The 288,358-nt window shown below is 39.8% G+C and overlaps 4 protein-coding genes across 8 annotated transcripts; 2 read left to right on the forward strand and 2 right to left on the reverse strand.

Annotated features, from left to right (window-relative positions):
* Positions 1–24,073: 24,073 nt before the first annotated feature.
* Positions 24,074–122,575, forward strand: TIAM2 (TIAM Rac1 associated GEF 2). Of its 3 annotated transcripts, XM_086743243.1 has the most exons (27): positions 24,074–24,148; positions 31,416–31,527; positions 32,591–33,793; positions 39,635–40,070; positions 45,176–45,348; positions 46,386–46,610; positions 57,020–57,205; positions 58,446–58,592; positions 62,165–62,227; positions 66,918–67,085; positions 69,700–69,801; positions 70,280–70,361; positions 71,325–71,417; positions 72,479–72,739; positions 88,473–88,576; positions 107,695–107,874; positions 109,510–109,578; positions 109,950–110,075; positions 111,279–111,387; positions 111,995–112,174; positions 113,491–113,609; positions 115,403–115,511; positions 117,494–117,552; positions 118,396–118,501; positions 119,146–119,233; positions 119,789–119,943; positions 120,828–122,575. In XM_086743243.1, exons 3-27 carry the CDS (start codon positions 32,597–32,599, stop codon positions 121,469–121,471), a joined length of 5,181 nt encoding a protein of 1,726 aa, XP_086599369.1. In that variant the 5' UTR covers positions 24,074–24,148; positions 31,416–31,527; positions 32,591–32,596; the 3' UTR covers positions 121,472–122,575. The 3 variants fall into 3 exon arrangements, with proteins under 3 accessions (XP_086599369.1, XP_086599372.1, XP_086599371.1); XM_086743246.1 differs by lacking the exons at positions 24,074–24,148; positions 31,416–31,527; positions 32,591–33,793; ... (10 more) ...; positions 72,479–72,739; positions 88,473–88,576 and adding an exon at positions 91,127–91,209; XM_086743245.1 differs by lacking the exons at positions 24,074–24,148; positions 31,416–31,527; positions 32,591–33,793; ... (10 more) ...; positions 72,479–72,739; positions 88,473–88,576 and adding an exon at positions 100,814–100,986.
* Positions 122,576–122,630: 55 nt separating this feature from the next.
* On the reverse strand, positions 122,631–149,359 carry TFB1M (transcription factor B1, mitochondrial). 3 transcript variants are annotated; one of them, XM_086743249.1, is made up of 8 exons: positions 149,330–149,359; positions 148,069–148,226; positions 146,459–146,610; positions 142,627–142,735; positions 140,715–140,866; positions 136,160–136,279; positions 125,759–125,886; positions 122,631–122,969 (listed from the first exon to the last, which is right to left on the reverse strand). In XM_086743249.1, exons 2-8 carry the CDS (start codon positions 148,199–148,201, stop codon positions 122,720–122,722), a joined length of 1,044 nt encoding a protein of 347 aa, XP_086599375.1. In that variant the 5' UTR covers positions 148,202–148,226; positions 149,330–149,359; the 3' UTR covers positions 122,631–122,719. The 3 variants fall into 3 exon arrangements, with proteins under 3 accessions (XP_086599375.1, XP_086599373.1, XP_010123151.2); XM_086743247.1 differs by lacking the exon at positions 149,330–149,359 and adding an exon at positions 148,736–149,158; XM_010124849.2 differs by lacking the exon at positions 149,330–149,359 and having other exon boundaries at positions 148,069–148,722.
* On the forward strand, positions 130,816–132,462 carry CLDN20 (claudin 20). The gene has a single exon (XM_010124848.2). The coding sequence runs from the start codon at positions 131,803–131,805 to the stop codon at positions 132,460–132,462; it is 660 nt and encodes a 219-aa protein (XP_010123150.2). The 5' UTR covers positions 130,816–131,802.
* A 25,016-nt stretch (positions 149,360–174,375) lies between the features above and the next one.
* Positions 174,376–214,358, reverse strand: NOX3 (NADPH oxidase 3). The gene is made up of 13 exons (XM_010117962.2): positions 214,314–214,358; positions 213,552–213,647; positions 213,236–213,346; positions 211,317–211,401; positions 202,679–202,824; positions 199,471–199,652; positions 196,598–196,727; positions 192,960–193,052; positions 191,328–191,581; positions 187,539–187,701; positions 180,017–180,163; positions 176,754–176,878; positions 174,376–174,502 (listed from the first exon to the last, which is right to left on the reverse strand). The coding sequence occupies exons 1-13, from the start codon at positions 214,356–214,358 to the stop codon at positions 174,376–174,378; spliced, it is 1,704 nt and encodes a 567-aa protein (XP_010116264.2).
* Between the last annotated feature and the right edge of the window lie 74,000 nt (positions 214,359–288,358).

The following is a 288,358-nucleotide window of genomic DNA, read 5'->3' on the forward strand; positions in this document are numbered from 1 at the left end:
CGATGCGAGTTATAGAACACTGGCACAGGTTGCCCAGAAAGGTGGTGGAGCCCCCATCCCTGGAAACGTTCAAGGCCAGGCTGGATGAGGCTCTGAGCAACCTGACCTAGTCAGGGATGTCCCTGCTCCTTGCAGGGGGGTTGGACTAGATGACCTTTGAAGGTCCCTTCCAACCTTAACCATTCTATGATTCTATGATTCTATATATAAATATCCCCAGGACAGAGGTTTGATTAGGGGGCCTGCAGGGCCCTGTTGCCTCGGACCCTTGCCAGCCGCTGGGCCAGTGGCCAGCAGCACTGCTGGGTCCCTGGGTGAAGCAGCCGTGCCCTCCACCGCCGCGGTCACAGGGCTTCGCTCTCGGGATGAACCCTGAGAAAGGGCAAACCACCTGGGGCTAGTCAGGTCAAACCCTTAAAACTTGGGGGGCAGGCTGGGCTGTAAAATCTAGTTAATAAACACTCCGTTTTACTGGCGGAACAACGCGCGAGGCCTTTAAAAACCTTCTTTATTCTCCATCCCAATTGTACTAGAAGTCAGCGTCACCTTATTGCTTTTTATTTTCTTCTCTTTCATCCTTGGATTATTCCTGCAAACAAAGAGGAAATAATTCTGTCAATCATTTATCGAAGGTAGCTAATAAAACAATGGAAGGATGTAGGCTGAGGCATAAATGGGATATTGTGACAGATGTAAATGATTATTAACCAACTGATGTTTCCGCAAAGGCTTCTAATCATAAACACAGCATGGAGTGAATCTGGGTGTATTAATAGCAAAGGTTTTATGGAAAATCTGAGTGTGGACTTTTCCTTTAACATCCTATTTCCTGCTTTAATTGATAGAGTGTGAAGCTTTCATACAAGTAATGTAGAAAAAGATTATTTTGCATCTCTGACATTAAGTACATGGTACAGGCCAGGAACAACATGTTGCGGAAGAATTTTTTGAAAAGGACTCCTGCAGTGATGCTTTTTTGGAGATGTGACTTAGTGACAAATGCTAAACTTGGTGATATAATACAGCCAAGTGGCTGTGGTAGAGGAGTATCTATTTTTGTCTGTGCAACCTATGTTTTAATGTGACTTTGCAAGAAAGAGGAAGATATTATCAGAGAGAGATCATTTATGCTGCAAAACTTGTGGGTTGTGTTTCCAATTTTTTCCTGGCTTTCTGTCAAATGTCCTCTTACTTAGTTTTAGCTTCGTATTGTCCTGCATTATGTTTTGGGAAATAAAATAATAGGTTTGTACTGTAATCACTGGGCTAGAATTGAAATACTTTAAATGTGCACCTTTCTTTCGAAGGCTCTGCTACAGATTTGGGCCATCACTCTTTTTTTTCCCCCCTCAGAAATTCAGAAAAAAGGTTAAACAGAAATTACCCAAATAGAGCAAGGAAAGCTCTATTTAACATCTTATACGACAGCTCTGCAAATACTGAGTCCTAATACCGTTTGCAAGCATAAACAGTTTGTTTGCGTTATAGCAGCTGGTATTTTTGATGTGTAGAGTGGTTGCTTGCATTGGGGATAAAATGGGACAGAAAATGTTAAGGAAAGGAAATAGTATTATACTGCTATAATACATTACAAAACCAATATGAATGCCAATGCATCTGGTGTTTTAATAATAATTTATATCCTGCCAGTATCAGCCAATATATTTTGGATATTTTGTGACAGGAGGGGCCTCATCTTAAAATTTGGAAATAAGGGAAAAAAAAAGCTTAAATTTAATCAAAATATGTGGACAGGAACCAGTTTCTTCACCAGTCTTGCCTAGCAGAAATGTGGTCTGAAGTAAAGCTGAAGGGGACCAGCAGTATCAGACTTGCCACAGCGTGTGCTTTCCGCTGGAATGCCGATGGATCTGCAGCAAAGCGTGGCAGTTACTGCGCATGGTCTCTCCTAGCTTCAGAGCCTGTTTTCTGGTGACTAATTAAACCCCCCCCCCACTTTATTATTCGCAGTCTTAAGTGTTCTTTCTCTTTCTCCCCCTCCCCACCCTAACTGTTGCTCTGCTAAAGAAATCTGCTTAAATTAAGCAGTTGGTGCCAAGTGAAATCATTCAATTATCGGTGCTTTTTGGTCTTTCCTTTGAATAAACAGAGCCTTCCTGACGGCAGGGCAGTTCCTCAGGAATTCCTTTATGGTGAATTAGGCAGGGCAGTGATGAATAACTGGGGGCAAAGGACACTCTGAGCAGCGAACCAAATTGATTACCCAAGTCCTCAGCTAACTTCTTTAGGGCAATTTTGGATGGGCCCGGTGTCCTCTGAGGCATAGGTGGAGGCTAATCTCACCCCAGGGGCCTGCTCTTGTTAATGTTGTCTGCCATGTTGTCTGCCGTGCCTGTGTGCAGTTTCAGAGCACTAGAGCTGTCTAATGAATCAAGGGTTTGCAATAAAAGACCAGGGGCTGGTGTCTTTGCATGGTCATGCTCTTGGACCCTTGGTGCATGTGGGGTGGCAGTGACAGGACGTTACCGTGGCTCACCGGGTAGCCCCGTGTCACCGACCATCTGCTTCTTCACCTTCTGCTCCCTGGTGAGCGTGCCTCTGCCAGGCAGCCAGCCCTGCCACTCGTTCGCAGTGGTGGCCTTCCTTCTTGGCACGTCTGAGACGGCTCCAGCGAGCACCGGCTTTTTTTGCCACGTGGACGTTTCCCCATCCAGGCACTTGAGGGGTCTGGGAGCTGCAGGGTCCAGCCAGCCCCGTGCCCCAACTCACTCCCGCGCCCCAGCGCAGAGTGTGCACCTTCCAGTGTAACACAGCAAAACTATTTCACCATACTGCCATACTTTGGGGACAGGTTAAAGCATCTGTCAAAAAGCCTAGAAAGACCACTTACGAATATTTTCTGTCTACAGCAAACCCGTGATCCTGTATCTTGTTACAAAGCATCATGGCATGGGCTGTTCTGAAGTGCACTTGGTTTGGTTGCAGCCTAATGTGCTCCATACCTTCTTGAGACTTGTCATTCCCAGCAGTCCTTTCTTTTACTTTTTCTTGAAACCTAATTCTGGCAACTGAGGCTGTCGCTTGTCACAGCGGAGCACCAAGCCAGCCTGTAGGAGTGAGGAGCATGATCCCCTCATTGTATCCTGTACAAAACTATCGTGCTGTCTGATCGCTCTCTTGAAAGGCTAAGGGGAATCAAAGGTTGTTCATTACATGCATTTTTTTTTTCACACTGTCCTTTCGTCTCTTCTGAATGGTCTTCCCAAGATTCATTTAAAATATGACCCATTGTTACCCCATCTGGTTAGGTTTGAAGAGGCCCTGGATTCAGTATTGAGCACTGCTCCCTCGTGAACACGTTGGGGATGTAATTGAAGATAGAGTGAGGAAATAGCATGTGGGACTCGGGATGAGAGCAGGAGGGAGTGATGATTTCGGCTGTTCGTGTTTGCACTGCCAGCTCATTATGCTGATAAGAAGCTACTTCAGCACTGTCTGGTATTTTCAGAGTTAGGTTTATGGTGAAATATGCTGCTTCTTATGGAAACTATACAGACTTACGGTGAAATAAGCTTTGAAATGGATTTAGGAGCATCTCCACTGTTGCTTTCCAAAGAGTGTGGACTTGGACGGGTAAGTCAGGGTTCCTGTGCTGCTGCAGCAGAGCAGCACTGGCAGTGGCGGCGGCGGTCAGGCTGGGGAGGTTTCCAGGCAGTGCTGTAGCAGCCCCTAGGCACTTGGTCCTTCCCTTTTCTCTGGAAGAAGAGCAAGGGGTGCCAATCTTCAAGGGTAACTTGAGCTCACAGACGTTAATCAAATCTGCAGCTCAGGTGCCCAGAGCACAGAAATTCAGTGCCTGCTGGGGTATCATTTTGATCTCTGATTTTTTTTTTTTTTTTAAATTTTTATTTTTTATTTTAAACTGGGTGTTCCAGGGTGAAATAGATGGAAGATACACAGGATAGCAGTTAAAGTTTCTCTGTTCCTAAGCTCACTGGTGGCAGACTGGCACGCACAGTTTCGATTTACTCTTCATTTCCTGCTTCTTGCCAGAAATTGCTACTCTCAGTGGCAAGTCTCAAGATACTAGCAAATTCCTGAAGGAGTAATTTTTTTTCTTGGAGGAAAAAGGAAGGAGAAGCATTGCGGGAAGTTATATTTCATTATATTGGATATGCAGAACAGGAGTGAGTTCTGACACCCGGCCTCTCCCTGCTTCTGGGATTCAGTTCTCATGCTCTGTCAAAATATTTTCTGGGGCAATATGTTTCCCTCCAGTAAATATTTAATGGGCTGCATCTTCATCAGAATTAAACGAGGAACTACTCTGCTATATAGGTGGCACATATGTATATTGGTATCTGTGCTTCTTGTTCATTCAAATGGTAGATGATGTGTGGAGAGATGGGAAAAGGGGAAAGGCTGAGTGGGAAACAAAGCTCGTAGACTGTCCAGATCCATTTTTTTTTTTATTGTCATGACTTTGTGAAGAAAGTCAGTCTGATGTAGATTCACAGGTTGCCTGGTACAGAGGTCACACATGTACAAATCTGTCACATGCTAAATTTTGTGTTCAGTTTCTTTTGCTTCTTAGTGCCGTTTGTTGGAGAAGCTCATAGAAGGAGCATGGGAAGCTTAGCTGGGCTCTCGCCAAGGAATTGCAGCTGGTCGCTTAATTACAGAAAGAAAAAAAATTATATACACCCCTGTGGGGATCTGTCAGGCACAGATTTATTGGGCAGGATGGAGAGGGACTTAGAGCTATCGCCTCCTCTCAGTCACCCCCTCCCTATACAGTGCACGTGCACGGAGTTTCATGATACTTTTGCAGCCATGTGAAAGTCATAATCTCTAACACCCTTATCTCCCTTTTCCTTGGTTCCTACCCAGTTTGCAGCTCCTCCAAGTTCCAGTTAATCGTGCATAAAGCAGGAAATAACGTATGAAATAATTGTGTCCATATCAAAAGGAATTCTGCAGTTTAGGACTGTTAAGTGATAATTTGATCACCTTTGGTGTCTCTTTTGCCTCTTCAGACATCAGTAAGGAATCACACATCAAGATTGACACTGATGAAAACAAGAGAAGAACCCATGTGTGCTGGCTACTGTAGCACCAACTTTCTCAAAAGTGAAATTTGTTGATTTCTACTGCTTTCTGCAAAGTTAGGGTCCCCAGGTTCTTGGGACATTGACCAGGGAGGATGAGGAGAAGGGACCAGCTCATACTGGGAGTCTCTGTGCTTTTCTCTTGAAGGACTTGCATGCAACTTCCCTCATGATTTTTCATTATGGGGAAGAAAAAAGTGTGAAGGAGGGAGGATCTTACAAGGAAAGTGAGCAAAAACCTGCTTGTCATTCACTTGTGCAGTTCCGGACTTTAGCTAATGTCCCTTGAACTTCTCGCTGCCTTTGCCCTCCCTGCACAGCCCAACCCTCTCACAGGGACTGCAGGCAGGGGTGCGCAGTCAGGGCACAAGTTTTGTGCTGTTTCTGTAATACTCTTGTGACTCTGGGGACACAGATTGTCCCAAGCTAATCTGAAGAAAATTCATAGCTGGGAGTGAAATCCTGGCTGTGCGGTAAGCAGCCTCATGCTAATTTTAGTCTAACTGGGATTTCACCTTTAGGAACGTGAAAGAAAATTCATCCAAAAAGCAGTGCTTTTTAAGGGGAGTAAGCATCAGTTAAGCCTTAAGCACTAGTTCAGGATACAGGACCTCCGTCGGATAAAGATGTGTTAGAAGTTAAACTTGTGCTTAAGATGCTTTTCTGAGGTTTTTCACAAATGGAAACTCTGAGTGCTCCAGTTATGTGCTCTGGCTGCAGTATTCTGGAGTGTGCGCGCCACCCTAACATATGTTTTTCAAAGCTGGGGGAACTATTGCATATTATGTCATTCTTCATTTCATGACACTGTTGATGCAAACCAGGGCAGGAAGCTGACTGGGATCACGATATATCATTCATATTCTTTTTCATTTATTTTCCTCTTTTTTTTTTTTTTTTTTTTTCTCTTCTCCTTGCTCTCTGGAAGGAAGGAAGAAAGGACAGACTTTGAAATCTAAGTGGATGAATGCCTCCCTTTTGAGAGAAACTGTGCACATTTCCTCTAGTCTTCCATATAGTATAACTCTTAAAGACCAAAAAAAAATTTTAACAGTTAAAAGTGGTGTTAAAAATTGTTTTGTAGTAACCTCTTTCTTTTTGACTTTGCTGCTTGACTGTGATTACAGCAGAAGCTGAGCAAGAGATCTCAAGAGTTGCAGCTTCCTGGGATTGTCTGTCAAAGGAATGAAGAGCAAAAGAATAGCTTTCTGTCATGAAGTATGTGCCAGAATATCTTAAAGTGTCCTTAAAAGACTTTTCTTTGGACATAATCGAGTGGATTTAAGGACCCAAGAGGCCAGACCAACAAACAGATGTCAGTCCTTAAGCTATTTTTTTTTTTTTTTTTAAATGAAAGTCAGCAGTTGATCTTGCTAACATTTCCTGTGTAAAATACTGGCATGCCTTTTGTTGCTGGTTTGCTATTTGGGTTGTTTACATTAGGAAGCAAGAGTGACCTAAAGAATTAAGCATTTCTTTGGGGAAGCGTTGTTCCTTTACGGTGAAAATATAAAGTCCCCCCCTTCAGCAAGCAGCTGGAATCCAGCAGCGGGAGGCAGTAGGTTTGATCTTCTGCTTCTCCTTTACATCCCAGTCCTCTTTTCAACTATCAGTTTACTGAGGCAGCACTGTCTTGATTTATCTCAGTGCCAGGACAAAAGCGTTTCCCTCGATGACCTTGAATCTCTTCAGCCTCCTCCATCTGCTGGTTTTATGTTTCGTGCTAGATGTGCTCTTCTTCCCGGCAAATGCAGAGCCTGGCTGCTGACTGGCCTTGCTTACAGTCTCTATTTGCAATCCTTGCAACTCAAATGCTTTGCTCCAGAAGCTATACATGGATGAAGGGCAGCTATTATCATTATCTTCAACAATTTTGGTTAATTTTTACTTGGAATAACAATATTTTTATTTATGTAGACTCCATTGGGATCACTGTCTTGTAAATGCTGGTGTATGTACTTCACTGTAAGTGAAATTGGTAGCTAGGGTATCAAGATGGATTCCTTTAGTGTTCTTTTCTCTGCTGCTGAGGTGTCTCATCTGTAGTTGAGTAGTTAGCTGCGTCCTGAAAATGTTTCTTTTCATCTAGAAAGTGACTCATGCCCAGTTAAATTGCAAGTAGCAGCGCTGTGAATTCATCGCTTCCCTGGCTGTCTGAATGACTGTACCCTGCCCGTGGGGAGTTATGTGTGACCTTTCATCCTCTTCCAAACTGGGTTTATTCTGTTCTAGAAAAATGACAACAATTGATGTTAGTATTCTTTTCAGGTGGATATAAGATGCCTCAAGGTTAAGTGCTATTGTGTCTAACTGCTGTCTGAAGAGAGCAGCCTTGGAAAAGGAGGGTTTGGGGTTTTCCTCCTCATGCAGTGCCTGTGCGAAGAGGCCCCTGTCCGAGTGCAGCTCTACACGAGCATGAAGCAGTAAATGGCACTTCGTCTGATTCTTATTATGCAATCGCATTACCTTCATGTGTGGCCTGGGGAGGGAAGTGGGAAGGGAGGGCAGAGCGAACCAACCCGCGTTACCTCCCTGGTGGTAAACCAGAGTTTCAAATGGGAACTGCTTTGCGGTAGGAGAAGACTGGACTGGCGTCTGGCGTCTCTGACTGTAGGCTTTTGCCGCGTTCAGATCCTGAACGTATGTGGAAACTGGGCTTCATCAGCAGGGAAGGGTTTGTAGCCATTTGTGCTGCCATGCTAAGGGTCACAATGGTGGTAGTGAGTGTTTGCTCAGCTGTTAGACCCACAGCGATGACCAGCATTTTCTTCTGGCTCTTGCTTTTTAATTCTGATTCAGAAATAACAGTTTTATCACATTTTCTTCTCTTTTTGTTACTTGTTGCTGAAATTGTCCTTATAAAGGTTGGTAGAAGAAGAAAAATGCAACTTTTAGGATAGAATCAATTGGTAAAATCAGAGAGGACTTAATGGTTTGAATGGCTGTTTTGGTTATTGAGCAGATAATCCCAAGTCACTACATTTATTTTTCACTGGGCGCTAATTGTCTTCCTAGAGCCGAGTAGGTTCTCCTTGGTTGTTTACCGTTAAAAATTTGATTTTGCAGCTGAGAAGCTGTGATCATACTTATCTTTTTGCGTATCAGTAAGTCATATTGTACTGAATCATTTTTACTTAAACATTTGTATGATCATACCTAATTTTAGCAAATTCTTAATTTGGCGCTTTTATGTGTACATTTACTCATGGCATTTTCATGGCTTGTTAATCTGTTGTTAGTTGTGCTAAGTTCTATTTTTTAGAAATTTGAGTTATGTTTAGAATGGATAAACAATATCTTTATTTTAGTTTGTTGACCAGGACATTTTAGATGTGATGGCTACAAGAGAAGAATGGAGAAAGTTTATCAAAATATGCAATTAATTTAACTGAACTTAAAAAAAATGGTTCAAAAGACCCATGGAAGTGCGATTCTGCACTCCTTCCTTGCTCTTTCTATGCCAGCTGGGCAGGCTGCTGCTGGTGGGGAGAGAAGCTAGAAACCAGCAGACCTCTTATGTTTCTGTACCCCTGTCCATGGGCACTGGAGATGTCCTGGCCTCCAGCTGCTTATGACAAGAGCAAATGATGATAAATAGGGAGAGAACTAAGTGATACCTGGAAACCATGTGATGTTGGCCAAAGGGGAATTTATTGCAGAAGAAAAGGAGCAAGTAAGACAGTGATGAGTATTTGAGGACAGAGTTGAGAAAAAAAGATTAAAATTTGCCTGATGGAAGATGTTTTTTTTAAAGGAAGTTAAAAGGAGGTAAGATGCATGGTCTGAATACCAATGTTTTGTTTTCTTTTTTTTTTTTTTTTTTCTTTAACCTAATTCTTCCAAAATCAATTGTCTTAAGTGCTGTAGGCTCCCACTCCCCCATACTCTACAGATGTTTGGTGAAAACTTTATGAACACTGAGCAGTCTGTGAACTTAGTCCAGGTCTTGAGAACAGTTTTATGGACTGATTAATGACCTGTGTTACTGGAGGTGTGGGTTTCCTCTTCTGTCTGCTGGTGATGTAACTACAACTTCCACAGATGTGGCTTTTGCAAAGAAAAAAAAAAAAAAAAAACAAAAAAACCCTAAAACCGATGGCCATGCTCTCTTAAGGCACCACTTAAATGATGAGAAAGCAAAATGGAGAAATTCCTTCCCAAAAGCTAAAGAAGGAAGAAATATTTATGTTATATATAACCTACAGAGTAATGACTTGTGGCTCTTAAGAACTACTTATCTTGAATGCTTAAAGCAGGGAAAAGCAGAGGAAGTGTCACCTATTGAACCATCAGAGGAAGGAGAGCTGTGCTAGTCATTTTAGCTCTTGGTAAGGCAAATAGGATTAGCTATGGTAGATTAAAGCGATCAAATCTGAATTTTACTTAAATATAAGTAGGAGACCAGACCATATGTCTTTGGGGAACCCCATCTGGTTTCAGGCATTTTTAGTGGGAAAATGAGACAATTTTGATAACTTTGTCATCTGTTGTGGGGTTTTTTGGGGTGAGAGGGGAGTTGCTACAGTTTCTGTTTGTTCAGTTCATGAAGTTCCTGCTGGATTAATATTCTGTAAGTGCTACTTTTCGGGTTTGTTTTTCTGTTTGTCAGCTTTACACTGTGTTTTCTAAAGGGACAGAGACAGCTTGAAAACTGAATGCTCTAGCAAAAAAAAAAAAAAAGAAAAAAAGAGACCTTAAAGTCCATCACTTCACATAGCCTTCACTGTCTTAAGAAAAATCTGGCATGACCATTTTTTTAGAAGGAAATAGGTTCCGCCCCCCTGCCAGTGTTCCCTAACTGACTTATGTAAGTCACACAAATCTTCCACGTGCTCTTAAAACACAAATTTCTCAGTTCCCCTGGGTTCCAGAGTGCTCACAGGTTCTACCTTCAGCTAGTGGTACAAAGGAAGCAGAGAAGCAGTTGAAACTGTATGAAACAGATGAATTACACATGGTGAAACAACCTGGTTGTCCTTTTCTTCAGCATTTCTTTCCTTAGTTCAGAATAATTGCACTGATTTCATTAGAGTTATTCCTGATGTAAAGATGCTGGTCCAGCATTGTTATGGTGGTCATCTTCTGTTGTATAAGTGGTCTTGTAGTTGTTACCAACCAAATTGCTTTAAAATACCACAAAAGTATTTTTTTCCCTTTCCTTTTTAAAGAAAAAAAATATCAATTTTAAATAAAAATCTTACATATGACCTCATGGTTTGCAGTCAGGCAAATGTGAATTCGTGAGTTCGTTCACTTAGTTTTTCTGCTAAGGTGTTCATCTTCTTACTACCTTAGCCCCCAGTTCTGCTTTCCATCTGGAGCCTGCAGCCTGTGGGATAAAGCTATTGTTTCATGTGTCACCTCCTTTGGATCCTACATAACCTCGCAGAGTACAAACAAACCATAGGAAACAGCAAAATAGTACTGAGCAAGACTTGTATTGTAAGAGAAAGTGAAAGGAACTGGTGCTTCTCGTCCCTAGAGAGGAGAGAGGAAAAAGCAGTACAATGGCTGAGCAGAACGAGCCAAGCACAGGAAGAAGGTTGCTGTTTATGGGCTTCCTTAGGAGCACCCTCATAAAGCTCGGTGTAGTGTGAGAAATGCAGTAATACAGAAAGAAAGGAAGGAGAAATCGATAGTTCTAAATACAAATTTGTGTATGGCAGAAGAGCCGCACAAGTCTTTTCTCCAGGGAAATTGTGTTTCCTAGTTAGTAAATGCTAGTTTTGGAGTCACCAGGAATTCAGTTTCCCAGATTAACAACACAATATTATTTTCTTAGTCCATGTTGTACACTTGCCAGAAATGCCATCCTCCGAGTCTGTGCTCTGAACTCGAGTATCTATCTAACCCAGCTTCCAGTATTTTCAAAAGACCACTCTTCTTGCTGATCATACCAGAGTCAAACTTGATTATAACTGTTTCTTATTTTCTCAGTAAATAAGAATAAATGGCAGAGGCAAGGCCAGATCTACTGTTTCCACTCCGTTCTTGAACAAAAGGTGATTTAAACAGGGATCATCTCTCAAGAACCTTCTGCCTTGTGCATTCATTTATGCTGATACAAAGCAGGAGGAAAGTGCTACATACTGTGATGGGTCAAATTTAATTCTGCACTTGCAGAATAAGAACCAGTCTTCTGTACAGACTGCTTTGAAGAGAACTGGGTGTTCTGCAGAGGAACGAAGTTTGAGTTGTAATCTTGTCTTTAGGAAATGCACATGCATCCATTTGTGTTTTTTCGTAACTTCTTCTATTTAAGAGACAAGGAGAGAAAGACATTTTGCCTGTTACTGCCAAATGATGTGCTACATGCAAATAGCGCAACTACTTGATTTCACCATCCATAAGGACCAGGTGTCCACCACAGAAACCTGTAGAAAGGAAGCCTGAAAAGGGCACCGAGTATTGGTAAGCCAGTGAGCCACATTTGCTAGCTTTTGTTCCTAATGATGCTAGGCTTCTCCATGCCAAGACAGAGGGACTTTGGCATTGTGGGGAGCTTGGCAACACAGCTCTTGGCCAGAAAGCTCCAGTCAGACTCCTGCTGAGGGGCTGGCCAGCATCTCCATTTTCCCATCAGCCTGTGGCTAGCAAATGGTGATAGGCATTTGGCTCCAGGGCTTCTCAGCTCCTGTGTTCAGAAAGTGTGAAGATATGTTCCTGTTCCTGCTCTTGACTGAACATCCCAGAAACTCTGGCAGCTGTAGGTGTGGAGCTTTGACAAATTTCTGGTCCTCTTCCTTCGCTTGCATTTCTTTCTGTCAGTAGTTCTGAATCCTATTTCTGCTGCAGTAATAGTTTTCTACAGCAGTAGTAGCAAAAAAAAAAAAACAACCCAACCCAACAGCAAAGCACACCAAAGAAGCAGTCCTCCTGCTCTTCTGTTCCTAAACACTGGTGAGGCCACATCTGGAGTACTGTGTCCAGTTCTGGGCTGCTCAGTACAGAAGAGAGATAGCGGCACTGAAGAGAGTCTGATGAAGGACCACAAGGATGATGAAGGGACTGGAGCACCTCTCCTGTGCGGAAACGCTGAGAGAGCTGGGACTGTTCAGCCTGGAGAACAGAAGGCTTGGAGAGGGTCTCATCAATGTGTGTAAATACCTGAAGCGAGGGTGCAAAGAGGATGGAGCCAGGCTCTGCTCAGTGGTGGCCAGTGACAGGACAAGAGGCAGTGGACAAAAACTAGAACATAGGAGGTTCCCTCTGAACATCAGAAAACACTTTCTTACTGTGAGGGTGACTGAGCGCTGGCACAGCTTGCCCAAAAAAGTTTGTGGAGTCTCCATCCTTTGAGATATTCAGAACCCACTTGGGACGTGGTCCTGGGCAATGACTTGAGGTGGCTCTGCTCTGCATGAGCAGGGTGGTTGGAGCAGATGACCTCTAGAGGTCCCTTCCAAGCTCAGCCATTCTGTGATTCTATGAAACCTGACGTAACCCGTGGTGAGTTGACCATTTTCATTTACTACAAGTGGAATTGCTCAAAGTTTAAATTGTTTATTTCTCTGTATCTTGACAAAGTAGCAAGGAACAAACTCAGAAATGTTTGCTGTCTCTGCAACTGTCACTGCTGAGCTTTCGCTTTGGTTCAGATTGAGGTGTTAGCTTGCTTGCTATAGCAGCTACAAACTGTGTAACTGGGGCAAATCTGGTTTATTAAAAGCAATGTGCTGTTGCCACACTATTGGTGTAGTTTCGTTCAGTTCTTCAGATGTTGGTGGGCCTAACAGCTGTCCCCACTAGAGAGGACTTGCTGTCTGTCAGGGATGTTGAATACTGAGTTTATCTTAACCTTGCAAATACAGACCACCACACTGAAAATGGGATGCTCTGCGTTGGTTTTGGTCTGTATCGGTTCATTTATCAATTTCCTCGTTATTAACCGTAGTAGTTTGTTGTTGAAAAATGGTAAGTCACCAGAACATGTTGCAGGTTTTTACATGGACATTTTTCCAAAATCTCACATTTCAAGAAAAGCATTTTATTAAACACATCATTTTTAAAAAGTTTCAAGCACCTCCAATTACTAAAAGTAGCAATTTGTACAAATTCAAATATTAGATTGGAATCACTTTGAAAACGTAGAGCTGAAATGCAAACTGTACTGTGGATTTTATTTATTCCAGACGCAAGTAAGGGAAGCTCTGAGATCCAGACATTCCTCGTATTTGAATACTGTTCAAAATCTAGGTCCAGACATGAATCTTGCATTGGAAGGTTGACCAATTAATATATCACTGGGGGATATTTAACAAGGTTTGATTGGACCTGGAAGGTAATGACTGCCTAATATTTCTGATGAATAGAGGGGAGTTAAGGATTTCCTGGGGATGGCTCTGAGGTCCTCTTGCATTTCACAAATACAGCCTAAAAGAAGAGGTTGCAGACGGTCTCATGCATTGCAAAACTAATGCCAGCATTGATAAACTCAGTATATAACTAGTGTGTTAGGTATATTTTTAAGGACTGTACTGAAATGAGAAGCAGATCTGTGTGACTTCATCCTCTGAGTACTTTCACTGCCTTTGGCCTGATCCAAAGCCCGGAGAAGTCAGTGGGAGCCTTCCTATTATCTGTGGTTGGCTTGGATCTGCTCTGCCTTTAGTAATGCCATTGTGTCAGCAATAATATTTCAGGAAGCTGAAAGGCAGCTTGATAAGAGAGAGGGAGAGAGCAGGCAGGACTCAGAAATCACTGGTTCAGGGTAGACCGTTCACATGGGCTGTTTAGAAAGACTAGAGCATTTCGGAAAAACAGATCTGCTTCTGTAAATTGCTTTGGGATACTGAAGTCAAAGAGCATCCAAACATTGCTTTGTGGGTTGCCTTTACTGCAAATAGAGTTAATGTTTCATTATATATGGAAAAAAAAGGGTATAGAATTCCCCTCTGGGCCCCATGGAAAAAGTGAACCAACAGGAACGTTAATTGTAACCCTCTTCTCAGATGCCAGGAAAAGAGTCCTTGGGGCTGCCATACCCTAACAAGATATCCTGTTGAGGTCAAGAACAATTTTATTTTTTTTTTCTTCCTTGATCTGAGCTTTCTACCTCAGGCAAGGAGAAAGGAACTCAAATTAGTTGAGAGAAAACAGCAGACAGAAAATGCCGATGCTCCGCTTGTTGATTCACATTGAACTCTGGGATATGTGCAGGGAAAGGATTGTGTCTTTCCCGCCATCTTCATGGTTGCAGGGAGGAGCCCCTTGTCTCTGTCCCTGGGAGATGGATGGAAGCAGGGTGACCGTGCCTGGCCGGCTCTGCTCCAGGGGGAATGCAGCACACTGGAGGGGGGTGCAAGTGAGACTGGGCTGGGCCCGGGGTGTGCAGAATTTCACAACGACCCAGACATTGTGAACTTCTGCACATTGGGGTGTTAAGAATTGCATCTGTAAGTGGCTCAGCTTTGAAGGCAGTAAGTATGGGCAACCCAAGATCCCCGATTCCCTTTTATCCCTGAGCTGGGAACTAAGGCCCGGCTGTGCTGCCCTCCCCGCGGATCAGACTGGAAGTGGGAAAGGATGCCCTGTACACAGCAAGGGGAAGAGGAAATCCCTGGCCACATGGCTTTGTGCAGATGGTCTCAGGCTTTTCGCATAATCCGATGCTTTTGTTTCTTGGGAGGGACCCCACCTCTCCCTTGCCTGAGTGTAAGCACGTGTAGGAGGCTCAGTGGGGGTAAACTTGCTGATTTAATTATTCCTTACATGTTGTTTGCTTGTGTATGGGGCAATTGAGCCTGTGATAATCTTGCATGCTCTCAAAGAGGAAAATTCTACGTATGATCTAAGCTGCATGCTGAAATGTGGTTATTGGAAATGAATTTTGTGGCTGAATAGGCTTGTATCATGTTGTCTCTTTGCTGTTTTTGGGCTTTTAGTTATTTATCCACAGTGTCATGCCGGCAGAATATTTTATATCTTTCCATTTAGCATGGTGACTTAATATTCTGTTTCTGGAAATGTTTATATGCAGATGACAAAAATATATATTTTCTTTGTAAACTGGTGGCTTAATTTTTGTTCATGTTAATTGAAAGGCTTGTCTCTGTAGCATCTTTTTAAAGAACGGGAAAAGAATTTCTCGAACTCCTATTATACACATTAAGGTAATTCATTTTTGCTGTTTCTTATCCACATTGTGGTTGCTTAGGAACAGAAGTAATAATATTAATTTTAAAGTCTTCTCTTTCCATTTGTCCTTCCATCAAACTGGCATTTCCCTATATCTGTTGTGTTCCATATGGTAATCTACTAAATATTTACATGTCTTCCTTTATATCCTTTGAATGTGTTTGTAAATCTCTTTCTTCTCACACATGGTCTGTGTTTTGGTAATAGAGGTCTGTTGCAGGCATTTGTAATTACTACACTAACATTCCTCACGAAGTTTACCTGAGGAACTTGGTTCAGGTGTTAGAATTTTGAAGGGATTCCAAATTTTAGAGGTCTCCTGACACTGTGGAGAAAATAAGACAGGCCTGTTGCTTGTGAGACTGTTGCATTTTTTCCCCTGTTCAGAAAGGTCAGGATTCTGTGAGATAATTCCTGCTGCAGAGTGTGTTTGATTACCATTAAGATAAGTGACCGAGAAATACTCCATTGTAAGTAAAGCTGCTGTTTTTCTGCTTCCTTACTAGTGGCGTTCGCCTTCATTTCTCTAGGTATTAGGTGTGGGAATATCTTTGAGTGGTCTGACTCAAGTATGAGTGTCGTTTGTCTGGAACCTCTCATGCTGCTACATCAGTTTGTTTATACCTGTCATCTATCCTATGATAGATGAGAAGAAAAATCAGTACATAGCTATTTTGCCTCCCCCTCCCTGTGACTTCCCATATGTTGAGATGCTTGCTGTTGCTCGCTTAGCGTTCAGACTTGCAACAGCACATTTCAAATGTCTCTTTAATTAATCATTTACTTGTTTACTTCCTTTGGTGGGTGCAGTGCTTATCAGCAACATACATCCTCTTTGTTTAAAGTGAGATTTAAAAAAAATAAAAATATTGCGATGCTATACCATGGTGTGTATGGCGGGGATAATATAAGCCCCTTGCCTACTTAACTCATGTGATTAAAATGGGACACATTGTGATGTTCTCCTCAATTAGCATGATCGGCTCCCGGGGAGCAAGGGAACCCTGGCTGTGGTGGTTTGCATTTTCCCCTCTAATGAGCAGAAAGAGTCTTTTGAGAATTGCTAAATAATTCAGACCATTAGGAACCTGTCAACTTGAACAATGCCCCCTCTGACCAGAAAAAATGGTCATGAGCAGTTGGACACCCTGGCAGATGTTGAACTTGTTCTCATTGTTCATTCAGCTTCAGGCAAATAGCTTTGCAGCCGCTCGCAGGATTTGTGCGTCACTCTGTTCAGGAGGTGCGTGCGGTGTAATCAACACATGTTAGCCAGACCTCTTCTAGCTTTTATACCCTGGTATTTCTTTTAGTTAATTTAATGATATTGCAATAAGCTGCTGATATTGCCATTTGCCACTTTTAGTAGGTTGGCCAGCCAGCTTTAATGAGAAACCACAATCAAAGCTTTTTTTAAAAAAAAAAAAAAAAGATAATCTACATCCTCCCCCCCCAAATTTGACTTCTTTAATATTCCTTCTGTTGTGTTAATTCCTTATTTTGCATTTTGAAGTGCTTCTCTACAAGCAGAAGAATTTAGAGGTATTGTTAAACAGAATTTACTGTATACTCGTATAACCCAAGGATCTGAAACTTCAGGGAAAAACATTAATATCTTGAAACTTCCTATAAAATCATGTGCATATGCAGGACCACATCAGTTAAAATTCATTGTGCAATGCAACAAGATCTATTTTACATGCCTTTTTGCATGCTATTGAAGCAAACACTGATTTGACACAATTTTCTTAGAAACTTTGCCATACTTATCCTTCTGTAACCTTTATTTATGTCTGAGATTTTTCTAACTCCATTGATGAACCAATGATCAGTATTATAATGAAAAATTAAACACATTTGGTTAGAAAACAACCCCTTAAAGCTTCCCACCCCCTGGGAACTGTTTGCACTTCTGTCTGGAATGGGTGATAGCAAATAGTCAATCTTGCACAGGCAATTAGCTGGTCTGTTGGATCAGTTAATGGAACAAGCCGTGGTAGTAATGCAATGTGAAATAACATCTGTGCTTTATAAATATTTATGTTGTAAGATCTCCTAGTATATACTTGTGACAAATGACTCCACCTTCAAATATTTTTACATGTTTAATAGACGTGCTTTTTTTAAATGGCGTGTGTGAAGGCTTCCGTTCTCGTTTTTAAACCTAATGCATTCCAAAAACCTTTCCACTCCTATTTTTGTGAGATTTGTCCAAGTTTTATTTTTTTTTGTTCCTGCAAGGTAACAGTCCGAAATTGAGAGCATTTTTACACCAGTCTGTTGTACTGAAAGAACTTTTAATTATAGCTTGGAAGATACAGTTACCTAGTTAACTACAATTACCTAGTTAACTAAAACTTGTTACTGTGCATTGTGTATTGAAAAAGCAGGTGCTTGTCAAAAAAGCAACTCTAGTGATACAGAAGGTAGCAAATACTGCTCAGGAGTTCCCATCTTGATCTTGTGTATCAATCAGTATTTCTCTCTCACTTTGTTTATCAAAAATGAAGCTTTTACCGTTAGTTCTGAAGCAAACAGACTATTAAAAAGCATCAGCCTCCATGGCCACGCAGGGTGAGCCTCTCTGTAGCAGTAACTACCGCCGCTTGCGAGGGCCTTGTTGGTCTCAGAGGTTAACGCTTGCGAGGGCCTCATTGGCCTCAGATGTTGCGACGGCAATCCTGGCAAAACAACCCCCCATTTTTATTGCTGAGCACGACGTTGTGTGATGTGGGGGATATCCCTTGGGTCAGCTGTCCTGGCTGTGTCATCTCCCAGCCTCTTGCCCACCTCGGCCTCCTCGCTGGTGGGGTGCTGTGAGAAATGGAGAAAGCCTTGCTGCTGTGCCAGCACTGTTCAGTGATAGCGAAAACACTGGTGTGCCGTCAACACTGTTTTGGTCACAAATCAAAACCACAGCACTATAGGGGCTGCTAGGAAGAAAATTAACTCCATCCTAGCCAGACCCAGTGCAGGAGTACTGATCGATCATTGCAGGCAGGGCTTCTCACATCCAGTGTGCTTAGTCATCTAAACTGAGATAGGTTTGCTGCGTAATCTCTTTTTCTCTCGTAATTGATTTCCTGTTTTTCAGTAACACTTCTGCTGCACACCCTGCCATCACATGATCGTGCTTTATCTTTCTTCTTTTATTTATACTGAAATGAAGAACTTATAGCGGCCTTCCAGTACCTAAAGGGGGCTTATAGGAAAGATGTGCAGAAGCTCTTTAGCAGGGCCTGTTGTGATAGGATGAGGGGTAATCGTTTTAAACTATAAGGAGGCAGATTTAGATTAGACATAAGTAAAAAATGTTTTTCAATGAGGGTGATGGAACACTGGCACAGGTTGCCCAGAGAGGTGGTGGATGCCCCATCCCTGGAAATGTTCAAGGTAAGGTTGGACAGGGCTCTGAGCAACCTGATCTGGTTGGAGATGTCCCTGCTCCTTTCAGGAGAGCTGAACTAGATGACATGTAAAGGTCCTTTCCAACCCAAATTATTCTATGATTCTATGATAATAAGTAACCAGAAGCATTTTGATTTGGCAACTAGTATGTATAACTCACTTGAAAATAGATTATAACCACAAATAATAAGCCCATGTCTACAACAGTGCTAAGGTACCATGCAACATAAAAATAAAGGAAAAATTTCATCTGGCTTTAAACACCAACTGTGGTTTATTGCATGCCTTAACTGTCAGTGGATTCTTCCTGCTTTGGATGCTGGGAAAACCCATTTGAGAGGAGTGGGAGATGCCAGTGGGGAGTGCCTGGAGAGCAGCTCCTCTCCTCTGCTGAGCTGGGCAAGGGCACGCTGGCTCCACAGAGAGGTGGGGATGGGAAGCACCCCTTCGATGTCTTGCATTACAGCATTTCACAGGGAGAACACGAGCCTCTGACAGGATGGTGGTAGCCACTTAGGACATTGTAAGTCTCTGCAGTAGCTGAGGGTATAAAATTGTGCTCATCTACATAATTTTTCATTGCTTAACATCTATTCTGACTGACAGCCAGAGCCGTTAGACTTGTGTGGATGCTGTCATTCAGTAAGTGAAATGGCCTGCTGGGGTCTGTGAGCTCTGGTGAGAAGGAACATGCTGACACATAGGCTGCCGTTAATTCTGATTCAGAGGAGTTTGGGAAAAGAGTAAAGTAACAAATTACCTCAATTATTTTTGTCCTTTTCCATCTGACAAACATTTGGAGATGAGATCAGGAAGCTGAGTACGTAAGTGCTGGTTTGCAGCAAGGTGAGAACTTCTCAAAAATGGAATTCATGTCTTCTAGAGGAATTTAATGTGGCGTAAGGTTTCCCTTCACCGCTGGCTGAAGGGGAGACTGCTGCATTTCTTGTGCAGTTCCCCTTCAAGGCCGAAGATACCAAGGATGGACCTTAAGTACAGTTTAATGAGAATACTTCTCTAGCAGATGTTGCACGATTCGTATGTTTTAGTCATGAAATCAGCAAGACTTTGAAACTCATGTCTGGTTATTATCTTGTTGACAATAACATGTAATTATTTTTTAGCAGCTTAGTTACACTTAGCGTAGCACAACTTCCCAGCTTTCTCAAGAGCTCCATTAGAGGTTTCTGATTTGAGAAACTCTATTTCCTACTTCAGACTTCTCTAATTCCTACATATATTCTCTTTTGAAGAACATGGTAACATGTTTTGGATTCCATGGGAAGTCTCTATACACATCTGCCAGTCTTTGGTTAAGCCATGGTTGGCAATATACCGGAATCTATCTGCGTGCGCCCATCCAGGGTCCATCTTTTGAGTGTTGGCTGAGGGACCTTATGAATCAGGGATTTTTGCACAGCTTGGCTGTGTAACTGTCAGATGAGCTGGGCAGGAGAGGGCAAGAGGGAAAGTGGGGAACTGGCCTTTCAGAAACAGACTGGGCAGTGTCTAGGAGAAGATATTTTATAAGCGTGGCATAATTTTGTAAAAGTGGACTGGCTTTAGGGAAGGAAATGTGTCATCTTCTTAGCATGAATGCTGGGGATATGTGCATTTGCTGGATTTTCCTTTTAGTGGATTTCTGCTGCTTAGAAAACAAACCAGTGGTGACAGTGGGATGTCCTAGCACTTTCAAAGTAAAATCTGAACTTTTTTTTGTACTGTAAAAGTAGTGTAAGACATAGATTAAAATAGCTGTCTTTAATTCTGGTAATTAATTTGTCTTCATCTATAAAATAAGGTCTTGGCTTTGAAATAGTCTGTAGAACACATGTTCAAGATACAACCTTCATAACATATTTTTAATCTAGAGTGTTTATATAGCCAATCTGCTATCCAAGGCACAAGTTTTATGTTTAATTCCATTGTGGAATTCTCTGCACAAACTGCAGTTTGTTTTTACTGCAAAACAGAGATGTTGAGAGCCATTAAGCTAGCAGAAACAGTCATTAACACAAGCTATGGAGCTTCCTCTTACTTTATTGAAATACCCTTTAATTCCCTATGTGACCTAGCAGTTCTCTAGAAAATAGGGATAATGTCACCCTTCTCCTTCCCAGCAACATTGTGATGATACATTTGTGGAAGTTTGTGAGGCACATTGATCTCTTACTACTGTGTGAAGTATTTATCTATTGTGTTCAGCATGGAGCTTGCCTGCTCCTTGTTGATTTCCAGAGAATATTTTAGTATCCAGTTGTCCCAAGTTGATAATGGCAAGGCAGTGAGTGAGATGAGGGGACAAGGTAGATGTGAAGACTCAGTTTTGGGGGTGTAATAATGAAGGACCCTCATGCTGTAACCCATGAGCTAGACTGTACCAAAGCCCTGTCAACCTGTCCTGCCTGCTCCCCAAGGAGCTCCTCAAGGAGCAAGGCAGGAGGAGGCCCCGTGCTCAGGGGAAGGCAATTGCAGCAGACCTGAGATGGAGGATTTTAAAACTCCATGGTAAGTCAAGTAGAAGTTAGAAAAGTATGGCTTCAACATGTAATGTCAGTATGCTAAAAGTAATCAATTAAGTATGTTAGAAGGGGAAGCAGAAGAACCTAAGGAGTATCAACTGGGGTCTTGAGACCAAACTTAAGGAGCATTGGTTGCCTTGTGACAAAAAGTGGGAATGCGTTGATGAAACTGGCTGATAAAAAGTGACCCCTAGGATTGGAATGATAAAATGCGGTGAACCTGAAGGAGAATGTATAGGGTTGAGTGCTTTGCACTAATAACAAGAGTGCCTGCTGACGGTTGGGAGTCACCCTCTGAAAATGAAAGAGGAAAGGAATGGACAGCTTTATTACCTGTTACTGGAAGATTGTGAGGCACTAATGTGAATCAGCTGGGTCCTAGGTTATGTCAGTACAGGTATTTTTTTGTTGAGTTAGGGGAGAATTACTATTATTGAACAAGGTGCTGGAGAGGCAACTTTGGGAACGGTGTTTATACTTCCTAACATTCACCTTTAAGAAAGATAAATTCTTCAAAATAGGTGATGATGAAAGGCTTCAGGGCTGCTTAGAAGCTAACCTTATCTAAGGAATCATTCAAACATGGTTTATTTAATCAACTAAGAGGTGGATTTGTGGGGGAAATACAGTACTCTATGTGAGAAGAGGGGTAGGACCAGAGGCCAACTATTGCTCATGAGAGAGACCTGGTGCTTTGACTCGTGAGGTGTTGTTGCACCAACGATTGTCCCAGGCCTTGGATCTGGCCTGTTAGTGAAACAGTTGGACCACAGCAACGCTAAGTGAAGGGAATATAGCTATACCAGAAACAGGAAAAAGAAAATAGTCTGCTTTTCACAGAAAGCAAAGTGGTTACCAGAACAAGCCGATGTGAAGCCTCCAGACGTATATTCAGGTGTAGAATTAGGAGTACGGGCAGTACTGCTCTATTGGGTTTTACAAAAACTAACCTGTGGAACTCGCTTAGGAAAAACTTAATTGAGGTCAGTAGAATTCAAAGAAGGATTTGACTTCTGCCGTGACGAGGAGAGCATATTCAGTGCAAATATTGTCAACCTATGAAGTCTGAGAAGAGATCCAAGTCCTTGTTTTCTGTGGAGGAGTTAACTATAACTGGTCTTTGGAAATGAAACAGAATTTTGTTCCAAATTACTCCAAAGCTGCTGGGTTCTGGAGTTTCCTCTGTAATGAGACAGGATAGTGGATGCAGTGAAGCAGAGGTCCACTTCTAGGTGGCAATTCCTCTGTTACTATGCAAATCATTATTTTGTTTTTGTGGACATAAATATTGATTTGGGGCTTTTGTGGATTACTAATGATTTCTATTATAGTGTTCATGTGTTTCTTTTCAATTGAATACGTCATCTGCAGTGTAACTTGGCTGTATTTTCATGCTTGGCACTTCAATATGACCCTGCAATTTTATTAGAATATTTGAAAAAATGCCTTGTTTTTTTGGCAGAGTTTGTTCACCACCTGTTGCTGCAATCAGTGAAGTGCTGAGCTTTTCTGATAATAAAGCAATTGTTTATGTGCCTAATTACAAATTTAACAACCTAGTTTTGTATATTGAGACTTGGAGATATCATTTGCATCTAAAGAGACCCCTTTTTTTCTGAGGTCAGTTATTAAGAAACAACTAATTCTCTCCATAGGAGGATATAAGAAGTCTGACAAAAGAAAGCAGCAAGGAAGAGAGCGTCAGAGTTTGCGGTTTTGTACGTGATGCTGTTGTGCAGAGTCCTTAAACGCAACTGAACGCCGCTCTTAAGAGTGGGTTTTCATGACTACAATATTCCCGCTGTGGTTTAGGGAGTTACATTTTTTGCCAGGGCGTCTTGCACAAGTATGTTAGGAATACCCACTCCCTCCTCACAAGTTTAAAAGAAAAAAAAAAAAAAAAACTGGGGGAAAAAACCCCCAAAAGAGACCCTGGAGCTACCTTCAGGCAAGCAAACCTCTCTCCGTTCAGCAGCCTTCCGAGCAGCTTTCCTGTGGAAGCAGCCTGGCAGCTGAGGAATGTGGGGTCAGACAAGAGCCCAGTCACGGCGTATTCCCCGGCGGCTGCCCGGCATCGTGGCAGGCCGGCCCGCGTAACCGTTTCAGGCGGCTCACGGAAAACCACCCTCTGGTTAAGTCTGCATCATGCTGTTCCACCAATGGAAAAAATTGAACGGGAGGAGGGTGTGTAGCCTGCAGACAAAAATACATCCAGCCTCGCGCAGGGTCTGTTTTTAGTTTCTAACGGCTGAGCGTTTTGAAGTGTTAGGCACAGTTTCCTGGCGTGCCCAGGCCAGGGAGAGTCCTTGTGCCGGCGTGTCCGCGTCCCCGCGGCACAGCTGGGGCGGCTGTGGGGCCGGGAGGCTGAAGCCAGCTCCTTGGGGAAGGTAAGCGGGAGTGGAGAGAGGGAGTTTGAGCTGGGAAGGGAGCTGCTGGGGGACCGTGGTCCTCCGCTCGCTGGCTGCCGGCCAGACCTGGAGAACTGAAGGAAAAGTAGGAAAAGACCTGGAAAGCCTTGGAAAGCAGAGGGGAGAGTGGGCTGCTGCAGTGCCAGGACTTGCAGCCCCTGCCCTGCCTCTGCTATAGCTAGCTGCGCCCAAGATGAATAGTTTTCCTCCAGAAAACAGTTCTTGGTGGTCATCTGTCAAACTCAATTGCCTGAATTACTAAATAAACCACCACTGGGATCGTTTTACAGCTCTGTTGTGATGGGGATGGATTTTTTTTTAAGGCGAAGTATGAGAAAATGTGTTTGAGACTAGTACAGTTTCTGCAACATTAAAGTGACTCTACTAATATAGTATGATTAATAATCCCTCTGAATATTTTATTTTTTTTTTTTAATTTTGTCTGTTCTCACTAATACTTAAAGTAACTTGCAATAAATGGACAGTGTACCCAAGCAAGGGTTACGCGTTTGAGGAGTGTTAGAGGGAAAAAGTTTCAGTCAACACTACTGCTACTACCAAACTGGGATGGTATGGAAAACCAGAGCTTTGGCATCTGGCAAAGGTAGGTCCTGCACAGGTTTTGATCTTTCTGCGTAGATTTTTAATACTGTGTAGGTTTTTACTATGTAACCGTACACAGATTGTGAAAATGCTATGTTCCGTGGCAACGAAAAAATAAAAAAAAAGGGAAGTGCCTAAGAAATGGAGAAGTGCCGCTCCCACTTCTTTTTTATTTTTTAAGAAGGGGGGTGATTAATTGCTTGTGCAATGAAACCAAAGTTTGCTACTTTGTTTATGCTTGTTGCTGATGTGGTCATGGAGTTAATTTTGTGCACTGGTGACTTCATTCTGGAAATCATGCATTTCTTTCCTGTTAGAATGAATGATTTGATAACATTATACACTGTATAGCAAATTACTAGTTGGAGGCAAGGGATGGGTTCATTTGTTTGTGTTTTTTTTTTTTTTTTTTTTTTTTTTTTTAGTCTGATCACCTTCAATGGGAAAGGGGTATCCACATACCATGGAAGAGAGAATTCTCTAGGGCACTCTGTAGCTGTGAAGCTACAAAGCAGATGTTTTAGTGGGAAAACCTAATTCTCAGTGTACTTTTAAATTCTTTTAATATGTGAGTAACATGCTGGTACTACAGGGGTACAGGAAAGGAAGCCCTAAGCTGTGTTACTGCTGTAGGATGCTTGGCATGCAAAAATCAAGATCTGTTTTTAATTTCCCAAGGGACTATGTCTCACGTGTACTTCTGGTGTCTAACTCCCAGATCCTCTGTCCTCTTCAGGAAGTCCCAGGGCCAAAGGTGGGAAAGCATTTACTTTGGAATCGACACCCTCACGTGTTTATGAATGTGTAAACTGAGAAGTAGAAAAGACTTCTGCCAAATGCAGCGTGGTTTCCCCCTCCCGTGTATAGAGCAGACTGTGTAATAGGTGGCAGGCAGGGCGTCCCGCAGCCATCCTAGCCCCTGTCCCGCAGCCTGAAGCACACTGTCCTGCCAGTTGTTACTGGAAGTTTTTCTCTGATGCCAAGAGTTACAAGTTGGTCCAATAGACTTGGAAGGTGTTAGCTCTAATCTCACCGCCTGTAGTTATCCTGAGGCAGGGACCTCTTCATGAGTTTGTCTACGCTCAGGCAGGAATTCTGCAGACCTGGGCTCCGTCACTGAAGTGTTCTCCACAGCTGAGGGCAGGCAGTGAGGTTGGAGCTGAGGCTGCCCTGCTTGGAGCATCTAGTCTGCTTTCAGGTGCACCATCCTCCCTGTGCTCAGAGGCCTCAGGCCTTGAAATCTCTTGGAAGCGCCAGATCAATCTGCACCGGGACTTGCCAGTATGCTTACAACCAGTGTAGGTGGAGAAGAAAGGACCTTTCAGATCACTGAGTTCATTTCCCCTTCAAGGGCAGGAAATAGACCCTTTGACATATCAACTCTTTAACTACTTCAGCTACTGCATTAAGCCAAGATGTTAGCTGATATTCCTGTTTGTTTTTTTTTTTTTTTTTAACAAGCTTAATGGCTTTTATTTAAATGGATGTGCACTTTAGCCATTGTGTATAAATTCAATAACATTTACAAATGGTGAATTTTTTTTTTTCCTGCCAAAGAAAAACAAGTCCCTAGAGATTTAGATTGTATCAGCACTAGTGTAATATGATAAGGATCTTCAGGCTTGACTCAACCTTCTTAACTGTGCTGACTTGAAAGCTATAAAGCATAATTTAATTAAGCTGCCAATGTCTTGGACCCAGAAGAATGGGATGAGTAAAAGAAGGAATCACGTCCCAAGTCCAGAGTGTGTAATTCTGATGCGATATATCTGTGATGCCGTGTAGACCTGTTGAGATTAATGTTATTTTGAGAGAAGGAACCAGGAAAGGAGATTGTCCTCTTCTTGCTTAAACGCTGAAATTAGAAGTCTATATGCCATGTAAGTATGATTCACAGCATGAAAAGAAGTGTCTGGGGTCTTAATGACTGCTTACGTTTAATGAGAAAAACTATTGGTTTTCATTTGGTCAGTGAGCTACCAAACAGTTCCTAGTACAGGAGGCTATCACTCTAAAGAGATTAATGAGTGAATGAGGACTTCTGGCTTCAAACTGGATTTTTAGGGTAAAATAGTCCCTTTTTTTTTTTAAGATAGACATACTTGCGGTGTTTTGGTTATTCATTTTTTGAATACAGTGGTATATAATGCAAAGTATCCTGCCAAGAATACCACGGTATAATTATTATGGTATATTTTTGTAATAGGAATGTGATTGAGATTGCAGGAATAAGAAATCTGCTTCTGATTTGTGGAACTATGTGACCAAAGTGCGTAGTTCTAAAAAATACAGTAAATTGTTTCCAGTCAGAAACTCCACATTTAATCCAGTTACAGTGTTGTGCTAACCCGCCTCCCTCATTAATTTCACATATCCATCCATACACGGCCATGCAGGAGTGGGAGGGCAGGTTCACATTCTAGTTTTCTCTGTTACTTTCATATTAAAACCCAAAGTAGAGTAAAAGTTAATTAAAACTTCAAACCTGTGATTCTGTATCCGTGTAAGAATTCAAAATGCATATTGATTCTTTGCAAAACTAGGAGCATGTTAGTATCTGAAAGATAGTTATATACAATTTCTAAGACTTTATAAGCCATTTAAAATGGACAGTGTTTTAACCATTAGGTAAAAGAGAATGTGAAAGTAGTTTGAAAGAAACAACAGGAATTGCTTAGTCAATTAAAAAAAAAAACAACCAACCAACCAACCAAAGAAACAAAAAAAAACCCAAAGAAAGCTTTTCCTGATGTCAAAAACCACTAGCATAGTTGCTGTACATCAAAGCCTGCAATATTCCTAACTAGATCTGCCTTTAAAAGAAAATAAGTTGGTCATTTCATATAAGTGAGGGGGCTTTCTATTTCCTTTTTTATTGCTCTGAAATACTTTCAGATTCTCCATTATCCCAGCTCCACTAATCCCGATGACAATCTCCTACGGTGCACTCACGAACCATGCGCTCACGAGCGGTGCACTCACGCTGCCTTTTCTCTTCTCCGTGCCTTCCCACTCCACCGGAGCCATTGCAGTCCCGCTCTGCAGCTGGGAGTCCTTACCTGCCCTTGCGGAACTGTGGTGTTCAAACACAGCAGAAAGCATACACGACTTTCTCCTCTTGCTTCATTACTAGAGAGCAGGTGATGGGATGTACTCTGCCCTTTGCATATAAAGGCTCTTTGTATGAGTATTTCTGTCACCGCAAAGTGGGCCGAAGCTCTGCATTTCTTTGGCTGACGTTTATACCCATGTAGATGGATGTCAGGGGCTGTACCCGGTGGCAGGTACTCGAGAATTGGTCCTGTGCCCTCTTGAAAGGTACCACATTGCTGCAGGTAACAATCCTCCTGTTGATGAAGTCTGAAGAGGTTATGACACATAGTTGCCGCTTAAGTAGTGATAAAATACTTGGTTAGCTTACTTCTTTCTTGAGTAATTTTTTTGTTCTTTCCTCAAGGAAAGGCCTTCTGAAGAAATTTAAGCTGTGTCCTGGTGTGTCGTTGTAAAGAACTGAAAAGGTGCAAGCTCTTACTTTTTAGGGGTGAGGCAGATAGCTCTAGCTCTTATCTATTTTGTAGCTCTTACTGCAGCTCTTCTTTTTAAGAGCCTTTTTCTTCTTAAAGACAGGAGGTTTTAATTTTAAGGTCTTCTGCTGTGCATAAAGAGTTCCTGGTAACTCTGAAAACTCTCATGACTTCCCACATTTCTTAATGAGTCCTCACTCAAGGTTGCTAATTTGATGGGATAATGTTACCTGCATCTGGACCAATCCATATTGTTCTCTCTTCATCCTTGTTTTTGCCATTTTTGCACTGATGCCATGTTTAGTGAAGTGAAAGTCAACCTCCCTGCATCTCATCAGTAAATTTTTGGGGAAGCTCTGGCAGGGTTTAAATGGTTTTGTAGATCACATATTACACATCTACCAGCGAAGGTTCGTTGTCACCAGCCATCCAGAGGAATAAAGGCATTAAAATACATCAGAAAGATAGCTTTGGTGCATCTGTTCAGGTCTGATGAGGATAACTTCTTGATCCAGGCTAAAGCTTAACATTGCTAGGGCTGATGTTAGTTGAGCTCTTACAACATCCTGGGTGGCGAGATTGTCAGTCCCAGTCAGGAAATCTACTGAACCTTCCTAGGAAGGTGCTACTACAATCTCATGCCATTTTCTAACTGATGTATGGCCATGCTCTGATGCTGACTGTAGTTTTTGGGAGTCTCAGCCTGCTTAGTATGAAAGTACTGTAACCATATGGGTGGCAGCAGTGAATTCATGTTTGGCGTGTGTTCCTGCTGTAGCAGATGAGACCCGCGGAGGAGCCTGTCTCCCTTGACTCAGATCTCCCACTAATTAATAATCTCTAATTATTAATTCCTTGTTGTATCTCATAAGCAAACCTAGTAGTGGGATGTTATTGCTATGGTTCAGTTTTGCTTGCGATATGGTTTGCAAGTCAAGCTTTGTGAACCTTTATTTTGAGACATTAAGACTGGGGAGGAAAGCACCCATGCAATTACAAAAAAAAACCCTACTTATAAGTGCACTCACTTTAATCTTAAAAAGGCATTTTCCTCTCTAGCGTTTATGAAGCAGTCTAACTGTGGTGGCATTAATGAGGGAATATAGGTGGCAGGCACTTCTCCAGAACAGCTCCTGAGCTGATGTGTTTGTTTTTCAGAGCCAAAAAAGTCTAGAGGAACTTTATGTGGAGAAGCCCCAAGGTGGGGAAATACATTTTTAGCTCTGGGGTTATGATTTGCGTTAATTATTGGGTGTGGTGGGGATGATGGGGTTCCCGGATTAGTATGTTTGCATAGCTGTGTTTTCTGAATGTGTCAAGGGGGAACCAGGGTGAAGATTAACAACTTCTTTTTTAGGGAATGTGGGTATAATTGAAAGCAAATAAACTCTTAATAGTCATCTTCAGGCGCAGGGAGCTGCTTTCTAAATATACTGATTATAATTGCAGAAAATATTCATAGAAACTGGTTTTGCTCACAAGAAGTATTCATCCCTCTGCTTAGGAAGAAAAAAAAGCATGTTGTCTTCTGTGGTGGTAGGTTGCTGTGAGAAATATAGGGGAAGCTGAATTCCATCCCCTGCGCTGTAATTTCCAGTGCTTCCGTAGTTCAAATCATGTAAAATGTGTGAGTGTTTGGGGTGAGCGCAGTCTGCCACCACCTCGCTGCCCAGGTGTCACGCTGCCTTAGGGCACAAGCTGACTCACTCCACTCCCCTCTGTCCTCCCTCAGCTTGTAATAAGCAGAAAGAAAGTCGCTTCACACAAGTGTGAGGGAAGAGAAAGGCATCACAGCTGATTTGCAGGGCGACAGTCTTTGTGCAGCCTCGCAGATGCCCCGAATGGTTATCGCAGCGTGCGCGAATGTTTAGCCTACCATCGCTTTCTGGACGGTTGGGATGCTGAGAAAAATCCCTTGGGGCTATTTCTATGGGATTTATTGACCGCTCTGTTGTACAGCTGACCAATTCCTGTGCAGCCTGAGACACTGTTTTGTAGACATTGTACCCCGAGATAAATTTATCCGTTCACCCATTATGTGACCTGTGTATCGGATCAGGTCCATACAATGGACCCTGGTAGCAGCAGCTCGAGCCCTGACGAATTGACTGTCTATCTTCCGAGGTTCGTGACAGGAGCTTACTCGCTACCCACTCTGTTAAAAGGATTACCTAACCATTGCACAATCGCTATGGAGACCAGATGGTCTTTTTGCATGTTTCTTTAGACAAATTGGGTTCAGTGTTCCCTTATGAATAGATATAAGCCCTCAAAGCCCCCTTGTTGAATGTAGTTTCTGCTCCCAGATGAAGAATTCTGAATGTAAACTCATTGCTTGTTTGTCATCTGCACCTCCTGGATAAAGGAAGGCAGTTTTGCTGGGGGGTTCGCAATTTGTTCAGCAGCGTGGAGCTTAGGAATTTTGTGTGTTGTCTTCTGTTTACCTTGAATCGAAAGTCCAGACTGCATATGACATTTTAAAAACTGTTTACACAAATGGATGCATTTAGCGGTGCAAGGCAAGGGTGTCCTAAGTAGCACCCTTCCAAATTGTTAGAATAAGCAAGTTAAACAGTTGATTTTTGGTTTTTTTTTTTTTTTTTGAGGGTAAGATTAAATTTCTGCAGGTTGTCTGTTTCATCAAACGTCTTTGTGGCAGGAGCCACGAATTTGTGTTTATAGATTAGTAGCATCTCTAGCATGATCCAGATACCTCTTCTAAAACATTTATTTGCTAACCTTTTTCTAGACTTGCTGTTGAGACCATTTTTAGTTCTAGTTTGCAACATTTACCTTTGGTTTTGGTAAGGTTAGCAAAATACCTAGGCTACCAGTAAATTCCTTTCAATATCTTCAAGGTTCTTATATGGTAAAATGAGTCAAAAAGAGCAAAACTCAATGTGTTCAAAGCAAGTAGTTATTCAATTGAAAATTATGAATGATAGCCACTGAATTTACACAGAAAGTAGTATTTTTGGGAGGTACTGTATTAAGAATGGTTTCTAGTTAAAACATTTGTTCTAGAACTGAGCCTAAGATGTTGTACAGCTTCTACTCAATCCCTCAACTGCTGATGTATTTTGTGGGATTTCGCTTCTGTCCTTTTGTTTTGAGTTTTGCAGCCTTTGTGTGCCAAGCGAACAGCTAAAATGTTCAGATGGTCAGGAGGAACTTGGGTCTTGTTACCTTTGAGTGTCTGCAGTGCTTGGTGCTGCCTTTTTCTTGTTTTACTGGCAGATTATCTTAAAATCACAAGAAACCTACAGAGGGAGGTTGCTGGGTGGTTAGTGGAGCGAATTGTGTGATGGCCTTTCCCTGCAAGGGTCGTAGTTGGAATCCAGGCATGGTGAAGGATAAACAGATGCTGCAGGACGTTGCTCTCATTGGTTTGGTCCAAATTGTAATGGATCGCCGCACAATCCTGCCATCTGTAATTGGTCTTCCGACAAGCAAACTAGAAGGGACTCAAAGTTTGCCCTAACTTGTCAGTGAATGGGGAGAAGGACAGAATTAGAAAATAAAACACTTAGCAAACAGTGACAGTCATAATTCAATGTCAGTTGTTGAAATATGTTTATAAAATGTACATCTAAAGACCAGGAATTCTCTTAACCAGACCTCTCTTCTCCATTTGTAACTTCTGTCTGATTTTTTTTGGTATCCATTTTGCTTATGGCTGGAGTAAAATGTAAATTCTATTTGACTGAGAGCCCTTTTTTGGGATTTTTTTTTGGTGTTTTCTAGGAAGGCTGCGTGCAACTCTATCCTGGTTTTGGCAAGTGTAGCCGCTGGCTGTGAAGACAATGCAGAGCATGCTAACTGCTAACCCTGCCCGTGTTTGAGAGTGATCCTACAGGTATGCTCTTTGTTTTATACTGTGCTTTTCATCTAGAAACACTAAGGGCTGGAAGAAGAGGTGCTGAAATATGTACGAACTCCAGAAGATAAGATTTTATTTTCACAATGGCTTATTTTGACAAAATTTTAATGAGGCTGCTGTGTGTTTTCCTAAGAGTGATAGTCCGAGATTCAAGATGCGAAGAAGCACAGTGCCTATGGAAAAAGCGCTTTGATGTTGTTTTGATAAATTACAAACAGTGGAGATTCACTGCAAGTAACAAAAAGAACAGACAGATTTTTTTACTTTGGAGTATGCTTTATGTAGATCCAAAATCTTCAGCTGTCTCACTGGGGCAATTTGACTGCTCCCGTGTGTGCTATTCCCTGTGAATTCGGTAAAAAGCTGAAGAGCATGTTACTAAGTGAACTATCAAACTGTGCCATGCTGAATGAACCTAATGTAGTTTCATGCTATGATGGAAGATGAGGCTACTTACCAGCCAAGTTATTTTTTTGTTTGATTTTTTTGGTGTGGGTTTTTTTGTTCTTTCTCCTGACTTGACTCCATTTAAACACAAAGTTGGGATTTGCCGAACAGTTTATTGAGGCAACACTTGGTTGCACAGAAATTAGCCAAGCTGAAACTGCAGTGGGCTTGTCTTCTGGTAGAAGGGATGTCTCTGAAAGTAGAGTTTGCTTTACATCTAACTTACTATTATCTTGCTGTCTCCTTTTCATTATGCCATTGTTCTTGGGACCAGAGATTTTGTAAGTTATAAGAAAAGGATGTTGCTGAGGGTGTGGGTGGAGAAAGGTGTTGACATGATTTCAATGGAGCTAGATTCCAGCTTTATAACAGAGGGGTAATGAACCATACAGAGAACAGGCTTTCCTAGCCTGACCCTAAAATAAGTTCAGTTATGAATTTAATGTTATAAATGGCTATTTAATGGCTTTTTGGAAACAATTGTTTCATATCATTTTTTAAAAAGGCGCTTTCCTGTGTAGAGGGTAAAAATGGTCTGTTATTTTTCACTCTGTCTTCTAGCCATTGTTTCTAATGAAACTTCTTAATTTAGTGGAAAATGGGGAATTCAGAAAGCCAATACAGTCTTCAGGGATCAAAAAATCATGCTGCTGCTACAGCTGGTGCCAAGCAGAAGCCTTGCTCTCTGAAGATTCGCAGCATTCATGCTAAAGATGAAAAGTCTTGCTCTGTGCATGGATGGGGACATACCAGTAGTGGCTCAAACTACAAATCGAGGTCCCTCGCCAGAAGCTGCCTTTCGCACTTCAAGACTAGTCAGCCTTATTCATCTAGACTGGGTGACACTGTGGTGAAGGTCTCTAAAAACAGTGCCCATGCCAAACACAGGACAAATGCCTCAGGGGACTACTGCCAAGGAAATAATGCGGTGTTTTTGCCCGAGAACGGTTTCCACTATATTGGCCTTCAAGATGGAAGTAATCATGCTGCCTCTCGTGAATGCAATGGACACATTTTAAACTGCTATGGAAAGAATGAGAGTCTTGCATCAACCTCCCCGTCAGAGGACAGGAGGAGTCCAAAAGTTCTCATTAAAACACTGGGGAAGCTGGATGGTTGCTTGAGGGTCGAGTTCCACAACAGCAGCAACAGCAAGGTACTAACTGAGGAGTCCAGTGGACCGGTCCAGTTGCTGAGGTATTCGCCTGCCTTGGAATCTAAGCCAAATAACCTGCTTGATGTCAGGAGGAATTCCAGCGCAGACTGTTCTTCAAGCCATCGTTTGTCACCTACTGATTCAAGGCTTCGATCTAGCAAAGGAAGCTCCCTCAGCTCCGAGTCTTCATGGTATGACTCTCTCTGGGGAAATGCTGGGGATATCAATGAGTTGGATGGCCCGTATTTGACCAGGAGCACTCCAGATACAAGCATTCATGCCAGTTTCCCAGCTAGTGACAACAAGAAGTCTTTCAACCAAAGTTCATCTCTTTCCTCGCTCCGAGATATCTGTAAGGATACAAATTTGGAAAGCACCCCTCCACCTAGGATCAGGCTGTCTGATGAGTATCTTGACGCTCATGGTAGCCTGAGCAACCGAGTCTCGTTTGCCTCAGACATTGATGTTCCCTCCAGGGTAGAGCAGGGAAGTCCTGCACGTTACTCCTCCTACACGCTGCCATGCAGAAAGTTCAAACCCCTCAGTGAGGATGCGTCCAAGAAGGATACGTTAAAAAACCGAATGCGACGCATCAGTGACTGGACGGGAAGTCTCTCAAGGAAGAAAAGGAAGCTGCAGGTATGTACAAACCCCAGCCTAAGTGCCCAAAAGTTTTCTTGTAGATACCTCTTACAAATTGTATCAGGTTTCTCTTTCTCGCAGGATAATTACTTGCTAATCTCATTTGGTAATATGTGTAATTCTGTGAAGTATTGCGTCCTAGAGCTGTCTGAAATCTCAAAAGCAAAAAAAAAGAAACACATTGTGTGTGCAAATTTTCCCTTTCTATTTTGCCACCATCTTAGCTAACTCCAATCTCTGCAGCTTAATCTCTCAGTGAATCAAGTTTTGAAATCATTGCATTATTTACAAAGTGACTTGGAGTTTTTAAGCCTTCTCTCTATTTCACCTATGCAAATATAACCTAGATATCATATATATGCTATGAATCAGCATACATTATCTAAAGAGTGTGGAAAGAGCGGGATATAAATATCTTTTCAGGTGTTCCCTGTTTGTATTATTGGCTTCATCACTCTGTCACTCACTGTCACTCCATCTCGAGCAAGGCAAGCAACTGTAGAGTACTGACCAGAGCTGCTGGTTCTGCCTCCACCTGCTCTGAAGGCATTCCGTGGAGCGCCCTCCTCCTTCCTGCCTGTCAGCTTAGTTCACCAGATGGAAAAGCTTTTGAGTTGCCATCTGGCTCGCCGGGAGATGGTAGTGTGAAGGAGGAGATGGGAGGGAGGGCAAGAGGGAGGGCAAGGATGTTTCTTTAGAGGAATTTAAGGCAAATCCTGTTAATAGGAGTGTAGGATTCCTGTGGTCAGGAATGAAATGCTCGTCTCTAGCTGCAGGCCCCAGAATTGGCTCTTGAAATGCCAGATTGTGCCTGGACTTCTGCGCATGAGTTTGCAAGCTGAGATGGAGGGCAGAGACTGTTTCTGGTTTTGATTTGGATTTTTTTTTTTTTTTTTTTTCCAATCTTGCCTAGGCTTTCTCATACAGGTACAGTCACTGTGCTTCCCTAAATGTGAGGGATCTGCTCCCTTTCAGCAACATAGGCGTGCTGGCCACTTCAGAAGTGAGTGGAGAGTGAAGGGAGCCCTATAACACACACTTTCTGGGGCATGTAGAGCAAATGCTGTCTCCTGTGTTGGAAATTTGGACAGGTATCGTGCTTAACAGGCAGTCTGTCATTGCAGTGTAAAACTCCTAGACTCAGAAATGAGGTCAGCATAAGGTTTGCCAGCATAAATCCTAGGTAAAGGCTACGGAACTGGGAAAATGAAAATGAAAGCTGTTTACTTGGATCACTTCTTTTGTAAGTTGGTGCTCATGTATTTTATCAGATGCTGTCTTTTCACCTTCTTACTCAGCTGTGAAAGAGAAGGCAGAAAAACTGGAATAGTGGAGAGTCTGTGTCTTGTGCCAGGATTCTTCACCAATTTCAACATCCATAGCTGTTCTGGATTTTACAGCCAGGCTTTACATACGATCTCTGCATCCCAGACCTTTGCCATGTATTACTTAGTTATGACATTTTCAGAATGGTATTTGTGGTGCACAATTCATAGCTGTTTTGAATTCTCTGTGCGGTGAACTGACATCAGACACAGCAAGGAAATTTGGCTGGTGAGATTGCATCGAGCTTTAATCTGATTCTGGTAGAAGGAACTCGACTCTAGCTCCAGAAATCTTGATTTCTTAGAAAAAGGCATAGGAAATAGTTAGTCATTGATTTTTATCAGGCAACTATTCAGCGACAGAAAGGATAAGAGAGGTAGTGAATGCTTTATGGTTTTGCCTTCCTCGTGAGGCTTGGTTAGCTCCTTTCTGCCTTCGATGCTTTGAGTCACCTGCTGTCTCTTCCGGAGGTTGCCGTGTTGTAATTTGGTGGCAATTACACTCTCACCGGGTCCTTTGGCTTAAAAAGGCAGAAGTACTGTGTGCGGTTATGACCTGTCAGATGGTTAGTCCCTGTTTGTAGGACTGTTCATCAGCAGTGATTGTAGCCTTCGTGCTTTGCTCTGAACAACGTGTCCCTTCCTCAGTACGTTACTCATAACCGATTGTGAGTCACTTGGGCCGAACGTAGGTGAAAGCTGGAATATTTCCCCGTAAGCAGGCCTGAGCACGGGTGCTGGCTGGGTGGCTAGATCCCTCCAGCTGCCCCACTGGATACGAGTCAGCCAAGCCTCCTGCTTCATGGAGGCACAGGACCAGGGGGCACAGTCTCGGCATATTGAGGCCAGTACCTTGCCACTAGAAAGGCAGTGGGGCTCAGTCCCCTTTGTGAACAAATTGCAGCTTAAAATCTGGAGGGCTTTTCCCCAGCTTGAAGGCTGTTTCCACACCCTCTTACTCTGATGCTTGCTAATTTGCAGAGTAAATGTAGTCCTGGCCATTTTGTTCTGATGCCAGTATTATCCGCTACACTGGTTATCCTGCCCTGTTATTTCATCTGTTGTGATTTATTTAAAGGGAGAAATGGTATCTTTTCTCAGCCTGTCTTTGTGGGGCTGTGCAGACTCTCTTTGGTCCCCTGTCTTAAGATAGGAAGTCTGTTTCCTTTTCATTCTGGCACCTTTCCACTGCACCTGTTTTAAATAATCCATAAACAGATTTGGATATGGGATATTCCAGGGGAGCCCTCGGCTATGGCCTGTCCAGTGACTTGGATGTTTCCTTATGTCTGACTTGATCTGATACATCCTGGAATTGAGTTTGCCTTTCTAATAATGGTCTCACGTCAAGACTTGCAGTCATTCTGTGCCATCGTTGCACGAGGCTGTCCAAATGCGTTCCCTCACTGCATCACTGGTGCTCTACTGCATGGCATGTCCTCATTTAGTCGAATCCTTGCCGAAACAGCATTGGTGAGATGCTGTATCACAATGCACTGTGTGGGAGCAGCAAGGTGTATGTGATGCATGTGACACCTGCGGACAGAATTCAGACAGACTTGTTGCACAGTCAGCCACTGCTGAAGGTGGTGGTGTAAACTCGGCGTGCAACTGTATAACATGGAGAAAATGAGCAAACGCTGTGTAAAATGGAGATCCAGCCACTAGAAACAGCTGCTGCAGATAGCTTCTTCACTGAAGTAAATAGCCTCTTGATAAGAATCAGTGCTGAAATTTCCTGACTTTATAAGCCAGAGCCCTGCCATGGGGCGTGAAGAGAATTTAGAAGAAAAGTACATTGAGACAACCTCTTTATTTGACTTGAAAACTGGTATTAGATTCTACTTTTGACTTGGTTCCTAATGAATTTAGCAGGCTGCATTGTTTCCTGCGCTGCTCTGTACAGCTAATTATTACATGCGTCACTTTGTCTAATTGGTGTCTTAGTTAGCCACTTTGTCTTTCGCGTTATCTATAACTGTTCCAGGGTGTATCTCAGGCGCTGAGAGATCTGCTTGAATGCAGCTGAGCAGAAACACGGGTAGTGTTCCATGATCGCTAGATGCAACGGAGAGAAAATGAGCAGAAAGTCGCCTAGCAGGGAAATCACCACCAGCAGCAATTTGGGTCAGAACTTTTCAGTGGTGACCAGCTACTGCTACAGTGACAAACTTCCCTGAGGACCAGCAGAAACTGCGTGACTGCCAATTCTGTTCTTTTAAAAAAAAATAAAATACAAGTGAGATTGTCATGGTGAAGTGTATGTATTCATTTTGGATCCTGTGTCCATTTACTCTACTCCGACATTTCCTCATTTCTACCCTTCCTCTGGTTGTGGAGGAAAGAGAGGATGTGGTCAGTGGCTATAGATGAACAGGTTTATCCCACCCTCTTTATTAATGCTTGTTCTTCCAGTGGTGGCCCTTCACAGCAGGCACCTTCTTATGTATCTTGTTGTTTTTCTGATTAGTGTTTTGTGACTGAAAGAAATACATATTCTTAATAAACTGTATGTTAATGTTTTCTAGAAGACACTGGCGGTTCCTGGAGAACAGTTAAAATACAGGATTTTGTTGCACCCATACAGTGACAGTAATTAAGAAGAGGGAGGAGAAAGCTTCTGGTTTCCCACTGAGTTGCAGATGGCCGGCACAGTTGTACGATCCACGTTGTACGGTCTTTTTGTGGTCATAAACACATTATACATGTGGTTTTTATTTTTATTTTCCCCCTCCTTTCCCTCCCTTTACCATAGAAAAAGCAAAACTGTTGATGTTTAGGGAGTTACTCTGGGATAACGCTGATTAACACTAAGTAAGATTTGAGGAAGGTTGCTCCATTACCAGGAGAACTGGATCTTTGTGGGCAAAGTGATCTGGAAAGATAGACTTGAACTTGAATGTACCGTAAGTGAATGTGGGTTTCAGTTGACGCTGGCTTTTTTGAGGCCGTGACCGGCGGTGTCTTGCTGCTTGAGAAGTGGCTTGTCTGGCGACGCTTGGGAGGGCATGCGATCCCACTGTTGCTCTTGGCTGCACTGGAGATCGTGATGCTATCAAAACACGGCACAGCTTTTCCACTGCCGTTTTGAAGAGCATCAAGTAGGAAGCAAAGGAACAAAAAAGTAGTTGCTTTCAAAGCTGCTGGTGAGAGCAGCTCACAGGAGACCAAGGTTTATTTACTTTATTCATGTACAGAAGTCTGTGAGCAAATAAATGCTTCTAGAGAGGCAGTCTAAACTTGAAAGTATAATAGCTTTACTATTACTGAGGGTAATTGCTTCACTTCTTGGATTATTTTTAGTCATCTCTCCTTTTCTCTTCCCTCGTGCTTTTCAAGCAACACTCTCAAATTTTCTGTGCTGCAAAAGGCAGCAGGCTTTTTTGTTGTATGCTCTTAAATCTCGATTACTTTTAAATACCATCAGTAACACTTAAGTTGGGAAGACAATAAGTGGCTTCTTACAATGTATGACGTGGTTTTCAACAGTGAAGGGAGCTCTGTCTTGTGTACTATGAAAAATCCCAGACCATCACTGGAGCTGGGAGGGTTGGGAGCAGTCAGCAAGTTACGGGGAACAGCTTAAGAAAGAAAAGGCCCGGTCTGTCAACCAGGTCCCATGTCGACAAGCAGTAGCAAGAAACAGGCCCAAGTTAGCATCCGTATCACAGGACAAAGTTGAAGTCATGTATGAAATACCACCAGGGCTGAGTATTTCAAAAAAGATTGGCCATCCTGTTCAATACAAGGGGTGAAGTTGTGCAATGCAATTAGGAGAAAGGCCTGTCGATGCTCCCAAGGGTGTTTCCAGCAAGTCAGGAAATACACACCTCTGCAGTCTGGAGGCTGGATTCGTGCCAGTCAGCAAGTGCGTCTTTTCTTTTCTTAAATTACATCTTCTGTTAGATTAGATTCTTGTCAATTGGTCAATACTAACGAGCTTAAAATATTCTCAACTTCTGACCTTTTTTTGTGTTGGTTAAGCACAGTTTGTATGACAAATAGAAAGCGGAGGTAGAATCAGCTTAGCTGTTCTGAAGTTAAATGTGGCTGCCCCTCAGAAATGGAGTGTCACCAAAGTATTGAAACCCCTGTAATAATAAAGAAACTTGTGGTGCTCTTCCCGCTTGTACTCAAACAGGCATGTAAGCGGTGGTCCATGGGATTCAGCCAGAGGATGTGGTGGTCTCCTGGAGTCCGTCGGGTTTCAGCCAGTAGAAGCCCCAGTGGTTACTAGTGAATTTGGAGATTACTCGCAGGTTTCTGTGTTAACAAAGCTCACAGACTTCGTGGTTAATGTTTAATGGGGTTCTGCTGAGAAAACCCTGAGTGGTGGCACTGACAGTGTCAGTGGCTGCCGAGGCAAAGGCTGTGATGTAATGGTGAAAAGAGGTGGCCCTTGATGAAGGAACTGGCTGTGGCTAAACATGAAACAAATTTAAATGCCAAATGAGGTGTGTCTTTTCGTCGTAACTCTGGTGACTGATCGCTAGTAATTTCCTTTTTTGCGCAGGAGCCAAAGTGTAAAGATGGGAGCGAATACTTTGACAGCAGAATGGACAACTTCACCACGGACACACTGGCACCATCGCAGCTCTCCACTTCGCTGTGGTCACCTGGCTCCAGTCATGTCCTGTCCCAGAGAAGCGAGTCTGCCAATGCGATCAGCAGTGATGCCTTGAGGCAGAACATTTACGAAAACTTCATGCGGGAGCTGGAAATGAGCAGAACGAACCTGGAGAACACCGAGACCTCGTCAGAAACGGAGGACTCCAGTGGCGAGTCCCTCAGCTCCTTGGAGCAGCTGGATTTGTTGTATGAAAAAGAGCAAGGAGTGGTGCGTAAGGCAGGGTGGCTGTTCTTCAAACCCCTGGTGACCCTGCAGAAGGAGAAGAAGCTAGAGCTGGTCACACGGCGAAAGTGGAAGCAGTACTGGGTCACGCTCAAAGGTAAGCCACCACATTGCTCCTTTGGCTTGGCAGCAGCAACGGTATCCATTGTGTCTCAGCAACTTTTCATGTGTGCTGGTTTCTGTTAGCAGTTCACGGGCATCAGCAGTTCATGCCTAACTTTACACGGTCTACCTACATGGTTAAAGTGGAGCATGTGCCCAAGCAGCCACTAAACTGAGTGTGTTTGCTTTTACATCTCTAGTGTTGCACTTTGTACCATAGTGGGAATTGTTTTGTCTGACTTCCTAGTTTCTGTACTGATGCAGAATTGGGGGTTTAGAAAGATGCTTTTGGATGTTTTGAGGTCAAAGACCAAATTGAACCAAAACTGAGAAAAATACAGAACTTAGACCTCTGTCCTGAGGGGGTCAAAATGTAAGGATCAGGAGAAGTTCCTGGTGCCCCATTCCCTGTCACAGGCACACAGTTCCTTGGGCTCTCCTATGAGATTTAATTAAAGTTGGGCTAAGTTAATTGTAAAAATGTTCAGTTTGTTTCCAGTGCTTCAGGTGACAACATAGCGAAGAGGTGAACTCCCCGTGCTAGAGCATTTACACAGAAAAGTGTGCGATTCAGGGCAGAAGAGGCTGAAGCAGCAGCAGCAGCGGGGGGAAGCCCTGTGATGCCTGAGACTTGGCTGCCGTGGACGACTCCTAGTCTCCCTCCTTTCCCTGGATGGTCTTTCAACTTGCCCGCTCCCCTCAATGGCAACCCCTTCTGGTTTCGGCGTGCCCACCTTCCCCTCTCCCCCGGCTGCTCCTGCTGCGAAATGGCCCCATGGGAAGGCAGTCCTCTTAAAAGGGGCTGCTGCTAGTGGGGTGCGGTGGGATTGCTGTGCTCAGCGCTGAGCTGATGGCTTAGGGTAATAGAGCTGGCAGGTGTGCCGCAAGAAGTGTACAAGTGTCTGGGAGTATGAGAAGGAAAATAACATCTATTGTGGGGAAGAAGAGGAATTTAATGAGTGAGTTCATAGGCTTTTTTTTTTTTTTTTTTTTTTTTGAGTTCTATCCAAAGGGTTTGCCTTTCAGTAAATATAATACTAAGTTAATGAGTAAGGAAATGATCAGACTTCATAATTTCCTAGCATATCTGGGACTGGAGGAGAGTAAATAACCACTTTCCCACAGGTTGCCCTTTTCAAAATTCTGCATGGGTGTAGACCTGAAGAAAAGTAACGGTGAACAGTGAGTGCTGGGAATGTTGTCCTTGATAGTGCTGATTTAAAAGAAGCAAACTCGCAAGAATGTAGCAATTCTGCCTAATAATTTGGAGACCTGTTATCCAAGGGATCAAAATGTAGGCAGTCTTAACAGTTTAAATGACTTATCTTGATCACTAGATAGCATGAATCACGCTTACAAGCAGTCTATACAAAAGGAAAAACAATATCTGACTGCCACCCTCTTATTGTATGTGTTTGTGTTATGCAGTATGAATATGAGTTTGGTCTGCCTCTTCTAAAATTCAAGTAGTTTCTAAACAATCCTGTCAAAACTCTAAACTGAAGTACATAATATATTAGTTGTTTGTGCGTTACTGGGATAGTGAAGCTCTGGGAAGGAATTTAGGTGCTTTGTGTTTGGTTCTCTGCTTTAAAATTGGCTTATTGGTGACCTTGAACGAGTCATGTCCCTTCTTGTTACCTCAGTTGCCGCAGCTATAAAAAAATGAATAATAAAATTATTTCTAAAAAGCTTTATTAAGTTCTGATGTTATAAGAAGTATTAGATACAAAGCTTCTCACTTTGGATGGGTGATATGGCTGCGTTCATGGTACACTATCTCTTCCGCTTTGTTAGCTGTTTTAAATATACATTCCTCATTTCCTTGATCTCGTACCTTTATTGTGCTGTCGAGGCTTTTACTGCCAAAATAAACTCGCCTGTCTGGATATCAAGGCGTAGTTCTGTTTTCATAATATGCTGTATCAAGATCAAGGCGCTTGCTTTGGTTCTCCTTACACAGGATTTTGACTAAATCTGTATTTAATTTGTTCTTGAAGTTTAAATAGCCAAGATATTTTAAAATATGACTTAAAATAGCCACATAGGCAAATGGAGAACAGCATGTTTCTTTGCACTCTGTTGAGATTTGTTTAATTATAAGTATGCAGAAGGCTTATAACCATCTGGTTACCTGCCAGACTTCAAAGTATACATGTCCTGAGGCCTCTGCTCTGCTTTCAGGGCCACCAAGACCTGAGCTTGAAGAGTAACCCTTTAACAAGAGGAACTCTTTTCCATCTGTCCTGTCTAATTAATTGCCCTCCCCCTTCAGTTCAAGTTTTGATTAAAATACTTGGACAGTAATCAGTCCCAGTGTGTCTGTCAGAGTTCAGGAAACTAGCTGCTTCCAGGGATTGCTCAACATGACCCGAAGATATACTTGGAGTGCCATCCACTTAAACACACATGCATGCCCTTTGGCTTTTTTTTTTAGCGTACATATAAACTGTTAGGATAAAAAACAACTTATCTTTAGTTACCTTTTTGATAACACATAGTGGAAATGTGGGAGTTTAAAATAGAACTTAATTTGCACTTTCCTAAAATACAGAAGTGGAAGTGGTTGTACAGACCTGCTGCTGAAAACAAGAGGGGATTTGGTTTTGTTTGTTTAGTTTGCGCTGTTACATTGAAATGATGGCAGAAGTGCCATGCCAAATACGCAGAATTTAACAAACCATATCCTTCTTTTCCAACTGCAGAGATCTCCAAGTGTTTCTGTGTCATAAAGAGGATCAAGTAAAGGCTGCTAAGGGGAAAGGATAGGATGAAGTCTACCGGATCTGCTCTTACTTTAAATATTCTGCCAGAGACTCTGGACAGTAGTACGAAAAGATGCACTTAAGTAATATAGAGGCATTTCTATTTGTTGGATTCCTTCCTTTGTAAACTTTTTAGTCATCACATGATTTGGTCAGTAAACTCTGACATATATTTCCCTTTTTCTTGTAACTCCTGTACATTGACTGGCACTGAAGAATGTGATGAAATCCACCTGATGGATCTACCTTTTCATACTCTTTAGATTTGGGCTGTATGAGGACTGGTGTACTCCACCACTTTTCACAGCAAATGTGCTCCATAAACTCTAATAAGCCCATCCTTCCCCTTTACCAGACAGAAGAAGCAAAATCTTTGATTTTGGTTCTGATTTCAGATTTGATCTTTAAGGAAGCTCCCCTTGAATTTACATGACTTTGGATGATGTGTCTAGGATTTTTTTAATACAACGTTAAGTGTTAATGTTAGAGAAGTACTAAAATAAGGTTGAACTCTGTTTTTACCTGACTATTTTAAAAGCATCCACAAAGGAAACATTGCTATTTTTCAAGTTTTGCAACATCCCCTTGATATGTTCTTCCTAGGCCTATTTGTGTGTGCATACGTACACACAATGTGTTGCACAGAGAAACACCAACAGCCTGAAAATCAACAAGTCAACCCAAAATCTCACTTCTGGTGCTGCCCTGTCTTGTGGTGCCTCTTTGATTTGAAGGTAATACAACAAAAAAAAAATAGACTAGAGAGATAACAATGCTGTAGCCCAGGCAAACTTAATCCTTATATTGGCCGAGTTTCAAGTCCTCTACTGAATATGTATAGGGTTACAGCAGTAATATATTAATGGATTACTAGACCCTAAAAAACCACTTTGATCATTTAGTCTGACTCGCAATGTAATGAGGTCATAGGTCTTCCCTGAATTAATTCCTGAATGAATTTGAGTATATTCTTTGGAGAAGGCTCGCTTTGCTGCGGAATCCACAACCAGCCTCAGATTTTTCTAGCTGACTAGGTTATTCTCAGTTTACTAAATGTATTTATAGTATCTGGTCGTAGTTCTTCCAGGTTAAACATCCAGCCATAGTGTAGTATTAATTTATCTTCCAAATGAAAAAGAAAAAAACACCAAAAACCCCCAAAAACCAAAACTATACCACACTCACTATTATTAAACTGCCATTTCCCAGGGGTGAAAGTGAGGTTTATTTACTTATTTTCTCTCAATGCACAACCAGCCGAAGAAATTATTGAGAAGGATAGGGTAGATTTAACTAGATTCTTTTAGTAATGCAGTTCAATCTGTGACCTCTTGGACAGGCAAATCGTTGAGTCTCAGAGGACAGTGGATTGTAACATGGGGCAAGAATGGTGGGGATGGAAAGGACAGGCCTTTCTTAAGCCAGCTTCAATGCCAAAGGCAGCAGGGCAATGTAGTTGTACTGCTGGGACTGGGATCAGGTCTCTTTTGCTGTCCTCCAGAAGTAATTCCTCTTGTTATCCTCAGGATTGTCATTAAGGATGAAGTTTGTTTTCTGGATACAAGTCTTGTTCCTTACATGTTGCACTATCTATGAGACTGACCATGCTCAAATTCAACTCCTTTAAACCATTTTAAATTATTCAGATTTTGTTCATTGTCTAAGTCTACAGTTTGCAGGTAGATTCAAGAAAATCCAGTTTAAATTTGAGAAGTTTATTCACTAAGTGTGTTGTTTCAAGACAAAAGGTTTTGCAAGTCTTTTCAACAAATACAAAGATTTCTTAGGTGGCTGTTATGAGAGAGTTGGTTCAATTTACTAAAGAAACAGAAAAGCCAATTTAACTAAGCAGGAATTAATCTATTCTACATGCTTTTACATTTTAATAGACTGAATTTATTCATAGAATCACAGAATGGTTTGAGTTGGAAAGGACCTTGTAAAAGTCTTCTAATCCAACCCCCCTGCAAGAAGCAGGGACATGTTTCACTAGATCAGGTTGCTCAAACCCTATACAATCTGGCCTTGAACATTTCCGTGTTGAAGTACTCTGTGGTTTTTTTTGTTTTTTTTTTTTTTTTCTTCAGTCCATGAATGTTTGTTATGTCCCTGTTAGATGTCTGTTCCAACTTCTCATTGCCAAATTCATCATTAACTTTACCTATTTTCCAGTTTAGAGGATCTTCCTTTTTTCTCTATTTTGAAGAGAGGCAGAAATTATGTTCCCTGTCATTGAAGGGTATCTTAAACACAAAAGCATTAATATCAGAGAACTCAAATGTGAGATCCGGAACTTACTTTCTCTGTATGTTTTTTGTCCCTCTGAACTATAAAGGTTGTACTCTGCTGTTTTATGAAACCTATGGAAGGAACTCGATGGAGCAGAGCAGTTTGCCTCGATATGCCCTCTTTGCAGAAGACAGTATAGTACAGTCTGTTCCAGAACATCCCAAGAAAGAAAATGTGTTCTGTCTCAGCAATTCTTTTGGAGATGTCTACTTATTTCAGGTAACAGTATATATATATATATATATATATGTAATTTTGTGGTTTTTTTCCATTTTAGAATGTGTTTGTGAGTATACACATGAATCTATATGATTGTATATACACATACATACACACGCATCATGCTTGTGCTTTTGACTTCAAAGTAATAGTATAGTTACACTATTATACTATACTATCACAATATTGATTTAAGTGTATGGTATGACTTCAGATATATGATATTACATCTGTTGGCCCATTTAAATCTGCAAGACACTTCTGGTGCCTAGTGGTTACAAGCTTCTAGAAACTCAGCTCTATTACCATTTTTTTTTTCACATCTATTACCATTTCACCCTTACAGAATGATGGGCTCAGCCCCAAATCTGGTTGCCTCAAACAGAGTTTTCTTGAGCGAGATGTTCAAAAAAGAAGGCTAAAAATAATCTAAAGATTTTGGCTGCTTAACTGAACCACTGGAAGTGTTAATAAAGAACAGCTTTATGTGGAACTGCCTGCATAAAAACATGTTGATTCATAGGCACACTTGTAAATATCTCCAGAGACACTTTGTGCAGATGTATTCTCTTTACCTTGCTGTCCCCTCTCCACTAACTTGATGTATTTTAAGCAAGCAAATTCCTCTCCTCAGACCTTACATGTAAAATCATCTCTGTTGCTGTGTTACCTGCAGAAGAGGAGGTTTGTCTTTGAAACCTGTTGGTTTTTACCTTAACTAATTGGAGGGATGAAGGATGCAAGTCACAACTTTGCTACAGCTTGTGCGGCTCTGTTGTGCTTGCGGAGCCGTCAGACTTTGCAGATCTAAGAAGGAGAAGCTGGAGGACAGAGGCAAGTCCTTACAGGTTGCAGGAAAAAGTCACAGTTCCTTTACTTGCAGCTTTAAAGATAAACCTTATTTCACTGGTTTTAAGATAAAGTGCCTAAGATCTCAGTGAACCCATCAAGCACTTCATGTCCTAGAGCTACCGATTTTTAAATTTTTTTTTTCCTTTTGTCTGCTTATAATGTTGCACCCTTGATTTGTTGCACAGGCAACAAGCCAGACGGATCTGGAAAACTGGGTTACAGCCATACATTCAGCCTGTGCTTCCCTCTTTGCGAAGAAGCTTGGGAAAGAGGACACTGTTAGGCTGCTGAAAAATCAAACCAAGAGTCTCTTCCAGAAGATTGACATGGATAGCAAGATGAAAAAGATGGCAGAGCTGCAGCTGTCAATTGTTAGCGATCCAAAAAACAGGAAGGCCATAGAGAATCAGGTACTGGAAACAATATTTTTACAGGAGCATATTTATCATTACTTCTTGCTTTGGGTTCTAACTGTCAGTGCTTTCTAGGTCTGAGAATAACTGTCTTGGGGATAGGTGGCACGGTAGTCATAATTATTGTGAGGTTTCTGCAGCAGTCCAGACCAGCGCAGGAGGTAGGCTCCTCAAAGCTGAGGATTTGACCAATCTGTTTTACGACCACAAAGCTATTTGTTTTCCCTTTTGGAAAAATGTAATTAATTTTTACTGGCTGATGATACATGTAGCTATTAATAGTGTTTAACTGTTACATAGCATATAACAGAATATACAGTACGTTCTGAGAATAATTTAATATATTAGTGAATTGCAGTAGAGATTTAAGAATAGGTACTTAGCAATACTGTTCTGCACCTTAAGACAGGACGTGAAGAGTACTTGATCCAAATAAAACTGGAGGAAGGACTGAGGCAGACAAAACCATGTGCTTCAGTTGAAATCTAGCCGGGACTAGAAGGCTAGGATCCACTAAGCTTCTTAAAAAGCCCCATGGGAGTCTAAATGAGAACAAGAAGTAAAGACCAGAGTTTTCCATCCCAGGTGGAAAAGCACTGCCCTGGGTACCCCTGGTAGCCACTGGAGCATTACACCAGCACCAATTCAAAGAAAAGGGTGACACTTGGTCACTAACAGTGCTTCTTGTAACACTCTCTGGTTGCATGCTGGGAATTTTTTATCTCAGTATAAGCCCAGGCGCATCACCACTGAACCTGGGAGAGCTGACGTACCACAGGCAAGATCTTTGTCCATGACTGGAGCAGAAAAAAAGATTTGCATCCAAACTTGTGTCTAGGCTAATTTGTCTTGTTGCAGCAAGAAATGAGAAGAGTCATCAGTTGCTTCCCCCTGCAATCTTGAGTATGACTTCTGAAGGCCTGATGTGTTAGGTGGTGGTAGGAATGCCTGAATCTTGGCTAAAGCAGCAGCTTAGTGCTGGGGAAGATTCACCTCCCCCATATTTAGTGTACCTTGGGATTTTAGCCAAGCCATGCGTAAGACAATAGGTCAGGGCAGATTGATGAGCAGCTAGAACTGTTCCTCAGTAAAAATGGTCACCTTGTTGTCTGTATAGTGGTGTATAGACATCGAGCCTTACTCTGCTTTCACTTCTAGCATGTCAGCCAGGAATCACTCCAGTGATATCTTGTGGAAGTACATCTTGAGGTGTTGACATCTTGCCTATGTCCCCAGTTTTGCAGGCAGCAACTGGCAAAAGATGCTTTAATTAGATGCTTAGTGTTCAGGCAAAGCCTTCACTAACTAGGCCTCTCATGTACTAAACTTGTTTAGTAGTTTAGCCTAATAGGTCTGCGGACTGAGGTTGCTGTATCTTTCGTTTTATTAGGCCATTAACAGAAGACATCTGATAATTTGAATTAGTTGAATGGTATTTGAGACCCATCCCTACCTGCCTTTCCAGTCAGAGTAGCTATTGCTCTGTCCTTACCTTAGGCTGCACATTATGGCCTCTTTGATCAAATACAGCATAATTATGTTTCTTTGGTTAGTGGAACACTTTTACTTTCATGAATCGATACTTATACTATTTAAAATTCTTACTATATGGATTTGAACTTGGTGAAGGACAGACTGACTGGTACTGACTTCGCTATCAAACTCCTGTAGCACACCAGTCTGAAGCTGTATGAGCAGAGTTCAATAAGTGTGCAGGTTTGTGTAGGGATTTGTGGTGCAGATGTTCGTAAGCCCTTTGAGTGCTCAGTTGTTCATAATTTATTTCCAGGTCACTTTATTTCATGGCCTAGAGCCTAGTGAAGTGAATGGAGGAGGAAAAACATTAAGCATCCTTCTAATGCAGTAGGTTTTGAGACCTAGAAGAATATATAGATTTCTAGAGATGTCTAGTGCTTGTAACATGGGATGCACCGAGGAAAAATCCTGACATATATTAACTTAATTTACCCCTCCTCCCATTAGATACTGATCCAAGTAATTTATCTAGAGTCAACTGAAGAGTATTAATGATGCTTTCTTAATATCTACTAATTAGATGTTCTGTCCTTGAACAACTGCTGTTGCTTTCCAGCTCAGTCCCTGGAAGAAGTTGACTGCATTCTGCTAGAAGTGAAATCCATCACTAGGGCTGCAGAATATTTATTCTTGTTAATCTTCTGTCTGTGAATGTCTCAAAACATTGAATGAGGGCAAACCAGTGAGACAGTGAGTGAGATGGATCGTGTGCAAACATTCACTAGTTAGCAAACAATTAATTTATAATGGGCCTGTTCTCCAGTCTTGATCCTTTTCATCTTTATAAAACCTCTCCTTAAAACTGCTGAGGGTTTGTTGGCAAAGTCACTTCAGAGAAAAGTCAATAGATAACTGAGTTTCCTAATCTTTGATTTAATGTCTCAGAGATGGGCTTTTGCAAAGGAAAGAAAAATCTTGATGTAATTAGTAACCAAGAATTCTTAATATACTTCGTAAGCTAACCATTTTGAAAAACATTATTCCTGAGGGACAAGTTTGCATGCATGTAGCTCAGTTGTTTAGTAACTGTGGTTCTTTAGTTGTTTTTTGCGCACTTTGAGTAACAAGGAATATAAATTCTGGGTTTGTTTTTGTGAAAATTTGGTGGTGTTTTCAATCATGGCAGTTATGATTCCTGCATGCTGAACTATATTATATTGCCAATACTATAGTTTATAAGCATGCCCTACATCCTGTGGTGGAAAAATTCACTAGTGATGTATTTTGGGAAGTCAGTGGAAATAGTGTGATTGACTTCAGAGGGACCATGGTGGTTTTTTATGCAGAAGGATGAGGCACAGTCTTAATTTCTTCCCACTGGGGAATTATCTTGGAACCTGTGATTTCTAAATCCTTTCCCCTTTTCCTTCCTCTTCCTGAGAAGAGCAACCACTCAACCTCAGCTTTCTATTTTCATTCACATCTGTATTGATTTATAACCAATACGTGTTTGCTGAAGACGTAGTAATTCACAGGGCTTTACAAGCAAGCAAAACCTTTTCTTCTTTCACAGTTACCATCACCTGAAAGGCAGTTGGCAGTAAGGAAACCTGGACTTCTAAAATTGCTATAGGAAATCTAATGTACATACATGTTTCTTTTTGGTGCCCAGCGAATGGACTGGAGAAGCTCATCTGATACTATCTTTTTGATTTGGTGGATTTGCAGGCTAGCAATTGATAAAGTTAGTGCTGAACAGAAGAAGTGCAAATAAAAAAAATAACAAGGAAAATGCGAGTTTTCTAGAGAAATGAGTGTTTTGGAGACTTGATGCTATTGAACTGGTTGTGAAATGTCTTCAGCCTTGCAGCCTAGATCAGGGATTCTCTCTGTCTGGGTTTACTGGTCCAGTAATATTAATAGACTTAGTAACTGTTCAAGAGAAAATGGCAGCCCTTCACATAGCTATTGGTGTCATTGGGCAATTTAGAAGGGATCAGTGAAGCATCTGCAAGAGGAGTGTGTGTACAGCAACCGGTCCCAGTAGGCCACTGGCAGCATGCTGGAGATCCCAGCTCTGCACATCCTACCTGCAGCCATGTGTGTTTACATTACTATATGCAATAAATATGTTGTGGGTGGTGGTATTCCCCCGGGGTGTAACTTCTCACCTAGACCAAAGAGAATTAGGACGAAAGTTTGAAAATCCCCTGGCACCAAGATGAATTTCAAAGCCCCTGGAGTGACAGTCTTTAAAAAATGTTTATTTTCCTAGCTGATTTTTTTTTTTTTTAAGAGAAATCACAGTGTTTGCTGTGAATGTGGAACCCTGTCTAACTGCTACTGAAGTTAGTGAAAGGGATTATGAGCATTTATTCAGAGCTCTTTTAACAAAATATTGCACATCAAGTCGAAAGTGAGGCTGTCTGTGTCTGTAGAACTGGTTTTAATGGGATGGAAAATCTACCTCACGGTGACGGCACCACAACTCTGTGTGTACTTTATATGCTTGGTACATAAATCTATTTTGTTGTCTCGTTTTAGAACAGTAATATGAATAATAGTTTCTTGAAAGCATTCTGAGCTTTTCTCTTCAAATTTTAATATATTGGTATAATCATGTTTTCCAAGGTATTCAGAGGTTTCTGATGTGATTCATATTTTCTGTGCATATGATACTTAACCTACTTATCAGATGGGTTATGAACATAGGTATTTACTTGCAGGCAGTGAAAGGATGAGGCATTAATGAGAAGAACAGGCACATGCTTGGAGATTATTTTTATGGAAGTTTTCATGTGTGTCCTCCAACTAAAAGTAGTTTATCTGTTGCCACAAAAATAAAAATAAGAGGATCAGTAAGGTGGTGTCTTGTTTACTCAGGGTAGCCATTAAATCTGTTAGTACCTTTCTTCCCTTCCCTGCAGTGGTCTTTGGCTTTTTACACACAGCGTGGCTTCATTACTTTTTTTTTGTTTAAAACGTACCTGACACTTTCTCTTCTCTCTCACATTTATAGGAACGTGACTGCAGTAGTTTAGGGGATTTTATTCTTCAGGCTCCCCAAAGCCCAACTTTCTTGTTTTCGTTTTCTATAAACTGTCTGACGAAATATTGTCTGACATTCTGCTGAAAACTCCAGTAACAACTCTCAAAGAGAATCTTTTCAGGGAACTTTGCTAGCACTTGCCAGTTTTGCCACATACAAATTCAATGTGCATCACAATATAGAGTTACTTTGCTTTCTTCCATATCCTCCTAAACTAGAAAACAATACCCAGACTTGTTATAACAGGTCTTCAGTTTGGGTGGTCTTTGAGCTGGCTAGACCAGAGCTCCACTTTCTGAGAGATTCAGTACTATTTCTTTTTTGTGTTACTCTTCAGTGTAGAATGGTGTCGGTCTACCTCATTAGCAAAATCCTTCTCATTTGGTAGTAGCTGGTCACTAAGTAATGAAGTAGGCAAGCAGCCAGGAAAGTTAAGGAAGGTCATCTCCATTCTTTTCACTGCTGTAATTTTTGTCTGAATTTCTGTCTTTGTTTCACAAAGATTTGGTATAAAATAATGAATAGTCTCTTACGGAATGTGGAGTTGCATAGCATTGTCTCATACAATGAAGCTGGTGAGGGAGCCTGTGCAGGAAGGGCTGGTCTTCTGGTTTTTGGGGAGGGGTAGCTTAATAAGATTCAGTGGCTTTCTTAATGACATCCCTAGTTATAGACATACATGTGGTACTGCCAATTTCCATCAGATTATTGACAAGAATGTAAATTAAGTACATATGGATGCACTTTTGTGCTGTCAGTGGTATTGGGAATAAGGTTTCCTCTATCTGTTTTGGTTAAAAATGATGACAATTCTGTTCTTCCAAAATAAGCAGAAAGACAACATTTATCTAAAAGAAAAAAAAAAGGTATTGTATTGTTATATCAGGAAGTTTTCGTAATCGTTTTTTAAGTCACTAGGCAGAATGAAGAATAAAGGGTATTGCTAATTGCACATCATTGTTGTTGTACTCTGTGTTCCCTTTTTATTTCTTTGAGCTAAAAGTTATGACAGTATCTCTGTAGTGTCCTTTAAAGTAATGGAATTTCTGGGAGAGTGATATTTTTGCTTCTTCGAGTTCTCTTTAGGAAGTAATGACAATAAAAATCTTTCCCTTGTCCCCAGAAACCGAGTGACTCATTTATCCAGATGGGTACAATATGAATTGTGTCTGAGAACCAGGGACTGGAATGCAAAGAGTTTGGTGTTGTTTGTAATGTGGTTGAAAAGCTGTTCGTATAAAAAAGCAGCAGCAGTTTCTTTTAAATCCATGAGAGTTCCCTACATCAGATTGCTGGGACACTTTCCATCTGGGAAGAAGATGTTGTGTAGGGGAAAATTTCTGATTTTTCTACTGCTGTAGACAGTGAATGGTGGCAGCGAGGAGCTCATCTTTCTATATGGTATAAGAACTTACTAAATCCAATCAGTTTTAGAGGCTTAAGCCCAAAGAGAAGGCACTCCTCCCTGTGCATGTTTTCTTTTGTGCTAGCTTAAATAAGTGGTAAGTGGAAAAGTGATATTTTGTTATCAGATGAGCTGTTCAGGAAGTTTCTTCCATCCTTCCTCTAGGTTCTTGAAGTACTGCTACTTCAAGTTGATATGGTGTCATTTCAGGCACTGCTTTCCACCTTTCACCTGCTGGTTTGGGGTTTATTACTGAGCTCCTCTTACTTTGTACAGAACAGGTAATGAGACAGTCCTTCCCCAGCCCCCCCAAAATACAGTTTGTACTGTCTTATAAGAAGGACGAGGAGCCAGGGACCATCTCCTTTCGCTGGGACTGTTGGGGTCATTGCTTTTGCAGCCTGCAAACTCTAGGCATGTTCTGATGGAGGTGGAGATGCCATGAGAAATGTCACTTACAGAGAGGACTGTGTACCATGTAGGAGCTATGGATCCCCATGTGACCTGCTGGAAACCACTGGTCTGTATTGTCTGGTCTGAATGTTTTTACCCCTTGTCTTTCCCAAGCTCCCACGTTAGAGTTTACCTATAGAAAACCTAGGAGGGCTATTCAATTAACAGAGACCTGCTTTTGAGCATTGTCCTTTATCTCATATGTTTGTGTACATAATTAATTAACAATTGTTTCTTAGTGTCTGAATAGATTTTTCACTAACCTGGAGGAGAGTTGGCTATTTATGTTCTGAAAATTATCATTACTGCTAAAGTACTGCCAAAAGTACCATGCTGATGTTCCTTTGTATGTTAACTCTTAAAAACTCATTCCTGAGCTAAGTCTCTGATGCAAAAGCTCATCCTCTCGCTTAGTGTTTCCCACGTAATTACTGTCTTGTCCCTGCACCAGGCTTCCTTGCATGAGTTCTCCTGGTGGCCCAGGATAAGTGATTCCTGGCCCTGATTCTTAAGGCTTCCCACATTTTATTCCTTTCTATCTGTCTGCCACAGCCTCTTATTTATCTCTACCTTACAGGGATCCGATTAGGCTGACTACATTCATTTGAGTGGTCCCTCCTTGTCTTTCTCCCAGGTGCTCTTACACGACCACTAGACCCAGAAATCCATGCCTAACATTTGCCTGTGCTGAGAACGACATCCTCCCTTTCCTCTAGGAGAAGCCTTTAATGCTTTTCCTAGAAATTCACATGGATGTTTTTAAACAGGGTGCTGTAGCCAGCGGTGCAGGCAAGAGCAACAGCTGAGCAGGTCGTGCGGGGAGTGTTTCACGTGTGCTTGCTTGTTTTGGCGTGCCTCACGTCGGGCCATATCTCTTATCTCTTTATGGACTCGTTTCATGCTGCTGTTGGCCTTTGTCACCCATTCCTGCTCTTACAGCTGTCTGGTGCATGCACAAAGGGAAAACCCTTTGCTTCTGAGCGGATTTCAAAAGGGCAATTTTGTCTGTGCGTGATGAAGTTAAGTCCTTGAGCCATCTTTCGGGCAGTCCTCTGAAGTGGGGCAGAGATTTGCCCCACACAATAGCAGAATAAGGATTGCAGCAGCTAGTCTGCAGGCTGTAAATTAACTTCATGGACCAGGTCATACTGTGCTTTGAAGTTGTTGCTTTTTTATTTGTGTGCTTCCCCCATTTAGTCTTCAAGAATATAAATCTTTAGGAAGAATTATCATAGTTTAAAAGGCTTAGACAAATAGCAGCTGGTATTGCTTCATGGTTTCCAGTTGGTTCCAGACATCCCTGGTTTTGATAAGACTACAAGACAATCCCAGAAATTCCCTGCCTACAGCTTTTGCTAATGCCATTAAATGTAACATTGTGATTACCGATGCTTTTGGAGCTGATTAGCTAGCATCCTGTGTGACTGATAAACACCATAATTCAATTATTTCTTCAGAATGTCCTCATGTTGTACCCCACTCCCCCTTCTTAGCTTATCTTTATTTTAAAATACAACTTAGTACAAATGTTTAATGGAGATTTTGAAGAAGACCTCAGAAACACAAGGATGCCTGTGTTCGGCTCGTGCTCAGTGGGGACAGGATGCTCCACTCCAGCAGTGCCCAGAACAAGCCTTGATCTGTTCCCGAGCTATTCAAAGTTGGCTTGGCTCTGTACCCATGGAGGTGTCATCCCAAATGGAAAGACTTCACCTGAACTTGTAGCTTTTGGCTTTGTGAAAAGCTGACAACCGTGTTTTCATTCTAGTTGGGTGTTGACACAGAGAAAGAGCTCGTCACAAAACCTCCTATTGGAGTCGTCCCGTGCGTAAAGTACTGGCAAGCAGAAAAATTCTCTGTGAGGAGTGTCGGAGAGCATAAAGAAAGCAAAATAAAGGGTAATGATCAAATAAACACAAGAAAAAATAGTTATTCTTTCTAGGGTGCAACGGATGCGGGTTTTGAATGTCTATGGTAAGAGATTAGATGAGGCATCTTCGTTATGTGTATATGTCTGTCCTTTTCCCGGACTTTTGGGAAGTGCTCTCTTAAAGAGCTTTTGCAAATTCTATCTTTTGATTTTAATAGTCATTCTGTGAAAGATTTTTTTTTTTTTTTAGCATACTGTAAATTATAAGTCTGCATTCACAGGTGTACAAAATAGCATATCTTCCCTTTCTTCACCCTACTTGTCAAATAAGATCTTACTTGCAAAAGTATAGCCGTAACTGATGCCACAGTTCGTGAGCACACGTGCAAGGAAGCCAGACTAGGTAAGGTGTCTATCAGTTGTAGTACAAGCCTTAACACCTTTTTGTTAACAGGGCTTTTTTTGCGCCTTCATTGCTCCCTCCTTCATTGTTGAAAATAAGAGGCAAGATACTTGTTTAGTTCTTGTGATACTTGGCAGCATTATAAGGAAACTGAACTGCTTTTGCTTCTAGATGAGCCTGCAGGTCATAGTTCACCTGAGATTTTTATTATATTTATCAGATTGGTTTCTAAGTCACAAAGGTGTTTGTCCCAACCTTGGCTAACCTCAGTGTAAGGTGATAATGTCCTGTATGCGCAGGGACAGGCAGGGCGTGCCGGTGAAAGGTATGAAATCAATGCAGGGTAGAGGAAGTGTGATGAACTTTCTCTGCAGCTCTAAACCACCTGCTGAACAACCAACGTGCAGTGATTGGAGCTGACACTGGAAGATCAGCGTTGTCAGGGGATTTAACAATCTTCAGTACCTGAACTTAGTGTATATTAACCTAGTGGACATGCCTGTTCTGCTTTTCCATGTGTGAATTTGCCTACTCTGTTGAACACAGCTGCCTTTTTATTTGTACTATTTATTGGTATTAATGTGTGTTAATAGACATCAGGAAAAATTTTGACAATGAGGGTGGTGGAACACTGGAACAGGTTGCCCAGAGAGGTGGTGGATGCCCCATCCCTGGAAACATTCAAGGCCAGGTTGGACAGGGCTCTGAGCAACCTGATCTGGTTGGAGATGTCCCTGCTCCTTGCAAGGGGGATCGGACTAGGTGACCTTTGAAGGTCCCTTCCAACCCAAAGTATTCTATGATTCTATGTGTACACTGTGGGGCAGATTTTAGCTGCAACTACCAATCTGTAAGCTGGGAGACTGAAAAGCAAAATTTGACTTCTGTGCAGTGTGTAAGAATGTCTTTGTGTAGGTGAGTGTGTATCTACACAGATACTTAAAATCTGTCATCTGAGTCTTGATTCAGAACTTTGTCTAGTAAACATTTAAATCTCTTCACTTGCCTAATTTTACATTGCAACTGGATTAAGCTGTTTGGTACATCTGAATGTGCCTGTGTTAGATACGTTTAAAAATTGTATGATGGATATGTATACATTCTTGCTTTTGGTCCAGTGATTTGTATTGGGCATATATAGCTCATTTTTTGCAGTTTGCCTTAGTGTAAATGTGTCCTAACCTATTATTCAGACAAAGAACTGTGCATGCTTGTGTTGCCAATATTGTCTCCTGTTTATGAATAAAGAGGCCACAGGCCGATAGTAAAGAATGAGCAGGACCAGTCAGTGTAGCTACTTCACTTTGTGTAGTGCATTAGTGTAGCGATGCAGCTTTGCTTTCAGCCAGCCAGGTATACAATCTGAGCTCATAAAAATGAAGGAAACAAAACTAATCTCCAAAAAAAGGAGAGAGAGAGAGAAGGGGGGAATAAAAAAAAAGCACCTTTGTGAACCACAGGGTTGTGTTTTATGTAACTGCTTTTGTGGCTATCAAACTACTCGAAGTTCATAGTGTGTTCATCTTGTCAGTATGCATTTAAGACCACCAGCTTTGTTTTATTTCAAGCCATCTTTTGAGTTGATGTAACGCAATATGACTGAATGTGTTTTGGCAGGGAATAACTAATCTAATCCATATACCACCAGATGAAAGTAATTTACTATGGGTTTGTGGAAGAGCTTGAATTTTCAGTGCAGCCCACAAAGATGTTTTTCCCCTTTTAATTGTCCCTTTTTATATCTAAACAGATCCAACAATGGGAACAGAACCTGGAAAAATTTAACATGGACCTTTTCCGAATGCGGTGTTACCTAGCCAGTTTGCAAGGTGGGGAGCTCCCAAACCCAAAGAGCCTTTTGGCTGCTGCCAGTCGTCCTTCAAAATTGGCACTGGGGCGGCTCGGCATTTTCTCCGTCTCATCCTTTCATGCACTGGTAAGTCCAAGTGCACTTTTCGTGGGTGCATTATGCAGAGCCATCATTAATATTGTACTGAGATGTGGAATTGTGCTGGGATAATACATGGCTACACCCACATGCATTGGCTCAGACAGCCCTGTTCCCTTCTCACCATTGCTGCCTGTTCCTTGACTGCAAAAAAAAAAAAAAAAATTTCTTCCACAGACATGGACTTTGAAACCATGAGGATGTGGCCATGACTTACTTTTTTGGCCCCTGAAGACTCCAGAATTGGGTACTTCTAACCTATCTCTAAAAAAAGAAACAAACAAAAATATTCTTCAGCTGTAGATGAGTCATTGTGTTGAATTTTTTTCACTGCGATTTCACCTCCACTGAGTTCAGAGTTTGAAGTGTATGAGAGCTAAGTGATTTAGAGTGAAAAGAGCCTAACACTGAGATTTCCAAAAGTGATTCAGGTCTCTCTGGGCTGAGTTGATCTTTTCTGAAGGTCCCAGATGGCTCTATTTTTCAGAAATATTTTGAAACCCTCCTGAAGAGGAAGTATTTTTAGAATAGGCTAAAACTAGAGAGAATCCCAAATTATAAGACACATTTTAAGAACTGTGGCCTGTGTTTGCAAAGAAAAATGAGGGAGATCCTGAGCTGCTGTAAGCTGTTATCACCCTGTTGGCTTTCAGCGAAGTGCTGGCAGTAGCAGGTTTGCCTCTGCTCTTTAACTTTGGCAGGGCTCTGAGGCTTATCTTGGCAGAGAGGTGTGGACCACGTTTGCTGCATGAGAAGTCAGTCTGAATAGTAGTCCTCAAAGTCCCATCAGGGAATGTGTTTCTCTCTGCCACTGTTTTATCTGTTGTTGCTTGTTAATAACTTAATGCCATAGCATGTTTATCTCCTATGTTTTGGCAATTTTGAGAGTCTCCCTCTAGCAATTTCATATCTGAATGATAGGTTATCACTCTTCTTCGGAGTCTTCTCATTAACTTCTTTTGTTGTACGGAGCAATATTTTCTCAGTTCCTCCCTACCTATGACCTTCTAATTTTGCCCCATGACAAAAAAAAAAACCCACTGTCAAACCATTGGGATACCAAAACAAGCATCACCGCTGAAAGTTTAAAACACTGTCCTTGCACCTTGCCATATTACATTGAGGTGAACAGATATAACTCTCATTTGATGACTCAAGCTGAAATAACTTGTCAGTATTTTGCTCCTGTGAAAGTGATATAGGAAGGCCTGTTTCTGTGTTCAAACAGATCTGCTCCAGGGATGAAGCTGCTCTCAGGAAACGTACCCTGTCTCTGTCACAAAGAGTCCGAAATAAGAAGGGTTTATTTTCTTCGCTGAAAGGGCTGGACACATTGGCAAGAAAAGGAAAAGAAAAGCGACCTTCCATAACTCAGGTAGGTCTTATTTGATGGGGATGACGTAGAAGGGCTTGTTTTTGTTGGGGCTCATTCTGTGAGGTGCTGTTGGTGCATGGGGTAGGAGACATCTGTCTGTCAAATTTGCATTCACAGTTTCAGTAGACGTGGCAGGCATGCAATGGGAGCCTAACTTGTTAAGAGTAAATAGCTAATTTTTAGTTTCTTTGTGGTAAATAAGATTGATGAATGAGAGGTCAGTTTATTATCAGCAGTATGAGACCATCAGGTTTGAATTTGTAACAAAACTTGCCTTCTGGCACACTGCAAACCATTTGGAAGTACGGTTTCTTTGGAGACAGCCTTTGCGCACAGTCCTTAACGCAGCGTTCTGCTGGCTTATGACTGGGACTCTGAAGTAGTGTTGCAGTTTAATGTAGAGTGACACAGGTGAGTCTTCAAGGGAAAAAGAGGAGAGACTGCTGCAAAGACAGCCCTCTTTGGCATGGCCTCTCAAAGCAACGTGCACTGCTTGGAAGTACGTTTTAGCCAAACAGGAGAAGACTGCTGTCACGGAGGCCAGCTGCAGGTGCCGACAGCTAACAAAGCCCTGCCAGTCTACACCAGTTGAAGGCTTGGCTCAGGCATGATGTGCTGGGATGGACTGGCCCCAGGGAGAGGGGCTGCGCTGATGCGTGTCCCCGCTGAAGGGCTGCTTTACTGCTCGTGAAGCGACAGCATCTCACAGGGTCATTTTATCTTTGTGAAGCTAATGGCCTATGCATGCCTTTAGTGTAAACCTCACACTTCAGGAGTCTCTATTTTCTCAATAAAAAACCTATTAAATGTGAAACAAAAGTTTGCTGCCTTCTCCCTGACAAGAAAGTAAATAACAGCAGAGACTTCCTTGACAGTGAGGCAGAAGGCATAGAGGTGCACCCACGCTTACATCATCACTATTTTCACTAGCCTTTTCCTTGCCTGCTATTTCTCCTGCAAAGCAGTATTTTGTGCATTGTTCTCTAGGTGACTTTGCTCCTGCTGTTTCCTGGTCCCTTGTGTTTTGATTTTATTAGTCAAAAATCTATGATCAGCACTTGAAAATCAGCTGTTGTTGCATATCTGGTAATCTACTTGTGGAATATTTAAACAAGCCTATCTCTACACATACTGCAATGGTCCCAGAGCTGATGCAACTGATTTAGTGTTGCAAAATAACACATCAGGATTTTCTGGTCTAGTGGTTTGTATTTTTAATAGGTAAATATTTACCTCTGTGTTACACTTGGGATTAAGCTTCTTTGGGTGACTGTTACTCATTTTAGCATACCGATTGAGTTGTGTTTACGTAGTGAAATTGAATGAGAATAAAACTCAAGTCTGTTTTATGAAAGAGGGAACTGAAGGAGAGATTTTCTCCAGGTCATCCTTTTTACATAATATTTCCTGTGTTCCTCAGCAGATGAAGCAGGTCTGCGAGTCCTACACCTCTATTTCTTTATTAATAAAGAGCCCTGAGTGAAGGGATGTTATTGCCCCTCAGCTCTGTTCCCAGCGGAGCTGATTCCTTGCACAGTCTTAACTGGGTAATAAGTCCTCCCATATGCCTTATAGCCCGTGAAGGGGATTCTGCAGAGCTTAGGGATGGGGAGTCTTATGTCCGTGGAAAGGAGGCTCCTGCTGCCCTGCCAGCGCTTTTTGGAGCACGGAGGAGGGAGCTCTGGCCGCTGGTGGAGGTGCTCCTGATGCTCCTCACCCTCCGTATTCCAGCAGCCAGCTGACCCAAAAAAGTGTTCATTTTCATCCACAAGTTGAGGTTCTTGATTTTTTTTTTTAATGAAACATCCTACAACAAAATTAAGGAAATATAAATGCTGAGAATTGCATATGAATAACACCAGGCTGTGACTCATACCCATAAAAGTGTGGAATTTTTAAAGGCATGGCTTAAAAACTGACCTGTGAACCCAGAAGGTGATTGAAAAGGGAGCCGCGTCCTTGCTCAGACTTGTGTATATACACATAATTGTGTATCAAAATCAGAATAGGCCTGAGGCTGCCTTTCTGGTTGTCTCTTTCAGCCCACTGGAAAACTGGGTTAAGCAGAGAAGTGGAGCTCACTTCTCTGCTCGTGCTGTGATGCCTGTGTCAAACAATAGGTTAAAAATGTCTTGCTTTCTTAGATTTAATTAAAGTTCATGACTGGAGCTGGTATGTCTTAATCTTCCATACTCTTCAAAATTAGATGGTATATTCTTGAACATCGTTATGTCAGGGAAGTTTTAAGTTTTATCTTAGGTTTAATTTTATGGTATTAATAAAAAAAAAAGATTCTGAGTTTCTATGCTGGGAGGCTTTCGCAAACATTAATGAAGTGGCTCAGTCTTTTACAAATCAGTTAATAAAACTGCACTGTAGCAGATGGGGGATGTCTAGGCTCACATTATCCTCAGTTTCTTAAGGGCTTATCTGCTTTCTTGTGTCTAAATGATAAACTGTTTTGAGAAAACATAAACAATAAAATACTTTGATTATGTCTGTGGGTGAGACAAGGAAGAGGAAGTTCAGAAGTGGTGCCCTTTATTTGCAGTGGCAGAAAGTAGATTTTGTATGAAATTTGCAGAGTTTGTTGTTGTCGTCTTGGGTTATCCAAAAGGCTTTTGCTAGTACAAAAAAAAAAAAAAAAACAAAAACCCACTAAACAAAAAAAAAAGCTCAGATGTAAGTTTGATATTGTCCTGATTTGTTGACTGCAGGAGGAGTTAAAAAATGCTATTTATATTTGCAATTTGGGAGGGTAATGTTATTACCTGCATATTTCAACATGGTGTATAAAAGTATATAGATCTATCCATGTGTTTATACAACCCTCATCACCAAAATATCTGATTATATCCATAACCATTTATTAGATTTTTTACAATTCCATTAATAAGCCTAACACCTTTATGAAATTCTAGTAGTTAAGCTTTCAAAACAGATGGGGAACATAAGTCTCAGTTTCTGGATACATCACTTCCAAAGCAGACACAGTAGTTCAGCTATTTTCATTGCTTAATAGTGCAGGTTTTGGGTCAAGTATGCCTTTAAAGCTAAGCTAAAAGTTTTCATTGATAGTGTCAAGCTAACTGCTTGGTTAGAAGAGATGAAAAACTGTAGGGTAAGCTACTGTTTTGAAATAGTTCCTTTAAACCGTTATGAGATTTGTAGCTGTACCTAACAGTATCCCAAAGGGTGAAACTATGACTTCCAGCATAGTGCATAATTTACAGGTAAATGACTTTAATCTTGTTGCTAAACAGTAGATAGGAAAAAATAAGGACATGAATGCTTTTATACGTATTTGAATGTGAATATTCATGTACTCTGAAAGAGAAAACTTGCTTAAATTTTCTTTATAGAGGGAAATCTATGTTTCTTTAATGCTTCTTCTAGTCAACATAAAGCAATAAAAAGTACAAAAAGACCCCTGGGGTTTAGCAGGTTGAGAGAGAGAGAGATATATATTTGTTTAGTTTTCTTTTTTTTTTTTAAGAAATTACCTAACACAGATAAGAAATAAAGGGTTTTATTTGTTTAACCTATTTATTTATCTGTGATATTTCGCATAGATTTTTGATTCAGCTGGAGGACATGGATTTGCTGGTGTCCAGAATTCATCCAACTCTGCTGAGGTAAGATATGCCTATCCTCATTCTGCACCATCCTGTTTTTAAATTCCTGAATGTATTTCACTAATTGTATGATGAGGCTGGTTCGGAAACCCCACAGAGGTTCATCAAGTGCAGTTAGTGTTAGTTGGCAGGACTGTAATTCTGCTAGTGAAACCACTTTAATGTAAGTTTCTGAACATGCAGGGTAGCTTTAAAAAAAAAAAAAATTCTAAAAATCCGTAGAAGCTTCTTCACAGCACTAATCCTTATAGTGTGTATGCTATCTGAGAGAGATTTGGAACCAAGCTTGTTTGAACACGTCCTTCACAGATGGTGAAACCCAAGGTGTATTTTTCCCCACACAGAACCTGTGTATTTGAGTATAAAGGCACATGAAGTCTAATGAAAGTCTGTGGAGCATACCAGCAGAGAAATGAGAGTTAATTTATAGCTGGAGGTTGCCCAAGTAAAGGAAGAGGAAGTGGCATCCCCTCAACAGCATTACCCAGGAAAAAGCTGTGGCTGATGTTCCCTGGTGCCCAGGAGGAGGAGAGCTGCTGCTTGTCCCTGCCTGGCATCAGTCATGGTCACTCTCAGCTCCCGCTGCCTCCCTGGGGATAATGTTGCCGTCCCATGGTCTGGATGCAAAGCAGGACGCTCCAAAATTCATAACTGCATATGTGTAGGACCACTGAGTGTTGTCTGTGTACTGCGGAGCTTACAAAGACAGAATCCTTCTTCCTTGGTAGGCTTGTACAGGCTCCAAATAAAAAAAAAATCAAATTCACTCTTAGGCACAGGGTTTTCTGGACTTCTCTATGGTGTCACTGGATTTCTCCAATGGCAACACGTGCCAAACTCAAAGGGGTATTTGTCTTCCCATCTACCCCTGTTCCTTTTCCTCTTTTGTTCCCTGAGCCGGATATTCCTCTAATGCAGTTTAAAGCTTGAAAGGAGACTTAAAAAAATCATGCTACAGCACTGTTGCCTTTCAGCTGAGTTTGGGATATCAGACATTAGACAAAAAGTTAAAATCTGCATTTAAAATGAAATATTACTCTTGAAAATGATTAACAGTAATGAAGAGCTGTAATGAATCTTGTGAGGAAGGTTTGGACAAAGTTAATAATTTCTCATAAGTTTTTTTTTGTATCATTATGTGCTGCATGGTTTATTTTCTCATCAAGTGCATTCATTTAATGGCTAGGTAAGAAAGAAGTATGTAATTATGCAGAAGTTATACCACTGAGAAGCATCTCCCACTGATAGCAGCTAATCCTATAATGCTGTTTTGCCTACTGAAAGTATCTTCACATTTTGTCTGTTCTTTGAAGAAGTATATTGAAACACCTGAATTCCCTTAGTTACTTGACCACTTGCTTGTTATTTCCTGTGGTGGGAAAGTATTTAAATCAAATCACTCCTCTCTTTTCAAAATAAAGTATAATTATGTGAGATTTCTGGGTGAAATGATCTCCTGTAGAGAACACTTAAAAATTACTCCAGAATGAACCATTGGGTGTGGTGTGAGATGGCATCCATTTCCCACCTCAGGCGAACACAATTCATTCCTGTCCAATTGTCTTAAAACATGGAAAGGTTTGATCCCTCCTAAATCTGTGAAAGAGGCAAAATCTCTTGAGTGCACCCCCTGAAGGTGTCTCCCACAGGGCTGTGAAGCTGTGACAGGGCTGTCAATGGCTCTGCCTTGTGCAGCGGGCTCTGTGGTGGGTCTCCACGTAATAAATGCGTTTGCTCTTCCTGAACCCTTTTGAGGAGACAGAAAGGTTTTGAAGGTGCCAGGGAGCAGGCAGAATGAAGTCCTCTCCCTTTGGTGCCATGTCGGGGAAGGGACAAGGTCTGGCTTCTTGACCCAGCGCTTGCAACAGGATTTATATGTTCTCTGCAACTGCTGGATAAAAGCAGCCTGCTCCAAATTCGAGCAGAGGGGACTGGGGTGGGGGACAATGTCGCTGCAGATTTTGGGCCAAGCTTTTACAAAGTTTAGCCAGGTAGTGTTTCGAGACTGAAAAAACTCATCCCAGTTCAGATGCTGAAGCAGAGCTCTGGAGCCTAACCTTATTTCTAGAAAAAACATTATTATTATTATTATTATCTCAACCGTATTTCTAAACCCTTTTTTTTAAAATGGAAATTAAATACAGCGTGGGCATTTTTAAGATCCTGACATTTTGATGAATCATACGACAACTCAGAAATGATTCATCATAACTCTGAAAACCGTTACTTTAGCATCAGCCTAGTTCCATTGGCTGGTTTCAAAAGAAAAACAAAAACAGCATCAAGACTTTTATAAAATGCTACCTGAGGAGTGCAGCGAATCACGAATAGTGAAGTCTGCCAGGGAGGCTGTATTTTCCCTGAAAAGGAGGATAAAAACAGAGGCAAATAGTGGGGGGAAATTATGAAGTAACCTACTGGTCCTGCAGCAGCCCTGTGGCACAACGTGTGAGAGTCTGCAAACCCTGGCGCCTATTTCTGGAAAATTGGATGGGTTTTTATAACTTTATGTGGCAATGAATGAATGAACTATTGTAGAATTAGTCACTGCAGGCATAACAGGAAAAAAAAATATCTCTTTTCGTGTCAGATTTTCTGAGATGGAAAATGTGGATAAAGCAAGAGTACCTTGACTGCAGTTAAGGAACATAGTCGTGTTTAATAACAGAGGCGAGTTTATCTCAAGGTGTGTGCTTGAGCACCAGCGTACCTGACAAGGAAAGGAAAGCATCTCACACTGGCTGCAGAACTTTCTGTCCTGTCTTAAAAGCTTCTGGAAGAAGGTGGCCTTAAACCTATTTCTCACCACCTTCATCCTCTGTTTTGGGTTGGTTTGGTTTTTTTTTTTGTCTCTGGCAATAGAGAGATTTCTGTTGGATAGATTTGAAGAACTACTGTTGCAGAGCAATAAACCGTTGAGGTAGTTAGAAACCTCTGAGCTGCTGGGAGCATCTCCCTAGCTGAGGCAGTATAGCTTCAATTTTCCCTGGAGGAAGTCGCTGGAGAATTCAGACTGATTCCTGCTGAGCTCTTGCAGCCTGCCTACCTTGCCCTTTCTCCTTTCTGTTATTTATGCTGTGGAAGGAGGTCAGCGTTTATTCCCAGGCACTTGATTTAGTGCTTTCTGAGACGACCGTGCTTCTATGGGAATTATCTTCTTCAACCACATCAGTGTTATGAAGAGTCTGGAACCACAGCCACTGAGGTGAAACTTCACCTGGCGTAGATTTCATCGCTCCATTAATTGCAGTAGCATAACAGGATTCCTGTTATGTATAATAGTTGCTGGATTTTAGTAGGATTTCCGTGGACCTCTGGTAATTGAAATTTCATTTTCAACTAGTTAAAAGGGACAGTTGATTATTGTGCCAAAACCATTGTTACTCTGGCATCAAATTATTGCTGTGCCGTACTCTGGGTTGACTGCAACCTGCATTTCTGCATTGTTTGGTAATTACCTGAATAGGATAGCTTACTACATCATTTTCACAGCCACGGTTGTTACTTGGATAAAACAAAATAATATTGGTCTCTCTGTTGCTACTGGCGGATCGTTGTCAATAACTTTGCTGCCTGCAGCAGGTCTCTGTGCAGTGATTTTACTGCAGCTTTTCATTGCAGTGCACCCTTGGGCTGGTGTCCCTGCAGAGCCGGGAGGAAGAATTGCATAATCAAGGGGCTTTATGTAGGCAACAAAAACAAACAAACAAAAATAAACACAAAGTAAAAGCATTAAGGAAGTAGGCACTCCTGAGAACAGCTCAGGATATCGTAAGATATGTTTTGGGTGGTAGTTCTGCCACTTTATGGGGTTATTGTCCCTTCCCATTGACTATCAGGGGAATTGAGGGACCCTGTCTGCGTAAACGTAAATGCCTTGGTGTGGCTATTTGAGTGATGTGCTGAAGAGACAGACCCAAATATATAAGTGAAACTCCAAATTCTGAACAGCTCAGTGTTTTTCTTCTTCTTGTGTGACTTCCTTTGGAATGTGTAGCCTGAAGTGCAGTACAGGAGAAAGTGTGAAAATGAATGATTAGAAGACGACAGGGAATTTATTATTCAGAGGGGATGTTGTTATTTAATCAGGCAGAGTGGCTTTGGAACGAGGGTGAATGTGAAGCAAAATGGTCAACAGGCAAATATGCCGTGCTACCTGTGAAACAATATGTCCTTAAACTGTAAGTAGAATAGGAATGCTTTATTCCTGCTTTAGTCCTTTATTATGTTATGGCAAGCCTTGCTCCACAGTGCTCTCTGCTGGAAGTTTACTATGTTATGATTTTCTGTCAAAATTACGGTAATTCCCTTTTTTTTTTTTTTTTTTTTTTTTTTGCACTTGTTAATTAGGTAAAATTGTAGTAGTCAGTTCTTCTTAAGAATTTATTCATGCTATCAGATATATATCAGATAGCTACATATTTTCCCTCAGAGTTAAATCAACAATTAGTATGAGGTAAAGGTATAAAAGCCCATAATGGGAATGCAGAGGAAGTGTCCTCCCTTCTCAAGAAAAATCAAGTCTTTGATAGAGAATGAGAGCATGTAACAGAACTTTGTCCCTGTCTTGTCATGGGGTGATACACAGTATGTGTCCAAATACATATCCACTGCCAACTGCCGATGTAGTTGTACTTCACGGGATTTTTGCCACATCCACATAAGTTGTACATTTCTCTCTTTTTCCCAGCAGCAAGTCGATGATTTTCTGAATGCCTACTGCTCAGTGCCAGAGAGCATCCAGAAGGAGAGTGCTTGGGAAACACAGACGTATGTTCACTTCTGTGATGGCCAAGGAGTGGCACTGACGCTCAAACCAGAGCACAAGGTGGAAGATGTTTTGTCTTTGGCATGCAAGGTACTAATTTTTCATGTACAATTGCACCTTGTTTAATAGCTGTGGATTTGAGAAGTAACGTGATCGATCAGAAAATCCCTAAATAATGAGAGCGTAATACAAGCATCTCCCTGCCACTGTATTAAGTCACATTGCTTTGTTTCCTTCAGTTGTGTTATTTATGTATTGTAACCAAGGTAGCAGGGTTGTGGAAAGGTTTTCAAGAAGCGTTGCTTGAGACAGTGCACAGTGAATACTTAAAGAGCGGTGATGGTTTCCCAGGTAGTCAGCCTCTGAGAAATCTCAGCCCATTCAACTCTACATTGTCATTGCAGCAAACCCAGTTGTTCTGTGCCAATTAGTTACAGAGGAGTAACGGGGAATGGTTGAGTTAATGCCAGGAGATTTAAACATGTAAGACTACTGTGAAAAAGGCTATCGTATGTTTGCTACTTAAAGGACCCTTTTAAGCTTTTAATTAAATACCAGCTCTACTTGTGAATTTCAACGAGTGCATTCCCTTCTGAAAGTCAGTGCCAGCAATTTGAGAGGGATTGCTGTAGATCTTGGGACAGAAAACTGAGTCATGGATTTAAGGTAACGTACTGATTTTAACTCCAGACAAAAGACCAATGCCTCTAGAACATCACAACATACCTTACACCTTTGTCTGCACGTGTCAGTGCTTGAATTTAGCTCTAACTTCATGATTCAAGCAAGGTTTTTTTAAAAATTAACGTTTTACTCCCAAACTCTGTTTTTTAACAACTGGTAAATATAGTTTATTTACTTCACAAGCAAGGGGGAAAAACAGGAAAAAAAAAAAGAAGTCCTGCTCTGTACAAAATCCAGCTGTAGCTTTTGGCATAGGTTAGCGTGAACTTTCAGGTGAGCTTTCAGCTGGCTCAAAGTTAATGAATTTTGAGGCTTCTGTTGGAGGAAAAGACCCAGACTCTTACCACCTGGTAATGTAAACAGCAACAACAAAAATTATTAAATTTTACAAATTTTTAAAAATCTATGGTTAACTATAGTTTTTAAATCAACATAAGCACACTGCTTTAATGAAGTCACAACATATCTCCGTGGCATCACTGAGAATAAGTTGTCATCTTGTTTCTTTTGCTGGTGGAAATGAATCCTGGAGGCACCATTTATTGCCTGGCTTTACTTAAAAATTAACTTTGCTAGGCTAAAGGGATGAGACGTTATGTGACCACCAGATGGCACGGTAGAGCTGAAACATTTGGAAGTCGTTGCAGTGACATGCAAGACGCCAGAAAGAGGAAATAAAATTTATAAATGTAAAATGAAGTTGAAAAGGAAGTTCCTTACCTCTTTTACTCCATCATTCCAAAATATTTTTAATTGTAAAGCTGACTTTTAATTTTTCAATGTCTGTATCTCATGAAAATTTAGTTCTAAAGTATTTGATTTTCTTTTTTTCTTAAACATTTTTCTGTTTTATTTTTTCTTTCTATTCTGTGTGTAAAGCTTTTCATAAGCATTCTCTAATGCTGAATACTTTCTGCTCATCTGTCCTGGTTCTTTTCCTTCTTACATTTTCATTCTGCTCTGGTGAGTGTAAGGAATCTTTCTTCTTAACAGAACATGTTTGAATGTTATGTGTGTAAGGATAAAGTTCAAAGGGGTTGTTGTTTTTTGTTACTTTATTCATGCTTTATGTGCTTTATGCTTTTCTCATTTGTTTTCCATCTGAGGCTTTTGGATAGCACATATAGAAAAAAAAAGTGCATTTGAATAAAATTGTTGAGGATACAGAACATATGCAACTCCTAAACTGTTACATATAATAAAATGTTAAGGTAAATACTAGTTACTCAGTGGATTTAGATTTTGTAATCAAAGAAGTTAAGTAACCCTAAGGGATGCAGTCATTCCTCCTGTTTTAGAAATGTTATTTCCTCGTATTTTAGTGATGTTGCTCTATTAATATGCTAAAATGAAATGGTTTTGTGCAGTGGTCTCACCAGCATCCTGATTTTCAGAGAGACTCCCGTCAGGGGCTCAACATTTTCAGGCTAATATCCTTTGGGAATGTTCCTATTTCCCTTTGGCTTCCTGTTGAGACAGGATTTTTGCTTTGACCTCACGTGGTGAAAAGAAATAGGTGAAACTCTCTGATCGTAGATGAAACCCAGCAATAAAAATAAAATCCAATAAAGGCAAACCCGTAGGGAACCTGCTTCCTATCCCCTCTCCTAACATGCATATGCATTTTCTACATCAGAAGAAAAAGTTGCTGAGCAGAACTGAGTCATTAAAAGTAGCCACAGAAAAAGATGGTTGTGAGTGTAAGTTCAAAAGAAAAGAAAACAGTTGTGATATCTTTGGAAACATATAGCAGTTTTCAGTTAATCTGATAGCCAAGACGTAGTATTTATTAAAGGATTTGGGAGGATTGTAAAGGAAAATGGAAATTGCACTTGAACCTTATCTTCTAAGCAATGCAGCTAGTTTTGTTTGTACCACAAGAATAGTTAGAAAATTACTTATTGAGGATTGCTTTTACATGATTCCTAAAGAGCTTTTTGTGCATGTGTGTCACTTCTTTGTCTTCTGGGATTCTGGAAAAAAATAACGAATTCCAAACCCCATTCTCTTTGTTCCTTAGATGAAACAGCTGGAGCCAAGACACTATGGCCTACAACTCAGAAGACTGGTTGATGAAAATACTGAGTATTGTGCTCCTGAACCGTATGAATACATAGTAGACCAGGAAAGTGTGACTCCTTTTAGATAAAGCTCTGCGATGTCTGTAGCTACAGTTGAATTATCACCTATGAATACGTGTGATTTAGCTTTAAAACCTTGTTTTAGATCTGTTCCTGGATTGCATTCTGCCATCCTTGTTCACACAGTCCATGCCTATGCTGACATTTGAGTGGCTAGGTACTACAAACATTCTCTTCAAGAACTGTTTGAAGACTTAACTGGGGCTTCTGGTACAAAAGCAAAGTGTCAGTCTCTACTCTAGGCTGGATTTTCTATGTTTAGCTTACTCTGCACTTAGTCGCACTGATACCAGTGATGCTTGCACAGTAGCACGGCTCTCTGTGTAAAGACAGCAAATTTTGGCTTTTTATTGATGCAAAGAAAGTTGTGCTTATTTCCCATGCTGGAAAAACCCTTTAGCTTTTGATGCTTGTGGTTTCATAACTTGATGACTTCTGTTATTGTTTTTTTTTTTCCTACAGGTGTATGATGAAATAGAAATTTGTCCATTAAATGTTTATCATGTTCATCTTACAAAGACTGAAAACATAAGTGATTTTGGTAAGTTTAACCAAAACAGCTCTCAGGAATTTTTATTTTTATTCTTCTCATTGCTTACTTTCTCTCTTGTGGAGTTTTCTTCTCTCTACCTGAGAGAGCAGGTAGAGCAATCCTTGATAGCTCAAAATCTGAGTCTGCAAAGATCTCAAGGCATTATAACAAAGACCCCAACTGGTTGTTTTACATTGGCAAGTGCATTTCTTGCATCTTCATTTGGGAAAGGCCCACTTGCTAATTCTGCTGCACTGGCCAAATAATTCAAGCGTGGAATTGTCAGAAAACAAATGTCCTTTGCGAGGATTAATGGCATCAGTCTCAGTCCGGTCTGCCCTTTTCTTTTTTGGTACTGGGATCTTCTGTTGGCACAGTATCCGCAGAGTGTCCTTTGGTACAAATTCTGACAGGCATTTTATCTGTGGAAGGCGGCTGTGCCTAGGAACAATGATACAACAATGATACAACAACCTTGCAAAGATACCTTTGTAAGGCAGCTCTGTGCTGTTCTTTAGCTGCAAGTCTGTCGGTATAAATTATTCCTTTCTGGACTGTCTCCCTCACCGATCTATATGGATTTGCTGCTTTATAGTTTGGGTTTCCAGTTTTTGGATCTGTTTAAGACACCGCTATGTCTGATGGACACACTGCAGAACTCGTTCCATAATGATGAGCTGTGCTATTGAAATGTCATATGGGACTGAAGTAGAAAATATGTTTTTGAAATGTTTGGGTTTTGTTTTTTTTTTTTAACAGCACAGCATGACATTTCCTGGAATTTGAAAAGTCCTATTAACTTTAACAGGCCTAACAGTGACTGAGAAACAGTGTGATAATTTCTCTATGCTCCATGGGTGTGTTCTTACGAGAAGTATGCTCCCTCTGGTTGTGTAGAGTTCACTAAATACACAAAATAAAAGGGAAACATTTCCAAGAAAGTTTATTTGATTTACATCTCTTTTATTTCAGGTTTTGCTGTCACAGCACAAGTGGATGAAAATCAGCATCTCACCCGTATATTTGTGAGTGATGTTCTCCCTGATGGACTGGCATACAAGGAAGGTATTGTATTGTATTTATATTTAATACTGTACTTCATTATCTTTTTGAAGTCCCAAAACATGAAGGAGCTTTAGTACTGCTGTCTGAAATGGTTCTTGGCTTTTACTGTTCATAGTTTTCTTTCCTGAAGACCATGGAAAATATGTGATATTAGGAAAGATAATGTACACAGAGTAACTGAATTATCCTTTCAATACAGTGGGGAGAGTTCTTGCTCACCCTTGGAGACAGTCTGCATCCAGCCAAATTGCTTTTGCACAGAGAAACAGGCTGGAGAAAGAGTTCATCTCACACTGGGGAACCTCATGGGCTTGGTCAGTCTCCAAGACCCATCACTTCCACTTTTGCTAGCAATGAAAAGTAGCCTCCCTCCCCAAAACAGTTTTCTGCACATGTTTCTGTGAGCGCCTTCTCTGCCGCACTTCTCAGAAACCATGCTTCTCTTCATCGGCACAGCAGGATCGTGTCAGTTCTGCTCTCTGAAAAACAGAGAGACAAACACAGAAAAACAGAGGCAGAGAGTTTCATTTGCTACCTGAGGGTAATGACCGCTTGGTTGTTGCTGACCTTGGAAGGTGGCGGTTGCCACTGTTTAGATGTATACAAAAGCGGATAAAGACTCCATCCACTGTTGTTCCAGTTTTGCATGAATGATTTGATCTGCGTGGCTAGTACCTTGGTCTTCCCAGAGAGTGAAATACGTGTTATGGTGCTGGACACTGGTGGTATCCAGGTCATGAGAGGTGCCTCTATTCTAATCTTCTTGAAAGTCGTGGTGCCCTCCCACTCACCACGTGCTGTAGCATCTTTAGAAAGAAACAACTTGATTGCTGTACTATGTGTAACACTTATCAAAGTAAGCATGAGGTTGATCTGTATAATTATAGCACAAATAAAACTTGTGGTACAATCGTTTGAATTTAATTAATTCAATTCAATTAAAACCACAAAACTAAAAGGTGAATCAGCATAAGGTTTAGTTTGTGATCCTTTACGTTTTGTCATTTTGTATTTCATCCTTTCCTTTTTTTTTCCCCTTCTTTCCTTTCACATGCTCCCAGGGCTTCGAGTAGGCAATGAAATCCTGAGCATAAATGGAGAGGCTGTGTCTGAGCTTGACCTCAGGCAGATGGAGTTATTGTTTTCAGAGAGAAGTGTAATGCTCACTCTGAGAATGAACCATTATGGGAGCCAGCAACCCTTATGCGCATCTTGGTCAGATGGCGACATTTCCAGGGAACCGAAGAGTTTGTTGCCCCCTCCAAACCAGTCACAGCTCCTAGAAGAGTTTCTAGATAACTTCAGAAAGAACACAGCAAATGGTAAGAGATTGACAATAATTTAATTACTTTCACCTCACTTCAAATATCACTGTTTTTTAAAACTAAGTTATGTTTAAAATTCTGTACTTAACCTCGGTGGGAAATCAAAGAACAAATTGTTTTAAGTTCCATTTATGCTCAATATCTGTCTGTTATTTTATTATTTTTTAGGAAGTAGAAATAGAACAGAATATGATCATTTCTGCAGGGAAATTATCTTATTTTAATCTGTTTGGCTGCACCATCCAGTATTGTCAAGCGCTCTCTTAACTGTTCTGTGTCGTCTAAGGTGCCTCCTGTACATCCATTTCCCAGGCATCAGTGGTTGAAATGTTGTGATGGCTTTCAGAGACTGAAGTATTATTCTGTGTTTACCATACTTTACACATGGTGAAGTACCACGTGCATCAAGGGTACCTTAAATGCAGTAATCATCGTCACCTCAGAAAGGAGCCATTTAGCTCTGTTCCCACCCAATGATATTGTCGTGTTCCTGTTGGATACAGCTGTTCGCTGTGTAGAAGAAAGCTTATGAAAACTGCCTTCATAGGGGTTGTTTTGCTACTACCTGCTCATATTTCTTACTCAGTGTCATACCACTGTACTAAACGGTAGGACGTAACCTAACAGTGGTGTGTTGGGGTGAGATCCTGATGGGTTTCCATATGAGGAGCAACAAGCAGGTGCCAAAAGCCTACGTGGTAAGGACCTCTCCTGCATGGCACCATGGCCCCCCAGCCCTGAGGAGGTGCCAGTGGTCACTGCTGGGTTGCCTTTTCAGCTGGAAATACGAGGTGGCACGTAAAGGGGCATCGCCATACCTTGGTCACCCTTCCCTTCCTTTTAGCTGATCTTACTCTACATCAGAAATACATCTTGCGATACCAGAATACTTGCAAATGCCTGTCTGAAATAGAAAGTATGTGGGGATTGGCTCCCTTCCTTCCCACGCCTTGACTATTTTTCGAACGAGACGGAGGCAAATGTAACTCCAGTTTCTTGCATGTAAAAGATGCAGTTTCCTCACTGCACCTCTGGGGGATGCTCATAAAATTCTGCAGGAGAGCAAGCCAGGGCGCACTGCTGTGCGAGGAGAGCCGCAAGAGGTACAAGAAGGGATCGCTGTTTTTTGTATATAATTACGGTGGCAAGTGTTTTCTGATTTGAATTTTTTTCATAATTAAAAATGGGGGAAGAGAAAGAATCACACAGGAGAAGCGGTTAGAATTAATTTAATTATAAAGCAATTTTATTAGGTCATCTTTGGAAATTAAAATAAATCTGAATACAAGATTTGTGATACAGTAAGTAGCATCTCTCTCAGGGGCCTTAGTTCAATTTAAAATGCCATTAAATTGACTAGTGGCACATAAAAGCTACTGTCATAAAACAAAAATTATGATAGAGCTAATTAGTTACATAATTATACCAGGGCTATCATTCAGCTTCTTGGCTTGGTATCATAGGCCAGCATTACCTGGAGTATTCAGTGTAATAAACGTATTTGTCCATTCACTGGATTCCTCATTCCTCTGGGATAAATTTGCAACCTGTGCAAATATTCCATTATAATAGGAAATTACTGGAGTATGTATTATACCCTAAGCACTAGTGAAGAAAGGGACATAGTAAGCTAAAGGCAGCTAAGGGAGATTTATTTTGTTCTGAAAGGGAACAAATAGTTCTAAATTGAGCTTCGTGAGAAGGACTTTCATGTTTATTGAATTTAGTGCTTAGTGTCTGATCACCTGATTGGGTTCAAATGGAAACAGAGGAAAATTGCATTACTTTGAATTAATAGATACTCTGAAAGGGTTTAACTGTTCTATGTCCCGTTACTCACTCGGGAATTGAATAAGATTTTACATAAGAAGAGGGGATATTTAATGGATCTGAGCAGGGATTTGGAGGCCAGGGGCTCTTAAATTCGTGTCTAGCGTTTAATACTGTTGTGTCTCCTCTGGTGGAACTGAGTGAGTCACTCTGAAGATCACAGTTTTCAAAGAGAATTTCTGACATTTGCTTGTCCATGTTGAGCCTGTTCTTCCAAGGCAGTGTCTTTGAAAGTCAGTTAGTGCCAGCAGAGGGGGACCTCTTTGAAAAATCAAGCACAATTTGGCTCAAGGTACATACCTGGAGTTAAAAACCTTGATGTTTCTGCTGTCAGCTCCCTGTTTTAAAAAATTAACTAACTCTGTTTATCTTTCTAGAACACTATGAGGATTAATGAGCTAAAAATAACGAAGTGCTTGGAAAATGGAAATTTTCAGCACTGAGTCACGCGGTAATACGCTGCCTGGTGCTTGTTGACAACCGCCAGGTGGAAACAAAACAGAATTTACTTTAAATCACTGGCTGCTTATAACTTGGGTGGTAATAGTTTGTCCATATTTGTTTACAGTTTTGTAACAACTTAGCATAACTGATGAATGCTTTTTCCTATGTATTCTGCTACTTTGAGGGCACGCAATTATACCTCATGGCAAACTTTGGCAGTCTTTACTGTGTGGAAGGGAAGTGATTCTCCAAAGCCACTAACTCCTAAAAATCATTCTCAAGGAATTTTCTCTGAGAGTGATTAATTTTCTCCAAGATGTTGCTATAGCCTTGTAGCTGTATTTTGGACCTGCTGTGGTCATATTTGATATCCCACGTGGCAACGCTATGTGCTTGCTGCTTAGCCGCTTGGCTAGTAATAAGCTTATCCTGGAAAAGAAATGAGATGAAATACTTTTAAAAAATGCACTCATAAATGTGGAAAACCAAATAACAGAGCAACTAAATTTGCTCCAAGCTCCAGTGCTAAGGAAATGAAACAAATATTGTGTAGAATTAAAAAATGAGGGAATTGGACTGGAATTCTTACAACTGTGGAGGGAAAAATGTTTTATTTTAAGATGGCATGGATATTTGAGGAATAAACAGAGAAGCACGAGAATTGAAAACTGTATATTTAGGGCAACCCCATGTGGATTAATGGTATGTATCTATAGAGTGTTGAGGCAGGAGGTAGAAGCATTAGTAGGTGTGAAAACCCATTGCAGTATGCGAGTTGCTGTCAGAGTTCGGCAATTTTTTTTCCCCACCAAGTGGGGTTTTGCCAAAAAAGCTGTCATTTCTGGTTAGCTGACACTGCTGAAATCAACCCTAATTTGTAAATAGATCTCTGCGATTAAAATAAAAGAAAAAGAAAAAAGTGGGGGATGGCAGTTTGGGTATGCTTTAACAAGTTTCCATGAAGAAACACTTTCATCTGGGAGGCTAAATGGGAAAGAAACCATTAAAATGTTGGTTTTTTTTTTTTTTAAATGAGCATACTGGTCCTTCGCTCCCCATTGTACTCGTCATCTTTGGGGTAAGTCATTTGCCTTCTGTATGGGTTTCTGTCTGGCCCATCTTTCTAGAAGAGTGGTCCCAGGAGCCATGAAGAAGGCTTGGGTGCTGCTGACAAGGGAGAAGCTTGCTCCTCCTACTCCTCCTCCCCTGCACCGCCTCCCAGCCCCACAGCACTCATCCGGCCCCTGTGCTGGCAGCGGCACTTGCTGAAGCCCTTGATGAAGCTAATTAAGGAGAAAACTTTCTTTTCCCCTCCTCCCTGCAAACTCAGTGAGTTGAACCGGCAAGTGCAGACATCTGGCAAGGGCTGGAGCCAGGTAAGCAGGAAGAGGAGGAGTGGGAAGCAGGGAGGTGCCAGGGGAGAGCTGGTTGCATGGAGAGTTACTGTCAGAGGCATCAAGCTCTCTTTCAGCTGTCCTTCCCGCAGAGCCCCTCTAGCCAATTTGGAGCATGGGTTTTGCCCTCTGCTTTCCTACCTCTCACGCTGATGCCCAGGCAGCAGCGTAGTCTGGGACGTGCCGGTTTGAGTCACTCCTGATGGAGCTGTTTCGCATTGTGCTAAGCATGGCTGGAGTCAGAGAGAGAGAGTCAGACTTCGTGCTGTTTGACAGGTAGCTGAGATGCATGGTGGAGAGGAGCAATGACGTGTCAGCTCCTGATCTGCTAAACACGAGATATTTTTGCAAAATGTAACTGCTTTTGAACCCTCGTGTGGGAAACGGCTCTTGTGTTTCACAAGACCTGAGCCGCTTCTGATTTTAACTTTAGTAACCACACACAAAAGCAAAGCACACCGGTCAACCACAAGTTTAATTCTGATATGACTAAACTCCTTTTTAAAATGTGACTGCAATAATAATCAGTTTGAATTCAATTACAAGGTACTTTCCGTTCCAAATGCGCTTCACTAGATGCTTTAGATACCTCTGTAAAGCCTAATTGCAAGTCACAGCTTCTCCAGAAAACTTTACTCCCTTCAGCTTGGTCAGATAGCACCGAGTTGAGGGATGAAAAGGGAGACAGAGGTTGGCTCTGCAGCCAGGTGGCTGTATGCGTGTCGCTGCGCACACCTTTCCAGGTAGCACTCCCTGCATCCTCTTCTAGCTCCAGCCCAGCCTGAGTATCAGAAAGACTTATGTGTCCCTCTTAAGAAAAGAGGTAAAGCCAGGAGGAGAAGCTAAGGTGAGCTGTAGCCTCTCTGCAGCTGGGGCTGTGCCTGGAGCACTGGCTCAGATCACTCTGCTTGTTGCTGTTTGCCCCTAGTTTTTAAAGTGTTTCGTAAGTGTCTTTTAATGTAACATTCAAAGCATTTCATAAACAAAAGTAAGATTGGAACTTAACTGAAAAACGTTTCTAAAATAACTTCTACTTTTAGTTCTTCCCAAATCAGGTCTTGTTTGTTGGCGTAGCTGCTATTTCGACATTTAAATTCTCTTCATCATAGGGCCCAGCCTTCATTGTGCTGCATGTGTGAGGAATCAAAGAAATTTATTTTTATACTTTCACAAGAAACTCTTTTAAGCTCAGAAAAGGTGAATATTGCTTCTTAGCTTCCCAAGTCCTGCAGGCACCCACAGTCCTGTGCTGGGCCCTAATTTGTGTTAGTTGTACAAGTCGGCACATATCACTCCCTCTTGCCTGGTAGATCTAATACCGGATATCTGGTGGCTTTGCATGGTGTAAGGCAACACACCAGAAAAGCAATGCCTCTTTTTAATGTAGACACACAGTTGTCTATGCAGCACGGCTTATCAACCTGAAGATTGATGTGTTGCCATGTTTTTCATAATTGATGATGAATTGCCATGTTTTCTCTTTTTCACTCATTACCCAATTCACTTCAGCAGGAAGCCACGTAGATATGATAGGACGTGCTGTGGCTGTTTGTCAAAGCAAGCTCAGAGGTGAGGTGTGCGTTTACCATAGTCTTGGACAACCGTGGTAGGTTGGCTCCCGCTCCAGCCGTTTGTGTGCTGTTAATGCAAGTGTCTTTGTCCTGCACTCTTGTGAATTGCTGGGAAAAGAGTGGGCTGGCCTGTGGCAGTAGCTGGTTGGTAGAGGTTAATTCAAAGAAAGCGTTTGCCTCTTCAGAAGCTGGACCCATAGGAGCACCCGTTGCCTACTGCGTGTTTGCAATACGGAGTGTTTCCCAAGAGCGGTGGTTTAATGAGCTCTTGCAGGCACTTGACTAACTGTCCTGTTGGCTTCCTGCTAGATGCGTATGCTGCAAATTATAACATTGTTTATGCCATAAAATGGGACAGCCTTCAATGCTCTTTGTTGTGCTTTTCTACTGAAAGGGTGTTCTGTTCTGCTTTGCTAAATGCTGCTATGATTTAATCCCTGTGAAGTCAGTGGGCCAAGTTGTTTTTTCCTGGTGTAAACGCCTTTAAACTCTGTGGAGCTGCACCTTCTGGCTCAGTGACAATACGTAGGCATAAATCATGACATTGCCCATCCTACTGAATCACGTAGAGTGACAACATGGACAGCAAGGAGATTTATTAATGATGATAAAGTTAGAAACATCCACATACAGACCAGTGCCTTAGACATAATTTAAAACACATCAAACAGCAGATGCTCTATGTTTCACAGAGGTAAAGTAGGTTGAGTAATTCTAAAAACGTTACTGTGTCAGCTAGCCACAAATTCTTGCTAAACTATTAAGTAACTTCTTTTTTTCCCCTTTTCCTTTCTGTTTTTATTCCTTTTGTGCCTCTAAATGTAAGATGGAGGAGAAAATCTACCACTAAGGTGGTACCACTTGGTGATATGCACCAGAGATGACTCTGCTGCTGGGCAGGGCCAGCTCCATTTGCTTTCCAACTCTCCCTGGGGCAGATGACCTATGAGAATGCCCTAAGCCATCCTATGTAAGCAATCCCACAGTAGCAGCAGAAACCAGGAGAGGAGCCACTGACAGCAACCCTGCGTGTACAGCAGCTCCATCCCAGACAGCTTAGGGGCAGCAGTGGGCTGCAGCCTTTGCTGACACTCGTAGAGGATGGTGGCCACCCAACATGGGCTCTGCTGTGTCTTCATCCTCCGTAATGCAGCCAAACAGCTCCAGTTGTTGAACTGGAGTAGAAGGGTGATGCATTAGCTACAGCTAACACTGGCCTCCGGTGAGACTGTATCTAAGAAGGCATTTGTAATGCACTTAAGAAATAAGTGCATTTAAATAACAATTTGAGAAACCAGTGTGAAGTGTTAAGCTTAAAACTGAAAAGCCCAAATAGTTGTATGGCTGGCAGATACTTGAGCAGAGAAAATTTAGAAAGTTAAATAATGGTATAAAAACATAGGATTGATGTGCAGGGGCTAATCAGGCATTGCTACAGAAGTACAGGCAGCTGTTTCCTATTTTGTTGATAGAATCATAGAATAGTTTGGGTTGGAAGGAACCTTTAAAGGCCATCTAGTCCAACCCCCTTGCAAGGAGCAGGGACATCTCCAACCAGATCAGGTTGCTCAGAGCCCCGTCCAATCTGGCCTTGAGTGTTTCCAGGGATGGGGCATCCACCACTTTCTGGGCAACCTGTTCCAGTGTTCCATCACCCTCATTATAAAAAAATTCTTCCTTATGTCCAGTCTGAATCTACCTCCCTCTGTTTTAAAGCCTGCGTTGTATCACAACAGGCCCTGCTGAGGAGTTTCTCCCCATCTTTCCTGTAGGCTCCCTTTAGGTACTGCAAGGCCGCTGTAAGGTCTTCCCGGAGCCTTCTGTTCTCCAGGCTGAACAGCCCCAGCTCTCTCAGCCTGTCCTCACAGGAGAGGTGCTCCAGCCCTCCAGTCATCTTTGTGGCCCTCCTCTGAACTCACTCCAACAGGTCCGCATCCTTCTCATGTTATTATTTGTGTCTCCTATTGATTACTGAATTAGCAAATGATTCAAATTGCTTTAGTTCCCAATGAACGATTAAAGGCATTCTGACAAAGGACCAGCTTCAAAATGGATGTGTCTGCAGATATGTAGAAAAAAAAAAGAAAAGAGCATAAAGCAGCCTACAGAAAGTCACACTTGCAGAAGTAGGTGGCTGACTGGAGCTAAGCCACTGTTCAGCATGTGGCCCAACATGTCTTAAGCAAGCTGAAAGAAACGAGAATATTTGCATTAACATACTGGCTTTTTCTAAACATGAAAATGTGGAGTGTTTAAGGAAGAAGTGTCACTTTCCTCACTGAAGGATGTGAACAAAGGAGAGAGACTTGTTCCTCTTTCAGACCCTGGCCAGAAGTATGAGTTTGCCTTTGTCTAGGCAAAAAGAAGCAGCCTGGTTGCATTATCCTTCAGGAAGCATGTAGAGCACCTTCTGATGTTTCATAGTTTGCTTCCTGAATCAAAAATATATGTATGAGAGGGGCCATGAAGGGAACTTTCTTGTCTGGCCTGTAATTGCATGTCTTGTTTGGTAACAATTAGTCTTGTCAGTGACAGGCATCTATTAATTCTGTGTTTAAGAGCCCTATCTAGGAAGACTGATGTTATGACAGCTGTATGCTAATTTTCTTTCCAGATTTAACATCTTGAATGAATGCCTGAATGAAGTTTCTAGCTACACCAGAGAGTCAGTTGTTACAGCCTTGAAGCTAAGCAGAGAACGTACCTCCCATCCAGTCTCAAAATAGGTCACAAAATGCCTAGGAGAACAAGTAGTGATAAAAGCCAAAATATCTTGCAGAGATTAAAAAAATTCTGAATTATTAAAATCCAGTGCACTTTATTTATGTTTCTCTAATATATTTAGTTTTAACTTTCTAGAAACTGAAGTTACTTGTATTAGTAGACTCAAGTTGTGTTAATTTAGGAATGAGAATTGGAGCTACTTGATATCTGAAATTAGACCAAAGGCTTTCAGAAGAACTTGAAAATTTCCTAGGCAAAGAGTGGAATGAGTTTGTGAACTGCTAATAAATTTAGTATTTCACTCTTTTTAACTGTTGGTTAAAGCGGCATGAAAGCTGTAAACCACTGTACAGTTAATAACCACAGTTACTGCCCATAAATTGTTTTGAATTTACTCCAGCATTGGAGTGTGATTGCTTAAGTAATAATACTTGCCTGTGAGTACCAGCTGTGGGAAAACAACTGAAACGGCACTGTGCAATAGTTAAAAACTTACACAAATTCCAGTTAAAATTCCTGAATTGAGCTAACATGAACACTCCCATAATTCTGGAAAACTTAACTGGAGATTAATAAGAATCTGCACGTAGGGTCCATGGTACCTCAGTTGTTTGCCCAGGTTCAGAGAACCCCAGTGAAGATGAAAGGTGAATCAAATCGCTTTGGCTTTCACCTTGAAGTGGTGGAGGATATGATGTGTTTCAATGGGTGTTTCTTACCTGTGGCTGCAACCTACCTGCCTTCTCTTAGATCTGTTTCGTTAGCACAGAATCTATGTGGAGACAGCTTTTGGTCTAGAAATCAAATGTGGCTGTAAAAACTCCTCATGAATAAGCTAATTCTGTAGTAGTCATTTTTCATAAGATGAGGCTTGTACTGGTGGCACGTAAGAGTGCAAAATAATTATTTATTTGTTTATTTATTTGCTGCTATGACATGCAGAGGAAATAGCTCAACAGCTCGAGGTAAAGTAGGACCTTTCAGTGCACTTTTCCTAGGTGGAAGTTAGCTCTGCACATGTCACTTGAGCTGGACCATTCTTGTGTTACAGGCTCTAAATTTTTTTCAGCTGACTTATCACCAAATTTTTAATCATTCTTCTCTAGCAAAAGAGAGTTTAGAGGAAAAAACTTGCTTTTGTATTAAATCCTTCTTAAAGACCTGCATGCCTCCAAGGTCTTCGTAATGTTTCCAGACCTGGGCCTTCATGATGGAAGCCCTGGAGTAACTCCAGTGTCCTCTTGTATCACAGCTCTATTAAACCTTCCTATCTAGATTTATCCACACATCTCATCTTCTGGACACTCCTCACTTTTTTTTAGCAATTTCTCCAGTGCAAATGGCTTTTGTGGGATCGTTAATGAATCTTCTGTGGGAGTTTGTCTTCTCCTCCCAGAGCTCTTTGCTTTTCTCTTTCCTAGCCACAGTTAATGTGCTCTTTGCAACCTCGACAGAAATTGAAAGGGCTGCAGAGATTGCATGGGCTATGCCCTGGATGCCAGCCACTGAGTGCCCCTTCTGTGCTGATCCCAGGGGATCAACATGAGCCAAAGAACTGAAAGGTCTGATCCTTGCATGAGCAAGACATATGAGTTATTCATAACTGAACTAGTGAACCCAGAACCCTTCATATCTCTCTGGTCAAACTTGGATGCCTTCTTAGCAAAGATTGTGGGAATGTCTCTTGAAAGCCATTCTATAAATTCCTTCAGATCAACTGTTACTTTTTGAAAGATATTTCTTAAACTCTTTCAGACAGGAAAAGGATACAGAAGGAAATACTTACATATCTATTTTTTAACTTCATTACAAAAGAGTAAATATACTGTTGAAAACCTGGAATATATTTAGTTGTATCAGACCAAAAGAAATATGCACGTGCATGCTACCTGCCAGGCTGAACCATTTAACGGTTATGAGTACTGGTCTCCAAGGGAGCATTTTTAGAGTTCACCACACTAATACTTCTCTTCTCCAGGCAATGCTGGAATGCTTCACCTACCACTCCCTGTTTTTTTCAGTAAATCTGAAGGCATTAAGACCACCAAAGCTTTGTACCTTTCTGAAAGCTGGCTCAGACTTTAGTGTTGTTTGCACCAAGGATTTTGGAAATATTTATCTTCTCTTGGAAGCTTACTTTTCTCTTGATAGTAACGTTGACTGAAAGAATATCGGAACTGTAAGCTTATCATAATTAACAGACCAGTCTGGAGAATTCACACAACAATGAAAAATGCAGCTTTCATGCACCTTGCTTAACATTATTATCCAAATGTAATATCTCATTTCCAGCCAAACCATGAAGCTGTGTTATGGAAACTCTCTAGGGGAGAGGGAGAATATCCTACATGTTAAAAACTGGCTGTATTGTGGTTTATTGGCAATTTCTAGAGCATTTGGGAATTAGTGAAAATATTGAATACATTCTTTCCTTGTGGATAGACCAGACCTCCTATAATTCCTTATAATTATGGATCCTAATTTTTTTCAAGCTAAAATTCATATGAATATTCTCAGAAATAAGATGATGCCCTCTTTATTGCTGTTTTGCAACATCTGTCTGAAATCACCAGACAATACCAGTGTTTAAAAATGCTGTGAATTACTCTGATCAGAGATCTGTATATTTGTGTAGTACAGACTAGACCAAGCCCGTCATAACTGCTTGAAGCTCTTGTGTGCGTTGCCGTATCTGAAGCATCTAACTACTGCAGATTAAAAACTGCAGCAGAGAGCACGGGAAATGAGAGCACCATTTCCCTCTCAAGTTCCAGAGAACTACAAATGAGAGAAAGATCAGTTTGCAGCAGAGTAGCTGATAGAGTTAATAATGAAAATCTGACCTGGAATCAGCAAGCGACTGGGGTATAGGACAGCCATCGAGTCTTCTTCACCAGTGTGCACTTAGAATCATAGAATAGTTTGGGTTGGAAGGGACCTTTAAAGGCCAACCCCCCTGCAAGGAGCAGGGACATATTCCATGAGATCAGGTTGCTCACTTGTGATACAAGTGTTCTCTTAGTTGTGAACACTCTATGCCAGGTTCTTTGCACATCAGCACTGGGGATACCAGGAAAAACTCACAGCTACTGGCTGTTAGTCAAACATCTTACCTTAGCTGAGGCAGACCCAGGTTCAGTTTCCTTGCCTGAGTCTGACAGAGCAGGAGACTTCACCTCTTTCTGCTGCATCATGGATGAATCCTGGTGTCAAGCTACTTCTTTCTGCTCTGCGGTGTCTCTTTCTCAGCGTTTTGGCAAAAAATATAATACCATAATGTAAAAGGACATGGTTTCATTCTGATACAAAGCAAACAGTTTTTGCAATCTCAGAAATGTTGCAGAATGGAAACCCAGTTTTCCATATTGGTGTAGTCACTCTATATTTACCAAGGTCAGAACTGCCTGTGCCTGTCAGAGTGCTTCTTTACTTGCTGAGGATAGTTATCAAGTGATGCACAGACCTGCTGCTCTTGCTAGAGCTGAAAATGATGCCCTGCAGTGGTCTTAGTTTGTCTTGGAGTGAGAGACTGGGTACCTTTAATTTTGCTGCGTGTCGTCTTATGTAGAGCTGGAAGGAATTTTTTCTTCAGTTTACCGTTGTCAGTAGAATGGCAGGTGGAAATACATCCTCTTGCCGTAGTTTGATAAAGGAGGTGGTTACACTACCTACGTAGTGCTTGACATATGATAACACTTGACATGCTTGTGACGATTATTTGGCATTTTTTGAAATTGTCGAGAAAAATCTAAACCAGAACACGTTCTGAAGTCTTTTGAAAAAAAAAGAATTATAAAAGAAACAAGATCCTCAGTTCCTACTTTCTCCTCACGGTAATTTTGCCTTTGCAGTGAGCAGCTAAAGTGGTAAGAGCAGCGCTGACTAGAAAGTAATGAAGACTTCTTCATGAATTAAACAGAAAAAAAAGAGATGAGTGACATTTGCACTTGTTGATGGCTTCTTTATGGTAACTGAATTGCCGGATAGTCGATGTTGATGTTTTCAGTTGATTTCCTTTGGTTTCTTGGCTGGATTGTCTCACACATCTGCTAGAGGATGTGTTTCCATTGTACCTCACTGCTCACAGACATGTGAATAACTTCCATATTGACCACTTGTACGTGTATCGCCGCAGCAGCGTGGGAAGAGACATTCCTGTAGGCGTGCTGCATGTGTTTGTTTTTCTCACCGACTGTCCCATCCGTGTGTTCTGTGCCCACTCTTAATTGAATGATGAGTAGCGAGGAGCGTGACATAGGAAGTAGGCTTTCTTTCAGTTTTTAGCAGTTACATTATAATTTCTCCTGAACGATTGTGAGTCATGTATCTGCCTGCCAGCAAGACACAACATGGCAGGAGTAATGCCATTCTTCTTTGTTAATGCTGTTGGTAGCTGAAAGTGTTGAGCAGGTTCTTCGTATTTGGTCATTCATTACTAGAAACCAAGCAAAAGATGTGGTATGCATTTCATATGATGTAGTTAAACTTTTCACATAACGGCATTTTTCCCCTGTGCTTTTCTGAGAATTTTAGAATTTATCTGAGGTCGCTACCCTTCTTGTTTGCAGCAAGCTGAATTTGTATTTTAGTGTCTGTAGACACTCCTGTTTGCTAGATCAGAAGAAGCTATCTGCTTCAGAAGCTCCTGTCCTTCCCAAGTGGAAGGGATACACATTTCAACTCATCGTGCATGAGTGTGTGTAGGCATAAACAGGACAGAGAGCTGTGCTGCAGTAGAGAAGAATTATGTTGAAAGACTCAAACCAAGTTTTGTTTAACGCAATTTTATCACTCCCTTTTTACTCCCAGACAGGTTTATCTCAAGTATGTCAATAGAATAAATCAAATGTTCTACTGTAATAGAGCTGTATAGGCAGACTTAGTCATGGTAAGCTCATCATTACTGCGCCCGAAAGCCTCTCAAGCAATGTTTGCAGCAAAGTAGTCCATGTTTTCTTTAACTAGTTAGTAATGTGATTGTAGTAAGAGATAGTTTTTTTTTTTAAAAAAAGAATATTAATTAAAAAAATAAATTGCCGGGAAGTGCTGATTTGACCTCGCATTTGGGTGATTTTTAGCAATGTATATCTCCTTGCATACTTTTCTGTGCTTGTTCCCAGCAAGGGAACTGTGCTCTTTGGGAACAGTTTGATGGTTTGTAGGAGCAGATCCAAAGGAAATCTGCTTCCACAGTAAAAGGAGGAAAGGGAGACAGGATGTGGATGCTAAACTGATCAACAGGCCATACGTCCGTCCTTCCTTCCCTCCCCCTGTTAGTTTGGCATGCAACGTGCAGTAGGATGTCCTTTTTCACCTTGAATCCTTTCCGTGTAACTTTTTTTAGTTTTTACTATTTAAAATAAGATCTACTGTTGTTTACTATGACTACAATCAGCAACACATTCTGCCAATAGCAAATGCTATAAAAATGGACAGGATTATATAGACCGACCTCTGACTGTCCTATAGACTACAAAGGAAAACCAAAGATGAGGGTGAAGGGAGGAAAAGATAGATCATCTGGACAAAGGGATACATTATTCTGTTTGCCTACTTTGAGTGTTGTTAGCCTGATTTCTTCTGTTCGTATTGTCTGCTGATTGCTTTACCTCATTTTCCTCTTCCTATGTTTCTGCTTTCTCTTCATTGCTTACGTAGGTTGGCTTTGCTTTGTGTTTTGTAACGGACAAATATATTTAATTGTCACTTTGTAAAATCAAGGAAAGGACATAGAATTTTTTAAACCCTAGATCAACTCTAGGTCCTTTATGCCACTGCAAAATCTATCTCAGATGCATGTTTTTTGGAGGTATGAGGGCAGTGCATTAAAATCCAGCAGGCAAGTAAAAAGAGGACAAATGGTAAACCATATCCTTGGCATCACCTCACCCACAAGAAATGATGTTATTTAGAAGTAAATTCATGTTTTAGACATTGGCCTATTTGTGAACCCAGGAGTTAACAGTGGTGGAAGTCAATAGGTATTCATGTGGACCCATATACAGAAGAGGGACTCAAAATGACCTGAAATGTCTCAAGGTCAGAAGAAAATTATTTGGCCATGGTGGCGGAAGAGGGGTGAAAGCATAATGAAGTAGATAGGCATGGCAGACTCCTTGTTAAGTTCTTAAAGAGGATGGGTGGCTCTTTGATGGAGTTATGTACAATATGTTTTGTCTGCAAAGGTGGTAATGCTTGAGATATTGCGTGTTATGTAGGCTCAGAGATATCAGGAGCCACAGCTGACGAAAGGTGAAAAAGCTTGAGGGGAGAAAAGCAATAGGACCTTGGTTTTGCAAGGACAGGGAACTGACAGAGTAGCAAAGCCTTTGGCATCTGGGTGGAAAGTGTCAGCCTCAATGCCGAGTTTGGCATAGGCACCTGAATAACGTGGAAAAATAAAGTGTCACAATGATATCATGCTGAGTTATTTGCATCTTCCATGAACACATAAAGTCTGCCTGCCATGTTTTGTCTTCCCAGGAAGGCTCCTCGTAAGCTATAAGGTACTTTTGGGGCCTGAAATTCCCATTTCCCTCCCTTTTTCCATCCACATTTGTCAATTCTTCCTGAGAAGAGCTAGTCCTGCTCTGCAGAGATGGGGCAACAGCTACACCCAGGCAGAGAGATACTGTTGTCCTTCACAATTTCATGATTGCTAACACTCATAATTTTACTGCAAGATGAGTAATATTTGTTTTAATTACCACCTCAGTTGCTGGAGTTAGTGATTAAATGAGAATCTTAGCTTTCACTTAAAAATAAATCTCCAGCATTTGTAGGTGTTGAGGAGTTTGAAAATGTGGTAATATGGAGTGAATTATACCCTAGAGGTTTCGGGGCTAGAAAGCAAAGCAGCAAATTAAAAAAACCCTCTAATTTTATTGCTATTTTATCATCTGAAGTTGCTAAAAATCCTCATTATTTTTTTGGTGACTTCTTTATGATTTTCAGCTACTTAGCTTGACAGTACAGCAGATCAAAAATCAAGAGAAATTTGCTTCGCTTCTAAGAGTTTTAATTAGAATTTCCATGTAAACGTCTCAGAAGATTTTAAGCAGACAATTGAGGAAATGTAAAGAGAAAAAAAGCGTTTTTATATAAACGTTCAGCAATGTTGGATAGATCTTGAGTTTACAGATTAATGTAATTGAAAGCTACAGTTCGTCAACAGGTAGAGTAGGGCAGTGCCTCCTCTGATTTTTACTTTGTGCCAGCTATGTGCATGGATTCCAAACTTAATTAAAATTGTAAACTATTACTAACAAGAAAGGGTTTTGTCATATTATGAACAATGGTGTTTGTTCCAAGGGAAAATTCTCTTTTCTTCTTAAATCTTTAAGGGATTCAGGACTAAGTCATATCGAACAATAGCGTGCTCATCCGAGGAGAACTACTGAGTGCATTTAATTATCCTCACTGGTTGTCTCAGCACAGAGTGTGCTGATTATAGATAATGCTACCTTCGAAAGCACGCCGTTAGCAAGAGCGTCAGGTTTATTTTTGTAGATCAAATATGTGTGCTGCTTCAGACGGGTCTTAGGTGTCCAGCTGCTGTTTTGAAAGCAGAGTTTCCAGGCATAGCTGCTCCTTGCTTTGACCTCTTGTCTTATTTTCTGGGGAGTGGGGAGGACTGCAAATTTTGTATTCCTTCTCTCCTCCTGTAGTAATTCTACTAGATACTGAAAATATTTGGAGATAAAAGCAAACACTTTTCCTGTTCCTGTCCTATAACCCTCTTATTTATTTGTTTTCTTTTGAATGCAGATTTTAGTAATGTGCCTGATGTCACATCCAGCTTGAAAAGGAGCAGTACTGATGGCACTCTGGACCAAGTGCCACACAGGGAGAAGACTGATCCACCTTTCAGGGTAAGCGCATGATTGACATAACAACCTTTATGAAAAAAAAGAGAGTAGTGTCGTAGTATTAATGCTCTGCATTTTGTGGGAAGGAGTTTAAAGTATGGCACTAATTTGGAAAAAATTATATACATATTAGCTGTACTTTATGTTTTCTTATCTTGAGGTCATCCTGATGGGTCAGCATCTACGGCACGGCTGCTGCATATCCAAAAGCAGTGTGATGGGGTCAGACAAGCAGGCAGACTTGTCAAATTCATCTTTCTGTATTGTTTGAACCCAGTTCTGCAGAGAATAGTAAAGCTGCTGCTGCTTTCTAACTGATTCAGTTTGGTTAAGGTTTTCTTCTTGCTAATACTTCTAGGACTTGTTGTTAAGATTGCACTGACCATAGCAGCACTCCCTGAACATGAGTAGTTTTAGACTGGACTGCAGACATTGAGAGGCACAGTGTTTGAGAGGCCAATGATTTCCACTCTCTAATTTGGAGAGCTTATGTGTGTCTGTAGTTAGTGTTTAACTTCAGCTGGAGTGATGGATGCTCAGATCTTCTTTCAGTCAGGACTCTGGAGGCTGAGGCAGAGACCCCCAGAATTAGTGTCCTCCTTTGAATGTATCGCTCTCCAACAAGCAATTTTGCTCCAAGTCAATCCATTGCAACCTGTGTCCAACTCAAGGGAATATCGTTTTGAACCCCCAACTGGGGATTCACAACATGGGTTGTGTTTTCACTTCGGTGGCAGTGCCATTCTGATAACAGAAATGTTTTTGTTACTTTTAGTGATGAGTTGCTTGTATCTCCAAGTAAATCTTGATAACCTTTGTGTTGCACTATTGCATAACAGAAATGAAGTTAGAGGTATTATGCTTCTGGAATGTATTAATGTTGTAATAGATTGTGTGAAAAATTGGTAGAGATAAGGCAAGATGTGAAAACTCAGAAGATCAGAATGAAGATATATTGTGCCTCTAGCCATACCTACCCAGAGGAGCTGATCCTCTCTTCATTTTGGAATTACTTTGTAATCTACTTCAGCCTAATATAGATTACTTTATGCAGTTTCCCTAGTGGGTAAGGAGAAGCCTGGTGATTGTGGGTCTTTAGCCCATCTCCTGCTGCACAGGGGATTCCCACAGAGATAATCTGTATCCCATGTGACACAGACACATTGCTTACGCTCCCAAAAAGTCTTTGCAACCAGACAGGAATAAACTGGATTTTTTTCCCCCTAGTACACACTGTTTCTTTGGAAGGGGTAATGTGGATTTCTCTACTGTTCTGTTTTAAAGCTTTGGCAGTGTTTTAGGGGCAGGGATCTTTGTGGGAGCACAGCGGAGGTGACCCCAAGGCTTAGGATGCCTCAGGAGCTGGCAGCGTGAGCAGGCTGGTGCTTGGCCCGGTTCCCCGCGAGTGCCTTGGCGTGCCCGGCCTGCCTGGGGTACGTGCTGCCCGCCATGCGCTGTGTGGACATACACATCTGAGCTCCTGTCCTGCTGGAGTGGAGGAGATTCTGGGGCACCAAGTTTGCTTTAGCAGAAAAACAAAGCCACTCCTGGTTGTCTGTGTTAAATACACCAGACGACAGAAAATTAGGGAGAGTTCAGCAGGATTTAAATACGCAGAGGACTATTCATGTACAATAGTTGTTGCTCTGAAAGCACTAAATTTGCTCCAGTGCTCTAAATTACATGCTGCAATTGAAGCTCAAAAAAAAAAAAAAAAAAAGAGGGGAAAACAGACAGGTCTCTCCCTGCCGTCTCTCCAGCCTCAAATCTGTCATGTCTAGCAGTACTAATGCCTTTTGCACAATTTGCTGAAGTAACTGCCCATGCCATATCACAATTTACTTCTTGGGCTGGCATGCAGTTCTCCTAGTGTTTGAAAAATTATCTGAAGCTGTCCTAGTTTTGTAGGTACAAGGAGGGGGAAGTGGCTTGGCAATCAGAGGCTGTCTGACTTGAACTGCAGCTGTAAACGAGTCTGTGACAGCTCTACAATTTCTGCAAATGGTTTGTAATTGATTGCCGTCTTTCTGTTGGAGGGTGCCTATTACTGTCAGAGCTTATTGTCTGACCCTTTTGATTTCTCCCATAGATGTAGAATTAAAAAAAAAAAAAGAAACCTCACAGTAAATTTAGGTAGTATATATTGTATGTGGTTTTGTGATTGGGTATAAAAGGAATTAAAATTATTTATGTTTTTATAGTTGTGATTTGGGACTGCTCGCCAGATGAACAGTAGTTATTGCTGATAAAAGCTAGTTTGAGGAAATTGTGCAGCCTCAAAAAATATAGCATCTGGGTTTGGGCTAGGTTTTTTTTCCTCCCCTTTGCCTCCTGTTTCCTGCATGTGCTAACTTGACCAACGCCTGTGAGAGAACAGTAGCTCAGACTCCACAGCACTAGGCGATGTCACAGAAAGATGAGGGAGAGGAGATCTGCAAGCACAGCTCCGTGGAGAAGATGTTGGTGGCGCTAAGAGGTCCTGAGCACAGCCTGGAACAACAGGCAGTTTGGGATTATTTCAGGGGAGAGACAGCTAGAGATGCTCACTTCCCAGTTGACAGCAACTGTCGATGTAATTACTTGGCTCTGAGGGAGCAGACTCCTTTCAAGTTTGGTTGATTTTTGTCCCATAACATGTAAGTAAACAAAAAACGATGTTAAAGGTTTGGATTTAGTAGTTGCATGTCTGATTTCTAGATTTTGTGTTTCTCAGGTGAAGCATTTTTATTTGTTTCTTTTTCACTATTATTTTCTTCATCTCATACCAAACTAAGAATAAGCATCATCTTAACTGAACGTACCGTGAGGCATTTCAGAAGTGCCTTCTGATCTCAAAGGAATAAGTCTTTTGTTGCATGTGTATTACATTCAAACATGCGTTCATTCAGTTATCATACATTTTTTTGTAGTCTGAGAAATGAACGAATTTAGAATATTGTGTGTTTGTCTTTCATGTGAGAGCTAACAAATGAATTAGAAGGGCGATAGAGGATTGTTTCATTCCAGAAATGGAAGCTGTTCCTTAAGCTTTCATAAAATATTATTAAAAATACATGGACATCAAGAACCATCCATTCCAGATGCTCATTAGTTTTGTCAGCTCTGTATTCTCTGAGATGCCCTGCTTATACCTTTAATACCTTTAACTTTATTTTCTATTTTATTTAGCAAGGATAGATGTTATACTTCTAACACATTCTGCTGCAGTTCATTTTCAAACTGTGTTAAAATACTGTTTATGTGGCAGTGGCGTGTCGTCCTTGCAACTGTTGGTTCTGGAGCATGTAGGCGTGCTGTTGACAGAAGAATAGAGGACCTCAGAAAATCTGAGGATTGAGTATGCCTGTCAGTGCAATTAGCTTTAGTTGTGTTTAATCATTTTGAGAACTAATTGTCTGTGCTCCTGCTGCTCAGTTAAACCGTGGCATGTTGACAGTTGCCAAGAATCGAGCTCTCCATACATCAAAGTAGCACAAAGCTGAATAAATAAAAAATGCAAATTTTCCTTTAGCTACTCATGATTTCTAATTGCAAACTGTATTGGTTAGAAATGTTTTCTCTAGCCCATGTTTTCTGTTAAGATGAAATTTACTAGGCTGTTACTACCTTTCTTATCTTTACTTTGTATTTTCAATATATTAAAATATCAGTTTAAGACAAACATAGCTAAAAGGTGAAATTTTACCCTATAAGTCACTACTACTCTAAGGTCTCTTGTAAGACTGCTGTGATCTGACTTTCAGTTGCTCTGAATCTTCTGAGTGTCATCAGAGATAAGTATTTCCAAAATCATATTAAACTTTAACAAACAGAAAGAAGGAACTTCATATAAATGCATGTGTGAGAGGGCGAAGATGTATTTTCACTTCAAATATTTTACAGATCATAAGAAAAAACCTTAGAGTAAACTCTGCAAATATTTCACAAAGTTTCATAATATTCTTAGCTGTATCTCAGAGTTCTTTAAGAAACTTATGAAACCCAGTAAAAATAGCTAATGTGATGCTCTGTAATCACAGTAAAAATAGTCAGTGAATGCAGAATGGTTTTATGCTAGCATCTTCAAAAATTAACATTGCAGATGCAAAAATGGAAGCTACTGTGATGAGACGCTTTGAATGTTAACAAGAATTTGCTTTCTAAAGAACGGCCAACTGGTTTGATTTTTGCAATGCTTTTGAAGCGGTGCTGTATTTCTTTCAAATAATGAAGTAAAATTGATTCTGGCAATAAGAATTTCACTTACAGAAATTGCTTTTGCTTTGCTGTTGATTCTTAAAATAGTCAGTCTACTCGCAGAACGGGTTATTGATCATACATCAGCATGTGTATATGAGGACAAGTCTGTCCCCATCAAATGTAAATAAAAAATAAATTAAAAGTGCTACACACTGCAGAGGGAGAAAATGAACTTTTTTCTTTGGGAATACCATTCTTAATGCAATGAACAGAAATTATGGTTAAAAATCCCTGAACACCCTTACCTAGCATGGGTTGCTTTATATCAGCTCAAGTCATTAATTCTCCGCTCCTGTTTGACAACGGTGTTCACTTTCCCTTTATCTGGTGAGGAAAGGAAGAACTCGCAAGAAGTCTGGTCAGCAGAGCACATGGCACCTTTGGCAAACACAAATCTGCATCTCCTGCAGGATGGAGCATTTTCATCAAGTGCTTCCGTCTTTTTGTAGGGATGAGGTGCAGGTCAGTATAATGGCCCTAGTTGAAAAGTCCATATTTATACATACAGGGGAAAAAGAAAGTAGAAAAAATATGTACCTGTGCATTTCAGAGTCTGCTTTTGGGTGCTTGAGTTTCCTATGTAATGTCAAATCATCCTTGCAGTGCTTTTGAAGCTTGTGTTTTCTGTTTATTGTGATGCCAATGGTGGACAGTCCTCCATTTGCCAGAGAGGAGCTTTTGCACGTGCAGTGAGCAGTAGATGTTTCCATGAACTCTACGTGTCTGGGACTATGGTGAGAAATCTGTTTTTTGGCCTCCCTGCACACAGTCCCGCTTCTTGTGCTCAGGGAGCCAATGTGCAAACCTGCCTGACGTGGATAACTGTTGAGGTTTTTCTTCCAGCCCATCTAAAGGGTGTGTGCAGTTGAGCATCTGGTTTACAGGTCAGATGGTGCCTGAGTGGTGTGAATGCAGAGACTGAGACTGGGGTCAGAAAGCAAACCCATCTCCACACTTCTGTGTCATCCGGCTACCACAACAAGCTTCCCAAAACAATGCTTTCAACCGGTGCAAAATACATGGGTTATGATTTCAAAAATGAAAGCCTTGTGTTACCTATTAGCTGATTTCACAAAGCTATTTCTATAGTAAAATCAGTGAATATTGTAAAGAGTTTGCTGCATATGTAGTTCTGGCCTCTTGTATATACACTGTAGCCATGTACTGGAGGGCTTTTTTTCGTAAGTTGAAGAAATTGCCCCATCCCTGGAAACATTCAAGGCCAGGTTGGGGGGCTCTGAGCAACCTAATCTGGTTGGAGATGTCCCTGCTCCTTGCAGAGAGGTTGGACTAGATGGCCTTTAAAGGTCCCTTCCAACCCTAACCATTCTATAATTCTATGAAATTAATATTTTGTCCTCAAACTGTCTAAAATGGATTTTGAAACCATCTCATTAGAAGTAGCACTAAAGCCATCAACTTTTCATGCAGATAGAGTAATTTAAGGGTAAAAATCCTGAAGTACAATATACATTCAGGTCTTGGTTCAAACCTGAATGCAAGAATGTATCCCATTCCTAGTCTGTCTGAATGCTCCATTGTTAAACAAAACAGTGTGGTTTGATTTTGGGGAGAGGAGGGGGCAAGTGTGACATTTGCTATGGAATAGTAGAGGTGAAAGCCGTTAGTAGTCATTACTTGTATAGTCCAATCCCCGCAGAAAATGAATACAATTGTTTGATGTTTATGGATGATTTGAATGGTATTTTATCTTCCAGAAGAAAGCGAGTTGGATGCTAAGAATGATGTATTCCTCTGATTTGTTACCTAGAAAACATTGTATAAGCTTGTGATCTGTAGCATATGTGCTGTGGGATAGTTCAGGACATCGTTGTTCAAAACACAGCCAACAGCCTTCTATTGATGCTTCAGTAAACGTAATCCTATATATTCAGTTGTGCTGCTTAATTTCTTTATTTTGATCTGGTGACAACACTCTTCCACTCTCAGAGAAGAGACAAAGATCATCAGTCTGAATGTCTGTATATAAGTAGTGGGTAAACGTCAAGAAATGTTTAGTCGTCTTCACCGAAGTTAAACAGTTTCCTAGTATGACTTTTCAGTGAGAAAGCTAAAGATTTACCAAAATATACTGAATTAGAAGGAAGATTTGCAATAGTATGGTGCATAAAACATAAAAACTGACAAATACAAGTCGTGTTTTGGTGAAATTTAGGATGGCGTGGCAGTGTATGTATGTGTATTCACATGTGTCTGGTAGATTTCAGAGCCATATTTCTTTCTGTTTGGTGTAAGTGGCATCCTTTCCTGCCAGTCAGTCAGTGACCTCTATCCCCAAAACATCCCCAAAGAAACATTAACATTGAAATAAATCTGGGGGTAATCTGAAAAAAAAAAAAAAAAGAAAAGCGTATGTGGAGTAATTTTGTTAAGCAAGGACTGTAAAAATAAAAAATCTTGGAAAGCAAATGTTATTACTAATCAAATAAATGCAAATTATTGTGCTACATTGTAAGAAAGCCAAGAAAAAGTGACCAGAGGCTCAACAGAGTTCCCTCTGAAAAAAGTAAAATAAGAGGAAGAAAAAACTACTGGTATGCCCGTATGGCCCCAAACCTTTTTCTTGCATGGAGGCAATTCCAGTTCAGTGATGGAATTCTGGTGATAGCTTCTCATTAGCTCTATTTTGCATTGCCCAGGCAATTCCCACTGGCACAGCAAGTCATTAATTGCAGGAGAGCTGCCTGCCTGAAGGTTTACTCAGCATCCAGAGGACATTAAGGATCTTTCCTTTATTTCAGTCGTGAGAACTTCTCTTTAGCCGTTGATGAGATCCAAAAGCCTGGGGAGCTGTCTGCAATTAAGGTCCTTTTTTCTTTTTTCTGTTCTTAGTAGGAAAGGGATTCACAACGTAGTACTCTCAAAATCATGTGTACTCCTCTGCAATCCAAGTGTCATTTCCTTCCAGATGTGAGATGTGTTTAAGGACTCTAAGAGCTATCATGGGAAAATAGTATGTTCCTCAGCAGTGGTTTTCCTCGATTCAGTTGTGCCTGGGGACAGTTCTGCATCGAAAGCGCAACAGAAGCCCTTGGGGAGCTCTGCTAATTATTGTGCTTCCCTCACAGACAGCCCAGCCTGTGGTGAGCCCAACCAGAGTTGCTGGCTCCAGCACTGTGGAGCTGCGGCCGGACCCCTGCTGTCATCATGTGCCTTTTGGGAAGAGTATCAGTGATATAAGTGAAAATGTAGCCTGTTACACATCTGTAAGAGTTTTGCTAATTAATTTAAGCATTAGTATTTTGTTCCATTCCTCAGAGAAGGCACCAGATCTGATGGGCTAGGTTACAGAAGGCTTGCTGTAAATCTACCAGTGAGTGCTTGCTGCTGACCCCAGTCCTGGATTTCACATTGTTGCATTGATCCTGCAGTTCTTTAAATACAGCAGAGGCACCCTATGGATGGCCCAAAATTCCAGCTGGTGGTTAGCCTGTCTTGGCTAACACAGTGAGGAGCCTAGAAACCATAAAGCTTAAAAGTATGAAAGGTGGTCTATCTAGAGTGAACCTGCAGCCAGGCCAGGTCAAGCTCTGGATGGAGACCAGTATGCATAGTTACTGGTAAGGAGTTGCAAGAAGAGCAAAGAGAGACTGTGCAGTTCTTGCATGCAGAAGTGTGAACTTGTGTTGCTGTTTCGTGCTATTGCATTAGTTCCCTGGGGCTTGGGGGGGGAAGCAGTATTTGTTTTCTTTATTCTGACTGAAGGAAACGTCCTCTCAAAAGTACTGTGACAGTTGTTAGTGTTAAATGTGCGGATGACTTTGATTGGAAGAAGAAATTGTGTTGTGTTGATGCTTGCAAATGAAAGAAGCCGGTGGGAGATGACTTATAATACTGCTTTTCTTTGTAGTCTTCTGGGAAAAATCCACGAGGCTTACCTGCAGGTGAAAAGAGAAGCCTGTGACAATAGTCCTGGTTCCTTGCAACAGGATATGGTTAGCAGTGTCTCTGGAGACACTTCTGACTTCACCGCTGAAGGGCAGGAAGCTGCCTTGAAGTCCAGCACCCTGGGCCTCCAAAGGCAACCCCAGTCACCTGCAGTGCAGGATGTGACGGCGGCATTTTGCGTTGACATCAAAGGCAGAGATATCTAATCACACTTCTCACAGACTCAGACTGGTTACCTCTCTGCCAGCTGTAGATTATATGGAGGGTTTTTTTTTTAAGACCAAGATACTGCTCGGTTGCAGTGCTGACAATAACATACATGGCTTTTCCTTGTGATGCAGAAACATTTAAGCACAATTTTAGCACATGTCAAGGTATGTGATGTGCCTGGCAGTTACCCATAGGACACAAAATCACTTCAGAGTTGCACAAAGTTGCAATGAAGGATTTCAGTTAAATACTGCATCCTGGGTACCATCATGCACTTCAGTGAGTGTTTGATTCCTATTTTGCGCTGTCAGGAGCATGTAAGGCCAAAGGTAGACCTGAAATGCCAAAAATGAAAAAATACACTACCCACAGCTGATTCTGCAAAATCAAAGATAACAAAAAGATACCTGAAAGGAAGGAAGAGAGAGGAGAATTAAATAAAGAAAGGCATCCGTTGAGTCAGATGCACAGGGAAGTTCCAACAGATTTTCATGTTTCCTTACATGTTGTCCGTAGCACTGTGGGCCTCTGTCTCTACTTGTGAACATACTGTGGGCAGACATAGACCTTCACTCACACCATGATTATTTCCTTCTGAGACAGCAGAATCCTTCTGTAGTGCCTAAACAAAAGCCCGCTGAAAGCAGGGGAGAGGTTGATGTGGAGTTCAAGGCATCCGCATTTCTCTTGACAGGGGGATTATTACATCTTTAAACATTTGAAATGCAATGTGCCTGCCACGAAGAAGAAGAAATAAGGGTCACCCTCTCTGCCTCTAAAGAAGGCACAGTGCAAAAATACAGTGTGGAAGATGAATGCAACTGCAAAGATAATATTTTGGTGGTTGCCATAGTTTCTAATTCAGCATTTGAGAAAAGTTTTTGCATTCAGCACAAAACACTTTGGATGAGAACGTTGCAAACAGTATTTAAAATGCTTGAAAATTAATTTTAAATATTTGGAATGTTAACTATTTCTTTTAGTGCTGGAATTAAAGCAAATATCTTCACTGTGGTCAGTTGTGCTTTGAAAAAACATTTTGAAGGCATTTAAAAAACATGTTATTACTGTGAAAAGTGTGGTGGAAAAATATTCAGAAAAATCATCCACCCACATTTATAAAAAGTAAAAAAAAGAAGTCCCTTCTAGATCACTGTAGAGATCTGGAGACCAGCTGAATTGAGCATGAGCTTGTAATGCTGAGACACCACTGAGGTCACAGAGCTCCTCTGTAGTCCAGGATATGTATGTACATATTGTGTATTTCTATATATATATGTGTGTGTGTATTACATATATACACACAAAGACACTTATGTATTAGAAAAAAAACATGTCATGTATACAAATTATGCATCTGCTTCACTGGTGGTCCAGACTGATGTTTTAAACTATCCCACAAGTGCTCAGAGTTGTCCCAGAGGGAAGCCGCCATTTCCTTTCATTCAAAGTGCATACAGACCCAGCAAAATCAGCCTTTTACCTTCACACGTTACGGGCAAAAGCAGGATGGGAAAGAAATTGGATGCAGACAAGCGCACCTAGACGTATTGGGACAATAGAGGGAAGCCTGTGTCGCGAAGGGTGTTGTTACAGTAACTGTCAAGCCTGGTGCCGCCAAAATGGAAAGATGAAAACCAGATGTCTGTGGAGGGAATGTGTTTTACTCAAAGCACACAGGAACAAACAACAAAGTTACGTCATTTTTCCAGTCATCTTAAAACTATTTCAAGGTGATTGATTGTTTTGCATGTAAATTTTACGTAGGAGACATATTCTGGAAGAGGGCTTGAGTCTTTGTTGTGTGCTTTGAGAGAAGAAGAAAGCAAAAGAAAATGCTTTCATTCATTTGGCTTATTTTAGTTTGTGCTTTTTGATTTTTTGATTTATCCAAGTCCCTCAATAGGAGTTGGAAATATTACTAAAACATGGTTGGTTTTTTCTGATGAATACACATTAAAAAAAAAAATCTGTTAATTGGTAACATCTTTTAGCTGGCATATGGCTAGCTAATAACTCAGTCTTAATTAGCAAATCTGGGGAAGAATAACTTCCTAATATGGAATTAAAAAGGCCTGTCATTGTTTTTCATCAAGATGGATGATATTGCTTGGACCTGAAATTTAGCAGCCTTTTTTTCTTTTCCCCGGTCCCAGTGGATGAGCTATGTTTTAGTACATTTCTATTACAAAAACAGAGCTTGAAATTGCCACAACTCATGCTGATAGAAAAATGGGGAAACTTTCCGGAAAGTGTGGTTATACACTTAATAAATGTGGATGTGGTGACCTGACCTATGTTATTTTCTCAATGCCATATGCAATACTGTAAACATTTAATTTCCACAGACTAGTGATTTTATTTTTTTTTTTCCCCTATTCAGACTTGGTCTGTGGATCCCTAGGGTCTGTGGACTACTGCAGAGGCAACCACTAATGGTGGATAAGAGAAGTAGCCTTGTACGTGCTACACAGTCGTCCGTATAATTGAATTTCTAACCAAGTTGTGCATCGACTGAAAAATGAAACGTTAGGGAGCAGGCAAAACTTCTCTTGCTCCTTCGAGACCATTCGTTCGGTGTTCTGTTCTATAGTCTTCTCACCCCGTGAGTCTGATATTGGCCTCTGAAGGAAAGGGCACAGTCCATCAGCTGTCAAGAGGTTCCTGCTACTGCGATGCCTTCTGCGAGCCTTATCAGCAGCGTGTTGTTTCAGGGATCCGGCATCGTTGTTGCTCTGATAGGCGGCCGCTTGGCAACTGAGCTTCACGGTTTGGCAAATGCTGAGCTGTCAAGTTGTGCTAATGATTTGGAAAGAGATGGATGTAAGTTTAATTGCAGTAATTAAAGGAGAGGGCTGCTTTGTTCCCTTGCTTGCGTGAAGGTGAATATCCTTGAAACCTCTGAAGCAGCACACTGATAATCAAGGACAGAGATACCAAGGCTTGGTCTATCAATTTGGGTTCAAGAAAAGGGTTTGACAGAGAGTGATGTGTGGTGGCAAGGGCAACGTTGAATGAAGCCTTATAGCTCAGCATCATTGCCCTCTAACAGTGCTGTGAGAGAGGGAACATGAGAGTTTCTGTGTTTTATTATGCCACTGGTACAGTTCTCCTTCTGTTAATTAATTGCTTGTCAGTCTTGTAACTCTTCAGCTTAGCGCTGTCATGTCCTATAACGTTTTATTCAAAGTGACATTGTTTTTTAGAATAACCTAGCTGTAGAACTGATTGGTTTTGTGTAAATATATCAACATGGGGACTTTTACTTGCAAGCCTGAATTTGCTACTGAGCACAGTTTAAATTTCTTTTTATTGATGTAGTTACGGCTAAAAAGTTCAAACAAAGGACAAGCACAATTATGTCAAGAAATCATCCAGAGAGCTGCTGGTTTTCATTTTATCATTGTAAGAGCATTTATATGCCACACCATTTAGCGGAATATACCCTTGACAGAGCATCCGTACCTTTGATAATTCACGCTGACCTTCAGGGCAGTCAGCACCCTCTAGATATTTTTAGGTATTTGGCTCATTTTCTGGAAGCACCTGATATTTTGTTTATGCAGTAAATTTCACGGGCACAGAGGCAGGTACATTTCTGGGGAGATAAAACCCATCTTCCCTTGCCATAACTGCACTTTGTCCTGCGTTTGCTACATCAAGCTATTTATAAAAAAAGCCTTCTCATCTGTCAGGTTTTCCCTGCTTTTGTAGTAATAAAGGGGGGCATGGCAAGTCTGTTCGTGCTCTCGTACGCTGCTTAGCCCCTTTGCACTTGGCCGTTGCCAGTGTTTCCGATTTTCGCTAATCAGCACAAAAGAGAAACTTGTGCAGCTGAGTTCAGCGAGAAGGTGCGTTTGGGGCCGGGGGAGGATCTTGCAACGCCTGTGGCTTCCTTCCGAGGGGCCTTTTCCTTTGGCAAAGTTTTCTGTTCATGAGCCACAATGCCCGCCTTCAGGAGGAGTAAAACCAGAGCGAAGAGTTTAGCGTTGGCTCGCAAAACCCAGCAGCACGCAGCAGCGGCGTACGGCTCCCTGCACAGGATGTTTTCTCTGGTGAGTTCTGCTGCGGCGCGGGTGAAGCTGGAGGGTGCTGCTTAATTAGGCTAAGGTAGGTGACGAGGCTGCGCTGGCGTGCCAGGCTCTCTCCGCTTGATAAATAGCGGCTGCCCCAGCTTTAATAATCAAATAATGGATTCTGGTAACATGTAGTCGGTGGGGGAGTTTACACCCGTACGCTGCGTGGGAAAAGGTTTGGGGTTTTTGAAGTTTGAGGGGAGGGAAGGGTGGGTTGGTTGCCTGCACTGTTTGCTGCTGGGCTCAAGCAAATAGTCATTTCTTGTGTCTGTCAGAGAAAGGACTAAGTCATGATCCAGATTTTGACAAGAAGTGGGATGTTGAAACAAGATTCTTCAGGGAAATTTGGAAATAACTGCAGCATGAATGTTTTAACTGTTTCTCTGGGTTTTGACTAATAGTTTAGGATTGTGGAAAAAGGGAGGAAAAAAGATGTACAGTCAAGGTACTGCTGGGGGGAATATAAGAAGGCTGTAAATATATTACACAGGTGGCAGAAAAATACTTGCGCCTTCTGTATTAAAGATTGACAACATCAGGGAAAAGACACAAGGAAGGAGAGAATAACAATTTTTTCACAAGATCAGAGTTTGGGAAAATTTGCATTGTGTGCTTTAATATTACCTGACAAGAGTCTCCTTTTTGTGACCGGGGCTGTAAGTGTTCCTCTCTCTCTGTTTGCCTGATGCTCTCATCTTTACATTCAGTATGGTCAGGATTTAACCTTCCATGATGGAAATTATTTCTGTTTTGCTTTGACTTTGGTATGCGTTGGGTCAGATGACTTTTAATTTTAGAGATGCTGAGCACAGCATCTATGAACTCAGTGGGAGCCGCCAGTCCTCGGGACCTGGTTGATGCAGGCTCTTGGGCCCAGATCCGTGCTGTGTGACTTGGTTTCTAACTAGCGTTCCAGTCAAGTACCTAAACCACCAATGGTTCTTCCTCTCTGCCCAGGGAGAAAGATGGGCATCTCTTCCTGTGTGGCAGCTGAGAGGGAAGGTTTGCCACCGTGCAATTCATATTACTAGCTCAGGCACCTTGTCAGGTGGGTTGCATCTTAGCCGTTCTACACAGCCATGCATTCAGCCTTATTTCAGGCCTTGACCTGTGCCATCAGGAAGGAGTTACTGGGTCGTCAACCCCTCTTCTTACTGTACTTGTGGTTTTTAAATGAGGTTGGTGACACGTTACCACAATAGGCTGACTTTGCTAATGTAAATGTCCCTGAAATTGGGAAATTCTGACTCAAAGATTCTTTCTTAACTCCTCCCCTGTTGTCTGGTCTGGTACTGTCTGGCAGGGCAGCTTTTCAAAATGCTGCAAAGAGGGGGTTGCTTCTCCCTCCTTAAAGCACAGCTCTGACTGTGCTTGGCTTATTGCGGTGAGGGATCTGAGTGGGCACTTTTTAAAAAAAATACCTTTCCTTTAGCAATGTTTTAAACATTTTAATTAAAAGATATGGAAGAGACACAGCGAAACAAAACAGACCTCTAAAATTTCGGCAGTGTCAGTCAGAAACAGTTTTATGTTCTGAATGGCCTTTAAGTTGTGAAAAAAAGGAGAAGGAGCAGAAGATAAGTGATGACTGGGGCTATTACTTTGTTTTAGCTTCTGTTGCCCAAAGCTGAGTGACAGTCTTGCCCAGATAACCTGTGGTGAAAAGCCCACAAGGCGTTTTTCAGTAAAATTCTGCTGACATTTCTCAGTCTTAATAAACAATTCAGAGGACTGCAGGTACTGTGCTGGTGTGTAACGTGGCAGCTTTTTTTTCAGTGGTCTATAAGGAAGCTAAAGTCTGCAAGTTTCTAGCCTTTTCCATTGAAAGCAATGGAAAGCACTTTCCAGTTTGAGGATGACAGAGAAGTCTGTAGAGTGACGGACTCACAAAAAAAACGGCAGCTGTTAGGGCTGCCTTGGTTCTGGAGAGAAGCATCTTCTAACACAGAGGAAAAGTGATGGATATCTCCGAAAGCCTTCCTTTTTCACAGAGTAAGGGATGTAAAGAGGTCCCTGGCCAGTTCTTAATTTCTCTAAATCCCGTGTAATTGTATTTTTTCTCCCGACTGGTGCATTCAGTCTTCCTGGAAATACATACATCAGGCAGAGCTGAGCTGTTAGCTGTTCGTTTTGAGAGGGTACGAGACTAATCTGTTTCTGCAGGATGTTTTCTGAGCATGCTTCCTCTCCGGATAAGGAAGTCAAAGGATTGGTGATCACCCTGTAGATGTGGTCAGTGTCCTGCACAATGGTAGAGGAATCAGAAAACTTATCAAAGGACATGCATGATTTTAGTCCTCCCAAGGGGTCTTTCTTAGGCTGTAGAGTTATCTAAGCCTACTCAAAATATGCCTTTTCATCCCTTTTTCAAACAAACCCTAACCAAGTGATAGAGGATGAGGTGTATAAATGACAGTAAAATAAACAGCAATGAGCAGAGACACCGTAACACTGATTGACCTTGTGCAGCATTTACGCTCGATCAGTATCATTCAGTAGAAAGTCACAGGGTAGCCATGAAATTGTTGTGCTAATGCCTAACCACTGCAGATTAATGTCTTCTGCCCTCTCACCAATTAATTTTATGGAGATTTTTAACTCTGGTGGGGATAGCACAGCCTCAAATGATGATACACTTGTCTGCAAGGAGCAAAGAAAATCTGTAAAAGCTTCCTTTTAAGAGTATCCTTTTGTTCAGCTTAAAGGAATGATCTCTAATATGTCTTATCAGGAGTATTGTTGAAAATGGGATGTGCTTCATCTCCATCTGACAAGCTGAGCACCACTGTGGTGGACTGCTATGGGTCAAGGTGACGATTATGGGGACTGGAACTTTCCCTTGTAAGGTTACTGTGAGCAATCCTCCCTCACAGGGAATACTCCCTGCACAAGGATGCAGGGACCCAACCATGAGTCGCAAATATGCAGGGATGAAAAAAAGGTTTCTTAAGGCTGCTTCCACACATCCTTCAGGTTTCTGAGAGTCCAGGAGCTTATGGGGCAGGAGGCTGCTTCCTCTGACTGATAGGACTGTAGAAGGTTTTATACAGCTTTGTTGGAAAAATCTGTGAAAACAGCCAATAAAACAGTACAGTACTGCTTAACTTCATTCTCCCTGGAATGCGGGTGTTTGTTTTTTCTATAAACCCTTCATAACTGCCGGTTGTCTTTCCCAACTCTGCCATTCAAATCTAGCACTGATAGTCTAAATTTTTTAATTTGTAGCCTCATCTGTTTGCCGTTTGGTGCCAAAGGTAAGCTGAAGCTGCTTACTTTCTCATAAATTTTGCTGGAAGTGGCATACATAAGCTCAAGTGATGGATTTTGGAGAAAGTTTGTTGCTTCCGCTGTAAGCTCTCCTCAGCTTTTCTCTGCATCCAGCTACCTTGCAGCCTCATCCAGTCAGTCATCTGGGCTTTTCTTTTCACCAGCTTGAATGTTTTTATTCCGATGTGCTGCACACTGTAAAGTTTGGCATAAATCATTTTTTTAGCATTTTCGAAGTACAGACAGTCTTGGCCTTGTGCAAATAAAAGACGCTATGTGCTTAAGGAGTTTACCAGATGTATCTGAGAGTCAAGTCTGCCTGTGTTAGCCATTGCAATGTCATTGTCAGAGCAAATTCAGGGCTAATTCCCACCTTAGTTCGAAGTTATGGTGGGTGTATGTAGTGTCAACTTGGGGCTCCTGTTGAGACTTCTTGGCTTCGGGACACTGGACTGCCAGACTCTGCTTTGACATCCAGGATGCCCAGGTGGCTTTGAAATCCCAGCCACAATCAGTAACAGGGCAGAGGCTGGCCCTCTCCTGCCCATGCATAAAAGACAGAAAAAAAAAGATGTTCTTAGGAGTTGTCACTAGAGGCTTTCTAGAAAAGATGTATTTTAAGCAGCAAAAATAATAAAGAACAGAACATTGCTTAGTGTGGGAGCCAGAAAGTAGCATCCAGAGCAGGGTGGAAAAAAATATGGAGATTCAGACTTGAGTGGTAAGGGAGTTTGGGGAAGAAATATATAGCAAGAACAGCTTTTATTCCTCTCTATTTATTTGTTAGGAAGTTTCTCATGAATGCTGGGCTTTTGGTCCAGAGCCTATTGTAAACGCTTTGGGGTTTCACTGGCAAAATGTGTTCCTACATCTTCTGTGGTCTGCACTTTGTGTAGCAGTGAATGTGGAATACTTCTGTCCTGTGAGCAGGTAGCATTTCATGCTTGCTGTGACCCAAATGTAAATACTGCAGTGGACACCAGGAGTGAGAATCTGGATATTGCACAGTCTGAAAGTCTCCCGTAAAGGAGAGGGTAGCAAAGCTGCGGGAAAGGACCAGAGCCTACAAGCAGCGCTGTAGGACGAGGATGATATTTTTAAAGCCAGACTTACAAACACAAAGTGCTTACGTGTTCAGGAACTTAATAAGGTTCATAAAAATCACTACTTATCGGCAGCATGGCTGAGAGAGAGGTACCTTAGGGTAATCCTGTTCCTTGGGCTTGGGCTGGTTATGCGGAACAATTTCTGACACCAAGATTATGTCGCTTAGGTGCTCAAATAGTGTTTGTGTTGAGGAGTACCATCTGTTTTCATATGCTTTCTTATCCAGTGGTCCTTGGTGGCAGATGGAACTCTGACCCCAAAACTGAAGGGGATGGAGAACATAGCATGTTCTCCAGTGTCTGCCTGCCCTACATGCGAAGGTGGTTGAAGAGGAATAGAGAACTTTCTAACTCCTCCATGTAAAACTGTGCTTGGTGATGAAGTTTGTGACTTGCTTTTAATAGGCTGTCTCATATCCTTCATCTAGTGTCCGTGATCAGGCATCTGGCTGATGTAAATCAAGCTGCCCACATGCGCTTTGAGCTGTAGAGAGCATAAAATCTGAGTTATTCTGATACAAATACAAAACTTTCTAACATCAGAAACAAAGAAAACGAAACTCAAGTACTTTGACAGCTACTTAGAAGTTGCTTTAAAATACACCCTCCTCACCTCATTTCCTAAATGAAGTTGTGATTTGTTTCCAAAAGACTAATTAATTTTAGTGGCACATAGTGACAGTGATTTTTAAATGTATTCCATCAGCGTGCAGCTGTAATTCCAGCGAAGACCATTCAATTTACGTTGCATTTTGTCAGATCCTAATAAATGATGTAAGTGTAAAATCTATCCAAATTTCATAATCCTACAAGCTGCCATTGTACAGGATTGTGGAAGATGGTTGCACATCTTAGTGAGGAAAGTAATTTCTTTTTTTTTTTTTTTTAGCGGTATCACTGTTCAAAACTGGGGGCTGGGAGGGTACAGAGTAATATAGACTACATGGCAAATATTTAACATTTATTTCCATCGTATAGGTGTGAGGGTTGTACCTATGTTTTGTCACGTGAATGTTTGAGATTTAATTTTGCTAGTGCATTTAGCCTCCACCTTATAGAAGGCTTTCTATAGCTCAGTTCAGTTTCAGAATAACTTTTGCATTTGCTCATTTGATGACCCAGTACGCCGGTGAACTTAACTACACAGATAATCAGTGGTGAATCAGGAGATCCAAAAAGGACCACTCAAAACAGCGTGTGGAATAAATTAGGACATATTAGAACGGTTCTGAAATGCACTCAAATCCTGATTTCTTCACTGAAACAAGATGACTGAAACAAGACTTCCACTTGAAATAAGGCAACGTTCATGTCCTCATTCGAATGCATTTGCTAAATAGAAGATAATACATGGCACAGCCTGTGCAACTGTCTGGTATCTTAGAGGGTGCCTGAAAGACAAGCACTGCATAAGAATTGTTTCGTGTAGTATAAAGAGGTGGATACTGATAGCTGTTGAGGTAGAATTGGGTAATGGTAGCCATATTCTAGCTTTCAGGAAAATGTCTTATAAGAAAGAGAACAGTGGGCTAAATTTCAAATTAAGCATTAAAGCCTGCAAAAGTTGCCCTTGGATATTAGTGATGGTCATAGAGGAGTGAACTACACAACCATTTCATGGTGTCAGAAAAATCTCTTTCTCTTCCATCTTTGCCGTGTAAGATGCACTGTTGTTGTCCCATCTTCAGTTCCTACCTTGCTTGAAAATTTTCTGGGATTTTTTCATGTCTATCATTCTTCTAAATAATCTCAAAGATTTGAGTTTTCATTCGCTGTTTTTGAAAGCAAAAAACCTCGATACGTAGTTGTCTCCTTGAAGAGAAAGCATCTAAATATCTTTTGACATCCCAGGACATTGGAATCTGAACCCTCAGCTCCAAGTCACATTATCTGAGAAAAACACACAACAAAATGTAGGTGGCAGATGACAAAACAGTTATTCTGGATGCTTAAAAGATCTTTATCTACTAATTCTTTCTGTTTTGATGCAGTGAGTGTTGCAATATGAGAGAGATGGAAAACAGTGTGGTGCTACTGTGTGATATATCTGAGTGCTCTCCCATCTTTTGCATCTCATGAACTTGTGTATGAAAACTGAAAATAATTTGCACTAGAAAATTTTAATTTCATTTTACTCTGTGAAATGGATCTGCTATAAATTGAAGCTGTTCAAAGCTATCAGGATACATATTTGACAAAAATTCTCTGGCTGCCAAATTTGGAGCAAGAGCAAAATTTGAGGAATTTAAAAATAATTGTAGTACAGCTTGTATTCTAAAACACCAGCGCTTGGCTCTTTCTTCTCATTTAACAGAGCGCAGAACAGATCAGTGCGTTGTGCCGCAACTTCCAAGAAGTCCAGGCAAGCGGTATGGAAGGACAGAAGGACAACCAGGATCCACCTCCACGGCCACTGGCTCGCCACCTTTCTGATGCAGACAGATTGAGGAAAGTCATCCAAGAACTTATGGACACTGAGAAATCTTATGTCAAGGTAAAAATAAAATTAAAATCTTGCTAGCTACAGCCTTGTTTTTGAGGCTCACCATGATTTGTGGATAGTCTTAACATATTTCATGCTTACCTTTGCATAACCAGCCCTCTATAAGGGCCCTAACAACCTGATCTAGCACCCTGATGTAGCTGAAGATGTCCCTGCTCCTTGCAGGGGGGTTGGACTAGGTGACCTTTAAAGGTCCCTTCCAACCCTAACCATTCTATGATAACCTGCAAAGTCCTCTTATCTAGTTGTTCCTGTTGTTTTCAACAGACTTGCTTCAGTAATAGAGACTGTAGGATTTTATCCAGTAGCTTTAGTTCTAGTCATTTGTGTTTGTATTGGAGAGTGGTAATTTGTGGGGACTAGATACCTGCTATGTATTAACACAGGAGTTTTCCAGGGGATGTTTCCACAGTTTTCAAGATGAAAATAAATCTGGTAGAACAACAGAAAAGAGGCTTCTACAAATTAGAAAAAAAAGGCTAATTGTGGAAAATAGTGCATAATTACATTTGAATCAGCAAAGCTAAAAGGCACAGCTCCAGTTGGTTGTAGCATCACACATATGTTATTTCTCCTCTGAATTACGAAGTCTGTAATTCGTTAGATGTATGTCTCTTCTTTTTATAAACCCCAAATTCATGTAACTGGATGCCAAAAGAAACATGAAAACATTGATTCCATTCACCTTCAGCAAAGAGGAATCAGCTACTCTACTGGATGTCAAAACACATACTTGCAGATATCGGTTCTTGCTGCAACAATGTATATGGAAAAGAAGAGAAAACGCTTTCAGTCTGTTGTTAGTACATCCAGCAGTACGCTGATACAGCCGTATGCTGCAAAGCTTGAGGAGGCTTTACAGAACACAGACCCCCACGTATATCCACCTGAGGCTTCTTATAGACGAATCACTTGAGCAAAGGCATGACATGGAGGTCACTATGTGCGAGATTTTGTACTGGGCAAAATCCCGGCAGGTTGCGCACACTCAGTAGGGGGTTCTCAGGGAGATGCTCGTTGTTCCTTCTCCGTAAGAATTTCTGCCATTTCTGTTCTCGGGGTCGGAGAGCCCTGCAGTGGGCCCCAGCCCTGCTGTCATGCTTTGGTGTGGGATAGTAAGTCTTCGAAAGGGGCACTGATTCTTTGGAGAAGTGAATGAAAAAGTCCCTAATCACGTGCCGCCAACAACATAACTAAACATGTTGATACCTATTAGGATTTAAAAATGTTACATATTCTTCTGAATATTACTACTGATGTTTAAATGAGTGGCTATTTATATGGTTTATCTGATATGCATCATTAGAACGTTTGATGCTGTTCATATACATGGACTCTTTAGAAGGCCATCGTCTGCCACATTTTCTCCTCATGCTATGCTAAAATGTAATTTGTTATAATCAAACTGTAAAGCCTTAAAGATGAAAAAAAAAAACCATGACGCTGAAATCGATTTGTGCCTAATTTAGCAATCGCTTCAGTGCTAACAACACGCAGATGAATTTATTTCAGAAAAGGAATTGTATCTTTAGTTCATTCCCAGAAATTACCCCTGGCCTGCAGTTGTCGTATAAAGAGCAATTTCAAACTGTTACATAAAAAGTGAATGAGTTCTGTTTCTTGCAGGACTTGAGCTGCCTCTTCGAGCTATACTTGGAGCCCCTTCAAAATGAAACCTTCCTTACGCAGGATGAGGTGAGGGAATAACTGAAAGATGTGCTTTTCGTTCTTTTGTGGGTTACGACCTTGGCATTTGGGTTTTTCATTGCTGAGAGCGCAACAGAAAAAGCAAAGAGCAAACCTAACAATAAGAATTACACCAGTCAGTGCCTTTCTGTCTGCTGTGTGCGTCACTTCTTTTTTTTTTTTTTTTTTTTTATGTGATAATTGTTCTTCTGACTTAACTCCTAAGAAATCTTTGCTTTTTTTGTAAGGGTTGTTTTTTTTATAAAACCCATTTGAAAAGTATTAACCTCTGTGTGTCACATCTCCTCAGTGGATTGTTTTTGCAAGATTACTGTTAGGTGCGTGGAGTGCTGTACTTCACAGCCTGATGTTTTTCACAGATGGAGTCCTTGTTCGGCAGTCTGCCAGAAATGCTGGATTTCCAGAAGGTGTTTCTGGAGACCCTTGAAGATGGAATATCTTCTTCCTCAGACTTTAATACACTGGAAACGCCATCCCAGTTCCGGGTAATTATTTTGTCATTTAATCCTTTGTAGCGTGCCTGCAAATGTTTGTGAAAATCCAGCTTTAAGAACTCTTTAAGTTTCACATGGTTGCTTTTATGTTTGAAGCTTTACTTTGGATTACACACATCTATTCAGCAGTGAAAGATAAACGCTATTTTTCATGGCTTTATCTTCCTCGTTCCCACGGCAGAAGATGCAACATGGAAAATGCAGAGTAGACTTTGAGCATGCTATAAACTAGCAATGCTTATGATGCAGTACTCCTTTGTAGAAAGGTTATTGTCACTGGGCTGATTTCTGCCCTGCCCTGTGCTCCTCCCCAGTGTGCCCAGTTCACCCGCTACAGGCTGGGAGCTTTTCCTGTTAAATGCCACACGAGTTGCTCATGTTGTGAGGTCCAGGAAGGGGACCTACAAAGTGTAAATGGTTGTAGACTTGTGCCCTCGCTGTGGTGTCTCGCTCAACTTGCTGTGCCCTAACTGGAAGAAGTGGGTTCCTCGGAGATGGAGGCACTGTCGCAGGACCCGGTGAAACTGCTGGCAGGTCTCCTGGACATTTGCTGCCTTTTGTGGAGCAAACATTGATTAAAAAGAGTGGAGAGGGCTGCTCTCCTCCTCCCACTCCTCCTCCCTCACTACTCCTCTTTCTTATCTTTGCTTTGAGGAGCATTTTTCTAAAAACATCTCCCTTGTGATTCAGTCCCTCCCACATCTTCCCAACCTCCCCTTCATCCAAGAGCATCAGAGGTGCCCTGTAATTACCACCTGCCTTAATGAAGGAAAACAGTTGAAAAGCAATCCTCTGTGTTTGTTTTACACTGTCCCTTCTGGCTTTGGCACTTCTGTGCCTTGCTTCCAATTGCTCGTGGTTTTTTTTCCCAGCAAAAGATACCCAGTTACGTGTCTGTTCATTTTTGCTCCTTTGCTGCCTGAAGGTTACTGTAAGACAGAGTGTCTGCAGTGGTGTTACCTGCTCAGGGAGAATAGGGAAAATTGCAGACTTAGCCTAAATAGGCTGAACCCCTGCGCCCATAGAAATACAGAAACATTCTGAAGCTACTATCAATAATATATTGATTTTATTTATGTAGGTTATATATTGAAAGACAGCAAATAATCACAGCGTTGAGCCTCTGTGTTATATGCCTGAACATTTATTTAGGATTCTAGTATTGAATTAATATTTTGATGGTGTTCATTTCAGAAATTGCTGTTTTCCCTTGGAGGCTCCTTTCTGTATTACGCTGACCACTTCAAACTGTACAGTGGCTTCTGCGCAAACCACATCAAAGTTCAGAAAGTTCTCGAGAGAGGTAATTTATTGTCTTCATTATTGTAATTCATTTACATGAATTTAAACTGCAGTGAAGTGCCATAACAAATCTCATCAACTTGCAGAGAGTACTGGTACAAAGCAAGGGCTAACGGGGTGTTTTTCAACAGGAATAGCTAAGATCTGCAGTTCTGCTGAACTCTGGTATAGAACTGAAGGGATAAGATTCCTTTTGGAACATCCAGGCAGTGGCTTGAGTAGCTACAGAAACATCTTCCAGAAGTTTGTGCCGTCTGCAGATCCAGTTCATACTCCAAAAAGAAGCAACAAATGTCAGAATAAGTTAGGAATTACTTCTTCTGCCCTCACTTTATTAATTTGATGCAGAAGAAACTTGCAATGGAATGGAAAAATTACACTGAGGAATAATGTCACCTTGATATAATTGCTCTCTTTAGTCCTTATTTATGTTATTTAATGCAGGAAATGATTATGAAATGAATAGTGTAAACTACTTTTTGTATTTTTCAAATATATAGAAAAGGGTGAGGCTTTTGATGCTGGTTACAAGTTGCAGTTCTGTGCTTTCAAATTGTAGCTTCTATGACTTCCATGTTCAACTGCCTAACCCTTTTGTTTACATCTAGCCAAAACAGATGGTGCCTTTAAGGCCTTTCTGGATGCTCGAAATCCCACAAAGCAACACTCTTCTACGCTGGAGTCGTATCTCATAAAACCTGTTCAGAGAGTGCTGAAGTATCCTCTGCTTTTAAAAGAGCTGGTGTCTCTGACAGATAACGAGAGTGAGGAGCACTATCATTTGACAGGTAACTTCTTCCTTTCTTCTGCAGGAATTACTATGGGTTAAGTTTTATTTCCAGCCCTTTCTGAAGATGCAGGTAGCCATTCTGGTAGATATCACAGAATTAATTTAAACTTAGAGAGAATTTCCTCCCTCTTCTTAAAAATAAGTAGCTTTTTTGTGCTTTTAGCAAAAAGTCCTACTTGGTATTTCCAAGGCCTTCTGAGAAGCAGATATGCCCAGGATTTGCCATGACAAATAGGACTGGGGTCTTTCTCCTCAGTTTTTGCACAGGAGCACGTCAGGTCAAAGCGTTGCTTCCCTTCCCGGCTTGGGAAACACTGACCAAAGCTCCATCTGGTGGTTATTATTCAGTTCTTGAAACGTGTCAAAGTTTAACCAGCGCCACAGAAGGAAATTTTAGTTGTTTGAGGTTTGGCTGAGACTCCTGCTTGTGTAGAAGAGATCTGTGTCAAAGCTCTGCAGTCTTCCCAAGTAGAAAGACTTGTCTGTCTAATGTATATTAGAGTTGATTGCTTTTCTAGGCTCACCGTGGCAAATTCCAGTTCAGGTCTGTCAGCACCTGGTGAATGAAAGTCTAGAGGTTTTATGGATTGATTGTCATTTTAACAAAATAGATTCAGGCAAAATACACCGTCAGCAAAAAGTCATGAGGCTGTTACTGACTCAAAAGGGAGCTTCTAATACTGTTTCTTTGCCCTTACAACCAAGCTGGGGCTGACTTGCGGGTCAGGGTGGATGCCAAACTGCTAAAAGGCTGCACCATTAAGAGTTGGCAGGACCTGAGAAACTAAGCGCCCTTCTCTAACTCCTTTCTGAATTAACACAAAAGTCTAGTGAAATCTAGTGTCATTCTTGCTTAGAAAACAAAATGTAAACAAAGCCTGGCCACCAGCATTTAATTTCGTGGATACAATCCATGAGGAACTTGTACAACCTGGCATTGTACTTTTTTGTCTGTTCTGTGGTGAGCCAAGTGGAATTTGTTTCTATGAAAGCTGGTCAGGTGACTCAGCCTAGTACGGGTGTAGATTTCTCTAGGAATATTGATATATTTGGGGAGTCATCACTAGAATGCTTCTTGCAGCCTTTTCAGGCACTTGAGACACTAGACAAGCATTTTTCACTTACTCTGATCAGGAAGTGTACCTTCTACTGGTGCTATGAGGAAGCACTGATAAAAAGCTAGAATTTTGTTCACCAAACCTTGGGAACACTGCGTCAGTTTGCCTGCCTCAAGTGGAATTCATTAGAAAAATGTAATGTTTAGAAAATACAATTGAGTTACATAGCTGTCTATGAAATTTTTAAACCTTATAGAAGCGCTGAAGGCAATGGAAAAAGTAGCAAGTCACATCAATGAGATGCAGAAGATCTATGAAGATTATGGCACTGTATTTGACCAACTGGTTGCAGATCAAAGTGGAACAGAGAAGGAGGTAAGAGAAGGAACAACGTGTTTTATTCACGCCTGAAGCATTATCTCACTTGCATGTCAGGTGTTTTATCTCTTCCTGAAGTAATTTTGGGAACTTAGTTGAGCTGGGTTTCCTCCATTCTCCTTTAATATTTTGACTTCCATTTCATATCTGCCTGTCATGTTTCTTTTTGTCAGTAGGTTACGGTAAAATTTTCAGACAGCTGCCAGAGCCACCTTCCAGACTGGCAGGAATTGCAAGCAGGAGTAGACATAACTCTCAGTAGGAAAAATCCTCCTCTTATCAAATGTTGCAGATTATCCATGCCCCAAGGCATTCGGATTTTATGCCACGGAGTTCTTAAGATATTTTTTTCACCCGTATAAATGAAAATGGCAATTTGAGGGATTTCACATTAAGGTCTGTTATTCTCATTCTCTACACTTCCAGTGCTGAGGCATCCACGGGTATTTGTCAGAGCACAAACCATGAGTTAAACAGACTGTGTGCCTGCATCTCCCAGAACTGGGGCAGCAAGGTCTCAACTTAGCTATTTACATCAAACGATTACTACACAGATCAAATCCGTAAAGGTGAAGATCAGATATGAGAAATGCCGTCTGAGTTGTTTTATTTCCTCCAAGTAAAAGTCAAATTGTCTCTGTTGGCTACCTGGTTTCCCATCATTTACGGGGAAATTAAACTTGATAGCCTGGGAGATTCTTCACAGTGTTATGTTGTGTCCCACAGAAGAAAGCAGCCTCAGAGTACAAGACCTCCATTAATTCTGCATTGGCAGTGTCATTAGTACTAATTACTCTATAGAAATTAAAGATACTTACAGCTAATAAATCAACGGATTCACAACCAGCTACATGTAAGTGACAGTTCATCAGATCAACTTAATATTCTGCTAAGTTATTAATCACAGAATCATAGAATGGTTTGGGTTGGAAGGGACCTTTAAAGGCCATCTAGTCCAACCCCCTGCAAGGAGCAGGGACATCTCCAACCAGATCAGGTTGCTCAGAGCCCCGTCCAACCTGGCCTTGAGTGTTTCCAGGGATGGGGCATCCACCACCTCTCTGGGCAACCTGTTCCAGTGCTTCACCACCCTCATTATAAAAAATGTCTTCCTTACATTTAGTCTAAATCTCCCCTCTTTTAGTTTAAAACCACTACACCTTGTCCTTTCACAACAGGCCCTGCTGAAGAGGTTCTTCTCGTCTTTCCTGTAGGCCCCCTTTAGGTACTGGAAGGCTGCTATAAGGTCTCCCTGGAGTCTTTTCTTCTCCAGGCTGAACAGCCCCAACTCAGCCTGTCCTCATAGGAGAGGTGCTCCAGCCCTCTGGTCTTCTTTGTGGCCTCCTCTGGACCTGCTCTGACAGGTCCATGTCCTTCTTATGTTGGGGACTCCAGAGCTGGATGCAGTACTGCAGGTGGGGTCTCACAAGAGCAGAGGGGCAGAATCACCTCCCTTGAGCTGCTGGCCACGCTTCTCTTGATGCAGCCCGGGATATGATTGGGCGCCTGGGCTGCGAGCACACATTGACAGCTCATGTCCAGCTTAATAGGAGGAACTTCTGTCCAGCTTCCATAACTTAGGGCCTACTACTGTTTATAGTTATCTATTTTAAAAAGAGGATTATTCACACTTTTACTGCTGTAGTGCAGATCTCTCTGCATTTCTCTTTGTACATACAGTAAATACAGAAAACATAGATCCTTAAAGTTATTGATTTGTACTCATTAAAGTTTTGCTTACATATGTGGGTTGCAGCACTGATACTATCTATTGTTATAATTTAATACAGGTGACAGAGCTTTCGATGGGAGAACTTCTGATGCACTCTACAGTTTCCTGGCTGAATCCTTTCCCATCACTGGGCAAAGCAAGAAAAGACCTCGAACTTACAGTGTTTGGTAAGCGTCTTCCTTAATGACTCTCTGCTCTTTCGAATCTAAAGATCACCCCATTAAATCTTTTCACAAAATGAAAGCCACCATCTCCTTTCCCTCTAGCCATGTGATATCTAGAGTAGACTTACATCTGAAAAAAATAGTTGTATTTCATAATATGAGAAATGGAAAGTTTCCATTTGTTTGCTGTTGCTGTTTGCTCTGTGAGCCAACCTCAGCTGCTCTCCTGCCCTGTAGAAACCAGTGGTTTTCAAAAGGCAATATTATCTTTAGAACAGTCTGCTAAACTGAGCTTTCAAAGGAGGCTGGCAGGAAAATTGTGATTTATTCTGCTCTTGGGAACTTAGGCTAACCTCTGCTTTACAGCTGCTGCACTGAAATCCCCACCCAGATTGTTTTAACCTGAAAAATGAATCTGGAAATGAGAGCATACAAACAAGAGTTTTATCTAATAGTATATATATATAATTGATCATTTAATAATTACCTAGGTAATTAAATCCTCCAGTGAAACATCTCAAGCACTTGCCCATTTCTTCAAAAATATTTCTAAAAAATGTCATTGAATAAACACCTACAGAACAACTCAGGTGGTTGAGAGACGAGTTTCTCTCAGGGCTGTCATGCATTCCTTCTCCGGCAAGCGTGACAGGTTTGGGGAGAGGATGCTTCTCACAGAAATAAAAAGAGGAGCTACCTCTGAGGTTCCCTGGATGGACTCCACAGTGATACACATTTGCCAGACACTTTCCAGCAGGACATGTACGAAGGAATGGCAGACTATTCGTCTGCTACTTGGGAAACCAAGTTTTATTCTCACTTCAAACGCGATGTGGGCAGCTTAAAAAATGCACCTAGTACGTGGAACTGAGGGAAACTGCCAGGCTCTGGGACAAAGGCTGTGCTTGCTATGGCTGCATCCTGGCTTCATGTCGGGATGAGGAGGAGGGGTAATGGTTTTAAAATAGAGGGAGGTAGACTCAGATTAGACATTAGGAAAAAAATTTTTATATTGAGTGTGATAGAACACTGGCACAGGTTGCCCAGAGAGGTGGTGGATGCCCCATCCCTGGAAACGTTCAAGGACAGTTTGGCCAGGGCTCTGAGCAACCTGATCTGGTTGGAGATGTCCCTGTTCCTTGCAGGGGGGTTGGACTAGATGACCCTTAAAGGTTCCTCCCAACCCAAACTATTCTATGATTCTGTGACTCAACTGCATACCATTGCCCCAGTCGCCTCTTCCACTGGAAGGAAACGTGGATGCAAGAGCAGAGATAGAGCTCTACTGCCCTTGAGTTCAGTCTGGGATCCAGGACTGCTCTGCAGAGCCATCCCTTAGTTCAGCTGCAGCTTTAATGCTCCCATGTTTCTGTTCCTCCTAACAGATGAGAGAGAACATATCTCTGCCTCCTTGGGGGCTGAAAGATTAGATAAAGTTAGTGAGCCACTCCAGTCACATGTTGTGGAAGCCAGAGAATTCCTGCAAATGGAAAAGTAGGAATTGAGATGTTTGAGTTTCCAACTAAACAAATGCTGAGCTGCAGGAAGAACAGACTTGGTGTCCTTTCTCACAGCCCTCTATTGCTATAGGCCCTTCACTCCACTTGAAAACATTCACCGATTACAAAAAGAAAATCTGAACTTTACATCTAAGCTACGTCTGCTGTATTTGTTTATGTGAACACTGCTTCACATACCAGGGGACAGGCTGCTGGTAGTTTCAGAATAAAAGTGCAGGATGGCCTCATCCTAAATGTTCAGAACAAAATCTGAGGGAAAAATACTGCCATTGCATGAACAGGTGTAGGATGAAAAATCCAGTTGTCATCTTAATACAGGCAGGAGCTTTTAAAACAGTTTGCTTATCTCATCATTCACGTTCTTTTGACTACAACCATCAATTGTAGTCCAACCATCCAAGATAATATTTTCCTGTACTATTACACCTGTAATTAAGAGTGTTGCTTTTTTTCTTTCTTTTTTAGTTTTTAAGAGGGCTGTAATACTGGTGTATAAGGAGAACTGCAAACTAAAAAAGAAAATGGTAAGTCTGGTATCAGTGGAGGTGGTGGGTGTTTATGCACAGGATCCTACTGCAGTGCGAGACGGACCAAACTGGTGTTGAAGGGGGAGTGACTGGTGAAATGCCACCTTCCCCTGCTAGGCTGGAATTCTAGCTATCTATCTCAGCTAAAAAATTAACTATCTCAGCCTAAAAGCTCAGTATCTGCGTAACAATAATTTTTTTTTTTTGTTATTTAGTAAGCAGCAGCATCTTCTCTGTGTGAGCCCCATGTTAGTTCTGTCAGGTGGAATAAGAAACATTGCCATGTAGGAATCATTAATTCTTCCAGGTGGCATTTGCGATGGCTGACCTTAAATATAGTGTGTAGGTTAAAGAGCTCTTGACCATCCTGGAAGGAAAGGAAAAGGGGCATTATAAACCTAACCTCCTCTGTCCCCGTTTACAGAACTCGAATGCTGGAGTCAAGCAGCAGGCTGTATATCCCGAATACCAGGGGTGAAGTACTGCACCTTAACAGATGGAGGGGCTCTCAAAGTAGCAGCAGCAGCGACATGATTAATGTATTCTGCTAATCAACAGTCTCCAGGCTCCTCCATGAGAAACTTGTTCCCTAGTAGTACTTATAAGCAAAGTATTATTTTTATCCATTAAAAAGAAGTGCTTTTAAAAGTTGAAGCCATTACAAATTCCAAAGATTGTGTCTATCACCATTTCAACTACAAGCGCGTATTAGAATAATGAAGGAAAGTCTCAGGAATTTAGTTTCTCTTCAGAGGCAGGTCTTTTAAGAGTAACACAAAAAACCCTCACTTCTTTTACTTTTGCTTCTTAGAAATATCCTTGTTGTTTTTCTTTTTGCAGCCTGCTAATGTTCGTACTGCACATAATTATGGTGACTTGGATCCATTTAAATTTCGTTGGCTGATTCCTTTATCTGCTCTTCAAGTTCGACTGGGGAACACAGCAGGTAATTCCCTTGCACAGAGTATAGAACCACAGAATGGTTTGGGTTGGAAGGGACCTTTAAAGGTCATCCCTGCAAGGAGCAGGGAGTACTTTAGGATTGAACACTTTTCTGGGATTCTGCAATGCTGCTACTTCCATATGTCTTTCTGGAGCCTCTGGAAACAGGCAGCCTTACACTGTGTGTGAGCTGACTCTTTTTTTTTTAAATGTGGGAAAGCTGAGTGTGTAATTTGTAGTAGTAGAGGGCCATGTTTTTTTGAGACGGCCTTTGAAGGCTGGAAGGCAGCAAGAAGCAGGAAGAACGCAGGGAAGCAACTCTCCCAAGAGTGACGGTCAGGTTATCAAAGGCAGCGCTAGGCTGCTACAACAGGAGAGCTCAGGGGACTTGACTTTCCTTGACTTTCCTTTTCCTTTTTTCCTTTTCCTTTTTTCCTTTTCCTTTTTTCCTTTTCCTTTTTTCCTTTTCCTTTTTTCCTTTTCCTTTTCTCCTTTTCCTTTTCTCCTTTTCCTTTTCCCCTTTTCCTTTTCCGTTCCTTTCCTTTCCTTTCCACCTTGGGTGACGAGACGAGTTGCTCTACACTGGTCTTTCTGATGCCAAAGGTTTTGTTAAGCATGTACAAAACTGATGTTTCCTTCCACGCACAGGGACAGAGAACAGCTGTATCTGGGAGCTGATTCACACAAAGTCCGAACTAGAAGGCAGGCCAGAAACAATTTTTCAGTTGTGCAGCAGGTAAGCTTTATATGGAGGTTGTATTTGACAAATCATATTAATGGAATTTAAATATTTTCTCCTGTGTGACCTTTGCATCAGCACTTTGAATGCAACACTCACCCTTCGAATGTGGGCACCATGCCAACGTTTAACTGCATAAAGTGTAACAATTTGAAATGGGAGTGAATTTGGTGCAGTGATCAAACATCAGAAATCTGCACAGATACATGATCATGAGTTCCAGCACAATATGGGCAAAGTAACTGTTTTATCAGACTGTCAGTTGGTGTAGCAGAAATTACCCTCTGATGAAGACCCCTTAAGGGGTGATCCCTTGGTACACAAGTTACCTTTCAGGGCATTTTTCTAAGGGGAAGTAACCAAGATCTCAAAACATTAAAGTGTGTGAAATGTCTAAAACCCCATAAAGATGTTAGCTGCAAAACCACTACTAAAGCAACCTGCTGAAAAAAACCTGCTGCACTAACGCGCATCAGCAGAAAGGAGCGGGCCAGATTTTATAGTGCTTTATTTGAGAGGGGAAAATGAGGTTATGTTTCCTTAAACTTGCAGTGACTGTGAGAACAAGACCAACATCGTGAAGGTGATCCGTTCTATTTTGCGGGAGAATTTCAGACGTCACATAAGATGCGAGCTACCCCTGGAGAAAACAAGTAAAGATCGCCTTGTCCCACTCAAGAACCGCGTACCTGCAACAGCCAAACTGGGTAAGAAACATATTCTCAAAGTGAAAAATGGAGTCTGGACTGTAGTGCTGCTGGAAGGTTCACAATTATTAGCATGACTGTAGTGTGTCATGTGCCAGACCCACAAATCCCTCTTTTTTTTTTTTTTTTTTTTTTTTTTGGGGAAGGTGGTTGAGTTTCTTCACAACTCAGTACATGACAAGGGCTAGAGGAGATAAGCAAGCCTGCCATCCCCCCACACTGTATTATCACATTTGATGTGTCATTAGCTCTCTTAAGGGAAGACTTAATAAGGCACAAATTAATTTTGCAGGGAAGAAAGGGACTCCCTTTAGTATGCAGTGTTAGCGTTCTTTCCTGTGGGTTCCCCTTAGTAACTCAGCCCTAATAACATGTAAAGCTAAAAGAACTGGCAAAAGGCAGGGGTCTTACTTTCAATGCACTGAATCTGCATCCCAGCAGATACCCTAATTAAGCACAGGCTTCAGACATTGTAGTTAAATGAGCAGCTACAGTATTTCAAGTTCTCCATCTGATCAGTTGCCTGTAGATTCCCCTGAACATCACAGGAACCGGGACAGTTCAGCTTACGCTTCCAACATGGCCCTCCGGTGCTTGAGGTGCCTGATTCAGTCTTGCTTTCCTGCAGATACGTGTAAATCAGTACTACAGTTTTTGGAGGATTTTGTACGTATCACACATGACAGCAGGCATATAGCCCCAGGGGCAAGTGGGTTGAAAACTCTGACATGGGATCACACTTGGTACCAGAACGCTGACACAAACATCTGACCATCAAATGAGACTACGTACACTGTAATTATAAGTAAGTGGGCTATTGAGAGGGACAGTGTAACCAGCTGAAGTTTGCTGAAAAAATAAAACTGCCTTTTTCCTCTGCACAGCTTCCACGAGGTCCTTGAAGGTACTGAAGAATTCACCCAGCAGCGAGTGGAACGGTGACCCAAGGAAAGGCACCTTCCAGGACTCCGACGAGTGCAGCCTGAGCAGCAGCACCCAGAGCAGCAGCTGCCACACAGCTGAGAGCATACAGGAGCCCAAAAATTCATCTCCTGATAAACACGTGCAGAGCTGTGCATCTGACTTTTCTAATGTTCTGGTCAAAGAATCTGATATTCTCAGTGATGATGATGACGATGATGACTATCAGAGCCTAAAGAAGGGCAGCCCTACAAAAGACATTGAAATACAGTTCCAACGGCTGAAGATTTCAGAGGAACAGAGTCCTGACTCTGAACGGGATCAGGCTGCTGAAAACGAGGAAGCAGACGGCTTCCAGACAGGACAGCATCCAAAGCTGGTGCGTGGCCATTTCTGCCCAGTGAAGAGAAAAGTAAACAGCACAAAGCGCAACAGAGGAACTTTAGTGGCGATGCAAGAACGTCACCAGTCCCTTGACAGTCACTCTGATGCTGCAAACCTGGATCTGAACTCAATTTTAGAGAGAGAATTTAGTGTACAGAGTTTAACGTCTGTAGTTAATGAGGACTGTTTTTATGAAGCCGTGGAGAGGCATGGGAAATCCTAGCTTTCTGAGCAGTATATTTAAAATATTCATTTGAAGTCCACATAAATTCAACAAACTTATTTTGCTTTAAAACTAGTAAATTCATGGAAGCTGCAGGAAAACTACTATCTGATTTTGTGCACTAATACATTTTTTTTTCCCCACAAAAACAGCTGTAAAGGATTCTTAAGTTATTTTAATTTATTGTGGAGCAAAAATAGGTTAAGTTGGCCAAGGTCTGTAAATTAGTTCATCCCTTTCAAGCAGTTATTAAGATGATGTAGTATTCCTGGGGAGGGGAGGGATGGCCTCATTAGTATTTTAAATAATATGGAAAAGGTGCTGGTGAGTGCAGAGGGGATTACAATGGAAAGTAGCATTGCAAAACAAATTTTTCAATACCTTGGGCATTTTATTTCTTTGGTTTTCATTTTTGCTTTATTTAAAGCAGAATTAAGTTATTTTAATGTGTTTTAGTGCACAATAGTGCAGAAATTTCAGTTTTGTAATTTTCAAGATGCTGTTTATACTTTATACATATGTAAATACAAAGCTTGGCCTGTAATCTTTTATTTGACTGTATTTTTTATTTTCTCTACCAGCCTGTACAGTAAAAGACAAATAAGTATTGTACTTAGCCATGTTTTCTGCTTTTTATCATGCTGCTTTTCTCTAGCTGGAGCTTTAAATCCCAAACGCTTTGCTTTTGCATAAATGAGAAGAGCATTATCGCAGCCCTTGAGGCAGTCTACGCACTTTATCCTCCTTTAAGTCAGGCACTTGCGTATATTTATACAAGAGTTTTGGCTTTTGTTTTTTCAATTACTCTGCACAGTAGGATGTTCCAGGATGAAAAAAGCACAGAAACCCGAACACTATCTTACATGCTCAAGCATGAAAGGTATTTTTTCTTATGTTTCAATAATGCACTTTCATTCGTACAAAATTCAATTATTTCAGAAGCATCCCAACTTAATTACGTGTCTCACAACATACTGTGTTCTTGGTATGTGTTCTAGCCATTCCCCTGAAGTAAAAAGAACCTGTAGGCACCTTGTAAGTGGCCTGTCGTATCACTTTTGTCTACAGCTGATGATGGAATGAATAAATAAAATCTGAAAGCCCTCTCTTTCCACCACTTCCTCAAAGTATTTCTTCCATACCTGCACAGACGTAGGAATATGTAAGCCTCCTTTTAATGAATCAACATCTGCAGTTAAAACAAATTAAAAAAAAAAAAATCAGTCTGCTGCATTTCAGCTGTTACAGCTAATTTTCCTCTTCAATCAGCTGGGACTGACTGGTACTTCTGTTGTGCCACCTCTTCTTTTGCCTTAGTTCTTCTCTGTAATTGTACACAAAAAGGCTTGGGTCTTCATCGCACATTTTCCTGTATGTATTGCACAGATTTCTAAAGTGTGACATGGAGAGCTGAAAAGGACGCAGAGTTGGATCAACATCTGCTGTCATCATCAGCTGTTCTGTTCTTTTCAAACGTCCATCTTCAGGAAACAAGGTCCTAAAGGTGTGGGGAGAAGACAAACAAATTCAAACAATTCAGAGAGACAATTCAGCTTCCCTTCAGAGTAACAGTGTCCTCTTGGGAATTTACTTTACTTAATACAGGTTTACTACTAAATATGTCATTTTAGCTCTGGCACTCTTAATATAGCTCATTATCTAAGCAAATGGAAACCTATAAGGGCCCTTTTTCTGCGAATGCAAATTATAACAACATAGAAAAACATACACATAGATGGTACATTAAGGAGAAGCATGTATGTTCATGTTTGCTAACATTAAAAAGAGCTTTGGGTATGGATACAGCCACAGAGCTGCCTTAAAATTAACTTCATATTTAGAGAGCAACAACAGATTAAGCTGTGCCGAACGGATCAGATCCAAACCATCTGACTCTCTTTCAGGCCAAGTGTTTCAGTCCAATGGGAAAGATACTGTTATCACTTGTCATTAATACTGTAATTCCAATGCCAGGGAAAAAGCCAAGGAGGAATGGAGTATTTAATTATCACTCACTCTTCAGCATTTAGAACTTGGAGAATGTGCCAGAAGTCCTTGATTTTGTTTTCTGCTCTGTCACTGTTCACAAATAGCCAAACCAGTTCATCTACTCTGTGGGTGGATGCATTGGCACCTCTCTCTCACAAGTGTCCCAAATTGTAATGAACAGTATTAATACAAGTGATTTTTTTTTTTTTTTCATGTTTTACAAAAACACATACTACAACATGCAAACTATTGGAAGGACTAGCTCTTATTAGCAGTAGTTCTCAGTCTACAACAGGTCAGGAAGGCAGAAAATTTTCACATGGTTACTGTGCATGTCTCAATTTTCAAATGATCTGGCTGTCACACATACATGACACTTCAGAATGCTGTGCGTCTAGTACAGTAACACACCCCCAGCTGTGTTTTGCAGTTTGGCTGGACATGCTAGTCAGAAGGCTTTGTGTAAGTGAGAGTTGCCTCTTGGTGGGCAAACAGGACACAAAGTTAAGAAAAGGTTTGAAATGACAAGAGAAGGATGAGTTTCTGGGAACAATGTGGTTTAATGTATGCTACACCAGGCCTTGGTCAAAAAAAAAAAAAGTCCCCATTAGTTCAGCACTACATCAGCAAGGTTAAAATGCATCAATCCTGACTTTGATATCCCTCCTTCTCTCCTTTGAGTTGGTAGTTAAAAGACATACCTGGAGCCTGGATGTTTAATCACCTTTTATATACAGACTATGAACCAGCTTCTACATGTCCATGCACAGCAATACAAACTGCAACATTTTTCTTCATGGACTTACTTATAGTTCAATCTTCTACGCCACGTCTCTCTCAGATGCCAGAATTTACACACAAATGTAAACAGATTCTACTGCCTTGCTTTTATAGAGCCTATGTGATGACGGACAGATACATACCTTGTAACAAGCTTAATAGTCTTATTATATACCAAAATTTGCTAGTTTTTTTCAGGTCAGCTGAAGAATAAGAGGATTGTGTTTCTCAGCTGCACACTAGGGGCTAAAGTACAAGCTGCTGGTGGATGTGTGATATCAAAAAGTTCAGATTCCCCTCCTTGCCTCAAAAGAATGTAGAGCAGTTACTAGCAATTTGAGATTACAGTAGTTGTAAGGTTGGTTTTTTTTTTTTTTTTTTTTTTTTGAACTTTGGCAAAAATATTCTACATAACATAGATATGCTGATTGCGTGTACCTTCTGCTCACATTGTCAACTGAAATCATTCTTTCACCAAAAAAAAATCCAACCCTATGAATCAAATACAAACCTGTCTAGACTTTGGATACCTCATTTTCTAACCACCTCCAAATGCACACTCAAACCTTAACACAGGCAAAATTCTATGTCTGCATCCCAGACATCAATGCCAGTCATTGCCTCAAGAAAAAAAAAACACAAAAGAAAAACTAGAAGCAACATTCTGTGGTCCTATTTAAAATAGTGACACCTAAGGCTTGTAGTTCAGCAGGTGGTATCCACTCTAAATCTGGACTGTACCAGGGCCAAAACCACACCCAGCAGCAGCATGGGTGTGCAGCAGCCAAAACCACACCCAGCAAAATCCAGCTAGGCCAAGCTGCAGCAGCATGCCTCTAGCCCTAACAGCAGCTCTGTCACACGTTCTACAACGCTGAACGCTGGGTTTTGTCCACACCAAGTCGGACGTGTGGCTACACTGGAGTTTTACCTGGCTCCTTGGCAAACAGACTGCAGGTTTCTCACATCAGTCAGAGAACCTAACAAATTCCCTCAGTCAGACGTGGGGATTTTTAAAGAGAGTAAGAACTCCATAAAAGGGCAAGCACAGAAACAAGAATTTGACCTTTTGACATTATCCCCAAATAAGTAAAATTTCCCACAGATGACGTTATCCCTCCTCACCCTGCCACTTTGGTTCCGAATTCTGAGACTTACTTCCATTTTTAACTCAACCAACATATGCTGTAGTTTATGCGGTTGCTGGTTTTTTGTTGTTTCTGAGACAACAAACTATTGGAAACATCAACAATTTATCCTAGTAATTTTAACAGCTTCAACTGCTCTAACAAAAATGCACAGTAATTGTTATATCATCATTTGAGATTAATCTCTTTCTGCTCTTAGTTTTGTCTCCAGAAACTGCTCTGAAATTGAAAGATCTGATGAATTATGATGACAAGTCTAAAAAGGGAGGAATAAAATCAAAGGCATAGCTACAAATGTTTCTCAACTGATTTAGTAGCTGATGCATTTACAAAAACCAGTATCTGCGAACTTTTCATTAAAGATCCTTACTCAATTCCACGGAAGCAGTATTTTCTTCTAAACTGGAAAACACTTCGAACCACTTTTTCTACCAGCTCGAACGGCTGCTCTATCTTTGGTTGCACCAGTGGGGTGAAATGCACCACGGCCACATCCACCTAGAAGGAAAAGAAGGATAAATTTGAGTAGATACATTCTTCTGAGACGCAATATTTCTAAGTAAGTTAACCGGTTAGATAGCAGGAAAAAAGGCAGAATGTAAGACAACATTATTGAGACAGGTAACACAGCTGTGCAGTGACTAATGTCATAGTAGTGGAATATAAAGATCTGGCTTAATTTGCAAGGCCCTACAGAATTTTAGTCTGCCTTAGTTATCTCCGTATTTCCAATTAGTTCACATGCCATTAGTACGTTTTTCCCCGCGGCACTTTCTCCATCTAGAGCAACTTCCATGTAATCTGCAAAGTAATTAGCACTTCCTTCTTCAGATCCTTCCACAGGACAATTCTGACACGATACACAAATTAGACAATATTCAATATAGAGGCTGAAGGGCAGCTGGAGAAAATTGGTATTATAATTAGAAATCAAACCCATTCCCTGTATGTTTTCTGTTGCTCTAGGGCTTTTTCTAAAATGTAAGCCAAGGAATTACTTTTCAACACATTAAGACTTAAAAATTCTATTCTATTTAAAGGAATGCTTGGTAGAAAAACCTTTGCATTCAGTTAAAGTGACCATACAACTCTGTATTTACACTGTGTATCACAGTTCATCCAAAATTATATCTGAGTGCTTCTACACAGATCTCTTTCAAGCTTGTTTTATTCTTTCATAGTTCTAAAATCAGCTTGGCTCACGGAACAGTCACTTTCCCTGTGTCTAAAAATAGAATGAAGTTCCCATCATTCCTTCAATGTACACATATACGTACATATAAAACACATAAAATAGGTCATGCAATCACAGAGATACTGTATTACACAGAAATGCCCTGAATTCAGACTTCTGTATGACAAAATACAGGCCGGGCAGCAACAATTCTGCACAACATCGAATAAAGCAGTTCCTATTCCAAACCAGATACGACCAACAATAAAAATGAAAAATTCTGGGGGAGGAACACATTGAAAATTTGTACAATTTGTACAAGTACTGGTACTGAATGACTACAAAATTTTTAAGTGCCAGACTTTTAAAAATATTCAGTCTCATTAAAAAAACCTGCTAATATGATGGACAATCACCATCTTTTGAAAAGGTCAAAGTCTATATTGGCATTCATAGAACAGATTCTGTGTGACAGTAAATTGAAGATGTTCTGACATAGAAGATACCCTCAGACCAAAGAACAGCTTCTGTTCTAAGCACACTCTCAGTGTACCAATTGTTTGAGAAAACCCCCCAAAAACCTCCAAGAAAGAACCTATCCAGTGCAACTGCTTCAACAACAGAAGTACTATATTTGCTTTCAGCAGAAATGATGAAATTCAAACAACCTAAGTTTTTCACATAGACAGAACTTACGAAGCTGAACGAAAATACTGGCTGCAGAAAGGAAAGAAAATACTGATTAACGCTGCTGATGAAAAAAGACACAGCAAGTTTCCAGGATTAGCGCTGCGGATCTGAATTATGTTACAGATAGTACTTTTTCCTCTACTTTTCCACCTTTTCTGAAAGCTATGAGTCAAGAATAAGACAGAAAAAATTCTTACACTGCTAGAATGTAAAGACACAAGAACTTATTTAAAAATGAGGTGACAAAGAAAACCAGACATATGTAATCTGCAGTGAAATGTGCGTTAATGTATTTTCCAAAGCAGTTTCTGAATTTCTCATGCGTTGAGAGCTTCTACCCTTGCCACAGGTCGCTGCTACCTGTCAGGAACACTACAGGAATGTAGCAAAAACTGGTGTTCGCACCCAGTGTCAGAAAAGTTTATATTTTTGAACAGGGCCAATATATACTTCACACAACCAACCGGCTCCTTGCACAGAAATACTAAGGGCTTATTCACACGTATTTACCTTTGTCTACATTTTTGTCAAGAAATAAAACAAGGTATTATTTCCCCCCACAAAATTAGGGATAAGGAAACCACCAGAGACCATTTGGGATCTCACGGTCACCTCGGTTTTGCAGAACTGCTTGTAAATGAGACCGGAGGGCTCTGTGGGAATAGGAGCTGCATCTTTAACAAAAATTTCTGAAGGAAAAGAAAAAAAAAAGAACACACTCTAGATGCAGCATACAGTTTAAGAGAAAACCAGCTCAATTTGCAATCTCAAGGCCAGTGGGCAATAATTTCTGCTTCTGAAACAAAACACAGCACTTCTCAACATTTGTTCCATTATAGAGGCTGTTTTCTTTGGACCCCAGGAAAGCTGCCTGGTTACTATAGCAACAGATACAGGGGGAAAGCTTTTCACTTGTAATTGGCCACTCCTTCAAAATTATACATGCTATTTTTCCCTAACCTTCTTAATACGCATAAAATAGAAAGCAGAATTATGAAAGCCAACACAGAGTACACAACAGCACTTAAAATACACAAGTTAATTTGCGGACAATTTTATTAGTAACACTTTCTTTTTTTCCCCCCACCAAGTATGTTAGAAATATTTACAAAATAATACTCAGTTCTTATAAAATAACAAATATGAGAATTATTCAATTGATATATCCTGAACTGCCAGTAATACAGCAATTACTCCCCCCTTGCTGTTTTACTGTATCAGTACAATGAAGGTTTATGTTCTAGCAGGGTAGGAGGAACACATGACAGAGCACAATTTAATTCAGAGAGGTCTGCTGCCTTGCTGATGAAATCAACACTGCAAATCATAATGAACTTAAATGAGACAATTTTTACTAATTGTTGACAATAAAGGTCTCATGATGGGCAATACATGTATCTTGCAGTGGGGCTGTATTAAAAGCAAACCCACACACCCTTTTTCAAGCTGTAGTTTACTCACAGGGAACTCAAACCTAAGCAGAGCATATTACAGCTCCATCAAAACAGGCTGCTTGAAATCCTACTAAGACAGTTCCAAGCCAGCACTTTCACCAACCAAGTGTTTAGTACCAGCATTTTCTCTGTCTGCTACAGATGTATGTTTAGGTTTAACATCAGACAGGTGTATCACATAGTGATCTTGTTCTGATGTGAGAGTCTCACTTTGGTTTACTTCCAGCAGGAAACAACTGTGCCACTGCACTAACAGCAATCGCCCTAATTCCTGTAAGTGAACTCCATTCACAGGAGGCTTACAAACAGGAGCCGGGTACAGAACCTACGGGCACATCGCTGCTGCAATCGGCAAGACCCTTCTCCTAACTACTTGATTTCACACACCGGCTTGTTGAGGCCAGTTCACCGATGGGCTGCAGTTACCACACAATTGATAGTAGCTTTTTTTCTTCATTCTTTTATACAAACTCATACAAAGGCAACAAGTTATAGGATGACCTACAGGAGGCAAAGGCTATCCAGAAGGGATAAGCAAAACCTGTAGCTGAATAGAAATGTCCTACTGTTCCAATTACAAAATAAAATACATTGCATAGTTCCTTCCCAGGAAATTTAAACTCTTAATAAGATTATCTGTGATGAAAAAAACCCAAGAAGAACTCACAAACAACAAAACCCTCTGGCTCAGTTCAACTAAAATGAATCCCACCCTTCCCCCTCGTCTGCCCCTCCCCACCTCGACCCGTAAATCTACAAAGTTTCCAGATTCTCAAGATTTCACTGCTTTTAATCACTGTTCACAATTTTCATCACAGAACCTGGATATCATTATGTATTTAGGACTAAGGGCCCCCGTGTGTTTTTCTCCATAATCTCTTTGCTTTCCCTTACTGAGTGTTTGTCAAACAAAACTCATTAAACAAAGTACTCCTTTATTCTCGGGTAGATGGAAATAAGAGAGCGAACAAACAGCAGTAATGCACTTGCTGTAGAGAAGAGGAAAAAAAAACAACATTCCAAGAAATTTTTGTTAATACATGCCAATGCAGTTTTATATGAGAAGGGATAGTTCCATTCAAGAGAAACTGCATTTTTCCAGGAGATCTGCACTGAAGAAAACATCTGAGCCATCACATCCAGCAGTAAGTGCTACACAAATAGGAATGAAACATAACTGTATCTTTTATTACACTTGCGGTGCTTGTACTTGAACTTTTAATTTGGTTCATCCCATTAATCAATGCTTATAATTTGGTCCATCCCGTTAAATGTAATGTATGACTACCATTTGCAGTGGTTTGCGTTTATGTTTGCATGTTTGTATATGCTGGAATTTTACAAAGGAAGCCGTGAAAAAGGCTAACTCAAGATCCTAATTAGCTGTCCCAGAATATGCTTTTGAATGAGTTTTGAGCTCTCCAGACATGTCAGTTCCTTCTGTAAAAGGAAGTTAAGCCATCCTTCCCATGGGCCTGATACAGCAAATGACATGTGTTTGCCAAAGCAACTCTTCAGAGTCTGAACAAAGTGAGGGGATTTGGAAATAGGCAGGTCTTTGAAATAAGATTTTAAAAATTAGTAGCTGTTAATATTCTCGCTTGAACTACAAGCATTTTTTATATAGAAAGATGCTGGACAAAGTTAGCACATCCTTGACCAACCACCTGAACTAAGTACAGTATATAAATCAGAGGATTGTTATGGAATGCAAATACAACTGGTAAAATACATCTTGATCAAAGCCTTTTTCTCTTATGTATAGCAAAGTGAAGTAAGAGTACAATGCTGCAGATATTTTGTCTTCCACTTATTTTAACTGTACCCCCCATTATTATTGCTTTTCAAAAAAGTTATAATGTTAAGACCAATTTTAATTATTGTTCATATTTACAAAGAACGTCTCAGAACGCATAGTCCAGACTGAGGACTGTCCTGTCTCTATCACTCTGATAAGAGACAAAACCTGCCAATTACACAGGCCCACTCAAAAGGCAGGACACAACTGCTAATCCTCATCACAGAGGTTTCAAATCATTTCTTCTTCATCTGCTATCCCAACAGTCCAGCTGATGTAACAGGTGCACAGTTACCATACTGCCTAAAATGTTAACTGCCAAATGAAATTTGACTCTGTATGCAAGAATAGCAGCAAGGTTTTTAAATGAATTTTTGAAATGGCCACTTTATGGCAAATTTGTGAATGTTTTCATACAGTTAAGTGACTGATTAAAAAAAATGCACTTATACAACTGAGTTGTTCCTATCAGCGTTAGAAACAGTATTTTATTTTATAGATAAAAGCACATAATAGTCACTCTTATGACTTTCTCAATACTACTGCTCTAAGTCAAGGACTGAGAATCACTGATTGAAAATAAAGTGTTGATTTAGAGAAGTCACATGTAATTTAACTGTGGAAAATACTGCATAAACTGATTTCACTCATTCTTAAAAAAATTGGTAACATTAAAACAAAAGAATAGACAATATTTAAATAACTGACATAAAGGGTTACCTTTAACCATACTTTTAAACAAATGATAATATATTCAATATTCATTGCTATAAAATAGCCAACAGCATCTGACTACAACCATCAACACATTTAAGGAAGGTACTTGAAGAGTACCATATATTTTCCACAACGATTTCTAATCTGCAAGTTTCTCCTGTTCCATTTACAATGTATGTTTGCCTAGTAAGCCCACAATCTGTATACTACTACCAAAAACAACTCCAGTAAAATAAGTTTTGCTTGAAGGCTCGCGATCATACATGAAAAGGCAGCAGCTCCCTCTTGTAAGCAATTCTAAAACACTGTCCATTTGCTGTCATTTATGTTCAAGTACCTTGTGTACAGCTGCTCTCATCTGCTGCAGGGTCATGTGCAGATATTCATTCAGATAGTTCTAATTTTAAATGCAAGCTCTTTGTTTGCTGCTTTCTTTTTCTTTCCCCCTCGAACTTCTCCTCCCCTCCCTTCCTCCCTGTTATTACACAGAGGGCTACAGCCTTGGCTACGAAGCTACCAACCAGTTACACTCATTTACAAGAGCGAAACCGGCAGACAAAAGGTGACAGCAGATAATCATCATGGCATCAGCAAGCCTGCAGTTCTTGGCTTTTATTCTGGCTTTGTTTGGTGTTTTTGGAGATATCGCAGCCACCTTGCTACCAAACTGGAAGGTAAACGCAGATGTTGGTTCAAATATCATAACAGCTATCACACAGATGCAAGGACTTTGGATGGACTGCACATGGTACAGCACTGGGATGTTTAGCTGTACCTTGAAATACTCCGTTCTCTCCCTCCCTGTCTACATCCAAGCTGCACGGACCACCATGGTACTGTCCTGTATCCTATCAGCCTTTGGGATCTGCATCACTACAGTTGGAATGAAATGCACAAAGTTGGGAGGGGACACTGACAGCAAAAGCCATGCTTGTTTTGCTGGAGGAGTCTGCTTCATTCTTGCAGGAATCTTTGGATTAGTACCAACATCCTGGTACACGAGAGAAATTATTTCAAATTTTCTGGACCAGACCATTCCGGAGAGCAGTAAGCATGAACCGGGAGGAGCGGTTTATACAGGATTCATTTCAGCAGGATTCCTGCTTGTCGCAGGTGTGATCTTCTGCACTTCCTGTTTTAAAAAGCAGCAAGGAGTATGGATTTACCCTCCAAAGCAGCACCATTTCCCATCCTCAGAACAGGAGAGCAGCACAGGTTACAACCTGAAGGACTATGTGTAAATATAGTTATTTCTATTCATTGAGGCTTTTTTTTTGTGCTAAGTGTAGTTTGATTATTTCAAAGAATGTGTAACATAGCACTTAACTTTTCTTATATCTGGGCTGCAATTCTGTTTAAGCAAGCTATTTCATTTATAGTAGCATCCACAAAAAGAATGAAGTAGGAAACAATGCTTAAGTCTGCTACAAGAGTACTTTTTTGTTGATTTCTCAAACCATTCTTTTTGACTTTCCAAGTAACATTTATTAAATAAAAAGGAACTATTTTAAAACATAACTCACAGTACAATTAATGTACTGACAGCTTGTTACAGTAAAGATGCTTAAAAACTGCTTCCTGTTTAGCAAATCAGGCTATCAATAACAATGTTTTATAGTGCATTTCACATTTTCATCTTTATTTTAATTAGGATGCAAGGAAAAAAACCCAACCACTCTCTGTCCAACAAGCCCAATTCAATGTTTTTTAAGTAACAGACACACCTATCTTTCATTTTCAGTTCTAAATTGCCTTGGTAAGTAGATTTCTTAAAAAAAAAAAAAACAAAACCAAAAAAACCCCACAAAAAGCAAACAACAACAACAAAAAAAATCACAGCAAAACCCCATAGCCCCAAACTTCAGCTGCATTGTATATTCTGCTTATCAGGCTGAAGAATCAGTAGTACCATTCACGGCTTGCCAAAAACGGCTCTCCTGCCCCAAACTGCCACCTGCTGTGGGTTTCATTTATTATTGTTGAAGAAATGTCTACTGGGCATTGTGCAAGTGCTACTAATCTATCACTAGACAATGAATTTTACATTTGAGGAGCAATACAACAACAGAAATGTAGCCATGACTATGAAAACACCTGCAAACTGCAACACATAGGATACAAACTATATCTGTTCCAGAAGAATCTGGAAGCATTCTGGCTTACACTTGCTCAAATTAGTTCTTAACAGCTCCAATAATAAGCGACCATTTATTGTCTTCTGTGTTTCTGGCCTTCTAAAATAATTTTGTAAGTCCTTTTAATTATTCCAGTAGGGTCTGTTTCAGGCCCACTCCCATACATTCTGTTACTGTAAAATGTGATATACAATGGTGATAAAGAGACAACTGCTTTTACATTTATGTTCCTAATCCCCTTATTTTGGTTAATAATGTTAGATCCTTAACCTTTTACTTCAAAACACAGATTTTTGTTTTTTTATTGGTCACTGGCAAAGTACCTTCTAAGTGCTTCCCTAAATGAGAATCAAATTATGTTAATCTGCGAGCATAGGTATCGGAATTAAAAGGGGATACGATAGAGGCCTTTAAATTTAGGATTGTGATAATGCTGAATGAGTCTTTCAACAAAACCAAATGCTATTTATTTTGCATATTTATATACAAGTTTCATTTCCCATATTATTAGCCTGAAATTAATCAAAACAGTATGAAGGGGCCTTCACATTATATGTGTAGTTTGCTGGAAAAAGTAAAATCTTCTGTTATAGGTTTCGAGAAAGTTAAATGTTTTATGCATCTAATATGTAAAGTCTTTAATACACACAGAATGGAATTATGTCTTGCTTGTATTACTACTGTTACCTAGCCGTTTTGAGTTTCCTACGTATTCATCAAGAAGCTTGTCTTGTACTATTCCTAATGCTAGTATCAGCAGTATTTCAGTATTGCAGAGACCTAACTACGACCAAAAAGACAAATTTTCTTCGCTTAGACACAATGCTGTGCAGCACCATTCTATTGCATGAACCAAGAGTCTTTCACATCTCAACGTTCATAGGCACTGCTGAAATAATATTCACTCATTGAGCAAATGAAGTAAACAACTCATTCTCCAAAGCACACATCTCCACCCTTATTAAGGGGTTTGACATTACAGTAGGATGTGAATCAAAACTAACATTTGTAAAACAAGAACCAAAGGTGTTTGTACAGGAGGGCATAAGAAAAAGGTAGTAACTGCATACTATGAGCAAAACGAAGTATTCATCAGTTACATAAGCAGCAAATTTTTCTTCCTAGAACTTTATAAAGAAGTACTTGAACTTGTTTGTATACCTATGAAACAAAAATCAAGCACTGAGCCACTTCATTCACAATATACTGCAAGAGCTTTCCAAGAAAACAAAGATTCTACCAGAAACAGTGATATCTAAACCCACAAGTCAGCCTACGGCTAAAAGAACAGGGACAAACCAAAAAAATCAATCTACAACGGGAGTCTGAAGGAAACAAAATATAGCGAAAACAGGTTCCAGATCTGTCTGAAAAATTTGTACTTTCTGCTTTTGCAATATAAGCAGTACTTGTTTTAACTCAAATAAATATATTGAACAAAAATACGCCTGCCTTTAGGGGTACTGCCCTTTTTTATTCAGCAGAGCATCAACTGACTGTAGTATCTGCTTACACTCAGACATCTGTCAAGTCTATGAGTTACCTCTCTCTCAGTCAACTATGGCCTTTTCAGAACAGGAAAATGGGAATATCAGTTACAGCTTCCCAATTCTAAGACAGAGTCTGCACAATACTTTTGACTACACTAGCTCTACTGTGCCCTCAAATTGTATCCACCGTTGAGAAACCACTATTACAGAACCGGAATTTTGGCCTTACTGAACAATATTTCACAGATTTAACAGTGAGATGACATCCTGAAATTACTTTTCATTCAGCTAGGAGACAGGGGGGAAAAAAAAAAAAAAACCAAAACAACCAACCTCAAAAACACAAGTCAGAAAGTAAAATGTCTTAAGCGTGGTCATTTTCCTTCACCACAGACTGCTGTCACGACTAATCATTTAACATGTTTGAACAGTTACTTACTCAAAAGATACTAACAGCATTTTAAATCATCAGCAGAATATTCCCAGATTAAGAGGAACTTTCAGAAGCTGCAAGTTCATTTCTGAAACAGAACAGTAGATTCCCACGTGCATTCAGGGGAAACAGATTCCAGTTAGTGTCAGGCAAACATTTAAAAAAAACAAAAAGAAAACACCCAGAAGAACATTCTTGCCCAAAATACAGTTTAATTTATTAATTCTTGATTCCTTTAATCATAATGGCTGTTAATAAAAAACAGAGGCAGTAGATAAGAGGACAGCAAAGAGATGGTTCTTGTTAGCTCACTCAAGAGCAGATAGGAGGCAGAAAAGATTGTTACTTTTTTAAATAGGTAGTGGGATGTAGGTGACAAAGTGCTACAGCAAATAGGAGGCAGTTCAATATGCTAAAGATGAGTAGGGTGAAATGTAAAGAGTGGTAAAATTAGAGATCTTTGACAAAGATGACAAATGAAAAGCTTTTATTTCTCAGGGTCTTTCAAAAGACTCAAATTTTCTAGGCACAATTCCCAAACTGTTTATAAATGCAAACTGTAAAACAGCAGGCTTTCCAAAGATGCTGCAATCCTAGCAGACTATCCTGTCATTAAATCCTCATTTCCCTGTCCAGAAACACCCAAAGCAGCACATTGATCTTGCAGATAGGCTTGCAAATCAAAGCCAAGTTCTGCAGAACCAACAAGAAAAGCACCTGCTTGAAGCACGAATGCTTTGTTTACAGGAATATCACATCACTCCACTTCATAGTATGAGATGTTGAACTAGAGCACCCAACTGTGTTCCTTATTCAAAATCAGATACATTGCTTGATGGACAAATTAACACAAAAACCAAAGAAATACATCAAAATTTACCTCTGGCTTTGGAACAAAGGCTTGACCTGGAATTACGAAACAGTTTTCAACAGTGCAGAGATGCTGAGACATGATGGACAGTCTGCTACGTTGCTTAGCTCCTGGATTAGCTGTAAGCCTCTGTTGAAGAATGAAAACGTGTAAATCAGCAAAACAGAATTGACCAAGTAGTCAGTTATGTTAAAGCTTGATTTTCAGTACAATTAAAGGCAAAGACAAATTAAAAAAAAAATTGTTAAGAATTCATATAAAAGTTTATGCCCAGTCCATCTAGAATCTTCTTCTCCAATGTAGCAGCTTTTCACTAAGATATCCTGCTCATTTACAACCTGAGTCCTGCAATTAAACACATGAAAAGGAGCATCTTGAAATTCTGCAGAACTTAATGAATGTCAAAAGAATTCTGCATGGGCAAAAGAGAAAACTGAAACTATTCTGATTGCAGGATTCAAAACAAACATAACACCAGCTGACAGTATTCTCACATCCTTTCCTTCCACCATTTCTGTATCAAACATTACTACTTTTTCCTCCTTCAAAATGAAACAAAGCTCCATAAGCTCAAAATCAGATAGAAACCAAAATCTATTAATTATTACCTGGTCTACACTTACAATATACGTAAGGAACCCACTCTACATACATTTACACTACCGAACACTAAAAGTATTTACTAAATCAAGCTTTAAGTATTAATTATCTGATTTTCCCAATAAATTTCTTACAAAGATTATTAAAAAAGTAGCCTCGACAGAGGTTTGCTTCACTTTCATGACCTGCCAAGAAACTCATTTTGTGTGTTTCACTAGCACAGACAAGACTTCAAAACACAGAAACACACCCAGTAAAACAAATCTCAAATGTTAAAAGACATCACACTAACTATGCAGAAATAGAATTTTGAGGATTCCTGTTCTTATTTACCACTACCTTAATTAAAAGTAAAAAGATGAAAAACCTTAATTAAAAATAAAAAGCTGAAAACCAATTTGCATATCTGGCAACATCTGTATATAATGTAGCTTGAGATTAAAAGTCCACTTGTGAAATGCTGGCGTGCTTATTAAAACTATCCCTGAAGAACAAAATTAAGCCTTTTGCTGAAGTTTTGTTGTTTGTTTTTTTTTTTTTTTTTTTTAAACAACTCTCCTGGAAGGCAGTTTAGTATCAACACTGAGTAAATAAAATACTTTTCAATGACATTTCCAAAAGAAAACTCAGTGATTCTTTTTGCCTACATCAGCATTTACCACTGCCTTCATTATTGTTTTGGAGGAAATCTATTTAAAAAAAAAAAACCAAAAACAAAACTATCAGCCACTGTTACTGTTCTCTGAAAAAAACCAGGCTGCAAAGTCTAACAATGCAATCAGATATGCACTTCCTTAACCTCTGCAGTGGAAATGAAACAGACCTAATGACAACACTTGTAGTCCTTCCAATGCCAATTCAAACAAGCCATCACAGGAATTAACCTACGTGAAGAATGAAACTGGCAAAGCCGACTGTATAAAGGAATATTAAACGCATTTTAGTACACAAGCCACTTTCTGCAAAAGAAATTTTTTTTTGAACATAAGTATTTATATTTAACCTGCATCAGTTATGAAAACACAATAGCAATTTTTGTTCTGTTGGCAGCTCAAAAAACTGAATGATTTTCCACTTTATTAGCACCTTTTGCCTAGTGTTCTAAACAGACAGCAGTGTTAGATACAAAATGATTAAGTATTCTGCTTTTATAACATGCCTGTCTTCTAGATATCTAACAGTTTAGCACCCCACCTCCCAGCCTGCAGATCGTGTTGGCAGAGTTCACATAAACTACTCTCTTTGCCCAGTTCTACCCAAAATTAGAGACTCACAAAGATCTTCTATTTAAACTGAAATATGACACATTTTAATGGAAGTGGGCCAGGAAGTACCCGGCCCAAGTAGCAGATTTGAGGTGAAGCACTGAGGAATTTGGGGCAAGATGAAAATTCTTGTCCACAAAATAACAATTTCATGAATTTAAACTAGATAGACGAAATTGTCTGCTCGACACTTAAAAGTGTCATTTCTACTGCTGTGGATATATGGCCTTACCTTCCTTAACAGGCCCCAGAATTCAGTAAATAACATAACTGCTGGTTCTCATCAACAGTTTCAATCAGTGTAATCAAATCCTATCAGAATACAGTGACCTGTAGCAATAGGTCTATACTGAAACGTAACTCATGCCAATGTAGCTGTGCTATAAGGAAACAGAAAAGTAGGAAACTACTGTCAGCAAGAAAGGCAAAAGTATTTTCCATCTGTTATACTAGAAAAACAAGCTTGACCACAAACAAAGTATGTTGCTTTATCTTCTTACTGTTAACATCAAGTTACCCTTATTGATTACAAAGCACATGGCTCCATTCCATGACATCATCTTAGCCTCCTGCTGAGCTTATGGCATATACACTGAGACCTTCTTTGGTATTCAGGCTCTTAGCTTAGAAACAGCCAGTGAGGACATTGAACTTTTCAGTGTAAGACATTTTCCTTTCAAGAATACAGATAAATCAGTATATATCAGTAGCAACTTATTTATTATCTGCATTACACTGTTCCCTATTTCCTGGTATTGAATACGCCTGTATATGCCAAATTACAATGGTTAACTTAATCAAAATCTTTGTCTCTTCTGGCCATCTGGAGTTGCTTATCAACCTTTCTCCTAATCATAAAACAAAATAGTCTCTCTCAAATGAGTTTTTCCTGATGTCAAATAAATTATTAAATGCAAACCAGAAACTATGAACAATTTTCTCTTCAGTTGAAGATCTGTGTTTAAATAGATGTAAGAACAAGAATCAAGAGACCCCAGAATATAAACTCAACAACAATTAACACTGATTCACTGCATGACCTTGAACAACATACTCAATTTCCTAGTGTTTCTAACTTCTCAGCGTTCTAAGTACACGGAACTTAAGAGTGCCCGGTATTTTGCATCTCACTGAGCTATGCTGGGTGCAGAAGCACTATAATCTGCATGTCACCAATGACATATGCGGCTGCTTACAGCTATAGAGTGCATTTATGCTCTCACTGCTACGCCGATTTTTTTCGCTGCTGTCACAAAACTTTGCATCTTACCGAGCACTTTGCATTTTACATCACAGTCCATTAGCCATATTTTGCAACAAGGTCTAATCTCAAATAACATGAAGTCCTTCTGGAAAATAGATCTGGATTTTTTAATGCCTGAAACCACATAAATTGAGAACTGAATTAAGAAATCTAGTTTATTTAATACAAAATATTTGTCCCTGGTGTTCTCTAGAGCCACCTACCGGAACTACTTCAGTACTTGTCCTGAATCTTGATGGCAGGGCTAGAGTAATGACAGCACAATATGGTTACCCATGACGCCCCCAAAATGACAGCAGATATGCCACTTGCTATATGTAATTTTTACTAATTTACATAACAGAAAACACAGCAAAATTTTCCTCTTAGAATTTTTACTTTGAAGGATTAAAATTAAAAAGAACACACACATTCAGGTTGCACACAGAAAACCAGATATTTACTAACACTACAGTAATTAGATGTAAATTCAGTTATGATTGATGTGCAATTCCTTAAAAAAAAAAAAAAAAACAACAAACAAACAAGTGAGATACTAGTAAGAAGCCATACCATACAAAGCCATAAATACAAAGCAAAAAGTCTCACAGCCTCTGTTATGATAAGTTTCATGCAATGGCAACAGAAATAAACTCTTAAGTCTGAAAGCACTGTGAAGTAATGCAACCTAATATCACCCAATCTAGAATCAACACTACTAGACAGCAGATCAGTTTGGCCTTCTTTGAGAATCTGACTACTGAGACAAAGTAAAATCTCAATTTGCTCTTGGGCTTGCTGTGACAGAACTCAAATGATGTCTTTTTACACACACAAGACTGGCAACAATCCAGTAATAATTAATCAAGTCTCATCCAAAAAAGCCAGAGTCAGTTCCCATGGTCTTGACAAACACTCCCCATGTTTTAAGTGTCTAATCACAACTGGAGATAATGCTAACCTTCTGCAGTTCCTCATTTCAAGGAAGGTGCCTTTTTTAAAAACTATTTTTGATTAAAAGGGCAAACAAAATAACTATGAGTGTATTTTGTGAGATGACTGAAAAGTAAGGAAAAACAGACTGATGAAGTGGTGCATGAACGACTGTGAGAGAAGAAAGATATTTAAAAACAGAAGAGCGCTGTGGAATCTATTCATGTCAAAGAAATCAGACTTCACGAAAGAACAGATTAGGTACCTCAAGGAAATATATCCCCCCATAAGAAATAAAAAAATAATAAAAATCATGTGCTGTGAAAGGATCAGAGCAGATTATTGACTCAACATTAAAATTCATAATTTACAGTCACACAAACAAAAAATTGAACCAACTCTTTCCTCCTTTTTTAAAGCCAACTAAGATTGGTTTTGTATTTTTAAACAAAAGGCTGCATGTAAATAAATTTTTTCTTAAAAAAAGCATCTGGAAAATTTGGGGAAAATACTAACATCTTACCTCTCCTACTTCCTTCTGAAAAGTCAATGTCATCTGCGTCCTGCCATAAATAAAAGGCCCATCCTTTTTGGAAACATTTTCAAGCCATTTGATGATCAGAGGAGTTGAAACACTGAAGGGGAGATTCCCAATGATATGTATATCTGGTGGCTCTGTTAACAGTTGATGGAAGAACAATTGTTAAAATGTCTTGGATGAGATTTTGCCATGAAAGAACACATAAATAAGAAAGATAAGTGCACATCAAACCAAACTTAAAATACAAAAACAATTTTTATCATGCCACGCCCAAATTATGCCCTTCCATTTATACTTGTCTTACACTGACAAAACTGTGTTATTGTTCGCAGTAATTAGTTGGAAAAAAGTGGTTAGGTTTGGTTCTCATTTACATTTGAATAAATCATCTGAAAATTACCTGAAAGCTACTGATCAGTAGCTGTGCTACTCCAGAACAGCAAAACTAACAACAACAAAACCACAACAGTGTCTCCATTATTTTAAACTATGACTATTAGGCACAGAGTAATAGCCACACTCATCCTTCTGTCTAATATGTTCCTCCCAGGGGCATTTTATTGATTCTTCACAATCCCCAAAACAATCACCCAGCTCAAACGGGACAGAGCTCTCCTTCTGCAGAGAGTCCTCTGAAATCAAAAGGTCTCAGAGCAAGTTCAAGACTTAGCCACAACAACTGTTATGTACTGTCCAATTATGTATCGTATCAGTATATATCTATGTGTTCTACAACACAAAGCAGGCATTTCATTAGTAGGGAACCTTATGTCTAAGTAGGGATGCAACAGAAGCAGCACTTGCAAAAGCAAGTGTGTTGTTTCTTACTCATTTAATAACATGACTAAGAGATGGTAATACCAAATTCAAGCTGGTTTTCTGGTGCACTTATTATGCACTGTTTAGCCTATGCTATTTCAAACATACTTGTGATATTACACATATACCAGAGATGGCTAAGTATGTTTCTGAAACCCACAAGCTTTTCAGGTTTGCGTATGGCAATACAGAAAAAGTGTATCTTACCTTTAATTAGTTAGCTCCAAATACAAGTGTAGACGTATGTTCAAGAAAGGTAATTTTCAAAAAAAATGCACTACACCTTCATACATGCATTTGTTCATAGTTTCGTTTTGTGAAGCACTAACCTTTTGCAATGAGGCAAATATGGCATGGAATTTTTCAAGATGAACATAATGTGGCATGGTCTTTATGTCCTAAGTTAGAAAGCAGTTTGCTGTTCTTCAGGCACTGCAAAGAGTAACTCTACCTTAAATTAAGAAATTTGGAAAAGGGGCCTGGGAGGTCATATCTGATTTATGTATTAGATGTTTTAAGAGGGAGGTGAAAGAGAGTCCTACAAGAATCTCAGATTTGAAAAAAACAAACAAACAAACAAAAAAAACCAAAAAAAAACCCCACAGATATCTGATTAGATTCTACTTTTGCCAGATATATCTAGCTGAAACCAAAGCAATGAGAAAATTAAATTTCTGAGGACAAATTTCTGAAAAGTTTTAAAGCAAGTTACAGAAATTTATTCAGTGGAAGGACAGCAGTGGTGGCTTCTGGCTTCTTCAAAAACAGGAAGAAGCTGGGAAGAAAGTATATGATTTGATTTGTTTTTATACTTTTCAAGAGTCATTATTGTACAGCCAAGACACCCTAAGCTCCTCAGTGTTGGCTAAGAGGAATGTCACACAAATGCCACTGTTTAGTCTTAGAAGAAGATGATTCTGTTTCCTTCTAGAAAGAAAGTTAGTTCATCTTTCTCTCCTTACCTTTAAAATGTACCAGAAGAGACTAACACGTGCACTGAGTAAACGCCAACTCACTACATTTAAGACTAACTCAGAAGCCTTAAAAATGAAATAAAACAAATTCAAATACTAACCATCCTCCCAATTCTTTTTTAAGCGCTTTGGAAAAGCCTTCTCCATGTTATACGTCAGGATATCTCCATGAACGATGCGCACTTTTCCTGGAGCTGCTTCGGATAACATCTGATTGTAAGCAAGTGAGCAGAATTCCCAGTAAGTATTAACCAAACTGATTTTCAGTTTCAGCCACAGCAGGAATGAAACCATTGGTATATATTTATCCTCCATATACAAAAAAGCACAAGAGCAGTCAAAACTGAGCACACTTATTAAGTATTTACTTCCAAAAACCAAACACTAATGAAAAAAGTTGAACGTCTCATTCTGTAAGTGCTTAGTATTCACAGTGGTAGAGTTCTTCATAGGGAATTTAAACCTGAAAAGACTGCTAAGAGTCTCCTCAACAAGGATAATCAGCAAACCCCGAGCCACCAACAGGACCTCACTCAATTTAAGCAATAATGCAAGCAGCAGGTTTTGAAAACTTTTTAGATCCATTACCTATGGAAACAAGGCTCATGTTATTCTGTCTCCCCCACAACTGTAGCACCTGTTAGCCAATTTTAGCCATGTGTAATACAAGGCTGCAGAAATATTCAATAATTTTTAATTTTAGATATAAAGGAGGGGATTTTCTTAATACTCCCTGTAGTAGTCTGAACTCACACCATTAGACCCCAAGGAGTTCCCAAAAATGAGGGAATGAGTAGCAACAGAGAAAAATCTCAAAAATGTGTATCTTTTTAGACACAACAAAATCCACTCCGTTGTCAACTTGTCTATCCCACCTCTGCAGCTTATCTAGTATTTAATAAAGTCTGAAACACAACCTCAGAACTGGCTGCAGTTTGATGATCAGTTCTCTTGTTTCTGCTGTTCGTTTACACAGACAAAATTATTAAAGGTTTTCAGTGTTGTACTAATCTTATCTCTTACAGTAAGAAAATATGCACAAAAAGCACAATTCAAAAACAAAATCAACTTTTACAAAAATGACATTGAGGGATATTTATTGTTCCTAAATCAGAATAATGAAAAATGGCTCAAAGAACAATTTTGCTTTCTGCACAGAAAACCAGATCTATAAACAGTTAATTGCTAGTGGCTTAACTGCTGAAATAACCCTAACCATTCTATGATTGTATAAACTGCTCACCGTTGTTACTTCCATCTTCAATTTGAATCATGTTTATATACTCAGGGGCACAAACAGCTTTTACAGGTCTCTGAGCCAAAGGAAAGTGCTGCTTTCTCATACTGTTCACAAAATGTCTGCACAAATTTTTTTCGGGTAAGAGGTTTTTTTACCATCAAACCAGCTAAATTTTGTGTAGAGTACTAAAAAAAATTAAAAGCTTAACTAAAAACTAAGCATTCCTACGTGTTTTAAGTACAATTATTTCCAAGTAGAACAAATAAATCTAACCTCAACTCCAAACCACTTCATGGATTTTTTTCAGCATTACATTAGCAATTATATGTCGTACAAATTCACTTATTTGCCGTGATTTGCCAAATCTTTCTTTGAAGCTGCTATAAATGCTGTAACAGGATGAAAGATAACGTACCATCAGTAAAGTTAGAAAAGAGCATAAGAGGAAGCAGACAGCTGCCTACACAATAACGAATTATTAACATATGCTATTATGTTTTTAAATAATAATTTTTATGTCAAGAGGAGTTTAGAGGTTCTTGAATATCACACTTAACATAATTGAGAACTGCATTTAATTTGTGAGCAGAAAATCAGAGTTGTATATTTCTATTTTGAAATAAAGACTCAGAAATCCACAAAACTTGCTGCATTTTAAGGCCCATGTGGGCAGCTAACAGAGTTTGAGGAGCTCTTGTGCACCAAGCACGTGAGCCAAGTGATCCTCCATCATACAGATCCTCTTGTTCTTCACGCACAACCTAAAAAGCATGAAGGGCACAGTTTAAAAAATGAAATTGTGTTCCTGGAAGAATTCTACATTTTATCCATTCTCTGGCTGAGCGCGCCCTTTCTCTCCTCATAAATCTTTCCAGCCTAACAACTTTTAGGGCATATGGCATAGGGAGGTTGTGATTCTTTTAAGAGCGAGTCGAAACTGACAGACTCTCAGCTTGTGTAAACTGTTACTCTGTACACATATGTTCCTCACTGTATTTTAGTTCTGGAGTAAAGAGCATCCCAACCTCAGTTCTGTGACAAAGAGCACAGCCTGAAAAACAGCTAATGAAAAATGCTGTACGCTTTACATCACTGATTTTATAAGTACCTAAAGAGACATTTTTAAGTGGTAGTCTCCAATTGTTATTTTAATCTCTGACATTTTCTGTTATTCTAATCTCAACTCTTTTATAAGCATTTGGTTTTGATACAGCTTTTAATGAGAAACCAGAAAAAAAAAACAAACCCAGGTATTACAACCCACATTATCACAAAAGAAAGATTAATTTTGTTATGTATCATCTTATTTGGAGGGAAAAAAAACAATATTAAATTTAACACTAATGGAGACAACATATTTCTTGTTCATTCACATGCACTGTTAGTGAGTTACAGCACTGTTATAATCAATAACCTCATCCAGATGTATTTATTTCTACTGTGAGGAGCCTGCTAATTTAAAATAATTACTAACATTAATTCACTTGAATAGTAAAGATAATTGCATACCCAAGATAATTGCATACCCAAAGCTCATTATAGACCCTGAAAAGTATACTTTTATTCAAAGAAACCTGCTGCAGTGGCTGCATTTTGAAAGATCAGAAAAATTGTTTACCTACTTAAAAAAATTATCTGTTAACTAAAGTATCATTTAATCTCAAATTCTCTCCAATCCCAAAACAGTTCTTAAACAGTTCTAAAAGAAAAATGCAGATTTGCCAGCGGTCCAGAAAAGTGCAAACATAAAACTTTTCATATTTCATGAGGCAGAGTTTCTGTAAGTTATCAGCAGCTAATCCTCCAAAGACATAGTTACAAGCATATTCAGTTTTAAGGATACGCGCAGTTTAATTTGTATCTTGCATTATTGTCCTACAAAGAGATGGTATCAGTTCCCAAGGGAACTACCTATTTACTTTCACTGCTGGTTTACTACCGAAGACACACTGCAATATAAGGAAAGCCCTTTGAATTGCTATGATTTGGGGTTGTAGAGGCACAAGAAAACAGTCAAATCTAATGAGATTTTGGAGTCTGTTTTTCTCACTAGATTTATGCAGCCAAATTCCATAAACATGGAAGCTTACTAGCAACACAAGTAGGTGGTATTTTAAAAATGCCACAATGACTTGTGAACTTATACCAACTTCAAAAGAAAGGAACAAAAGATTCAGTGGTTTGTTTTCTTTTTTCAAATGTAAAATAAACGCTTGCTTTATTCTTCTATATCCAGATGTTAATCCACACTGAACTGTTAACTGGAGACACACGTTCACAATTTTATATGCTTTAAAGCATAATTATTGGGATTAAAATGAAAAATAAGACCAAAGGACATTATGTTCAGTCTTCAAACTACTGTTTCACCTGCACAGATAGACCTTGAAAGCACTTGAAACATCTCAATCTGAAAAAAACAGGCAGGCCTCAGCCTTAACTCAGTTGCATGATCAGGTCCTGAAGAGACAATAGATATTTAAATGAAAAGGCATATGAGAAAGCAAGTGCAATTAATTGCTACACTGTGTATTTTCATCTACAAGCAAATGATACTCCTGATTTAGGCCAAAGAAGCAAACTTATTTTCAATGCTGAGATCTCAACAAGACACTTGGAACCTTTCCGTGTTCTTAAAATGTTCTTATTCAATGTCGTGGATACATTTATACAAACCGTTCTCCTGATGGTACCTGCAATCCTGGAATAAATCGAGCATCTTTTTCAATTAAAAGGAGTTGTTCAACACCAGCACTGAGAATGGATCTCGTAATTCCTCCTGGCCCAGGGCCCACTTCACAAACATGGGCATTTTTCAGCTCGCCAGCTTGTCTCACTATCTTGTCTGCAAGACACAAGGAACATACTAAGCCTTTATTCTCCAAAAGATCCAGCTCGCTAAGATGAACTCATTGTTTATTGTTAAAGCACAAGTGTGCTTATCTCAGAACAGACACAAATAGTGACACATCCCAGTTAAGCGATCATACACCTGCTAGATCGCACAGAATTCAGATTTTTCACCCAAGATACACTCGCTCAACTGTTTAAAAAAGACTGTTTCATTTTAATGTCTTTAATGTACATCTTTGCTCATTACAGAATCAGATAAAAAGAGAAGACCTCACTACTTATCATTATAAAATTATTTCACTAGAGTACCTCTGTTTCAAGGAAATTTAAGAAGCAAAAAATGTACAGTGAAGCTCTACCAAGATTACAGTATGTACAGAGCAATTTTACTTACTAGAGTAAAGTAAGAGTTGGAATACAGGCAACTGGTATTTATACAAAGTGGGGCAGTTGAAAGATGAGGAAAAATATCTGTACGTAAGTAGAAGGACACAACACTGGAAGACATTACAGCCAGGAAAGAAAACACATTAGGGATTGAAAAAAAAGAATTTAAAATGTAGCTGACAAAACAAAGAGATCCTCAGAAAGTATGGAGAGAGGGATGCTGAGAGAAATTATGCTGCTCACGCTGTAACTTCTTAAGTATGTAATAAAAATAAGAAATAACTGAAGATTTGTCTGCTAAATGCACGCAGACATTTTTATTCCAGAGTGAGGGCCTAGTTATTCAGGAAGTGGAACTGAGTTTCATGTTCACATCCTAAATCTTTAACAACTTGAATCTTAAAACGTAACCAAATAATCAGCTACATGAAGCTGGCACTGCATTTATCACTGCAAAACCCAGCCATCACTAGGACAGTAAAGAAGCTCAGGACAGTAAAGAAGCTCACCACTGACTGAACAGTGCCAGCATTGTCACCCATTGCTGACATGAAGCTGGAGAAAACAGAACTGTTCAGAACAATGTAACTGGTTCAAAAAAGCTACATTTCTGATAAACCGAGACAAACGACTTTCCTAACCACAGTATATAGCAAATCAAACTGCACAATGGAGTTACAGTACTTTGTATGATACACAATAATCTGAAAAAAAAATACTATTTTTTAAATTAAACTTATAAACTGTAATAGTGCCCAAATGGTAAAAGTACTACAAAGGTTTGGATTGTTGCATTTCAATCAATAAACCCATATATTCTACAGGAATACCTAAAAGTTGCTCTGTAATACATAAACGCATTTTCTAGGAATTTACCAAGTAAAATCAGTTTATCTAAGCTAAAACTACTTTTAAAAGAAGTCTTTAAAGGTTTACCATTGAGCTGCCCCTACTTTGAGAGATGTCATCATGCAAACATCACCTCCTTAGCTAGAATCTGGACTCTGAAGAAAACCAAGACATGTTTTATACGAGCTACAAGTGTTAGAATAAAATATTTAACCTGTCAATCGCAAATCCAGTAGAAAGTTCTGGGAAAGTTGTTTCTGTGCTTTAAGGCGAAAGAGTTTAATAATCTCTCCAACAGTTGGCAAGGGTGGCAGACGGAAAGCTGCCACCTTTCCTGGAACAGCCATAAGACAAAACCCTTGTTCCTTCCTCCTAGAGAGACAGGAAAAGATGATTCTAGTATATGTAATAAATTCTAATATTCTTAATATTAAAACCACAAAGTTTACAAACCTAGACATGATTTATAAATCATTATACAAGTGCTAAACAGCAGTATTTTGACTTTTGCATGCAGTGCTCACCCTCAGCATGTATTTGTAGGATTTGAACAAGTTAAGTTTTGCAGCTTTGCCAAAACATCACGTAAACCAAAGCCCTCTCAACAATTGTTCAATGTCAGTCTTTTATTACTTTAGAAAAGAATCATCAAGGATAATCTGCTTGAATTCACGACATCACATAAAGGCAGAATATATTTAATTAAAGTGTCCTTAAAGAATTAAATTTCTTTTTTATTATTCATCATTTGCTTTTCCAAGCAGATATAAAGGTAGGAACCCTATGTGTAAACAATAAAAAATAAGTCTTTAAGCTTTCAGTATGACAGGACAAAACGTTTCGGCTCTCTCTGCTCGCACCCGCCAGCCCCAGCTCATCACCACCACAGGCCTCGGGGCCAAGCAGTCTGCTCACAGTTTGGCAGCGCCGCCCGCCGCGCACCGCCCCCGCCGAGGGGCGGCCCTACGCGCACCGCGCCGCCCGAGCAGAGGCCGCCTTCTCCGCGGCCTCACCGCGGAGCTGAGGGGGGCAAAGCCTCGGAGCAGCGAAGCCAGTACGGCCCCCCCCCCCCCCCCACGCCACGGGGAGGGCTGTCACCAGCGGCGGGGGCGGCCCGGCCACCCCCGAGCCCCAGCGCCCTGCCCGGCGGCCCCTCCCGTAACAGCCCGGGCCCCGCCGGCAGCGCACTGAAGGCCTGGGGAAGCCCCGCTCCGCGCTGCCCCCCCGCCGCCCAAGGCTCGGCGGCGCAATGCGCATGCTCCCAATGACAGCGCCCGTAGAGGCTGTACGGCGGCGCAGGCGCAGAAGCCGCCAGCGCGGCTGGGCAAAGGCGCAGGGGAACAGCGGGGCGCCGTGCGGAGCCGCCGCACGGGCCGGGCCGGAGGCGCCACACGGCCGCACACGCTCCTTCTCCCTCTGCTTTTGCGACGCGGAAACCTGCCGAGTAGCACCCTAGCAGCGCCGCGGTTCCTTACGGAGTCAGGCGGGAGCTAACCCGGAAAAGGAAGCGTATCTCCGCTGGCCGCCACGGTCTTTTTGAAGGCGCATGCGCCTGCTCAGCGCCGTGATTGGGTCTGTGCCCCGGAGGGAGATCCAGGCATGCGCCGCAGGGCGAGGAGAGGCGCAGCGGCCGCTCCGCCTGCGCATGCGCAGTGGGTGTGTGTGTGGGGGGGGGGGTAGTGTGTCAGGCGGTGGCTGTATGCATTAGGGGTGGCGGTGCCGGGGGCTGTCCGGGTAACTTTGCTGGTGCAGGGAATGCTTTGAGGGCTTTCGGTGCGAACATTATAATTTATTTTTTTTTCGGAAAGCGTGGATTTGTCTGCTGCTCCCGTGGCCGCCAGGGAGGGCTCCTGCGGCGCCCAGGCAGTAGGCCCCGCAGCAGGGCCCTGTTGAAGCTGTAGGCTCTGGCTGGTGGGGGTGGGTCACGGTTGTGGGCCCGAGGTGGCAGTGACCCTGGGGGTGTGGTACAGCGGCACAGATGATTCTAGGCAATAAAAAAAAAAAAAAACAAAAACACCCTGTTGGCAATCACCACTTATATGGTACTTGATTTGTTTGATGTGCTTTTATATAGATAGAAGTGTTACTTGCAGCCTCCAGAAATGGGCATGTGGGTGTTAATGGTATGTTTTCAAAAGACATGGGAGGGCCAACGGGAATACAGATTGACAGATTTCTAGATCAGTCTGGAATTGAAGTGGCCTTCCGTATTTACAGTGGACATTGGGATTTTTTTTTTTTATTTTAATTGTAGTGAGCCAATTGCTAAGCTGTCTGGATACTGCACAAATGTCTGGCTCTGCTCATTTCTGTGTATCTAGAGATTAATTTTAGAGTGTGATCAGAACCTGTAGTTCTTTATATTTCCTTTGAAAAAATAAATGCTTGTATGTTTCTGTATGTCTAAGTTTTTTCCAAGTGGAGCCATACAGCACACGTGTTTTGATCTAACTGGGAAATTATCATTGAAGAAACAGATTTAATAATAGTAACTACATTATATAAACTGAGCAATTGTGTGTTAGAACAGAATTTTAGCTACAATATACTGTACCAACATTTAAGTGTTTAGGTAGATGCATGTGTAACATCTTTGTTGGCAACATAGACAGTGGGATAGAGTGCACCCTCGGCAAGATCGCTGACAACACCAAGCTGTGTGGTGCAGTTGACGTTCTGGAGGGAAGGGATGCCATCCAGAGGGACCTTGACAGGCTGGAGAGTTGGACCCATGAGAACCTCATGAAGTTCAGCAAGGCCACATGCAAGGTCCTGCACCTGGGTCATGGCAATCCCAGGCACAAATACAGGCTGGGCAGAGAATGGATGGAGAGCAGCCCTGAGGAGAAGGACTTGGGAGTGCTGGAAGCTCAGCATGAGCTGGCAATGCGCCCTTGCAGCCCAGAAGGCCAACCGCATCCTGGGCTGCATCAAAAGCAGCGTGGCCAGCAGGTCGAGGGAGGTGATTCTGCCCCTCTACTCTGCCCTGGTGAGACCTCATCTGGAATACTGCATCCAGCTCTGGAGGCCCCAACATAAGAAGGACGAGGACCTGTTGGAGCAGGTCCAGAGGGCCGGAGAAGAGAAGTATCTGGGGAGACCTTATAGCGGTCTTCCAGTACCTAAAGGGGACTTATAGAAAAGATAGGGAGAAGCTCTTTAGCAGGGCCTGTTGTGATAGGACAAGGGGTAATGGTTTTAAAATAGAAGGAAGCAGGTTCAGACTAGATATAAGGAAGAAATTTTTTACACTGAGGGTGGTGGAACACTGGCACAGGTTGCCCAGAGAGGTGGTGGATGCCCCATCCCTGGAAACATTCAAGGCCAGGTTGGATGGGGCTCTGAGCAACCTGATCTGGTTGGAGATGTCCCTGCTCCTTGCAAGGGGGTTGGACTAGATGGCCTTTAAAGGTCCCTTTCAAACCAAACCGTTCTATTAGTCTATGATTTTGTATTTATATTTATATATCTTTTTAAAACATTGTCCAGCTTTGCTCATCCCAAAAGTCACTGGTAGCATCGGAAGCCATTTTGGCAGAGTATTTCTGCAATATCTTTTGTCACAGCGGGTTAAGGTATTTCCATTCTCCACAGCACTTTTTAACAATTGTGGATTTTAAGGTTTGTATTATGACAGTGCAAGTAGATGCTAAGAAGATGTTTCCAGAAATCTAAACAGTTACTAAAAAGCCACAGATAATCAAGGATATTGTTCGGTAGATGTAAGAAGATGAAGACATTAAAGGATTTGCAAAAAGTAATTCCTCACTCGGGCTGTGAGGTGTAATTCCAAATAGCTTTGTGCATTAAACATAGCTTCTGCCATCGATAGCCTTTTCTAGTTAAATAATAACACCAGATGCAGTAATGTGTTTTAGTATCCTGTGAAGAATTAAGTGGAAGAAGATTGATAGGCAATATCTGCGATATCTCTTTACAGATGTGGGTTCAGACGTGTTCTGGGATCAATCAGGTTCATCACGGTTGAAATGTATGCCTGTGAGATAAATAATCGTTATGTGAACATCAGTGGAGTCAACAGGAAAGAGAATATAATGTGAAGGGGCCACATTTAAAGAGAAATTAAAATGAATCTAATTGTGCAGTCATTAAAAACATAGCGAACTCTGCAATGAATGTCAGTAAGAAAAGGAGCTGGCCGAGGGTTTTTTGTTTACATGTAGTGGAATGTTGGAATAAAATGTTATGGTCCTTATCTTACCCGAAACATTGGAATTTTGAGTTTGTGAGTTATAAAGTATTTGTGTTAATATGTATTATTTGAATTTAAAGTCATTATAAATGAAATGTAAAATGTAAGCTCCACCTGTTGGTGAAAATGTGGGATTTCAAATTATATTTGTTACTTTGCTCAATTCCAAAATAACTTTACGATAAAATAATACAATGGTGATTTTTCTACTTAAAATCTGAAGAAATTTGAAGGAATGTGGAGTGGGTCTTAGGAGGAGCAAATATAAAAATGGCATGAATCAGCTTTATGACTAGCTGAGGTATGAAGGCTATTTTAACTCTAAAGCAAAAAAGATGTCAGTTCAATAGTTTTTCTCAGTGCATGAAAAATGTTATGTCAGAGCATTGTTTTAATAATGTATTTAATACTTGACTGTCACTGAGGCTGAGCTTTTTCATCTCGCATCCTCAAGTCTACTCAGTCTTTGTATACAAATATTGTTCTGTCAAAGTTAAAATATAAGCTCTTTCTTGATTAGATGCACATACAGAAGTTTCCAGGTTATTTTGTGTGGCCATAACTCTTACTGTAATAATAACAAGATATAATAGATTTATACTTGGGTACTTAAAAGAACTATAGTAATCTTTGTTGATAGGTATCCTTGTAGAAAAATTTTGGTAGAGAAATCACTTGCTAAAATAGTTCCAGTTTATAGCTGAGATGTTTTGCAGAATACTGAAGTTGCTGTAGGGGTAGTAGTGTATGGGTCAGAGAGTCAAAGTGGCCCCTGAAAGTCATGAAGGAAACGTGGATGAGTTCAGCTTTAACTCATCACATCATCTGGTCATTTCTGGAAGATATCTGCAACTAAGTCTTACGTATTCTGCAAGAGGAAAATTGAGCCTTCATATCTTTCATCTCCTCATCCCAGCCCCTTCGTTCCTCTGTAAGATACATAGGGCCTGCAGGAAGAGCACTTCCTTCTTATGGTCCTAACAAAGTTTACAGAAGAAATGTAAGAAAAAGAAACTGGAAGGAGTTTTTCCATTCCTGTGAATGCCTGACACTCCCCTGTGACTTCCTAGCCTCTTAATGTAAAATGCTTTCTCCCTTGACGTGTTGGAATTGTCACTGGTAGATATTTCTGATTACATTCCTTGAAGTCTGCAAGAAGAAGAATAAGCTACTAGAAGATCTTCTGCATTCCTTTAGCTATTGTGTGGCATGTCAAGCTCTACCATTGTTAAGAAGGTGCCTTTTAATGGCCTGACACTGTATGTGAAAGTTTGTTGTCCGGAGAAGAACCTTGAGGAGCCACTGGTGCCATGGACAAGGCAGTGACCTGTAAGTGTGGAGAGAAAATATTTTGTTCCCAGCTGTCCCAGTGATCTGCTGTGTGACAGTTGGGAGATACCATGCATGCCTCACTGCCTTATAGCTGTCCTCCCTGTTTTGAACGTGAGGTATTTGGTGACGGGACTGACTTTCTGGTGTTTGTGTAACAACAAAGTGTTATGAGCACCACAGTCAGGACAGTCCTTAAGTATGTAGAAGACCACTGGAATGTGGAGAGCAGTGCCATAAATAGCAATAATAAAACATTAATGACCTTTCAAGTTAGACTTTGGGCAACTACGTTTTGATACTGGAGCTCAGCCCAAGAATCTGTTAGAGAAGTTTTTAATCTATTTTCTTTCCTTCCTCTAGGGTGAGAGCAGTTGACCAAAAAAAAAATAAAAAACAGAATTTTGGAATGCTGGTGAAATACTTTATTTTGAGAATAGCAGGAATCCGCCATCTGACTTGTTTCATCATTTGATTGTTTTTTGACATGCTAATTTTTGAAACCAGTGAAATGCTGAGCACGTTTTCCACAGGTCAGATAGATGCCAGGGAAAGATAAACTGGGCATCTGAAGCAGCTCACATTCAAGTCCTGAGATTAGTTTTGCAGAGTCACCTTTATGGGATCACTTGGAGTTGTTTTCTTGACAGCAGTTTCAGTTCAGGTTCACCTGCTAGCATGGCAAGGTTGAAACCAAAGTTGTGGCCTTAATTATGGAAAAGCACGTCGACCAGTGGAAAGTCTCCAGAGTAATTGTGGAATTTCAGCAGCAATTTCAATTTCTAATTTTACAGACTAGCTGAACTCATTCATAGATACTAATTATTTACTGATTCTATATTCAGGTTGTTACAACTTAAAAATAACCACCTGTAAAAGGAAGTACAGTGTCACTGACCTAAAATGACTGTGTTGCTTGGGATTATTGTTACTGGTTTTATGTTATGGCATTGTGTTCTAGAAAACAGGATTCACACTATGCTCTTGAAATGCCATACTCCATTTGAATTCTGAGACAGAAAAATCTATTTGACAATTATTTTATATCAGCTTAAGGTAAATAAGATGACAGATTGTAAATGGCCAGATTGCATTGAAAAATGATAAAGAAATGTGACACCAAAAAGAGGTTAGATACAGAAAATCTTTTCTACCCTGCTGGAAGTATTTTCATACCACAAGGCTTCTATTCTTCAGCTTGTTCTCAAATACACTGTTTTCTATTGTTTGTTAAAATAAAATGTTTATTGAACTACCTCATAAGGATCCTAAATAGATTTTAGGAGCCCATTGCACCAGGCACTGTACAAACAACACAGTGACTGCCCTCCCTCTGTGGGACTGCGACAGATAAAATGCTGAAGAAAGTAAATTAGCAAATGGGATAAAGCTTAGGTAAGATAACAGCAGAGATGTACATTTGCATAGTCCTATTAATTGTAGAAGCCACAGGCTGCAAAAAAGTGCAAAACTGTCGTGACATGTCTTCAGTGTTAACTCTGTAGAGGATCTGTAAGAGGGTTTCTTGCTCTGATGGTGGAGGCAGTGCATTTTAGAGTACCTTTTCTGAACTCAATGTTCTGCTCAGTGTAATGGTTACATTCAGTGTAAATAAAACAGAATATTACTACATCCATTTCTTTTCCTAGAGCAAAACAATTCAGTTATGGAGAAAACCTTCCTACTTTTATTAGTTTACCACCGTGAATTCGTCAGGCCACATTATGATCAGGAACACTTGTTTTCCTTGTTACCACTTCAATAATGTTGTGTAGCAAAATCTGAGTGCTTAAGGAACAAAGACTTCCCGTTAACAGAAAATCTGGCAGAAATTTCTGTCCAGACTGCTGAGTTCTTTCCTAACACAACTCAGGAAGTACAAAGATCCATGGCTTTCAGTATTGCCACAGCAGATGTCTAAAATCATTATATTTATTTAAAAACATTAGAATTTCTTTTAATGCTTGATTCTTCTGATGTGCCTTTTGATCTGTGAGCCATTTAGACTACTCAGGTCACGTTGTCAAGCTCTAGCTGTAGCCATCCATGCTAGAAAGTTTATTTTTGGTTGACAGTTTTGATTTCCACTTGATCATACCATACTGGGTGCTAGGGCATTTAGAAGGAATATCAGTTAATGCAAAGTATGGGGTAAAATTTTAGGAATGCCAGGAATTAGGAGATTCAAGACTACATCATCTGCTGGCCTCTGTAGAAATGGGGATTTTCACACTCAAAACCGGAAACCCAGACTCAGCACTGCAAGCCACTGCACCATTATCACCCATGTCACCATCTGTGTTCTTTGCAACAATCTAATTTACAGTCTTACAAAACCCAGCCACGGACTGGGAGCAGCACAGAGCCTGTGTGTTCCCCGTGAGGGGAGATCACAAAGCACGCTCCATCCCTGGGTTTTCCTTTCCTGCTGCTGCATTCTCTGTGGGGCAGTTTGAAAACATATGTTTTCAAATTTACTGGACAATGTGTTAGAGTTAGATGTTAAGTTAGTTAAGTTAAGTTAACAGAATCATAGAATGGTTTGGGTTGGAAGGGACTTTAAAGGTCATCTAGCCCAACACCCCTGCAAGGAGTAGGGACATCTCCGTCTTAAGTTGGTTAAGTTAAGATGTTAAGTTGGTTAGTTTGGGTAGAACTTACTGGACAATGTGTTAGAGTTAGATGAGGTCCTTGAAGTCCTCCTTCTGTGCTTATGTCAGGCAAGTCAATCATTGCCCGATCCATCAGAAACAAGCAGTACACTTTCTAAGTGCCTAATACCTGTGGTGGGTTATTTATGTTCTCAGAAAAGAGTGATATTCAAAAAGAGTACAGAAAGAAAACCTTTTAGCCTCAGTTCTCTAGCTTTTGTCTTTCTAGTACGGAGGTGGGAGAGGGATCTGTGAGCTTGAGCACGGAAAAATTTCTGTCTTCAAAATGCTGGAAGGGGATTTATAAAATGTGGGAAGGCAGAAACTTCAGGGTATGAATATTAGACCAAGCTTTGTAGCCACTGGGTGCCACTCTTGTTCCACGACGAGTGAGCTGCACAGTTTTCAGCAAGGAACAAAGTTGACTTACTCCACTCTCCGTCCTTATGTCGAGTCAGGCTGCCAGAATATAAATGCCGTATATTTCGCCTAGCAGAAATAAAAAGCAGAAGGTCAATGACAGACACTTACAGTAAACAAGAAAAGAAGATTTAGCAAGCAAAATCCAAGCTGCACCACCTGGAGGTTCAGGTTGGCTGAATACCACGTGGAAGGGTAGGTTGTTAATCATAGTTGCTCTTCTTTTTTGGAGCTCTTAAGTAGGCTATGTCAGAATTTGTATTTCGCTAATAAAAGGGTAAGAAGACTGATTAAAAAATCTATTTTTAAGAGAGAGCACGTCATTAACTGTTAGATTTTAAGTCAACTTTTTCTGTCTAATGCAGCTGGTACAATAAAATGTAGTGCTGCTGTTTGAACCTTGACCTATTTATATCATTAGGGTGCTGTGGCTGCCCTAGCATTCTGATCACGCATTTCTGAGGTGGCAAACAGCTACCGCTACTGTAGTGATGACTATGGGAGAGTACAGCTAACTGGAATGATTTCTCTGTCCAGACTAAGGGAAGTGCTAAACTGAAATTAAAAATCATCTGCAAGAAATTTCTCCCCTGATCAGGTGTGAGCTTTTTCCTAAATATATTGTGCTTAGGCTTTACCCGGCGTAAATTGCTATGAAGTCGTAGTGACTGTGCTGATTTCGAACAGGTGGAAATAGTTTTTCATTTTTTTATGTCTTATTGGTTTGATTTGGTTCTAAACCAAAATATTCTAACATCTTTGAAAATACAGCAGTGATCTACTCACTTCCAGGTATATTCTTTCATCCAGTGATCCAAAAATGGATGTAGATGAGGGATAGACTGATTTCTTTCTGACTTTTCACTGATAAAACTCGTTTGAAGTTAATTTGGAGCCACAGCTCCGCTCAGACTGCTAATGAATGCGTCTCTTTAGACCTGTGTGTTAGTCACTATTCAACGTTGTATTCAAAGCTTAGAATGGATTTTTTTTTAATTGTAGTTACACCCAAAGGCCCCCAACAGAACTCCAGTGAGCAGAAATTGTACTAACACAACAGAAGATACTACGTCTGTACAGAAAACTTTGCCATGTGAGTAAAAAAAAATAGGGAAAAGTCGATACTGACAGATGCAGAGAATGAGGAGTCAGTGAGTTAGTACTGGTCAGCATGACAAGCAAGGCAGTGTTTTTCCTATAGCATCACAGAAGAAGGATCTGAAGGGAACTTTGCAGATGTTTACAGGGAGGACAGAGGGGGGGAAAAAACATCGAGGTGCTTCTTTGAAACATGGGCTGCTGTCGTGAGCCAGCTGGCCTCTCAACAATGAGTAAGTTTCTGGGAAGCAGATACAGAAATCTTTGTATAGAGGCAAGTGAACATGAGGTTTTGTAGCATATGTTGTAATATAAAAGGTGAAGGAGTGGAAGATGTAAAGAGAGGAAGGATCTGGCTAAAGCGAGAGGTAGACAGATATGTGATGAAGGATGGATATGAGAAGTGGGACAAGGAAGCATTAGGAAGGCCAGAGAGAAGGTGGTTTTAGTATGCAAGATATGAAGAGTTCAGAATTGGATGAGAATTTTAATAACATGAATGAAAAAGTATCTTACAGATGTTGTGCAGAGAGATCTGCAAGACAAAGGTTGGGAATGAGGACCAGTTAGAGTTCCAAGATGATAATGATTATATGAGTAGATGGGAGCACCGTGGTAATATTGTTGACAGTGATCAGAAAAAAAAATATTGCTATCAGTGTGCAAGAAGAACATTTTAAGGTAGTTTTCGTCCAGACCATGCCATCCCAGGCCTCATTCTGGGCACACAGCTGCACAGTGGAAGCTTTATCTCTTGCCCCCTGCTAGGAGTGAAGTGAGATGATCAAGACTAGAAAACACTTGCAAAAGGCTCCATATACTTGGTAGCAGGAAGAATTTAGGAAAATAGTTGAAGGATAGGAGGAGTCTACTAGGACTGGAGCTGTAAATGAGAAGGATACGAAAGCTTGGATCTGTCTGTGATCTAGAAGTATAGCTACACGTTAGAGAAGGAGATCTAACCAAGACTCTGAAGGTTTGTTGCTCTAAGTACCTCAGAAACTTTGTTTCTGTGTTAAATAAAAGGCCTTAAAACAGTAATTAAAATCAGCAGGAATCCCAGGTATGGCTTTACTTGGATAAGTAGCTCACTGACTTGTAGAGTCACACTAGTGAACAAGAGATCATAAGAAAAGTGGAAATAGGGCATTGGGGGACTTTGGGGTGAAGATAAGTGGCTTATATTTCATGTGAGAGAAATGGAGACTTCCTTTGATTAAACCCACACTAACTAGGCTGCACAGGATCTAAGTACCTTATTAGATATTACTAAAACCTGGAGTCAATTGTGTGACACTGTTGGAGAAAAAGTCCTTAGAGACTTGAGGATCTCCCTGTGCAAGGAGTCGGTTCACAAGGTGGTGTATCAAGGTAATGTGTCTGAATATCCATAGTGTCAAAGTACTTCATCCACAAGTTATCAAACCATTCCATCTAGCCCTAACAGCTGGATGTGGAACAGGTACAGCTGATAGAGGGACTAGAAAGGCAGTTAATATAACTTTTGGTTTTCAGGAATAACAGAGCTTGCCAATATCCATTCATTCACTCAAGACTGTTTTTTTCAATGGCTATTCCCCAAGTCTCCTGCATTTCATCAGTTCAAAGCATCAGATTGGGTCAAATGCAGTGCTTCATTTTTTCGTGCCCTTCTAGAAATCAATATGAAATGCAGATACTATGGGCTAAAACAATTGGGACTTTTCAAAGATGCTTAAATAATCTATTTTCTGTAACTGTTTCTTGGTTGTTTTGATAACAACCTCACAAAGTGTTTTCTTACACTTGAGCAGTGATTCCATGTAGTTAGAAAGGTACTCAGCTGGCCTGGTTATAAACACCTCTGACAATTTAACCAGTCATGTAGCTTCCTCTTTGAGATCTATGGTAGATTTTCTCTGAGGAGTCACTTAGGTCCTCTGCCAAGACACACACTTGAATTGTTAAGGTCAGTTTGGACAGTGCAACCTTAAATCTAACACACCTTCCCGTTTTCCAAGATTGCAGTAGACTGTCGTGGCCACATTTCCCTACTAAACAAATGACATTTTCAGCTTCCCTGCTCACCTTGGTATCCCAAATGAGACGTGACAATTACTGACAATTCGGTTTTGTTTTTCATCACAAAGCAAAATCTGATCAGCTTTTTAGTAAGTAACACTTAACTCTGAATTATGTTACTATTGAGAATATTGTGTGGCATGTAGGTTCTTGGCAAATTCTCCTTCAGATTGAGGATATATCAGATCACATTTTTACTTCTCATCCCTGTTTTTTTTTTCTGCAGTTCAATATTCCCTAGTGCTACCTTATGTACAATAATGAAAAGGGAGGAAATTCCATACATGACCCTGAGACTTGAAAAATTGCAAACAAGAAATACCGCAATGTTTTTAAAGAATCACAGAATTGTTTAGGTTGGAAGGGAGCTCTTGAGATAATCTAGTCCCGTGTTTCAATCTTGTACCCATTTCCTCTTGTTCTGTCACTAGTAACCACTGAGAAGGGTCTGGATCTTTTTTCTTCATTTTCTCCCCTCATATATTTATACACACTGATAAGACCCCTTGAGCCTTCTATTCTCCAGGCTGAACAGTCCCAGCTCTCTCAGCCTGTCCTCTCATGCTCCGGTCCCATAATTGTTTTTGTGGCCCTTTGTTGGACTCACTCCAGCAAGCCTAAATATTTCCTATACGGGGTAGCGCAGCACTGGGCCCAGCACTTCAGATGTGTCTCACCAGCACTGAGCAGAGCAGAAGGATCACCTCCCTCGACCTATTCTTCCTATTGTAGCCCGAGATGTTGCTATTGAATGATCTTGTTTTTACAGGGAATCAAGATCTGGTGTTGGGAAGACATAATCCCTTCATTCTGTGCTATCCTCATCAGGATATCTACGTATGGTGCTGGAAATCCTGTATGGGATAAACTGGCATCTCACTTGACAGTCATCTGTAGAGTGAACTGAACAACTTGGTCACCTCTCTTGGAATTTTGCCTGCCCCAGAAACATAGGTGGTTTTCAAGTCAACCTGCAGAGACTTTTTCTGCAGTACACCATTATCCTCCAGTGATCCACCATTCTGGACATGATTTTCATTGTTTTGAAGTGATAAGAGGAAACGATGGGTTCTTCTAGGCAGTTACACAAGTGTATGAAACTTGATTAGTGATCCATAACAGAAATCAGTCTCCTAGATCGTGGTTTCAAGCCTAAACCTGTATGCAGCAGGATCACAGCCATTTGCTGTCATCAACTTACCTGACTTCAGTATCAGTGTGGTAGGGTCCACAGCTGCATCCCATAAACCTGCCTTGGGTCTTTTAGTCAGCTTTGAGTATTCTGAGTTGTCTGCTACCTGTGTCCTTCCCATTGTAGTTCTAGAAGCTCTCCAGCAACCTTTGAGATACCGCTGCAGGTGCTCAGCATGAGGGAACTATAGACATTGGGTTTGTGACTTGATCACAGTGAAACAAATTAAGGACCTCTCCTTTCTGCTAAGGTGTTCACCTCCTAAATCACTTCTGTTATCTACCATGATTCCCAGTGTATCTGGACAGAGAAAACTAGACACAACTCAGAAGTGGAGGGCAGCCTAGATGTTCAGGAGGAGTTGACAAACTTAAGAGCTCAAGACTTTAGGCTTTTGGGTCTTTTGGTTGTCTAAAGCCCAAGTCAAAATTCTTATGTTTAGTGCATGTTATATAGTTTTCTCGGGGCTAGAGATATTGCTGGAAGCAAAACTTTCCTTTGTATGGTGCCAGATAGAAAGCTGTTGCAAAATCAATGATTCAACAGGGGAACACGCTTCTGGGTGAGCTGCCCAAACTCCTGACCTGCGGTGGTGTTGTCGTGGGTATGAATCTGAAAAGAACATTTCCTGCCTAAATCATCATCAGTAGACATCTTCACTCACATTGCCACAGTCAGGAATGGCAGCTCTATGCCCCATGCCACGCACCATGCCAGTCACACAAAGACAGCCCGTACAGGCCTGGGGCATTTATAGGCCTCTCAGATCACTCGGAAACATCTGTAAAGGAGCTCCTGCCATATTAGCATTCCTTCTCTTCTGTGGTACTACCTTCTGTGGCATATCTGAGCCCAATCCAATAGCTAGAACAAGAGCAGTTGCTGGGCCTCCATGTGCTCTGCAGCTTCCTGCAGCTCCTGCTGCCCTACCACCCATTCTGGCACTGACCGTGACTTCGTTGTCCACATTTGCCCGACTATGGGACTGGTCTTCCTGACTTCTGACCATGACAAGGGATTGCCAAAGCCATATTGGTTTGAATCTCACAAGCTTACTTAATTTGAAGATTTTCAGAGGGCTGGAGCACCTCTCCTGTCAGGACAGGCTGAGAGGGTTGGGGCTGTTCAGCCTGGAGAAGAGAAGGCTCCAGGGAGACCTTATAGCAGCCTTTCAATACCTAAAGGGGGCCTACAGGAAAGATGGGGAGGAACTCTTGAGCAGGGCCTGTTGTGATGGGATGAGGGGTAATGGTTTTAAAATAGAGGGAGGTAGATTCAGATTAGACATTAGGAAAAAAAATTTTACACTGAGGGTGGTGGAACACTGGAGCAGGTTGCCCAGAGAGGTGGTAGATGGCCCATCCCTGGAAACGTTCAAGGCCAGGCTGGATGAGGCTCTGAGCAACCTGATCCGGTTGGAGATGTCCCTGCTCCTTGCAGGGGGGTTGGACTAGATGACCTTTGAAGGTCCCTTCCAACCCTAACTATTCTATGATTCGCATAAATCACAACAAATCCAAACACCAGGCAGAAGATGACAATAATGCTCCTTCAGGGCAGCCTGAGCAAGCTATTCCTGATTGAGGGCAAGACCATACTTCACTGAGCAATGGTCACTACAAATGCTGTGCACCCTGTTATGCTTCCTCTGCATCTCCTTTTCCTTAAGGCCTTTGGCTTCTTCCCAGTTCCATTGTGTGGTTTTCCAACTCAGTGCAAGGCCTCATACCTTTGCTATGGGTTTATATTGGAAATACTGATCTCTATATTTCACCTATTTATGTCACATAGATGCCTGCATTGTATTGAAAGTCAATGTGATTTAGTCTCCTAACTTAATTCCTTTTGAAATGTTACCTTTGCTAATCTCATGTATTTGATGAAAAATCCAGCTGTAAATATAATTTTGATTTAGTTGATAACCTAGACAAGTAAATGTTATGATTTTCGGCAGCTGTAGCATCGTTTAGAGACATTAGCAGATGCAGTTTTATAGCCATATATGTCTGATCATTCTCTCCCAGCCTAAACACACATTGAAAACTCCTTCTCGTCTGTTTCAGAAAGCAAAGTATCCAAACAAGAGCAGCTAGGAATGCAAATAAACTGGAAAGGCTTGAAAGCACCTTCGTGGATGATGTCCTGAGTTAAAGTAATTTTGCAAAATGTGAAAGTAACTTGCAAGTATTCCAGATTCATCACCTTTCTGAGAATGATCTGTGCTGTTTCCGGTTCCTAAGGTAAAGGGATCTGCTCAGTCTACCCGTGGATTTATTATAACATTCTCCCAGACATCTGCATGGATAAATTATTCTGGTTGAAAAAATTTCATAGTTCATGCCATCAGTGTCATCATTGTGCTTTGATACTGGGATATTCCACTGCTTTGCTGAAGCAGCTATGTGAGACTGAGGTGACAAAGGTACTTCTTCTAGAGCTTGCAAACAGAACTGTGCAAGGAGTAACTCTGTGCAGATAATTAGAGGATGCTTTGTGCAGAAAGCTTTTTTTTTTTGCAATTTAAAGTCATCCTGTGTTTAAATATCTTAGGTCATCTTTGGTTTTTAGGAGATTTTCCCTTTAATTGTTCATCTTTTCCCTTCCCGTAGCACAGTTTAATCATGTGCTCCATCCTTTTCAAGTGACTGGGTGGAATTTTAAGTGGCAGCATACTAAAAAAGTAATTCAACTATGGAGCTGCTGTCGTTCTGATGCTTTGGGTTCAACTCTACATGAGAGCATTAATTAGCTTCAGTTCATGAAGTGAGCTCTCAATGACTGAATGTCTAGATTGATATTGTCTGTTAGAGTGGTTGTCATCCCTCTGTGTAACAGTATGTCCCAGTGCTTTGTGATGTTGGCAGCTAGTGGAGTTGAACTTACACGGTAAAGTATGAATTACTTTTTTCCCCCCTCAGATTTATTTTATTGACAGGGAATTTTGAAAATCCATAGATGCGTTTTCTCCAATGAGCTTTGGATTTTTGAACACTCATTAACACCAATCAAAAGAAAGAGTATAAAAGCAGCATAATAAAATGCCTTCTGTTCTATTCCTCCCATCACAACTGCAAACATTCATAAATGTTTTCTGATTACTTCTGCAGGAGGTGAAATGTACTAAATCCTTCCTCCCCTAGCATTAATTTAATAGAAAATATTAGTGAATGGGATGAGAAGGAATGAATTTACTCTTGTAAATAGTATTATTGCAGACACAGCTTTAATGTACCTTTAAGCAGGGCAATAACCAAATACATTCAAATCACTTAGTCTGGATTACTATGGAGCCAATAGCAGAGGTGATAAAGAGTCAGGATAAAAACTTCATGTCTGATTCTCTTAGAATTTATTTTAAGCTGTTAATGGAAGATAGACACAAGAAATAACTGGGTCCGCCTTTGCAATCTTAAGAGAATTCTCTAAGTACAAGCAAGGTGGCAGAAATCAGAAAGCAAACAAATTCAGTGTAACCTCAAATGGTCATAAAGGGGATAAGTGCATCCCAGGAAACTGCAGCAGAATGTTATTTATTTACCTAGCTTTATTATTTGTTATTGTATATTCTTTACATGAAATATTTAAAGAGGAGCTTTAATACACTTGAAAATTTTCTTATCTGTCCTACAAGAAAATGAAATCTTGGCTTTCTTGGCAGCGTGTTGCTGTGCAATGTGATGTTTAGCTGGATCCTGTTACTATGTGAGGCAACAAGCATTTTGCTGTGCTCTTTGCTCAGAGTAGGATCAGGCTTGAGTCCAGCATCAAAATCTGTACTCAGATATTTGGATAATACCACTTAGTAGAAAACCCCAAATCTTTTTTATTTTCTGGTACATATTATTTTTTGTTTTAACCTTCCTATTTTATCACAGAAATCACTCAGGCTATGCCAGAGGACCTACTTTTCGTGTAAATACTTTATATCATGCATACAATTCTAAGAGTGAGCAAGCATGTATCATGCTGGTCCTGGGAATCAAAATACTTCCTTTCAAACCATGCTGTAATAACAATATTAACCATTGCCACTAAAAAGAAAATAACTCAGTTCTGGTTTATGTTCATTCAGAAAGCTCACAGGTATTTTTAAAGGCTGTGTCCTATATGTGTAATCCAGTTTATAGGAGAGGAAGATTGCTGTAGCAGTTCAAGCAATAGTCTTGGTCCTGAAAGGCTGTGGTTTGATCCTTGTTCTGCCATTCCTTTGAGAGCTTGGGGCAAACCGCTTAGCATTTCTATGTCTCAGTTCCCCATCTAAAACTGGAAGTAATAAATTTTCTAGCTGACAAGGATATTATGAGAAAACATAACATTCAAAGCATTTTGAACTCCAGAGGGGCCACTATACCTTTTACCCTTGAGGCTTAAGTAGCAGCAGCCAATAATTTGAACCCAGTTACCCAGGTACACCAATAACTTCCACTTAACTGACCCCAACTTGTGTCTGGCTAGCATGGATCTTCCAGAGTAGCACCCAAGATTGACTGGATGACAGCAAGAGATACAGGTTTTACCATTTCTGATGGGACCTTTCAGTAGCTAATCACTTCCTCTGTTTAAAGTGAGTGCCTTATTTCCTATTTGAAATTGTTCTTGTTATGCTTTAGTATGGCAGATGAAAGAGCCTGCTAGTGCCTAGATTTTCTCCACATGAAAATACTTGTACACTATTATAGAGTCATCTCTTAATCTAATTTTTGATATGCTAAGCTGATTGAGCCCTTTAATTGCAAAGTATTTTCTGAAGTCCTTGAAAACGTTTCTAGCTCTTTTCTCTGCCCTAATTTCTTAACAACCTAAGATGTAAAACAGAACTATTTGCAATATGCCAGTTTTAGTCTCATGCCTCCCATGTACAAAGGAACAATTATCTATTTTGCTGCATTATTTTACTGAGTGCATGTAATGAGATGTTTGTCTAGCAAAGCCTCAATTTCTTCTTCAGCATCACTAATTTGCAAGGTCCATCAGTAGGCTCTTGAGTTTGGCATGCCTTCCATGCTCTGAGATTTGCAACTTCTCCACTGCATGTGTTCAGACGGTTTTTATTTGAGTGACAGTTCTATGACATTGCCCACTTATTAAAGTTTTTGAATTATCCACACCTTTTTGGTGATATGCAAGAGATTAGAATAAGATTATCTACCTTAAATCTTGGTTGAAATCGGTTGGCAAATTAAGCAATATTTGCTGAGAAGTAGAGGGGCAGAAAAGGGAACCAGCCTGATAGACAGACCCACATCATAATTGTTTAACTCCGGTTTCTTTTGGGAACCATGTTACAACCAATTATTATGGCAAATGCAAATCTAAGAATTGAGATTGATCTTACTTAGCTCCCCAGAAAAGGAGACAACCAGTTTAATACCCCTATATAAGACAAAATTTATTTAGAGAGCAAAGCCAAGGAGATTCCCAGTTTCTTCACTAACCCTGTGACTAAAGTCTTTTCTAATTTAGGAAAAAATTCCCTGTGGAAGTATTTGGTGTCTTGCTTGAACAAAGCTCTCAAGATATGGACGGGCCTTGAGCGTGCATTGAATCCCCTTGAAACAAAAAAAAATATCTTATATGATTTCAACTAAGCATAAGCACGAATGCACTGCTGGTCTGGAGCTTGGTGTAGTAACATTAATAATAGAATAGATATTATATATAGGGATATTGTTGCATCCATCCCCAAAAAGGTGTCTCCCCACTGACAGACTTCATTATTGATGGCTATCTGTGTGTATACCAATAAGACAATCAGCATGTAGTAAAGAACTGGCTATTTCATTGTAAACAAATCAGACAAGTTGAAGTTAATTAATTTTTTTTTTCCTTTAGAGTTCAGTGTCCAATATTTGCAATGTAACATTCTGCACTGACATTGACTAGCTGAGACAAATTCTCCTGTCCTCATTTTGGCAGAACTCCAGTTAATTTCGTTTTCTGGACTCCAAAGGTTTGGTACTGCAGAATGCCAACCAGATAACAATTTCTTTTGGTTTCACTAAAAGCTCTTTCAGCTCAGCACCTCCCAGCATCAGACCATTTAAAAAGTCTTTTCAGGCTCCTTTATGAGTGCACAATGTTACAGAAGGATGAGGTACTTGCTGTAATAGACGCAGTGACCAGTGTTTGTGATTATTCTTGATGTCTCTTGCCATAGATACATCTTTGTAATGATGACCACAGCTTCCATTAAATAATAAAATAGTTGATGTACATTCCTGTCAGAGAAACTTGGGTATGTTTGTGTTACACAAGGTCCAGTTCAGTCAAATCTGGCTGTTCTCTGCACAATTTATAATTGAAGTAACTTCTGTGTTGACTAGTATCACAGCATACATCTATTTGTTTCATCCTCAGACCTTTGATATTACATTCAAAGTTGTCCAACTGTGCCTCTTAACTATTTTCCTCTTGCCAGAATGGTAAAGAATCTAAAAAAGAGTGATCTTAAATGGCTAACTGCATTGGTATGCATTCTGTGTAGCCCTCTGAATTGCCTTAGCAGCACACAAACTCAGAAAATTACATGGATATTTTACTAATATTAATGAGCAAATGGTAGGCATTCTTCAATCTAAACATTTTTATCTAAATGTAATGTAATTGTATAGTAATGTATAATTAATGAGTGTTATGTGTTGCAGGTTGATTAGGTGCCTGTGACCTTTTGAATTCAAAGTTTGTCTTTAATTTTTTTAACCTTGATCAATTCCTGGAAACATGAGAATAAATACATTGTGCTTGTTACAGTAAGAGGGAATTGTGGTCATCAGGTTCTGTGAGATCTAAAGCAGATGATAGATTCCTGCAAATTTCCTGTGTGCATTCCTGCCACAACTACTGTGTGTTAATTTGGGGTTCTGCACGCTTCCTTATCTTTGCTCACAAAGCCCCACGCAGTTCAGTTTTTTGACAGTAATTATTTCTGTGAGGGTTTTTGCAGCCTTGCACAGCAGTAGGAGGAAAGACATTGGTTTTGTGCAAAGAACACCTGTCTTAAGCAAGGGCACTCCTTTGCATGGGGCAGGAGATTCAACGTTCCAGGCAGGAATGGTCAGCAGTAAGCTGGAGACCAGGACCTCTGTCTCTGAGGACAGGCTCTTACCTGCTCTCTCTCTCCTGCTTATTTGCATGTATCCATGGCATAAAACGTTCCAATCTATGTTTTCATCATTTGGCCAAAGTACAAAAAGAGAAAAGCTCTCCCGAAGCCCACATTTTTTTTCTTAGTAGAAGCTGTAAGACCACTGAAAAACAGGCCTTTTATTAAAGTGCGTAAGTGCAATCTTATCTGTGTACCTTAAGGCAAGCGTGACTGTAAATTGTCTTTCATATTCAGAATTACTGTAGCAGAGAAATGGTCTCTAGACAAGAATCGAGACAGTCCAGCAGTTTAATAGCTGAATCATACAGATCAGCCTTCAGGACCCAACCTTGAGCCTGACATCAGTCTTCTGTGCATGAGCTTCAAAGGAAACCATACTTAGTCCTCTAGGACAGTAAAAAGATTGTTTGAAGTTAGTAAAGCACATGTGTAAGTATTGGCAGGCTCAGGGCTTTTATCCTCAATGAATACAAATGTCTTATCATGCTAAAAGTAATTATTTTTTAGATATAATAGCTGCAAATATTTGAAACAGATAGTCTTTGAACTACACTGTTTTGAGTGGTTTGTTATACTAAACAAATTTTGTTTGTTTCTATGATGTATTGTGAAAGGATATTAATGTCTTTTAAAGAGTTTAAGCCTTTTCGTCCTTTCTTGTTTTTCAAAGGAGAAAAAGTGTGTTTCCATGTCAACTAGCACATTTGTTCACATATATTAAGACTATTGTGTAAATGAGATTTTTTTTTTTCACTGTAAGACATTGTTTATTGAAGGTCAAGAAGACTCTTGTTAAATAGACCTAACTGGTTAGAGTTTTAAAACATAAATAATCAGTCCATTCTCATTCAAACATGTTCAGTACCATGTAAGTAGACATTCCTGGAAAATTATGTTTTGTGGCTGTGGTTTTAATGAAATGGACACCTGATTTTGTTCTGCAAAAATGCAGAATTTCTCAGACAATTAAGTGATCCCACACGAGGAGCTGGAGTTGCTGCTGCAGAGTAGATAACCTGACCGAGGTGAGAAAGCCTCAGCTCAGCGTGTTTCCAGCACTCAGAAAATTTAGGCCAGCGGGTTTCCAGCACTCAGAAGGTTTAGGCTAGCCTGTCCTTGGTAGGGTGCCCTCCAACTTGTAAGTGGTCACCAAGGTGACTTCACACCTGATATTTGATTGCCTGAGAAGTGTCAGGAGAAGAGACGAAGGCTTAGGGACAATTCACCTCTGCTACACACAGTACTGTGCCTTCCAGTTCGTTGCCTGCCATGCTGCTTTGACTCTCACAGGTTTGCATTCCTCATTACTTTACTCACTGTGCATGTTTCATTTAAGCTTTTGGTCTTCCCAGGACAAACTGGGGGGAAGCATTGTCACATTTTTTTTCCCCTTTCTCTCTTCTTGAAGAAATTCAGGTCATTTTCCTTAAAAAAAAAAAATCTACAGAAATTATTGACCAACTGAGACTATAAACCTACCATGTCATTTAGTTTATTACTTTTCCATAGTGGCTGAGCTGCCTTAAGGCAGTTATAAAATCTCCTGTTAATCAGGAGTGCTCAAACAAAGCCTCTCCCCATCTTTCCTCAAGGGGGCCTACAAGAAAGATGGGGAGAGGCTGTTCAGTAGGGCCTGCTGTGATACGACAAGGGGTAATGGTTTTAAAATAGAGGGGGGTAGATTTAGATTGGATATTAGGAAAAAATTTTTTACAATTAGGGTTGTAGAACACTGGAACTGGTTGCCCAGAGAGGTGGTGGAAGCCCCATCCCTGGAAACGTTCAAGGCCAGGTTGGATGAGGCTCTGAGCAACCTGATCTAGTCGGGGATGTCCCTGCTCCTTGCAGGGGGGTTGGACTAGGTGACCTTTGAAGGTCCCTTCCAACTCTAACCATTCTATGATTCTATATGAAAAGTTTGTCACTTTTTTCCAGTTAACAGTATTTCCTCTTAACCATTTTATTATATCTAAAACCAGGAGGGAAGCAAGACAGTCCTTATAATGGTGATGGTATGGAACACACACCATATGATGGACATTCTGTTAAGAGTGGCGGTTTCTGTTTAATCTTTCAGTGTAAACGAAGGAGCAAACTTACTTAACTGATGTCTACTAAGTGCATAACTTGGAGGGAGGGAGAGAAGGGGGAAGCCCAGAACATATAAACCCGTGTATTTCAATTTACAATTACTAGTGAATAAACTTAAATTATCATAGCACAACTTCAGTCATTATAATACTACTCTTTTTATTGTGAGAGCCAAAGTAATTAATCTGTATATTTACGATCTTTGCCCATGATTAGTTTTCTGTCACAGGATGTGGTGAGTCGTGCTGTTATGACTATATTTTATTTACTAATATTTTCCTAAACTGAAGAAGCTGAAGAAGCTGAATGGACAAATCCGAGAAGATATCTTTCATTTTCCCTGACAGTGAATGATGTTTCCATATATAAACATAATAATAGAGTCATTGCATATGCACTCACATTATCGTAGCTGCTGTGTGCTCAGTGTTATTCAAAACAAGGCAGGAAGCCAAATATTCCTAGTTCCCATTTTGATTTAAATTGTGTTTGTAATAAAGGGATTTTCATTCAACCTAAATGCAGTTTCATCCTAGTCCAACAAAACTCCCCACTTCTTTTTTTTTCTATTTATTATTATTATTATTTTTCCTTTATTCTAGGTCACTCAGTCCTGATACAAGTGAAATTCTCCTCTGGTGGTGATAACAGCAGTGCTACTCAATGAACTATAACAAGGGCTCTAAATGCATCTCCTGTAGCATACCACAGTGATTTGCAAAAGTGGGAATAAATCAAAGCAGTGAAGAGATGCCATGTTGAGCCAGAAGCTAAATGTTACATCTTGTTGCATGAGGCTAGAGGGAGAACAGATCCTGTTTTTCTGGCAGCACAATATCTTTGTGCTTGTTACCTCCGATCCAACCCCATTAAAACAATCATTCAGAATCTGCAGGAAATTGTCACCTCTTTCTTTCATGCAATGGCAGCTGGTATTGGTGCCTACACACATTTCTCATTTCCTTCAAGATTTTCAACACGCACAAAAAAAAAGGAGCTTAATTTATATTAAAAAATGTGTCAGCTTACCCTGAGGCTCAGCACGGGCACCAGGGAAAAAAATAAAAGATAAATGCCTCTAGGTGAACTGGCAGAGGCTCTAATTCTCCGCTCACTCTACTGCTACACAGTATGCACCGCATTAATCATTTCACATAGGCAGGCGTTTAAAAAAACTTCAACAATTTTAAAACAAAGATGCATTGCCCTAAACTTAATAATAATACAACTGTATCCTGTAGAACAATCTCAGTTCACATACACTGTATCCCCTAATAGAAGAGGTATAAAATAATATTGGAGTCTTCTGTGTCACAATTTTTATTATTCTTTTTATTTCGTTTATACAGTTATATCCCCTCTAGTGGGCATTTGTGTGTGTGTGTGTAAGTATACATGTTGTCATTCGTCTTATTCTAGTGATGACATGCACAGGATGTTTTCTACCTCCCATTTTTATTGTGCGGCCGGCTAAATGCATTGTGTGATCCTAGTGAACTCTGTTACGCCTCAGTCCAACTGGAATATAGTTTTTCTTTAACTTTCTGTGCTAGGGAATAGGGAAATATTTTCACAAAGCAAAGTACAAATAATACTTGAAGGCAGAAGACAACATTAGGTCTAGGAAAGTGGCAATGATATACTGAGATGTCAAAGGTGAGCAATACAAAGCTGTGAGGGTGGGACTGCTATAGGGGATAGGACCTATAGCCATGGCAGCTCTAGTGCCAGTGAGAGCTACAAGAAGATGAGTAAAGATTCGGGTTGCCTGAAGGCCGTTGTTTCGTTGCTTTGCTATACAAGGTGCTGCAAGGCTGCCTGACCGAAGCGGCTGGAAACAGTCCTCTCTTGGAGAAAGCATTAACGGTTGGACAGATGACATGCATAGCTCTATGTTAGTCCCAGCATTAGAAGACGTGGCTCCAGGGAACACTCCGTGGGCCCTGGCTGGGTTGTTTGAAACAAGGTTGTTGGACAGCAGCATTCCCAGCAGCTCTGCCGCTGGCCTGCGTTGCATTTCACAACTCCCAGCAGCTGCCTGAGAAGGTTTGCAGAGATGAAAGGGCTTGCTGTTTTGTATATACCTCTCAGTGCAGTGTGACTATGGCAGAGAGCAGATAACTAGTCTGAGTAACAGTCTGTGACCTATGAGGAAAGGCTGGATCAGTTACAAGGCAGATTTAAAAACAAGAAATGCAGATATTAAATAAATTTTGTTAAAAATGCTAAGCAGCGATATATGTATGGGCACTTTTCACACTCGTACACCATTCTCGAGGCTGTCAGCTTGGCATATGACAAAATGGCAGGCAAACGTGGTTCCTCCTGCGTAGACAGAGAATATTGAACAGCCAACCAAACAAAAGGCTTTTCAGTATGATGGGGAACTCGGTGGAAATGGATCCTGCAAGTCAACACTGGTTGTGCTGCTGATGTTGACAACAGGGATCTGCCTTTTACAACCATGAGACTTGGTCTGAGGATTGACAACTGTTATGAAGAGATGGAGTCTACTGCAGTGGGGCAAAGGCTGGCCATCCTGTGACGAGGACCTTAAATTAGGAGTGACGAGGAGGGAGTGGATGACCAACAATCAAGTGAGGAAGTCATGGGCTGGGATGACAAGCAAAAATGTGTGGGATGATGTGAACAGGAGAGACAAAACAAGGCATAAGGGGGCCCACCCCAAGGGTATGCAAAAAACAAGCAAATGCCTACAGGACACCTTTAACACCGCTGCTGGAAAATCTACATGACTGGATGCCTCCCTGAAGTGCCTGTACACTAGCACATGTGCCATGGAGAGGACATGGGAGTAATTCCATAGTTGGAAGGATCTTATGGTCCTAGAGAGAAAAGGGGTCCAGGAGAACTGGATGATTTTGAAGAATCACCTCCTCCAATGTCAAAATGACCCCTCTTGCTGTGAAGTAAGTCAAGGTAGTGGGAGGGCTGCATGGACAGGTGAACAAATCCCTCCTGACAAAACTCAAGCAGAAAAGGATATGTACAAGAGGTGGAAGATGGGACAGGTGATGCAGGAAGAATATAGAGACACTGAGTGTGCAGGGATGGGGTTAGGGAAGCTAAAGCCTGCTGGGAGTTGAGTCTGGTGAGAGAAGTGAAGGGCAAGAAGAAGGGCTGCTATACATGCATGAATAGCAAAAGGAAGACGAGGAAAATGTTGATTTGCTGCTGAATGGGGTGAGGGACCTGGTGCCCAAGGCTGTGGAGAAGATGCCTCAATGCCTTTTTCATCTCAGTCTTTATAGGTAAGGCTGACCTTCAGAGATCCAAGGCTCCTGAGGCAAGTGGGAAAATCCGAAGCAATTGAGACTTACCCTCAGTGAATGAGGATCAGGTTAGGGAGCTTTTAAACAAGTCCATGGGAACTGAAGGGATGCACCCACAAGTGCTGAGGGGGCTGGCCATTCTTCATTATTTTTGAATGGTCATGGCAATGGGAGGCAGTTCCTGATGACTAGAAGATTGCAAACATTGCTCCTGTCTTCACAGTTTCAGCTCTGAGCAGAGTGTTTGGGGTAGGTGATCTCCAGGAGTGCCTTCCCCCCTCAGTCACTGTCATATGTCTGTGATTCTGTATCTTTTAAAACCCATTTTTCAGTGCTGATGAAGCCATGTGACATTTAAAGAACACCTCAAACTTTTTCCAGAGTTTCAGTTGCCTGTCTCAGGAGATCCATTTGCTGAGTGCAAAAATTTCTAGAGTTTCCTTAATATATCAATCCTCAGAACATATTAGCTTATGGCATGCACAGCTGCCATCGCTGCAGAAGTGGCAGGTTTAAACGGTGCGTAGTTTGGTAGGGCAAAAGGAATTTGTTGGACAGCGTGTATCTAAATGGTATTGCTACAGCACAAAAGGTGGTGTAGATGTGTGTGCAGTGGGAGGCTATCAGAAGTGCAAAATCAGAACACTAGGAAGAAAAATGCTTTGAATGTCTGGGCACGATTTAAACAGCAGGAATGCGAGTACTGCCTGCGGTAGTAGTTTGATCATACACAACAGTAAGGTACAGTTCTATATGTCCATTATACTCATGCCTTTTTCTTCAAAGATTAGTGATCTGTGCTTGTTTTCACACAGATGTAGGTGGATTCACAGGACCATTAAGTAAGCAATGGAAATCAGCACTTCAGGTCTTTGAAGGAAAGGCTAAGGATGGGGTCCAAATCTTCAGTTGGCATAGGATGGCATTTTTCTACTGAAGTCAAGGCACCTACTTCAATTTACAACTCCTAATATCTGACCTGAATGCTGCAGAATGAGTAGAGGATAGGAGAAGGTAAGGAAAAAATACAGAATTACTAATATCTATTATATAGTTAAGAAGTACAGCCTAGAAACTTTCTTTGTTATAGTGAAACTGAACTCCTCTTGGATCAGCTGATGAATATGAGTTGCATGTCTTTTGAAGGATCTTAGAGAGAGTCTTGGGTCCACAGAAGAATACTCCGATACTGTTGCTGTAATCACAATAACAACAAGAGCATGAGAGTAGCAGAGAAAATGGGTAAACTGTAACTTTTGCATCTTTCGAAATGGCTTTTTGCGAAATACATTTGAAAAAATTTGTGTTACTCTCACAAAGTATTACAGTATAATATTGTTTTAATACTGTAGTGTTTGTGATGTCTTATTGCTTTATTTATTTGGATTGCTATATTAGTGGTCACAAACTATTAAATGGTAGTTCTTTGGTTTTGATCTTCATGGCTTTTTTTTAAATCGAGACGCAAACACACTGGGCTGAAAATTTTCAATGCTTTTTCTCTAGCAGAATTATTTTTTTTTAATTAAAAATACACAAAATTTTCAGTTCCTTTTGAGTTTTCTTCTTTTTTTTTAAAAAAAAAATATTAACACTTTTCTGCCTGTGGATAATTTTTAAATGGCTGATTTAATAACAAAATTCATAAATAGGTAGTTCTTATAAAATAAGAACATGATCAATGTAACAAAGAATTGTGTTCACAAGGACACAAGTCTGTTATAGGGAGCTGGAAGCCTGATTACTTGCTGCAAAGTGCCTTAAAGGGCTTGCTTCTAAGAAAACATCATATATTGCTTTAAGACATATCCATTCCCCCCTCCTTGCAGGGGAGTTGGACTGGATTACCCTTGAGGGTCCCTTCCAACCCTAACCGTTCTATGATTCTATATGTACACACAGATACACGTGTGTGCTGTGCTACTGGGGAAAGCTCGGTCTACGTAAATGCAGTGCAAGGGACAAGTGACAGCATGAGTTACAAAAAGTTTGCTCCTGTAAAGGAGGAGCTGTAGATGCGATTTGGGTGCCCAAGCCATGGTCCCCAGAAGTAGTGCCCATATTGCTCTGGTGCTCAGTTGCACCAGGTTTAAGCTGGAGTGGTGTATTCCTGCTAATCCGCTAACAGGCACCGTTGCAGCCAAGGGAAAGTCCATGGACCTAAGTGCAGGGACCAAAAATTTAGTCAGCTCATAAAAGCTGATTGTTCTATGACACAATAGAAACTCTGGAGTTTCTTTGCCTCTTGAACCCTTTGTAACTCAGAGCAAGAAAAGGCAGGGTATTTTTTTCTCATAAGGAATGCTTATTTCGTGCAAGGTTTTCTTTAAAAGGTTCAACATTGACCATAAAGATGGGCATTTAGGTTCAGAAGCAAATACAGATTTTTCTATCGCTTTAGCACTGGCTTTCTAAGGAAATGCCACAAGATTTGATGTAGAAAGCTAATGCCCATCTCCTTTCCTGAGCATCAGGAAGCTAGATTTTTCTCAGTTGTACTTAACAAAAGTGACAAAAAAATAATGTTCCAACTGTAACTTTAAAAGCTCTATTTAGGCAGTAGAATCTCTATAAAAGGTCTTTCAAAAACCATATTTTCTACTCTTGGCCTTTTTCTATTTTTAATCATACATATTTCCTGATTGTATTTATTTTGACCTCCTTCAAGTGGTTTCTCTATTACTGTTATTTTGCAATTTTATGGTATTCTTGTAGGTTACTGTATTATCTTTGATCTCCTCCCTTTCAGCTTTTTCTTGGGTCTTTTTCATCTTAAAAAAAAAAGTTTTCTTATTTTTCTTTTTGTATCTCTGTCTCCCAAGTGCAAGCCTTTACTTAGCATTAGCAGTTAAATGTTTAGAAATCATAAAGAGTCACAAAGATTCTGGAATTTTCTACTGCTACACACAAAATATTTCAAATTCTTGCTTCAAAGGCTTTCAGGAACAAAGAAGCTTTTCTCAGACCACTAGCGAATCCACCAAGTTCAAATGAACTGTCTTTGCCAGCAGAGATGAACTAATAACAGAACAGCATAGTCTTGCAAGAGTAGCCAAATATGTTAGGGGAACAAACATATCCTTGACATCATAAGGAAAAAATCACAGTTTATCTCTTTAATAACCATCTTCAAGGGAAATTAATGCTCCTTTGTCCTTTGTGCAGAACAGTAATTGGATTGTGTGTTTCAATTATATCTGGACAAAGGCCAGGATATTGAAATACTTCTAAATATTAGATTTTCTTGTCCAAAAATTAGATTTTATTGGCATTCTCTTTCCGAGATTTCTTCATTAAAAGCTTCATTAAGCATAAATCTTCTTTCCACACAGCAAAAAACTGAATTATTTTAAAAGGGTCATTTAGAAAGGTTTGCCCTCCCCTTCTCCCACTGTTTATGCTGAGAGAAGAGTTACCTAACAAGGTTAGGAGCCAACCTGCCTTACCTAGGATGGTTTTCGGCTAGTTGCTTGAACTCATGGTCCCAGTTTGGCCTTCCATAGCAGGTCTTCTGTCTCAAACCAGTAATTACATCCATTTTGTCATCATGATGTAGGGCTATGTGAGTAGCCTAAAGGAAAAATTAAACAACAATAATTTTAGAGCCAACAATGTAACCAAGTAAGAGGAGAAAGCAATAATGCTGCTTCATGGTGAAAGACAGAAGTATTAATGAGGGAAAGGAAACTGTAATTATCAAATGGAAGGAGGAGAGGGAGAGGGAGAGGGGACAGAGACGGAGAGGGGACAGAGAGGGAGAGGAGTACTCAAGAGTTCACAAAATGACTAGGAATGTAAAAAAGCACTTCCAAAAGTGCCCAACTCAAGTGAACTCAAAGAAGTTTAGCTTCTTGAGATGAAATGTTTGAAATGAGTTGGGATTAAATATTGTCTTTACTGGCCTGGGCCTAATAGCCTCAGTCACTTTTACTGGCAGATCTTTGATTCCTAAACCTCTCTGAGTATCTCACCCGACACTTCCTTGATTGCAGATCCTGACACAACAGTCACCATTTCAAAGGCCAAGTTGGAGTTTAGGAAAGGGAAAAAAGCGCACTGTAACAGAGTTTGACAATAAATATTATCAGTTACATACACCTTACGTAAGGCCAGAGCATTCTGCTGCTGATGGAAAAGACAGCGAATGTGCCAGCTCTGCAGGGGTAAAACCCTAAGCGGTTTGACTCTTCTCAGGTGAAGGCAGGTGGACAAAGTGGATCAGGTCAGGTGAAGCACTGAACTAAGCGAGCTGCACAGCTCCCAGTGCAAAGAAAACAAATCCTGATTTTCATGGGCATTTACTGTCTCTCAGCTCCTATGCTACGCCCATTACCATGCCATCTGAGTACTTCCCAGGTGCAGTTAAAAATAAAACCACCGTATCTCCTAATTGTGCTGCTCTTTTGTACGAGTAATATGCTTGTTTTCACTACAGACTATCATTGTTACTATCACTGTTGAGAAATTACCAGAGAAAAGCTAAGTTAAAAAATGGGCTTTGCATTTAGTTCAGGCCGTAGCATGAATTGGGCATCACTATCATCTCTTGCAGAAATGGTTGCTGAAATTTAGATCCATTTCCTGGGAATAATGTCTCTTTCTTGTGCTAATGAGTCTTCCATGTTGCTTAACAATTATTCTGGTCAAGCACAGCTGTCACAAGAGGTCATGTTTCTAAAAGGTTCTTCATGTTGGTTTAGGCCATGGAGGACTTGGAATAGTCTAAGAAATCATTTAAAATGTTTGATGGGAGTGGGAGGTGGGGAACTGCAGGGTTTTTTCCTTGTTTACAGCAAAATTGTGCCACTGAGCAGGTGGGCTATTTCTGTTCACAATAAGTGGAAGTTCTCCAGGAGTTTTGGTGTTAGCCCTTGCTATAGCTCACAGTGTTAAAGTTGCCTAAGAATCTTAGGGGGATTGCAAGGAGCAATAGGCTGAAATATGATTTGTTGTCCAAGCAGAGGCAAACATGTGCAATATGTGTTTGATGATCTGAAGCCAACATGGAATCTACAAAGAGCTTGAAGCATTGAACAAAGATTATATTTGAGCAGTAAATACATGCCAGTATTGGAACATGCACTAGAAGTTGTAAATTGCCCATCCTGCTTGGGTTCAGCTTCACTCTACTACTGGTCATCTATATGGTGAGACAGGGAGAGAATGAGCAAAATTGTAGAATCATAGAATAGTTAGGGTTGGAAGGGACCTTTAAAGCATCATCCAAATATTACTGGTGCTGAAGCTCAAATTCTGAGGAATGATTAACTGGGATTTACTAAAGATAAGTAAGACCTATAAGATGAGGGAGCTTTGTGGATGTCTGAAGAAGGTGGAGTTGTTACCTCGCACAGTTCCCTGGATATGGTCTGAGTAGGAGAAGCAGCCACCGAAAAGCATTCCTCTTCCCCCATAGCCCTTTAGGGGTGAGATGCCTGGGGGCTCCAGGAGCAAGAACATTACCAGGGTAGGTGGGGAGGCAGTGCAGGTTCAGAGATGCTCCTGTGTCACCTAACTGGCAGCATAGGATAACGAGGCAGTGCTGACAGGAGACTGGATGATGGGGTTTGAAGAGAAGAAGGGCAGATTTTAGAAAAGTGCAGGGCACACAGGTGAAGAGTCTCAGCAGGAATAGTTGTATCCCTAATTGACTTCTGGCCTGATGTTTGCCCAAGAGGGAAGTGGGATGATGACAGTTGAGAGATGAGGGCATAATGAGATTTGTGTTTTGTTAGATTCCTCAATAGCTTCTTTCAAAACAGGTTTTAGGTAATATCCTGTGATATTGCTAGTGCACAGTGGTGGTTTCTGTGGCTGCCATATACTTCACGGTGGGAGCAGATTTTTCTGAATACAGCTTTATGCACATACCTCATTACTTGACAGAAGCCCTAAGGAAAGCAGAAAGAAACAATGGGTTTTTGTGGCAGCAGTAGCAGGAAGGCAAAAGCTCTATGAAATCTATTTTTTAAATCTCTACTAGATAGTCCTTCATTCAACAGAGATGGCAGGAAAGAAAACAGTAGAGCAAAGACTTTCCTGTGAGAATTTTTCTGGTGGGTGCCTAACTGATTGCAGTGTTGTCTGAGTGATCCATTAAAAACAAGAGGGAGAGAAAATAAACTAATTTAGGTCTCAGTAAAGACTAAGGAAGTAGAATAAAATTGACCCAATCTAAGGATTAAGTGCCTTGAGTTGGGATGATCCAACAAAATTGTAAGATGACAAATCTGAAGTCAACCAGAGAAAAGGTGTTTTCGAACAACATGAATTAGTCCATAGAGTTTGTGGCCAAAATGTTCTAAGCACAGCAGGGTTCAAAAGTGTATTGGACATGTATGTGAACAACAAAAATTATACTAAATAATAAGAGTCAACAAAACCAATACTTTTAATACAACCCTCTGTTTTGAAGATGTGGACAAAATGTCCCTTCACAAGCTCCTGAAAGACTCTGCACTTTTCGGTAAAACACCTGGTAATCAGCGCTGCCCAAGCCAAGATACAGGACTGGAAAGATCACTGGCTTGATTTCTCTGTTCTTGTTTTCCTAAATGTGAGATGGAAACAGATGGCTTGGTGTCTTTATATTTACAGTTCTTTGTCTCTCTCTTTTGTCCATCATTTATTCAGCTGTTCCCGTTCCATATGTTAGCATACTGGAAAAGCAAGGTACATTAACTCAGACTCATAAGAGTTTCATTATTACCTGACTTTCGTCCCAGCCAGTAAGAAATATATGATAACTTAGAAAATAATTTTTCCCTTTTTCAGCCATTTTTGTCTCCAAATGGAACAGAAGATCAGCAAACCACTCAAATGCTGACGGGTCTCGACAAATCCAGTAAAAATAAACCTGTCAGATAAAAATAAAGAGATTTTACAAGAAGAAAACTTTCGATAAAACTTCCTAATGATTTGCTGAACTCATTAACCACATAGTGTGTGACTCTTCTCCACTGTAAATTTAAACATAATTACACATCATTTTGATGATGTAGCTTCTATCTTTTAAAAATTTCATTTTCTTCTTAAACATTGAGTGCATATATTACTATGCAAGTGAAGACAGGCAATGTACAGGTTTCCCATCTCCTTCTGCCAGTGGATGCATGATTTGACTTTGACTCGTGACTCAGCTTTGACTTTAAATACGTAATGCTTCATTTCTTGCAAATAACTTGATTATTCTTTGAAATTTTGGATTTACTTTCAGTTATGTTTAAAATGGAATTTCAGTTTAATTCAGCACTGAAGCAAGGAATTCCTGTTTCTCAAGACCTTATTCCATAGGTTAACAGTTGATGTAGACAAAAGATAGTTGTATCCTTCAAGTCAGATACCCTGTATGAAACAAGTTACAGAATGACACTCCTTCTTTTTAAATGTATTTATTGTTTAAATTGGAGCATATAATTTCTCAAGAAACATGAAACTCTAATTTTAAAGTTGCCAAAGGGGTAAAATGAACCACTGTGCCATGACTGGTTTTGTATTGGTTGAAAACCTCCTCTCTATTAAAAATTTACACAGTTTTTCTCACCTAGATGTCTCTAGCTTAATTTTCCATATGCTGGATCTCGTTTTAGCTGTCTATTGGATTGGAGAGTCTGTTATTAGGGTTTTGTTCCCCAGGTAGAAATTAGAGGCTGGGATCAAATCATCCTATAATCCTCTCTATGATAAACCAAACATTCCTGGGATCTGTCACTAAGCAGCTAATTTTCCATCCTTTAATCATTCCTACAGCTTATTTCTGTCAATTCCTCATCTGCTGCAGTCTGTAACAAACAGAGCAGAGAGTTTGGGTTTTAAAAAAAAAAAAAATAAAAGCTAATTTATTAGGATCTTGGCATAAGGTAATGCTTGCATAGGGAATAAAATCTTTCAGGCAAGATGATTAGTCATTGTCCACATGATGATGCAAGTTTCTATTTCAAGAGTCCTTGTTATGGCATCTTCAGCTGGATCAGGTAAGACTCCCCAAATCTCTTTTTCTGCTCAGTTCTTATAGCCAGCTGGCCCAGGGGCTGTTGTGACCACTCCAGCATGTCCAGTATGTGCATCATCTATTGTGATCTTTTGTCTTAACTACATACAAAGCATCTTCTAACTAATTAACTATGTGTAAAAGACTGCCCAATGTGACCACTTCTGCAGGAACAGTTTCTGCTGGCCATTGGCAAATGTCTTCTCTGTGTACAAGTTAATCAGTTTTGCAGCAGGAACTGCCTGCAGAGTCTCAGGACTGGTGAGATTCCCTGCCCAGGATCTTAATTGACACACTGAGACATACAATTGGCTTAGGCAGAGCAGGAAGTCTTCAGGACAGTTGGAAATTCCCACTTGGAAACTTCCTCCACCAATGCAGTGCTGCGAAGTTGGGTGGGAGTACAGCCCATCCCCTGGTTTCAGCTCAGTCCCCCCTCTGGAGCAGCTCCAGTGGTGTAGATGGCTAGGCTGGGAGGTCCTGCACCACCCAGGAGATGAATGTCTGAAAAAGTTCCCTGAGTATCTGCCCAGGCTCTACCCTGATGCCCAGCTGAACAACAATTGTAAGACAAATCTGATTGCAGTTCTTGTAACTCAGGTTCTGTAGCTCTTACCCCACAGTCCATCATTCCTCTTGAGCAGAGGGCACCAGACCTCAAATGGGCCTCCGTGGGCAATGTAGTTTTGAGTGTAATTACTTTTTAGTGCCTCCAAAGAAATAATTAACAAACATGGAGAAAGCCTAAAAGTACACGATTTCAGATGAAAATGGAACAGCATGGAGGACAATGTGTAAGCTTATAGCAAAGGGATGGTCGGAACTTGTTTTATTGTGACTGTGATTTTTATTTTGTTGCAAAATCCCTTAATTTCCTCCTACTCATCTCTCTTTGTGTTTGCGAGCCCCTCTGTCTTTTATTATACTTTAATATCAAAGGTAATCTGGAAGGTCTGTCCCCAAGGCAATCATTGTAGGAGCTCTGATGATTTGGAAACTGTAGCTCTTCTTTAACAGGATCAATGAGATAAAGATGCGTATTAGACACTTCTGACGTGAAAAATCAGAGAAGAAGCCAGAAAGCTATAAAGAGATTTTTGTGAAGATTTAATATACTAGGTTGTCAGACTTCTGGTAAGGTGGTGGGAGAAAAATGTGGTAACACCATGCTTCACTGGAGATTTGGTGAAAGAGACTAACAGTAATTTGAGATGTTTCCTAGATCTGAGTGTACTGTAAGGGACCATCTGTGGTTTCTCTAAGACATACAAATGGAGTGTGATCCCAAGAAACAGAGATAAAGCATTCAGGGTTAAGTAGGGTATTTTTAAAGGCTAAGAATAGGACTGTCTGCAGAACTTGAGTACCAACCATCTTGACTCTTTGCTTTTTTTCCCCTTCTGTTTCAATGTTTTGCCTTAAATATAACCTCATTGCTTTACAGAGGGATTGCTGCTGATTTACACTGCTGTAGGTTATGAGGAAAAAGCAAGCCCACTGACATTATAGCATTTCATTTTTTGTGACCAACAGCAGCATTATTTTAAATTACCAAAATTAGATAAGGTTTATAGCCTTAATCTTTGCGTATTTTTTTTTTGTGTGTGTGTCTGAATCCTGAAGTCCCTGCTTGTTCCATGTCCTCAGCACCTCAAAAATCAGGCCACCGAGTGCTGTCAGTCTGTATCACATCGTGGCTGTTGATTTACAGTGAGAAATTTCTTCCCCCAGCCTCTACTTGATCATCTTATTTCTCAAGTCTTTTCAGCAGTTCATTTTATGGAAACAGGTATTTAGTACGTGTGTGTGGAGAGGAGGCATATGCTTCTAAACGAATAATGAATTGTGCATGGGGTAGCAACTTGGGAGCATGTGAGCAGGACTGGGAGCCAAGCACATTTAAGGAAGGAGGAAGAAAAGCTAGCTGAGGAGTTGAGACAATGTGGTCTTGGAAATGGGGGACTGGTTTCCAGAATATCAGGCTGTGGAGCTTGGAGGGGTGCTTTTAGCTGTCTGTAGACCTAGCTGTGATGGTAACAGCGAATCCAACCGAATTGGGTCAGGCCACCTCTGGCATAGTCCTCTCAAGAAAGGACTTTCTGAAGCTGTAGATATTCCCTAAACTCATCTCTGGTGCAGTTCCACTGAAGTGGTACTCTGTAATTTTCACGTCAGAGGTGGAGAGCGTTTGGTAATGAAGAAAGACTGTAATTATAAGAAGTATTTTTGGCCACAAGTGTAATCTTAGAAAGAAAAGAGGTAGTGAAGAAGGATGACCTATGGGTAAAAGGTCTGCTTTTCCCTTAGATCAAAGAGGATTTCTAGTATAATATGCTAAAATAAATGGTGTTTACAGAGAAGTCTTCTTTTCTGTACACTGACTGCCCATAGCATAGCACAACATATTACATGTATAATTAAAATACAATAAATGCACAATAAAATTAATCCTTATTAAAACTGTAGAATAAAGCCAGCATCAATGCATTTCTATAATTAAACAATTATTCTGAATCCTATATTTTTTTCTTGTAAGCCTCATACTATTAACTGACTGCAATTATTTAGGACTCTTAAAAATCTGTTTTAGATTTATATTTCATTAGTCTCCACCCATCCTACCCCCGTTGACTACATTCATCAGCTTGATGGCTTGCCCAAGTAAACTGTCTTAAATTTTCCAAGTGCTCTTTTTGCAAATTGAGTTAGATGCAGTATTGCTATTAATCAGATCTGTGAGGCAGGGTTTTGAGTAGTCGCTTATTTCTGTAATGCTCTGCTCCCTTGCAACGTGTGCGTATTTATCATTCCGTTTCCCACATCCTGAATTTTGTACAACAGATGAGCAAGAGCTCCGCTACCTTTTTCATGTAAGGTGAAAGAACATACTCTGTAAATCAGCTTCCGTCATGTGGAAAGTCATTAATAATTATCTGTTGTATCTGTGTTAATAATTATCTGACCATACCTCTGTTTCTCTCTGCTCCCTGAAGACAGAGGTGGAGCTGCAGCTCTGGGCAAAGCCAGCTTTACACCAAAGGGGTGTAAAAGGTGATGAGGTAGGGGATGCCCAGGGAGGTACCTTCATCCCCGACTCTTGCTGCTCCCTCTCAGACATTGTAGTCCCTGCAAAACCCTCTTACCCCTGCAGCTGAGCACCTCCCTGCAGAGCCCTAGTCTTTCCTACTCCTGAGTATACCACACCAGCCATGGGCTGTAGCATACCAAAAAAGATCAGAGATAGTCCTCGGCCTAATTACTTAATCCAGTGGGCCACCACAGGTAAGATGCCCAGGGCATGCAGGGCTCTGGAGTTTGGCAGCCTGCATGAGGCACTGACTTAGAGCTGGGGTGGCAGCAAGCGGCCTTTCCTATAAATGCAGGACGACGCTTGAATTCATACCCCTAAGGTGGAAGCAAGAGGCCTAAACTGTTCTCAAACACAGCTCAGAAAGGTGGTTACATTTGACAGCAAAAAGAGCCCAGATTTTTAGGTCTTTGGAAGAAGAAATTTTGTGGAGAAGGCTGTGGGCTGGCTTAGAGCTTGAAGCAGGTTATCTTAAGCATCAACGGTTGGTCTCAAAGCAAATGGAAGAGGGTGCTTTTGTTTTCCTCAGTGTGTGTAGCTGACCTTATTGCCACAGCTTTCTGTGGCTGTCAGAGGTCTCCATGGGTTCAAAATGCAATTTGACAAATTTATGGAAGAAAATCTACTAAGGGATATTAAACACAGAGATGTGTCTTGTATCAAGACACGACTGAACTGCAACTTGCTCAAAGGTGAAAAGGTGTCTACTAAAGATGTATCGTCATGTGATTTTCTGGTCTTTGTACTTTTCCCTGGGCATTCATGAACAGCCAATGTTGGAGACAGAATATTGGGCTAGATGGATTTTTGGTGAGACCCAGTAGGACCTTTCTTATGTCCTTATGCAGGGTAAGAGAGAAAGTGGATGTTTGCTAAAATTATCATCTGATAGATAGTACTATTTTATCAATTTCAACAGCAATTGATCTGAAAAATGAGACCACTAATGTGAAAAAAAAAGATCATTTTATGCATAACTAAAGCCAGTAAAAACTTTCCAGCCATGACTAGTAGTCATGCCCTTCCTCATCACAAAAAATGATAGGGAAATGAAGGCTCTAAGGCTATTTAATTGTGAAGAATCAATTAGATAGATGTATACTCCTTTTGATTTGCTGGGGTTTTTAAATTATACAGCTGCAGACATTATGGAAGCTATGAGTATTTATATCTCAACCGTATGTGGGCAACACTAAGAAATATTAGTTCAATAAGTGTAATGATAGCTGTACTCAAATCAAAATGAAGTTGTTAAAAAAAGAAAAACCTCTTATTTATTTCCTTAATAGACAGTTCTATGGTACTCATCATGGCAGAAAGAGAGTGCTGAATACTTTGAGGAAGATTAAATTATTTGTAATTATACCACAAGTGGAAGCCTTTAACCAATGGAAAAAAATGTGGTGCTACCCTGAGATTAATCGTTCTCACTAAGATGACTGCTAAATTTTTTAAGTAATACTGTGAACTTCCCCAGCATCTTTCATCCAGGCTTTCAAAATATTTTACAAATGCCAGTGAAGTTTAGCCTCATAACACCTGTGAAAAATAAGCATCACTATTCCCACTGTACCAATAAGGAAGCCAAGATATAGAGAAAGGATACATAGAAATCATGATACTTTTTTTATTTCACAGGAATTCAGGAAAACTAAACTATATAGCAGAAAACCATGGCAGAAGGCACCGTGCACTTATCTTTGTAGGCACACTTACCCAAGATTCTCCCTAAGCTATGGATGAACACCCTGAGGAGGTATACTATACTCTCAATGCATACTTAAATTCTGTTCTTTTCTTCTTAAGATAACAACAGCAATGACAATAATATCAATTTTACGTGTATGCATATAGAATATACATAATATACATATATAATGTGTATATACAGATATGTAGCTCCCCTTCCTATGGAAAAGATCATTCTGGTACAGTGGTAGTATTTGAAAGTACACTTCTTTTCACATCTAGCACGTATTTTCATTTTTATTTCCCTCCCTTCTCAGTGCTTTTTCTGCCTCAAAGATCCCTCCTGGCAATTTGAATCTGTCCTCAACTCCTCAGTTACGAAAATCCCAGATGCTTTTTCAGTGGCAGCTTGTCATTAAGATGCCAGTTTTAACACTCTTTCATTTAAAAAGATCAGCCCCTTGGTCCTGCAATCAGCTCCATATGTACTGACCCTCTCAGAGATCTGTTCACTCCAATGTAATTCCAACATCTGTCCTTAAATGTGAAATGTTGAACAGTTCCTGATTCAGCTTTTACATTGGAAAATGACTCAAGGAAGCGGTAAGGTCCACAAGCTACCAGTTGCCATGATGGATAGGGAAGAGAATGTTTAATGCTGACTTTTTTTTTCTCTGTTACCTTCTTATCCCTCACCCTACTTCACCCATTATCTGTTCTTCACCTGTTCTCCCCCAGTGCTGCCTCACATATCCTTAGCAGAAGATACATCACAGGTTAGCAGATCAAGAGTATATTAACTGAATTGGTGCCATCCATGCCTTACAGACCCCAATATATTTTTTCAACAAAATAATTAAAGTGGTTTGAGGCAGTAATATGCATCTTGATATATGCATCTCATCCAGAGCTTAAATGCCTTTTAACATTTCTTCTATGCTGGCTAATATCCTGATTTTTCAAGGTGAGAAAAGCAGCTAATGGTTGCTGAATGCAGCACTCTGGACCCAGACACTCAGCCAAAGGGCCCTCATGAAACCAGCAGCTCAACAAGGAGAAAGTGGTGCCCTTCACTTCTGTCTGAGATGACCTTGCAAATTTTTTTCTTTTTTTTTTTTTTTTTTTTTTGGTGAGAAAGAGGACAAATTTATCCTCTAGCTCTCTTACTGTGTGTCTAGCCGTGAAAGACATTCCATGTTTACCTCCAGTTGCTATTGAAAATCTGATTCTCCAGCTTTTAGGAAAAACACTGTGGCTAGGGATAACTTCTTCCTTGGGAAATGACAGTGAATTCAAGAGACTCTACCCTGCAATAGTTCGTGAGGCAGCTGCAAAGCAAGTGACTGGTTCTAAGAGGGAGCTACAGCAATCAAGTGAGTCTCTGGCTCTGAATTGCCTCTCTAACCTGGCAAAATAAGCTTATTTGTGGAATTTCTTGATGGAGCAGTAAACTTTCCCACCTACCTTCTGCAGCTCCAGTACTGTGTTAGGGTTGGAGCATTTGTACCAGATGGATTTTAAAATTGAGGCAAATGGCGTGACTCCAATTCCTGCTGCAATGCACATGCTCACTCGGTAGTGAAAGACGTCTGTGGTTGCAGATCCGTATGGTCCATCCACGGCCAGTCTACAGCAGCACGACATTTAGACAAGGGCCAGCGACATATGAAATGACAGAAAGGTTAAAATTTGTTGAGCTGCGTATTTTCAAAGCTCAACTTCTGTTAATATAAAAGAAAAAGAGCATGTCTAATCTGGCACACAAATTACCCATGCAAACACATTTAATTTTCAGTGGGTGCCATTTAATAGCAAGGAACTGTTTTTTCTGAAATGAGAGAACAAGAGCACCCATGTGGGTTTGGGGCCTGGCCATCTATTTAAGCATGCAATTGCAATTTTCTGGCTTTCTGAAATGTGATTAGTCATATAATTGCATGTCCAAATTTAGCTGTGGAATTTGCATATTTAATTATGAATTACTGAAAAGCATCCTGTTTTAGAGCTTTATTTTCTTCATTGTGTATATCAAAGTAAAGAGGAACAGATTATATTAATCATTTTGAAAAGTTCTTTATATGTGTTAAAGTAATAAAAGAGAAAGCAACAAAGAGGTCATCATATGCAAAGAAACTACTATTTTCTCAACTCTTTCTGAAAAACAAATTTTTCAGAAATACAGTTTTTGCAAGAATACTGTACTTAGTATCTGACATATAGGCAAAATTTATAAGGAGAAATTTTTTTTTTATGTTACTACCTCCTATAATCAACATTACTGATGCTGAAGCATTCATTTTGGTCAAAATTAGAGATGAAAAAGAATATTAAATTATCAGATTCATTCCTCTAGCAAAATGAAGTGTAAATACACACAGTACTTTGGAATTCTCTGTCCACTCTGTCTTTAAATAATGTAAGTGCTCTGGAACATGATTTCACTGTCTAACACCCAGTCCTTAGGAAAAATCAGATTTTTTCCTTGTTTCAGATTTTCTATTGCTTTGTGCTCTTTATTGCATGAATAATTTTAAAAATTCAGCTTAAATACTAGAAACAAATATGCAGAGATAGAAAGAATGAAATGTTTTAACAGGAAAAGAAAAGGGGGTCACCAAGCAATGGTAGACACAAATATAGGGACACAACATATCTGAAGCCCTGTTGTTACTTTCATAAAGTGCTTTCATGAAGTCCTAGCAAACATTTTCCCTTTCGTTTTTTACTTGTCACATGGTTCAGTGTTATTTCAATATTCCAAATGCTCTGCAAGCGCGGTAGCAAATGAAACAGCTACTCAGGGATAACTTTTGAAAATCGGGCCTCAGATATAAACAAGATAAGCTCTTTTAAAAATATGTATTGTTATTCAGATTATTGCTGAGCCCTGTACTTTTTGAGAACTTAAACTTCCTGTAAAATATGGTTAATTTAGGGAATGTATGTAAAGTGCCTAAGCAGTGCTTTCAGGTAAGCTTTCTATGTAGTTCAATGTGGGCTTGGGAGCAATTCTCATTATTAGTAGATTGAGAAAAAATTGATCTGGAAGGAATTTCAAGGGATTCTTTAATCTGTCTCTGTGCTACAAGACAGGATCAATTATTTCTGAATCATTCCTTACAGAGTTTTGTCTTGTCAGTCTGGTCCTAAATCCTCAGGTGATGGAAATCCCATTGTTGCTTTGAACACCTTGCTCAGCCGTAACAAGAGAGTTTAGCCAAATACAGACACTCAGAGAAGTAGGGAGGAGAAAGTGGAGAAAGAGAATCTGAGCTGTACAACTCATTCATTTGGTCTAGAGAGGATGGAGGAAGGTAGGAAGATAGTAAACAAAGTGACAGAAAATATTACATTCGCATTTGCCAAGGGAGGTGTAGAAAATAGGGCTAGAGACTGTTTCTAGCAATGGCTTGGGTTGTCCATATTCTTTGTGTCCATCTACACAATTTCATTAGAAAGCAACATTGTACTTTGGGGGAATGTGGGGAAAATATTGCATTTTGGAAAAGTCAAATTAGCAGATTCTTGTATTAGTTTTTGAATTTAAACATTTGCTTATCAGCATGACCATGTAGAACCCCTGACTGTAAGAGAAGATGGATTTTTTTGGACAATGTACTAAAACAGCAACTAAGTGAGCCAAAATCCTGAAGAGGTAGAATATGGAACTTGATGGGAATGGTCTTATCTCTCAAATTGTCCAGCAATCACAATTGTCTTTTCTACCTGTGTAACTGTATGTATATCTTATTTTGATCTTCCTTTTTTAATGACAATATACATATTTTATTTTTAGAACCTTACCTTATCATACGGTTGCTACATGGCTTCTGTCTTCTGCTCAATTTCTGCTATATGTTATTTTTTTAATATAGTCACCAATTCAGTGTTTATCTTTAGATATTGAAACCTATGAAAAAGACTTGGTTTTTTTGCTTTATTGCTAGCTTAACTATTGAAATATTATTTTTAATATATTGCGAGAAAGCAACTGAATGATGGCATTAGGCATTTTAACAAGATTAAAAAGAAGAGTCTTTATATATGACAGTGCTGTTAATTTCAGCCCTGCATTGTGGCCAGCAATGTTTGATAACATTTTTCTCTTTCTTATTCTTTACACCAGCTGTCAATCACTTTGGACCATTTTTGCTCCAGTTCTGCTGAAATGGCATACTTCTCATTCCGGTTGCCTTTAACAAAGGCACGGCTTTCATTTCTAATTTTTATTAACTGATATATAATGCAAAGACTAGACTAAACTTTTTTCTCTGACCCCACCTTCTAGTGTGCCTCTGTAGCTCAGTGGTGTCTGTAGGTTTTTTTTGGGAATGTTCTTTAGCATCCAGGGTTCCATTAAATTATATAAACGTAGCTAAACAAGTACCTTTCGCTGTTCCATTTTACTAGAACTCCCTAATCAAAAGCAATTTTCCCGGGCGAAAATAGTCCCTTCAGTCCGAGGCCCTACACACTCCACCAGAATTGAAATAATCCTGTGCTGGGCTCTTTTCTTTGCTGAAGATCTCCACTACAGGGCAAGGAACTAAGTGTTTTGAATCCATTATGTACAGAACTGGATGCTTAGCTGATGTAAGTCAGAACGGCTCTGTTAACTTCAGCAGAGCCCTGCTGACTTGCAACAGTGAAACATCAACCTTTGCTTGGATTAAGATGCCACAGATACAGAATTTGAACAGCGATAACCTTTATAAAGTGGAGAAGGGTTTGGAGACCGGAGACAAAGTGGAGGGAGGCTATTGGAAAGAAGTAATGTTCAGACAGAAGTTTCTGGGGCCGCAAAACACTAAGTAACTGAAAGGGAAAACCTGGAAATTTGGATGGCAGGTGATGGGTGCAATCGGAGCATAAGCATATAGGCACAAAGCTAGCAGACAGCTTCTAGTGTCATTTTAATTCACTTCATAAGGACCTATCTGTCAAAATGGGTGTCTTTAGGTGTAGATATAGGTGTTAGAGATTTAGATTATATTAACAGAGATATAGATATTGATATGGATTTTAAATATTGTATTAGTCATCAAGTGTTCTTGATAGCTGTTGGCCTAAGTTCGTGACTATGTTTATTTGTGGTTTTTAGTATAATGGTATAATGGTGTATTTATAGATCCAGAACTATGATCTAATACTGTGTCATAAAGAACATACACAAAATTAATTAAAGTTAAAATGTTAACATTTATTTTAAAATGTAGAATTAACATTTTAAAATGTATTGATTGCAATTCAAACCTTGGTAACATCCACAATTCCTTGAAAGCTTTTTCCTCAGCTCCGAAGGCCTTGAAGAGAGCTGCAGTCCAATCCCCAACGACCCGTATATGAACGCTGAAGAAGTCCTCCTCGGGAGCTGAGGTGAGGGTGAAAGGGTGCCACTCCAGCTGTGAGACAGATGGGCACTGCAGAAAGATATATTGACCAGGTCCCATTTTAAAGCCACGTTTCTTCATGTGGAGCTCAAGGACTCCAGAGGAATGCGTCACCACCTAAACAATAACAAAAGGACCTGTTTTGTTTCCCTTGGAAAGAGTAACTGTTTGTTACCATGAAGTTACAGGTGACCTTGCAATCATTTCTACCTGAGTTCAACCACAAGTTCATGCAAATTGGGATGCAGAGTAATTTTTAAATGTCTTGTAGATTATGGCCTAAACTGCATCTTGCAATGCTTTTGCTGCCCAATAGCTTGAGAGCGAGTACAGTTTGTATCGTGGGGCAGCTCACTTTGTGAGTCTAAGAGGCAAAGGAAAGGCTGTAACAATTCAACATTTTGTCAAGTTTCTGTCTTAGTAGAGCCTATGCAAAAGTATTCCAAATAGACTGGAATAATTTCCCAGTTTTACTCTCATGTATCACAATTAACATGTATGGGACTATTGTTGATTTGGCAAGAAGAAAAAAAGCCTACTGAGCTCCATTCCAATATACTTTTATTAAGAAGTAATCTCAGATAAGCAGCCGGTTTTATATGTCACAGATAATATACCGAGATTCTCAGATCACAACCACTCTGTGAAATCAACAGCAAGATTCATCCAACATGCTTTTCCCCTCACACATGATAAGCTTGTTTCTGATCGTTGGCTTGATACATGTGGGCTCAGCTGCTTCAGTCATGGCGTTCCCCATCCATTTGGCTATGACTTAAATAGGCCCTTAGCAACAGAGACATTTACAGCTGGTATAAATTGTTACAGTGGTATTAATGAAGCTTTGATTATTTATGCTAACTAATAATATAAGGCTTAATCTCCTTGAAAGCTTCCAGATTTGAAAGTAAAAACTGTGTTCTACTGAAAGCAAAGTCATAGAATCATTAGGGTTGGAAGGGACCTTTAAACGCTATCTAGTCCAACCCTCCTGCAAGGAGCAGGGACATCTCCAACCAGGTCAGGTTGCTCAGAGCCTCATCCAACCTGGCCTTGAATGTTTCCAGGGATGGGGCAACCACCACCTCTCTGGGCAACCTTCGCAAGTGTTCCACCACCCTCATTGTAAAAATTTTTTCTTTGTATCAAGTCCTGCAAAGACACATTTCTGCCATTTACTGCAGTGGAACATGGTTTTCCCTTCAGTAAAAAGAGAGACTCTCTGTGTTGAGATTTGTATTATGGTAGTGTAGCCTTGTAAGTCTGATACATCATTAATCATCCATCCCGGATGGAATATTCTTATGGATTTGCTATTGGAATAAATGCAGAATCTAAAATCAATACTTGGCTGAAACCATGGTAATAATGGAAGAGCTGCTGAAGCTAGGAGTGAAAAAATGAGGTCATAATATAAAGGAGCTATCTATAAAAAATAAAAAGGTCATGGACATAACATTTTTTTTAATGCAGACACGCAAACTATACTACATACCTTAGTAATGACCACCTCCTGTCGAAATCTCCAAAATCTAACAATTCTTTCACAGATATACAGCATCACAGGACTTAAAACCCACTTCCAAGCCTGTAGAAAGTTACATATTAAGAAAAACAATGTTTATTTTAATATCTAGAAAAATATTTTATATTTCTGGTTTAAATCAGCAGGTAGCCTAAAATTAAATTATTTTATTTCTCTTCTGTGAATTTTTGGTTTGCCTTTCTCAAGAGAGCTCTCTGTTGCTACTATAGCAGTTCTGGCTTTCTTGTGGAATAGACATATGGGACTCCTTCACAGTTGCACTCCAAAAGCGATGCTAATATCTATCCGTATTCTGGCCAAGAAAAGTCCCTTAAAATCTTTTCCCACTAAAAGGCAAAAGGATTAATCTATTTAGGTATTACATATAGATGTCATGGGACCTGAAGATGTACAGAGGCATACATTTATACAATATTACCCATAGCCTTACTATTTTTTTTTCTCTTCAAAGTCTAAAATATTTCAGAAGGGTCAGATAGGAGTGGGTCTTATTGTCACCTGTGAGTTTTCTGATGCTGCATGAGAAAACATTAAGTCCCAAATATTCAAACAGAGGCACGGGATATCTTTCCATTTAATCCATTAGTCAGCTCTGTATCAATAAATGTGGGGTTTTGATCTAGGATACTAAGCTGGGGATACTTTAAGTATTGCAGATGATTGCTGTGCTTGTACGTGCTAATCGCGCGTACTGATCACTATAACAATCAAAGATACTTGGCTATGCAAGTATACGAGCTGATGATTTAACTGAGTTGCACTGATAGCTAAGATAATTAGATGTAATTGAATCTTCATGATTAAAAAAAAAAAATCTTTTCTTTTTCTGTAGAAGATACTGTTTTATTTCCAGTTTTGTTAATTACACAGCTCATTCTAGCAAACTGAAGACTCCATAATCATGTGGCTTTTAAAATCTCCAAAGAGCAACTTTACTTGCTGAAACATTGACTTTGCTCCACAAGCTGGGTAACAGGGGTTATAAAGTATCTTTTATGAAAACCAAGCCATAAAATGATGTGGCTTCCTTAGAAAATGCTGAGAGGATGGAGCAGCAATTTCCCAAGGTTAAGTCTTGAAAATTAAATTAAAAAATGCATGATTTAATAATGGAAAGAAACTAACATAAGACAGAAGATTCTCAGTTAAAGCAGAAACTCAACACATCCGTTGTCCCTAAATACTACAGGTGTCTCTGCACAGTGGGTAGTCTCACGTCTTGAATATATTTGCATATATCAAGCCACAATAATGATGAGACCTGTTTTTCCTCCCTTCCATTTGTGCTAGCTGTAAATAAAAGCAGATGACAGGAATGTTAAGGTTGCAGGCTACCCTGTGCGAGAGTTCAGCTGAGATTTCACATGTGCATCGCTCCAGCACAACGGAGTGTTCAATCCACAGCATCTTTTGGCTGGGTTTGGACAACGGGGCATCCACCAGGAGGGATGCGCTGGTAAGCCACATTGGTCCTGGCTAGTTAATCAGGGCATCTATATTCTTGCCCAAGTGGTGTTTCCTTCTGTAATGAGAATGAACTGGGATGTGGCAGCAATGGCTCAGGAGAGGCCATGAGGATGAAAGTCTGGATGCCACAGGTGCAACAGAAGTGCTTCATCGTTCTCAGTAGGAGCCAGATTGGGCTCCTGCCTGCTGAAATATGGAGAAGGGGAGCAGGTGTGGCATGACTGAGAGAGGGGCTCCACCACAACAACCTCCCCCGGGAGCCATGGCGAGCATGGCATGTGCGCCAGTGTCACTTCACACAGTCATAGAATCATAGAATCATAGAATGGTTAGGGTTGGAAGGGACCTTCAAAGGTCATCTAGTCCAACCCCCCTGCAAGGAGCAGGGACATCCCCAACTAGATCAGGTTGCTCAGAGCCTCATCCAACCTGGCCTTGAACGTTTCCAGGGATGGGGCCTCCGCCACCTTTCTGGGCAACCTGTTCCAGTGTTCTATAACTCGCATCGTAAAAAATTTTTTCCTAATTTCTAATCTAAATCTACCCCTCTCTATTTTAAAACCATTACCTCTCGTCCTATCGCAACAGGCCCTACTAAACAGCCTTTCCCCATCTTTCTTGTAGGCCCCCTTTAGGTACTGGAAGGCCGCTATCAGGTCTCCCTGGAGCCTCCTCTTCTCCAGGCTGAACAGCCCCAACTCTCTCAGCCTGTCCTCATAAGAGAGGTGCTCCAGCCCCAGTTGTGCACAAAGCTGTCCCCTCCCTGCTCAGTCACATCCACGTCTGCTCCTGCCGGTGCTGTGCAAGCCTTGCCATGGCTCTTTAGCCTCTGAATGAATTTGTGCTAACTGCGGCGTCTAGCAGGTATCACACCACAGCACATCAGCCATCCAGCAAAGCCCTGTTCTTATGGATGATCTATATGCCATATGGTATTATCACAATTCATTTGAAGTAATGTGACTTTGCAAGTATGGCCTTGAGTATGCAGGGAAGTGTGGCAAAACGGGTTTAACACAGAGAAGTGGAAGTTCTCTCCGGTTAGCTTTATGATAATGGATGTCAAGACATGCTGTTGGAAGCAAGCTTGTGTCTGTATTCATGGTGCGTAGCCATGTATTGATTTTTATGGCAACATTGTAGCTGAAGTTTTTAGAGAGGCATTCATTTTCTCATTAATATGCAGCTTGGAGAGTGGCTAACAATAGTTTAGTTTAAGAAAAATCTATGTCAGCCATTAAAAGAGCTACAAGACACTGAATGCTAATTTTTCTCCTTTACTTTAAGATTTCCTTTGGTATTTTTTCTCTTTTTTGGAAGAAACAACAAAAACTGGCATATGAGCAAGCTAAATCTTGAGCTGTAAATGTTAAATGATTTTGTTTGGATACTAGACATCTGACATACTGTACAAGTCTGCTGCTTAATTACCCCCTGTGGATTTGCAATCTTGTTGCAGCAAAACCACCCTTCCGTGGGACATTTTTCCTGCCTTTCATAATTCATTGTTTCAAATTCTCTCCTTTTTACCTAACTTAAGACATCAAGGCTGGACGATATGAAGGATGTGCCCCAAAGCAAGGACATAATTTTGTCTCCAACTTATTTTCTCTTGGTATTTAGACTATCCATATTAAAGTACTATTAGTTAAAACAATAATATTAATTTGCATCCCTAGCTTTACTGTTTCATTGTATTTTCTATATCTCTGCCTCCATAGGGCTTTCATTTGGAGGCTGTGTTTGTGCAATGAACACATAAAGGATATCGGTGATCCTGAATAATTAAAAATAAATGTACACAACAGATTTAAGTAGAGTACAATTCTGAAATTCATACCCTTCAAAGGGAGTGTTCATTAACTAAAGGATGTACCAGAAATAAAAATTATTATTAATTACATCACTCTTCATCTGTACCTGTCCATACTGATTATATAGGTCAGGATCACTATCTTGATGCACAGGGAAATGTCATGGAACAGAAATGTGAAACTACTCTTTAAACATGATACTAAATGCCAGTCACAGGCATACACTCCATCCCCTTGGTCCCTAAGACCTTTGGCCTCCCGAGGAAGGACATTAAGTTAAAAACCAAACACAAACATCACTCTTACCACAGGTTTGTTGCCAGAGAACTGCGGCAAAGGGCACTGAGTGGCGTTCTCCCATTCCAAGTAGTGATCCTTACAGTAAGTGACATTGTGAAGCAGCAGACTCTGAGGAGTCTGACCTCGGACAAGCTGACTTAAAACAAAAATGTTCATCAGTGACATGCTTCTTTGCAAGGTTTCTGTGCATCAGTAGGTTTTGCACTAGTAGTTGAATCCAGATGTGAATGTAATTGAAAGTTCAAGAACTGACCATTTCAATTCTATTCTGCTCTCCTGTTCAAATTACCTTTCTTTTAGCTTTGCCGTGACTTTTTGACCAAATGCAAGAAGTGTGTTATAGTATTGGTATACATCAATGCAGCTGAATTGTGGAGATTCCTTCCACAGAAAATGTACATTTTGCTGCTTGTGGCAAAATTAGAATGATTTCCAAGTTCTTTGGAGCAGACACTTTGACCTCCTCTGTATATAAGCATCTGGTATTGTTTAGAAAAATAATAAAATTTAATAGTGACAGACCTTCTCTTTCCTTTGCTTGCTTTGTAAATGCATTTTTAAAAGCTGCAAATAAAGTTGGAGGACTGTAATTAGATGTGTACTCTCTAAACATATTAAATTCTAGCTTCTTTACTTCAGAGAATGTTAATGATGTGAATTTTCCCAAACATATCAATCCTGACTGTTGAGTTTAAATGGGTTTCAGCTGGTGTTGACTATGGGTAAGGAAGACTTCTGTGGGGAAACCCTGTTTAATTCATATTGTTTCTCTGAATTTTCTGTTCCGCACTTACTTTGGCTCTACAATGTCATCCTGTTCTTCCCACTAGTCTAACAAGTTAGAGACAAGGAGATAAGAAGTGGTGCTGCCTTCTACATGGCAGTGTCATCGACTGCCACTAGTTCAGACAGAAAGACAGAAAAGGTGGTAGGCTTAAGTGAGTTTTGTTCGGTCACCTGGGAAGGAGTAAAAGATGGAAAGCTGATGAAACCTTGGGTTTTGACTCCTCTTCATAATTGGGGTAGTGGTAGGGATGTGCTGGGACAGCAGGGAGCTGCTCTGTTGCAGTGCACTCCCATCCAGGAGCAAGCAGAGTGGTCCTTGAATGCTATTGATAGGGCTGTTAAATTGGTGTCCCCTTTTTGGGGAAGTCTCTTGCGGAGGAGTGTCAATCAGCTTACTAGGTACAGGGAGCTTACAAAGCTGGAGGCTTAAAGAGTTCATTACAGTTGTTTGAAATTGGATTCCAAAAGATTTGCCAGAGAGAGAGAGGAAGGGGCCCATTTTAATCAGGCCAGGATACAGTTTACAGCATTTGTTTGCAGCTGTGCCTCTGAAACTTGGGACTAATTAATTGGGCCAATTTCAGACTCAAAGCCAAACTGAATGTGGCAGCTCTGAAATTGCAAGGAAAGAGGTGAGAAAAGTAACACACCACAAAACATTTTACTGGCCTTTGCCCTGCCAGGCACAGTGACACCCCGTGTACTTCCAGGGAACAGGCACGCACACAGGCCGCTTTGGGCTGGAGTGTTCCTCTCTGTCAAAGAGTAGTGGTCTGTACGTACGTTAGTGGTGGGCAATACCACCTGAATGCTTTATGAAAGAGACATAAAAAATGTTTTATGGTAACACCAAGTGTCTCTGTCCTTAGATTTGAAAAGCTTTGCAACAGCTCAAGGCCATGTGTACGCTAGATAGTCAGCAGGAAAAGGTCTACAGAGCAGAGCAGTCTTTGTTGAAGGACCGTATACATTTGAGGATTATCTAGGGTTTAGGAGTAGGTCTGGTTTGGTCCTGTGAATGGATCACTTGTTAGGGCTTGGCATACAGAAATGTGCTCCTGTCAGTGTAGCTTCATCCCAAAACACTTGTGTTATGCAGTCTGAGGTTGTGCCATGGTATGAACCAAAACACAGGAGGCTAGGAGAACCACAAGATTTGCGTCAAAACTGCACTCCCTATCTGAATTAAACTGTGAATGTAGATGCATTGCTGTAGATTGATATTAACACTATTGCAAAGAAATGAGAAAAGGAAATGGAGGAGAAGCACACAAGCAAGAGGAAGCAGAAGATGTCACTGGAGCTGGAAATGGAAGATGGAAATGTTTCCAGCAGCAGGCTCCTTTTTTTCTGTCACTCTGCATCAACGGGGGATTTATCAGGCCCTCAGCTTCTCAGGGAGGCTACTCTGACCCTGCTGTCCCTCAGTGTGAGAGTCAGAGCTCTGTACCAACAGGACGGATCCTCTTGTGCTGAAGAACAGGGAGACAATCGGAGACCTGGCAGTCAACTTTCTGTGTAAACGACACCTGACTGGACTAGTCAGAAACTAGTCAGAAACTTCATAGCATAATGTCTGTCTCTGTACAGTGAGGAAATCTGGGGTTCTTTTCCCCACAGAGAAAGAAAGGCAAAACCACTTTACATTTATGGATATAAGGGAGAATGGGTACAGGGACATTCACCACCGGGTAGCTGACATGCTGAAAGCTTGTTAAGCTTGTATAAGCTCTCTCACAAAAGGCCTTACAAAAACTATGAGCATATGGTCTATCCCTTATTAATTTGAATACACAAAGGTCTGATTCCCAATCTACTGTGTCCCCAGTTTTCAGGGTTAACAGTTTGTTCGGACCGATGCATTGATAAATTGCATGTTGCAAGATGGTGTAGGAGTGGCTGAAAAACTAAATCACACTTTTAGTCCTCAGAAAAGTGGTGTGTTTTAATTTCAAAATTGTTTCAATTTGCAATCTGTCTCCAAGCAAAGATCCTAGCAGTTTGTTAACAGAAAAGCACAGGATTATAGATTTGAATTGTGTTTCATCTCAAACTTTGTACATATATCCCATGTAGTTTATGCAGACACTTACCCCATGCCATGGATTATTAAACCAATAAAGAAAACCACAAAGAGGTGATGGGTATACCAGAACACCTCATAGCATGACCTTCTGATGAAATCAGTGGATGAAGTCATGACCAGAATTAAAGCCACAGTTATCACAACTCCAGTTACTCCAGCTATGGTGGTTAGTACCTCTCCTGTTGTATTCTAAAATAAGAATACATTATTAGTATTAGTAGTTGTTGTTATAATTGTTATTTTTATTAATACTTCTGTTACTGTTACTATTGCTGCTGCTATTACATATGAAGCCAAAATCTAAGATACATTTTCAGCATAGGGACAAAACCAGAACAAGACATAGAGGCAAGACAAACCTCCATTTTACCACAGAAGAGCATGGAAAAACATCCCTCTGTTCTATTCCCACTCAGGCTTATCCCAGACAGATGTGTAAAGGTTTGCTGCCACTTCTTTGTTTCAGGAGTTTCAAGGAAGAAATTAGACAGTCTCAATAGTACTTTTATCTATTTTGCTTATGTAAAAGTGTCTCAGAATAAAAGGAAAACTATTAGAGAAATGAGAAGATTAAATCTAAAGATGTAAGAAGCAAAACAGCACTAGAAAACAACTTTTTCATGGGAGGGTGATAAAGTGAGGTGCTAAGACACCTGCAACCATAAAGGTATGTGGCTCTTTTTTGCGTATTCTACTTCAGAGTTTGTGGGGTTTTAGCAGCCCGGAAACGGTGTATGAAAATGCTCTCATTTACCTAAACAGCATATCTCATTTGTCTGTTCCTTACATTTACCTAGAGATACGCTGGATAATACTTGGGTTTATTTTTTTAAAGACATATTTATGTTCACATTTTTATGCTTGTCAGTGATGAAACATTAATATGCTGGGCTTGAACATGTTCCTTCTTGTTCATGACTCACAGACATCAGCACAGGTCTGTTACATCTGCCTAAACTCACCAAAATAAACTGAAGTGAGAATGAAGATGTATTTTGATCACAACAGTCAGATGTTGATCTCAGTTATGAAGTGCAAATCGTGAAGAACAGCAGTAAAAATCTCACACGCAAGATGAGACCCAAGCTAAATATGCCAGCAGAGTGTAAATGAAGTCCCCATTTGGCCTGTGAAGCATATCTATCTGTTTTCCTGGTGTTGATGCACAGGAATGGAGGCACTCAGCATGCCTTCTGGATCCTGAGTTGGTTCTATAGCTTAATACAGTAGGATAAAAAGACCCTATATTGTACTTGTAAAGTGCACTCATTTGATATGGAAATCCTAGAGGTGATAAAATTCCACAATGCCATTTTTACAGTCACTTTTTACAGTAAAATCATTCTTTCAAATGCTCACACTTGACAGCACACAGTACATTTTCAAATTGGTGCCTGTGAAGAGTGTGTTCAGATCCTATTACATATTAACAGGATTGATCTAGGTGATATTTTGAACATTTCCATTACAGTGGCTAGTTTGAATGTTGAGATGAAACAAGGAAAAATGTCAAAGACACTTAGGGCATTGCTACTACAAGCGTAGCATGAAACTGAAAAGAATGCCTGAATTTTTGCTCTCAGAACTTTCGTCTCTGAAGTTAGAAGCAATCTTTTATTTGCTTTCCTTCATAATTTATTAATTCTGAGTGTAGCTACTGAGGCACTAGTGGGTGATAAAAGAAATATAAACATTAGAGGTTAGAGTAAAACCTAGGCTGGTAATTGTGGGCATATTACTGTGAGAAATCTGGGAAAGGATCTCAGAAAATGCTAACTGTCCTTCTCAAGGGTGTTTAGGATCTTAATGTTAATTAGAGGCATACCTCATAATTTTATCACCATGGGAAGGCTTAGTGGAGAAAAAAAATGCATGCTGAATCTTTCAGGGAACGGGAGCGGTAGGTTCTCGTTGAGAGCGGTGAGCTCTCTTCTGTTCTTGGGGAACATCTCACGTGGATGTGCTGAACAGGTACCAGGTGTGCAGAAAGACTGGGCAGCTTAGTCTGTACTTGCTGTCCTGTTCTGATAAATCTAACTGCTTTGTCAACACTAACATCAAGACTTCTGTGTTCACACTGTTAAGACCATCATTTGCTTGGTTTTCTTCAAACTTGAGAATTGTTTATTTGCTTGTTTTGAAAGATGCAAAGATTGCATTATCTAAGCTGGAAAGGAACTGAGAAAAAAATAGGACAAAATGCCTTGTAACTGAAAAGTACTACCAAATCCTACTGATGGTTGTCTGACCATCATCTCACTTTGTTTCTTGTTTCAGTGGAGCACACGACTGACTGAAAGAGCCTCACACCATGTTCATGCAGCCTCTATTGCGTGCTGGCTACGTGGGAAACTTCTAAAGAGCAGAACCAATATGTATGGGAGTCTCACCAGGGCCGTTTCAACCCTGGCCCATACAAATAACATCTATGTGATGTACAGTACGATGGAACAAAGAAAAAAGTTGATTAATTTTTGTGTGTTTTACATGCAGGCGTTGCAGAAAGGATCTGTTTTTCTTTATGAGCATTATAAAGGAGAGCTGCTCTACCCATCCTGTTTTGAGATAGCCAAGGAAGTGGTTTTCTTCCCCAAAGCAAGCAGAGCCGTTTATTTGCAGGGCTGAGGTGCACATAGTCCTGCTTGTCTCTGAAAGACGTGCGCCAGGACTATCTTCCCAGTGTGCTACCTCCTCTGTGCAGAAGTCCTCTGTGTGTTTTTGCACGTGCTCTTCCCTGGGCAGCCACACTCAATGTGTAACAGCGCAGAATCAACCCCCAGATTGGGAAGATACTGCGCAACCATGGGGAGAGACAGACAGCAGCTGTGAAAGAAATGTTATTATGTGATACTGGTGGTTTTCATTTTTTTTTTCTTTCTTGAAAGAAGTTGTGTTTCTTCCATATATTGATAGTTTAGTTTAGTTTTTTTTTTCAATTCTTTGCAGGTTCATTTCATTGTCTATTATTCACAACACTCCTTATCCTCCCCCTGAAGCTGTCTCCTGACAAACTAATTAAAATACTGTAGACATTTCTTTGGGCTTAGTAACCTGAAAATTGCAGCTCTGAGTAAGTGTTTTCAGCTGAAATTGAGGTTAACCTTTGGCAGCACCTTCTTGCTCTGGTTAAAAGGCTTTGAAATACAGTTTTACCGACAATAGAATCCACAGAGCAAAACTTTTTAGATGAGGAAAACTAAAAAGTGACAGCTTACTGTTTCATAGGTCCTGATTGGGTTCAAGTAGCTTTCATTTGGGCTCTTGCCAAGGCCAGAAAGTTTATTCCGTAACTCCCCGGCTTCCTTTGACTGGCTGGTATGATACCGCTCAATGTTGATCAAGTGGGCAACAATATGGATGGCTGCATGAGAGAAAGGGTGGTGTGAAATTACAGACCACCTTGTATGTGTCCACAGTGCCAGAAGGAACTTCATCAAGCACACTATGAACTATTTGAAAAGCTTGGGCCTAAATTAAAAGCTTTGCATTGGTTAAACTGACAATAAAAGGAAAATTTTATCAAATACGTGTCTAATATGAAGCATCTGCTTCATGTTGGAGAGGAGAGGAACAGCTCCAGGGTCACCTCCCATGTTTACAGTCAAGGGCCCTGCCGTGTTCAGTGTCATCAAAGGAGACCCTCTTGAGAGATGATACAAAGGTATTTGCCTCTGATTTTAAACTGTTCAAAAAGAGGTAAAGTGATTAAAATCCCCCCCTTTTTTTTTGTTAATATACTAGGATGGCTACACAGGATAATAACTTGTCCCTTTTAGGCATAGACCAGATTGCATCTTGCACCAGGGATATTTAAGAGATGCATCCAAAATCTATCCCGTATTAACAAGTAGCTAAAGCATTACTTAATGTAAGCGAAGCGTGGAGAAGTCACAAGAACTTAATCACAGTGTTAGATCTGATTTGCCCTTTGGCTCATATATCATGTCTACTTCTAGCCTGTTCCAAAAAGGTATATGAAATAGTCAGTTTAGAAAAATGCCTTAGAGTGAAGTAAAAACTCCCCTATATTTCTTTTCCTGAGTGGAAAAATGATAATTTCAAAAGAGGGAAAAGGGAAGGACTTTGTTTTATTAGTGGCTAATGTAGATAACGTCGTAGTCAGGCTAGCTGCAGAGTTTCAGTTTTCAATACGAGAGATTCTCAAATCCATTACAGGAAAGTTGTAATTAATGCAAACTATTAAATGCCAAAGGATGAAAAAATGACAATGAAAAACAATTGTATGTTTACAGTAGAGCTATTAGGATATGCTATTTCTAGTTTTTATAATTAGCTTCCCATTATCATCTCTCCTTCAGTGAGTATCTGTTCCTGTCCCTGACCATTTAAAAAACCATTCTAAAAGGCAGTATTTGTAGTAAACCAAATATGATCTGCTTCCCTGAACAATATTTTCTCAAAAGAAGATTCTTTTTTCCTTTATTCTTTTTTATTCTTTTTTTTCTCTTTTCTTTTTCCCTTTTTCTCTTTTCTTTTCTCTCTTCTCTCTTCTTTCTTCTCTCTTCTTCCTTCTTTTTTCTTATTCCTTTTTTCTTCTTTCCTGTTTCTTCTTCTTTCTTTTTTTTTAACCTTTTTTTAATTGCAACTACATGAACAAAAGTAATATCTTACTGTGCTAGTCACTGTGTAATCATAGATGAAAACATAGGATTAAATGCATAAGGACTTTGGTATTGCTAAGTCTTTTAGGTACCTATCCACTTAGTGAGCTCCCTCACTCCGCATGCTGGAGTCCAGCTCCTCTGCAGTGCCTGGGAAGAGCTGTGGGCATGGGTATATAAATGAAGGCAGGATGCTGGCCACGGAGGTGCAAAAAGGTAGAAGATTGCGCTATTTTCCCCAGCAGTAGGTTAGCCCCTGCGTCCAGGCTGGAGAGAGGTTATTTTCACTCTGTTCATCTGAGGTGATCTTTCTAGAGCAGTAGATGTGCTGTGGTTGGTTGACTGTTGGGTTGCACTTCATTTAAAACATAATGTTAGCGTAGGGACTCCCTGGCGCTGCTCCCTAACACCTGCTTCACCTCATTGCCCCATGCTTAGATACTGGGAGATGAAAGACCGATTTTAAAATCCTTGTTACATTAAATTGAAAGTAGGACTTTAAAACTAAATCACATGTCCTAGTCATTGGGCTGACTAGTTATTCTCTTGTGAGCTGTCTCCTTATGAAACCCATAATAAAAATAATAAAATATTTATTGACACAGGCATCCCAAGTGAATATCATGAGCACCCAAACAGCAAAACCAAGCTCCCATTTTTTCTCAATCTTTGGCCCAATTAATAATAAATTATTTATACAAGCTGGAGTAGCTTCAGCAGAATGGAGACTGAATCCAAACTGCACAGAGATAAAATGAGCCTGGAAATTAGAAGACAGATTCAAGCCATCATAGGAATGAGACTCTCAAATAACCTTTCAGTAAACGGGATAATGAGATCAAGCAATCTAAGCAGCTTTCAGCTGAAGGTTGGTCATTTTATGAAATAGCGTATATGACGTGACTGTGAGCATTAGAGGATATTGGACTCAGTGACCCGGCGTGTCCTGCAGACATTGCTATGGATTAGGTGCTGCATGTGAAACAACCTGGCCAGTGTCAGTTGGGAAATGCTCCCCAGATCCTGCATGTGAGAGGATGTTCCCAGCACCTCAGCAGCACCAGGATGCTGGAAGGAAGGTTGCACAAGACCACAAGCAGCGAGTGAGATGTGTGGATTCAGACTGTCAAAACCCAAAAGCCTGAGAGGCTCTGAGTGGCAGGGTTTAGGTGGCAGCTGTGTGGGGGCTGTGGCAATCTGTTCCCCAGTGTACAACTGATGTATAAGCAGTATATAAACACTGTTTATGTATTTAAGTGTAACAGCACTGTTAAATGCTGAGTGGGAAGAGGGGGAGTTGTGACTACAAGGGGCTCCTTTCAGAACAGATGTTTTGGTCTGCTTTTATCAGATCCAGCTGGAAAGGAACCAAGTCATTGCTTGATGACGACCTGATTTCTCTGACATCTGAAAGAGCTCACATGGAGGACAGGAGTGCAGGGCAACGAACCGCTGCCTGCGGTAGGTTGTGGAGTTACATGCTGCATGTTATCTGGTACCAGACTGAGGGAAAAAGGAGAGAAAACTTTCAAAGGGTTGAAAGCCCTGACTGTGAACCTCTAAGTGGACTTTTACTGGGCAGTCATATCTTGGCATCTGCTAGTGATTACTGGTGCAGTCAGTAATGGGCGTCTTAACCTCTATACTTGCAGGATGCTCTTTATAACTCTGATATGATGTAATAGTTGCTGTAGCCTTTGGACCAGGTGAGTTTCACACAGCTGTGATCCATAGGGTTGTTTTACCAAGGGTTCCCTGCAGCATATAAACTGGAGGTTTTGGACCATCCTTTCTCACTTAAATTAGCAACATTGACTAGGGGTGGTGGTTCAAATCTGTGTTCAGAGCATAACATACTTTCTGTCTCTCACCTACAAAAGACATAGTTTTTTTTTTTTAAAAGTGATACTGCAGATTGTGAAATCTTCATGTGAAATGATGACATTTCTGTTGTTTAGAAGGCTACAAAATCTTGCACTTTCCTCAACGTGCAGGATTGTACATGATTTGTACAAATTCCAGTCGTGTCAGCAGCGACACGAAACCTAGTGCTATCTGGTATATGCCAAGTGTTGAGAATGAAATGAGGTGGTAGTTTCTTCCAGACAGAGGTCCACGTTTCCTAACAGAGTATTTGCAATCTTGAACAGAAAAAAAACCTGTGGGCTGAGTCGACATAGCTTTCCCAAGAAGGTCTGAAACCTAAGGTTTAATGAAGGGTAATAATGTTGCAACTTTTCCTTGGTGGAAGAGATTGCTTTCTGCAACTTAACCTAGTAAGGTTTTTCTGCAGGCTATTAAAGGACACTGTTTGGTCCATCTGCATATTGTTCTGCTTTACTGTGTTACTGTCAATGGAAACATCATCATACTCTCTTCTTTGGGATTTACCACATCTTCCCTTTTGGGTGACATTCTCACCAGCTTTCATCTAACAGCTAGAGGATATTACAAGTGTAGAAGACTTCCAGAATGAACAGGAGAGGTCTTTTCTATAAGCTATTCTGTGGTAGCTGTTAACGTACTGAGTATAATGATACACTGGAAAATATAAACATTCAAACTAATGATGTACTGAATGTGTTGGTTTACCTGAGTCTCCCATGATCTTAAATATTGCCCAGAGTGTTATTAGATTAATACTTCTGATGAATTTTTGTGTGCTGCTAGGAAAAAGTGATGCAATCTAAAAGTGAATTATAGCTGGGTGGTAAGAGTAATGCAAAGATCTAATTCCATTTTCAGTGTGGTTCATTTAATGTACAATAGTTGTAGTGGACTAAAAAGTCTGGCACTGGATACACTGCCGTTAGCTAAAATATTTTACATCCCTTAAGTGCATTTTCTGAAGGTCCATTGCATCTGCAGTGTACAGAATTTACTAAGCAATTCCAAAATTAATATGCAGATTTCTGACATCTGAGCTTGGAACAGTTGGGTTTTTTTTCCTGCACCACTTAGAAAAGTTAACCATGAAGGCATCTCAGGATTTTTAGTTCAATTTATTCCTCGTTCTGCATGACCAAATATAAAGTGTGGAATAAATCACACAATCTTTTAAACAAAGTTCTTTTTTATAACTGTGCATGAAGACTGAAAGATTTGGACTGTTGTTTTTAACAACATCTGGAACCCCTGAAGCACTTAACGTACATTAATTTGTCTTTGACCCCAAGATGTTCTATCTAGTCCACCTCTGAGCTGAAATAAACGGTTTTATTGGAAGGAGGGAGGGAGGAAAAGGGTTGTTATTAAAGCATGGTGTTTACTGTACATATTCTTAAATACAAAGAGATGTAATTAAATTATCTTGAAAGTCTGGTCAATTTAGCTAGTCTTATTCAGCCAATTGTGCTTTCAGTGAAGCATGCACATTGAACTAAACAGAAATTGTGTGTGTTTATCTGAGGACAAGATTTCACTCTCTCTTTGTCTGCATGCCTGTACAGGATAATAATCAAATTGGAGCTTGCTGCAAGCAGTTAAATGTTTTGGTTAACCAACCCATCATGATAAAATTAAAGGGTCAAGTCCTGGCCTTTCTGCCCGCAGTGAAGAGAACGGCTTTGCAACCAGCTGACCCAGGCACGGGGAATTCTGTCCCCGACCAAGCCTGGGTGCTTTTGCCACCCACTGCCTTCTGCCTTCTATAGTTACACAGAACCCTTAATTCAGCTTCGTGCTGTCTTTGTGGAGTAAATAGTGCAAGTTATGTAAAAAATACAGTAATAATGACCACACACATACTTGCATTGTATATATATTTTTTTTAGAACGGTTATAAACATCAAAGAAGAACATGACTTGGACCATTTTTTATCCTAGCTGGAAGCTTATAATATTTGATTTAATGTAGTTTCCTTCCTAGTACTTGCACTAAGTCTGGATTTAAACAATCTGACTGAAAAAAAAAAAAGACAATTTAATGGAAATTTGATTTTCTGTAATTTCTGGAAGTATAACACTGAGATACCAGCTAAATCTCTTCTGAAGATAAGCATCTACTTCCCTGAAAACTTCATCGCTTACGCAAAAATGTCATTCAGATCACCAAAGCCTTTCACATAGCCACCACTACCAAAATGTGTTTGGAAATGGAAAGGTTTTCTAGTATTTTTAGCTATAGATTTTTCAGTGCTTGTCAGAAGCCAAACACACCTGGCATCACTATACTTCTGTCTGCATTTTGCATATTTTCAAATAAAATCGCACTACTAGAATTTTTAAGGAGCAGGAACCATTTCAAACAGCCTGACTATGAAGAACCTCGCTGTCCTTCCCCTACTTTCCCTTAATTGCTTAGGCTTCATTCATATCATAATTCAAAGACTATTGGAACAATGTATCTATATAACCTTTCTACAAACATCAAAACAACACAAGAAGGAGTTTGGTCTGCAAAATATGCACTGCATGCCAAAGTAAAAAAGTCCTCCCCAACACTCCCCACTTCAGAAAATGTATGAATGTACTTTCTTATGAGAGTAAAAACAATACAGTAAGAGAGAGGAGTTGTACAAAACGTTATTTACTATCTCTTGTAGATATCTCTAGGTTTCAGACAACCGCCTCTCAACTGAAAAGTCTCTTTTGCATTAGAAAACATAGAATGATTTGCACTGATCAAACTGAGAGTGCATGAAACTGTGATTTTATTCTAGCAGAGTTACGGCTCTATAAGGAAGATTTATTAGTGAGTGAATAACTCCCAGACAGCTCTTATCACAGACAGGCATGCAGAACACAGGAAGCCAAACTAAGCAGAATTCCCTTTACTGAATTTTCAATGATGCCCTTGATTATAGATAGCATTGTTTACTCTCTCTCTTTCCTCTGACTTCCCTCTTCCACTAGTGTCTAATTATATCCCTTTATGACCTGACCAATTAAAGCCTGCTTTTGAATTTGTATTAGAGCTGATGAAAAATTAAAGGTACAGATGTACTTTTTCCAAGGCCACGCGCTCCTCAGCTGAGCCGGCTGCCTGTTAGAAGCCAGACAATATGAATGTTGCACTGACTATTTTTAGCACGCTATTAAATAAATATACTGGAATAACACCACCTGGCAAGCTGAGATGAATACGTGTTACTTTAATAATAAAGGAGTCTACGATTTTATATTGTGAGGCTGAGCTTACTGATCTGATCTGTAAATTGGTTTAACTTCTTGCTATCACATTTAGGCTATTGATCATACAGAGGAGAACATTCATTTAACTAAGAATTACTAAATTGCAGCAGACTAATAGGAGTTGACTATGCTTTTGTGCAACAAAAGGCAATATAGGTAGTACTTGGATAAATAATGTATCAACTGAGAGGAAAATGGCATCTATTTACACACCATTTTAACACTGTTAGATTTTGTAAAAAGGGACTCAGTATTCTTGTGGGTACCTTGTTGCTCTGAAATGTTGTTTTTCTGTCACAATATGTGCTGTGGATTATATTTTTTTTTATGAATTCAAAATTTAATTTCAGGCAACTGAGTTTCTGGCCATTCGTTACCCAAATCTGACTTTACAGTGATGTAGTGTTTTCCCAAATATGATAATTGTTTCTCACTCATCTGTTAGGGAAGCATGAGTTCATAAGTTGTCATGTTTTGACCATTAGACTTCCCTGTGTTTTGTTTTCTTCCTCAGATATCTCACCAACTATTTGTCCATTTTATATTTTGAAAAAAAATCCAAGCCAAATAACAATGAAACAACAAACCCTCATTTTCTCCCTAGAGAGCAACAGAATTAAATAATGGTGCTTTCTGTCATTTCACATCAGCTCCTGCGTCTTTTTGCTTGGAATTACCGAAGCCATAAAGCAATCACTTTTCTGATAGACTTTCACTTCCCAAACTGTCCACCTTAATGCACTAGCAAACATTTTTATATGAATGTAAAAACCAAAAACATAAAAGGCTTGACTGTGCAGTTTTGCATTCTTTTTGGAGCATGACAAATTATGCACTGAGTAGAAGTTGCTTAATTTACATTCCTGAGTTGATTTGTTAATTAAAGAAGCAATGTTGCGTTCTGTAGGAATCTGCTTTATACTGAAACTGAACTCTGATAAATGAATGGACATGACAGATAAGTAAATCATCATAATACACTCTAAGATGTTCTCATCCCCCAGCCTTTCCCTCTGAATTCTTTAGCACTACATACAAAGGACAAATTTTAGCTGTTGATTCCTGGTGGCAATCCTGACTTCATATTCTTGTTTCATTGAATGGGGACATGAATAGCCTATACAGGCAGAAGCAGCTCCTTCATGTAGACAGAAAAAAATATTGGGACTGGGATCCACTCTGACAGGCTAAACGAAGAACTATTATCTTGCAATATCTTACACTTGCAAATAACACTGATTAACTCCAGTGTCATCTTCACATTTTCTAAGAGAACAATCTGCCCCAGATACTTCTCCATCTCTATGTGCTTATGTCTGTCCTCGTATTGCCTTTCACTCTTCCTTCTTTGCAGATCCCTCTTACCCACACTATCTGCTGCTCCCTTCATGTCCTCTGAGTTCCTACAAGCTTCAGTCTACTCCAAGTCCTGCGATGACGTGGGGAACAGGAAGGTGTCATGTCTTCTTCCCAGCCAGGCGAGCGAACACCTATAGCTCAGTAAGTCACTAGGACCAGCAGAACCGATAACTTGTGATCTCAAGATACATTTTTTCCCTCAAGGGGGCCATTAGTTCCCTGTACCCATCATCTATTAAAAAAAAAATAATTTAGGAATGTAATGTTTTTCAGACAGTTGCTTGTCACAAATTCAGATTAAATTTATTACCTGGTTGAAAAATTATTGAAGATGTAGTGGTGGACAGACGAGTGGTGTGACTCATAAGCATAATTTCCTTAGGAAATCAAACTGTAATGCTGTCATCTCCCCAAACATCTAGTCTTGGGGATTTATTGAAAGTTATTTACAGTGAATGTTAAGAGCACACAAGTTGGTCGCATTAGCTAAATGGCAACTAGTAGTTACTATCTGAGTTGAAAGTTTATTGACTTAACAATCAAACTTTTCTCGAGCAAAAAAGATGACAAATAGTTAATCAGATGAGACTCCTACACCTGTTTAAAGCTGCAGTCACCAAATGATTGCAGTAAAATAGCACCTCTCAGAGCTGATGGGGATTACAGCACCAGGCAGAATCACTGTGAAATTCAAAACAGTTTAAAGGGAAAGAAAAAAAAAAAAAAAAAAAAAGCTTACTTGCATTTACAGCTATTCCATAGGCAACCATCTTGTGAAATGCGATGTTTTTGTCAAGCTGTCTCCTCAGTGCTCCTCCACAGCACTTGGTGAAAAAGCAGACCTTGGTTTATATCATTGCTATTGCTATTTACAGCTCACATTTTGGAGAGGAGAAGAGAGGAGTTCAGTACAGTTAAAAATGGAATGTAGAAGGAATTCAGTGGAAGTTTTGGGTTAGCCTTAACTTTGGGGTTCAGTAACTGCTTTCGCTATAGTGACAGTCCAAGATTTCTTAAGCTATTCAGCCTATGGAAGGGCTCTAAAATAGGTTTGATAAAACTCTGCTACATTTAGCGGTGATTTGTGAGTGGTTTATCTGGGCTGGTGATTAGCTAATTTGCTGGTATAAGGACATCAGGCTGGGCCACCACTGCTTTGCTAGCTTAGGTTTAGCTGCATGAACACAGCTGAACTGCTGGCAAAGCCATCTTGCAATGAAAACATTTTCGCTGCTTTCACGAAATGCGCACCCCAGGAGGGTGAGGCTGTCTAGACCTCAGGTGGCTGCACGCTTACGTGTTACTGAGCCGTCTTCCTGTTACTGGAAGTGCTTGATGGTGGTGTGCTCATGGCCAGCTGGGTGCCTCTGCGAAGAGCCAGCCTGGGGCTGGGGCGGGCAGCAATCAGCCAAAACTAACACACTCTGCTGGAACCTAGGCAGCCTGAGCAGACCTCATTCAGTCTCTGAACGGTGCTCTGGGTGTCTGGATTGCTCGCTTGGCCTGGCACAGTGCCATGCCAAAGATCATGGCATCTATCCACATTGTTTCCCAGCTAATAAACCTTCCAAAATTCTGGAGCACCGTGGGGTGCCAAGGCACAGCACCCCCTTGGAGAGTCAATGGACCCAGCCCTGTGCTGATCATGCCCAAGCCAGTCAAGTTGCTCTGTACCATGCTCCTCAAGAGCAGAATATTGTCCAAAATAGCAAAATATTGACTATCTGTGTGAACAGTTCCAGTTCACTGATTTCTTACTCAGCATCTAAGTGGGACTGTATATAATTTTATGTTAATTCACAAACTAATTCAGAACTCCAACAGGACTTTTTTTTTTAAATGCTCAGCTCCTGGACTCAAACGATTATAAAACAGTGTTGATTCCCAGCCTAAACACTGCTTGAAATGTAACTCTAACTCTGAAGAAAAAAAAAAAAGACAGAACTGAAATAAGAACCAGCTTACAATAAAATAAATTAATGTTACAATTTCTAAATTCCTGTTGTTCTTGGAGTCATGAAGTGATCGATGGTTTCTTACCCAAACATGTGGTGCTGGAGTTGCTCTGACTATAATAATTCACTACAAGTTGAAGCTATAACTAGTAGAGCTAAAGCCTTAAGTACTTTCTGTGCATGATGCCGACGTTAATGTAAATGCCTCTGAGCAAATGACCACTCCATTACAAAACTACATGTTTACAAGAAAGGAAGACCTGAATAGTGGCCACTCAGACAGAAGGGTTTAAACATGTTCCTTATTATTCTGATGACACTTTTATCTATCTGTACATTTTCTCTTTCCAATTTTGGCTTTGCAGCTACACAGGATACACATGATAGATACGTATTTTCTCCATTTGGCCAAGTTGCATTATTACATCTCTTTTTTGTAGCGTCTCACTTTTCACTTCATGACACCATGCCACGCAGCGGCTGCCAAAATCAGTGTTGCATTTAGAGCACTGTGTTAAGCAAGCCATTTGTTTCTCTTCAGTCATGAATACTGACAATTTAAATGGTAATAACTAGGCAATAATGTACAGACTTCTCAATCAAAAATTAAAATTCCTTGGAAAATGTTTTATATGGATAATACTGCTGAACTACAGAAATAAAAAAGGGTGGATAATATGGCTATTTGAGAAACGGTACTTACAATGCTTGCTCCTCTTAAGAATGAAATAAGGTTTCTACTGACTGGTAACAGGATTAGCATGCAGTTAAAATTAAGGCACGTTGCAGAAGCTCTTGCCCAAGCCAGGGTTGACTGTACATATAACAGTATAAAGAAATTAAATTACAAGCTTGCTATAGGAAGAGCAAAAGAAAGAAAATACTGTATTAACATAATACTCTTATATGGGAAAATTACTACTGAAGCATCAAAAATATTCTTATGAGGGATGTAAATAAAATCAGACTCTGCATACATTCTTCTTGTGGAGCCCTTTAACAATCAAACTCGTACTTACTCCCAGCATAATCCTTGTATAAAGGTAAGCATCTTCATCTTCATACCAGTGGAAGGTGTCAATAAACAAATAGAAATTCAGCCCCAGCCACACCAGCTACAAAGCAGACAGGCTACAGATTAGCAATACTTACAGTATTTTTTAGTGCGTATAAAACTGGTTATGGTTATAGTTTTAAAAGTATCTGAGAGATACTTCAATATCAGTGTGCAATGCAGTTCTTGATCACGGATGATAGAAACCACAAATGCCTGCTGGAATGCAGCTATCTTTTAGCACATGCAGGATTGCATGCCTACCCCCACCGCCCCAGTACAGGATATAGATGACATTTACTGTGTGATGGTAAACTTGTTCTTAAACACAGGGCTTAGCCTGGTCTCTAAAAAGGTAATAAAAGCTAAAATTAAAAAATTCCAGAAATGGAGGGAGTTAGCTGAGGAAATTCCTTTCTCTGTCCCCCATACTCAATTCACCAAAGCCTCTGAAAATAATTCAGAATATAATTTCAATTACAATTGCAAACCCCTGTTCCCTTTATCTGAGGACTAAAGTACATGGACTTAAAAATAATTAAAAAAAAAACAGTAAGACTTTAAATCGTTTTTAAGACTAGTTATAAAAAGGCTGCTGAATATTTTATAGCAAGCTTTACATTAAGCTTGGGAGTATTACTGTAAGCAAACCATAAAATGTCTTTTAAACAAGCTTAGAATATTTATATATATCCAATTAGATTTTTTTAATGCTAAAAATACTCACTAATAACAGCACTGAAATTTTTTCATTCAAAATCCAGCATCCCATCCTGAGTGCCTCTGCCTACGCTAGCAGCAGCTGACTCTTGCCTTCCAGTGTAACCTGAGTTCTCTGTCCATTCCTCAGGCTTTTCTACTACCACCTCTTGTCTTTAGATTTTAATAGGCACCCAGTGGGAGCAGGAGCTCTCTTGAGGAATTTTCTAATTAAGGACTGCCTGACAAGAACAGATCTCTCAAGTGACATGTCTCATGACCTGTGTAAATAAAATGCTGGTAATTGTCCAGTCCTTTCTCTCTCCAGAGTTATTTCTCAGCAAATGAGAGATGCTGTCATTAAATTGTCCTCTTGTACTTGCATTATTTGGGTGGGGTTTTTTTTTTATTTGCCTTTGCCATTTGAACACAGTGCAACATTTCTTCATGGTTTGTCTTTTAATTTAGTAGCAAAGGGGAGCATCTCTTATGTGTGTATCAGACAGGATCATTGATGAAAGATCTTGGAAGTGGCAAAGCCTCTCAATCAGAAGTTGGGAATTGTCAGAATAAAGTGTGTCCCTCTAACATTCATCTGGATTTCTGGTGAACATAGATTATAGCAATGTTGAAATGCAAGATAGTTTTTCATTCATTTGGCCGCAGTGATAAAATAAGCAGTTACTTTTCTCTTTCTCCCATTGACTTTGTTCAGTCTAAGGACACGAATCCTACTTCCCTCCCTGCTAGAAGGAAAGAAGTAGCAATTTATTCTTGGACTTCTCTATCAGGCCTCACAAACACCAGCTGCCTTCACCCGTGACCTGTGAGGTGAGGAGAGGATGCCTATCTCAGGAGTCTGAGCACAGAAGGGTTTGGAAAACCCATGTCCCTTACTTGCGCATGTGGCTTGTGCAGCCCAGCAGGTGCTATGGCTCTCCATGTTCTCCGGGGCCTGCTCCCACATTTTGTCTGCAAAGTGGCATTTCTTTGGCAGGACTAAAGGCACTCAGGAAATATAAGCTTCTTCCAAATACAATCCACAAACACTGTCCAGGGCTACAGCTTGCCCTTTTTTTTTTTTTTTTTTTTTACGGATTTGTTTTTATTTATAAAACCAGATGTTTGTGTTCCTCTGGGTTTGTCCTGAGGACTGTTTGGCCTACTTCCTTCTCCTTGGAGATTTACTTCTACTAGGATCTAATCAGGCATCTGTAAAAATGAGTCAGCAGAATTCAGTACCTCTCAGCAAGACCAAAACCTTTTGGCAGGCCAGTGTAGCAGAGAATGCTGTTAGTCTGTTCAAGACTTTTCTTTAGTAAGTGGTTATTTGAGTGACCAGCACCATGATTTTATTCCATACGAAGAGCACATTTTCTGATTTGCTTTTACTAAGAGAGAAGAATAATTTATTGACTTTTCTACACTTCTCCAGAGGCAAATCCCTTCCCCTCGACCTCCTTCACATCATGGAATTGGCAACACGGAAATGTGGTCAACTTCACTGCAGGAAAGTCCTCCTGGCTTACCAGATCTCGGCTCCTCTTTTGTCCTGTCCTGGCGAGCACACCGCATTTAACTTTGGCTCCCCTTGCCAGAAGCTAGGCAAACTCTGCCTGTAATAATCTTGTTCCTTGCCTAGTAAAATAATTTTCTTAAGAGTTTCCTGATTTGTCTGCGAAGGAGACCTTTCTGTGACAAAATAGCTTAAAATTTCTTAAAGTTGAAATGCTATTAAGCTCAGCTATTTTTTAAACCAGTGCTAATGATTATTAATATGAGTTAGCAGAACCATCAAAATATGGTTATGAGTGCTCCAAAACCAAGCATTTACAAGTGATTTATTTTGAGCTTTATTTTTCTTGGATGGAAAAATTAAGCATTATTTGTTAATAACAAACTTTATGACAAGCCATGTGCAGTAATTGAACAATGTCCATTATGTGACTTGGTATAGGCTGTTCCCACAACCACCCTCTTAATGGCAGCTTTGGTAATGCAGGGGCTAACAAGATAGTGAGTATTGCTGTGTCTTTCAAAGAGGTCAAAAGAAGAGGAAATAAGGGAGAAGGGAAGAATAATGTGCAGAGGGTGGGGAGAAATGGTAAGGTCAGATGCCAATTTTAACTACTTAAAAAAAAAAAGAGAGAAAACCCACTATCTGGATTAGCTACACTTCAAAGGGAAATGCTGCACTGCGATGTTCTGCTTTGAAGTTCAGCCGATCCAGACAGCAATTTTCTAAAATGAGTCAAAACTGGCATCTGAAATAGATTTTTTTTCAGAGTACAGCAGATTCATATGCTGGTTTAGACTCCAAAATTTGTCTGGATCAGCAGCTGTACTTCAAAGTAGCACATCTCAGTACAGCATTTGACTTTGAAGTGCATGTGGTCCAGATGCCAGTACTCTTAAAGGAGCCGATGAATCAACTGCACTTTATTTTTTGTCTGTTGAAACAGCTATGTTTTTTCTCATATATAATGGTAATGTGTGTGGTCTCCAGTACAGTTATCTATCAATAAAAACATAAAGCTAACACAAAAGCTCTTTATTGCTTCATTTTCTACAAAGGAACTGGTCGTCATCATTTTATTGTTCTGATTTGCAGTGATCTCAGCCAATTTCTAGCACAAACTGTTCAGACGAGACTCAGAAAAGGACATTTTATTGATTAAAGAACTAACTGTATTCCATTTTGTTATTGTTTTATCATTATCATGAGCTGCAACTGTCCTAGAAAGGATGTAGAATAAGGATGAAAGGGGTTTGTTCTGGAAATTGGGGAAAAAGCAGTGATGGGCATGCTGAGTTCCCATGCAAGAGACAGGCAGCTCTCTCATTAGCTTAAAAGGTCAGTTTTTGCATGGAAAGAGGTTTATGAGGTGCTGAATTCTTTCATGTAAGTATCTCAGCGTTAATGACAATGTTTATATCAATTACTGCTACAGATCTCAATTGCAGTAGTTCTATTCTATTTGACAGCAATCTCTATCTGAGGTTGTTAGCAATTTTTTTAAAGTACTTTCAACAGTGCTTACCCTTGACAAGATGAATTAATTATTAGCATGAGGCTGTATACATATACCTATATATATTTCATTTTGCTAGGCTATCCTAATTATACTATTAGATATGCATGCCTTGTTTCTCAAAGGCAAAACTATTTAAGTTGACTCTGAGCTCTGCCCTAGCCCTTTTGTGCTTTTCCTATGTGCTTGACTTCACGTCTGTGAGTAACCTGGATGAACTTGATAAGCTTCACCTACATATAGAGCTCCATATAGGTAAACAAGTGATCCAGAGGATCAGAGTGCTTTAATTTTGCAGATCATCTGGCAGCCATTTAACTGCTGACTTTATCAGTGTACACTTTGTATTAGACCATGCGAAATGGTGACACTGCTGTGTTCTCTGATTTTTGCGTTATGTCTCCATAACTTTTCCCCGTAGTGTTTAAGAAGTCAGAGGCAGATTTGTCTCTGTTGAACGAGTGAAGAAGCTGCGCAATATGTTTGTTAAACCATTTTGTTTTTGTGGAGAGAGAAGCTGCTGGAACTGATTGGAGTACAAACCTTTTCCCTTTTTTTATCTTTTTTTCTTTTAAAGAAAATTCTGAAGGAACAGAGGCCAAAGTTCAGCTTTGGTTGTTCTTCGATACTCTTATTCTAGTTTTGTAAAAGAAACTTATCAAATTTCTATAAACAGTGGTTGAGTGACTAGTAGCAGAAAAACAGCTATATAATTTTTAGAGATTTTCTTATAGTGTTTTTTTTTTAACTACCTCATTAATGTTAATGGATTTTTTTTTTTTATGAACTGTACTTGTATTATGTATGGGGGAACTACTTTGCAGTTTCAGAACATTCAAAAAATCCCTAAAGTTCTGAAAGACTAATATAATATTAGCCTTGTCAGAGCCAAAGATTCAAAAATTACCAGATTATTCTAAAATTTATTAAATTAAAAAAAAAAGAGTGTGTAATTTGGGAGAGTGCTGACTGAGTACAGAGACTTCAAGGGCTGACTTCATGTTTACAGCTTTTTTCAGTAACAATGTGCTTATTTTTTAATAAAATATTAAAAATCTTGGCCCCAGAAGTGGGCTTGAGGAACCAAAAAAAATCATGCAGTTATCAGAACACTTCTGATGCAGCTGGCAGAATTAGCAATGGTATAGCAAGCATCGACTACGTCCCAAACCTAGTAATCGGTCACAAGGTATGAAATTGAGAGAAATACCTCTGTCTCTATCCAGAAAAGCAGAATAGAGTTTCGGAACCCCTTTAAAAAGAAGAAAGGTCTTTTGATTGTAAGTGTAGCTCCTCTTGAACTCCACAAGCCAGTGCAATACCACAGAGACAGTGCAATAAAACAGTTCCTTTCTCTGTGTTAGCAGACCTGTTACTGGTATCAGGGGTATCTTCAACTGACAGGCAGTGCCAGGATCTAGAATTGCAGTGTATGCCAGAGGTACCTACAGGAGTCAAGAAAAAGAGTCAAAAGAGCAGTGAAATGCAAAGGATCTGGGATGAAAATAAAAATTCACATTGGAGTCTAAAAGGGAGATTGTCACCAACCAGTGTTGGAACAATTGCTGTTTCTGCCTGAAGCAGGGCTTGGCACCCTGTTTGCAGAGGGGAACCCCAATTCTGACTCTTTCTACAAGCCGGCAGAAAGGTTTATCAATGAGACACCTAACAGCTCTAGCTTGGGAGATAATCAGTTCCAAGCCAAATGATATTAATATTTGAATCCAAATCTTTTCTCCCTCAAGGGACTCCTTTATTGCCATGCTCACTGTACTAAGAATATATTTAGAGAAGAGAAGGCTCTGGGGAGACCTTATTGTGACTGTCCAGTACCTAAAGGAGAGTTATAAGAAAGACGGGGAAAAACTCTTTAGCAGGGCCTGTTATGATAAGACAAGGGGTAATGGTTTCAAAATAGAAGGAGGTAGATTCAGATTAGATATAAGGAAAAAATTTTTTACAATGAGGGCAGTGGAACACTGACACAGGTTGCCCAGAGAGGTGGTGGATGCCCCATCCTTGGAAACATTCAAGGCCAGGTTGGACGGGGCTCTAAGCAACCTGATCTAGTGGATGATGTCTGCAGAGAGGTTGGACTAGATGACCTTTAAAGGTCCCTTCCAACCCAAACTATTCTATGATTCTGTGATTCTATAGCAATTTCAGATGTTCAAAAGCTATTTGTTTCAGTAAGTGCCAAAATCTCTCAGCTCTTGACTATGTATCTCCAGAAACAGAGTATCCTACCTTCATAATTAGGTGTGAAAAAAGCTGTTTTTCACACCAGAGCTGTTTTCCAGCTTACTAGAAGAAAACAGCCCCTCAAAGCAGCTGAAATCTCATACAAATAGTTGTGTCCACAGGTCACCCAGATTTTTCCTTTTAGTTATTTTGTAGGTAGCAAACTGTGAAAGTAGTTAAAGATAAGCTGAGATATGGGAAGAACAAGAAGCAGGAGGAAAAAGGGATTACAGTAGCATCCACAGTGTTTCTTCTGTGTCACCAAACTTGAAAAATCCCATATTAGATGAGATACTTTTCATCTGGCCCAGTGTCATATGTTCCTAATACAGCACAAGCAAGTTGTGCATCAGCTGGCTTCCCTCCAGCTCTTATCTCCTGTACCAGGTTCAATGACTAAGTCCACCGATCTGCAATCTGTGTCACTTTTTTTTTGCAGGACTGTACTCAATGGATTCCCTTTATGGGAGCAGGCTCTTCCAGGCTGGATATAATCCATGATAAGGAGGAAGTGAGGGCTGTGCCCTGGCAGGTGAGGTGATGGAGGCAAACGATGGCTGCGAGCTGGCTTTTCACCTTCCCCAGAGCCAAAGCTTTGCTGACACAGGGGAGAAATTATTGAGAGAGACTCAATATGGGTATAAAAGGGTTGTTCAGGTTCCACATCAGCACACAACCAATTCCCCTACACTATTGCACATTCATAATCTTCTCCATGCTCTCCAGGGCTGACCAGATCAGGGATTGGACCTGGTGACAAAGGACATGGCAAAGCTGAGGTACTCAATCTCTTTTTCACCTCAGTCTTTGCTGGTAAGACTCACCTTCAGTTATTCCAGGCCCTTGAAGCAAGCGGAAAAGTCTAGAGCAAGGAAGACCTACCCTTGGTGGAGGAGGATCAGATTAGGGAATGTTTAAACAAGCTGGACATACAGAAATCCATGGGACCTTATGGGCCACCCCCATGAGTGCTGTCCTGGCTAATGTCACTGTGAAACCCCTCTCAATCATCTTTGAAAGGTCATGGAAGTTGAGGGAGCCTCCTGAGGACTAGAAGAAAGCCAATGTCACTTCTGTCTTCAAGAAGGGCAAGAAGGAGGATCTGAGGGGCCTGAAGTGGTCACCCTCAGCTCAATCCCTACGAAGGTGATGGACTAAATCTTCCTGGAAACCATTTCTAGACACCTGAAGGACAAGAAAGTGGTCAGGAGCAGTCAGCATGGCTTTACAAAAGGGAAATTTTTGTTAACCAACCTGATAGACTTCTATAATGAGATGACAAGTTTGGTGTTGAGCAGGTGAAAAAAATGAGCTGTCAGAAATCGAGTAAGTTCAACAAAATGAAATGCCAAGTTCTGCGTCTGGGGAGGAAAAAGCCCAGACACCAGTACAAGCTGAGGGCTGACTGCTGGAAGATAGCTCTATGGAGAAGATGCTGGGGGTCGTGGTGGACAACATGCTTACCATGAGCCAGCAATACACCCTCATGGCAAAGGCAGCCAACAGCCTCTTGGGCTGCATTAGGAAAGCGCATTGTCATCAGGTCAAGGGAAGTGATCCTTCCCCTCTGCTCAGTGCTGGTGAGACGCATTTGAAGTCCTCGGTCCACTGCTGGGCTACCCAGTACACAGAATATAGGTACTTAATGGAATAAGTCCAGTCAGGACCACGAAGATTGTTAAGGCACTGGAGAATTTTGTGAGGGGACAAGCTGAGTGACTGTTCAGCTCACAGAAGAGCAGACTCAGGGGGACCTTATAAATGTGTATGACTACCTGATGGGAGGGTCCAAGGAAAATGGAGCCAGGCTCTTCCCAGCAGTGCCCAGTGAAAGGCCTAGAGGCAGTGAGCACAGAGTGAAACACAGGAGGTTCTATCTGAACATCAGGAAACACTTTCTTACTGTGAGGGTAACTGGCACAGGTTGCCCAAAGAAGGTATGGTCTTTCTCCTTGGAGATATTTAAAACCCCTCTGGACACGGCCTCAAGTAGCTTGGTGTAGGTGACCCAGCTCTGAGCAGGGAGGTTGGACTGGGTGATCTCCAGTGGTCCTTTCCAACCTCAGACATTTTGTGATGCCTGTGATTTCCACTTAGTTTACTAGAACAAAGTGAATGGAGCATTTTGAAGTTTCTTACCCTAGACTATGAGCATACTTAATTTAACGAAATTAATTTGTCTTTTGTTAAAATTTTCATGAAGAAGTTATTAGATTAGGCTGAATTTATTTCTGGCTCTTATTCAGAACTTTGTGATCCCATTAGCAGTCCATTTTAAAATGTTTTGGAGTGCTAGATTGAATATTTTCAGTGGAACATTTTATAGCAATTTTGATTGATGCAGTCTTAAATTCTTTCACTGGATACACCCAAAACAATTATAAGAAGGAAACATAGGTATTTAAGTGATGTCATAGTCCCTTAAAATGAGTAGCAACGACATGAATAAAGACTTTCATTAAATTAATGTAAGGATTTGTATATAGGTATGTTTTTAAGACTCTGTCCTGCAAATCATTTTTCCAAAAAAACCACATCACTCATTTGCATAGTAGTAAAATTACTAGAGTTGATAAAACTGTATGTTATCTGAATGGTTTTCAGTGAATGATTTCTCCTCATTTAGACTTTATATTCCTTCCCAAACTCATTCTGAGATTATTATTAAATCCTTTTCCATGTTAAATTAAAAATGAAATACAGTTTGCCCAGTATAGGAGCATTAAAAGGTCATTCCTATGTACTTGGTGTCAGTAATCATTTGCACATGCAGGAAGAGTAGCAATATGTACAATCTTTCCAGATGGCTATTCACAACTGCGCATGAGAACAGAGGTCAAGAGCTAAGACATCACCTAGTAGAAAGTATTTTCTAGCATGCTTGAAGTGGAAATTGTATTTTAAAATAATTACAGGAGATCATTTTTAACACTGCAGTATAGCAATATATAAAAGCATAAGCTGTAACTGTTCTGGACTCGTTTCTCTGCCACTAAAATGTTATTTGCTTCCATTACCTTAAATTCAAATAAGCCGACACTGTCTATAAAGTATCTCTCTTGTGAGAAGGAGCCATGGAGAGGCATAGGCAGGGGGGCAGAATAAAGATTGAGTGTACCAAGAAGAGGTGAAAAAACAATGAATAAAGACCAAGTGGGAGGATGAGAGACATTTAAACAGTATTTTCATAGTCTAAGCAATAGTACCCTTGTGAGCAAAGATTTTGAATTGATGCCTGATTCTATTTCTCCTTTCAACATTTCCTCCTCACATCTTTATCCCTCCTCCTAAACTTTTTCTAAAAGCCTTGTAAGTTTTAGCAACTAAAGTCTGTATCAGACTTCTCCAACATCTCATGGCAATAGTGTGCGTAGATAAAAAGTCTTTCACTTACAGTTTGTGACACATTTTATTTAACACGGTGTGGAGAAAGTAATGAAGTTTTAGGATATTGGATCCATTCCAAAGGGCAAAGTGGTTGCATATGTTTCACACATCTCCTGACTTGGTCCTCACAGTTGAAATTAATGAATAAATTTTGAGTGATTCCTTTCTAATAAGACCCCGATTTCACTCATTCTCACCTGTAGTGGAGTAATTCCCGATCAATGGAGGTCTGAGGCTGAGCATGGAGAAGAAAGCAGCAGACCAGCTCATGCTCTTTTCTCAGCTCTCCTCTGGGAAAGGAATGGGGACTTCCTTCTCTCCCCACCGTATGCAGGCTGCTCTTCTGCCATGGTTCTTTCTTGAGAAAGCAACACAAGCAGCACAATCAACTCACATCTCCTCCACGCAGGCAGTGCCCAGTAATTTCTTTGGCCCTTTGGCCTTACCCTAGGCTTGCCTGCTCTCTGTGGGCATCACCCCTCACCAGGACTCTGGGAAGTCAGCTCTCACGTCATTTGGCTCTAAATTTTGATTAACATTGCAAGTGTTTAAAGACTTTGAGCTGCCCGCAGTTTCTGTGGAGCTGTAAATTTGCCTTATTGTAAGTAGGAACATAAAGGTAACTGCAAGGACATGGTGATTATAGTATTTAATGTATGCCTGTTTATATTGTAGTTACAACTTAAGCTAATGAATTCAATTTTGTTAAAGGTTTTCCCAATATAGTGCTTTAAAACAGAAGAGATTAAAGTTGGTTTATATTCAAATATTGCTCATTTCAGATCTCGTAAAAGTTCTAACAGCTGCCTATGGCTTGAGAATAAAGAATTAAAAGACACTTAATGGACTGTCAGTAAAATGCTATTAATTTAAAAGTTGAGCAACATTTTTAAAATTTAGTTTTTAGAAATAAAACCTTGAGGGAACCCTATTTACAAATCATGCTAATTTTAAAATTGTTTTAACAGAAATTCAGTTAAATGTTCTGTTTCTTTTACTTCAATACTCAATTGAAATTGTTTTTATTATATGTATATTATTATGTTATTATATAATTTTATAATCATATAATTTAATTATATAATAATGTATTTTTCATTTTAAAAATACACTCATTTTTGGTAGCTATTCCTATACTTAATGTACCGTACAAACATTTATATTTAGTCTTCACATCAAGCTCTAAAGACAAAGATGAGTTATTATAAAAAGGAAAATCAGAAGGGGAGATTAAGTGACTTGCCAAAGAGTCACAACAACTGTTAACAGGTTGTGTACCATAAGGAGTTCACAAGACTTTTACGATTTTTTCTGTTGTTTTGAAAAAAGCCGAAATGTTCTTCAGATATGAGAACACTAAAACTGCACTGTTAATTGTTATTATAGTGGAGAAGATGATAATGTGTGATCACTAGACCCAATTTTTTTTTTACTGTGATTTGGTAGATTACTTGAGAGAATGGCAGTGAGAAACCAAGATGACAAGAGATTTATTGCTTAATTCATTATTTGTCTTCTAAATTCTTTTCCCCCCATATATTATTAATACTTGCTAGATGGGAAACTGCTGACACACACTGTGAGACCTGCTCCAGCATCCCTGTCCTGACATTGCGGCTGATGCTGGCTTTGGTGATAGGGACCTGCCCCTGGGACAGGGTCTGCTGTGTAGGGAGCAGCTGTCCCCTGCCTATCCTGGGGTAGGATGCATCAGCCACACTTGCACGCTGGCTCTTCCTGCATCCTTAGCCATTTCAAAAAAAAAAGAGGACTTTGAATGCTGATCTATATATTTAAGAGTAAAATTATATGCACAGGATGAAGCTTTGTTTCCTGGCAAGCAGTGACTTCAGAAAGGTTCATGGTTTTGAGCAGAAGACTGACTCATTCTGAATTCCTATTACAGTGAGTTGGCTGAGTGAGAAAATGGCTCTGTGGTTGTGGGAGTCCTGAGTAGGAGTAGGAATATGACATGCTTTATAGCATCGGTAAAATCAATATAAGAAAATGCATCCAGAGCTGGTAGTCAAAAATGATGTAGAAAAATTGGTAATAATAAAGAAGATGGCCACAAAGATCAGGGCTGAAGATAATGCCATCCTTTGAAAAAACTTTTGCACACAGTCAGCCTCAAATATTTTTCACCCCTTGCCCAGGAGCAGTTCTCAAGTATCTCAGCTTTTGGTTGACAAATAAACAAACATCCTAGACCTTGTTATTGTGGTGACAGCCTTGAAAGTATACATCAAGTGTAAACTGATCTAGTGATGCTTTCCACACCTTAAAGACATCATGAGATGATTGCTGAGGAATGTGAAGTGTCCTACACATATGAATGAACTATTAACTCAAACCAGCAAGTGACATGGTACATTGAGAGCTGAAACGGTACGGACAGTATGAAATAAATGTAATATCAGACACGCCATATAAATCATGCTGTGTGCAACAACACGTGCTTTTGTATTTAATGAAATAAAATAATCCTTAAAAATAAGTATTTACTGCAATGAAATTTCCACTGCAGTTCCACGAAACGTAAGGAATCAGATCTGGCTTCCAAAACAGATAAATCAGGGGTGCAGTAAGTGAGCAAATCTTCCATCAAAGCCGACCTAACTTTAGCAACATCATAAAGAGTGACAAGCTGTAGACTGAGCCTGTCAGAGAATGGGTGTATTTATTATAAGATGCGCTTTATCCCTGAGTTTAGGTGCTGCACTAGTCTGGTGTTGGTTGAATGAGATGGGGCAGAAGTGCCTATAAGAGAAAAGCAATGATGAGGGTGGCTAATTAAAGTTCTAAGGGAATAGACTTTGACTTACACTATCCCATAATTTGCTTTTCCTTTAATGACTTCCCTCTGTCTCCTGTACATGTAAATTACACTGTCTGAACATCCACTGAATGCCAATTTGTACATTTTTTTTCAACTTCCATTCTCTTTCATCTAATTTCTGATCCTCAAAGCCATTAGAAATTTTGTTGATATTCAATTTTCCACCAGGGAATACTATTTGGTCCAATTTGTGTTGGTCAAAATTGTGATATTAAATTTGGCAAAATATGTTTGCACTGGTATTTTATACTCAAAACATGTTAAAATGACATTTTATATTTTTTGAATTTTCAATTTTTGTTTTTCTCCTTGAAAGGAAAAATTCTCAGGAATTACATTAAAATAGTCAAACCCAGCTGCTTATGTTTTATGTAATCAAAGTAGTTTTACTGTCCTAAGCAGCTTTGGAGATAAGTATCATTAAAAATCAATTTTCACAATCTGAATTTTTCATTAACTAGAAGATTCTTTTTCTGAAAAACAATGTTTTTTATATCTAAAGAATAAATTATCATTTGCTGTGTTTGATAAATGTGACACTTCTCACTAAAACTGTGTAGCACCTACAGTCATATTCCTGATAAGGATTCCATAATTGTGACTATATGTTTGCTTATTACTTTTGGTTTTTGTCCTATAAGTTTACAATTACTTTGATTTTTTTTCTTTATATGTGAAGAGTGCATGCAAGAAGCCAAGGTAAGAGGTTTTTGTGCCCAGTGTTGATTACTTTCCTATTGATACTGAACTGGTCTTAGAATTTCTGTCTAAAATTTTTGTTCTGTAGAAAGAATCTATAATTTTCCAAGTATTTATTAGATTTAATGTGAGTATACTTTAGTTGAATACAGACTGAAATTACTGCAAAATGAAGGTGTTTTATTATTACTGGAGACAGACTGAGGGTGAGCTGGTTTGTACCTAATGTACTCTGCCCAAAGGACAGTGAAGGATGTGCATCTGACCTCACCCTGACCTGATCAATGATCAGCTTGGGACAATGATTTAAGGAACCTATCTATACGGTTTAGGAGTTAAGGCTGATATTAAGAATTTTTCAACATATTAACTTGAACATAAAGCTAGACTTTTGTCCTGGTGAATTAAGATCGGAAAGATACAGCTCACCCTGTATTTGTGGACAACAGCCTAAGGGCTATTTGTCTGCGTAGGTCCTCTATGAGCCAAAATGTCATAGTGAGAGGAAGACCTTAAGTTGTACGAATTTTCTTTAGCCTCTTACTTACCTGGCATGTACCTGCTGGAGGAGGATGAGGGATGAAGTCAGACTGCAGGGGAAGTGAATTTCTTGCATGTATTCCTAAACATGAATGACTAAATTGAGAAGGCTAAAATAGCCTAAGTTGCACTGATTTCTGGAAATTTGGTTTTGAACAACTTGGTGGCTTTTTCTTTCCGAGTAAACAGTAATGAGGCAAGCAAATGTAATCCATTATGGCAATCTGTCGTGCATCTGTATCCACCTCTAGCTTCATTTCCCTATTTGCTGCCTGTTTATGGTGTACCTTCTAGAGAGCTGGAGTAGAAACTTGTCAACTTGAAGGTTTGACAGGAGTAATGGGAAAGGACAAATTTGTTTTACACTGGAAGAGCGATAAAAATGACTGGGTGATAGGAACAAGACAGGAAGGCAAAGTCTCTTGGGCGGAAACTTGAGGGAGGATCCTAACCAGCACAGTAGCATCCCCTGAGTGAGCAGGGGCAGTAAAACATAGACAATGTTTGGGCCCTGTTGAAGCTCTTGAGGCTTAAAATATTTGGGTGATGGAGTAGTTGCTCTTGCTGACAGTAACCTGGTGACTAGATGACAGGGAGTGTTAAGCCAGATGCTCTCACAGAGGCATATTTTCAATGTAATAGCTAGAATTGTGAACATAATTAATGGGAACTGTTTCCAACGTTGACAATGCATGTACCCTTTAATCTTTACTTCTACACCTTTCATAAATATAGTGAAAAACTTGCCATAGATCTTTTTTTTTTTCTTTTCAGATTAAGGATGGTGTTTGCAAGTTACTTTTTAAACCTACTATCTTCACATGGGAAATTCTGAAAACGTTTTGTATAGAAATAATTCTGTTTCTAGAGCATATATGGTTTTTATCACTTTTCCCTGTTGATTACTAGAGATATCTGCATTAAAAGACACACATAGGAATTTATCAGCTGCTCCTGCTTTTTCCTGACTTGAAATCAAAATCTCTGTGGAACAAATGTACTCCTAAGCAACAGAAATTTTCATATGAGGATTTCCTTTTAAATAGAAACAAGCAGAGGAAAAAAAAAAACCTGAAAAATATTACTTACTACTTTTGGAAAATAATTTTTACTAATGGCTTCCACAAAGCTCTTAATACAATAAACATGCTTTTAAAGCTCTCTCCTAATTTAGTTGCAACCAGTATAGTTTAATGCAGAAAAATTGATAGCCTGTCCCACATTAGTATTGTGGTCTGTTCTGGAAATCTTGCTCTCCTTGCCAAGATGCTCTTGAAATTAAATTTTTGTTCTACATCTAAAGTTGGTCAAAAGAGTCATTTTGCAAAACTGCCCATGCTGGTTGGAAAAATTGAGCTATGTTTTATGAATATTTTCCCATGATATATCTTTAGTATTCTCATGTAACCCACAAAGGAACGTCGTTAAGTTCATGTACAATCATTTTCTTGTCTGAGTGAACCAAGGTCTTTCTAGTTATTTTACTTTTGTTTCTTTAATGATGACTAGCACAATAGGAGACTCCTAACTAGCCAAGGTGTTTTCAAAACCTTTTTCCTTGTCCTCTGTTACAAGTGCTGGCTTTGGTTTTGGTTTGTTTTTTTTTCTCTTATCCTAAACAGTATGATTTTTATTCGTGGCCCTAGGCACACAGTGAAAAAAAAATCCAGAAAACATTCCATCTTGATAATATCTAAGAATTTTTAAAGACGGCTAGAGAATATATTACTTCTTGTTTCACGTAACCTGCCTGACTTTGCACTGGCAAGGATTCTGCTTGCTGACACATTCTGCGATGACAGTTTAAAGAGCTGTTCCTTCTCCTCTCCACCCAAGCTTCTGTGTGATTTCTCTGCCAGCCCACCCTCAGGGCTGCTTCAGGAGCAGCCCGCAGGCACAATTAGAGGACAAAGTGTAAACTTCGCCTTCTGACAGTGTGCCTAATGGGAGAATTAACACTGGTTTGGCACAACTTCTCCAGTGAACTTCCATTGATGAGAAATGAAGGCTGAATCAATATAACACTCAATATAACACTCCCTCAACTACCATAGACATGGTGAAGTTTTGATCTTTCAAGTGTCTTGGGGATATTCTAAAGACTAGAGCATACCACAAAACAAATAACATATCCTAAGAAAGGCCTTTTTTTAAAAAAAAAAAAAAAAGGCAAAAGGAATAGTAATGACAAAGGAGCCGTCTTTGAGTTTATTTCTAGGCTCCAGAAATCTGAAGTAAGAGTAACTGGAAATAATTTAGCAGCACAATGTCAAGTGGCATCTTGAATGGCTTATTAGGGTGATACAGAATGTCAGCATTTTTCTCTGTTTAAAATTTTTATTTTTTAAAAAAACTTTTATGTTATTTGTTGGGTTTTGGTCTGTTGTGTTAAATTTGAAAGAGTACATTCTTTATTTGTTTTTTTGAGAGTATGAAATATATTTATTTGAATGGATACTAACAGACAAATGAAGAAGTTTCTTATAAAGATTGAAGGTGTATGACACCATGAATTCAACAAGCTTAAGGTAGAGGTGCCTAGTCAGGGGCTTATCCTCTGATTGTCTTTGAAAGCAGTCTCCAGCAAAGAGAGGAAAACAACCATGTTGTACTAGTAAGGGACAATTGCTCTGGAATGTGTCTCTGCCAACAGAACCTGCACCAGAACCGTTTCTTGGGTTTGCTCTAGAGTGGTGGTATTTATATTTAGCTGCTTTGGAAGGCCTGATCACAACAGTATCCTGCTTCAAAGATACTACAAAGTGAAAGTGGAATATATAGTCCTCGATATGATACAAATACTTGGTGCTCCTGAGGTGGTTTTTGTACTCTGTGATAGCTGAAAACAAACAAAACCTGGAATACTGGAATTCTGCAAGACAAGGGACCCATAACATCTTACGGAATTTCTTGGTACTCTACACAACAGTCCACTACATCTGTGGAAGTAAGATGTCCACAAGAGGTCTTTTCCCCTGAATTTTGGTTTCATAGCTCTGGAGTCAATCATACACTAGCACAGCACTCACTTAGCCAGAGTTTAATCATCTAAAGTGATCTTTAATCTCTCTAAGTGCCTAATACAAATTCAAATGTTTAGAAATACAAAGGTGTTTCTCTTTGTGAAAATAATAGGTAATTCTTTCATACCTAAAGTCAGATGGGAAAGAACACGCCTGTAGTTTTTGATGCTAGACATGTAACTGAGAGTTTTTTGCCCAGTGATATAATCTGATTTGTAATAATTGAAGGATCTCTCAGTCTTTGTACATTGTGACAAAGAGCATATAGTAAATTATCTAATGAGAGTTTAGCACCTCACTTTACAGTTGCAGTACTTTATCTAGTTTGGGTACTAAATTACTCAAAACTTAGTTCATTATGATAGCTTCAAATTTGGGGACTTTTGATATGAAAGAACAGAAGCCTACCTTTTAATTCACAATTTAACTTCATTTGAAGTGGTTAGGGAAAGATTTGTAGCTAATGATAGTCATAATACATGAATTAAATTATTAGCTTAAAACTACAAGCTTATTTAATGAGTTTTCACATAGAGAAAGATACTTGAAGCTGGAGTTAGAAACTTATTTCTATCAGTATAAAAGATCATAATTTTGTCTCACAACCTTTCAACAATTTACCCATATAAGTGGGCCTTCAAGACACACTGCATTGACATGTGTAATATTATATCAATATCACCATGATTTATATACCTAGCCAGCAGTTCTGCTGGCTACTCAGTATAAACATTGACTTTAAAAGGATGTCCCTATACATAGCGACTGAAATTCTGGTAACTTTATCATTGACTTGAGCAGAGTAAAGGTATCACCTGGTGGTTTTCAACCTGTCATGAAGGCATCTGTGCTTTAAGAGCAAATAGAATTATATAAAGCTGGTGAACTGTACAAAACAGCAACTATTTCACTATGCATTCTAAAAATGGCAATAAAGAAAAGGCAAAATGTAAGAAGTAAAATTTTTAAGACTCTTAATTGCTGAATTGTAAATTCTTTCAAGAAAATAGGTAACCTTAGTAAGATTAAAAGGTGTGTTAGAGCATCTCTTGAAATCTGATACCTAGGTAACTCGGTTGCATTCTGTTTCACAGAATAAGTCTGGTGGATAAGACTATACCCGTGTTCTTTCTGATTCATACTATGTGTCACATGTAATGCTTTGGCTCTGGCGTTTCTAGTATTCCAAAATTTAATATATTAAATTATGTCCTTCTGAGGTTAAAAAAAAAATGGAGTCAGACTCCATTTGTTGTCATTGGTGTGATGTAAGAAAAGGAGTACAAACATACAACACTTTGCAGACAGCCTCATTGATGAGTAAAACTACTCAGGGTTTCTCAAATTAAGAAGAACCATTACAGGTGCCTCAAGAGGTGCAGATCAGGAGAATAAAGATCTACCCAGTACCTCCCAGCCAAGCTTTTGCTTCCTCTGAGCTGTAGTGTATAGCCTGTAACAGAGGCAAGAATAAATCCATGTGAAGTGGAATTAAATGGTTAATTCCACTGATTATGTGTCTGCTACAGACTTTAGATCTATTTGTTTAAAGAGCAAGTGACTGCAGAAGCGTATCTCTGGCTTGCACCACATGCTTCAAATTAAGAGTAAGATCGGTGCCAAATATAATGAGAAGCTATTTTGAATTTCTGTATCACTGATACCTAGAAAAAAAAAAGAGACTGTGGTATATGCAGTTTAAATTTGGTGGCAAAGAGCATTTTTTGTGAATAAGCTTGAGAGTTCTTGCTGCCTGAAAGAAAAAAATCTGTCTTTAGGGCTCCACCTTTATAAATGCAGCCATTTAGAAATAAACATTTTTCCTCTTCAGAACAAAAGATCAGGAACATAAGCTCAATGCAGAGAGTTTCAGATGAGAAAAATTACTTCATCTGCTTCTCCCACTTCAAAAGTCAGTGCTTTCAGACATCAGATTATGACTGAGAATCTTGCAGAGATTTAGAGAGCTTTATTCTGGCTTCTTATTTTCTTTTTGCAAGTACTTCTGGACAGGAATTACTATAGATGAGTGGATATTAAAAGTAATCCATAACACTTGTAAATAGAGTCACAGCCTCTGCCTCCTCCCCCTCTAAATTCATCCCCATTACAGAACATACATATGAACCTCCCCCATGTAGGAATAGATTTTTTATTTCTACTAATAGCTAAGAAAGATTTACTGCTGCTTCCTCCTTCTCAGCCATCCTCCTCCCTCCTTCAAAAGAAACCAAAAGTGGACTGAAAATGTATTCCTCTCACTGATGACCCACCTATATTTCACTATTTAAATAACTCATCTTGGCTTTCACATGGTGACTTCTGCTTCAGTAATGACCATTCTATATCCCACAGATCCATGGATAGCAGCAGCTGCATTCCCAGTCTCTTATCAATAACAACTCATTTGCTTAAACTGGAGTTACAGTGTACTGTTAACTTTGGCTGATTTGTGAAAATGTCACAATTTCTTTATAGTCTAAATGGTACTGTTTTCTTTGCTAGGATTTAAAGTCAATATGAACAAATTGCATATAATGCCTTATCAACCAATCCAATCTGTAAAATAATCACAAATTCCACTGGCAAAATTTTCACATTCACAGAACAGATTTCAGACCATATGTCTGTTGGTGATGCAACTGAGAATTCATCCTTTAGTTCTGAGACAAGGTATGTTTAAAATTACTGTGTCATATGGCTTTGTATGTTAGGCATTTCCATAACAACATTGTCATGTCATCATTTCAGATGCTTTCAGTCATAGGTCAAATTCATCTACCGAACATGCATTCACAGCAAGACATTTAGGTGCAAGAATTGCAAGCTGGAATCCTACATTTTTGTAAATATTCTGTGTGGAAAGATGTGCAAAAAAAAAGACAAATCAGTTCTAGTAAAAACATTGGTGCTTCTAAATAAAGATTGCGCAGAGAAGAGGGCAGAGGGATGTTGGGATCAGCCCCAGGAAAGAGACCACTGAAGTCATTGAGCATAGTAATTTAACTCCAGTTTGTTTCTCCAATTGAGAAAATAAGGCAAGTACTGAAATAATATAGTAATGAGCTCTACAAGCATACAAATAAAGGTGAAATCTTTTGGTTTACTAACCCTATCTACTAGGGAATTAGTAAGGATAAGAAAGCCTTTCTGTTGGCAGAAAAGGTACTAGGATTTTTAGTAGAGTCTTTAAGGAGAGAAGCTCTCTTGAGATGTCTTTGAAATAATAACATGCATTTTCTTACAGTGGAGAGCTGTTCAGATTTCACTGAAACCTACTGCTAAATGCCTTACATGTTGCTTTTGTTGGGAAAGGGCAAATGCGTCTTTCCCATTGTTTCCCCTTTCTTTGTGTTTCATGGAAGATGAGATATGTTAGCAAACTCTTCTGCTCCAAAATAGCCTCATCGGTTTAGATTTTCAGAGCTTCCACATTTGTCCAGTCCTAATTCTACTGCAACAAAAATAAGTTATCTTGGAGACCTGGGAGATAATTCTATACTGGCAACCAAGTTTTGTGCAACTGCCTGTAGAGACACTATATGGTTAGGACTTGCACTAGGCAAATTTCAGCCAACTTGAATGCAGGTTTCCAACACCTTAATTTTCCTGGCAGCTGGAAGAAACCTGATTCTGATAGCTAGCAGTCTGATCTTCCTTCTTCTAAAGCTACTAGTGATGCTGTCAATTTTATCAAATGCAAATCACATCCTAGAATTTATATCATTACCCATCATCTTTGGCATTTAATTTTATATATTCTTGTGTTCAGTACACTGTAAAATGTTTAATCTAAAGCCAAATTCCTGTGTTGGTCCAATGAAAAAGTAAAGGATTAAATTGGTGCATATTTCTGATTTTTTGCCATTTTTCTATAATCCTATTTATCTAACATTTGCTTCAAAATTGTTTCTAAATACATGTATTTGGAATGTCATAAAAACTAGTTATCATCAGCTCACTAACAAATGTAAAAGATTACTTTTATATTTTTCCTGTTAATTATTAGCCATTCATAGTCATTTTGCCAGCACGCATTTTAACTTAAAGAGTACAGCTATTACTGGGTAAGTGTACTCAAAATAACCACGTTTGAAAACTGGTAATTTCTTTGCACTTAATAACTGCTTTGGTTGATCCCTGAAAAGGAGCTAAAAGTAAAATATTCTATGCTCTATTTATAGTTGCAACTTCATAACTTTTTTTTTTAATTTATTCACTAAATGTTTTTCCTAGTAGTTTCTGAAATACGGCATTTTGTCTGAGTGTTCAGTTAGGGACACCATGTGTGCTCCGGTGCTAACCAATCCCAACAAGTCCCTGGTACCTCAGAGTGAAGTAGATCTTTGCATGTAGTTACACTACATGAAAAAATATAAAATAGTATTTTACCTTTGCTAGTGAGAAGATGATAGCTAGTTTTTCTTAGTCTGTCTATCTAAAATGTATGCATAGGTCTATTGATTCCTTTTCCTATTTATTTTATTTTAAAGATTTAGTGTGGCATCTCTACATAGAACATGGTAGGTGTTCTAGAAAGTTATTTCTACCCTTTATATGGAAATGAACTAATTCCTCTAATTTCCTCTATTACAGAGAGAATTTCTGTTAGAAGAAACACTAGTAAAAAGTGGGTTTATTTGGTTACATATGGCTGTCTATCAAGCAACCATGTCCATTCCCTATCCTGCAAATTTTTACTTTAATAAGGAAACCCTGAGACTTTGATAACTTTAAATCTGCATACACGAAAAGCATCCTTGTGTCACTTGCACAAGGTCAGGCAAAATGAATATAGATTCAGTTGTGCAGAAAAGGTCTAGCTTTGGCTTCTCTCCAGCCACTCTCCACTGCCGACCGTGAGGGCTCAGTGAGAAGCCTGGACTTGGGACACCCATCCTGCAGGGTTCTTCTTCCATTGCTTCCCTAAGAGATGAAATGTTACACCCGAGAGTATAATTTTATTTTTTTTTTTTTTGCATTGAGCAGTAATACATTCTGGTGGACAGGTACATCTGAATAGTTGCTTTCTTGTGAGGACTGACATGAAGGAAAAAAAAAGTCTCTCTAACCATATCTTCAAAGCTATTTAGGTCACTAAAGCCTTTGGGAGTCAATGGAAGTTCAGGAGCTTGATATCTTTGAAGATCTATGGATTTGTTTATACCTGGATGGCCTTTGACTACAAATTTCTATATATATTGCAGCTTTTGCAGAGACTGAGAAGATGAGTGAAAACTTTTGAGACTTTAAAGGAAAAGCAGTATGAAAGTTCCCTGACTCCACCTTGTTTAATGAAGGGCATTGCTCTGCATTTTGGCATATCTCCAGGAAGTAAAATGGCTCAGCTTCTGGATATCAAGACTCCTGTAGCTTGAACAGATGTACAAAATTAAGAAGAGTGTTTCAACTTTTTAATTTTTTTACTGGAATTTAAATTAAACAAATTTGGTTTAAAAATCATGATCTATCCCCAAAGTTATACAGGTCAAAATATCAAGAGTTAGAAATTTTGGATGTAAGCTTGGTGGAGATTCAATGTGTAGACATATTTAGCAACCTAGAGCAACCAGCAAATCTACTTAAAAAGGGAAGATTTAAACAAATGTTTTCTAAGAATAGTTTCAGCACTCAGATAGAAACATTCTGTCATGCAGGTGCTCATCCAAAGGCTGGCAGACATTCCGTTAAGTACCAGAAGAAGCCTGAGAAGGAAAAAGTATCAAGATCTCACCCACCTATCCCATACTGTGTAGTTTTTACTGTATAGCTTGCTTAGGCTACAAGCTCTTTGATGCAGAGAAAGTCCCCCAAAGGTTGGGACAGGAACGATGGCCCTCCCATTGTTTAAGAAGTGGTTTGGGTTGTCTAAGTGAAAAATAAGTGCTGCTAATAACCCCTTATTGAAAGCATTTTTAATGCTAACAGATTTCCCAAAGACTCAGTGTTTTACATTTAAATCTGCAATATTTATCTGTACTATTTTTGTACTACCTTGGTGCTGTCCAGGATGCGTGCATGCACAGCGTAGATTTGTATTCTCTGACTTGGCTCAGCTGCATTCAGTGCACAGTGGAGGGTGGAGGATGCAAATATCCCTTTCTCGCTGTGCCCACAACCCTGAAACAAGCCGTCACCGCATTGCTTTGTCCAGCTGAGGAGTTTTCTCCTGGAAACATCCGCTGCGGGGGGCTGTGAGCGGAGCCCTCGCAGTCACAGTCTACAGCTGGCTGCTTTCTGCTTTCGGTACGAGCAGGGCAGGCAGCTAGAACAAGTGCCAGAAATGGTTCTGTGGAGCCCAGTTTCTGATCCATGAATTAAAACCACTTAATATGAATGGGTCCTCTCAGGTATAAGTTACAAATTGTTTGCAGAATCTCCTCAGTTTTCGACCATCCTCAGAAATGAAAAGCTTTTGCCTTGTACTAGGCAGCCTTCAACTCTGAAAGTGTCCTGAATACCAGTTTCACAGGAAATATAAAATCAAGCAGCTTGATTCATCTTAGGATGATATAACTGATGAAGTCTAATTCGAACTTGCTGTAAACTAGGGGAAAGAGGGGTTAAATCAGTGTACTGTTAGTGCAACAATAGCGAATCTGGGCTGTTCTATCTAATATTTTATAGCAGGGAAACAACTTGTTCTTTGGAAAGAATAACCTAATTAGCCTTATTTTAACCTTAGGATCGTCCATAAATTGTTACTGAATATATCCCCGCACTTCTTGTATTAAAGTCCATATTCCAAGATGTGCGAAATCTTTTTTGTGTTTTGCAGCAACACCGAAGACTCAACATTCATGTTACAGTTGCTAACCCTGTTAAGTCCACATTAACTAAGATTAATGACTGACAGCATACAGTTAATGTATTTGCTGAGTGCTGCCTTTATATTCTTTGCCACATGTCAAAGCACAGTCACTGCTTTCTGTTGACTGGAATTATTAATTTATACAGAACTACAATCATAAGAAAATCAGAGGTATTTAGGGATATGAATCTGCAATAAATTAAATATACAGCAGTGTTCTAAAATGAGTTTTAAAAGCTGATATTGAACTCAATAAAAGCCAGGATATATTAAGTGGAACAAAAAGTACTTACTGGTAGATCAATTTATTTGGATGTTAATAATTCTAGATCACAGGTTTTATATCATATTACTCCAAAGTAGTTGACAAGTCAGAAATGAGTTCATATGTGTTTTTCTAATTTTCTTTTGTGATTAATTTTTTCTTTTTTGCAGTATTACTAAAAAGATTTCTTCAGCATTCAAGAGCCTCAGTATTACAATTTTGGAAACTATTTTTCAGAATTATAAACAGTGTTTGTCCCTACATTTTGGCTTGCAGAAAAAATAGAGGTGACTTCAAGAACTAGCGTTAAGTTTCAGGAAGCAACAAGAGTCTTTTGGAGAAACTTAATTCTTGTCAAAACAGATTTTTCTGGTTTATAATTTCTCAATTTTTAGCCTTGCATTGTTTTAAAATATTTATTACATTAACTCTCATTTAAGCTGCACTATGAGTTGATGAAAATTTTTACTATCACTAAGCTTTTAAGTGCCAATTACAATTTGACTAACATTTTGAAAAAATGTATAATGTGTTCCTGTATAAAATGAGATAGTAGTGAGTCAGAGAATATAAATCTGTAAGTTTCTATACATTCTATACATATGACCGTGAATTATTCAGTATACTAATTACTCTTTAACATCTTCTCTGTCTTGCCTCTTATGTGTACGAAGTACCTTTTACAACTGAAACAGTGCCTTCTCCTGCTTGGCTTTCAGAAACAAGTTCTGCAATACTTTGAGAACAAACATGAAAGGAACTCTTTTAATGAGAAATTGGTTGGAGAACATCTACAACAACTTAGCTATGAAAGGCACTCTTTACATTGTACCAGGTTATTTTTAAGTCTAGAATTAAAATTTGTTTGTGTAGAGTGGGACTGTCTGCCAACAAAATGCTTTGTACAGAAAAGCATTCACAGGACAGATTAAATATTTAAGTGCATTTGTATTTTGAATACTGTAAGCTTCCATTATTTCATGACTCAATGTATAAATCTGTATCAGATGAACTAAAATTGCAAGAATGTTTTCATTTCCTCACTGATTTGCACTCCTTTCTTGGAATTTAATTCACATTGTGGTGAAAAATACTCTTCCTAGCTTACTGTTCCTAAAAACTATTATGTATTTTAATGTCATTGAAATAAAAAAACATTTATCACCAGTAGAAGACTACTTGAGCATCTCATGACTTTGCTGTAGTTTCATACAGAGAATGATGCTAAGAGAAAGATACCTCTGAAAATATAAAGTATTCAGAAATTAGCAAGTACAGGTTTGTCCATGAAGTCATATTCCAAATCCCTTTTTATCTGCGTTCTGATAGCCATCACATATGCAGTCTGTGATAGAACCATGAGTACATCCAGCTTTCCTGGGCTTTCATCCTGTGCTGTAACAGAAGGTGCTTTTTTTCCCTACTGTAAAACATTTTTCCTTTAATCACAGTACATTCTGCACACTTAATGAGGTAGGGGTATGTTATCATGTCATTAAAGACTGGATCATGATATGTAATAAAAGGGAGCTGATTTAAGAGTGTGTCATCTTTGATGTGCTCAAATTTGCAACTGTAATTTTCTTATTTTTGTATGTTATTTACAGTGATTATAAAAACAAGTTCTGTTATATGCAACCATATTGAAACCGCATAGATCACTACATGAGCTACTTAGGTCATCTACTTTCATGGCTCTTCAGAGCCTTCGGGATTTCATAGGTTTGTAAATTGATTAAGTATACATAGCTTCTTATAGGTATCACCCCAAAAATCCATCCTGTGACCTTAGTGAATTTCAACTGTGAATTTCAAAAGCTCACAAATTTTATAACTCATCAAGTAAATAATAGTTATAAATAAGGCAAAGTTACACTTTCCTCTTTAGTTTAAGTAATTATTTTAATCATTAATCTGTATTTACGTTGCTACCTCTCACCTAGTGCCAGGGAGGCAGCATCGCATAACTGAGAACTATTTAGTCAAGTACTAAAACTGTAGAAGCATTCAAATATATTTGGGGGCCAATGAATTATTACAGAGAGAGAACTGAGAAGAAAAGAGGTCTTGAAATTTCCGTTGTCCATGTGCACACACTTAGAGTGACCATCTGTCTAGATTTACCTGCGGTACATTTTTTATAGCATAGTGACAGCCTTTTTAAGTATAATTATTTCTGAGGTAGCAAGCCTAGATAAACAATGGCACCAACACAATACCAAATTACCCATAATGTTAACAGCATCAATTCCTTAGTGTCCTTAAGGTGGAAAGAAGCTTGATTAGAATGATGGACAGGTTTTGGCCCTAGTAGAAGCATACTTTCCCACGGAGAGGTCCTTCTCAAAAGATTGCCTTGAAGATAATGTGTAGACAGTCAGGGAATTGTTTTGATGCTGAAAGGGCACACACAGAGAGACATGGAGGACAGGTACTTCCTACTCTAACCCACAGAGAAAACCAGCTTAAGTTAGGTCTGCTAATCTTGGGTTGAACCTTGACCATCATGCATAATGATTGTTTTTTGAAATTATTTACTTTACAGTTACTACTTTAAAAAAATTAACTCAAAAAAAAGAAAAGATTAAGGGGAATGAAGATGAAAGGATAATTTTTTTAATAGGTTAAAATCATCCTACATTGTTATCATATAATTATTTCTCTCTTTCATTGCCAAAATAAATACATGCAGAACAAAGAACGTCCATTGAGGTCTCTTCCTCCTCACTCCAGTTATAAGTTTTCAAGAAGTAGCTTTCTCAGACAGCTAAAATCCAGTTTCAGGATTAAGAGGGGAGAAAATCCTGAGTTCAGGGATCAGAAAGGTTTCTAGCAACAAGTTAGAATTTAGAATAGTGAATTGTTAAGACCCTAAACATCTGAACAGAGCACCGGACATGGAGATACACAGAACAGTGTTAGTAAAATAACAAAGCTACAAAGCAACCTCTCGAAACTTTTCATTCCTGATATCTAATCAGTATGTTTCTTATAAATGGAAGCCAATTATTAAAACAGGTTGCTATACTTTCACCACCTCCATTTAGCTCTTTCATTTTAAAATAAGCTACATTTAAACCACTGTTTAGCCCTGCATTGTTTTCATCTCTAAAATAATATCAATAAAAAGGCAACAAATATACCTCGATCACTCTCATTTTATTTTATCCCAACTTCCACCTTCAAACTTCAACATATATTATTTTCAGAAAGAATCTGTCTTCCAGTTTGTTCACAGTATAGCTGTGATGCCATTCTTAGAGTAATTGTTTTATTTCTGAACCTGTATTGTCAAAAAATGACCACCCGTGCATTATTGTGTACTTTTGACTTATTGATCCAGATATCAGAGGCACAGCGACAATCTTATTACTGTTTTGGCATTGAGTTCTTTACTGAAAATGGACAGTATACTTCATGTGTCATTTTGGACAGGAGCTTAATACCAATTCTCCAGTCAAAAACTTTGTTCTCATATTAGTGGAAAACAGCTATATCATGCAAAGCTGTCTAATAATGCATGCTCCTCAGAGGTAGCTTCATGGTACTTCCCTCCCGTGCTTTGACAGGCACAGCTGTAGTCTGTCCATCTCCAGAAATAGCTCTGCCGGTGCAAGCATAACTTTCCTGATGCTTGACATGCCCACCAGTACCTGTATCTGCTGCCTCTATTGCCTGACGTAGATCAGTGACCACAGACACTTTTTCTTCTCCTCCCTCCAGGAGGAGGGTGTCCTAGGGGAGACACCTACCTCCCCTCATCCTCCCGCACCTGGGCACAGAGATCAGGTGGATGCTCAGGTAAAGCTGCCTAAGCCGTAAATTCTCCAGGCTGAATTGCTTGGTGAGTTTTAGGACTTGATAAACTGAGCTGATGCTTTGAAGATGTCTTTTCAGTATTGTAAGGGAAGTAACTTCTTTAGAATGGACTGAAACAGCTTGGGAAAAATATTTTTTAAAAGCTGAAGTATTAGACCCAACTTAAGTTTGTCACCGAGGATGTTGTCAGCACTTTCATGTGTGGTGTAGAAATAATATTTGCATGACTTTGCAAATAGCTCTCAGTATTTTGCACCATGGCATTTCAAGAAATAGTTTTGAGTAAGGCTAATTAACTTCAAAGAAGGAAGGAGTAAAAAGTGTTTCTTTTTTATTTTTTAGCTAAGTGCTGTCTTAAATTAAATGAATCATGAAAAATTAAAATTTTTACAGTGCCACCCCTATAATTTCATCACTGTATAATTTGATTTTTTTTTTGTTTTATTTAATCAGAGCCACAAGAACCAGTTCATTTGTATTGTAAATTGCACAACTTCTGCCCTTTATTTTGTATACAGTTTATCAATTTTGTCAGATATGATTGGATTATCTAATCATTGGCTATATGAAATTGCCATTTAATCAATAGGGAAGGTCAACATTTCTAAATGTGAATCAGAAAAAAAGTATCTAAAGAAGTTAGAGGCTGGTGAAATCCAACTAAACTTGTATATGTTTGAGACATTATTATTGACTATAGAGTCATTATTACTGTAACAAATGGATGCCTTTATCTTCTCTTGCCACTTACAGTTTGATGGCCAAACCTATGACTCTGATTATTGACTATAGCTACTGATGACTTGATGGAGTTAGCTCTTTTGCTTATCAGTGTCTTTAACTGTTGTTTGAGTCAAGAGATTATGAGTTTTATACTGCCTGCTCTGCAAATGTGTAGTTAATGGATAGACATCTTCAGTCACTGAACACATCACTGTGAATACAAAGCTAATTCCCTACTGTTTAAAAAACATATCCACACTTATTATTTGATAGTCTGCAGATAGCAACCGACTGGCGGAATATATTTCATCCTTATTGCCCCATCAGCAGTCATGAAAACCAAGCAATGATACAGCGTCCTGCACTCTGCCTTCCAAGTTGTGGCTGCCTTAGGATAGGGCTTTTGCTCCTTGCTACTTTGCAGGTGTGTTTAACTTTTTTTTTTCTAGGTGACTGTTATTGTTCTCAAGCTACGCTGCGGTCCATGACCACACTAATGTCTTCCTCTAACTTATATCACACATCCACCGCTTTGCTAAATATTTGAAATGTATGTTGTGATGTCTTGTTTGAATGGCTTCAGTTGGTGTGCTCCTCCCACTCTGATGGTGTTTATTTCGTACTCTTTTTCATCAACACAAATCCAAATATATTCCCAGCTACCTAGTCTGTTCTCTGCGTTTTATTTCTCATATTCACTTCAGCTGGGTTTTTAAAATTATTATTTTGTACAGCATATTTGTTTGTAAGAAGGTCCATTAATGCCATATAGGCATAGAAAGGTGAATAAAGGACTGAAAGCTTAATTATCACAACAAACACATCTGGAAACAAAGAAGACTAATGATGACTACCCTTGCAGAAGATTTTGCTGGGTTATAGAGACAGAGCAGGAAGCTTTACTGACCATTGGTAGGGAAATATATTGGCTGGGGAAGAGTCTGTTCCTAGCACATATGATGTTCAGTGGGTGGAGGATTAGAAACAGAGACTGCTGTTTGGTTTTTGATAGTAAATGTAAGAGACAAGGTTGGTAGTCCAAAGCTGATGTGAGCAGAAAATATCTGTATCTGACCTTGCTTGGAGTTTTCTGGAGAAGAGTTTGCTGTCAAAGGACAACACAAGATCCTCATGCATCCTACGACTCTTTGTGGAGGTACAGGGGTAAGGAACTGAAAAGGATCAGCATTTCTTGCTGAGCCTTTATCTGCCTTATTTGGAATTTCTGAAAGCAGTAGATTAAATAAGTCAGAGGACTATCCTGTAGAAGAAAAAGTTGATGACAACAGACCACTGATCATAGTGATAGGCAGTGATAGTCAGATCATAGCAAGTGTCTGCTCTGCTCTATGACTATCCTGAAGAGATCTCCACATCAGAAACTGTTTCCAAATTCATAGCTAAAATGACAGTTAACAGCAGTATCAGAAGGATTTGGTTTTGCCTTCAGACAATACCTGAGGCTTCTCCTGACACAGGAATTGCTACTTCCACCTTGATGGGCCTCACAAAGTGATCAAGGGTTAGTAGGAGTGTGCGAAGCTGAGCTAACTGGCAATGGGACTCAGACATGCGTGTTTCATGTTTTAACTCTCATAACACTGCCTCACCTCCCCATCAACCGAAGCAAATATCTTATATACTCTGTACATTCCTCTCACTCCAGGAACAGGTTTTCTCACTCGCATGTGTTTTCATTGGTAGGAATCATGTTAGTAACCAAGTACCTCCATTTCTAAATCACAGGCATATTCAGGGAAATGTTCCAGATTTTCTTTCCAAATTAATGGTACGCCAAAGTGATTAAATATAAATAATTACCTGCTGACCTCACATGTGATCAAACACCTGCTGTGTTCATTCTAGGCCAAATTAATTCACAAAGTAGTAATGCCTTTTTCACCTGGATGTATCCAACATTTATTGCTTTTGTAATAATTTTTTCTTCAATTCATTTTCTTATTATGAATTTTGTTGTTTTGTTTGTTTCTGGAGCACTATCTTCACAGTACATGACAGGACAAGCAAAGAAAAACAACAACAACAAAATATTTTTTTAGAATGCTCTGACATACACAGCATTACTAAAGTCACCTTGCTAAAATTTATATGTCTCTTTTATTTCAGTGGTAATTTTACTGTGCTCTTGTCAGTACAACTGTAAAACTACCAAAAAAACCCTGGAAATCCAATGAACTTCTGGTCTTCAAGTCATAAAAAAAACCCCACATGCATGTATTTTTTACAAAAGTGTAAAAAGATGAAGCAACAGGTCAACATCAAGTTGCAAACCTCTCAAGAATAATAAGACAGTAGAGCTGATGTTGCATGATATTTGACATACAGCAAATCACTATTTACATTTTATCCCAAAACATTTACCTGAGAAAAGGTCATGGCGTTAAATTTGGAGACATTTACAGCAATTGCCAAATGTTTACTATCTACATGAATGTCATGCTTCTTAGTCCAAAGAAGGTTGATGCGCTAAATGTCAATTATTTCAAGTTGTTTGATGGCAGCACAGATTGCCAAGCAATATAAAGAGAGGTTTAATAAATATTATATACACTGTTAACCATTAATCTTGCCTAGCAGAGGTTAGAGTTTCATACAGAGAAGATTTATGACAAGCAACGGTGTAGGACATTAAAACTCAATTATTGCTGTCCTGGATGAAGGCATTATCATTAAGTTATGGAAGCAGTACCTTATTTCTTCTGATACTGCTGTCAAACTTGGGGAAGCATCAGGAACAGTTAAATTACTTAGGAAATCATGCCATTATGCTTCTCCTTGCAATATTTTGTCTGTTTTTAGAAAAAGCAATGAAAGGACTAGTTTGTTCTCTGACCCTCGGGGAACTGTATGTCCTGAGTTACATCTGTCCAGATAAACTCCCTCCTCCCTACTGCAAACAGATGCCCCCATCCATACTGCTTAATGGAATCACTTCCTAGCCCAAGCTATCCAGTGGTTGATGCCAACAGACAAAGTTTGCTAAAAATTAAACATTGAGCAATTGCATGGCAGTGCACAAGCCCACTTCCCTTCTGGGTTTTGTCTTCTGTTATATTTTAGAGCATTTTTTGCATATTGAGTGCAATTTACTCAATCGATTTACTCCTTGGTCCTATATAAATAGCCACACAATGTGATAGGCTGTAAATAATCAGGCTTCTTTTCCAATGAGTTTCTTTCATTACCTAAAAAATGCCTTCTGTCATAGCTCAAGTCAGGACTTGTTGTAAAAGTCAAGCTGCAACTAGTGTAGTTGAAGCTGAACATCTTTATCCTGCTTTAATTCATTTAGAGAATCTTTCTTAAATTTCTACTACAGCTTATGCTGTGGGAGGGCTGGCAGAAAGTTAAATAAGAATGACCCAGGACTGAAAAGATAAATCAGATCCAGACAATAATTTCCATGTCTGAGTTAAATGTCTGTTGCACGTTTCATTACATAAGCTATCACAGCGATAGGCTCGCTGTAGGATTCTGAATAGAAATCTTTGAGCTACTTTGTTTAGTGAAATTGTTTATGGTTTTTCCCTAATTATATTAGCAAACATCTACATTAAAAGGTAGTAGATCAAAGCATTCAAGAGTGTGAAAATGTAAGTCAAGATGCTCCACAGTCTTACCTCTACTGTCTTATCTATATGCATGAACACATGCTATTGTTCCTGAAGGATGCCTTTCTTCTTGGGTGGGATTTATTTCTTTATAAAGGTTTTGGTTTTAGTCAGTTTATGAAAGATAGTGAGAGAAGACTGGACTTCAGGAAGAAAAAGACTTAACTGTTTTTTACCAAACTAAAATATTTAAGGACTATGGGATAAAATAGGATAGAGATGATTTACCCTTGACATAAAAGACACCTTCTCTTGTTAATTAGAGTAGTAAACCTTATGATGTGTTGATTTGTTAGGACTGGGATGTGTTTGGACTAAGTTAAGAGAAATATTGTTTTGACAGTGATAAAATATGATGTAAACTCTTTTTAATCTAATGTGTCTGATATATATGTATGATGCTCGATAAAGGTAACACTATGATTTTAATGACTGTGCTCAAAGAGCACATTGAAGCTGCAATAGAATACTGTAACTCAGTTTATTATGGAGTCATGCATATGGTGTATATTTAACTAATGAACAGCTCATTTGGAGATAAAAATAATAGTTCTTTGTAAACATTTCCAAAGTTGGCAAGTTAATAACTGACCTCCATCCTAGATTTGTTAGATGCATTTAAACAGCATGTGAAGTCTAGAAATTGCAAAGCAAAAAGGAAAGTGTTAGTTAAAAAATGTTTATCACTAAAATCAAAATACTAACAACAAATCACTCAGGTTCTCCTCACAGTCCTGACTTGACAGAAACAAGATGTAGGTCATGTATCAATAATAAAAAATATTTTAAAATATGAGGAATTCTTATTTATATAACAAAGTAAGTCTACTTTTAAGCAGATCATCTAGATCCTTTTACAGTCAAAAAGGCACTTCTATAATACTACCTTTCAAAAGTGGACTTCCAACAGTAAAATGTACTGTTCTTTGCAACACTCTTTTCTCTCTCCGTCAGGTATAAAGGGAGTCAATAGTGATTAGGTTGTGATGCTGTAGACTTGTAAATTTGGTGAGATAAATTTGCCTTCAATTTAAAGATTCAGTCACAAGTGGAAAGTAACTGTTCCATATTTATTATTTCCCTAGTACTGTTGCAGTTTAACAAAGGATGTTGCTGTATAATAAACCAGCTCCACTGAATAAGGCAGCTTTTTTTTTGTGTGTGCCCTAACGGACGGGGAGAAATTACTGTACTGGTGATAGTGTGGAGACACCACCTTCCATTCCTTCCAAGTATGACGCTAGTGTTTCAATGAACTACACAGTGCACTCATTCCACCAGGAATTCAGACATCATTCGTAAATGCACTGGCAAAGTGTTTACAGCAACATTATTTAAAGTTAGCCAGAGGGCCTGGCTCCTCACCAACGGAAAGCCGAGAGCAATTCTGCCGTATGGCTCTCTCTAGCTATCAGGAGGATCTTCTCCCCAAGTCAGGGAAGCCAAAGAGATGTTTGAAAAAGTATTCTGTTATCTCTTTTCCACATGCTTAATTTTCTGAAAAGTGTTGGTAGTATTTCCATCAAGGTTTATATTTCCCTCCTCCTTTCTCCCCAGCACCCTGCCCCTCTCCCACTTTTTAACTTCTTATTTTTCCCTGTCCAGATGGACATGTGTTAAAGAAGAAAATTCTTAATTGATAGTTATAAACCAAGTATATGCAAACTAAGCCAAAACAAATTGCATGTTTTTCAAGAGCTCACTTTTGTCAGAGGCACAGAAAAAAAAAATGAAAAAGTGTTATTCTTTGGGAGATGAGGGATTTTAATTCCAAGATCTTTTTGCTGTTTGTCTTTCCACGAGTTGCACTGATTCCAGCTTAAATATTTGAGTTCTTAGTAAAAAACCCCACTGACTTACAATTGTGTTTGCAAAAAAAGTGAGGAATTCATGATTTGGCAGTTGCCGTGCCTTGGTTTAAGTAACTCAGTGGAATGAAGATCCACTCAGGACTGACAACCTAAACGAACCATCTATTAATGATTTTTTTTTCAAATTTACTCTCTGCTTTCACCTCAGCACGGTCATCTCTGTTTGTATATGTGCATGTGTGCACACACAAACAAGGGAAGCAGAAGGATCTTGCTTCACTTCCTGGACATCCCTTCAATCTACGTTTCTGTTCCCTCTAAATTAAGATTGAACAATGCTGATGCTAATGCTCTTCTTACCCCAGCATTAGAATATCTCTTTGTCCTGCCACATTTGAGGTTTAAATTTTCCCCATATGTGGAGTTACTATGGCTCTTTACACTGATTTTAAAAGAGCTCTTCACTCCTGGAGAATTGATATCAAAGGCTGTTGAGACCACGATTGTCCTACCATATGTTGTTTTTAAACCAAAGCTTGTGTCATCTGCTGCATTGTTAGTAATAGGAGAGTTTGTTAAGCTACAAATCTAATTACTATGTTGGAGCATCTTGTGAGAACTTCAGTGTTTAGAATTTTATGATTTACTGACATTTCTATCCTTTTCTATATATTCAGGTTTTTGTTTGTTTTGTCATGGATTGCACAGCTTAGAACATTAGGCAACACTGTTTAATGGGGCTTGCTGATTTAAGTCTTCTGCTTGTATGTCTGTGTAGGTGAAGCCTGTGGTTCTGTAGATGTCTTTCTGTACACTAGCAAACTCAGCTAAGCCTCTTAACTATTCTAATTTTCTTTGGCTTGTACTAGTCCAGATTTCATAGGCATGAAATCCCAACTCTTTGCAAGCCAATAGAGTTCCTGATATAGATACAGTGAGCCATTAGCCGAAATGAGCTCATCCCAAAGAGAAAATGTGGTGCACATTACCATGGTATGATTAATCCTGGTGCTGAGTAACATGGTTGAATCACTTCAAAACTGAATTGTCAACAACTAACAGTAATAGTAGTTTCTCTTTGTTCGCATGGGTCAATCTATGGTCAGTTGTTGCCAGGCTCTGCTACACTCATTGCAAACTATTTAAGGTCCCTTGCAGTTTTGTCCTGATATTTTGCACAAATGAGATAATCTATGACTAGTTCTTCTGACTGTGCATTCATGCAGCCAGAAAGATGTTTGTCTTGTCCATCTTTCACCTAGCAGCACGCACAGGGATTCAAAGGCATTTTCTTTGGGATCACTGTTTAATCTTGCATAAATAATAGTCCCTTTTACACAGTAAATGTATTTTTCATTTCTACATGTTTTAAATGCCAAGAGAACCTGTTTTAGGGCAGAGAAGCACGGTTGTGTAAGCTTTTTTTATTTTCTTCAAATAAATTCAGTATTTTATTTCTTCCTGATTTTATTTCTGGTTCCAACATGTATGCTTCTGGTTTATGCACAGATACACAAATATTTTGTGGTATCATGTGACCCTCTTCCTCCCAAAGTCTTCCTCCACATTTCAAAAAATCTTGTCCTCTCATGAATCTTTCAGGAAAACATCTGTTAGAGAACATTTTCTTTCTATTTTGATATGCTTATCATTTCTTATTCAGATGCTTTTTACGTAGTTATCATACTTTCAGCACACCTTCTCCGAACATTGAAAGTATTGAAAGGATAACCCATTGCAATCATTCCAGCTGATCTGCTGATGTAGGACTGAATATACTTGCTGTCAGTGATACCTCTGAAAGTGGGGAGGCCCAAGCTTTGGTTACATTGAACCAAAATCCCTTGTTGCGTCTCTATATTCATCTTCTCCACGGCCTTCCAAAAGATCTTTTCCAGTGCTGTGGATCTTCCTGTTGATCCTGGCTCACATGCCATGGTACTATGTTTAAAAATAGATGTTAACACAGGCAAAACCCAGGTGTGCTTCTGAATTGTTCCGGTCATACACAGATCATAGTAGATTTTCTGCGAATTTCATTATTTTAATTCATGATGTTATTTTTGCTTAATACACTGGGACAGAGATTTTCATACAGGATTTTTGTACTCATACTTAATATTTCTTTTCTCCACTTTGTGCAGTGGAGGTCTTATATTGCCCCCTAGTCTCTTTGAACATGATGTTAATGATGTGGTATGAACATGTAGCATAGAACTTTATATTTTTTCTGAAATGCATCTTAATGACATGAACAAGATGATGAATTTTGTGGAGTTTTCTCCTGAACCTATGAAGTTAGGCTTTCTTGAATGTCTATATTGCAAGAGAAACACTATATATTTAGTTTTAGCTTTGTCCCGTTAACGACAGGCCTCTCTGTATGTGTGTTACTGTTGTCTTTGAAATCACATTTGTTATTGTCAGCTTTCATTGGGTCCTTCCTCCAGCCATTCTCCTGGTAGATCCATTCTTCAGGTAGGTTCTTGGTTTATCATAAAAAAATCTCAGTTTCACAGGGGAAGTTGATCAGAAGACAATGGGCTCAGCTATCTCAAATAGCCCATAAGGATTTCTTTCTCATCAGTATCTGCAAATATCATGCCAGGAGACAGATTATATTGGAAACGGAAGCCCAGAAGGGCTTCATGTCACCTTTTTGCTGAGGATTTTGAAAATAACAGTTTCATTAACATTTGCTTAGTTTTGTTTTCAGCAATGAAATCTGAAGTCCATGGGCAGTAAGTTATTTCCTTCGTAATTCTAATATCGTGTTTAAACTGCCCACGTGAATGGAGATCCACACAGGCAAATGAAACAAGCCTTTTCTTTAAGACTTCTCAAACATAATCTTCAATCCCAGCTGTTCAGTGCTGCAGGTTTGCAGGCACACATTCCTGCAAAGTGATAACATCCAAGAGTCATTTCCCGAACATCTGTTAAGGTAGAATAATATATCAATTATCTAACCTGCCTGTGTTTAATAGAACAGCTACAACATTTTGTTCAATAGAAGGGGAATCTTCACTAATCTGAATGCATATGTACACGCTGTGTACATCCAGTGTGGTAGAACACTGGAACAAGTTACCCAGAGAGGTGGTGGATGCCCCATCCCTGGAAACATTCAAGGCCAGGTTGGACGGGGCTCTGAGCAACCTGATCTGGTTGGAGATGTCCCTGCTCCTTGCAGGGGGTTGGACTAGATGACTCTTGAGGGTCCCTTCTAACCTAAACCATTCTATGATTCTATGATTCTATGCTTGAGAATTTCAGTGAAAATTATATTAAAAAATATGAAATATTTCAGTATCTTGATTTTGTAGGTTTTCAGATACTGAATTACATACTGTAATTTATGCTAAAGAGTACTTTTCTGAGGCTCCATCGGTTCTCATATAGCAAAACTGAACACTCATCAAGTAAAATATGTCAAACTTCCTTTTGAAAACAAAGTATGATGTGTGATTTTTATAAGCTACTGTTCAGGGCTTGATGGTTTTAATGAAACTTTGGCTGTCTGAATTCAGCTTGAAACCACTGGTAAGTACTAATATAAAAACTTCTGCTTTGTGATAATACAAAGGTCTGGGCCATCTTCCAAATCAAATTAAATAAGTCCTGGGAATTGGGCCCAAACTTTAAGCCTGAGCACCTAATATTAGGAGTAGATAGATGACAAACTACACCCAGAATTTTTGTTTTGTTTGCATGCTGTATGTACTCACTGGGAAATTGCTTTAGAGCAAAAAATGATAGACCACAACATTGTGCCAGAATAAGCTGAATTTTTTTTTTAGGCACCTAGATTTGAACTAACTAGTCTATTTTTCTGTGACAATGTGTAATTCTCATTGTTACTAATTAGGACACATACTTTATAGTACATTTTGTGGAATTCTTTTAAAATACTTCATTATCCTCTTCTACCAGAGCTGTACAGCAACTTGTTGCTAACAAACAGTTGTTATTCCATGGTATTTATGTAAAGTTTGCACAAGCATTTTTTTAATGTGCAGTTTCTGTTTAGAAAATCAGTGAAATCCAAATGCTAGTAATTAGGATATCCTGCAGTTCAGCCTATAGCAATAAGATAATAAGTTTCAGCCCTATAGGCTAAATTCCTGGCAAAGGTGATGTTAGGAATTCCATTCCAAATAAAGCGATCAATCAATATTCCTCCTCTGTTTACTCTCCAATCTTTAGGACTGATGGGTACGCTGGCTAGATGGATTTACTTAGAACAGTGAAAGACATTCAGAAAGTCCATCCAATTTCTTGATTTATTTGCTATTGATGCATAAAATAAGCTTGTCCGTGAAATAGCCATGTTGAAATTGCTGTTCTCATGCATTTTTCATTGTTATTATTCGGCTAGACTGACACTTGAGGGTCAGATTAAAATTCATTCATCTAAAGATGCACTGGTGACAGTAGATAGCCTCAAATTAGCTCGTCCAGTTAATATCTGTACCAGTATTTGTAAAACCATTGGTACTGAGAATATTCTGATTGGGCAGTGCATGTTTTAACAGAAATTCTTTTAACCTTCTGTGCAATGAAAACTTAAAAGCACTGCTTGATATTCTTGACATTTAATCCAGCCTATGCTAGCACAACATTGTGGTCTTCACAAAAAGTCTTTTATTGCTGGTGATGAGAGGTCATTGCTTGTTAGATAATCACATATCTTCTCTGCAATACTGGGCATACACATTTAATACAATTATAATGCTTAACACTTATATAGTGCTTTTCTTCCAATTGCTTTACAGACATTATGTAATTAAATTCTCAGCATTCTTGGGAAATAAGCTAACTCCTTATTACAAACAAGGATATTGAGCCAGAGGCAATAACAGCATTTTCAAATATAGTCTTTAATTTTTAAGCTGGAAATTGGAGCTGAGCATGTCTGAAGACCATGCTGTGTGGCACCAAAATTAGCAGTCATTTTGAAAGCTGCGGTACAAAATGTGCTACCATAGGTCACTGAAGTAGCTGGGGTGAGAAATAGGATTGAAAATTCAGTCTTGACTCTTCAGGCTTAAGAGTGAGATGCTGAAATCTTTCTTTCATGTAGATGGATTCTGCAATCTGTATTGAGGCAAAATGCCAGCTGCCTTTGATGGAGTACACACAGACAGGCACTGAGAGCACATCCATCGCTTCCCATCTTTGGATGACACAAGAATGTTTCTGATCAATAGTCTTAATGTACAAACATGCTTAAGCTATAAGTCAACTTACTCTGAACCTCACGGAATCTTTTACCTCGCAGAAGCATACTAGAGAGCACAAAGGAAGGCAGCAGGAGAGCAAGCTGATGCCCCTTGTAAGGAGCGAGGCTGCTCCATAGGAAGCAAGTGAAGGCAACAGCTGTCTGGAAGCCCAGTCTCCACCTGCCATCACTGTCCCTCAGCATCACCAGTTTTGACAGCAGCAGGCATAGGAGAAAGCATTGCCTCTTGTGGGAGCACCAGCACAGGGTGGCACCTTCCTCCTTCCCCTTTTCCTCTGGGGAAAACTGATGAACTGGACTGAAACATATCATGGGCCAGATTGACATTACTGGCTGCCAGCTGAGCTGCACAGTATCCCTTTACCTCCCTCTCCCTCTTACCCAACACCTCCGTTTCCAATGCCCTCCATCTCCTCTTGCCCTCTTTTGTGTCTTCTTCTTCCCACCACTTCACAACATACATGCTACTCCCTGACACTATCGTTCCCAGCTCCCTGTTCAACACCCGTCTCTCCTTGAGATGTTACTGCCCTTTGTTCTTCTCTTGCTTCTTCAAAGTCCTTCTTGACACCTTTTCCATAATGCTAAAAAAACTGGTTAGACTTAAGTAACTAATACCATCCTTGTAGTTAAATGCCACCTTCGTCTTCCTTGACTTCTCCTTGGATTTCAATATTATGGAAACTGCCTTGAAATATTACCTTCCCTTTGTTTTCACAGCTCAGTCCTCTCCTTTCTCATCTCCTACCTCTCAATATTTATTTAGGTCTCTATTCAGAAAACTGATTAAATGCATTTCTGTTCAGGACAACAATGAATCATATGCTCTTATGCTTCAATAGTGTGTTGAATAAAGATGCCTTTCTGACCCAGAGCCCAAGCAGCTGTTTGGATGTTCCTCTTTGCCATTCTTGCCTTTGGGATCGATAATCCATTGCTCTGCACAATACCTCTCAGTATTTCATCTTTACGAAATCTCCCTCTCTGCTCCCACCCTGCTTCCCTCTGCCCAATGCAAGTGTCAGGGATAGACTTGCTCGTACATCTTTGTGAGTTTCCATTGTTGATTTAATCTTCTAATGGCCAAAATTGAAAGAGGCCTTCTTCCTTAAGATCCATTTTGTCCCCTCTGCTTTCCTCTGTAAGAGTGTTTTCATGTTTCTAAGTGACCCTGTGGGTGCATTCTCAGTCTGGAATCATTACTCACCATACTTGAGATTATAATAAAAGAGACAAGATGACGTTTACCAGTGCTGATTATTGTGAGGCTGTTTATCATGTTTTAGTGATTCTGTATTGTATTACTCATTTTTGTCTGGTGCTGTACTGTAGATATGTTTTAGGCAAAAAATAAGAACCATTATTCCTGTCCTAAAATCTTGTGCTACAAATTAAAGCACATTGTTAAATAAACTAACTCCTAAGCTCCATGCTGAGGGATGTAATGCAGTTACAATTGCAGAGTTAGGAGTTTGCTTTGACGATCCTGTATTTGCTCTGCTGCTTCATTTTTTTATGTTGTGGGTTTTAATATGCATATATATATATATCTACACATAAATCATGGTGGAGTAAGGATGGGTTGGCAGTAATGGCACAGGGAGGAAACTAGATGTCAGGAGTTTCAAATTCTGCTGAAATCAGGTAGTGGTTCTACTCCCTTCAGTAGGCTTTAGATTGTGTCTCAAGAGAGTGAGGCAAGTACCTTGGGACAGAAAGTCTACTAACCAACCAAGCTAGCCAGCTTGCCAGCAAAGGTAAAGGACATGAAGGATTACATTTTCAGAGGTGGTTACGTACGGATATTAGAATGCTACTGAAAAAATTAAATCCATGTAAATGAGCATCTCTGCGAAAAGAAATGTTTGGATCTGAAGCAGCCCACACTGTGAGTCGTGTGTGTGTGTGAGGCAGTTGGTGTTGCCTTGCCTGAGCTTGGGAGGAGTGGAAGGGGTTATGGGCCTACTGGGGGGACCAGGGAGGAGCTCTGGGCACATGGAAGCATCTTATATGCCACCACAGGATTTCTGTCAGGGGTTTCTTGGCTTTATTTCCTTCGAGGCATCCAGTGTATGTCTATCCAACATAAAGCAGTGAGGTATAGACACACTTGGTGGGTACACTTGGTACACAAAGTCTAGCTGCATGGAAAAGCATGGTGCAAAGCAGACCAGTAGATCTGTGGTAGCTCAGACATAGCCCAAAGTGAATGAATTGTGGCCCTTGAACTTAAGTTTTCCCACAATGAGCCAGTTGATGCCTTTCTGCACCACAGCGTCACCATCCTTCCTTTGGTTTGGGGCAGGTGACTGAGAAGTAGTGGGATGGCTTCTGTAGTGTCGCTCAGTGCATGTTCCCTGGCGGGGTGAAGGCCATGTCTAAAGTTTTTGATATATGGTTAGAGATTTAAAGATGCTGCTCTGGAGCAAAATCTCAATTATTTTTTAACGTAAACCAAAGTGCGGGTTATATAACAGAATGTGATGTAAGTGCTAATAAAAAATGTAAACACCATTGCCATCTTGTGGCTCAAAGCTGCTTCAACAGACTTTCACGAACGGATTATATACTCCCTCTGATGTTCTGTAAACATAACGCATTTTCAATTAAGTAGACGAATCAAAGTGGCACAACACAGAAACAATGTCCAGACCTGCACATCAGAATCAATTACAGGAGCGGAGAAACAATCCTATTTGTCTGGAAGGACTAATCACGTGGCCAGCCGTCGGGCGCGGAGAGCGCACAGATCATTATTGAATGAAATAGCACCAGGCATATTTTGCTCTGTTGAAATAAAAGCACATTCTGCAAGAATAAAACTTTTGGATGACTGTCCTTCATTTTTTGAGAAAAAAAATTGCTCATGTATAAAGTATGAGCCTGTGATGTTTAAAGCAAATACTACCTAGACTCCAAAGGGGAAAAATGTGCTGCTTTTTAAAATAAATTCTATATTACATCATATTAGATACAGAGTGCTACAGTTATATGTATGTCTACAGAAATTATATTTTGATTCTTTGTTTTCCAGTTTCATAGCTGCCTCTGCAACTGGTCCTCTGATCACTGCTAGAAATGGGATACAATATTGAATAGGGAATGCTGTCCTAGATCAGATGAGTGGACTGTGTGTTTTACACATGAAGTTCAGTCTTACGGGATTTTTATCTCTGTCTGCTCTTGACCAGAAAGTCCAGCCTAGGCAGAAAAATCTTCTGCCAATAAGGCATTCTCTGTTTTTTCCCATGCAAATTTTCTCTTGGTTTGGATTTTTCATTAACTGTTTTCTTAACTTTTTTTTTTTTTATTTAGGAAAACATCTCAATTTTAACAGAAATATTGTAACAAACAACATGTGAACAATTTAAATATGACATAAAAGATTGATGTCCAATGACCTGAAAACTATAAATTTCAAATATGAGACATTTTCATCTGTTTAGTAATTCCATTTCTGCAGTCTTTTAATATGAGAAAATATTAAAACCCCATTCAGAGTTAATTTTAATTTATGCATATTCTAAACTCTCTCTTTATATATGTCTCGTGTTTGAGTGTCTGATTTCTTGGAACCTATCAAAGCCCAAATCCTACAGATGACACCCGTCTGATTAATGTACAGCCATGAATTTACCTTATCCAAGACAAATGCTGTGATTGTATAACATCATAATAACATTTGTGAATTTGAGCCTAATGAAGAAAAGAGTATAGCATCTAAAATGTATAATATTCCTAGACAGTTTTCTTTCAGAAAATATTTACATTGGTGAGATTAGTTTACATGTGAATGCTACAGGGATTCTTGCTAAGGGCACGAGTTGTGTACTTTTCTGTGAAGGTGAGGTTTAGGTTACTCGTAGGGTATGGGTTTCATTTTTGTTTCACAATGCCCTATTGAGGCTGCAGCTGCTGTGGCAGGCAGTGTACTGGCTGGATTGAACCAAATCGTTATCACCATCTAAATCCAAATATTAAATTGTGCCTAGTGTTACAGCACCTGCTGCCCCTGGTGTGACACTTAAACACAAGGTACAAAGATGCCAGACCTTCAATAAGGGGGCCACCTAAGCTAGCTGCTAGGGAATGTCAAGGAGGAGGATGCTGCCCTACTGGCAAACAGGAGCTTTTCCCTCAGGCTCATAGAAATAAGTCCTCTTCCTTTGGCTAGGGAGAAGGAAAAATGGCTTGGTTGCTAGACAGTGTGCTTTTTTTGGGAGTCTCCAGCTGTAGATCCTGCCGTAGTAAATATTTGGGTCTCCTACACAAAGTAAAAGAAGCTTTTATGAGAAAATTTGAGAGTGATTACTTCATGGCGCATCAGAAGCTAGTGGTCAGAATGTGCTCCTAGGCATTAGATGTTTTAATCAACATAAGGTAGTATATAAATGGAAGAGTCACTCTCATGCCAGGATTTCTCTCTTCTGCTTTGCTGTGTTTAAGGGCTGATCTGTCAGATACCTTCTGATAGCTAAAGTAGGCAGCCCTTATTGATGAACTCTCCTGAGGTCAAAGCTTATGAACTTTGAGTGTGCTAAGAAGGACTGAGACCTTCTAGTGCTAAGCAGACACTGACTGCAGGTTTGGAGAATTTTTAATTTTTTTCTTTATTTATCAGTTAGTTTATTCACAGACCACCTCTACCTAAAGAAATATATAGATCTTTAAAAAATGCATTATGTTTAATTTTACCAGTCCCCATTGTGATATTTCAAATATTTTCATCACTCGCTAAAAATAAAATACTGCATGTGCAGTTTGCTTGTGTACACAGGAGACAGTTTACCGAAATTCACACTGAAGTTATAGATATAAAACTTTAATAGTTTTTGCCTGACATTCCAATACACATTGCTAACAGATACTACATGTAGGAATCCAGAAATGAATGAAAAATTGCAGGTTATGGACTAGGCTGTTATATTGCAAATGTGTGATCTAGGCGATAGCCTACAATTTTTGGTCCAATTTTGGAAAGTAGCACATAGCTATAACATCCCACAAGCAGATCTGAAAAGTGACTGTAATTTAGAACAATGCTTACGCTCCGATTTCTTTCTTAATCTCCTTTAAGTCTCAGCTCTGTTGGCTGGTGTGCAGAGAGGGAAGTAGAGCTGTCCCAGAGCTCTTACTCATTGCAGGGGGATCCATCATATCTTGTAATATATATATATTTATAGCAACCCTCGGTCACCTCACTGGCTCTCTGCCTTTTGGCCTTTTGCTTAAGCAAAGCCTGGGAAGATGGTGTCTCTAATATGACAGCGTAACGAATCACCTGGCCGCAGAAGACAGATGCAAATGTATTTCTAGGGTATGACATCAGTACGGATAAATTTTCAAACATCACCCATTATTATCCTGTGTTCATTTAAAGATATATTAACTCCAGCACAATCTGCCATAGATCTAAACCTAGGAGTCTGATTGTGGATTTGGACCCCATGCTTATTCAAAACACACTTGCTATGTGTCTTCAGATAAAGATGATAAGCAAAAAAAAAACCTCTTTGGGAATTGTCCCATTTTTTGTCTGAAGTGCTGTCCAGTTTCCTAGGAAAAGATCCTTGAAAGACATAGGATTATGTAAGCATTTCCGTAACATGTACACATCTATGCTGTAACTTAGTATTTAGTAATATTTCCTATATTTTTACAGTTCCCTTTAATGTTTTCCTTTTTTTCAGCTGAGTGTCATGCTCTGCATTTGTTGGTTTAGCTATAATTCTGTTGCTAATCCAGTGCCAGAAATTTTTTATTATTTATTTGGGAAAAAACAGCTACTTAACTTGGTGTATTCAAGACAGTAAGGATTTTGGTCCTGTTTTTCAGCATCTGACAGTTCATTGCTGTAGAATAGAAAGAAGCCAACTGCATCCTGGGCTACATCAAAAGGAGCATAACCAGCATGTTGAGGGAGGTGATTCTGCCCCTCTACTCTGCTCTTGTGGGACCCCACCTGCAGTCCTGCTTCCAGCTGTGGAGCCCCCAACATGAGAAGGACATGGACCAGTTGAACGAGTCCAGAGGAGGGCCACGAAGATGATCAGAAGGCTGGAGCACCTCTCCTGTGAGGACAGGCTGAGAGAGTTGGGGCTGTTCAGCCTGGAGAAGAGGAGGCTCCAGGGAGACCTTATAGCAGCCTTCCAGTACCTAAAGGGAGCCTACAGGAAAGAAGGGGAAAAACTCTTTAGCAGGGCCTGTTGTGGTAAGACAAGGGGTAATGGTTTTAAAATAGAAGGAGGTATATTCAGATTAGACAGTAGGAAAAAAATTTGTACCATGAGAGTGGTGGAACACTGGCACAGGTTGCCCAGAGAGGTGGTAGATGGCCCATCCCTGGAAACATTCAAGGCCAGGCTGGATTAGCAACCTGATCTGGTTGGAGATGTCCCTCCTCCTTGCAGGGGGGTTGGACTAGATGGCCTTTAAAGGTCCCTCCCAACCCAAACTATTCTATGATTCTATGATTCTACAGTATTATTGGAGAGTAGTTATTATTCTTTTTTGGTTTAGCTTGAAACAAATGGGCTATTTTAAAAATAAAATTATTCAAATATGTTAAGTACTGATACTGGCCTAACAGTTTGCTACAGTCTTAGACTTCAAGTAACCAAGTACCTAATGCTCATTAGAATTATAGTAACACACAGTTTTGTAGGAAAATGGCTAAAAATAAAGTTATAAAAAATGTAATTGTGTCTGGTCTGTACAGAGGTAAAAGGCTGTAAATAGCTGTGCATTAGTTTCTTTAGAGAAAGGTAGTTATATCCAATAGGATTCAAAGGACTCAGTGAGGGATCTCTGACTCGGATTAGAAAGGAGTTATGCCTTTGCTGCAGGTGATACATTCAGGTGTTGTAAATATAGGCTATCTTTTGAACTAGGACAACAGGAGCTCCTCCAAAATGTGGAGAAAAAAAAATCTTAAAAACAGTAGTAGTATATAAGCCTTTCATTGTGCATTTTAGAAACCAACAAAACTTAATTTCTTTCTGAAAAGATAACAGATTTTTCATCGGGTTCCTGGAAAGATGCCATTTTGAAGTCCACATGCTTTTCCTTCCCTCTTTATATCAAAAAATAATTAAATATTTTTCTTCCCTCCTCCATCTCATCCAGGATAGTTCAGAATTTTGTTGAGTAAAATATGATCACTTCTGTGCCAATTTGAAAAAAATCCAGTTTTGACATAACCAGGTTTTTTTTTTTTGTTGGTTTTGGTTGGTTTTTTTTTTGGTCTCGTCTGGGCCTGCCATAAAATTTGGAAATGTGTGAATTTGTCTTTCCAATTAAATAACTTTTTTTTTCCTAATTGGGACACAAATGTGGATATGGCTACCACTTAAATAGTAAGCAGAACCATCAGTAGCTTCTCTATAGGGGTCACAACCAGATGGTGGCAAATACCCCACTTCACTCAGACTTCAATAGCTAATCCATCTCATAAGCCTCAGGATGCATTTTGCAGCGAGCAAAAGGTGTTCATAGTATGATTGAAAAGAAATGAAAATGCCCTTGCTGAATCAAAGGGCTATTTTTTAACATTTCAAGACTCTCGCACCCAATGTAAACGTGTACCTGGCCAGATATGGTTCTTGTGACAACTGCCTCTCGCACACACTGTATTTCTTATTTCACCTGGTTAAAGAAGGCTTTCACTAGCAATTTGAAAGGGAGTAGGTACTGTCTCACACGAAAAACTGCCACTACCTTTTCTGAAGTTACGAAAATAAAAGTAGACCATCATTAATGTGAGACAGTTATTAAGTGGAGAAATGCAGGGTGGATTTTTAATCCAGAAAACAAGGAAGATTTCTAGCAATTTTCAGATAATCTTATTTTCTCAGACTTGTGTGCTCTGAAGAATTTCTTTTTATGCTGAGGACTACATCTTAAAGAGAGAACGATACGCTGGTGCATGTTATATTAACTCTCAGTTCTGTGGGTTAACTTCCTCCTCCTTTGTTTTTCCTAGTGAACACAAGACATTGCAGGATGCTGAATATTGCCGAAGTCTACACAAATTACTGAAAATCTCAATCTGGTAGATTTAGGAATTGACACAAATGTATTCTTTTGTAATAGGGTTTGGGATCAAAAGGGATACAAATAGAAACCTACCAATTGGCTTAGAAGAAAAGTCCATTTATAGTCAATGAAAAATTTACTTTATTGAAAAGGTTCAGCTGCTGAGACAGAGCAGAACACCGAATTACCTCTATCATTTACCATTGCAGACCTTCCTGAAATGCTGCTACAAGCAAAACAGAAGTCTCCTCCCACTTCTTTGTTAATATCTGCAAGAAACTAAATCACATTTTGGATAAAGGACTTCCAGAAACAATTGGTGTAAATGCATTTAATTTGAAATGAAGTTTCAGCTAACTTGTACCTCTTTCAAAAGCAGTTTTTTACCTTTTACATTGTTTTACTGCTCTGACAAGTGGATCATTTACTTGCAATACATATTAAGAATTCACATAGCGAATGTGTAATGTTCCCAGGCAGATTTTTAATGGAAAGTGAAATGCTACACTTGGCCAAGCTTTGCATGAACTATATCAATTTTGGCTGGTTGATGACACCAAAGAATTCTGAGTCAGTATCCAAAGAAGGAACTGGGGGAAATATAACTTATGAGAAACTTACTGTCACAATGCTTTTCTTGTGTCTCTTTGGTTCAATAATTTGTCATATTTAAGAATTACTTTCCTTTTTATCAACATGTGATTTTAAGGATATGTGTTACACTGACCGCATGTCTTGCTCAGCCACAACTTTTGTGGAAAGGTATAAATACAGTGGGATCAGGTCATCATCTGGCCAAAAGTCTTAAACATTTATTCATTGACCTATTTTGGACCATTTTGAACCCATTCTGTTTGAAGTGTTATCCCCTGGTAGTTTCTCCTATTACAAGTATAAATTGGATCATTTACTGTATCGTATTGCCCACTGAAAGATGCTTAGTACCTTAAGTTTTATAAAGTTAATGTTTTTAACCACAAAACAAATAATTTGTATTCACTTCTGATAGGGAAATATTTTCCAACAAAAAGATAATATTAAGTGCTTTGACTTTATTGCCTTTATATAACTGTCTCAGAGGCACTTGAAGAAGGAACACTGATTTCATCACCACTGTTGGAGGTATAAGCTTGAATAATCTCTTAGAGCAAGAGCTGAGCCAAAACACTGGACTGTCCATGTGGAACAGTTTAACAATGCTTATTAGTAGGATGCATTTTGTCTCTTTATCTAAATAATGCTTGTGAGGAAGAAATAAATCATGGCTTGACGTGTATAAGATTTTAGGGAAATAATTTACCCTTAGTGTGCAGAAGCCATGAGAAAACTATGCAGCCTGTCCCAAGACATTGCAAATAAACCGTTAAGTTATGTTATGCCATCATTTCTTCTATGTATGATACTTATTCCACCTACCTCCAAAAACATTTTAAAGGCAGAAAATGTGGCTCAGTGCTAAGTGTCTCCTTGTACTTGAAGACATTGCCTTGCTTTCTATTTTAACCTAGGTGTGCTGTCTGATCTTGGGAAAGTTATTTAGGCTTTGTGACTTGGTCTTCCATCTTGAACAGGTCCCAAGTCTCAAGAGGTAATGAAAGGTGTCTGCATTTAGTGGTTAGAATCGCGACAGGTGATGCCTTTGTCATACTGTGGCATGCCTAAATGTTATCTTGGCCCTTGAGTTGACATTGGAGTTACATACTTACCATAGCCTAAAACAGGATGTCTGAATATGCTTTCTTTACTTGCTCCCCCTTTAGAAGCACTCCGTAAGGGCCCATCTTTGCACTAGCAAAGCAGCAAGAAAAATATGAGAGATATATATGTATTTTTTTTTTTTTTTGTCCATTTGCTTATAAATTGAAGCTCTCTTGGGACAGCTTTTCTGTTGAAAGGGAAGAGAAATTGCAACCAATATATTGAAAATGCTTCTAAACCCAATCTATGTGTAAGAGTACCTTAGGTTAAACTCCAGTGTTACCAGCTTCTACTGAACAAGAAACAGTGCTGTTCATCTCAGCAGCAGGCTGGCAACCTCCTCTTTCTGACAACAGAAATGCCTTGTTTCCAAATCAACAAGATGGGAATGCTACTAATGGGGGAATGCCTCTCTTGCAGGTTGGCTTTTGTAGACATGGGAGTAACTATTTGCATGGAGCAGCTAAAAGAAATAGAAGAAAGAAGTAATGAGGCAGAGTGTGCAGGATACAGCCTATATGGAGGTTTCTGTGCATTTTGTAATGCTAAATAAATATTAATATCTGTGATGTATTTCACCCTGGTTGAGAAATGCTCGTAGTTGAAGTCATGGCTTCACTACTTGTTCCATCGATATCACTAGTATATATATTTCTTAGCATATAGCAACTCTAAGGATTGTTTCTTAAGATATGTTTTGATTGTCTTTTAGTCATGCGATCCAGTCAATAAGTAGCTGCCTCTTCCTACTTTTAAATTATTAGATCAAATGAAGGTAGTAGATTAAGCATTGCCACTCTGATTGTAATGCAATTTTTGTACACGTACTTCAGCAAATTTTAGTTCAGAGATTGTCAAAAGAAATTTTTCTAACATTTCTTCTGAATCTCCTTCTGAAATACATTAGTGTGAAAAAGAGGGGGCAGCAGATTAATTAGTGAGTAAGTGAACCAGTTAATTAATATTACAATTAAATCTGCCTGAGGTATGCTTGTAGCATTCTCGGCACTTTTCAAGTAATGAAAAAGTGTTTGCTCTCTCCCTCCTTCTCAAAGCTCCGCTGAAAATGTGGCTTGTCTGAAACAATGCTCATGTGAAGTTGGTCAGAACGAGGTAGATGAGTGAGTTACCATGGTGTCAGAATTATTTTGTGTCCTATGATAGGACTATTCTTCTACTGTTCAGGGGACTGAAATAGAATAGGAAATTTGTAATTATATACAATATGCTGCCAAGAGATCAATTTTGTTGCTTTTGGCAATCACTAATGATTTTTTTTTATTTTGCAAGAGCAGCATAATGTTTTATTTCTGCCCCCATTTTTCATAAAAAGTTAATTTGCATACATTTCTGCAAGAGTGAACCATGTTACTATGGGAAAAAAAAAGCTCTAAGTATCATTGGAAACAGAAGATTTACCATAAGTAAAGAAAAAGGAAAGAAAAGGTGATATAAAATCATACAACACATTTTAGCCCCAAGCCTTCATGCTGAAAAAAGTTTTTTCTTTCCTCTGATGGTAAATCAGGGTCCTGTTTTGTGTGTCCAGTTGTCACAATGTCGTTTCAGGGCTAAATCCACATAGATGAGCTAGGATCAGCACTGAGCTACGAACACATGCTCCCCACAGCTGGTGATGTCCCCAGCGTGGTCTCCAAGCTCCATGCCCAGCACGACCTGACCCTGAGATTTACTGAGGCCGGATCAGCAATGCAGCAGCAAATATTGACAACACAGTTTAAATCCTTCTCTTCAAAAAAACAGCCACTACAGGTCTGGACTGGGAGCAGCCACACTCCTGGCCCTGGAGTTCAGCACCTTAACCAAACCCCATCATTGCCACAGAAGCCTTGGGAGGTGGCAGCAGCAGCAGCAATCCCTCGTAATGCTGTACTGATGGGACCACAACAGTCGTGAGCCTGGTCACCGAACTCTGCATTTCCTACCAGGGTCAAAGCCATATTGTGTCTGGACATTCAGAAGAATATAACCTGGGTTCAAAGGGACTGCAATTTATTTATTTAATTTTTATTTATTTATTTATTTATGACTTGGAGTAAAGATCACTGGAGAGAGGGAGGGAGGGAGGGAGGGAGAGAGAATGATTGGCTTAGCAGCCTTAGGAAGGTTACAGTATTTCACGTCTACCAGTGGCAGTGCATTTTAACAAGCAAATGAAGATATCCAGTTGTCTGTTCATTTGAGAAATGGGGTAAAGGGAGAGTGGCCAGGCAGTAACTTGGCCAGAGTTTTACAGCTGCAGAGTTTGAGCCCCTCTGCTCTCCAAACAGTGAAGACATGCTGCTCAGAAAATATGCTTCCAAATTTGCCCTTTTTTCTTATCTTCCTCACAATGTTTAGGTAAGAAAGATAAGTGGATGTATTAATGTGGATGTTAAACTATTGTAATACCATAATCATGATTATTTGCAATGCTTTTTATCAGAGATGGTAGCTATACTCCATATGAACATCTAAAACACAGATGTGAACAATTGCATAGTGTAAGATTGAATTTCACTCTTTTTGCTACACTCCATTCCACTGCATCTAAAAGGCTGCCACAATTGCTGCCAGAATGATGCACAAGTCACAAGAGAACTAGAGGCAGCTACATAAAAAGAGATTAAAGAGACCAAAATACAAATATTTAAAGGGAATTTGAAAAGCTATTACAAAAAAAAAAAAAACAAACACCCTTGAAATTTCTATACTTTCTGCTTTCATCATTTACAGCAAAATTTTAATTGCCTACTTACAGTCTGAATGAGACACCAGGACATCTCCCCACTGTTTAATCCTGTGATCCAGCTCATTTTCCCCTTGCTGATCCCTTTCTCTTTCCACTGGGGACTAGGCCTGGAACCCACCTTGAGCAGCAGAACAAAGCAGCTTGTCTTTGGGCTGGTGAACCAAGCAGTGGTGAGATGGCCATATTTTAGTAAGGCTTTCCCCACAAAGTTCCCATTTTATTGGGATCCCAGAGTGTGAAAGAGCTTGTAGAAAGGAGAAGCAGGGCCTGCAGAAACCATTTCTATCTGAGCAAAGTCCCTTTGCATGCCTTTCCTGGGTTCACTAACTCAGAGCAGAGGGCAGAGCAGCCCCATGAGCTCCCCCTGGGACCACGGGTTCCTCTCACCACTGCCCCAGACCACCAGAAGCACACCACCACCACAGCTTCAGCGAATGTGGAGGCTGAACGGGCCATCGTCAGTTTTATTGCCAGTTCCACCACTTGCCTTTTGTAACCTGAAATGACTTCTGTGGGTATCTGCTCTGCCTGCTCTCGTCTGCCTCTTCTGCTTGCACTGCAAGGTCTTTGGGCCAGGACATGATCTGCAGATGTCTGGGCTACACTCAGCATCTTGGGGACACTTGGGTTGCTATCATAAAATTTTTCTCATCCTAGCTTTCCCCTTGCTCCAGTAAGGAGTTTGGAGATTTGCCTTCCAGTTGGGTTTTCCACAACCCTGGATGTAAAGAGATGTATTCATAAAATTGATTCTGAGAATTTTTTTTTTCTAGATCGATATAGACTGAATGGACTTATCCTTCTCCCTTAGGCAACCAGGAAGAGGTTGTTTGGAAACTGAATCCTTACATCTTGTATTCAACCCATCATATTCCCACAGTTGGCTATTGTTCATATTTTAACACTATTTTAAAAGGAAATGTGCTATTTATGACAAGTAAAATGTATGAATGGCTGAATCAATGCCATCATTGATTTCACTGAAAGCAAATCAAATGCTCAATCAAACTGAACACCTTGGAACCCGATTCTGCAGACTTTTTTCAGATTAAATCCTCATTGAAAACAGTGGGGAATTTCACATAAGCCTTTCATTATCAGAAACCTAGATTTCCATTGCAAAAACCGTTGCAGGACTGCTACTGGCAATTGAATCTGCTCTTTGCCTGGGATAAAGTCTTAATACAAATTGTTTAAACTGAACCTGTTTTAAATATATCTTGGTAGTGATGAGGACAGGTTTGATGATGCATCTAAAGAACAGATAGGGTGTATCATCTGATACATTTTGTGCTATGTCAACGAAATAGTACAACTAGAATTCGTGCAAAATGCAATTCACAACTAAGGCAACTACACATTTTGTGGGTCAGTGTAGCCATATTTGATCTTCACATCCACCTGTCCATGAGACATTAACGATTAACTTAATGCATCTGGTAAACTGTAAACTGGATCTTTTACTCATACATGTCCTGTAGAAGGGTTTTTGTATATTCAAGGTACTTTTTATTAATTATTCATTTATGCTCTTGGGAGTATAAATGCATTACAAAAGTATAAAATGGCTATAAATCTTATTTGATTTAGGTAAGGAGGAAATGGATAGTAGTTGAAAATAGGTTTCACTTAAACAACAGCTCTGAAAGAAATATTTTTTGGTTAAGACAAATGACACAAAGCAATATGAATATCATTCCTCTATTGTAAATCACAAACTATGGCAACTACCTATACAGATTCTAACACACACTTAGTGTATGCACACTGATGAGAAGCATTTTTACAATAAATACACTTTGCATATGACATTTAAAGCAGTTGATTAAGGGAAAGATATAATTAAAAGTTGATAGAACTGTTGGATTTCCATTTATGCACTTTCTGTATTTTATAATTGCATTAGTGTTATACAAATATGTTCCATCATTCCTGCTAGTGTCAAGACTGACTTACTAGATTATTTGAAGTGAAAATATTTTAATCTATCTCTTGAACCATGTTTCTTAATAGGAAAGCCTAAATATTTTCAGAGCTAGTTTTATTTGTTAGCGTAGTGCACTTCCCAGCATAGAGTTAGAACATGACTAAAGGGTATCTACGAAAAAGACATGGTCAGGTGTGTCCTGGTGCAGTGAATGCTAATATGCCTTCAGTAGAAGCACATTATGCTTTTATTTCTGACTGTATACTGAATTATTTACACCTTCAAGGCAGCTGATTGAACTGCAACATCAGTCAATTAGCAAATCAAAAATTTATATGATTCCAATTTAGCATGGAGTCCTTCTCTCTTTTTTTTTCTTTTTAGATTTTCAGCCTGACAGTGACAAATTACTCCTCTGCTGGCTGAGATTGGAAATTAAAAGCATTTAGAGTTGCTCATGCATTTATGCTAATGAGAACTTCTGATATGATTTGCATGCAAAAGAGGACAATCTGAAAGCTCATCAGTTTTTCATGCTTCCGCATTTTGATGTAGTGGGATTTTTTCTGTTTTCTGCAGAGCAGAAAAATTTTTCTTGGGGAAACAATACTCTCTGTGAACAAAAAGAGTTTTTCTTTTAAGTCAGAAAGTTCCTAGTTTTTTTCTTACCCTCCAGATTCTTGTCAAATCATTTGCTTTGCTGTTTCAGAACTGCAGCCCACATTCATTAGCATTTTAGATGTTTATCAAAGGAACGATCCAGTATCTGCCATGCAAGATTATAGCTCAAGCTTCATTTTAAATTCAGCATGAAAAAAAGACCCAAGGACAGATGAGAAGAGGGACGTGCACTCTGACAATCTTCTTCACAGATACACCCGAGTTAATCCTATTTAGAGCACAATTTGATTAATCACCAGAGGTGGCAGCTTGAAGTTTAGCGAAATAGTTAACTCTGACAAATTTTGGGGACTTCTTTGGCACACCCTTTCTGGAATGCAAATAAAGAAGCCAGGCAATACAAATGAGACAGCAGATAACTTTAAAATGAATTTTTTAAAAAGCTCTTGTTTAGTAAAGAGATAGCTGCCATTTTTAGGTATTTAATTTTGCTCTCCAGTTTGCCATAAGAGAAGTTAACACGGCAAAGAAGAGTCTGGAGGTAACAGAAAACATCAGTGATTTTATTTTGCTTTTGCAGCACCTGATTTTTTATATTGCAGGTTGTATAATTAAAATAATTGCTGTGTAAAGAAGGAGAATTGTTTCCTGATTGTCTGCCTTGCTTGAGAAGGTTGATCAGGTTATATCTGTGTATGTGAGTTTTTGTGAATGTACAGAGATTTTGTTTTGGAAATTATCTTTTTGACACTGGGAATGTGAAAGACCCTAACCGTTGTCCTGCATTTACAAAATGTGTTGGTGCTGTACTACTTGCTGAACATTAGCATAATCCAATAACACTTTTAGACCTCAAAGGTACTACTTAGACTTTTAACTGTAATTATTCCTTCTATCTTATCATTCAGTTGATCAAGTTCCATTGTATTGTTTAGTAAAACAAAGGCAAAATATATGTCATATGTCTATTTCACATCTGAGTTAAAATTAAGAAATGGAATTCAGATCATAACCTATCCAAACCATTTTCCAGAATACACTTTACACTTTGCATCATTTTTACTCCCAGGTACTACATGGAGTAGATCTCTTACTTCATCCCTTGATGAGAAAGAGAAAGGTGTGGTAGGGTAATCATAAAAGGGAAAGCAGAATTAAGGATCAAGAAAGGAGACTGGGAGAGAAAGGTCCATGCAATATCACAACTCAGCCTTGCCTGTCCTCTTTGGCACATCAGAAGTTATGGTCCAGTGAAAAGAAAGGAGCTACCTAAAATCTTCTCAGTCCTTCATGCTAAGTTTGCCTGCAACTGCCACCGTTAAATTAAATAAATGGCTTCTCGTCCTTGCTTCAGACCAGCTTCTTGGTGTTACCATTCAGCCCTGCTTTTTCAATAGCTGGCTAGATGGCTCTCCATTTCACACCTCTACAGGTGCCAGGCCAAAATCTCTCGCTGGAAGTTCTTCTTCCAAGTCAAGTGCTTTGCGGCTGCAGCTTCTGATTTTAATTCTCTGAAGTTTTGAACTTTTCAAACAGTTGATGTGCCTTACCACAGATAGAAGTCTGGCTTTCTTCTCCCTCACCCATTTCTGACCTATGCAAGTGACATGTCCTTGGCTGTTAAGATTAAATCTCAATGACAGTGACTGTCTTTCCACTTTCCTAGGAAGACCTCAGGCTCTTTGAATGTTTCTCTGTTACAGTAGATGCACACAAATGGCTCAGAGGCAGGATCAGCAGGGAAGCAGAAACATCTCCACTTGCCAGTATCTATTAAGACAGAAAACCTTGAAAACTTCATGAACATGATGTAAGGCTTACATGGAGTTCTTCCTTCACCAAAGTCTTCATGTAACATAGGTTAAAAGACAGTGCCAGAAGAATGAATTATTTTTTCCCTTTCCTTCTCTCACAACTAAACTTCGTTTGCCAGGGTTATTTTACTTCTTAAAGACTCTTGGATTGCATAGACTGAACACTTTAATGTATCTTTCTTTGCTCTCCTTCCTGAAAAGCCCTGCTGAGATGACCTACCAAAATACTAAATTAAGAATGTGATTTTCCTAACTTGACACCTCATGCAATATGAGTTGTGTCCAGTGTCTGTTTCCTAATCTCTGTTGAAATTATCTTTGTTTACACATAGAATCAAAGATCCTCCAAATGAAAAATCTACTTTTTATGTTCCCAAAAAGGATTTTCAAGCCTGATATTTACTTTTATCCTTTCAAAGACAGGTGTATTGCTTACTCTGAATACACTTATTTTCAGCAAGAGAATTTGCAAAGGCTTCCATTTGAAGACATTCTCAAGTTGCAATCGCCTTGCTTTTGAGTGAGGTGGTTTGACTTCATCATCCTCATTGATCATTGCCTGTGATAAGGAGGAGATTTTGCCCTTCAGATTTTTTTTTGCTAAATTGCTCCTCCTTGATTCCAATTGAATAGCTGAGATCCTTGAAATCAAAGATTACAACAAGCAATAATAATAATATTTGAGTAATTTAGATGCCAGCTTAGCCTCCCAGCATAACACAGCTAGTTTCTCATCAACGATAAGAAAACATCAGTCTTTATCACTTACAGTTCATATATATTGAGCTCTATCTCTTCCACTCTATTGACAAGCATCATTTTCACAGACTCCTTATGACCTATTTTTGGGGGCAAGTTAGTACCTCTTCATTCTTCAACAGACACCTTTGTAAATCACCTTTTGTCCCTCAGGGAAATAGGCTATCAAAAAATATTGTAAGACAATTCAGAAGCCTCTGATATGGAAGTGTCATTCATCTTGCATTGTTTTGGGAATAATCTTCTATCTTCTACCTGGTCACCTTTTTGTCAGTACAGATTCTAGATTGCCAGGCTGATGAGTTCAACTTGGACATCTTTTGATCCCTGAATTGGATTCTCTTCACAATTTATATGTTCATATGCTGGAGGACAGCCTTCCTTGAAGCTAATTCAATGATCTAACATAGATATGTTCTCAAATGCAGCAAATGAGTAATAATTACCTTTGTGAACAAAGAGTGCTTCAACCGTTAAAACTGCTGTTCAATGCTCTAATTGCAGTCATCATCCTATGTTTAGCAGGGAGCAGGGATATTTGATTGTAAATTTACCTGTCTGCTTGGAACATACTATAAAAAAATTGCTCTACAATCACTTATTTTTCCTGGAGATTTCCCAGCAGTTGACATTTCCAGTTTATAAAACAGTTTAGGTCAGTTATTGCTGAATTTTACAAGTGCCAAAATCTCTCTATATAGATTTCTTTCTGATCTGCTTCTGTAGTGGACTTAACTGGCAAATTATTTGCTTTCTTCTGTTCTGGTAGGAATCATAATGTTGCAAATTCTTATTGTCTTCATAACACAGAAAAGTAGAATATGACAAAAGGAATTACTGGGAATAATTTTCCATTCCTCAGTTTATGTCTTAACACCAATGTAGACAAAGTCATGAATAGTTATAGGGAGTACTTTAGAAGTGTTGCGTTATATTGCCATGTTCTCTGTGTGAAACTCCCCTTGAAGTCAATAAGAGTTGTGTATGCTATTCAGTGGCATAATCAGGCAATAAATTATGAAAGCTCTGCAAACACCAAACATAACAAGCCACAAACAAACGACATTAACAAGTGACAAAAATACTCAGTGTTATGCTAGTAAAAGACTTAAAGCTAATAGTTGTGAATGTGATAAAATTCTTATGGCTGGTAGGATTTGGGAATCACTAGCAAAAGTGTTAGGAGGAGAGGGTTACCTTATACACCTGCCTATTGCAGAGTTTCCAGCCTCTTCCACTCAGACAGTGAATCTCAGTTATAACTGTGGTGGAAAATGGGGCTGAATGGAGACTTGCATGCTCCAGCATTATAGCATTCTTCTGCTCCAGGACTCCTCATACGTGGCTTTGTTGGGGCTCAAATTTATTTTTCGGAAGTGTCTAAAACAGATCTAAGATAAGATAGCATTTTAAGTCAGTGGTAACACTGCATGTTTGGAATTTCCTCCTAGAAACACTGCTTCAGGAAAAACTGGCTACAAAAAGCACCTTTGAAAGTATGCTTCTTTCACAGTAGATTTAAAATAAAATGTTGAAATAGAATTTTCCAAAATGACCACTTGAAGACTGTAATCCAAAATGGAATTTACTGAAAAATTCAGAAGATTTTGACAATTACAAAAGGGACTGTGAAATGTGAGCCTTGTGTTTGCTAAAAGTGACATTCTGAAATTGTTCTCTCAGATCTTAAAAGCCAATTAAAAATAAACAAAGGATCCCAGAGGTCTGAGATGGCTCTAGGCTTCAGAGCTGAATCTAACTTACAAGAAACAAGATCTTTGTAGAATACAGCTCTGTTTCTCCTCAGAGTATTTTTAACAGCTGCAGCTGTTATCAGAAGCCAGCAGTTTATCACAAAGCAAGGGAAAAATGCTGTCATTGCAATGGTTCTTCCACCTTCCCCTGCGGGGGATGCACTCATGGTACTCCTTGGACAGTAAAGGTTTCTGACTCTCACTATGAAAGTGTCCTTCACCGCTTACAGAGTAATTCTGAAGCCCAGGCTTCAGGGGCTGTAGAGTGTGGAGCTCCAGGACTGGCCAAAAATCAATTGGGCTGATTCAGCCTCTCCTGACACTTGCTTTTTTTTTTTTTTTTTTTTTCTTTTCCCTAAAACTAGTTAAGGCTACTTTCAGTTTTGGTGGGTATTTTTTTTTTTTTTTATTTGAACAAAGACTCATGCCCACTTTCTGCTCAGTCTTCCTTACTGTAAAAAAAGAAAACATTACAGAACAAGTTTCAGTTTTCCAATATCCTCCACTCCTTCCCCAGCCACAGCAATTGAGTTACCAGGGAGATGCTAAGTTCCCTTGTCAGGTTTAAGGACAGCAGACCAGTTGTTTTCCCATTAGTTCCTGCCGCAGCTTGGTGAACCAGTGTGTTGTAGGGTCGTGTACCACTTAGAGAGGAAGAGCGCTCAACAGAAACAGAGGAGGAAGGTCTCCATGTAAAGGGCAAATAAATCCTATCTGGACTTGTTTTAAACTGTGTCTGGTGCCATAGATACTGTGTAAGACTTCAGATCTGAAAGTCATATCCAGCCACCATCCTGTTCTGTGCTGAGTGGAATATCACTCCAGTGCACCGAATTGTGCCACCAAAGCACACGAGGCCCCACGTCTCTCCTCCCAGGCCTTCTTGCTTCTCCTTCCTCAGGGAGAGCAAAGAAAGGGGTCATTCTGGGAAGCAAGGAGCAGGGAAAAAAGCTAACAGGAGGCAGGGGTGAGCCCCTGTCATCTGGGGGTAAAGAGATGCTCTCTCATTGGGAAGGTCCTTCTGTGCATCTGAAATTCTCCTCTCCCCTCTTTGGCCTCACTGTTGTGTGGCTGAGGTCTCTCTTTGCAGGAGCTGTCACACCCATGATATTTTGGTTTCACTTTAAAAATGTGATTTTGTAGGCAGATGATAAGTATTTTTCATTTCTGGCAAAATCAACGGCTCTTATGGAAAGAAAGCGCTGCAGTAAATACTGCTTTCTGATCATTTATCTTTTGTGTGTAGAAAAAAAACATAGAAGTGTTTGTGTTCTTCATTGATATTCATTTGGTCTTTCATGAGTTACTTAATTTTCTTCAAAAAAAAATAAAAAGAAGATAGAGGGAGAAGGCAGATAAATTGTATAATTTCCACAAAATATCTCATAGATGGATATTTTTTTTCCACAATTCAGCAGTGTGGACAGCAAAAAAAAGTCTATTACTGTGTTAGTAATTACAGAAGCACTCTCCTTCAGACTACAGTTTCAAAAAGACAGTGTACATTTTTCATGTCTGAAGAAAATTATTGTGGACATTTAACCAGCAATAGACTTAGACATATAAGCAGGTTCTACATTTACTTGAATTACTTTTATGTGTGCCAAGACAAATATGGTTTACCTTTATATTTCTGTTTACCATTTACTGGTTTATACTGTCACAGTAGTTTTTTTTATGTGGAAGGGAACATGGAGTATTTTTTCCTGTTCCACTGCGTGTGAATAGTTGGCCACATCTTTAATGCATATACTTCATAAGCACTCCTGGACAGACTGGAAGGCCAGAAATGTAATACAGCACGAAGACTGGAAATGTGTGACTGCTTATATTTCTTAAAATGTACTTCGTATCTGCTCCAAGGTAACTTCATTGCTACTCCAAGGTAACACTTTTTATCATTCTGTTTCCAGGACATTTAGATTCATCTCAGCATTGACAAGCTGTCTAGAAAACAAAAACTCTGTTTTATTAAAAAAGCCAAGCTTTTGAAGTTGGTTTTGTTAAATATTTGGATAAAAATGAGATCTTCAGAAATTTCTTATGAAAATGAGATGGCAAGGCTGGGCCATCATTCAATTGCCAACAATTCAATGGTTAACCCACTCACCTACTTTACTTAGAGCATTGACCTTATTTTTGCCCTCTCCCATCCCATGGAAGAGTTGCTTGATGTTTGCTCTCAGACTGGTGGATCCTGTCCTCCCAAGTAGGACCTGAGAAACCTTACAGAGGTTTCAGTTTGCTAAAACATCCTTGCCAACTCTATTTACATCATTAGCTCCAGGCTCATTGCTCTGATTTTTGAGGATCTTCCATAGACATCTTTACAAGGGTATCTCTTACAAGTGTGTTCTCAGAAAGAGAATCTTCTGAAGCAAGTTTTCTAGAACTACTCAATATCTTTTTTTTTTTGCTTAGTACAGTGTAGATTCGATTCTTTCCCCAAACATTCTCTAGGTCTTCTAATAGAATAATCTTTTGAACACATGCTCAGAGCGTAATTTGTCATCTGGTTTCTAAATAACTCCAGTGAAGCTGACGAGTCATTTTGCACATGTTCTTTGTCTAAATGAGATATATTAATCTGAATCAGGCTCATTGTCCCCACTAAAGGGGTAAGAGTGACAATTTTTTATATTCCCTTCTTGAATTTATGTAAGTCTATAGTTGAATACAAGTTGTTGGTTAGTTTGTAGTGACTATTTAATGAGTAAATAGAATAACAGTGAAAGAGAGATGCTTCATCTGTATTTATTTTTTTGACATAGCTGACAGCTGGAGTGATATCTTCTCCTTCTTTCTTCTTTTGTTACAGCAGTACTAATCATACCACACAGAGACAAATTTGTCATTATATGTAATTATGTGCAATGTATTTACATTGTAATATTTTATATTGGAGAGGCATAGGTTTCATAATGTTTTTACTCCCAGTTCATTTCTGCTACAGATTATTTCAGTTTATGCATATTTATAAATGGTATTTAAAAGTACAATAGCGTATTAATTATAATAAAATCGTGATTTGGAAATAGGAGCAACTAGAGAACTGATCTGGATGACTACCTAACTTCTGACATTTGCTAGTGCCTGGGAAGCTTTTCTTTGCTCCTTTAAAGTACAGAGAGCGACAAAGTTATTAGGAAAGGCTGCCACTTCTTATGTGATTAAAACAGGTCTGGGCAAACCTTGATCTTTCAGAGACCTTTGTTCCTCTGTACACCTGTTACTAATCCCAACAGCAATGTGTTTTCACCCTCTCTCATCACTACTCCCCTTTCTTCCACTTCCTCCCTGCTTTACTCCAACCCAATTAGCAGATTAGCCAGCAGGCTAAGAAGCCTGAAGAAGTAGACATTAAACCAACTTTTATCAGATGCCAAACTAACTGTGGAGTTATCTAAGAGCACAACCATACCCACAGAGAGTCCCACCCTTAAGGACTCCAAAGGGTGGGAAAGGAAATCAAAGGTGCCATCGAAGACTCCTTTGAAGTTATGACACTCTCCTCCACAGAAATGCTTTCTGGTGGAGTATGGATGAGGCCCTGACAGAGTGGTGAGGTAACTGTGGTGGGACCAGCAGCAGTGGGAAAGTGAGGGGCTGTGTTATTTAATGTAGCCGACCCCTAATGAGAGGGCATTATAGCGCAGAGCAGTGCAGATGAGAGGCACAAACCAGCAATAGCCACAAGTCAAGCACAGCTCCTACACGTGCTGTCGTCAGGAGAAGGAAGAAGATAGTTAGTTGTGGGGATTTTTTGCAACTATGTAGTTGCAAACGTACATAATATGGTTTGCATAGTGCTGACAAGGCAGATGTAGTCAGTAGGTTTTAGCAGGGTGAGGTAAACTCCATAATTTAGTCAATAAACGTTTCTATGTTGGTAAGTAACTGCACATTAATCACCATTCATTTACTAGGATATTGTGATAAATATTTTATCTACATGAGAAAACATCTTCAGAGGTCATTTTTGTACAATCCAGGCAACTTGTAGGATATATACAGAGGTGAAAGACCTGCGCCACTTTAGCCGGGTCTCTAGCTGTTTCAGATCTTATTTTGTATAAGATAGAATGTGTTATTTTTGTAAAGATGGTACAACAGTGGACCAGGCTGATCCACAGTGCACAAGACACCCTTACTTCCAAAGAACAGTTCTTAGGGTTGCCAAACTGTTTGAGTTTGAAAAGATTTTGGGATGCACTGTACGAAGTACAACTCCATAAGGTAGCTTAAAACAAGCTTTTCCTGCACTTGAAGAAACAAGTGTGACTTAGGAAAGCAAATATTTTACCTCCACAAAAGAGGAGTAAGGAAAGGGGGGAGCACGTGAGCTACTGGGCTGCCATGGAGCTGCTCACGCCGAAACTTCTGGACTTTGACATAACCCTAAGATCTATCACACACTTTGAATATTTTCATCTCAAATACAGACCGTCAAATGTCTGCCTGCATACAGAAGATCATACCAAGATGCAGTTTGTTTCTGCAAACACAACAGCTGACAGACCTGCTTTATCTGCCCCATTGCTTTCCTCTGACTGTTAGTTCTGAATCTTAATGATGACACCCTCTGAAAAAAAAAAAAACAAAACAAAAATTGTAGTGCAAATATTTTGCTAATGAACTTTATTATTAATCCGATCATGCTGATAAAGAGCATTCAGTGTGAATATCTGCCAAACTAATTAAGGTTTGAGGCTTTCTTTTTCCTTATCTTCATGAAATCAGAGAAAGAGAGAAGATCGAAGAGTTTAAAAGATCTCTGAGGAGCAGAGCAGAAAAGCTGAATCACAAAAAGAGAAGACAACCAAAAAAATATTTCAGAAGAGCAGGAAGGTAAAGGAAACATTTAACATTAAAAAAAAATTCATAGTAGGTAAGAGAAGGATAATTTTATAATGCAACTATTCATATTTATTGTTCACTGCACATTTTTCTGTTTTGGTCTTGCATTAATTTACTTTAAAATTATTGTACATATTTTGACTGCATGTTTTCCAAGTAAGTTTGAAGAACATGTGGAACAATTCAGTTAAGTAGCAACATCCTGTAAAATTTCCAGTGGTCCAAGTGATCAACATATAGAAGGTCAAGATAAATATATATAGAAACATGGAATAATTTGCCATCAATAGTAATGATGCTGTGTCATCCCATTCCAGCTATGGAGAATGTGCCACCAAAGTCTGGGAATGGACTCATTTTTAAGCTTCAGGAGAAAATCCATTTTTCTATATCTGCAACCACATACTGTATTATGTTCTACCTCTTCTGCTTCAGAGAGCCTACTCTGGCAAATTATTTCATGTATGCTCTAAGGAGAAAGCTTACTTTTAAAGTATATTTATAGGTTATAAAAATTAACTTTTAATGGGACACTGATGTTAATCCACTCTAAATTATAACACAGTTCTGTTGTATAAAGAAAATATAAAAGGAGAGGGTGGTAAGGGATGATGGAATTTGTACTCCTGCTATATTCCACTTGTTCTTCTCATTTCCTGAACACAATTATTTAGTAGCAGCCTCTGGTAAAGTTTTATACCTAAAGCATTTTCATAAAATATTCAGAAGTTACTATATTTTAATACTGCTGAGTAAGTACTTTATTTTTTTCTCTGGTGACTGTAGTATGGAGCTGTATTCCTGTATGAAAGGCTTTAGCCTTTCTGTACAAAAATACAGAATTTACACTTGAAGTTTAGCAACAACATGCACACACAGTTTTGAGGGCATGTAAGGCTTGAAAGGCCAGGTACCGTCAGCAGGTACTCTGGCAGATTGAAGTCTCCAGGGAATGGCCCACTGCAGAACATAGAAAGTAAAACACACAGCTCTGCTGCTTTTTGTAACAAGCAGTGCTGTATGTGTCTGCTTGGGGGAGAGTGGCTCTTGCTGATTACCTCCTCAACATCTTTACCTGGGCAGACCTCAGCTGTGGGTCCAGTCCCTTCCACGTGCAAATGACACTGCCTGAGTAGGAGGGTGACGTGCTGCTTAGTATTTGTGTAGGCACTTTTAAACAGCAATCTGTAGGAGCTCTACCTACATCTCTGCTCCCTCAACCCCCTCCTGCCCCCACAGAAGTGCATGAGGGAATTGCCTGCTAGTTTTCAACAGACGTGCATAACTCCCAGAGATCCATTTCTCCCTTTCTTTATGCCTCTGAATGCTGTTGCTTACAGGATGTTTCCAGACTTGTTGAGATAGGACAAATGGTAATGGTTTTAAAAAAGAGGGAGGTAGATTCAGACTTCATAAAAGGAAAAAGTTTTTTACACTGAGGGGGTTGGAACACTGGAACAGGTTTCCCAGAGAGGTGGTGGATGCCCCATTCCTAGAAACATTCAAGGCCAGGTTGGACGGGGCTCTGAGCAACCTGATCTGGTTGGAGATGTCCCTGCTCCTTGCACGGGGGTTGGACTAGAGGGCCTTTAAAGGTCCCTTCCAACCCAAACTATTCTATGATTCTATAACTTTTCCTTTATTTATAATGGCTAATTATTTTCTGGCGGTAAACAAAGAATCCCTCCCTATGCAACAAATATTAGCTACAGTTTTTGTCTGTGGCTGGTTGCACCAGTCATATGGAGAAGAATCCATCTTCAATGATCAGACTTTGAAAAGTATAAAGTGGTTCCAGTTTTACATGCCTTGTCTGGCTAATGCCATGCTTGAGTTCGTATGATATTAGGCTGAGATCTGACTTGTTAAAAGTCTTACATGGAAATAAATGAATGAGAGGGTTCCCATCCCAAACTCTTGGTGATATAGAAATGCCTAAGTAGAAATCATTCCCTCTATCGGGAAAAATCTGGAAAATTGGGTGCTTCTACTCCCTAGTCAATGAAAAGGACACAACACTATTAGCTCTTCTGCATGGGAAGAGGGAAATTTCCCACTTGATTCGGACAGAGAGGTCACCTCCAAACTGTCATGGGGTAGCTGAGGCTGAGAGAGATGCTTCAGACTGCAGACACTAGGAAAGAGAAGCATAATAAAGCTTAAAGGGAGAAAACAAGTAGATTTCAGTTATTATTAGGAGTTTTGAGAACTGACTGATCATACAGCCTCTTTCACCCAAGTCTCCTCTGTTTCTCATGACTGATATTGAGCTTCTGAGGCTGGAGGGCCACTCTGGTTTCCATAAAATTTCAAATGACAATGAAATATTCTGGATGGAGGGTTTAATGAGTCTCTTCAGAGTTTCTTGTGGTCCTCAGGAGTGATGTCCAGAACATCTTTAAACAGAATAACTTTATCTGGGAGGCAGTAGTTCAAGAGTGAGTAACCTGCAGAGATACATCAAAGCCTGTAACATTCCCCAGTCCCCCAAATCCTAGGAAATAAGCAAACAAAATCTGTGCTGAAGAGCAGTCAGGATTGGGGCAGAACACGGCACAAGCTACATAGTGCTTCATCTCTCCATTACTGTGACATGAAGGGGCGACATCTACAGTCCTTCCTTCTGCCCTCTTAGCTCTCGCCATGCTGCCAACAGCGCCTGTCAGCAGCCCATAGGCCTTTCATTTCCAGTAGATGCTGGACACAAGCATATTCCTTTTGTTTTTAATCCAGCATAATAGATTAAACCCTTCACCTTGACATCAGCAATGTTAAAAGAGAATAACTTGAAATAGTTATAAAAGAGCACATCAAATCACTATCCAGCTGCATCTTGATTGTCATTAAATGTGGTTATTATTATTATGTTTTTCAGCAAGAAAAGGATTTTACAGTGGCAAAGATATCTCTCTCAAATTGTAATTCGATTACATGTCATTATAAACTTAGGTAATTATGGTTATTTGAAATGAATGTAAGTGTATATTTTTCAATATTTTTTGTTTTTACCCTAGCCCTCCAGTCCATCCTGTTGTAGTCTGCTAGAACAGAACTGCTGCAAAGATTTTTTTTTTTCCCTAACCTTAAGTTTTGCTTCTTTATATCATCAGCACCTTTCAGTCAAATGCATAAAGAAGTTGGGACTAGTGACTGTAGTGTTTAGGTAGTCTAGAAATAAAAATATTAGAAAAAATTAAATGAGTTCTCAAACAATGTTATCTTTCTTTTTAGGTTATAAAGTATTTTGAAAAAGGATATAGTTTTTTCACAAAGTATATATCAAGACCTCTAGTCTCCAAGCTGAATTACAAAATAAAAATATAATTTTTAAGTTTAAACCAAAATAAGCCATTTCACGTATCTGTCAATATTATAAATACTGAGTAATCTCTGTTTCAAATTGAATTTTTGCAAGATTTATGCAAATAATTAAAATTTCAATTCATGTCCATTATGAAAAAACCATTCTGTTCAGAAACAGTACTATTTACAGATTTTTTTTTCTTTTGCCCAGTTTTATGAATTGGCGCTCATGGTTTTCGTCCTCTATTGACTTCTGAATGATGTTCTTTGGGCTCTAACCTTGTTGCCCAAGGAAAGAAGAAAATGGAAACACTCCCAGCCCTGGACAGGTGATGTTTACATGCTGCATGTCTGCTCAAACCTTGGGAAGAGTGATTTATTTTAATACCTACAAGGCACCACTGGCCAGAATGATGAGGCAGGATGCCGAATCACCACGCCACGATGATTGTGCCTCTCCTTGTGCGAGGGGCTTCATGCAGGGTGCCTGGAGGAGCTCAGCAGGAACCCCTTCTCCAACTGTGTCTCTGCAAGTGGTGTGAAGCAGCAAGGCTGCAGGTCTGCTTCTCTCCCAGCCTTGCCGTAGGGCCCATCGCGCCTTGCTGAGCTCCCCTGCTGCGGGCCAAGTCTCTACTGCTCGGCCATGGCGAGGTTACGGAGGGAGCTGTGACCCAGGAGCCTCCGTCTGTCACCAGGGAGAAAATCCAACCCCTTCTGCAAACCAGTCTCTGTCTCTCAGATAGGTGGGATCTTTTCTCTCTCTAAGGCATCTGCTCCTGGATCCGTGCTTCTCCTGATTTCCACGGGAACCCAGCAGCCAGCCAAAATATTGACCAGATGCCTCAACTCAACAGCAAGCACTAGGCTGCACAAAAGAGAGCCATAGTACTTACCCAGAAATAGTTCAGTTGAAATAACAACTATATTTTCCTCAGATAAACAGAATAAATAATAACTTTTCACTCACTTTTTGGGAATGAGGCACTCAAATGCAAAATTATGTCTTTCCATGATGGAAGACTGCAGGAATGCCTCAAGAGGAACAGGTTGATGTGACTGGCAGAATTAGCTCTGCCAGATCTTATTTCCATAGAAGGAGAAGCCATGCTCCTTGCAAAATGGATTCAATGTTTAATGACCATCAAGGCACCTTTGTTGAAAGTGAAGTTTAAAAATTGAGTACTAGGACTTAGACGAAAGTAAGGAAATGCAAGTACATAGACAGTCATCCTATTCAGGTACGTAACATCTTTATTTCTGACATCTTTATTTCTTTCACTCCTGAAATGTATTTTTATAGTGTGTGCATAACCGTGTGTGTGTATATTTTTGTGAGACACTGATCAAGGCATACTCCACAAATGGACTTACTGAGTTTAATTGGAGGATTTATGATGAATGTGTTTTTTCCTTCTTCTTTAAGATCTGAGATCTATGAAGGAAGCAGCAGCAATGGTTTAAGAAGTAGTTGTTGCAGTACATAGGGCTATTTCTCAGAAAATCCTGCTTTCCAGCACTGTGCCTGCCCTACTACCACATGGCCAAGTAAATGCAGTTGATTTGCTCATAATCCCAGAGCACTTCTTGTGCATTCTGATAATTGTGCCTCCATGTGTTTTATCTACAATGTAGCAGTGTAAACTAGCAGTTATTACTCAAAAAAAAATGCTTGGGATTATTTCCTGAAGATCTGTGCCCAGCAGTTTAGCTGTGGTGAGTACCTTTGAATAAAATCATTACTCAACATGAATTTACATGTCAATCAAAACCTGAATGAGTGTAAACTAATTTGTGTGTGTGTATAGCTACAGTTTTTCCACTTAACTTCATCACCTTCAACTGCTAAAAAATATCAGATAATCCTATTCGTGAAACTGTATTTTAAACTGAAGTAAACAGTAGGTAAAAAGGATCTCCAGGGACAAACAAAATTACAAAATGCTTTCTGTAGAGCTGCATAAGAGACTGTTTATTTTGTGGACAGCTCTGATCTGGATTACTGCCCTGTAGTGTTCAGCCATAGAGAAAAAACAAAAGAGAAGGTAAAAAATAGATAGCCATTTCAGAGAAGAATCTTTAATTGGCTCAAGATAGCAAAGGGAAATGGATTAGCACAAAACAATATGTCTTCTTAGAAGACATCACAGAGAAATAAATCATAAATTTGTTGGACAAACAGATTCAGGACAAGCTCCAGGCAAATGTGTGGCCACCATAGTTAGAACAGAAAGACTGCAAAGTCTTAGATGCTTCAAAAATTGTACATGAACCAGTCTTAAAAGCTCCGCATAGAAATAGTGCAGGCCTGAAGGACTTTCCTGTAGTACAGGCATAATACTCAGCTGAGGGCTCTAGGGATACTGGTGTAAGGGAACACCCCCGTTAATTCCATAATAAGGGTGTCAACATGAAGAGAGAGATTTGCAGTTACACCTGTCGTAGACATGAGACTGTAAGTAGCAGTGATGAGCCAGAGCCCTTTAAAACTTGCTCTTTGGTTGTGTGCTCTTGAGAGAGGAGATGCAACTCTGAGGCGAGTACAAGGTCCGTTCAGCAGCCAGGATGATTACAGCAAAGTTTCCCAGCAAGGTGAAAGGCTTTTCAAGGTGGAGCCTTTTGTGCTGGTTGAAATGCGTGATACTCTCTGCAGCTACTTCTCCCTAAATATCTAATTTCAAAATGGCTTTATTTTTCTTAAACTGCTCTACATCTTTCTTCCAAGTGCAGTTTTGCAAATACATTGTCCAGAATTTCCTACTCTGCTCTTAATTATCCATCAGCCAGTTTCCCCTTATTAATTAACACTCAAGTTTTAGCAGCAGCTTGAACCTGGTCACTGTTCACACGTTGAAACAACAGATGCAAAGGGTTTCATGAGTGACAGCATAAAAACCAGGCACGGTCTTGGCATGAAGCTTCAGAAAGATGTTAAGAAACCACTCTGCATTTCATATTGGAATCTATTCCACATCTCCAAGTACTGTATATACTGTACAAATGCTTCATTTTAAGTCTGCCAACATTGCCACTCCAATTTGTCAATCCTGGAATTCTTTTTAGTAAGTGCTACAAATGTACGACTCGTTGTTGTTATTATGTTCCATTAGAACATTTGCCAGTTTTGAGTTCTGTCAGATATATGCGATAGCATTTGATAAATCACTGCTGAAATGATCCACTACAAACAACATCCAATTTCTTGGAGTGCTTTCTACCAGTATTGATAAGTATCTGGGGTTTAAATGCAATGCTGCTTCTAGACACTCAGTCATCTCGCTTATTGCAAACATTTGGAAGGAGTTTCGAATTGACTACTTAATTAATTGTGTTGGCTTGTACTTTTTTTCTGTCAGTCAAGGACTCACCAGTCTAGTTCCACAATTATATTTTCTTAGAGAAAAGGTGGCACATCCAGTTGCTTGACTGATTTGGTAACCTGTTAGCAGCATCAGGGTGCTCCAAAAACAGCAAACCTTCGTTTGTACTTGAGGCTTGCAGCTCTTCCATTTGTAGAGTATGTTCAGCATCTGGGTTGTTGCAGCAGACAGGACACGGCTTTGTAAATATGCACACAAACTCTCTTGAGAAGTCATTGATCCAGAAAATGTCCTGTAGAGCAAAATCCTCAAAGCAGAATGCCTCACCCTGTAAATGTAACTCCTCAGATACAGATTTGTGTAAGTCTTGGGGGAGGAAAAGAAGCAAAAAATTTAAAACAAAAAAGAGGGGAAGGTACAGCTTTGTAAAAACTTTGGGATATCTCTGTAATCTACTTTTCAATAGACCTGAAAATATTTCAACTAGAAAGTAACAGGATTCTTGGAAGGATTTCTATAAAACACATCATCTTCTTTATCATAAAAATGTAGTTGAGTAGCAAGCAGTTAGAGCCTTCTAAGGCATATATAAAGACAAAGTCAATAAAGAGTTATATTCTACAATATATTCCAAAGGCAGTATTTTCACCTGGTTCTACTACTCCTGATTACATAGTCAATATATATTTTTTTTGTTACTTCCTTGTTTCTAGGGAGAGTTTTCTCATTTTCAGCTGATCATTCACTCATTTGTATTCATTTCCCTTCCCTGTGGACTGGAAAAGACCTTAGACTTACAATTGTTAATTCATTGCATTACCAAAAAGCCTAAGAAACTCCATGAAGGACCAGTCTCCCAGTTAGTGAGGCCCTACCCAAGAGCAGGTGAAAAGATGGACTCTGACCCAAAGTATTTACTATCTGAATTTAAGGCAGCACCAGTGCAAGGACTGAAAAAGATGAGAGACAAAGGAATCAGCTTTGTTTTCTGTAACAGAGAGGGAAGAACCAATCAACGGATGAATAAGGGTCCCTTTTGGCAGCTCTTTGAGAGACATATCTTAGAGAGGTAGGAGAGCAATCATGAGAGGTTCAAGAGGTCAAGAAAGATGGCATTTTAAGAGTATGATCAGCTGTGCTGAGAGTACCTGAGCTCCTAGAGAATAAAGACAGACTGAAAAAAATAACACACTGAGGCTAAAACTGCACCATTTTTTAGTGAGTGTGTTAATTCAGTGTTCTGTGAAGCATGTTAGGGTTAACCAGTGTAAAAGAATAGCAAGATATCAGCCACATCCAGCAAACTCGGATTTTCCTTAATATTAATTATGAAAACATTTGATAACTTTCTGCTTGTTTTAAATTCCAATGCTTTATTTGGACAACTGAAAATCCAGTAAAATTAGATATATTTGACTTAGATGTTGAGGAAACTACAAATCTTTTTAAAACATTCAATGGCCTTCTGTCCTTTCTTTACTTAAAAAAAAAAAAAGTTCTGTCTTAAATCTCTAAGCTGTCCTATTACTCTTTCTGTCATTAACTCCTCCTATGACCTATCATAGTGTTATTCTAGGTAACAAGCCTTCCATGAGCAATCACATTTCTTCCACCATCCTATTACCTAATTTCTGAGAACAAAACTATTTAATTTTCTGCATTATGGAAGAAACTGCTTCTGTTTTGAAGGTCTTGAGCTGACACATAAATAAATTTACCATGTATCTGTGGTGCAATTCAGATCAGAATTGGGAACATCTCTTCTAAAAAACATTTATACGCAGGTTTGAGCTTTTTAACTACATAAGCTTTTTTCTTTTCTTTTTTTTTTTTCCCCTTAAAGGGCAGCTCTACTGCCAAGAAGTACTCACAATTCTTTTCAAGTCCTGTCTAGCAAAAAGTATGAAATAGAAATGTAGAGTGCAAAGGAAATGTCTCCAAAGAAGCAATAAAACATCTCTTGTACGGCTACTTTAGACTACTAAAACATACCACTGGCTTCTCCAAACAGTTCTAGCAGATTTTAAAGCTACTACCTCCCACAATTCAACTTTGAGAAATTCCCTTCAACAATCAAATTATACCTCCTTTCTCACACAAGGAGGTGTAATTTTCACTCCCATGCCCTGATATAACTTAGTCATGCTGAGCACTCATCCAAATCACACCTGAAGAGCTGTAGCTTGTTGAAACAAGATAGAAAACTAAGAGTTCTTACTCACTGGTAAAGCAACTCAAGGCAACCTGAAGTTTCACAGCCATATTTTCTCCTTTCTCCAAGACTCTTTCTGGCTACAATTCTCTCATTGATAAATGGTATGTTTAAAACAGGCACAGACCATTTAGGCACCTAACAGTCTACCTAACCACAGTCCTGTTCAATTGATGTTCTGTCTCTCAGTTAAATATTTCTGGCTTTTACTTGTAGCTTTTACCTCTGCTTTGCATTGTCTTCTTATTCTTTGAATCATCCTTTACCCATTTTCTCTTTTTTTTTCCCAATATTTTCACTCATATTTTCCAGTCTGCCACCCAACAGCCTGCTGCTTGTTCCCCTGGGTGAGGCAGTTATAACACAACAGTAAGTTGGCAATAAGTGTGATGTAATCAGTAAGGTTAGCAACAGAGGCAGCCTCGAAAATCAGAGTAACTGGGCCTTCAGTTACTGAGATGATCATCCAGGTCCCTGAGTCTCTTCCATCAGAGCAGCACACAGTCCTTCCCAGTGGAAAGGACCATAGCAGAGAGTTTTGAAAACGGAGGCAGGGAAAAAGAAAGAAACACATTTTTCTGGATTTTAACTCAGGACAATCTTGACTCTGTCTCCAGGTCTGATCTAATCCAAGAGGACAGGTCATTCCCTGGGACCTTTCAATAAGCCAGACATACCCAATTGTCGGTTTTGATTTTGTACACTCTCACTCAGCAGGTACTACTCTCTCTTTCTCGCTTAACAAGACAGACAATGTTGTTTCGAAGCCACAGAGGCAAACGCACTTTCCATCTCCTTATAATTATGGCAAAGAGAAGAGAAGCTAAATTAGATGCAACAAGTGCAATGGGAAATACAGCAAAGGTGTAATTAAGAGTGTATCATTTTCAGGTAAATGAAGTAATATTGTCAAATTGACATGAAATCCAAAGATTGTGGGACATCGTGGGCAATATCTCAGAAAAATCAGTAATTATACCTAAAGTATCATCTTCCCCTGCCTTGCATAGGCTTTCAGCACTGTAAAGACTTGACATAGCAGTCCATATTAGTTCTTGAAAGAGGTCTTAATATCCCTCTGCCAGCTGACTGAGTTTTTGGGCCTGTCTGCCTGTTTGGCTGTTGCAAGAAAACCTCGCAGCATGGAAACATGCCTTATGCTTGCAAAAGACCACTTATACGATTCCAGTGGCAGTGTAACACACAGCAGTTTTCCCCAAAATGTGAAAAGATCATATACTTCACCAATACGAGGGCTTTGAAACTTTCAAGCACAGATAAAAGCATGGAAAAAAATACTCTTTGAGCTAGGTAAAGGAATGATCAAAGTTCCCTGAACATAGAAATGGTTCTGTCATAACCTCAATCTCAGACTGAAAAGATCTGAAGGTAACAATCACCTATACCTGCACGCAGGTTTACATAGTATGTTCCATACAAATACGCTGTCTTCAAAGAACATTGAGTAACAAGACAGAGCATTTAAGAATCAGAAAATGTCAATATAGTAGAATTATTGTTGTAAACCAACAGAAGATATAGCTTCTATTAAATAATTCATGCAATAATGAAATTAGTTGAAGGAGTAAAATTGTCTCCGGTAGCTTATTAAATAGACTGCAATCAAGTAATATTATCTTGCCAAAATGTGATCACAATTTAAAATTCAGCCAAAGGTAATATTTCGAAGATGTCTGGGGCGGGGGGGGGGAGGGGGGGAATTATCACAAGGTTAGTAAATATATTTTTTTTTCATATGGTGCTGAAGATCAACCACAGAAGAATAGGGGTATAACCACGCAGAAAAGGTTTCCATTGGAAGAAGCTTTGGATCCTATCCCTCAGAAGAAACCAACGCCCTCTGAAAAATAAAAATAGAGATGAGAAGTTGCCTTCTGCAATACAAATCTGTTGCTAAAATGTGAATAAACAAAATGCTCTGCCAATTTTATGTCCCAAAAGAAAGCAAAAGTAAAAAAAAAAAAAAAAAAAGAAATCTGAATGATAAGGTGAAATGTACCTAATAAATAATAAGCTGATTGATGGTGTCGGAATATGCCATACACTCAAGCTACTGCCTTGCTAACAATGTGCTTTATAAACAGACTTGTTTGTGATAAAAATATATCTTCACATCTCTGTTCGCTCAGATTCATCTTTAAAAACATTAATTTTTCATTATAATGAAGTATTTCACTGAAAAAGTCTCAGGTGGAAAAAAGAGGCTTCCATGCATAGTGCTTGACTTGGATTAATATTCATTGAGTTTTATCACTTATGCAACCTTGGTTGTTCACGCAGCATTAAGCTGGACTACTGACATTTCAAAGGATTTGCCAAGTTTTCATAAACTAACTAGAAGTTTAAAGAAGCTGTTTTCCTCTCTTTAATTGCATTTATTATCCTCTCAGATTCCTTGCAGAATCAGATTAGGTTGTTTGCTAATTGCAGGACAGTTTCAGTTGCACTGGAAAATGCAAAAGAATGGCATATGGATGATCAAGGTGCATAGACATTTTTTTTTGTGCAAAGCAAACTGCTCACAACCTATTTCTTTCAGAGAGGAACACAGAACCCAGGCATGTAATGTAATGCCAAAGACCAAAACAACAACAAAAATTCCTCATAAAACTTGGGTTGGTTTGAAAAATCCTTAATGCATCGAACATTTTCAGACTGAAACCTGACTGCAATATATTTCGTTTTGCACAACTTCTATTTCAAAACTGCAGTAATCCTACTTTAAAGGATGCAAGGCTTGTAGCAACAGCAGCCCACCTTCAGCAGTGAGGAAACGGGGAGCAGACTGCCTCTATTTCAAGAAAGGCAGGCACAGGGAGAACAAACTGTATTTTACTGAATTCTATTATTAGCCAGTTCATCACATTTAGAGAAGATATCGGCAATTCCCAACCTGTAAGATGCAAATAGAACAGGGTAATTTATTTATATTTTGGAAAA

The sequence above is a fragment of the Chlamydotis macqueenii genome, chromosome 3 (genome assembly GCF_036417535.1).
Source record: "Chlamydotis macqueenii isolate bChlMac1 chromosome 3, bChlMac1.mat, whole genome shotgun sequence".
Lineage (NCBI taxonomy): Eukaryota > Metazoa > Chordata > Aves > Otidiformes > Otididae > Chlamydotis > Chlamydotis macqueenii.

Coding starts and splice junctions, on each gene's coding strand:
- TIAM2 (XM_086743243.1), top strand. CDS start 32,597: ATGGGGAATTCAGAAAGCCAATACAGTCTTCAGGGATCAAAAAATCAT. Junction 45,349..46,385: donor GAGATGTCTACTTATTTCAG/GTAACAGTATAT, acceptor TTTGTTGCACAG/GCAACAAGCCAGACGGATCT. Junction 88,577..107,694: donor AGACTGATCCACCTTTCAGG/GTAAGCGCATGA, acceptor CTCATTTAACAG/AGCGCAGAACAGATCAGTGC.
- TFB1M (XM_010124849.2), bottom strand. CDS start 148,315: ATGTCTAGGTTTGTAAACTTTGTGGTTTTAATATTAAGAATATTAGAA. Junction 142,736..146,458: donor GATTTATTCCAGGATTGCAG/GTACCATCAGGA, acceptor GCTTACAATCAG/ATGTTATCCGAAGCAGCTCC. Junction 125,887..136,159: donor CCTTTGTTCCAAAGCCAGAG/GTAAATTTTGAT, acceptor TTTTCCTTCTAG/GTGGATGTGGCCGTGGTGCA.
- NOX3 (XM_010117962.2), bottom strand. CDS start 214,358: ATGGGATGCTGGATTTTGAATGAAAAAATTTCAGTGCTGTTATTA. Junction 213,648..214,313: donor AAATTTCAGTGCTGTTATTA/GTGAGTATTTTT, acceptor TCTGCTTTGTAG/CTGGTGTGGCTGGGGCTGAA. Junction 174,503..176,753: donor CTAGCCGAAAACCATCCTAG/GTAAGGCAGGTT, acceptor TTGTGATTACAG/CAACAGTATCGGAGTATTCT.
- CLDN20 (XM_010124848.2), top strand. CDS start 131,803: ATGGCATCAGCAAGCCTGCAGTTCTTGGCTTTTATTCTGGCTTTGTTT.